The following is a 210,793-nucleotide window of genomic DNA, read 5'->3' as shown; positions in this document are numbered from 1 at the left end:
TGGACTATTGTAATTCTCTCTACTTGGGTCTACAATCTTCCCTTCTGCAGCGTCTGCAGCTGGTCCAGAATGCCGCAGCACGTCTCTTGACCGGCACTAGAAAGTTTGACTCTATCACCCCTGTTCTGAAAAATTTACACTGGCTTCCTATCAGATATCGAATTGATTTTAAAATTCTATTGTTTACTTATAAAATTTTGAACAATATGGCACCTGACTACTTAGCTGATCTCCTCTGTCTGTACAGCCCTCAGAGAGCACTAAGATCATCGGGCCAACTGCTCTTGGTGCAACCTAGGTCTCGGCTGAAGACCAGAGGAGACCGTGCCTTTGCCGTTGCTGCACCCAGGCTATGGAATACTCTCCCTCTTCATATTCGCGCGTCAGATTCCATTCAGTCTTTTAAATCACGTTTAAAAACGTATTTGTTTGATCTAGCATTTAAGGCAAATTAGGGTATTTTACATCTGGCTCTGTATTTAGATTATGTAATTATCTTATATTTTATATATTTGTAATTTATATTTTATTGTGATTTTATTTGTACTGCGATTTTAATGGAAAGCACTTTGGTGTACTTCGGTCTTAAAAATGTGCTATATAAATAAATTTTGATTTGATTTGATTTGAAAACTATCCCTTTAAAAAAATAACACTGTACTGGTAGTATCTGTAGTACCTTGCATATACTCTTAGAACTGGCTGTAGTTTGTTTGAAGTGGTCAGATGAGTGGAGTAGTCGGGGCTGGCAGCAGCCACCGATTGCCAAGAAAGGGTGCTACGATGTTTATTTCAAATACTGATGGAGAAGTATAGAGAAGGACACCACCATATTTTTGTGGATCTAGAGAAAGGATAGGATAGGTGCCAAGAGAAGAACTGTTGTACAGTATGAGGAAGTCAGAAGTGTGAAGAAGTTTGTGAGGGTGATGCAGGACATGTATAAGGACCGTAGGATAGTGGTGAGGGCAAGGAGTGACAATGGATTCAAGGTGGGGGTGATATTATATCAGGGATTGGCGCTGAGCGCTTTCTTGTTTGCAGTGCTGATGGACAAACTAACAGATGAGGTCAGGCAGGAGTCTCCATGGACTATGACCTGTAGTGAGAGTAGGGAGCAGGTGGATGAGAGCCTGGAGAGGTGGAGGTATGCACTGGGGAGAAGAGGAATAGTGTAACAGTGAAGACGGAAGACAAAGTAGTAGGTGATGAACACAGTGCACAAGAGAGGTGACAAAGAGAGTGCGGACAGGGTGGAGGAGGTGAAGGTGAAGTGTCAAGGATGATAGAAGGGTAGCAGCAAGAGTGAAAGGGATAATTTACAAGACGGCAGGGAGACCTGTTATGAAGTATGGTTTGAAGAGGTTGGCACTAGCAAAAAGCTGGAGGCAGCAGATTTGAAGATGCTAAGGTTTTTATAAGGAGTGAAAACAGACAAGATTGGAAAAATTAAAAATGAGTATCTCAGAGAGACACCTCACATTAAGCAATCTGGAGACAAAGTTAGCAAGACAAGGCTGAGATGGTTTGGATATGTGCAGAAGAGGAGCGATAGGTTTACAGAAGATGCTGAATATGGAGCTGCCAGGCAAAATGAGAAGACAAAGGCCTCAGAGGAGAATCATGCGAAGGGAAAGATGCAAAGGGCTGATGTGGCCAAGGAGGATGCTGATGTGAGATGGATGCAGACGACCAAACATAATGAAAGGGAACAGCTGAAGGAAGAAGTAGAAGAGTGTAATAATGTGTACGTGATTTTAATTATGTCTCTTCTGCTGGGTTATCTATGAGACCAACACAATATCGGCAAAATAATTTTTTATCTTCAAAGTAAGACGTAAATAAAGTCGAGAACAAAAAACAAATAAAAAACCCAAAATAACAACAACAATAAATGCAAAAACATTATTTGCATAGACACGCCCTGGAAACCTGAGAAATAACAGAGCCTCATATCCTCAACGATCTGCGTGACCGCACCAGCGGGACGGTACAGGATGGGATGAGAAGATGCTCTAACACGCCCCTCCCATCCGGGGGGACAGCTTCCATGTGATCTCTCCCTCTCCCCTCTCTGTCCTGGCTTTGACGTCAGACGTGCTCCTGTTCGATTGCCATGGCAACATCGCCCCCCATCGCCCCTCCTCTTCCCTCCCTCTCCTCTCTCTCTCTCTGCTCTGGTGAGGTCCACAATGGTACAGCCAGCATCTTGCAGCACAATGGTTGCAAGGTGGTGAGCTGAGGGAGAGTGATTCAGCATCAGCAAACCTCGGTTCGGTCCACCTCTGCTTCTTTTTCCCCTTTCTCTCTCGTCTTCTTTTTCGGACCCCTTTTTCCCTCTCACTCCTTCGTCACATCAATGATTTTTTTCATGAAGCCTTCAGCAATGGTCTCCGCAGTGTTTCCCGTCGGGATGTTTTGAAAAGGACAGGCACTGGACTGGGATCGTCATCAACTGGCACGGAATGGTAAGGCCGGACGGATTTGTTTTATTTCAGTGTGGACGCGATGCTTGGATCTCGTGCCTGGCCGGAGGGTGGAGTGATGAATATTGATCGAAAGGGAAGGTTAATGAAGTACACTAGTGATGCCTCAGTGAGGGGGGGAAAGGGACAGCGATTGATAAATAAATAAATAAATAATCAACCCCATCTTGTGTCATTCACAGCCGCGTGTGTTGTTCTATAACTCACTAGCAGCGCTGTGAGGGATTTCATAACGACGCGAGCCCTGGCCTGACAAAATATCTCGCATCTTGCATTGCCTTGAACGCACACCATCGGTAATAACATCATCCAAATCGGGTGAGAGAGAGAGAGAAGGGGTGCGTGTGTGTGTGTGTGTGTGTGTGTGTGTGTGGGGGGGGGGGGGGGGGGGGTATCCAGGCTACCTCCCTTTCCATACATCCATACAGTCTGATTAGTCGGTGTTAGAGCGCTTTATGTATGTTTGATTGGCGGCTGAAACTGGATGTTGGCTGAGTGATGCTCTTCATATCTCTTCATAGCCTTACACAGGATACATATTGGAGGCCTACATGCAGGGCTTGTCCCTCCTCCTCCCCCTCACAAGTCAACTGCGCACCTTGTGCATTATGCAGACCATCAGTACTTCACAGAGATGATGGGTGGGGGGGCTTGCCTCATATCTTTCATAAATGCTGCAAAACTGTGTCCTCGTGCAAACAGCCTGTGCTATAGTGGTGATTTATTGGCCCATATGGGTGTTTCTAAGAGTCACGGTTTTGCTGCTGTGATTGTTTATAGTGTATATGAAGAGAAACAGTTGAAGTAATTTCTGGGCTGTTTGTCATGAAAGATGAACTTCAAATAATCCTAATCCTGCAGACAGAGAGAGAGAGAGAGAGAGGTGCTGTTCAGCCCTAATGTGGGCTGCATGCTGTGTAGTGGATTAAATGAGATGAAGCTGCAGAGGAAGGTAATTTCTCTAAATCAGCTTTGTCCTGAGTGCTCGATCATTGGGAAGGCATGGTAAACCCACCTGACCCACTGCACTTATTGCTCAGGTATGCAGGCGTGAGCAGGGCTCTCTGTTCTATTACTATTTCTTGTTTTTGTGCAGGCCCATAGTCATGGACTAATTCCTGGCTTTATGCTGTGCAGTGGAGTCAATAGATGTTTGAAGGGATCACAACAAACTCTTCATGTTCACGACAGGAGGAAAATAGAGTTTTCTTTTTTCTTTTTTTTGTGCCGTGACCTTGGGTGCTGAATTATTCAGGAGCAGGCTTCCATGTTTGTGAAAGTGCTGCAGGGAACAGGCTTAACAGTTAAACAAAGCTTTTTTTATGGGTGTCTCTGCAGCAGCTGAAGAGTTGCTTTTTTATCTCTTTTTTATTGGATAAATAGGCTAAAGGTTCTACCCTTTCTCCTCCTTGTCATCTTTAGCTGCCAAAAAGGAACTTTTTTCCCCCAAAACACCTCAGGTGAATTTCAAAAGTAGCTCTAGCATTATATACATTTATATTTTAAAAAAACAACAACAGTCTGTTTGATTTGATGTGATATTGACTGGCAGTGAAGCAGCTTGTTTATATAACGGAGCATCATCAATAGAAATGGTCACCAGTAGACTAATATTATGCTGCACCACTGCACTCATTTTTTTCCACCATTCTGTTTTTGTTTTGCTGAGTCTGGAGCATCAGTGCAATAATCCTTTGTTATGTAATAAAATAAGGCAATGCATTAAGTTGAGATAATGGAGGGATTTCAGGCTTTATTAATCAGCAAAGTAGGGAATGTTATCTTCTAGCTATTATTTGATTGGTCACTCCAGTCAGTTTCACACAGTCTGTGGTAATGTCTTCAAATGTCCCGTTTTACCCAAATAGCGCTCCTAGTCTTAAATATATTCAGCTAGCAATGCTATATAACAGCAAAGTCATTACAAATGAAACCACAGGGAGGAGAGGAATGAATAAACAACAAAAAATAATCATTGAAATTACTGTCCAGTTCAAGGTAGCTAGTCTGAAGCTGAAAAAAAACCCCATCTTCCTCCTGATAATCAGTTACTTAAATATCCACATCAGTCATCTGAGGGCCTGTCTGTCATTGCTCTCTTTTATGGAAGGTCAAACTTATCATTAGATGAGGATGGGTTACTAAGGAACGCTGATTTAGTCTGCCATCACCCATTGACCCCAGCTGAGCATTGTTCCTAGCTGTGGATTGGTGCTAATAATCCATATTACAATGCCAGCTCAGTTATTAACTTGGATGAATTCAATTCAACAGTTGTCTCACGATGGATAATTAAACAAGAAAGGAAAAAAATATGGAAAACGCTGGCTGTGAAAAAATGTAAGCAAGTAAGAGAGAGAAGATTTATTTAGCCAGCCTGAAGTAGATTAAGAAGTGCTTGGTAAGTGGTCACACTTAAAATCACATAACTATTAGTAATGTACTAGATATAACTGCTTAGAAAGCTGACAAATGTGCTCCATGGACATCTTTCATAGCATGCGCTTATTTATTTTAGTTTTAAAAAATGAAATTCTCGCTGTGCGCCAGTTTATTCCCCCCCTGAGTTGCAGTATTGCTTACAACTACAGACAAACAGTGACAATATGCCTGCAGCATGGGAAATGCAGTTATGTAATTGGATTTGATCTGACAAATATGCAGCTTTTATTTGCCTTTACAGATAGCTGCGTGCAAGACTTTGAGCTGTTTTAGATTTGATCTCAATCTTCTCACACTGCATATGAAGATAATTAGGAGACAACAATGGTCACCGTGGAAACCTTTGTTGGACCTGAGGGTGGAGGTTTTACATAAATTCATCAACACAGGGAGGTCGATTTTTGTTGTTTTGCTCAAACTGAGGCGTTTACAAGTATAAAAGTTCAGAAAGTATGCCACAGTTGAAACAGAGCAATAGAAATGTTCACAGTTCACATGACAGTGCTGAAAACGTCTCTGTCATTATGGCAAAATAAAAGTTAAAAGTGTTCAGGATGCCATTTTTGCAGGATGCGCGGTGTGGTCCAGCTGTGGCTCTTCTTCTCCTTCTACTGAATGTGTGTCAGGTCTTGCAAGAAAAGCTGTAAATCAGATGACCGCACTCAGCACTTGCCAAAGGTGTACATGTCGTTACTATGCAGCCTATCAGAAAACTGCAGCGTCAGCGTGGTTTTTCGGCCAGCGTGCCTGCTGTTTACCTAAAGCAAATCAGAGGATGCGAGCAAGACTACGTACGAGAGCAGAGACAGAGGAGGTGAGCAGATTTTCAGCTGTGAAGAAACAAATCGATGGGTGTCAGCGAGCGTTCGGATTCTGACACCCCTTAGATGGGTCAGTCCAAGTCTTGTTCTCCTGCCTGGGCCCTGCAGTTACTTCTCTGTTTTCCCCGAGCCCAAAAGGGGGAGGCTGTGCTGCGTTTAGCTCAGGCTGCACAAGGAAAAGACGAGGCATTCGCTGCATACTGCAGGAGAGGCTGAGGCTGCTGAACCAAGCACTCACAATGGAGCTCCGAGGGAGGGGGAGGGGAGACAATTACAGGCAGGCTGGGAGCCTGGGAGTGGGAATGGTGGGAGCGAGGGAGGGACAAAAGACAGGAAGGGTAGGGAAAAATGCAGGCTCTCATCAGTGCGGACGATGGAGGGAGGAATAAAGAAACAAGGGGGATATGGGCAATGTTGTGGTGCGAACTGGGTGACATCAACAAAAGGAGCGGAGTGGGAAGAAAGAAAAGATGGATATGAGAGCAAACATTGGTATCTGTGGACATTTTGACTGGCACATGACTGGCTTTATTGTGCTTTATCATTACTTTTTAGTAGTCAATCAGCCTGACAGCACAGACAGTGCCTGTGCTGAACAAAGGATGCGGTGGGGAGAACCATAGAAGCACAATAATGCCATCCTGTAGCAATGTGCCTGAGTTCAACCCAAAAACAGGCATAAAATGCCTGCTGAAAGCAGGTGAGACATAGCTACCACACAAAGACGAGCATCATTATTACCTGTTTCCAACACCTGCACCTTTAACACTGTTCCCTCCGGTGCTTATTATTACACTGTACCATTGGCTAAAATACTTTTTTTCTCTGTCTCTGAGGCCGCTATGTCTATCATTTGTGTCTATGAATATTTTCAAAAGTAGAAATGGCAGACATAGTCAAACACACCTTTCGATCCTGAGAGACTCTTGGTAGATATTGGCATGGCGCCCCTTGGCTGCAATTCTGCAGCTAGTAATGAAATGGACCTCCGTGACACACAAAAAATATCTCATAACAGATCCTTTAATAATAGTCTGTGGGCTTTTAAACTTACCACGCTTGAAAGGTCAGAGTCAGAAGAACTTGACGGTACCCCAAAGCCTCTTAGCTTTACTGCAAAGGTTTTGTACTGGTTATTAGTTTGGATAACTAATTTTAGTATTGGTGTTGACCACTTTATTAATACACACAGCCCACAAAAAAAACACACCAGCAAAATCAGTTTTTGAAGATTACTTTTGTGTTACCTCAAACTAAGGTTTGCCTTTCCTTTGACCTGGGAGACAACTAACACTGTATCAGGACCGTGTATTACAGTAGACCACCTCCAGTTCAGACCATATTAAAAGGAGTAACTATTTCACTGTATCCATACACTGTATCTGTGATTAGGTGAGTGCAGCCTTGCTAGCACTTCTTAAAAATGAATGGGTGCAAAACTGTCTACTTGTTCAGCTGGCTGGGCTTTGCACTGAACTCCTTTGTTGAGTTTGTAACTAAACACTAGCATGTTAAACTTAAAAGAGAGGAAAGACACGGTAGGAGGAGTCAAAGATGGAATAATAACCATATTCGGTCACAGCTTCACCTGTCTTAGCCATGCAGAGCAGGTGCATCTGTTGCCCCAGCTAGCAGCCTCACAACATGAGCACTGAGCACCAGATACACTGTAGAGCATCCAAGCTCTCCTTTCTGTAGCATCTGCAGATACTTTTTTTTAAATGGCCTGGATCAATACACTAAGTGTTCATACAGGGTAGAAGGGATTTACCACGAAAGTTACTACAGGCCGCGCTCAAAACTAACTTACAGAGCGTGGTGGTCAGTTTTCTCTTTTAATCAGTTGCTCTAGTGTTTCTGCTGATCACGCACAATTTTGATAACCTGGCGTGGTAAAATATGATCTGCATTTTACTGTAGAGCTACTGTAGTTTGCCTCACCTATAGTGATAATGTGACTGGTTTGGTTTATCAAGAAAAAGCCTTCACCATTTACATTTAAATCTTTGTATATATTATAGCTGAAAATCACTGTCATACATTTAGTGTTTTATGTGTTACACACACAGATAAATACACCAATACTCTCTTTGGAATAGTTCTATGTAAAAGACTATTTGAATGAACACTATATAATATAAACCTTTCTGCCAGGTATGTGCAAAAAAGAAGCATCAGAAAATCTTAAACCTCCTACAGTTGATTGGACAAGAATTAGGAACTAATGCTGTATTTTAGGATCATGCCTCCTAACTAAAGTGATCACTAGTTGCCTGAGGTACAGTTGTACCCACAGGGGTGGATGTAACACAATGCCCAGGATCCAAATAACAAGGATCAGCTACAAATGCAGGCAAATGCATGTAAACAGCCACTCCAATTAATCCTGAGATGTACCATACATCATCTACATTAGCCCATTTTAGATAATTAAAACCTTTCTGGATTTCCATGCTGTCTTTTTCATTGTGCCGTTCTTGAGTTTCTCTAGTTGTCTCTTAATGGCAGTTGGTCACCTTTTTTGTAATCATACAATAGATTCATTTCTGTAAATGCAATGCTGCATCTGAGACAGTTTATTTACGGCCTATGTGAAATAGCCTGAATTTGTTTGCACTGCGTGATTTCTCCTCTTTTTATATGTCTCCTATTTTTTTGTGGATGACTGTTAGCAATTTAAAAAAAAGATGACTGAAGGTGACGCTTACATAAAAACCAGAGCCAATACTTGTAAAACTCTTTATTTTACTTTTTAAAATGTATTTAGAAACATTTTTAATCTGTTTTCTTTCTTTCTTTCTTTTATTTGTTAATGATTCCATTTCTACAGCCTGCTTCCCCATCTAATAATTTGGGACTTTGGACATGCATAAAATATAAAGTTATTGTTTCAGTTATCTATGTCTCTTGTTTAGTTTAAGAAAAAAGAAAGAATCAGAGCTAAATCAATGTGTTGCTGCTTTTGTGTTAAAAAAAAATCTGCATTAGTAATGATCCTTTTTTGGGAACAGTAAAGTGACTTTGTTTGTCTGTGCGCTTTGTCGTTCACTAGTTTGCTGTAAAATTGCACATCACCCACACGTCCATAACAGTTATTCAAATATGTTAAAGCAATTACATGGTCTGGAACTGGGACTGATGGAAGTTCGCTCACTTGGCTTAACTGGTCCTGCATTTAATAACTTTGACACAGGCTCACAGTTGTCATTTTCAAACTAGGAAAACAAAACAAAACAAAAATGTCAGGCATGTGTCAGTGCTACTAAAGTCCTACCGACTTCTGCGGTTTATAGTTTACAATGCAAAGACTCCTCAACATCCTATAAGGCTGTTGCTTTCTTAAGTGTGATGCAATGTAGAGTAATACTTCGGAGACAGTTCTCACCTTCATAGAGTCAATCCAGTTTTAAAAAGCACAGAGCTGGAAAGTGAACTTCCTGAAAATGAAAACTTTGTTCTCTGAGCTCCTGAAGCAAGATATTAGCACCATGCAAGGCGATTGTGGCTCAAGAGTTGGGAGTTCACCTTGTAATTGGAAGGTTGCCGGTTCGAGCACCGGCTCAGACAGTCTCGGTCGTTGTGTCCTTGGGCAAGACACTTCACCCGTTGCCTACTGGTGGTGGTCATAGGGCCCGGTGGCGCCAGTGTCCGGCAGCCTCGCCTCTGTCAGTGCACCCCAGGGTGGCTGTGGCTACAATGTAGCTTGCCATCACCAGTGTGTGAATGTGTGTGTGGATGACAGGTTGTGTAAAGCACTTTGGGGTCCTTAGGGACTAGAAAAGCGCTATACAAATACAGGCCATTTATCAAGGGATTTATGCTGCCATTAGCAAAGTTAGCTTTCTTATAAAGGCAATGAATCTGACATGAGACATTGTACTGTTGGAAACGGTATCTCCTGATAGAAACCCCTGCAACCATATTAAACATGCCCTATACATCACAGTCTTCTGCAGAGCAAGAAGACTGTGATGAAGGCTGAAGGTGAAAGGCATTTTAAAGCAGAGTAAGTCATGCTTGTAACTGCTGTAGTGTTATAAAATCCTCACTGGAATTTAAGGTCCATTCAAAATAATGTAGGCAGGTCTGAAAACTCTTCACAATCTTTGAATGAGCTGAAAATCACCCTTATCCTTACTTTTTGCTTATTCAACCTCTCAATCAGCTGATGCCGGCTTGTACTGAGGAGATGTATTGCAGTCAGGATGATAAATGGGCAGTTTAAGGAGTGGTGCTGAGCATAATTGTAGGTGCAAGCAGCATTTCGGCCATAAGGACAATCAACAGAATGTAGTCACAGGGTTAAACAAACAAAGCACAAAATCTGGTGGGTTTTTTGTGTTTGTTTTGTGTGTGTGTGTTTTTAGCTGTGGGCTAACGTGGGAGGGAAGAAACTGTTGTGGTGCGATTTGTTTTGGTCTGTCATTTTCATTGCTTTTTCGTGAATAACTTTTCCTGATAATTACCCAATCTTTCTTGTTTTTAACGACGCGCCAGACAGCCATCATTTTAAAACTGTAATCTCCAAAAAATGTTGGCTCCCAGGTAAATTGTTTATGGTCTGTACTCAGTCTCTCCTTCATCTTTCATTCGTTCTGATGAAAGTGTATTCACCATCTGCTGTTAAAAGTCTTATGGAAACGTGTTGCATTAGAAATGAAAGTGAACTGTTTATTTATATATTTTTTAAAGCAAAGAAAGCATAATTAAAACATGTTTTACTAGTTTTTTTCTAAGGCTGCAATATTTTTAAATGAACATCTGCATGTAAATATGCTGCCAGGTTTGACAGGACTGTAGTGTGCAGGATCCCGCCACCATCTAGGTGTTGTTTACCAGCGTATACTGCTGGAAGACAAACAGTTTGGCCTGTGAGGGGCCGATGGCGCGATATGGCAGCCTCGCTTCTGTCAGTCTGCCCCAGGGCAGCTGTGGCTACAATTGTAGCTTGCCTCCACCAGTGTGTGAATGTGAGAGTGAATGAATAGTGGAATTGTAAAGCGCTTTGAGGTTCTCGAAAAGCGCTATATAAATGCAATCCATTATTATTATTATTATTAATAGCTTATGTACTCAGACAGGTAAAGATTAGAGCAGCACAGATACAGCTAGCCCCACGCCAGGGCTGATTCAGTGTTGACCTGTTAGAGTAACAGCAAATATTATGCTACTTAATGTGGTGACCGGGATGCTAGTCAAACACGCACATGTGGAATGACATTACTATAGTGGTTTGACGTGTTGGAGACTGTGGGCTCAAAAATCGCACATCTTTCTCGTCTCATTGCCCTTCCCTTTTCTTTGTTTCAAAACAGATTTGAAAAAATCAGTTTATGAATGATTATTAATTAATTTCTCCTAATTTAATAGCACAAATTCCTAACACACCCAACAGTGAAATTCACCCATTTACTTGAACACTTTTTCAAGTGAAATAAGCTGAACCAGAAATCTCCCACCTTCGAGTCCCTTATCTCTTTTCTAAAAGCTGCTTTGCTCCCTTTGGATTCAGCACACATATTAAAGTGGGAACTGTGACAGTATTAGAGGACAGCTAGAGTTAAAAGAGACATTTATGTCCATTTGCTCCTCGGAGAAAATTGCAGAGTCGGATCCTTTCAATGCTTTGCGAGAGACGAGGACGTCCTCCAAACTGTTTGGTGACATTTGTGTAGTTTTACAACCACATGTGAACTCCCGAACTACCGAAAAAGGTCTTTTTACCCCCCCTCCTTCTCTATTTTTAGTAGCATCATTAACATCATGTATGAACTTATTCGAAAGACGTGGTCTTTAGCCCTCTGGGACTTTCATTAACTGAAAACCCCTCAAAGATAGAGTGATTGTGGGCGAGCTCTCCCTCCAGCTTAATGTGGGAGCTACTGTCATTCAGAGCTTTCTTTCCTCTTTGCTTCACTCTGGCAATGAAAAAAAAAAAAAGCTAAAGAAAATTGGCAAATCTCCAGTTAAACCAAATTTACCCATTAGCTGCTGTTTCACAGTGAAAGCCTCGAAGCTTTACCAAAATTCACTGCACTGCTTTTATGCAAATGCCATCTGTCCAACAGCTAAAGCTTGGCAAGAATTGGGTAATGCAACAGAACAATGATCCCAAGCAGCAAATCTACAACTGGATGAGTGAAAAAGAAAAGAATTGAGGTGTTGCAGTTGTCCGGTCCAAGTCCAGACCTCAGCAGTGCATAAATGTTTGTATGTAAACCCCAGTGAAGAGAAGATATGTAAACAAGAGTGGGCCAAAATTCTTCCACAATGATATAAAAGACTGAAAAAGTCACACAGAAAAAAGTTGAAGTGGTTTTAGAAGCTAATGAATGGGGGTACTAGTTTTTAAGGGTGCTGATCAGTAATTATTTTTTAAACTTTGGGCAGCTATTTCTTTGTCTCTCCTGTCTTCAAGCTAAGCTATCTAAAATTTAACGAACCAGATCTCACACAAAGGGCAAAAGAAAGCACGTTTAAAAAAAAAATAGATTATACTGTTAGCTTTAAATTTACATTCACACAAAACCTGTTTTAATCCATTTTAAAAGGGAAAACTTGCTTTCAGCTGTTTTGGAATTCATCAGCAAATATCTTCTCATCGTCTTTCACTCATCAATGGGACCACCTCCTCATGTCTTATTTTCAACACGCATTGATCACTGCAACCACACTGCAATGTGCTCTGATGAAGAATCGATAACTGGTCAGTTCATATTTATCGAGGACTGGGAGGTGACGAATTGTTGTTTTTCTCATTTTTATTGAGAATGATGGGAACAGAGTAGAGAGGACACAAGTGAATTTTCCTGGTGGGTTTCAGTCCCCACACGGGGAGAGGTGTGAGTGTTGTTTTGCAGAAATACAATAATAAATCTTTGTTTTGCCATTGTATATGTGACAAATTGCCACTACCCACACCCACACCTACATGTGCTCACTCTCTGCTTCTCCTCTGTTTGTGTCTTTCAGGTATTTATGAGCAGACATTTCTTATATAACTGCAGCCAACCAGTCCTGGATGTAAAGATAGCCTTTTGTCAGGTGTGTGTTCCTTACAGGTAAAAAAGGTACAGTATTCATTCACTTCCATTCCCTCTATTCTTACTCTGTATGGGTTTTTTTCCCCCCTGTGTATGCAAAATGAGCTCTTAAGCAGTTGTGTGCTCAAAAAATAATTTGAAATGTTTAATTAAGAAAAACAACACAATGTGTGCAAAATGGTTTGATTAAGAGGTTTGACGCAAATGTCCTTGAGGAGCCTTTATCAGAAGTTGACGTGTTTTCAGCCTTTTGTTGATAATTCATTATGTATATCAAAACAATTCAGCTAGCCTTGATTTTCTACTTTTGTTCAACACCTCCACTATTCCTCTTTAACTGAGGTCTATACCAAAAAGAATGCAGTATAATCTGCTCATTACTGAAGCTTAATTGTTGTCTCCACAGTGTAAATACAGAACTCAGCTGGGGTTGTGATTCCATAAGATAAAAAGTCTTTATTTTGACTCTTTTTACATACGTTGTGTTGCTTGTTATAAGGAAAAAAACAGACAATTCAGTTGGAGCTCAGATAGATTGGGATGTTTGCACTGCACACGAGATTCTAGCTGAATGTTCAATAGCTGCTAAAGATACCAGATATATAGGAATAATCTGATCATAAGTTTGGAGGACATCGACCTTCAGCGCCTTAAAGCAGATTTATCAATCTTCCATTGTGCACAAAGAAGATGGTTCAACCATAGCAGTGCATATGCAGTAACTTTGCTTGTTTTGTGAGCTGTGTTATAATTACCAAGTCTCTAATTACCTGATATGCTTTGTTGTGGCACCATTTGGTTGCCTGCTTTGCCCAAGTAATTACAGCCTGATTGCCGGGTGAAATGTAGTCAAGTAAGGACTAAAGCTAATGTCGTTAGAGGGGCTTTTACAGAGATTATATTTCTGCATTGAATTCGTTCAGCTGTAAACTCGGCTAAACCTTATGTCCTGTCTTGTTTATTCTACTTTACCATTTTTACCAAATATACCTTAATGTATGCTTTTTTTGCCTTTACAGCAGTTAAATGCATGTTATGATGTGATGCTCTTCTTAGATATTAATGATGGTTATTATGGCTATATATCATATAACGTATAACAATGATTCGATATTGATTTTAAAATGAGTAGCCTGATAAAAACAAATGTGCAGCCTAGATGTGTTACATATGCATTTTATGTCATCCCTTTGCAGGGTTTTGGAAAACAAGTGGATGTGTCATATATTGCCAAGCATTACAACATGAGCAAAAGCAAAGTGGACAACCAGTTCTACAGTGTGGAAGTGGGAGACTCTACCTTCACAGTTTTAAAACGCTACCAGAATTTAAAGCCCATTGGTTCTGGAGCTCAGGGAATTGTCTGGTAAGTGCTCAATGGTACATTTCTCTAATGTCTTATTTTATATCATATCAGGTTGTTTGATGGGCTTTGGTGTAATCTTTAATGCTCAGTTAACTCATTGCTAGCTGATTTTCTAACGTTTGTTTTTAATGTTGGAGTGAATTTGTGAGGTTTTCTGAATAATTTTGCTAATTAATATATATTAAAGTCATATTTTTTATTCTTCTGAAAAGCCTGGAGAGATTTCTTCTTCTTTGTTCATTTGCACAAATGTTTGGTTTAAACTTAATCGAGGCAAGCAGGTGCAGTGATTTTAATTGTTTGAATTATCTGTGTCTGCTGATAAATGTTAATATCTTTAATGTTAGGGAAAAAAATAATCATTAAATGATGTTTTATGTTGACATTGGGAACATAGGCTGTATATAAAAGATGGAATTTAACTTTTTTGCTTGTAGAACTGATTTAATTCGTCATGGCATAGGTTCAGTAATGTGTTGAAAACAGACATTTTGGTCCATGGTGACCTGATAGCCACACAGTTGCTACAGATTTTTCAGCGGCACATACATTATGGGAATCTTCCATTCCAATCCAATAGAGCATTCCAAAGGTGTTCTACTAGACTGAGTCACATTTGAAATGATCCTGCTGGAGGCAGCCATCAGAGGATGGGCTCACTGTGATCATAAAGGGATGGACATGGTCAGCAACAATAATCAGTAAGGCTGTGGTGGCTAAATGATGCTAAGTTAGTACCAAGTTGTCCAAAGTGTGCTAAAGGATTTTCCCACACCGTTACACCACCAACAGCCTGAGCTGTTGATATAAAGCAGGACTTGAATGCAACATTGTTTCATGTTGTATGCAGCGAATTCAGCTCAATGGCATCTGAATATTTCAGCAGAAATCCCAGACTAATTGGACCAGCCAACATTTTTCCAATCTTCTATACAATTTTAGTAAGGCTGTGTGAACTATAGTTTGCTCTTCTTAGTTGACAGGAGTGGCACCCAGTGTGGTCTTATGCTGTTGTAGCCCATCTGTTTTAAGTTTCAGCATGTGTTCAGAAATGCTCTTCTGCGTGCTTTGTTTTTAACAAGTGGTTATTTGGGGATGGTTGTGCAGGAAAATCCTAGTAGATCAGCAATTTCTAAAATACTCAGACCAGCCAAACAACTGCTGCCACGATACTTAAGTCACCTTCATTCTTATGTCCGGTGTGAACTTCAGCAGGTTGTCTTGACCATGTCCATCCATCCTTTTCCACTTATAAAATTCAAGGTCATGATGGTGTTGTTTCTAAAGGCAAGAAATATGTTACAACTTGGAGAGGTGAACAGCCATTTGCATTCACACCTACAGCCAATTTGGAATCATCAGATAATGTAACCCCACGCATGTCTTTGGAGTGTGCGAGGAAATCAGAGAGAACACATGCAGACTTTTTTGCTGTGACAATGCTAACCACTGTGCCACCATGCTAGCCCTGATCCTGTCAGCATGCTAAAATACACTGAGTTACTGATTGGTCAATTAGATGTTTGCATTGACAGGGAGTTAAGCAGGCATACCTACTAAAATCCGTGTAGCTTGAGAGGCTGAAAAATAAAGCCAAAGTGCCCTAAACCTAATTCAGGCAACCAGCAGGGGGGCTTCCTTATTAGCTGCCTGTAAGAAAGATGCACTGGTGCAGAAGTCTGTGGGAAAACAACCCTTCTTCTCAGTTGATCTGTTACCTCAATAAACACTTTCCTGATGAGTTTCCAATCTTAATTGCTTGTTTTAAGCCACATTTGGACTAGAATTGATAGCAAATACCTAAAAAAGCCAAAAAGACTGTTAAATTGTTGCTACTTTAAAAGGGTAGCAACAGTAATAATACCTTGTGATAATAGTATGAATTGTAGTTGTGGTGTTTCTGAATAGACTTTCCTGAAAAAATTACACTCATCAAATATCAGAATTTTTTTTCTCTTAATGTTTTCCACAGATGTGAAGGGTGTAGTCTTATATCCTTCCCGGTGTGCTCCAGTGAGCTGGTGACATATCGTTTATTTTGAATATGGATGTATGAGCCATAAGAGCCTTACAGGGTGGGCATTAAGTGGACCCTTAATCCAGATTGCAGAGGAAGCTTGTATTCATTACAAGTCAACTCACGCACGCCCTGTCAGAATGCAGAGGAATGTCTGCCAAGCCTCCACTTAAAGGAATGCATCTTACAGTCTTTGTGAAATGACCAGACAGAACTATAAGTTATATTTATGTTAATGTTGTGTCACTGAGGGTGATATTCTCATGCCACAAACTCTCCCAGAGATGACTTGAGCTGACATGTTTTACTACAGTGTATATTGTGTCATTTTGAAGATTCACTAGCTCTCAACTCTCCTGCCCTTCACTTGACCTCTCTCATTGTCCTTCCTTTGCTTCCCATGTCCTCAGTCCCACTCTCCTTCCGCTCCAAAGCAATTTCGTGCATTTGCAAAAGAGCTTGGGCAGGCTGTAACTGCTAATGCTGGGATTGTGCCCATTTTAAGGATATTGTAGAGATGGATGGCAGGGAGTGCAAATCTAATTGAACCTGCTCTGCTGTGTGCTGCTTGGCTGTGTCCACAGCTGTCATCTGGTGTCATATGGTGCTAGCATTAAAGCAACCAAACCACATAAAACCACAGAGAATGATATAAATATCCTTGACCATATCCTGATCATAGAGATGAAATTGGTTAAACTATAAGGCCTGGTTTAGATGTTCACAAATACATAAAAACATAATAAATGACTTTGGCATGTGTTTTTATAAAGATAAAACAGGTGACTTGCTGTGTCTTAACTTCAGCATAATCCCTGACTGGGTGACATAATCATATTTACATAAACATCTGTCTGATGGTTTGCACAGATGGTTAAATGCTTACACATTTTATAACATACATGGGCTTTCACTGCAAGCAAATAATATGCATACGAGCAGACAGAGATCCAGAAGCTTGTCTGGAAAAAATCAGCAGTGACTAAGTACACATTCTGCTTCTCTTATGCAATCAGTAGAGTCTTGTCCCAGTAAAGCCTGAGAACATGGTAATGAGGTAAAACTTGTTCTTGCTTGTCTTTGCCACAGTTAACAGTCACTCTGCTAATGTGGTCGCCCACAAAAACCCCAATGTGTGCACATCTCTGACCTTATGAGTTGGTCAGAATGAGCTTTCCCAAGCATCTTAGGAGGGATGAAGGCTTTAAGTAGTTTAGCTGGTTATGACATCATCTTTCACTCAGCTACAAATGTGATGACTGACTCCAAATCCCTACTGGATCAATGCTTTTATGAAGGCTCCACTGTTTCCATGGCCACACATCATCTCTGGCCTGCAGTCTCCACACAGCCATGGCAAACCACAGCATATCCCACCCAGCCGTACACAGTCAGATGCTTGGAAACTCAATTTTATAGCATCTTGTCAGAAAAGGCACATTTTGAAGTTGAGCCGAGACAGTGAGATGACATTTTTATGGCAGCTTTTTCTGTATTACCGTTCAGCGAAGGCCAACATAAACTGCCACAAACAGCTAAAATACCCGAGGCTTTCAGAAATTGGGATTGTGTTGAGCCAGCAAAGCACCCACTCTGCTGTAATGGTCATCAAACTGGTGGAAGGAAAGGGCATCTACATATAACACACATTCTGCTGTGTGGTTTAGTTTCATTGGTAACACTTTAATTAGATAGATAGATAGATAGATAGATAGATAGATAGATAGATAGATAGATAGATAGATAGATAGATAGATAGATAGATAGATAGATAGATAGATAGATAGATAGATAGATAGATAGATAGATAGATAGATAGATAGATAGATAGATAGATAGATAGATAGATAGATGAAACTAAATACTCTTACTTTCCCCACACTAATTAAGAGGGTAAGTTGCAACCACTTAGCAGTTTTAGCAGTTTATTGTTTTTGTTTGGTATTCAGGTGCGTATTAACACAACACTAAGAAAGAAAGACATCATCAATGATCTTTTCTCAAACTGAGAAAGAAAGGAATCGGGGTGTTGCACTGGGCCAATCAAAGTCCTGACTTCAACCTGACTGAAATGCTGCAGCGGGACTCTAACAGAGCTGTGAATAAATGAATGCCAGCAAACCTCACTGTAAAGGAGACTGGTCCAAATTTGCTCCATGATGATGTGAGAGACTGGTAAAAGTCACAGAGAAAACACTTACTTGACTCTGTTGCTGTTAAAAGTAGTACAACAAGCTGCATGTTGCCTTAATTTATGTTAAATAAATAATTTCTTTTTACCATGACTGTGAATACAAAATGCAGAAATAAATACAATAATAATTATTAATAAAAAAATTAATTAATTGAATATAAGATTAGATAAAAAATTCAAATAATAGTAATAATAATAATACGATATGAGAGTAAACTCATTAAATTAAAAAATAATGTATACATTTATGTTTAATCACAGTGTGTCATGGATTTAATGGGCTACTTATTGATTTTAGTTTTATTAAGTATATAACTTACTATTACTGTAATACACAGTTTTCACACAGCTAGCAAGTTATAATTGAGCCCTATAATCTTCATGTATTAATAAGTTCTGATTTATATTATTTTTACAGAGAGCCTTTCATCTATTTTATCCTTTTGTGTCAGTGACTATTGACATTAAGCCATGGATTGTTGCAAGAGGAATACTGATCTCTGTGGTTTGTTTTCTGCAGTGCGGGCTATGACGCTGTCCTGGACAGAAATGTAGCCATCAAGAAGCTGAGCAGACCCTTCCAGAACCAGACCCATGCCAAGAGGGCATACCGGGAGTTGGTGCTCATGAAATGCGTCAATCACAAAAATGTAAGCGATTCAAACGAGAGGTAACAAAGGACCAAAGGAAAATGTATCCCGACTTGAATGAGATGCAGTTTAAAACTGCACCCCAGTCTGAGTCTATTTCTGGCTCCTGCTAAATCCCTTTGCTACAAAAGCAGACAAGTCGCAGCGACGTTATGACCGTGCTAAATTCCATGCCTCCAGAAATGTACTAAACTGGCAAGAGACTGAAACAGAGAGTGCTTCAAGGCATGGATGTAATCACCAGTGCCGCAGTTTGTGCTCTTCTGCCTCTTTTTTCCATCCTCCACATTTATCCCCACTTTGTTTCGTTTCGCCTCTCTGGTTTACTCTGTCTCTCACTCAGCGGTGTCCTTCAGGAGGGTCATTACTAACTTGTGCCCACAGTCCCTTGCTTTAATGTCTTTTCTTGTATTTTTACTGCTCATTGTTGACCCTGTTCATGCTGTTCTCTTTTTCAGATTATCAGTTTATTAAATGTCTTCACACCACAGAAATCATTAGAGGAATTCCAGGATGTGTAAGTATACTCAGGAAAAAAATTAGCAAGAAAACGAAACATGTGTTCATTTAAAATGCCAGACAAAATACAGGGAGTCTATTTACACTACATTAGGTGCTTATTACTCCTTTGCACCTCATTCGTTTTTGACAACTATTCGAGTGGAATCAGTGAACGTACTGTAGGTGCAATGTGAGGCAGCCGGAGGTGTCCTGTTTCCATAATGAATGATAAATGAGAGTGAATTCACTTTTAGAACAATATCTGTGTAAATAGTACCAGAGTGAGAGTTATCGGCCCACGTGGAGGCTTTCAGTTTCTCAGCAGTAACTCGTGGGCCACACATCTCACACGTGTGTCAACCATTCATGCATAAATTAAACTTTTTTTGTTTTTGTTTTTTAGGTATCTAGTGATGGAACTAATGGATGCCAACTTGTGCCAGGTGATTCAGATGGAGCTTGACCATGAGAGAATGTCCTACCTGCTCTACCAGATGCTGTGTGGTATCAAACATCTGCACTCAGCCGGCATTATTCACAGGGTAGGAGAGCAAGCCTGCTCTGTCTTCTTCTTCCACTGCTGGATTTGGTTTGTGTCGTGTGCTTTTAAATCTTCAGCAATGTCAATATATTGCACACGTTTTGTGCCATCACCTCAATCGCTTTAGTGAGAAAACGCTACAGAGACCAGGGCTGAGAAGCGGGAACAAGTGCGCACTGGACTCTGCAGGTTTTGCGTGCCACATGCATGAAGGCAGACAGCATTTGCATTTGTAGAAAGCGCCTTCCCTATGTCAACAATAATTTAGTCCCGACATTGCTGCAGTTCAGAATTACCTCCTGTAAAATAGCAAATTGTTGTTCTAACACCCCGAGTTGTGTGAGGATCAAACAAAGAAAATATGTGTTGATAGAATTTTAGAGTTGCTGGAAGGTTTGTTATCATCAGAGCGAGGCAGTCTAGTTCATCCTCGTTCTTTCATTTCCCTTATTTTCCACGTTTTTGTTCTATTCCCTTAAATGAAAAACTGAAGTATTATACTAAAGAGTCTCTTACATGAATCATTAACAAACAATAATTGTTAATAGACTTTCTGTGAATAACAGCAGGAAATAATCATTAATATACATTTTTTCTCATTTCCTATTGCTTTTGCCAGGATCTCAAACCAAGCAATATAGTGGTGAAATCAGACTGTACCCTGAAAATCCTGGATTTCGGTCTGGCTAGGACTGCAGGCACCAGTTTCATGATGACCCCGTATGTGGTGACCCGATACTACAGAGCCCCAGAGGTCATACTAGGAATGGGATACAAGGAGAATGGTGAGATTAAATAGAGTCATGGTATTTAATTTTTATTAGTATTAGTATTTGTTTTTAGATCCAAGTACAACTGTAACTGTACACTGCAAATTGTAAATAAAAACAGAATGTGATGATTTGCAAATCTCATTAATCCATATTTTATTCACAGTAGTACACAGAAAACATATCAAATGTTTACACTGTGAAAATGTGCTATCAAAAAAAATCAAAAATGCTCAAGCTAAACAAATGGCAGGAAAAGTGGTACAAAAAATGGTAATAAAGTGGTAATAAAAATTTTTCTAATATGATTATATCATCAATTACACTTTGTAGTTTATTGGCACTTTTTTGCACTTGGTTATGTTCTTGCTGTGGCAGTGAGCCAACATAAAACTGATGTGGGGGAAAAAAGCCTTTGAAATGTTTACATTTTAAGAAGCTAATTACGGTTCTATGTGTTTTTAAACCATCTACGATCTGAATAATCAAACTGCTCACATGTGCAGATGATCGTTTGATGATGATTCCAAATTAAAGTGTCATATCATTAACTTTAAAACCTTATCAACAATTCTGGTCAAGTGACTTAAAGTGCTGGAGTTATGAGTCACTGATTAAAAGCCCCCAGAGCACGTGACTGAGTGCCAGCCTCAGTGACTCATTAGCCATATATCTCTGAAGAAGGGAAGCCTGAAAGCTCCAGGGCTTTGAATTTCCTGCCACTAGTTAGTCTATCTAAGGCGCTGCTTCACTGTACTTCACTCTGCTCTGTCTATCTCTGTATTCCATTCTGATTTGAATCCTGAAACATGCCTCTCACTAATTATTCCTCTCTCAATTAAAACCAGTTAGCATCTGATCACTAATGCCAGTCTATGAGCTGTCTGTGGACAACACTAACCTTTGCTTTCCCTCCTTGTGTTTTGCTCCCTCTGTGTCTCATCCTCACCTCTATGCGTGCAGTGGATATTTGGTCGGTGGGGTGCATTATGGGAGAAATGGTGCGCCACAAAATCCTTTTCCCTGGCCGGGACTGTATCCTTGTTAATAAAAACAGATCAATTCTTTAACTGTGGCTTTTTACATGTTGTAGTTTTGCTCATAAAAGTCAAGTGACACTCACACTGAAAATAGTTTTTTTTAGTTTAAAGTATAAGCAACCATGTTCAGTTTTGATTGATTGTGATGCTCTCTGAAAGCACCTGAGAGTATCTGGAAGTGCTATGCCAGCTAAGGAAAAAGAAGCTGCCGCCATGCAAGCAGGTAAAGATCTTAGAAATATAACTTTTAAATGGTGTTTTGGTCAAGCAGATACTGAGCCTGATGTTTGCTGTATGTTACTGAGGTGAACTAAACCACACTCACATCTGGCTGGCTTGTAACAGATTTATAGCAACAACAACTTATCTTCTTTAACGCTTTTCACTTAACCTAGTAACATCATAAAATGCTCTTTTCAATGCTTTTTTTCAATGGGAAGAGGAAATTCTTTCTTACCTTATTTCTGAATATTTAAATGTGTGCTCTTGGAGTGCTACCTGGTGTTTTCTCTTGCAGTGATCGGGGTGTGCTGCATCCCTGAGAAGACTTCCTTTAGTAGGGAGGATTTGTAAAAATAGTCCCTGTGCTGGAGTTGAGGACATATGGGATGAGCACATCTACATGTATGAGCCAGGAATGCTAATTAAATATTCAGTAATGAGTGAATAATATTGAGTATTCCCTTTGAGCATGTGTAAATAGCAGCCTGGTTGAACTCAATTAGCAGTAGAAAGTTCAAAGGTTGAAAGTGTAGTCGATTAGCACATAGTAATTCCCCTGTAATTAAATGAAGTTATTTGAAATTACAATGTAATTATATTCACCCACAAATACTTAAAGACAGATACGCAATTAGGGGTGTCAAACAAATGCTAAAATGCTTAAGTAAAAATTAATTTTAAGTGCAGACATCAAACATTTTCCCATCTTACATCGTAAACACACTGTACTTTTCAGGCCAGAGGTCTTATTATGGATTGGATTAATGTTGCCTTTTGATATCTTTATTTAATATTTATAAAGTTGATGTGCATGATGGATGTTCTATTATTCAACTGTCCTTTTATTCTACCAATATATATGTGATAAGGACTGTTCCCACTCACCAACTTATGAGAAAACATAAATACCATCAAAACTTGTAGGTGTGTGACCTTATATTGATGGAGCCAAGTCGAACTTGATTCATTTTCTTTCACAGTCACTATTCAAAAATAACTTTCAATTTTAAATTTTAAAGTTAAGGCTACTCCAAAATACAAAAGCACAACATGCTTACAATGTAAGATTGGCACATTTTGTTTACTTTTCTACAAAATTATGTAGAAGTTAGTAGTTAGTGCTTGCAGTACAATTTGTGTTTCATGTCTAAAAAAATCCTCAGAATTCTGGCACTACGTAAAGTAACTCATGCTGTAATTAAAATTACTTACAGACTACTTGAATTCACTTACAGTATATTCTTTTCTATGTTTTGTGTAAAATCCTGACTTGTCATTCCTTATTTTAGTGTACCTACCTTTACGTATTTTTAAGTAAATATAATGACACTGTAATTTCAAAGAAATACAATGAAATGCCATTTATTTACAGGGGAATTAGTAAAGAGCCATATTATAATCTGTTACCTTAGCAAGTAATTAAGATGAAGAATAAAGTGCTATAGGTGGGATAACCTATATTTTACCAGTATCAAATCACACATGCCTTTTAAAGACTGAACCCAAAGAGCACCATAAATTCAGACACGCAGATTGGCTACAACCTACTGCTGTAAGGCTTGTGTCTCATCCCCAGTTGAAAACAGTTTCTAACAAATACACAATTTAATTTGGAATTAGAGGTAAAAGATTCCAACCCTTTGCCTGAATTCAGGGGGAACAAATGGCAGTGAAAGCGAAGCCATTTTCATACGTTTTGTCGTTGTCACAAGTCTGAAGCAAACCATCTCCTGTTGTGTTTTCACGTGTCGCACACAACAGAAGATTGCGTCAAAGTTGTTCTCACCAGTATAAATACTCAATTGATTTAGGCGGGGGTGCTGCCTGAATACAGAGTACTGGGTGCAGGAGACGCAATGCCCTATTGTTTGTTGTGAATCCATTAAACAGTTATCTGTGCTATTCCCCGTGAGGTAAAGACCATTTAATGTCTGACAGCACTTAGGCGCTTGAAGGGATTTCTTTGCACTTTGCATGCAGATCCAGTGCCTACCTGTTCAAATATGAAACATGAAGCTCACAGGACTGTTTGCAGATTCTTGTAATTGATTCACTTTTTGTTGTTTAGGAACCTCGAGCAAATTCTGTTTGAGGGTCAATATTCAGATAATTAACACATTTATTAGGACCAGAAAACAAACAAAAAGTAGCACATATATCATACAGTGGTAGTACCACTAACTGTGCTCTCTTTTCATGTAGCTGCTAGCGTTTTTGACAGTGAACTGAGATTGATCACAGCCACACATGGCAATGGTAAAGGTAATACTCTGCTGTCTGCAGCCCTGAGCACTGGGTCCCTGAAAGATTAATGTTCTGGAAAGCTAGAGAAACCCAGCAATGAGTCAAGCAATATCTTTCTCCGCTGTCTCTGCTCCCAAAATGACCTAAAAATTCGTATCATTTCATCACTCCATACCTTTTGCTTTAGATCAATAAAGTAGAGTCATGCACACTTTTGTTAATCTTCTGCTTATAGATCAGTTCTGGACTGGTACCCTGTTGTCGCAAATCTTAATGTATTTCATTGATTTTTCAACTTAGAAGTATTGACCTGGCTAAAGTCTACACGTCCCAGAGTGTCTATCAAATGATACAGAGTAGGTAAGAGACTACCGGTAAAAGCCCAGTGGGCTACAGGGTTACTGGTTGTTCTGTGATGGATGAGTGGAGCAGTGTGTTTATTAATAAGTTATATTGGAGGTCTTGGAGGAACCAAAGGTGGATTTTACTGTGGTCAATAAGCTTGAAAATATATTCTCTCTAGAGAAGGTGAAATGATTTTAACATTTCCTTCTGTACAGAGGTCTTTTTTCTACTTAGTAATCATACAGCCACCATTACCTCCTTTGTTCTTCAAGTTTTAAAATGTGGCTGACTTTTGTTTTAAAGTACCTCTCTGCAGAAATGATTAAGCACTGATAGTTCGGATAGCATTGCTGACTGGTGTTGGCCTATTACAGATGCACTGTATGGACACAAGTATTGGGTCACGCTGCTTAATCTTTGAACTTGGGTGGAATTTTGTTTTTGTTTTGTTGCCAACTTTGTTGCCACAGGGGTATAAAACCAAGAAAGAATGGGTGGTTCTGAAGAGCTCACTGAATTTGAGTGTGGTACTGTAATAGGATGCCAGCGTTGCAATAAGTCAATTTGTTCCCTCCCAGATATTCCACAATCAGCTTCCACAATCTTCCACTCCCCCATGAAGTGGCAGACCATGGTTGCCAAGTGCTGAGGCACATAGTTTGGCACTCCAGACCTCCTTTGGCATTAACATCAGCACAAAAACTGTGTGTTTGGAGGTTGGGGAGGCATTGGTTTCCAAGGCCAAGCAGCTGCATGCAAGCACTATATCACTAAGTGCAAATCCAAGTATCGGATGAAGTGAGTAAATCACTGGGTTCTGGAAGAAACTTGTTCTGTGGATGGGCGAATCATGGTTTTCTATCTGGCAATCTGAAGCATGAGTGCATTGCATTATGCCAACTGTAGAGTTTGATGGAGGAGGGATGAACTACAACAGAGTCTGTGAGCCAGGCCCTTTTGTCCAACAGCACTCTGTGACCTTCACAAAAGGTCTTCTGGATGAATGGGCAAAATTCCCACAGGCACACTTAAAAATCTTGTAAAAAGACTTCCCAGAAGAGTGGAACCTGTTACAGCTGCAAAGGAGGGACCAACTCCATGGCTTTAGAATGGGATGTCAGAAAATCTCCCGTGGGTGTAGTCAAATAGGTAGCCTAAAACCTTTGTGTATACAGCACATATTGGTATTTCATTAATGTATATGTTATGATATACTATAGCAAATTAGGCTCGAACAACCCAAAATAGCTTGTTGTCCAAACAGGGCTTAAGGTTGTAGTATAGCTCAAACTGTTCCAGGGTGTTTAAGCATTATGTGCTAACTCTTTTGTCACACCTAATAAACAGCATTTGTTTCTTTTCCTTTTCTATTTTCCTAAAAAATAAGTTAAATATATTACACAGCATTAGTGTGTTATTTGATTTTCTTCTGAAGTAATAATGGTACGTTTGCAGGTACTCTATTTCTGGTTGAAATTCTCAGTATTTCTAAATGGGGACTTTAAATTGGAGGCCAATGTGTTTGTGTCACTGGTCTGCTTATAATGTGCCTTAGAGTATCTTCACCCTGACAAAAAAACCCTCCCTGACCATTTTTAAAAAATGTAAACACTTTGCTATTTGAAAAAACGGAGAAGGAGAAATTTTCATTTAAAGAAACACGCAACACATTTGTGCCAAGTAAGGAGACACAGTTTAACAATTACCAGTGTGTTCTGTATTTAATTGTATTAAATGGATCAAATTACAAAGTGACTGGGTTGGCTCCTAGAGAATTGTTGTTGGGGTGTACACCCTCTCTGCAGCTTTACAGAGCTTCATAGTGTTTTTTAAAACACGGTTGAGCTGTCTAGCCCCAGTGCATTGCTTTAGCTGTTAGCCGGGGGCCTGTTTTCTACAAAAAAAGAACAAAAAACAGCTGTGATGACTCACTGTAAGCAACCTGCCCTAAGGACAGATGCAGTTAGCAGATAGCTGGTGAACATCTGGTCGCTAAAGAGTCACATATTCCTCTCAGCAAATGTTTGTGTTTGTGTGTTTATGTGGGTGCGTGCGACCTTAGTGGACATGTGGTCAGTCGGCTGCATCTTTGGAGAGTTGATAAGAGGGACAGTGCTGTTCCCTGGGACGGACCGTATCCTTCCTCCCTCTGTTAGAAATGTAAACCTGAAGGCAGCAGGAACCCTGCAGCGTTTTTTCGAGGGCAGTTGCGAATGACTCTGTCATGCGTTTTGGCACTGACATGCTGAGAAAAAACAAAAAAAATCACCTCGAGGTGTCAGAGCGAATCCAACTGCTTGCTGAAGAGCCGTGGATAAGAGTCTTAGTGGATTAAAAAACCCCGCTTTACTAGGCACTGGGTGGATCATGGCCAGTGTGCAATAGAGACAAAACGGAGATGGAAGCGTGAGACGTTCCAGCAAAATGAAGTAATAGGGATCTATAGTGGCCTCTGGCAGCTCTCTGCCCTAACTGGCACTCGGTGTGAGAACATTAGGAGGAGAAGGTTTGGAGTGTGTCGAAGGCTAAGAGAGGAAATATTTGTTGTAAGGAAGGAAGTGAAAGAGAAGCTGATACAACTGGACACACGGCTACATTTATACCGTACACGTGTCTTTTAATCCAATCAGTCATGTTTTCATCAAAAGGTTTATTATTATTTTTTTACTTTTAGAAACACTTAACAATGGCTGGAGACAAAGAAAAACAAAAAGAATAAAAGGATTTTTTTAAAATAGAAATCTTGTGTTTTTCACCGTTTAGAAGTCAGCTGGGGTTTTTTCCCTAATCCTAATGAATACTTCTTTTGGTGGTTAAGTGGGAAACAGCTGATTTGAGATTAAAAATTATTAATTTATCTTGGTCACAGCACTTTGTAGCACTCCTTTTTGTGCTTTTAAATGGAAAATGAAGCCAGAATTGTATTGTAGTGTGATACCTGAGGGTACACTGAGCTTTGCAGGGTGACAGGATGCTCTGTATTCCATGTGTGTTTCCCTTAATCTTGGCCTTCCACACCAGATATTGATCAGTGGAACAAAGTGATCGAGCAGCTGGGCACGCCCTCGCCAGAATTCATGAAGAAACTTCAACCCACAGTGAGGAACTATGTCGAGAACCGGCCAAAGTACGCAGGCCTCACCTTCCCCAAACTCTTCCCCGACTGCCTTTTCCCTGCTGACTCTGAGCACAACAAACTCAAAGGTGAGAACCTGTAATTATACACAGGGAACCTGTGAACTTAGGCTATTGCACTTTAGCCATTTCATTAGCTTCCAGTATGAGTCTTTGAAGGTCTTTTATTGAACCTTAAGGTGTATGATGTGTGTCGATTAAACAGAGAGTCTTCTTTAGGACATCATAGCACTTATCACTCTGACAGGCAGTCATTCTGCATGTGTTTTTAATTTGTGTAATATACTAGGATATTAATAATTAGAGCTATTTGTATGTATTTTGCTTTATTTTGTATCTTTGTAGTATATTGTCTTATTTAATATAGCTGTTTTGGAGCAACTGCGACTATATAATTTTCTCAGGGATTAATAAAGTATTTCTGAATCTAAATCTGACATTACAGGTGACTTTGCTTCTGACTTTCCATTTAGTTCATTAGGTTTATATCTTTGTTTATAACTTCCACAATTTATGACATTTAAATGTTATTTGCATGTTAACTCTGTAAATATGCTATTCTTATTCTCAGCATCTTAGCTGCTCTGTGAGTACATATCACCTAGCAGCTAAGATGGCTATACATTTTGTTCATTTCATGTATGCTGTAGTATGTCAAAAACTAAGTATAGCCTGCTTCTATAGAATATGAGAGGGTAAGTAGTAGCCAGGTGCTGCAAATTAAATGTACTTGATTAATTTGTCATCAGCAAGTGTGAGAACCCCTATAGAAACCGAAGATTTTAACAGTTTGTTGATCTTGCTGGGACTGGGCATCTCAGCAAATTAACCCCAATGTTAAACAGTGACCATGAACTGTGTACCAAAGTATTTTAGAATCACATGCAAGGCCATCTGTCTGACAGCTAAAGCTTTGGGTGATGCAACAGACAACAATCCCAAGCACAGCAGCAAATCTACACTCTACGCCCCAAAAGTCTCAAATTCAATTCAATTAAGTTATTGCTGCTAAAGGTGGATGCACAAGCTACTGAATCGTCAGGTGTATTTAGTTTTTTAACAGGACTGTACTTTTACATTTTATCTTTGGTCATCCTCCGAGCATCAGTAAACTGCAGTATGTTAATCCTGTACCGTGTGAGCCGATTTCAATCGACTTCTTATGCAGAGTGTTAACTGAGATGTTGTTTCTTCTGTCTCAGCTGAGAATTGAAGGCATCAAAAACATTTCCAGTGAGCTATAAAAAAAATATGCTTTTAAAAAAACATTTTGCTCTCCCGCTCCCACATCAAAGCTCTCGAATGTTGAAATTCTAATGAATCGCTTTTGTATTCAAGCTGCTCCCCGCTGGAGTGACACTGTTAAAGGAATACACCGAAAGAGACAGACAGAGTGAGAGGGTGTGAGACCAAGATGAAGTGTTTTGTGTGTTTTGTTTTGTGACAGGTAGGAAGTGAGTCAGACATGAGAGAAACATCCTTTGGGTTTTATTTATTTTAAACCTTAGGGGGAAGACAAGTCACAGTACTGTAGGACAGAGGGAATGAAAGAGAGGTAGGTAAGGAATAAGGAAAGGTGAAAGGAGAGAGATAGAGGAGCTATTTTTTCACGTTTATCATCTTTTTGATGCTGTGGTGATGCTCAAAGGGTACGCCCAGCTCATCTGTCCGTACTTGCTTCAGCTTCTTCGTTCCTCTGCTCCTGGAGATTTATTTATAGTGAAGGTCAAGTGTGTAGGAGAGGAAGTGTCGTGTGGTTTTAGGGTTTCAATTTCAGATCAGTTCAAAATGGCCAGAGGGTAGAGAGTCTGTGTACTGGTAATGCTTATTGAAATTTTTGCTGATAGATGTCCAATTTACTGCAAACTGCAAACGAACAAGTTGACTGGCAACATCTGCAACAAACAGGCCTAATGCTTCATTAAAAAATACATATGGGACAAACTGAGGAGATATCTGGATGGTTGATTATTAAAGAATTATCTAGCAATAATTCAGATTTCAACTAGTCTGTAGATTAAATACTTAAAACCCAATAAGCCCTATGCACATTCAGAGTGAATTACAATAATCAAGATACAAGAAAAACTATAGCGTGCAATAAAAGTTTGAGATTATTGGCCGACTGTATAGCAGATGGTCTGATACTGCTGTTTTAGAGGACTAGTTTGACATATGTCCTCCTTAGAGAAGCTGTCAGGGCCAAACATGAGAACCTCAGTTTTGTCACTATTGAGCTGGAGGAAATTTGGTTAAGGAAAACAAAAGAAATAAACTGGAAAATAAACAAAAATAAGAAATAAACAGACCTTTCTATTCTCAGGTTGTGAGATTACTGTACTCATCCTCCAGAGGTCACCATTAATGCATCTTTGACTATTAAAGACTATTATTATTATTATTAGTAGTAGTAGTAGTATTAATATTATTATTATTATTATTATTATTATTATTATTGTTATTACAATGCTAATTCATTGAATCTTGGATCTTTATTTAATTTTTTGACCATTGATTACCTCTAATAACCACACTGCATGCTTGTATATATTTTAGATGTTACACATATCACAAGCTCCTGTTAATTATTCTCTTTAATCCCTGACATTTCCCGGTCTCTCTCTCTCTCCTCCCTCTTCCATTACCTGTGCTGTTTGACATGTAATATTTTCTTGTTTCATCAAAACATCTAAATATCGGGGGGGGGGGGGGTTTCTTTTTAAAAAAAAATTTCAAACTACAGCAAGCCAGGCTAGAGACCTGCTGTCTAAGATGCTGATTATCGACCCTGCTAAGCGGATGTCAGTGGATGAGGCCTTACAGCACCCCTACATCAACGTGTGGTATGATCCGGCTGAGGTGGAGGCGGTGAGTAGGACTTCAGCAGAGCTGCGTATCGATTACCATCCCAAGCTAAATCCTCCTCACCCGCCCCTCCCATGTTTTAATTTGTACGCACTGACAGTGATTTATAGCATGACTAAACTGCATTGTTTTAACCGCTTGCTATTTTGACAACTTTTGTTCACATCTAATTTGCATTTTTTTTCTCCCTCACTTATATTTTTAGTCTTTAGTGCAGAACCAAACGTTTTTGTAGATTTCTGTAAAATAACCCAAAGTCTTTGCTGGTAAATTTTCATGCTACACTGAAAGATTTATATAGTGGGTTGTTGGGTCTTGTAACATGAGAGGGGTGGTGTTGCTGGTTGATTTGGTGAAATCTGGCGTCTTCATCAGCGCCTCATTAGTATGAGGTGACAGTGAGATTGGGTAAAAAGCCATCTGCAACCCGAAAATTTTTTTACAGCAGTACAAGTAATGAGAGCATGACCAGCTGATGAATGTCAGTGCTGCTGTTCTACTACGTGAAATATCCTGTTGCCTAACACACTCACTGTATAGTAGTTTTTCCTCCTTTATAGAAGATTTCATGACTATGGCCTTGTCTTGTCATCTGGTGTCTGATGGTTTTTAAAGATGACTTTGTTGCTTCTGTTGATGTATAACATGGCTGTGAATGGCATTTCAACACGTTTTCTGCTGTTTTCCCCCCCTTCTCTAATGTCACCTCATCCTGATGAAGGCCAGAGATAACATCCAAATATCCATGGTAAATAACAAACTCCCTACATCAAAGAATGCACTGCAATTGGACTTCTTCGACTAAAGAGTGTAAATGAAAGAAGATTTTTTGGACACATGTGGTTCAGTGCTTCTGCCATATTTGAAGATATTTAAAATCAAGAGAAAAGAGACTGTGTAATGCAAAGAGAGGAGCAGAAAATGCCAATCAAATGAAACATCCAGAATATGTGGATATTGCAGTAATCACAGACTGTATATAAAAGATGGAAGTAACTTCTGGGTCTGAGAAGTGAAGCCAGTGCAGAAATGACCCTACTGTTCTCTTGATCTATGATGTATATGTTTATTTAAAAGAGATAATGCATATAAATTACCACATTAAATTCATCATGTTAATATGCCAGATTTAGCCACATGGGCTAATTTTTATGTGTGGCTCGTGCCAGGTTGAATGAATCAACAAAACAATGATTGTGAGCATAATTAAACAGACACAAAAACATGTAAAATAAAACACCAATCTAATATATAATATAAAACTAATATTATTCTTAACTAAAAGTAGCACAGTGCTATTCAGTAAATACTGTACTGACTTTATGGTAACTGTCAGGAGTTTAAAGTCTTTTTAGTACATCAACATGTTATTTTTGTAAATGATGGTTGAAATTAAAGTAAAATAGATGATAAAGTGAGTGCTTTATTGTGCAATTACCTAGTGACTAACTCGTTGGTACTATAAGAGTACACAGTGTCCTGGTTTATTAGTCATTTTCACTCCATGCTTTTCATTTTGTAAATCAAAATGCAGCAGACTTCAAAACAGATATCCACCAACTAATGGGTCACATCAGGGTGGTTATGTCCATCTTTTGTATACAGACCGTGTGCTGTTTTCAGTGGAGCTCAAAGTAACTGTCACATATAAGCAGTCATTGTCAAACTGCACATGCTTCACTCTGCACATAGACCAAAACTCGTATGTCACAGGAAACCTAATCTATTCATTAAAAAAAAAAAATCGTAATAGAATACAAGGTTTTAATATTTACTGTAAGAATTTGTTTTGAAGAGAGCTCCTTAGCTACTTCCACAGCTCCACAGCGTTAACATCTACAAACAGTTGGTTTGTCCTGCTGTGGCCGCTCAGTGCTGACCCATAACAGTCCCCTCAGGGTTACACCAGAGAGGTTCCTTGGTGGTCGTGTCACCCACACTGACAAAGATGGGCAGGATTACGATGTCGGAGTCTGGGGAATGAGTGAATGAGTAGTTAGATGGGCTGACTCGATGCCAGTCAGCGTATTCTTGACCTAGTAGACGAGATGACAAGTCCCGTGAGGGAGGGTGTGGGGGGAGAGCACTGCTGCCAGATGTTTTCTTATCTCACTATCCTGTCAGGTATTTAGTCCTGATTATAAAGAATGACCTATTTTGAGACATTTTTTGTTTATAAATGGCAGACAATGAACTTATAATGCATTTTATGGAAGTAATACACTACTGCTTAATTTTTATTTAAATTTAATTCATAATCAACATGTGCCGAACTTTTAGACCCGGCATGCTGTTTGTTTTTTTCCTTCCATTTGCACATTTGAAAGATGCATATTTATAACGTGATCTTGTAAAATCTTGAGCTGCTTTCTGTAGGTATTGCACTTGGGAGTAATGCTAGGCCGTTAGCTGAAATGTTACTAAACTGGAATTGTGTTCTCTCTCTCTCTCTCTCTCTTCTTTAGCCTCCACCTCAGATCTACGACAAGCAGCTGGATGAAAGAGAACACTCCATTGATGAATGGAAAGGTGAGTGCTGCTCATCCGGGCTAAAAATAAAAACTCAACAAAGCACACATATGGTAGAACGATAAAAAGCTGTATATTATATGTGCAGTAATGCACTCGATTGATGTAATTTTTTAGTGTTACCATGCATTCGAATGATCTTGTTTTTTAGTAGTTAATGGTAATATGAACACTGTCTGCATAGATGGGTGCAGATTGCACATATTTTTGTCACTTAGTGTGTTCTACTACCTTTTTTCGCACCCCTTGCAGAACTTATCTACAAAGAGGTGATGAACTTTGAGGAGAGAACGAAGAATGGCGTTGTGAAGGGACAACCTTCACCTTCAGGTACTCTCAGTGCATAAGCCTAACCGCTCTGTAAGTGAATTTAATATAACCTTACTGGAGTTATCCCTTGTAATTAGAAAAACCCATTGTGCTGTTGACCACATGTCTCTGTCCCTTACATCTCAAGTTAAATGTTGTTCAGTTCAGTGATGTCACTTTGTGCCTGATGATTTGTAAAGATTGCTATTCTGTGATTGCTAAAATTGCTTCGTAGTACAGGTTAATTCAAATGCCTTTATGATTGTATGTTTATATGTATTACATTGCTGTGTCTTAAGCTTTGGGTTTTGAGGGGTCTGTCTCAGGAAATGTCAGTCTTAGACTTGGCTATAAATGCCCTCAGAGGACAAAAACTGCTATTCTTATGATGTGCCACAGGATGGCAGTATAGAGTTACTTTGAGCATACTAACCAGCCCAGTCAGCATTTGCCGAGATCCATCTGAAAAAAAAAAAGAAAGCTGCACTGCTTGTTTGAAACCACAACCACACTGCATGAAAACAGTAAGAAGACTGAAAACACAAGGAGAAGAAATTAAACGGAAACAGACGGCTCAGATCAGAGAACACCTTTCTGGGTGTCCTCTTTCAGTTTATTGTACAAAAGCGAGTGGGATTTTCCCTCTTAGAAAACTTATAAATCATCTCTCACCATAAGCCGGGCAACAAATATCCTTAGTGCCAAATATAGTTAAATAACATGGTGCTCGTTTTTGCTCTGTCTCTCTCGGCCCGTCTCTAGAAAATCCACGAGCTTCATCTTTCTTCTTCTTTCTATCTACTTGTAATTAAGCAGATGGGCCGCTGTATAGCATCTGACGCAGTGCAGGAGCTGCAGACGACAGTGTCTCATTGCAGCATGAAGAGAAGACCTGCAATAACACACAGTCAGACCCACTTTGTGTGTTTAGATTATGATATTTTTAATGATGTTAACAGAAGATTTTTCAGCCCAGTGCTGCAGTATTTATTTGCACGACACCGTGCATTATCTCATTATCTCCAAGAATATGAAGAAATGAGCAACAGTTTAGTGAGTGTGGAAGATATGCGTGTGGGCGTGACGCTGTGATGTGATTCAGACTTTAATCACATATTACTGCTTTTGCCACAGTTTCTGTAAAGGTTAATAATATGAGGTAATGACTTAAACTCCCATCTTATATATCGCCGTGTAACTAGTGTGGATTATTGCACGGTACAGTACTTTATGCTGTGCTCCTCTCACACATGAAGCTTTAACTGTCACTTCTGATTAGTTACCCTATAAAACCGATGCGCGCTATTAATCTTGCTTTATTTAAACAGTTACTCCCAACAGGAAACAGACAAAAACAGCAGACTCACAGCGTGCAAGTCCTCTGCACAAATTACTGCATTTGGTCTGTTTCCTGCATCTGCTTTAAAGTCTTTTTTTAAAGGCTGACAAAGCAGGAACCAACTTCACAGAGGTATAAATTGGTCACTGCGTGCTAATAGACAGAGCATGTAGTCACACACACAGTTCCAATTAGGCTTCTGAGGATGTTGGAAACAATGTAATTTTTTTTATGCATAATATCATTATGTATATTATTTATTAGATCATTAATGTTCAAAAGCAGCAGATTGCTTTTGGGGAAGTACCCCAAGTTCCCTAATATGCATACCTCTGACTTTAAAACAAGGTGATTATAAGATTATTAATATTAGATTATTAGTCTACCCTGTAACCAGCTATATAAAACAAGGACCTGGCCACCATCTCTTCACCCACCAGGTTTTGGACCATGGATCTTGAAGTTTCAGCATTACTGTGTCCAGATGAATACTCTAGTTATGGATGGATACCCCACCTCATACCCCTAGAATCTATCCATAGAGGGAAAAATCTCTTTTGTAATGGGCTGTAAATATGCTTTATAACATTGGGCATCTATGGGGACTAACTCACTTTGGGAGCCAGGTTAAAGGAATTGGCACTTTTGTGTTGGCTTTATTTTCAGCTCCAGAGGTTGCCATTTGTTACACACACAGACACACAGACCTGTATGAAGACATAAATCATTTTAAGGTATATAATTAAAAGGAAATCATTAAATAGCAGCTTGTTGGCATATAAATGACAACAACAAGCCACGCTTATGAACTGCTGAAACACTGAAAGCCTTTAATGATATTTCCCGTGAAGCCTCCCGGACCCAAAGCTTAATTATCTTTGTCTCATTACAGATGCACTGTGATTGTGATGCCCCACAGATGTTGTAAATGTTGTTGACATCTCTATCTCATGGAACAGCTAATCATGAATCAGCATTTATCTCACTCTAACCTGTGTGTGCACTTGTATATCTCCTGCGACTGTTTCTCTGCTCGCGTCTAGGCCAGGACTCTTTTACGTTGTAACCCCCCGCTGCTGTTGATTCCCTTAGCACAGGTGCAGCCGTGAACAGCAGCGAGAGCCTCCCTCCCTCCTCCTCAATCAACGACATCTCCTCCATGTCCACCGACCAGACCCTGGCCTCAGACACTGACAGCAGCCTGGAGACCTCTGCAGGACCCTTGGGGTGTTGCAGGTGACTAGCCGCCTGCCTACGCAACCCCATGTTCTTCCGAAGGTGAAGAACCCAACAAAAACGACCGCCGGAAAATACAAAGGCAAAAGAAAAAGACAAAAAAAAAAAGAGTAAAGATCAAAATTAATATATTAAGAACAAAAATATGAGATATAGGAATCTGAATTTATGAAATCTAAAGCCTGTGCATTGTCACTGAAAAACAGCAGCGGTATTCAAGTAAATGAGCTCAGATATATGTTAATGATCCTCTAGTTGCTTTGCTTATATTACCCCTCATATTCTTGTATATGGCATCAGATCAAAATGACCAAGCGCTTAGACTTGCATCTCCTGTAAAGTGCATATTGGCTGGCAGCTGGTCTCCCAATTCCTTACAGACAAAAAAAAAGCAACCAAAAGAAAAGCATTTATGCTCCGATCATTGTGGCAAGGTGGGCTGCCATTTTTGCTCATCACTACTGTTAAATGGGGACTTTCCTCTCTTTCCTTCCCCAGCCCCTCTCCCCTATTCAGCTCTTATTTAATTACACTGCTGTATTTTAACATTGTGTGAGACACCGCCACCTGACCCCCCCCCCCCAAAAAAAAGGCTTCCTGATGTGTTTTCATGTGATAACTCTGCAGGGACACGTTCCTGCTGTTACCAGGAGTGACCCCCCCCTCCCCCCTACCGTGGTAATTTGTAAATATTGTAATTCTGTACAGCTGAAGGGCACACAGAGTGGGACTGACGGCCAGTAAACTGGGATTTTTTTCCTTCTATTTTTCCGACTAGCACACCTTGCCACATCACCGCTTTCCACCTCAGTTGCCCCTGCCTATTGCTGTAGTCCTGCATGATTAGATTTAAACAATGCTAATCTCACTGTATGCTAACGAGTCTATATAGAGACTTTTGTTTATATACAATGTAAACTAACTGGGCACAGTAGGACGTGTGAGTGTGTGTGTGTTGGTGGACCACAGGCAAGCCAATAAGACACTGATAAAAGTGGGGGCTGTTTAGGACGTAAAGGGCCAGTACACACAGAAATAAGTTATTCTGATTGTGCTCAGACTTCACGAGACAGCCTTCAAGAAGTCTAATTTGTGTGTACTGTCCCTTTTTATTTCCCCTGGCAGTGTATGATCGGTCCTTTAACCACAGCCCTGCATGTCATTGTTTATCATTAACCCCTCACAGGCACAGGAGTTGGATCGGTTTCACTGTGGAATAACCACAAAGAACCTTTTCCCCTTTTTGTTTGACTCTTTAAAACATAGCAGAAGTGATACAGTGCTGAGTTTTTAAGACAGGTGATGAGTGTTAACCTTGTAGCTATGGCTCGTCTTCTCATCTGCTTTATATCACCGCACACCACACAAAAATGTCGCGACACGAGAAAGCACCCATTAAACGATTTCATAGGCGAAAGATTCTTTAATTTATTGATTTATATATTTTTGATAGATGGAATCTGAACATGGCAAGTGCCTTTTGGAATGAAGCATTGCAGGTGCAGAAATGATATATTTTTGTTTCCCTCTGTTTTTTCTGGTTCTGCCTTAAAACTGTCTGAGCCCCAAAGCTTAACTGTTTTCCTCGGTGTTTCCATTAAAAAAAAACATCCCACAAATTTTTCTTTTTACATTTTAATTTGACCTCTTTGTTTTGTTTTTTTAAATTTCTCCTACAAATTAGCTATATCTTCTCTAGCTGGGGTGCAACGCTCAAATATTCACATGCAAAATGCATTTGCACTTTGCAAAGGCTTGGCAGCTGTACTGCTCTAATCTCAAGTCACATCTCACATTTATCTGTGCAAACTCAGTGTTCTTAAATGAAACAAGAATATAAAACAGTTTTTGGCAGACTGAAATAAACTGAGCTCCACTATGGCAGAGTTTATTTCACCCACTGTGAACCTGCATGGGCAAGTTAGGGTAATTTGGCGTAGTAAGACCTTGGAGCTGGATTTATATGGACAAAACATACATAATTCCCTACTTTAGGCATATTTTGTTTCAAAAGGTGTTTTGCGATGATCCGGTAAATGACAGCAATTAGGTCAGATGAAGAACACGAATGCTCACACTGACTTATTGGAGCCTCCGCATGTATGAAATAGATTCAGTCGCTGCCATGACTTTAAGGAGATGTGGAGACATCGTTGCCACATATTTATTTCAGTGACAGTACAAGTCTGTAACTTTCAGTTCAGCTGCTGTACAATGACTCTTTTTTGGAGTTGTTTTGTGTACAATCGCTCACAGTCCTCCACGTTATGGAGATAACTTCAAAAAGCTACTTTGTTAACACTCTTACTCCCTGTGGCTTGTGTATAGTGAACCACACACAGACTAACAGACTAACCTTCGCAGAGCTCAGAGGGTAACTGAGGTTGGCGTCTCCAGAATAAGCTATGGCTAGCTTGGCTTTTTGTTCAGGGTCTGGCCAGGGCAATCTTTTAAAACAGGGTGCAACTTTGATGAAATCTTTTGTGTTTAAAAAAAATGTTTTGATGAATTTCTCACAAAAGGGGCGCAGAGTCGACCTCTACACCACAAACACACAAGGTACTGTTGCAGTTTTTTCTACAGGGCATTTCTAACCATCCGAACACACTCTTCTTTCTGTATCTTTATACGTTCTGGTCACGGAGAACAAACACTAACATTGCTAATGTGTTTTTTCCCCCCCCAGTTTTTCTGAATGTGAACTGTTTGATCTTTTTATAAGACATCCCTCCAGACAATTCTGTTGTGATAAAAGGAGCTTTAGTTCGGGTAAATAAAGAAGGAGATTGAGCTGGATTGTCAGCAGTGAATGTAAAAATGAACGGTTTAACAATCACGCACATCATTGATGCTCTGCTCATCAGTGTGTGTGTGTGTGTGAGAGAGAGAGATTAAATCAACCAGCATTCAACACAAGCTGCGAGTCTGAGTTGAAAGGTGTGATGTGACGTCTGGAGAAATGATTTTGCAACACATGTCTTCATTTTTTTTTAGAATTTTAATACGAGATCATGACTTTTGTGCAATTATTTTGAAGAATGTCAATGGCGAGTAAGCACAGTTGTGTGTTTAGTAGTAGTTCATGTGTGTATTCATGTTCTGTCACTTTGAATTGAATTAGAAAACCACTGTCATTCCAGCTTCTAATTTTTGGGAGGGGGTCTTAAAATGACCACTATGAAAAATGATTACATGTCACACGTTGTCACACAGCTGTGCCAACTTAAAAAAAACAATCTTTGGATCTCCAGCTTGGCAATTTTCACCTTTTTCTTTTAACTTCTATTGTAAATAATAACAGTTCAACAATGCAATAAACACTTTATTGCACTCAGACAGGGAGGCAAGCTACTGCAAGGGGTCGGATGCTAAAATGTTTAGAGTCTTAAATGTGGAACTCTACAATGACGAAACCCTGTATAGCTCATCTGAGTCAGGTGATGTTGTTATTCAGTTCTTTTCTGATTCCTTCTCTCTTGTTTCTTTTACTCCGTGCTGTTTTAATGAATCATTCCTTTGACATTGTCAGGTTTAAAACAAAAAAAATTCAAAAAGAAACAAACAAAAAAAAAAAGAAATGGTATTGTTTCAGGCTGATCTCGAAGCTTCAGGCTATAGCGTTTCAAGTAAAGTCAAAAACAAATGCAAAAGAAAAAACTTACTGAAAGCTGTTACTGTAAACACATTTTAAAGGAACTGTGTATGTAAAAAATATTATGTATTATGTATGTGGTTGAAAATAAACAAAACCTTTGACCTTGGGCGTTCGTGGACCTTTTCTTTTTACCTGGAGACTAATTTAAATGCACTGCAGATTTGTTTCAGGCCTTGCTGTCGATAGGAACCATTTATCCAATCTGTCACTGTGACTCCTACACAGAATCTAATGTGCTTTCAGGCACTTTCAGGTGGATACACAATCTTAAAGCAGAGCCATTAACTAGTTCTCTGACAGAGAAAAATAATGTAGCATGAGAGTGCAGCATGAGAACAAGCGCACTGACCTTCCTCAGAGTATACCAATGAAATGAAACGCACTCGATGGCCACTTTATTAGGTCTACCTGTTTAATAACGCAAATCACTGATCAGCCAGTCAGTGGGGCAGGATGTCAGTGCATTTAGGCATGTAGATATGTTTTACATTACTACCTTAAATTTAAACTATGCATCAGAATGGGGGTGAAGGTTCATTTAAAGTGATTGAAAATGTGGCTTTGTTGTTGGTGCCAAACCACGTTGCAAAACCATTTTTAGAGTTTACAGAGAATGGTGCAAAAAAGAGAAAATATCGAGCGAGTGGCAGTTCCCTGAGCAAAAATGCCTTTTTGATACCAGAGGTCAGAGGAATATAGTCAGACTCCTTAACATGCAGGCAAGCGCAACTAAAGAAAAACATTCATTACAACTAAGGGATGCAGAAGAACATCTCTGAATGCACAACATATTAAACCTTGAAGCAGATGAGCTACACCTGTTGACACACCTTTAAACCTTAAACGGGAAACAGAGGCCAAAATTGAACAAGGGGACACTGGAAAATGTTGCCTCCTCTAATGAATCTTGCTTTTTGCTGCGATATGCAGATTATAGGGTCACAATTTAGGATAAGCAGCATGAAAGCATAGATGCATCCTGCCTTGTGTTGACGGTTCAGGCTGCTGCTGGTGGTGTAAAGGACCTGAGCGTTGTTTAAACACCACCTGACTATTGTTGCTGACCCTGTCCATTCCTTGGACCAAAGTGCGTGTTTCTTGAAAAAGAGTGCACTGTACAAATGGCCAGATCTCAATCAGAACGAGGAGCCAACAAATATGCAACAACTGTGTGATGTTATCATGTCAACATGGACCAAAATCTCAGAAATGTTTCTAGAAATTATTCGATGCCACAAAGAATTAAAGCAGTTCTGAAATCAAAAAAAGTAAAAGGTGTGTAGTGAGTGCAGATATAATTTCTAACCTAGCCGTGCCTTTTGTGGTAAGACAGTAGGCAGCATCGCTGGGCATGACTACTTTTGGCAATTTAATTTTTTGCATCAGCTAATACTAATACTGATTTCTCATGTACTTTGTTAGCAGCAGAAGAGATCAGACACTTGAAATTAGCAGCACAGGAGGCCTCGAGGATGTGGTTTTTTTTATTTTAGTAATAAGTCTTATAAATCTTTACAATTCTAGTTTTTTAAAAGTGAATATTTTCCACTTTTCTCCAAGTTAAATGACTCAAAAATGTTTTTCCCTCTAAACAAAAATAACAACAAATAAAAACAGCCCTGACTGTCCGCCCACTAATTGTGTTAACGTGAGGCCAATCAGATGTTCTGCCTCGTCTTCAAACATTAGTTGGACATTTGAAAAGGAAAAATGACAACAGAGACTTGCATTAAAATCCATCTTTATTCATATTAAGTCATTTTTAAAGTTCCTTTGTGTATCAAGTATTGTCATGAAAACATTCCACTATCCCCATCCACTCCGTCTGGCCCTCCATCCATAATCCGCCCTTTTGTGTGGAATTCACAGAACGAGGTGACACTGTCAGCTTGGCTTAAGCCCATTATTTCCCGGTGAAGGCTGTGAAATGAGAAGCGCAGGCTCCCCTCTCCCTCCTTCACTTGTTCAGGCACTTTTTTCTTCTTCTTTTTGACTCCATATGCACATTCCAGATGTCCTGCAATGACCAGCAGCAGGTTTAAAAAGAAGCCGAGCACCAGGTCCGCGCACACGTGTACGCACCAACTCCTCTCTGACGCAGGTCCATTCCTGGTCTGATCTATCAGAGGTGTCCCGTTTTGTAATCATTCGCAAATCCACATCATGTGCAGACATTTGGTTTCGGGCTACATAAATACACTTCATCCATATACAGTCACTTTACAAACATTCAGTTAGTGTATGCCGACCCTCGTAGACTCATGCAACCATCATGCACATACCACTTATTACTGAATTTTGCTGCCAGGCTGATAATGTCATCAAATTAGAGGCTTTAAAATCCCAACTATTTCACAGTTATGACCCACAAACGTGTGCTGGCCTCGAAAAATCAGTAAATTGTATCTTTAAAAGCGGCATGCCATACAGTTTCTTATCTGAAATTCTGAATTCAAGACTTAAAAGATTTATGCCAATAACCCACTGTGCAACACCTTGAACTGTACTCTAACAAACTACAAATCATTCTTCAGTATCAACTCAATTCATGCCATATCCATCTGAATATCAGTAAACCACAATGCAAACTATCTAATCTAGTCACGTCTGCATTTATCTATACAATATTTACAGTACAGGCTCTTTTTCTTTTGGTCATGGGTAAATATAACAGCACAGAAGCACAGGCACACGCATCGACACATAGACCGACAGAACATCCAGTACCAACTTGCAGAGACTAAACAAACATTTAAGTGCAAAAGAAAAAGAAAAAAAAACTGATAGAAAATAGCACACGTTTATAGCTTTGCTTAAATATCACAAAAACAATGAAGTGTCAGTTTTACTTCTCTTTACAACATATGACATCTTTGACATGAGCAGATGCAGAAATATATTGAACACTAAGGTGTGTTTTGGTTAGATGGTAAAAATGAATAAAAAGGAGGAGTTCGGTGTGGTCTTTTCTGCATTTTCAGGTCCAAGGTTGGTGTTGGTATTGTTCTTTTTTTAAAATTTTTTTTTAACATTTTGTCTTCCCTTCTATCTCGGAGCTAACATAAAATGGTAGTACCATATGTCCTCATAGGCTGTTGTGTACTGTCCCTTTGCTCCATTTCCCAGCCAGACAACTGAACAAACCCCAACCACTTCTGGGAGACTGGAGTGTGTCCATGAGCGTCTGTTTAAATAAGGCTATATACAGATAATGTCACTCTGGCATCACTCCAGGTGATGTTTACATTTATAAAGGCGGCTTACATCAGCCCTATATCTCCTATTTCTTAAATTAAAACGTGCCGTTACCCTTTGCAGTGTGTTTTCCCTCCTTCGATCAGCAGCCAAATCTTGTTTAGAGTCTCTCTAAAGTTCACGTCATTATAATAACCCAGTTCCTGTCTTGGCTGCCATCTTTTTTCAGCCTTCCTTCACTGTATCCAGATGGTGTTGTTTCGCTCTGGTCGGCGGGGATCGGTGGCTGCGGCGTTGCCAGTTGCGGTGAGGTCACTAAATGTGGAGAAAAACTGTTCCATCTCTTTCTGTAGCATCTGGTTTCGCCGCTCGGCGTCATCCTTGGCGCGCTCAGCGTTGCGCAGCTTGATCTCCGCCATGGTGTACTTCTTCCTCTCCTGGTCCAGCTCCTCGTGTAGGTTCACCATTTCAGTCTCCAGCTCCAAATTACGCTGCTCCAAACTGCAAATGAGGCATACACGGGATTAGGAAAAGATTAGCAGTGCCGTAGTGAACAGAGGATTTGCTCATCTCAGAGCACAAGGGCAGCTGCAGATCTTTTTAATTTTCTTAATGACCTAATGAATTACATGCAACCACAATCTCTGGGGCTGTGGAAGTCTTAGAGGCCCAAAAATAAAATAAAAAAGGCAAATGGCAAACTGATACAGCTCCATAGTTTTCCATGTTAATATAGCCAACTTTAAGATGAACTATAGCTCAAAGAAAAAAACCCCAAAATAATTCTTTGGCAAATTTCCTCTTCCTTGACGGCTGTATGGGGGCATTTTTCTCAAACTTGATGTTCAAACAGTCTGAAAGCTTAAATAAGTTACGGATTATTCAGGAAAGGGCTATTTTGAGTGACTTCTAGGTACCTTTTCGTCCTGTTCAGTGTTCAGGTTAGATTGGAGATATCAAACTTTCGCCTATGTGAAGTGCCACCAGTGAAACTCTTCTTTTTGTCAGTATAAACAACTACACATTTAATGCCTGCTACATTGTTACATAAAAAAGAGGTGTAGTTTCAACCATATGTCTCAGTTTTGTTTTGCATTTGCAGCAGCAAATGAAAAACATCTGTCAGCTTGACTCGTAAGTAGAAAGAAATAATTGTATAAAACTACTTACTACTTTTTTCTTTTATTACTTTGGTACAGGATGAATGTAGCAAAAGCTGTAAAACTTAACAAAACACAATTTATGCCCACTTTGACATTTTCCAAAGCCATGCAGTGGGCTGAATTGGAGTCACTTGTCCCCCATTGGAACCCGAGCCTCATGCTTGACAACTTTACAAGCTTGTAGCTAAAGGAACAGAGTGAAAAAGACAGCTTCTGATTGGCTATTTGATCCTCACTGGAGAGTTTGCCCGTTTTGTTGCTTTCCCATTATACGACAAAGCCATGTGGTTGCCAAAGACTAAGGCAGCTGTTCAGACTTGTGTACACTCCTGCTCATTAATGGGAATGCCCATTAATAAGATTTTGATTGGTGGTTTCAGTTTTATTTCATCTGCAGCCATCAACTTAGATGATCTGCCAAAAGGCCACGGTGACCTTTGGATAGTAATGAGCCAACAAAGGGCAGCTGGTGAAGCTGGCAGGAGGTTACAAGGGCTAATGAGATAATGATGGAATCAGGTGAGGGGCATAAAAAAAGAAAAGATGTGGGCAGACACAGAGGAGGGTGCAGTCACTGCCAGTGAACTTGAACTCTGCGTTTTAATGAAGTGGTGAGATGTTGATTTATAGAGTGGATCCTGATGCTCTAGAAAAGTTTATTCACTGGCTTCTTGTGAAATGGAGGGAATGGTGGACGTAGTAAAAAAGGAAAGAAGACACAGAGCTGGGTGGAGGATGTTGTGTTTTATCACTCATGTACCGGTATGTTTCTGTCAACCTGACTAATGCATGAAGCCTGCTGCACTAAAAGAAAACAGTGGTCTCTTAGAGCCACCCATGCAAAACAACATTTTACAGCAGGTTTATAGTTGGGACACATTTTTTTCCTGTTCACTGCTGGCATAATACAGAACAAAGTAAGGCTTTGAAGAGCTGTAGCATCTGACTAACGTGTGTCAGCTTTTCATATCCACAGGAAGGAAAAATTCAAAATAGGGACTTGGTTTTTTTTAAGTGCTAGATTAAGAGAGGTAGCCTGCACCTAACCTCATTTTAAGATTTGAAATTTCCTTTTTTCTCTTTTGATGTGACTGATCTCTACTGGTCTAAACCTTTGAAGATGACAGTAAGGTACACAAGAAAACCTCACTGGTTTACATGCCTGATCACCTGAGAAAAAAGATGGATAGTTTGCAAAAAAGGCCAAAGTAAAGATTAAGCGCTTGTATTGATTCAAGCCCTTCACACATGGAGCCGTACCTTTTTATCCTGGCCTCATACTCGGCCTTCTGCTTGTGCATTTCCTGCTTAAGACTGGCCACTAGACTGTGCAGAGCGCTGTGGTTGCCGGGTCCGTTACCAACAGGAAAACCGTCGCTGTTATCACTGCTGCTCGTGCCCCGACTGCTCCTCCCAACCTCTCCACTTCCTTCTCTGTCGCCATTTCTGCCCTCTCCTCCTTCGCCAGACTGGGGATGCACGCAGTCTTGTGCTGGTCCATCCAAGTCTTCGTAGTGCCCTCCATAGAAGTCCTGCTCTGGGCAGGTGGTTGTGGAGGAGCGACAGGAAGTGGAGTTGTCAGGGAGGGAGATTTCACAGGAAGAAGTGGACCAGGTGGCACTGTCCACACTCTGCTTGTCCTCGCAGCTGGTATTCAGACACGTGTTGGCGATCTGGTTCTGCTGCTGCAGGTTGTGATGGTTTAGCTGCACGTTATCGTATGTGGACAGACGATTCTGATTGGTTGTCTGATCTCCGCCGTGGCAGTCACGAGCTTTGCTGTTCTCCCGTAACATTACACAGCCATTCGGCTGCCAGAGGCTGTTGCGGCTGTTCGGACTCCCTGTGACAGCGTCAGTCCCATGAACGCCCATGCGTACAACTCCAGTCCCATTCCCTGTAGCGCTGTTTCCACTCGTGACGCCGCTGGTGCCCATTTTTGTCCCCGAGCCTTTGAGTGTGCCACTGCGACGCACCGGTAAGCTGCCACCTCCACTCTGGCTCTTTTCCACAGTGGGATCTGAAGAGGGTGAGGAGCTGAAGGACCCATTGGTAACAATGCCACTGCCTTTACTAAAAGCTGGATTCTTTTTAACGGTCAGCGGTGGACTGCGAGTGACGTCGAAGCGTCCCATGACTCCATTGCGGGGACTTGCCGATCGTGGGGAGCCACTGTTGTCTGCGTGCTGACGGTGTGAAGGAGACTCGTTGGCTTCCCAAACACACTGCCGCACAACATGTGTGTTGTTGTTCTCAGCATTCTGAGACACTGTAGTGATGGCTGAGGTAGATGTAGTGGTTTGTCGCCGTGGCTGTTCAATATTGTTGTTGACGAGCTCGAGGGCAGTAGGGCTGTCTTCATCTCGGGGGAAAAGCACGTCGTGGTGACCAATCAAAACAGCCATGAGCTGCTGGACCAGAACAGTACCTAAAAAGAAACCGAACATCATCATCATCTTTCTTTTAAAACCAACATTCATCTTATTTAAGATTTAAAACTAAATATTAAGAAAGTAAGACACGTATACCTGACATTCTTCAACACTCACCTTCCATAATTGCTACTGGATCCTCAATTTTTGGCCTCAAGATATTTGGCCCAAAGACTGTGGCCAAGTTTTGGACACTCATTTTATTCACCCCTGAATATGACTGGACTTCATCAAGAAACCTAGGGAAATGGAAAATATCAGCTTCTCATGGTTCAACAATGTAAAACTGTATCCAAAGTTAATTATCAGTACCTGCAGATGTATTTTAGGAGGTTGTAGTTCACTGGAGGTAGACTTTCCACGAGCCTTCTCAATTCCTTCATACCCTGCAGATAATAAACAGTTTTAAAGTAACAGTAACTCAGCAAAATAATCATTCATAGAAACTTTTGCAACAGATTGTCTGTAAAGCCCGTGATTGATCACAGTGTGTATAATGAAACAATCACACCCAGGATCCAGTGGGAAATGAATCAGTGGAAAAGAGGGGGGTTTATGTAAATATATGCTCACTGGTCACTTCATTAGGTACACTTATTTAACAAACATCTGAACAATCAATTCTGTGGGAAGAAACTCGAAGCATTCAGGTGTTTAGATACTGTCAAGACTGTTTTGAGCTGACGGGAAAGCAACGGTAACTCAAATGACAACTTTTTACAAACGAGGAATGCAGACGAGCATCTCTGAATGCACAGTACAGTGAACGCTGAAGCAGATGGGCAACAGCAGCAGAAGTCACTGTGTGCCCCTCCTTAACTGAGAAAAGGAAACTGGGGCTACAATTTGCATGAACTCGCCAAAATTAGACAATAAGATATTGGAAAAATCTTGCCTAGTCTGCTTAATCTTGTTTTCTGCAGCAACTCTCACATGAAAAGGTCTGAATTTGGCAGGATGAAAGCATGGATCCATGCTGCCTTGTATCAGCTGTTCATGTTGCTGCTGGTAGTTTAATGGCATAGGGAATATTTTCTTGACACATTTTGTATCACCCTTAGAAAAACCCAAGTATTCCAGCTTTATATTTAATGAAAATCCTTTTTGCTCTCGATACAAAACTGTGACTAGAAAAAGCAAACCAGATATAAGAGGATTTATCATTATACCCATTTATAAACTATCTATATGGATGTGCCACTGAATCAGAAGTAGTCTCAGTTAGGTTACTGAGAATAAAGGATATGTGGAAACGCTCTGAGGCCTTTTCACATAAAAAAAAAAAAAAAAAAAAATAGTGAACTCTTTTCCATCCATCTCCTTTCAACTTCAAAGTCCCAGGAGGGTTAAAAAGTGAGGAAACTCATCCACACTTTACCATATGTCTTCTCATACCCATCTGTAGCATATACACACACACACACACACACACACACACACACACACACCCACCCACCCACCCACCCACCAACCACAAACTTAGGTTCAGGAATGCTGAAGAGGGGAAAGACACTGAGGGAGCAAAAGGCTAACCCCAGCCATGCTGCCGACCGTGCCTCATGGTGTGAGCGAAATCCTATTTAGATGTTAAAAGTCAAAACGGACTCAACAAAGTCATTGTGTGTGAAACACAGGGCGGCAAAAGAGCAGATTAAAAGCCAAAGAATAAGACTTCTGTGAGGGCTTTTCAGTACCAACGTTTATTGTTATAAAGGTTTAAACTTTAAAAAAAAAAAAAATCCGTATGTGTGCGAAAGCTAATTTGCCAGTAGATGTGGTTACAAAGAAAGCAATCATCGCATGTTTCTTACCATTTCATCATCTTTGCCCAGGAGCTTGGCGCAGGACAGGAACTCATCGTACTTCTGGAAGGGGATGACGGGCTCGGGCAGCTCTCTGAGATACAGTTTCAGCAGAGAAGCTACTGTGTGCACATCTGTGTTACTGTTGAGAGACAAGACACCGGTAAAAAGTTAGGGCCATCATTTATCCTGAACCGCATGGAGACAAACAGCAATCACCATGAGGCCAACTCCAACTTTAGGTTTCACACTGTTGGAGAAAAATGTCAAGCTGTAATAGTGTAGCTGTAGTGTATGCATACAACTGACATTACTGACCAACTACTGACTGCTAATGCAGGTGGTACCATCATTTTCCAGTTTTTATTTTCTCTGTTTCCAATCGGCACTTTCTGATTTATTTAATATGCCAGCACCAGCCTAAACGTCTGCCAAGAGGCCACTGCAGCCTCTGGAGCAGCTGGCGAGGCAGGCAGGAGGTCGCAAGGCAGGAGGTCACTAATGAGGGAATTCGCAAGATGAGGGACATCAAAATCAGACACAGGCAGGTACACGGGAGGCTGTAGTTTCTACCACAGCAAAGCACAAACAGGAGGGCAGAAATGTGTTACTGTGCAGAGGACGTGATGGACGCACTCGTCAGTGTGAATTTGAATTTCGGGAAGTGGTGAGATGTTGATTTATAGAGTCGATCCTGACAGTTTCATCCAGGTTTTATTTATGTTATTGGTTGGAGTGGCACAATGCTGTGAAAAAAGCGATCCATAGCTTGGCTCAGTATGTTTCATTACTCAAGTATGCTCTAGATGAAGGCTGCTGCATTAAACAATCAGTGCTTAGTCTCCTACAGCCACCTACACACAGCATAATATAACAGCAGGTGTATAATTGGGAAGTATGATTGTTCCTTTTTACTGTTGGCAAAATACTGAACAAAGAGATGCCTCGGAAAGTTTGTGTGGCTGGCTACCACGTCCCTGCCAAAGGAAAGAAAAGCACGAAATAAGGGTTTTTTTTCTCCCAGTCCATTAATCCTGGACATCACTGAGCTGAATTTACCGTGAAGAGGGTGATTCTCACAGTTTACTGATCTTTATTGGTCTAAAATATTACCTGTGGAGATAACGGATATAAATGAGAGCTTGGCTGCCTTACAAGGCTTATCAAGTGGATAAGTAGTTAAGAAAATGGATGGACGGGCTTCAAGTGCTTTTGAAAAAGACCAGAGCAAACCAGTGATGGGACTAACGGCGTTACTTACGGCGTTACTTTTTTCAGTAACGAGTAATCTAACTAATTACTATTTCTATCGTTACAACGCCGTTACCGTTACTAACAAGAAAATGTGGTCCGTTACTATTTTTCAAAAAACAGATGGTTGAACCTGTGTCCAGTTTATATCAGTTGCATGGAAGTAGCTGTAAGTAATCTGGTCGCTACAGCTTTAAGCAACTGTGCACTCCCGCGGACGGCAATCGCTTTCTGGCAGACGAACACTTTTTGGCACAACACCTGAAGCTGCTAAGGGGGTAAAACAATCACATGAGTGCTGCTGTTTGACTGAGGAAGAATAAAGTACCGTGGTCGTGGTAAGCCAATCACATGACAACAACAACAACAAGCAACAAGCAGCAACAAGGTGATATATACCAGTTTTTAAATTGTGTTAATAGGCCACGTAAAACCAGAGTCATGATAAACAATATATGCATGTTTTTTCCTGAATACTTTCGTCACGTTGTCTAAGGACAGCGCTAGCAAGCACCCTCTGCTTATGAGCAAAAAAAAAAAAAAAAAAAAAAAAAAGGACAAAACCCCCCCCCACCCCTTTCGTGTTGGTGGAAAAATGCACCATGTCGACCAATCAATAATGATATGGCACCAAGACATTTGGTTGTTTAGAAAGAGGGGGAAGTTTTAGGAGTGATGGCGAGAGAGAGAGAGCGAGTTTTGAGATGTGAGAGATTTGTGACGTTTAGCGTGTTTGGAGTGTGTAGTTAATGTGTTGTCTTGTGTAGTTAGTGTGTAGTGTTGTGGATAGTTTTGTGTTGTGTGTCAGAACAATGAGGCGACTGCTGTCTCCAGGTAGAAAACAGGAGGAGTGATACACCTGCTGCTGTCAGACCTGCAGGTATCAGGCTGTGATGTTCTCCTTTATAATGGACAGAAATTATTTTTTTGGAGTGGCACAAATAGTTTGTGCGGCATCTTATTGATGCAGAACAGCTGATTGTTCTGTAAATAGTTTGAAATGGTTATTTAAAAAAGGGTAAAAGGTAAATGACTGCAAACAACTTTGTTTGCAAAACCTGTGCATAGGATTTTAAATTGACAATTTATAGTTGCATTTAAAGTTATGAAATATGATTCATTAAACATGTTTGTGGATGTTACAGTAAAAAAACTTTTCTACTTGGAATTTATGTTTTTTGTCTGATTTATGATCAATTGTGTTAATGCAGTATGTCAAAATGAAAACATAACTGTAAATTCAGACACGTGAGGTTGTGCTGAAAAGAATGACACCAAACAAGGCAAAGTAAATAGTTTTTAAAGGTGAAATGTAGAGGTTTAATCAAAAGTAGTGAAAAATGGCCAATTATACCCTGGACCCCAGAGGGTTACATTTTTAAAAAAAGTAACGCAATAGTTACTTTTCAAGTAATTAATTACTTTTAGACTGATATTTAACATTTTACAATAACAAACACAACCTGCAATTCCAACTTCCATATTTCTGTTGTTTTTATATATCCTCAAATGTTAGAGCACGCATTTGTCCATTTTGCAACATTGTTTTAACTTCCCAAAATCTGAGTTCAAGTCCACACATACTTTCAGTTGTACAAATAGGAAATAAGTTGATTATCTTGGATATTTGTACCTTGTGTTGTGAAACTGGTGTCTACAGCACTTTTTTTTCTGGTTAGAGCCCTTCCGAGATCTGTAGAACCGATCTACATTTAAATACAAAAATTTGGACAAAGTGGCGGTTCTTGTTTTGTTTTAGATACCCTGTGCAGCATACGTACTGAGGCTGCTGTTACTCTGGAACCAGATGGGGGCAGTTTACATTTACACAAGTTTAAGATACAGATTGCCATTAAGTTGGAGACAGTTTTGCTGTTGTACAATCAACTATTTTCAATACGCTAAATGGACGGCATTGGCTAACTTCCATCCATCCGTTCATGACTCCATCGGTTAACATGAAATGCTTTAAAATAAGCTCATATTATACCTCGTACTGTCACTTGGCTACTCTGCAAACACTTCTTTAGCAAACACATTTCTGATATTGTGACATCCCTACTTCTATGTTAAGTTTTCCTGCCCTACTTGGGATTTTTCAAGGGGCTCAAACCTTTAACTGGTGATTGTAAACTGGGAATGAATATTGCGACTGGTTGTCTGCCTTTCTGTGTTAACACTGTGCTGGACTGTCAATCTTGTCCAGGGCACACCCCTTTTTTCCCTGACAAAGTGGTGCTATCTCACAAACTAACATATCATGAAAGTTTCCATCCACCTATATGTCCTGTTAAGTGCTTATCCAATGCAGGATAATGGGAGGTTGGCACCTGTACCAGCTGTCACTGGGTGAGAGGCAGGGTTGAGTCGAAATCTTTTTTTCTGTGAGGCGGCAGTGCTAATGTCATCACCACTGTACTGCTCAGACTCTTATTTTTGTCTATTATTGCTCCGTAATGATGGTTAGGAGCAAACTGTTGCATTCTTGTTTTCATCATACTGGACAGAATAATTTGTCTTTGATTTAGATTTAGCAGAAATTTGGTGGAATTCAGTAAGCTCCAATCAAGATGATGACTTTGGTCTGATGGGACACAGAAAAACTCATTTGTGCACAAAAATGTTCCTCTGAGCAGACACGTCAATGAACTGAGCTGTGCCGCTTTCTGTGCTCTCCACACACCCACTCAGTCCAGAGGTCTAATTCAGCAACAGAAAATACCTGTTAAGGAGGTCAAGGGGCATATGGGTCCTTAAAACTTATTATATAATAAGGTAACTGCCTGCATTTGTTTATTATCTGTGTGGTTGTGCTCAAAAATGCAAAACCGGTTCAGTTTTGATTATTTGAAATCCGAATAATGTGTGGCAAAATGCAACACACAAATAACCAACAACAGAGTTGTGTTTTCTCTAATGTAATGAGGCGATATTCAAGCTGTTGTGTTCAGAGGGACAAAATGAAAACTGGCAAGTTAAACACCCATGTTTGATAACGATGACAGCTTCATCTCACAAGCTAACATTCCACCAGAATGACCTGAGACTGACCTCCAAGTGGTAACCATAAAACTGACAAATTGGACATTAGCCATGCAGAAGAAGACAGCCAAAGGAGGCCAAGTGCTAATATGAATTATGACAGAATTTGGGAGACCTGCAGAACTCCCACAGTAAAGATGGTTGAACAATGAGGCTGTGTTTTAAATATAAGACATGAAAAGAGCTGAGGAAATTTGTTCTGATACATCATCGTGTGCAAGAGACATCTCACCAGGTCAGGTATGAATATGGTGCCTGCAACAGATAGTGGACAGATAGTGTGCAAATATGAGGATGACCTCTCCCTGCATGGAGGGGAGTTATCATACATTTTAACTATCATGGATTTACCACATCGGTCTTTGTGATAGCGCTGTTCAAGCAGCTTGATACTTATTCAGGTACTTATCCTCAGTTTAATAAATCATAACAATAATGTTTTTGCCAAGCTTCAATTATCACATTGCTTAGACTTAAGATACATATTAAATATTCCTAAATTAAATAATTATGTCTTTCATAATTGATACAGGTTTCGAGCAGCTGTATCACTCAAGTTTCTCTAAGTAGATACAACTGAACCCTGTACTAACCCGCCCACTTTTTTTGCATTTCAACTCCCCGAGCCGAACGTATCAAGTCGACATTAAAACGCACTGAGGAAATCTAAACCAGCCTGTACGGGCACATTTCTGCTTACCAATCAAAAGAGGGCTTCTCTCCACAGTCAAAGGCATCCTGCAGCTCTTTGACCAGGTTGGCCTGTCCTGGCAGCCTGAAAAGGCCCTCTTCCTGAAGACCCCTCTGCCGAATGAAATCCACGCACTGCTCTACCAGCATAGGGGCGAGCTTGTTCCCAAACCGGCGTTCATACCGCACGGTCTCTTCCAGCTTCTGACCAAAGATCCCTGAAACAGACACACACAAAAAGTTTGCTAATGCTATAAAGGTGATAAATGTCAACTCTTCAGTTCAGTTCCTTTTTATTTCAAACATGTACATTCACAATCATTACAAAATATCATTCCATTTTTTTGTTTGAAAAGGAGTAGGCAGAAGTATACACTTATACTCTATTTATGCTGTTTACATTTTGTTATGCAGCCAAGCTTATAATTTAATACAGTGTGTAGGGCTGCTCAATTAATCGAATTTTAATCACGATTACGATCTGGGCTTTCAACGATCATTAAAAATGACTGAGCCGATTATTAGCCCCTCCCTCATTTATCCGCGACACCTTAAAGGCCGGTCCGTGAAAATATTGTCGGGCATAAACCGGTCCGTGGCGCAAAAAAGGTTGGAGACCGCTGATTAAGAGGACCCGAGGGAAGCTCGGAAAGCTAAGCAGAAGTTATTTGGAGAGTGACTGCCGTTGGTTGAAAAGAGAGTTTAAAAAAAAAAAAAAAAAAAACTTCAGTGGTGTTGCACACTATTTTATATTATTTTTTTAAAGTCATTGTTAACCCTTTAAAGCCGGTCAGAGCAGCACGCTCCGTTTTGTGTAACTATTTTTAAATCCCTGTAGAACCTGAACCGTGTAAGCTAGCGCAATAATTTGTTTTGCATATGAAACCGGAGGAGTTGTACTTACATCTGATGCCATCAGCTTGTCCTCGGTCACGGTTTCGTTCCACATATAGCTTTGCAAAAATTGCATAAAAAGCGCTTGCAGGAACAAAAACATAATATTCCAGAAACACGCTTTGCCGTTCCTATCAGCTGGTCGTAACACTTCCCACAGTGAAATGATGCACATGCTGTTTTCTTTGCAAATTTGCATCATAGGATTGTTTTTTGTTTTTCCTGCAGTATATAAAAATTGGTGTATCTCCAAAATAAAACTATGAAGACACTCAAAATAAATTTCCTGTGGTGGGAAACTATTTTTTGCAACTTTATTGTATTTAAAGTTTTGAGGGATAAACCTCTTAAATTTCTCCAAGTAGAAATATATGTAAACAAAACAAAAGCGATTTTCAATTTTTTTTGTAGTTTATTGCACTTTTTTGCAATTTATGTAATTACTATGGACTTAATGCATACATATTATTAAAATATGGGCTATAACAGTTGTATTGATGTATAGCAACTTGAAATGCTCCCACAAATGGCACTACAGCATGTAAAAAAAATAATAATATAAGCTCTGGTGGACTTGGTTCTATAGTAGGTCTTAAAGGGTTAAATAAATATCGTCAAATAATCGTGATCTCAATTTCAGTGAAAATAATCGTGATTATCATTTTTGCCATAATCGAGCAGCCCTAACAGTGTGTACAAGATATTTATTCATATATATATATATATATATATATATATTTTTTTTTATCTAGAGAAATCAATGCTGTTTAATATGTTGAACTCCCTGACATTTCTCAAAGAATTGCAGAGGCCATTAGCATACCATCTACAGCTCAAGTAACATCAAAGAGAGCAGTTAAATCAATTGAAAGGAATTTATGATAAGGTTTTCCTGACAATCCAAGCAAATAAAATGTAAAATATTCTCTCTTGCACACGCACACACACACACACACACACACACACACACACACACACACGCACGCACACGCAGACACACGCACACACACACACACACGCACGCACGCACACGCACACACACGCACGCACACGCACACACACACACACACTTAGTCTGATGATCAAATCTCTAACTTCCTGAGCACCTCTCGCCTTTTGTCCGAGGCAGACGCTGTAGAAAAAAAACCAGCCTGATTTCCATTTACAGCCGTCTCATGTGGATGCAACACAAGAGGGGATTAAAGCTGCCTTCCTGAGAGATTTGGATCTGCATACTTTTCCAGTCTCCAGATACAGAGAGAGGCTACTCACACACATACACACACACACGTGGTACAACATGGTACAATCAGACGCCGGAAACAGATTCAGCCTACCAGCATCCTCCTTAACAGAGCAAGAAACAGCTTCAAATAGCCAGGGTCTGAAATAGACACTAAAAAACTAGAAGCTTAAGATTTTCAACAGGTGTATTGAGACTTTTCCCACAAACTGCTGCAAAGGCTTCAAAACATTTCTCATTAGAAGCGAATGTGATTACTCACCCCTCTTAAAAATGACGCAACTTTTAAGTTTCCAGAAAAAAGGCCTATTAATAAATTTGTGATAAGAAAACATACCAGAGGTGCAAATTTTCAAGTGCGTGCACACAAGCATTTTCCCAAAACCAGCCCTAATCTTTGCAGAAATGACAGAGAACAAAACAAAAGCAGTGGAATAGACTGGATGCATCAGTTTGACAGCGGGTCGGCCAAACTGTTCTCATTTCCATCTCTCAGAAAGCTGTCTTTGCTTGATGAGAAGAAGCTCCTCAGAAGTCTGGAGTCGCTCTGGGATTTTGCCACTTCGATCTTCACAGCAACCCCAATATGACAAAACAGTGAAATATCTGAAGCTGTGGGTCCACTTTTCCAAATATTAGACAGACCAGAGTAAAATACAGAAGAGCTCAGCTTCACTTTAGTAAAGAATGATTAATATCCGCGTGTATCGAAAAGAGAAGAAAGGGAAAAAAAATGAGTGAAAATGAGGTCATTCCTCCAGACGTTTTGGTCATGAGTCTAGGAATGTTTTCCTGGGTCACATGTAAATGTGTGTGTGTGTGTTTGTGTGTGTGTGTGTGCACCAGCTTATGCAGAGTGTGAGCAAGTGTTATATGAATATTTGGCGCTCCCAATAGTGCTGGATACGGGACAAACCACAAGACCAAAGCGTGCACATGAGTGACATCTCTGCAAAAAATCTTAGTATCTGCCAGTTGCACAGAATCTCTCTCTCTCACTCACACACACAAGTATAAAAGTGATTTTAGTTCATGGACAACATACAACCTGTTTTATCAAATACAAACCAACCTCGAATTGCTTCTCTGACCTTTAGTGTAAAGGTAAAACATGCAAACGTGTAAAACATTTGCATTTAATGAACTGCCAATTTACAAAACTGACGAGGCCGGTCTGGATTGTCGTTAAGGAAATAAAGTTTAGATTCAACAATACGCCTCCAGACAGAAACATGCTGACGCAGCTCTGTTTGTTTTACCATCGCTCGGTGTGCCGTGGCAGGACTTAGGTAATGCTTTCGTTATTAAGATGGTTTAAAACGTAACGATGATTCAGAGATTTGGTATGGATGAAATTAACAGTTAGGACAACTACTCTCGGAGTGTGATCTGTATTTATGATTAGAAGAATGAACATAATTTAAAATTTGCCACTTAATTAGACACAATATGGTTAAAAACATTTGTTCCCTCCTACTGATAGTCTATAAATACTACTTAAAGCTCAGAAGCATAATATAAAGGCAAATGATGGCTGATCTCACATCCCGACTGACATTTAAAAACAAACTTTCTCCAGCTTTTATGGAGTTGAGATCAAAGGAAGTTTAGAAGAGGACACTGCAATCCAAAGCCAGAAGACAGATAAATGTACTTAACTGTGTGCTGCTTATCTGTGGGGTCACATTTAAAAGCAATTTTTTTTACTGTAAGTTATGACAGTTTTGGAAGCCACATTGAAGCTGAAAGTGCACAAGTGCGCAGGAGGTGAGGAGCTGAATTAATAGATGAAAATTGTTATGACCACCACTATTACTGAAAGTCAGTGCGGCACAGGGATCAGACAAAACTGGACAGAAATGGCACAGCAGTCTGGAATAGCTGACATTTACCACAGGGAACATGGCTTGGAAATGAGGCATTTTGAAAATATTAAAAGAAGCTCTTTTCAAATTCAAACACTTCCCCAAACTACGAAAAGACAACTGACATTTACCATGACACAGATCTCCAAAGATCCAGACGGAAAAGCCGCAGCTGCACATCTCACACTCTTTCCTGCTTAAGTGTTTGTTGCGGTTAATGCCACATCGCAGCGAGTGGCATCACAGCATGACGGTAAAGGTTTCAAGGGGGGCTCATTCATTCTGGCAGCCGCCTTCCTGTCACTTACTGAACAGAGTTTCACCACACTTCAGGATCACTCGTCAGCCAATCCGTGCTCAGCTAGCTTCTGCTGCTACTGCAAAATGTGAAAAGCTGGAATATGTGTGTGTGGTGTGTGCGCGCATGTGTCTGGGCTCTGTATGTGTGTGCATGACAGAGACAAAGACAGCCTGGCTCTGGTCCAGCATGGAGCCACCTTTCGTGTGGTATCTTTGACGAATGGCTCATCCTTTTGAAGAGCAGTCAGCTGCAATAGACATCAAGCTGCCTGCACTGAAAACAGAGGGGCCAGCTCTGCCTCCTCTATTCATTTTGTTACTGAGAGCTGCCTGAACTGGCTGTCCAGTTACAAATGCTGCACTTGTGCCCTGTTCTTACACAAAGTAGGCCGGTGTCTGCCAAGGCGGTGGATAACGAAACCACGGCGGCGCAGCGGGAGGCTCGGTAATCAGCACGCTAATTCCAAAGTCAGGAACAACTTCATGAGAACAATTACAGCATCATGCACTTGAGCGATGACTCACAGCTTATTTTATGATTAGATTTCAGCTCACTTGACACATGTAACCGCTATAGAATGCATTTGTGTTCCTTTATTACATGACATGACCAGGCTGGGTAGAAATGAAAAACAAAAATGCTATGTGGAGATTCAAGAAGCACAGACTTGGATTTGATACTTCAAAAGACACTGAAAACATTATTATGTCAAGTAATGGCCAAGTACTGTGATAATGCCACCCGGAACACATGCCATGATGCCACAAGGGGAAAAAAAGGTTTTAAATGCCAGCACACTCTTATTTTATACTCAGTGGACTTTACCAGCTCTTTGTGCCATAGACTGCTGCTTGAAACATCCACATTACACAGTTGCTGCAGATTTGTCCCGTTCCACCACATGCCAGAGGTGATGGATTTAAGATCTGCTGACTGTGGAGGCTATTTCGTTACAGTGAACTCACTCCGAGTTCAAGAAGCCACTTTGAGATTATTTGAGCTTTGTAAAATAGCATGTCTCTCTAATGGAAGCTTCCATCAGTAGGGTACACAGTGATGATGAAGGGATGGACATGGTGTCCAAGTGTCCCAGAAAATACCCGACACCATTGCATCACCACCAGCAGCCTGATCATTTGATACAAGTAATCTATGCTTTCATGCTGTTTACACCAAATTCTGCATGTTGCAGAAATCAAGACTCATCTGATGAGGAAATGCTTTATTGTTTTTTTAAATCTTCTGTTTTCCTATTTTAAAGAGTAGGTGTTTCCTGTTCTCAGCTGGAAGGAGTGGCAGTCAGTGTGGTCTTTTGCTGCTACAGTTCATGTGCTTCAAGTTCAATGTGTTGTCCATTTAGAAATGCTCTTTTGCATCACTGTTCAGCAGACTGGTCGTTCTCCTCTGACCTCTAGAACAAACATGACACTTCCTGCCAGAGAACTGTCGCTCACTTGAGGTTTACTCTTTTTCTCTGTAAACCATAAGGACGGTTGTGTTGGACAACAACCATGGCCAGAGATGGGCGCGTTACTGCAATCTGATTACTTTTTTCAAGTAACGAGTAAAGTAAGGGATTACTATTGCAAAAACGGTAATTAGATTACCGTTACTTTCCCGTAGGAACGCTGCGTTACTGCGTTACTAAAACCGTGATTTTTTGCGAGAATGTCTCATGACAGTGACGTAAGCGAGTGCGCCGTTAGTGACAACAGCTGTGTGCAGATCAACAATGGACCACATATCGATTGTGGGAGAGAGTATGAGCGTGCAGCGTTTAAAGCGTGGAAGTACTGACCTTACTTTGAGTTTGATTCCGTAAAAAGTGACAAAAACATTAGCGTCCATCGTGCGTGGGAAGAAAACTTCTTTTTACAGCGAAAAAAATCCCTAAACTTCCAAGCAAGCACCGAGAGCGCAACGACATAATGGGAAACTCACAGAGAAACTCGTGGATTCTTCAACTGACCGCGGCACACCTGCACCAGGGTAAACTTCCGCCTACCCCCAGTCCTGCTTTACGGTGAAAATAGAGCAACAGGACCGCTAGTCTTTGACTTTATTTATTTTCTGCTGTGTTTTACTTGCATCTATTTGATGCAAGTAAAACAGAGTGAGTGTAAACACTAAAAATATTTTATTTTATGGGCTGGAATGTGCAGAAAATAGGTTTAAATCTTAAACTAATTTATTCAAGTCAGAGAATGTTGCATATAATTACATTTTTTTGCTTGATGCATAAAGTTAAAAGATTAAAACTGATAAAACAAGTTAAAAAAAAGAGACTTTTCCATTTGATTACATTTTGTATGATGATTATGCAAAAAAAGTAGAATTGGGCTGAAAGATCTATCGCTTTATCACCTCTTCAGGTTGTAAATCGTGTTTTTAAAAAGTAACTAAGTAACTAATTAATTACTTTTGAAAATAAGTAATCAGTAAAGTAACGGGATTACTTTTTGGGGGAAGTAATCAGTAATTAGTTACTGATTACTTTTTTCAAGTAACTTGACCAACACTGACCATGGCACATTCAACGTCGCTTAAATCACCTTTCGTCCCCCTTCTACAGCTGTGTTTGAACTTCTGCAGGTTGTCTTGCTGATGTCTACACATTCAAACAGTTAAAAACAGAATAATTCAAATAAATGTTACCACTAATACGCTGTGTGTTCAGATGTACATATCTTGGACATGCAGAAGAGCATATCCAAAATATGCAACTAGTAGTTATTTTAATTACTTTGCTTTCCTATGAACTTGAAGTAGTCTGGTATTGTCTTCTGCGGCATCAACAATTCATTTTTACCCAGAGAATCTGGGGTAGTTTCAGTTTTTCAGACCATTCTCTGTAAACCCTAGAGACAACTATGTGGGAAAATCCCAGTAAATCAATGGTTTCTGAAATACTGAGACCAGTCTGTCTGGCATTAATAACCATTCCACTTTCAAAGTCACTTAAATCTCTTTTCTCCTCCATTCTGATCTTCAGTGCGAGATTCAGCAGGTCATCTCAACTATATCTACATTGTATAAATATATTCATCTGTGTTTTTGCATCACAATCGTTTGTTACTTCTGATATAATTCAAATGACAATAAAGCAGGTAAACTTTGAATGCACGTTCCACAGGTATGCACATTGTATAAATATATTCATATATTAAGACTTTTACTTGTCCAAAATGGGTTTTGCTGACCAAACACAGAGTGAGTTTATACGTTCAGGTAGGGGCTAGAGCACAATGCTGTGAAGAGAAGATGTGGGCTGGATTTACTGGAGACAAAACATCTTCAACGTCTTCGTTTCACAACTGTTGGAAACCAAAATAGTATGTACTAACCTCCACCAAAAGGCGCCCAGATGACTCTTCGGATTGTCTTCACCCAGTCTTCCATGTCATTCTGGGTGCTGGCCATAAGAAGGTAGGTCTCATGGTTGGCTGTCATCCGCTCTCTTTCTCCACCTGTATAAATAAATGGGAGGAAAAATTTAAATGATGCAAGATCCAAAACTGCACGCTCTCCAGCAAGAACTAAAATAACATGAATCGAGAATAACGTTTTTCAGCACGACAAGAAATCACCAGCTGGCTGCAAAACACATTTCTGAACGGACAGAGACTAATGACAAGATAAGACCTTCTGGTAACCAAGGTTGCCATTAAATGTCTTTGTTTGACATAAATTACTTGAACTCCATTTCACAACTATACGTCTTCTGAAACACACGCACCACACAGTCAAAGGCAAATGCTTTTCTCTCAGCATGTTCCATTAGAGGCAGGCTCTGTATCTTGATTTAACCTGTGGATAATGGCCACAAGCACTCTCCTGTCATGTCATACCAGACAGACTGAAGTGGAGACTGTACCTGTTTCACATAACCAATCTGGCTGCAGTGATCACTATGACAACAGAGCCTTTACATCAGCTTCATCGAGATAAACAAAACAACTTGCTGCATTTCACAGGGATGCAGCGGGCCTGCTGCAGAAGAGACGAGCTCTTAAGAAGACAAATGAGGCGTCAGACTAGCAGTTTAATTATTTATGACTCTGACCACCAGGGATCCTGCCACAGTGATCGCATCAGATGGATGAAATCTGCATGTTGCATATGAAAACTATTAATAGACTAGAACACAACATGACAGGTCAGCGGGGGGGGGGGGGGGGGGGGGGGGGGGGAGCAAGGTTTACTCCTAATGAAGTGATACAAAGAAAGAGATAAAAAGAGATGCCTAAACTGTTTGCTGGCTCACACAGAGAGTCATGCATGTGTTTAATGTGAATGTTGCATAAATAGTGCTTTCAACACCTGAGCTGTCAGTTTGGTGCAATAGTTAAAAATGCAAGGCTAGTATCGCGTTACGAAGTGTGTAAATTTAAAAGCGCCTTCTGTTACCTGTAGGCTTCTCAAAATCCCATGACTAACAGCACAGACATCACAGCATGTGTCAGCATGTATCAATTTAGTGGGGTGGGGTTCTCTGTGTCCTGAAGAATAGGTAAAAAAAGGACATTTGTCTTCCTAGCTAAGGACAATACATTTGCTGTACTTTTGCATGACCTCAAGGTTACGGGTACATTACCAGCACTCCCCAACTGTGCTAATCAGTTTGATACAGTTGAAATAAGCAGAGTAGAGGTTCCTGGCACAACTTCATCACTTCCAATTTGCATGGAGAAGAGGAAAAAAAATTGGAAGAGGCCCAAACTCCAGGAACACTTGAAACGTATGTGTTTTGGCTGGTAGACTTCACCAAGTTGCTACAATTTTGACCTTTTTATACAGTAAAGATTACACAAAAATCTAACTAAAATACCCAGCAATGTTTTACAAGCAAAAAATACAATACAGCAAATACATTTTGCCAAATTTGACAGTATTCAGACTTTGAAGACACCTCAATCATTAAGTTAAATTAAATTTACCTCATCATTAACAGTCAAGGATGACAATTAAGGTTACATGTTCCATAAAACACAAACTAATCCAATAGGGGGCTACCTTTAGTTAGCAACTATTAGATTCTATATAAAAATCATAAAAGTAGTTATGTTTGAAGCCACTCTTTAAACCATTTTATTAATAAAATAAAAGATCTGGCGGGTTGCTAATGTTCATATGGTTCCTAAATATCATTACAGCAGTACGTGTAGCTGTTTAACCTATTGATAATCAATCTAAGCATCCGTTAATCACCGTTAGAGTAAAAGTTCCTGATCAATGCTTGCAAAGGTTTGCAATTCGGCTCTCACATTAAAGTCGTTTAAGTTTTGATCCATTTTTCGATCGGTATCCAGAAACTAAGAGTCATTCTCACAGTAGTCTAATGCGCTCTCTCGCTTTCCTAATCCAGTGATTAGTCACGACCCGCTATTGATCGTTCGCAGAGTTCCCATTAATTAATTACACTTTGCGCGAAGCGGATACGATTCATTAACCTTGCCACGCCCACATATTTACCTTTGAAGACACTTGACGTTTGTGTTTATGCGTGCAGAAAACTTATTCGGTCGTTCCAGTAAATGTTTGAACGTGGCCATTCACGAGGAAAACAAAAACAAAGCGGCAGCTTTAGCTCACCTCCCAACCGCACAAATCACAACCGCAGCGTCATTTTACCTTCCCTCGACCTGCGACACGCAGTCGGTCAGTCATTCAGTGAGGCTGTTTGTCAACGAAAACAGAACCAAAACGGTGACTAACCGGTAACCGAGGCGCTCACTCGTGCTCGCACATGGGAGTGTTTCTTTGGCCACCGGCGTAAAAGCTCCGTCGCTCCAAAACACTTGAGACCGCGCCTCCGCTTTTAATCCAGCACGGAGTCCTCCGTGTAGCAAACTCGAGAAAGCGGGGGATAAATATTAGCTTTAATTCAAAGAGCGGGTGAGAGCGCCACATCGATGGGTTTGAGTGTGCCTACTGTTTCCGACACACCGTGTGAGACTGTGGCGACCAGGGCCGTGCAAAGCCGTTTCGGGTTCCAGGGCGAATGATTTACTCCTTAAGGTCCAACTTCCCCTGTTGTCAGTACTGAACTCACTTGTTCCTGCTGAAGGCATAGGTCATTCCAAATGGCTCACTACAATTTCAATTCATTTTTAACGTCATATATCCAATGTTACATTCTCCATTTACATTTATTTCACGTGTCACATTCAACATAGTAACTTAACGCTCACCAAATGTTTTCTGTATATGCCGTGGAATCTTGTCACCGTGTAAATATGAAATGAAGAATTTGAAAAAGTGGCAGAGGCTAGTTTGTATAATATTAGATGTAAAGCAGACATAAGCAACCAATTAAACAACAACACAAATACAATGTATTTTATTTTTGCAACTATGAGGTAACATATCAAAGTTGAAGGATTGTTAATAAATTATGCTATAAAATCAAACATTTTTAGAAATAAATGCACATTATTCAAATTTTTGTTGCAGTTGACTATCAGTGTTACATTTTGACATTAATATGATATAATTTAAAATGTAAAGCAGACCTAAGCAGCAAATTGAAGAACATTGTAAATGGAATGCATTTTATTTGTGTAATTATGTGGTGACATATCATGGTCAAAGCATTGTTAATATATTATACCCTCAAATATAACACTAAAGAAACAAATGGGATATTTTGTAACTGTGTAACAGCCTTACATTCGTTTTTACTCTTGTATCACAGTCACCTCAAACACCTTGAGACGACTGTTGTGAATTGGTAGTGTATAAATAAAATTGAATTGAATTGATTTGAATGATATCATTTTAAACTTAAAGCAGACAATACAGATGCGAATACTGCAGCCATTCCCCAACTCTCTGTGAATGGTTCTCATGGCCATTGATCAATGGGCTTTGATCAGTGGTTGGTGATCAATAGTTATGACAATTTGCATATTAATGATCAAGGAACTCACCTCAAAGCCCAGTGTTCATTCAGCGGGCTAGTTTCAGTCACTGTGCAAATGTACTGTTTGGGGAAACCTGCAGTCAGCTGAGACTGAACAAGTCACTTGGATGAGTGACGAAACATTTCTCCCAGTGAAAACGCTACATCCAGATGAACAGAAGACCTGTATGATTGAGCATGCATCAAGACGACTTACTGTGCAGAGTTATTTGTGAAACACTAAGCCACAGTGCCTACAGATGCATTCTTTCTAATGGCCTGCAGGGGGCAATGGATCCAAAAACAAGTAGGATTATATAAAGGCGAATAAGAAAATCACCCAACTGGTAATGAGCTGATGAAGTTTTGATCTGAATCGCTAGTTTTAGCGTTTAGCATCAGGTACATTTTGTAAATTTAGTTCACTATGGAGTAAAATCAATACTAAAGAAGTGACTACTGTATGAGCAGGCACTTCAACCCCTTGCTTGTGATACCTAAGATGACTAGACATCCAGTCTATGAGTGTAGTTCACTGATGTATTTCTTTTATAAGCTGCCTATAATGCATACTAGTTAACAATTAAATCTTCTTAATTTTGGTCTTTTCATGTGGTACACGACCTTTGAACAAGGCAAAGAAAAAAAAAAGTTGGGTTTTTTTGCCTTGTATTACAAGCTGATTTGATTCGTATAACTTTACACTGCATATTTCAAAAAGAGAACCCAATCTTAAGAAACTAAAATGAATCCATATATGCACATTAAAGCACAAATGATGAATCGGTTTACTATGCAGCAGCAGGTCCAGTGTAACAGCAATAATTAATTAGGCTGTAGCATCAAGGAAATGACGCATGCGTAACGCTTTATACAAACTGCCTCAACAAGGTCAACCTGACATATTTCTCAACCTGAGCATGTGATTATTCTTAACCACTGCTTTGAGTCATTACCCACAGTTACACCAATCACTCCCACTGGCCAGAAAGGTTTCTGACTCAGAGGCATCTCCACCCTGCCAGCATTGTTTGCGTTAATTGTCATGCAAAGTAACTGCAATTCCCTGGTGTCCCTTTGAGTTCCTCTGTCCACATTTAAAATCAATCAGCCTTCCATTACTTGCATGGACAGACAGAGCATTTCCTCTCGGAAACAACAGTTGTGAAGCCGTTAAACAAGCGTGCAACAGGATTAAACAGCATACCATGGGCATTACAGCACACTGCTCTTCCTCCTGTCATTTCCTGTTGATGATCCGCTTTCTTCCATAGCGGCCTAAGTTGGCCTCAGTTTATAAGGTTGGGTGAGATGTCACACTCACTTAGCACATGGAGAATATAAACTATTTAGGGCTCAAGTGGTAAGTGTTTGGAGAATCTTACTATTTAGAAGCACAGAGCATTCAGATAATCCCATCGTCTCCCAGCATGCAAAGGTCAATCACTGATTTATGCCCTAAAACTATTCTTATCTACTTTCAGTGGCATGGAAATGGTGGTAAATAATTAATAATATTAACTTCAGAAAGAAATTAACATTTAGCTCACAAATCATGAGCCACCGGTTAAATTCTGACTATAATAAATTAAGATAATTTTTGACTGATTCTTTTACGGACAAAGTATTTCTCTCATATAATTCTTGGGCTGATACTATGTTAAAAAAACAGAAACACTTTTATGACTTTATAAATGAGATCAACCTCAGTAGGTGTTCATATGCAGAGACGGTCTTCATGTATAACACGACTTTACCTGAAGAGACAACCGTGGCAGCTTTCACAATTTGCCTGATTTGCCATGCTTTGGCAAACTGCTCCAAAGTTTTACAAAAAAAAAGAAAAAAGAAAGAAAACCTCAGCTTTCAGACCTTTACTTCAGAAGCAGCTTCCATTCAGTGAGACATAGACATTAAGATTCCCTGTTCACACTGAGACTTCATAGAAGAAACGTTAAGGAGAAGGGAAAACACCATATTTTTCATGTTTTAGCAGTAACTCTACTGGTGATATTCTCTGCAGTGGAGCACGTACCAAAAGTTAGTTTAGGCTTTCATCTGCTACTTCAAGATCAGCATTACCAGACAGAGGATTAATACAATCAACCCCAAAACCTGATACAGCAACAAACACAGGAAAGACACAGCTAAACTGAACTGCATGCAGCTGCAAGGAGAATTGGCAACCAGACAGCTTTGCAATAAACTCCTTTTCTTTTGAGAACAGCGTTCTGTGAACAGATGAGGCAAATGTTCAACTTTCTGACAGAATGTGAAACACTGTGTTTAAATAAGTATGGTATTGCACACACACCAAAACCTCAAATATAAAGCCTGGTGGAGCAAGTTTTGTCTTCATGTTCAACATCTTGACCTATAATACTGGTGAGAATATATGCAGACTGTATACATGTGCCCTCTGTGAGGACAATGGTAAAGCTTCAGACTACTTTAAACATTCAGTTTCAGATGCTTTTTTTCCTCCTCTAGGATCTGTATAATGTCACAGAGATGGGATAATAACACAGTCAGCTCCAGCACACAACTCTGGTAGGGAGCGCTGCAGCTCCTTTAAACTTCACACACTGTTCTGCAATAACATAGACAACTTTCAGTGGATTTTCAGTTCAGTCAGACTGTTCGTCCATATGAGTTGGACAAAAAAAATCCAAACGGATCACAAACTTTTCTTGCAGCTGTGCATAAACTACATTAACAACTTGAGAGCACATCTGCAAACAAAACTATAGCCTCTCACTGACAACCTGGGATCAGGTTCAGTTACCTTTACATGTGAATGGCAGGCCATCTTAGATGGGCTCAGTGCAAACGGCTAACAACTGTTCATTCCAGCTGTAACCACTGGCTTTAATAAGTGGCCAAACCAGCTGCACATAGTCTTTAACTAATGGCTCAAAACAGGTGGGAGACAACAAAGAATCCCACTGTGCTGTAATTGCTCACAAATACCTGGATCCCCCGTGCACTTCACTTTGACTTGCATGTCTTCACTGAGCCCTCTAGGAGCCACAGTGGAGTGCATCTATGTAGAGCGCCACAGTGTGGATAAAGACCATACAATATATGGTTATGTTTTGTGCCGATAAACAGTAATATGTTACCAGGCATGAATGGCCCAGGATACTCACACCCTGTAGTTACATCAAGTATTATGATAGGTTACATGAATAGTAAACATATAATATAAGTGGATGTGAAGAGCCTGTCTTTTGGCTTCAGTTATATATTTCGGAAAGTTCCAGTTACTATAAGATTGACATCTTTCTCATATAAATATATTTTACATCAAATATGATGACCGCTAGCTTAGCAGAATGATTTTGTCTGGCACATAAACTCATGTAAAAACACAACTTGATTTAAAGTTTATATGCTTTTGAGTTGTTGGCAGGCAGATTTGTCAAAATGAGTTTTTTTCCCCCTAAATACCTTCAGACAGCCCATCTGTTTCCCCGCCTCCAGGCTTTGTGCAAAGCTAAAAAGCTACCTAGCAGTTGTAGCCTCACATGTGGAGAAAAGATCTGAAAACAGCATATCGGTTTTCTTGCACATATGTCGAAAAATAAGATACTTATTATTAAAAATGCTAAAATATTAATGTAATGTGGTTCTAAAGTATAGAACGCAAACCTTAACAGTATGACATTTCCATATCTTCAAAGCAGTTTTAGTCCATTGAATTGATAATTGCAAACCTCAGTCCTGCGGTATAACCACATAGAAAAAAAAATTAAGGCAAAGGGAGCACAGTAGGTGTTAAAAAAGGGGCCAAAATGAGCTAAATATTCCGTACACACAAACATGGGATAGATTTTTGTCTGCAGACTTGTTGTGAAATGTTAAGCTCTTCCAGACCCTGACTGCACATCTTGCCAAGTGGAGGAAGCAGCTGCTGCTGGCAGAGAAAACAATGCAGACACTGTAACTACCTTGTTTAGTGATAAATGACAAAAATATGTGTCATAGTTCTCCCAGCCTGTGTGTGTCCATGTTGAGATTAAAAGGAGCACATCAGCGTCTCCTCTCTTTTGTCTTCTGCAGTCGTCTTGTTTGTGTGCAAGCAGGGGCAAGTTGAGATTCAATAATAGGTCTAATGATAGTCTTCTCCGAGGTCCGCGCATCATAAATGACTCTAACATCACAGGAAGTCGGTCACTGGCTGGCGAGCTACGCTACACGGCAAAGCGAATTGTCCATTCATACGGAATGATGAGTATTAAGAGCGGAAACAAAAAGAAAAAAAACCACTGCTCCCATTTTCTTTTTCATCTTTTGTTTATGACTGTTGGTACCCTTATCTACAGGGTCCATTTCACTCATGAGTAATATCATCTCCAGATGGTCTAAACATGCAGCTGTAACAAAGAAGCCTGTAGTAAACAAGTTAAGGAAATACTTAAGCAGTAGCAGGACAGAGGCTGTGCATAGAAAAGCTTTCAAAAGGCTCAAATAATAAACTCATTACTGTTACCTTGATGGGATGACAATAAATTAGTTAATCCATACAGGGGTAAGCTATGAATCGACTGATGAACCACCTCCATCCCTCGTTCGTTATCTCCGGCAAACCCAGGGTTGGAGGAGGGGGGGAATAAAGAGGCGTCCTGAATGAGTTACAAAGTCCTGGCTGTCTGAGTCAATGTGAGGACGGGAGTTTCTGACTGGAGGAGCTGCTCTGCCAGTTTTTGGCCCGGCTCAGAATGAGTGAGTGAGCACAGCTGAGAGGGTGTGAAAGAGAAATGGGAGGGAGGGGGTGGGAAGGGGGGATTTGGAAAAGCAGGGGGAGGTTGGTGAGCACACACACACACACACACACACACACACACACACACACACACACACACACACACACACACACACATCCACAAACTTCTGCAGAGCACTGTAATGGGAACAATAGGTAGAGCTCTCTGAAGGCTTAGGCTTAACAGAGGCCAGAGTTCTCCAGAGGGCATGACCCCCATGTGCAAACATGGAATCTCCCATTCCCACCACAATGCTTTTTTAACATTAAGACTATAATGATGTAATCATATTGACCTTTCAAATGTGCAATCAGGCATTAATGACAAAATAAACAACATTTAGAGTTTGTGTACGAGACTAAAACTTCTGCTTTTTTACTCCACTTTATATCAGTCGATGCAATTGATTTATCAAAACTAAAAACCTTAAATCTTTGGTGTACTAGTGGAAAAACATCAGCAGAAGGTTGAATGAACACTCGGCTACAAAGTATGCTGGAGATTAAGCTGTTTAATTTGCCTTAGTTTGCATGGCTGATTTACTAAATGAGAAAAAAATATACACTAGCTTTTGGCTGTCTCTCTATCTTGGTTTTATGCTTAAACTAAGAGTCATCCTCTTTTAAGATAACAACATAAATGTATTTGCAAAATGAGTCATCATCAGCAAAAATGGCAAAGGTCAGCGCATGCTTAAATCTTCTCAAATGTGAGGATTTGCTACTTTTTTCTGAACATATAGAGATCATCGACTCAAAAAGGTCACCTGAGGAGCTTAGGCTAACCTTTTTCATTTCTTGTGACATTTTATACAATCAAAAATAATTCCTAAACTTACATTATAATAAGGTTATATATTTTCTGTCTGTGTTTTTAAAACGTTAAATCGTCCTTCAAAGTATTTTCAAAACAGCTATACTCTCATTACAAGTCTGCCACGCTGCTGGTGATACAGCTCCCCTCTCTGCAGTTATATCTTCCCACGTATTTCTAATGGGTGTCCCGTTTCACCACCCCCCACCCCCATCACCACCACAGCAAGGTATCGACGGCTAATTCTCACCCTGGTGACATGGTGGTCCTTGCCTGTCAATAGATGTAGTCTGAAGACAGACATCACAACATTAGCCTGAATCCCTAAAGACCTTGTCTAGCAGAGAACACAGACTCCATAGATGTTTCTATGGCTATCCATTACCATCTGATGCCGAATGAGTAACATAGTGAATAGGAGTGGGGAGGTCAAAGGGGACAAGGATTGTTTGGCTCTACTGTCTGTTTTACAGGCGCCTGTAGGAAAGTGGATAACCCTGGCATCAAAAAGAAGGAAAAAAGAAAGGAGACTAACAGCCACATCTCAAAAATCGCTGTATTATTTACTTTTCAAAGGCTAACATGATACCGTGTCTAGTTGAACCCACAAGAATATGCATAGTCGAAGTCAAGGTTGTCATGTTTTAAGGTGTAGTTGCATTAAAAAAAAAAATTAAAAAAAAATCAAACAAGTTATTATCAAGTTATTCTGCGAATACACATTCACCTCTGTCGTCACAGGATATGAAAAGAAATCAAGTGAAATTGCAGCTGTTGGGTAGAAAAAGTGAGTTGAGTTTCAATGAGCTGTCATGAGCACAAGCAGGGAAGCAATGGGTCAGTCCGTTCAGGGAGGTCACAGGACTGTCAAAGAGCCAAGTGTCTCTGTTCTGATTTCATGCCAACTAAATAAAGAGCTATGTCTGTGTGTTCTGCCAAGGCTGCTGTAAATATACCATTATGTAAGGGGAATCAATTTCAACTTCTGAAGGAAGGAAGTGCGGCTCAAGCAGGCCTTGAAGCCCAGAGCTTGTAACGTAAGCTGGCATGATAATCATAAAGGCTAGACACTAAAGCAGAGGTGCAGTAAGGGGGGGGTGTCACACAGTCAGATTTAAACATACCAGCATTTTATTTTTTTAGGTTTTATTATTAGTGTGTGATTTAATGTAATATAAGCTTTTTTCAAAGAATGTATTAATATTCTTCTTCTAGAAAAAGAACAAAAGGATAACACTGGTATATCCACGCCTTCCTCCAATGGAAACTGTTGGCTGCCCTCGGGGTGGGGAAATTTGAATCAAACAGTCTAAAATAAGCTATGTTTTGCTTTGAAAAGCTGCTGCAGGGGTGTAAAGCATAGGCGATACGCAGTGAATGTGCTAATGGATGGGAAAAGACCAGAAGAATCCTTTAATATGCGACTTGTTTTTTTAAAAGAAGGGTCCAAAGCCACAAAAGAAAACTGTAAACATTCCCAAATGATATTCATGTAGGTTCTCCGGTGTCGTTAAGAAACCACAATCATTCTGTTCAACCTATTTATTGCCGTGGCAGCATAAAGCAGACTTCGAACACATTTAAGTTGTTCATGATAACAATTTAAGTTTGTTAAAATACCAAAATCGTTACGAGTGAACCTTTTGGAGCACTGACAGCTTTAGTGGCTACTAGCTGCTGGATTGATATCTCATTTAAATGTTAGGGAGCACTGAGTTTTGGTGAGGGCTAGCAGCTGTTGTCACTTGAACACTTGCACACAACGCTGTGAGGTTAAAACATTACATTAGCGATACAGGCATAATGATGCTGGAGGGAAACTTCTGGAAAGGTGCAGAACACGCAGATCCAAGAGAAAAACCTCAAATGGCCTCACAGAAGTCAACCCTCCCACAGATACAGCGTGCTTTTAGTCTGGTATCGTCATCACCACACTGTCTGAGAATTTGTTTTGTGTATAGCCAGAGACACTTTGAACAGCTAAGCTCTCTGTGGGGCTGGATTGTATCTGACAGGATGAGTGGTATACTGTATTTTTTAAGTGAATGCATTCAGTCTGTGTGGAAGGAATACGTTGTCACGGTTATGTAAACACACTGGATCACACTATAACCGATTTGACAAACGTGTCGTGCACCCCTGGCTTGGGAGACTGTAAATCTGTGTGGGAGTCATTGCCAAAGAATTCAGTGATGTGAACTCTGCACTACCAAAATGTTTGTCCGACATCTAAAACGTTTTTCATTTACATACAGGAAGCTGTCAGGGGTAATTCCCACACAAACAGTGTAATATCGGATTCCACCCATCAAAGGACTTTTGTGGTAAAAAAGCAAAAACAAAAAAAGAGGAAAAAGAAAAATAAAGACATGTCATCAGCCTCAAATATCCTCATTGTTAACAAGGATATTTTTAGATGATGCAGTTTGCTACTTGATTACTAAAATCAATTACAATATTGTTGATGGAGCCACTGGGAGACAAACTTCCTGGCGCTTGAAGATTGCAGTGAGCTTTTCCTTTATCCTCACCAGAGAAAAGAACAAGGAGTGGACTTGACAAAGTACCTGTTGCCCCACTCAGTAATACCTTCTAATATCAGCTTTCAGCACTGATGAGGGCCTCAGGGTAGATGCACACCTGCAGTCCCTGCAGTCAAAATAAGTAGTCTGAGTCAGCCTGGCCTTTGGGAAGCCCTTTGAACCTTTCACACAGGGCTGTGGAGACGTGACTTCTGGTATATTTTGAATAATGGAGGCAGAATAGACGGTTGAATCTATTTTCCCCACGAGAACCCATAGACTTAAAAATATATATGCATGCAAGCTTTTCCCTAGCTCAGCTCTTGTGAAGAATAGAAATTCTGAAAACACAAATTATCTTTTCCTTTAATTTCATTCACCTTGTAAAATGAAGTCGTTTTGGACACTTCCATGAGAAGTATAAATCAGTATTTTCATTTCCTAGATTGCTGTAGCGATGTAGAGAGATTGAGGAGCTTGTCGGGGCAACGTTATTTTGATAGAGATAAATCTCACTGGCAGTCATCATTTATCATGCTGGACGTGAGATTCCCACCAATGCATTTTCTACTTGGTGGCTATGGCTATAAAACAAGAAACATGAATATGGATAACTATTAGGAAATGTGTTTCCAAGTTACACTGTGCACTTCTATAATAATCTGCTTAATAGGGTCAGGTGACTGGGTGAATATACTGACTCTAAGGTCAAAGTTTCACAATTTTGAGGAGATTTTTTACCAGTTTATTGAGTTTTAGTTCTATATTCACACATCTGAAGGATGGCTTTGTATTCATTTTTTAAGATGTTGCTGAAATTGCTTGTGGAGATCTCTGCAACCCTTACCCATGCTGCACAAAGACCTCCTCAAATACACTGATTGTCATCTTTCTCGAAAACCCCTTTGTGCACCATAAAACACTCAGGTATGAAAATATCTGCAATCTGGACATTCAGTGCTTAGTGTGAGCTTCAGTAAGATGGACGAACAAGTGAGTCTACATATTGATCACTGCAGCATTGCTAGCACTATTTTTTTCCCCCCTGACAAAGTTGGCTAAAACACTGCACTGTCTGCTAGAAAGTGATGCATTGGAGAGACAAAGAAATGCAGATGATGATGAAGACTCTCAGTGTTGACCTTCTGCTGAGGTTTTTCCACTAGTACAGCAAAGACTTATCATAAGGTGAGAGGCTATGACTGCAGTGATAGGTTGCCAATATGTTGCAATGTTGCAGATGGACAGCTATCCACACTCCGCGCCAATTTAGAATCCCCAGTTAATTTAAAAACACGGACGTCTTTGTACTGTGGAAGGAAGCCAGCGTAGCTGGAGAGAACCCACACACGCCTGTGGAGAATATGCAGACTCTACAAAGCTGATATTATTAGTTGGTCTAGCATCATTACTTGCCACCTCCCCACCAGTTAAGTAATCAAAGAGACATGTTGGTTTCATTCAACACTTTTCACCTTTTTGGTTTAAATGTGACAGGTTTCAGGATGTCTCAGCTAAAGTCAGGAGAGTCAGTTTGCACTCTTGGCTTCTAACACATCACTTTTATTGAAATACTCATTACAACTTCCCAGACTGCTTTAATTCACTGTTCCCACCTTTGCTCTCCTCACTGCCATCATTCAGCTTTTTCTCATGTGTAGCCAAACATTATGTACAATACAGTATTTCTTTTGTCTAGTTTCTCTCCTCATTTGTTGCCTTGGATTTTCACATGAGAATGTCTTAACTAGGATGGATTTACAAGCAGGCGGGGAGCTGTGAGTTCAGGACTCTGTTCTGTTATCTCCCCCAAGCAGCCAAGCAAAGTGAAATTTGAACCGGCTAGGAGAATGTTCTCCACCAAGCATGATTTTTCTTCCTCTGGCAAGATTTATTTTAAAGCTACATATATGCATAGTGCAACCAAATTGAGTCACACTTACATATATTGCGTATGGTTTATGGATGTTATTCCTTTGAAAGACTTTAAATTGTAATTTTGAAATGACATGGTAAAGATAGAGAGTAGGGTTTAGTGATGGGATTTCCGGCTCTTTTTAGAGAACCGGCTCTTTCGGCTCGGCTCACTAAAAAGAGCCGGCTCTTTCGGCTCCGAACCGGCTCTTCAGGTTGTTTTGTTGCTTTAATTAATTTATTATTACCTAGAATATAAAATTATGCACAAAATGAACTACTAATGTAAAAAAAAAGGTGGTTTTATTTATATATGTTTATATATAAATATATGTGGTGGCCCCTAGAGACAAAGCACGTACAAACTCCAAAACATATTCCTAGAGTTAACTGAACTTCCAAAGCAGAGCTACTAGATCACTTAAATAACACAATTGAAAGCATGTGTGTATTATTTGTGTATTTATACACAAGCACTCATATATATTCAAATAATTTAAAAAAAAAAGTTCATTTACCTGTTACTACCACACACCAAATCCGGTCGTTGGTACTTGCTAACTTGTGTAGCCACTAGGTAACAAAAGCTCAACACTGTGCCCAGCATCCTGGAGCACTTCTGTTGTGTTTTGTACATGTTTTGGAGTTTTTACGTGTTTTGGAGTTTGCACGTGTTTTGGAGTTTGCACGTGCTTTGTCTGTAGGGGCCACCGTAAATATACTTTTATTTATTCACTCCACATAAAATGTAATAAATAAATCATATAATACAAAAACCAACTGGTCACAGTTCAACTTTTAACTATTTAAATTTTCAGCTTTTTCCTTTTAAACAAATTTTAAGTGAAACAACACAAAACTCTGCAAACCACAACACAATTCAATATAAATTAAAATATGAAAACAAAAAGAACATGCACATTCTCTGTCATATGGGCCTGCATGAATAAACTTTCTGAATCCTTTATCATCCGCAACTGAAAATAGTTGTGGATGAGTACTATACCTTTCTAATGTGATGTTGTTGTCCCTGGCTCTCTTTCTCTCTCTCCTCCTGTGCAACTGCAAGTGTAACTACCACCCCTCCTCCCTCTTCCCAGTGCAAAGCACAAGGCTCGCATGCAGAGTGAAGCGGAAAAAAAGTGTGAGAGAGAGGGTGAGAGAAAGGGGGGAAAAAAACCCCCACAGCTTTCGATAAGGAGCCGGATCGCGTCTTTCATGTCAAAGACCCGGCTCTAAGAGCCAATTCGTTCACGACCGACACATCACTAGTAGGGTTGCCAAATGCTGACTTAATAACTGCAGATCTCCGAACCTACTCTGGCATTAACATCAGTATAAACTGCACTAAAGCTTCACAGCCTGTTATCCATGATTGAGCAGCTCCTGTAGGTGTAAAAAATAAAAAACAAAACAAAGAAAGAAACCCCCACACTAATAATGCCTTACAAAGATCTAGCATAGACAAAGATGAAATAATAGTTTAAAAATTAACTGAACTCAAATATTCTGGATGATCAAAGTTATTTCTAATTGTGAAATCAACCCAAACAAGCTTTTTTTTTGTGGCTCAAAGTCTATGTAATAAGACCAAACAAGCTAGTTTTGACTCCTAAAATATTTCTAATTCAATGAAAAAGAAAAATGGCATCAAACCCTGACATCAAAAACCACGAGCATCAGACTGTAGATTCTCACCTGATGTGAGCAGCAATCAGAAATGGGTGGCAAGTTAACTGAAATCGTGTGAGGACAGGTTGAGCTGTTTGGTTCAACTAGAGAAAGACAGGGAAACAAGGCTAGGGCTTAGAGAAAACTAAGTAAAATCACGGAAATTAGCTGTACTTTGTAAAAATATGCCACAGTTACTTGTTTTGAGCTATCAGTTGTAGTCCTCCTATAGCAGGGACGACACAATACAATGAGTAGCTGGTAAAACCACCAGTAGAAGCACATAATTCTCAAAAAAAGAAAAAAAAAAAGGTTATTTCATGTACTTAGTCACAACCTCCATTATTAAAAGCTTCTTTTAAATTATTTAAAACATAATATTTTGTCAAAAGGACACAAGGTATAATGTTTTAGTTAGCTAAAGCTAACGTATATTACTTTATGTTAGCTTCAGCGTTCATATAATGTTAGCTACTGCAAACATTTTAGCCTATGAAACACCACAGGCTATACCAACTGTCTCAAAGAAAAAGGTAATTTGGGATAACCTCAAGTCTTACTGCCTGACAAGTCAGGTTGCAGCTAACGCTGCACATATATTACACAAACAGCATCTGTAGGCGTATGCTGCCCCCATCAGTTTTGAAAGAATTGCAGCCTTGGTACATATACCGCCAATGGTACCTAAGTGCCCCCCCAGTACTGATGTGTTTTAAGAATTCTGGTATCAAATGGTGTTGGAAGTATTGTTTGTATGACATCCCTAACAGTTAGTGTACCATTATCCATGAATATTTACAGGTTTCCATCTGGTCAAACACATTCTGTATGAAATATTAATGCCTAGTTTACTATATATGTTATTAATTATTTTGTCAGAAATAGTTCAATGATCACAAAGCATATTTACAAAAATGATACCAATGGAAGGAAAATTAATAACTTCTTTCTTCTCAAAATCAATCACAGCTGCAAAAACTGTAAACCATAAAGTGGAACTTATAAAACACCCATCTGCTCACATTCTGCTTTATATACAGACATATTGGTTTTCATTATTGGTATGCAAAAAGACACACCTGGGTTATAGTTTAGATCCATGGGATGCAGATGAAGACGTGCCCCCTCTCAGGTGAAGGCTGAGGTAGCGAAAGCCACGCTCTTGCTGCTTACTGCTGACCCCCACGTGCCACTTCTTCATCTGTTCTTGTTGTGCACCACTAGCAGCTCTATCACCCTATTTTTCTGCTGAAACACAGTCCGCTGCACTTCATATTCTCCCCCACCTTTCTTTGCTTATCCTCCACGTCATATAAGTCTTCTACAACTTCATTTTGCTAAGTCAAACGCAGGTCAATGTGACACATCGATCAGCGGCAGTTAGGCGAGGTCAGGCCAAGGCTAGCGTGTCTGCATACCTCTCAGGAAGCCTTTTTCTCAATATACAGTATACTTCTGTCAAAGGAGCTGAAAGAGCGGAGGAAGCACATTTTTGAGACACACGCGAAACGACTGCAGGACAGAAAGCGATGAGTGAAACGGCAAACCGGAGGCAAGATGGTGTGTCTGCTCTTCTCTGAAGAGCCCCTGAAGGAAGTGAGTGGGGTGGGGTGAGAGCTAGTGGTGGAGGGAGGTGGGTTGCATCATAAATCAGGCGTCCCTCCCTGGAGTGGGACCTGTAAATCTGGTGAACGAAGAATGGGCACTCAGCCGAATGATTCATCCACAGTGCTCTATAAATACTGCTGTACAGGGTCGGCAAGGCTGTTGCTACTGGTGGCCAAGAAACCCAGAGACACTGGGGTTTCTCCCTCTGAACGGAAGGTCTTTAATAACCCTCTTATCTTTTTCAGTCCAAGCCAGACTTGTAGGTGAACTACACATTACTTGCTTCCTTTAAGTGGGAGAGAAGCTGGCAGAAAAGGTATTTAACATTTAACACCAACACTACCTGTTGGGAGTCAAACACAGGAAAACATGAAAAAAAAAAAAGACGTGGGAAGAGATCTAAATATTTACCCAGAGGAAAAATCAGTTTACATACCATTGGTCTGGACATTCATATGAACTGGCCCCGACAGACAAACACAGTATAACAGTCCAGCTGAAACTTACTTCAGTGGAGGCCCAAATGTGTACTCACTGAAACCTGGCCTATCAGATACACGGTGGGGGGCAGGGGTTGTGGAAAGACATTGGAGTGGGAGTCTGATAATGGACATTGGTATGCAAGTTTCAAATACCAAGCCCCCCTCCCAGAATAAGGCTGTTATGTAAGCATCTGTGCTTCCTGTCCTGCTTCTCTCTCTGGCTTAAACTGTTTTTTTCATTTTCTCGAGAGAATCGAGAGGCATGGATTCTCACAAACGGGGATGTTGTGATGCATGGATACAAGAAAGGAGGAAGTCTGGAATCCTGGAGCCTAAATGAGAGTGAGGAGGACATCTCAAACATCTACTACATACAAAAGGCATGCAGCATATTGTCTGGAAATGCCGGCCTCCCTTTTCCTGCTTTTTGTCAAGTCTGTTCGATCCAGATGTAACATTACAATTATGGCGTGTTTAGCTTTATGCTAAACAACGCATGTACCATTTATTGTCCTTCACAGATCGAATGCAAAGTAGTTTGCTTGCATAAGCTTGTGATTTATCATCTTTTGACTGAATGACAGCTAATGGAGGACATCATTAAGTGAAACGCCTCTTTTGTAAAGTATGAAAATGTAGCAGGCGACATTTCATATCCATTCATCCAGTATTTTATCCTCTAGGGCTGTTTTTGCAAATGCCTTTTCCCATTTACCAGCTGATCAATCATGACTTCATGAAAAATGGCCCTAGTCAACACAGGGTACAGTCTGAGCTATTATGTGGATTCTCATGGGTTTTAGTTCCACCACTAAAACACACAAACTACACATTGTGTTGTTATAGAGAAATGCAAGTGGGCTGAAGCCACTAATCAAACTGCTGCTAACATATAAAACCAAAAACTATATTTATGTTGCGTTTTGCGTAGGAAGTTGCCTTCCTGCGCGGGAAAAAAAAGTATTTTGTTAACTGTCAAACCATCAAATTCAATGTGCAGTGGTTTGCTGTTGATATTACAATCCCTCCTAACAATCATTTAACTTAAATTTGTTGAATCAAATCATTTTTATGCTCCTTAGATATTAGTTTCAATCCTCAGTCAGTTAGCATACTCTAGCGTAACAAAGGAAACAATGTGTATGACAGACTCTTCCAAACCAAAGATGACCAAAATGAAGTAAGTGTGGCAAAACATCAGGCTCTTATTTCTACAGTGAGAGGCTCAAATGGCTGTTGTTGGTTGGATTTTGTTAAGCCTCAGTCACACAGGCCTAGAGATTAGCTCCTAAACCCCTGCAACTACCGGTAGCTAATGAAGTTAGTTAGACTACGTCCACACTAGCCCGGATAGATTTGAAAACGGCGCTTTCAGTTGTTTTCAAAGAGTTGCGTGTCCACACTAAAACGGCAGAAAACGCTGACGCTGCAGTTCCGCGCATACGCAAAAGCGAGTGAGAATTAAAGAATTTGAAGAAAAGCTATCTGGAGCGTGTACAAACTAATATTAATCTTTTTTAGGGCTGTCAAAATTGAGAGCAGTCAAAACAACTGCTGTATAATGCCCTCCGCTATCTTTGTTTAATTGGGCACATGACTGCATCACATGACTAAAATGCGTCATCGTTTTAGAAAGTCTGCGTTTTCGAGTGTCCACACTGCGATGGGACAGCTCTGTTTTGAAATGTATGCGTTTTCGAGAGCGTTTCCAAAAGGCTGCGTTTTTCCTTGGGGAAAGCGCCGTCTCAGTGTGGACGGGAGGGTAAAACAGAGAGAAAATCAATGTAGACTGATAAGAAAAAAACAACAACAAAAAAACAGAATAAACCCACACAATAGCTGGAGATAAAATTCAAAATGTAATGTTTTGGATTCCACACCGAAAAAAAAAATAAAGTTGTGTCTGCAAAGCCTCGTTTGTATAAAATTTCCTTGAGCTATAATCAAGATTACGCCAAAGAAGAAGCGCATAGAAATAAACAGAAAAGCCTACCAATCAGGAATGGGCATCATCGCTCTGTCTAGGTACATCACACTTTATGTCATACCCAGATTTGTTTTATCTGCACAGTTTGGTTTGCAATAATTGTTAAAATGACAGTCTGTAGGCTGTGAACAGTTCCCAATTTAATGGTTGCAACACAATTTATACCCTTTTTTTTCCAATTACAATGAAAAACATTAGTGAAAGTAACAAGTCTCTAAGAGTGCAATGTGTGTGTGCGTGTGAGATTCTCTGCTCTCTGAATTATAGTTGACAGACAGATGTGCGCTGTCATGTGGAGGAGGATGAGTCGCACATTTCAGCTGGTAGTTTGAGTTCCTTTCAAAATGTGCAGCTTCTTGTGTTTCACAGTCCACTAAGAGTCACAGAAGCAGCTCTCTGTCATTTATGTGAAACTGTAGCACAAAATGACAACAACAACAAAAAACTCAATCATTTACTTTTTTTGGCAGGCGTATGACTCCTGTATCCTTCATTTGGGGTAAAAAACCAGAATAGTGCACATGCTCTGGTTTTACAGTTGCCAGATGCAGTTTTGGCTCTGGCTATTTTTTTTTTAGCATTGTTTGCTAGCACAAGAAGACAGGTCACATAGCAGTCTTCTGTCTCTGCTCTGAATAAATCCATCCACGGCACACTTAAGAAAGATGTCACTGCAAAGTGGATCTGCATTGTTAGCACAGGAATATATTTCACAAATTTCAGATACCTCCTTAATCCTTGTCAAAGAGACATGTAGCTCAGTTTTTCTCTTTAATAAACCAAATAATAGCAGGCAAGCACTTTTTTCATTCTATGGATGATTAAGCAGCTTGGGCTCCTGTGAGTGTGGGACACCTTGGGGAACTTAGTGACATTTTTCTACAAAGCCACATGAAATCAAGAGCAATTCCTGCTACCCTTACAGCTACCTTTGAGGAGGAAAAAAAGATTATCCTTGTGCTTTGAGAGCCAGCAAAAATTTCTACTCTTCAAATCAATTTTCCAGTCAGTCAGAGTTTCTTTTCCAGCACCCTGTCAGATGCTTTCAGGGAAAGGGAGCTGTAATCGGTTTGAACAAACCCTTCAGACTTCATAATGCTATACTACCACCATTCACCCATACAGGGGAAGTGATCCTAAACATGGCTGACACCGAAGAGTCTTTTAAATCACAGCAAGCCAACGTTATCCAAACATTTTTTTCACTGGTAGTAATGCGTTTTCTAGCTATTTCAGCAAACTGCAGAGGAAGTTTACAGACGGTGTTGAAAATCTTTTGAACTAAAAACGTGATTTGAGCTAATGCGATGGTGCCACATACATACATAATATAGTAGTAGCCAAAAACATAGGATAAATTAGATCCCCTCCTCTAAACACACTTTCTCACTGGCAGCAAGACTTTACCTACTATTGCCAGCCTTCAGTTAGCCATTTCCACAGCTAGAAGAAGGATAGTGAAGACAGATTTTAGTTGGACGCCCACTTCTGGTTAAAGATTAATGATTTGGACAAATGTGCATTTATTCTACTGGCCACTGCCATAACAACTTTGTTCTCTTCTAACGCAAAATTTAAGATAATGCTTGACTTTGTCATGGTGCTAGTGAACCTTGAGCTAAATGCTAACGTCAGTATGCTAACAAACGCATGTCAAAAAATATCAATGCTGTTATTTTGTTAATAATTCATACACTTAATTCTTTTATTATCAATATTTTAAATGTATATTTGATTTAATTTATCTATATTTTAATGATATATTATCAAATTTTAATAAGAATTTGAATATTGCAGTGATGAAGTGACAAAACCAGAGCAATGACCTGTGTTTAGGAATGCCGTTCAGTTAATGACTTCCAGTTAGCACTATATGGTTGTCCAGCCTGCAGTCTTATTGCTTTGGCACACTCAGTGCTCTCATAACATTGGTTTCTGCCAAAGCAGACAGCTGTTTCAGGTTAAAGCACTCAAACAGCTGGTGAACACAGGGTAGCATTTAGCTGCTAAATAAATCGTAAAAACAAAACAAAACAAAAAAAAAGGCCAGATAATATCAGATTTATATTTATATTTTGGGCAGACAGATCCCAAAATTAATGGTAATGTGGCTGTATTACTATTACTTCTTGATATTTAAATAGGCAAGCATAAACTATAATTTATGAGGTGATTAGGCCTACTGACCAATGTCAACATTGTCACAACTTATTTCTGCTGCCCTCAAGTGGTCAAAAAGAGGCAGGGCACAATCTGGACAGGTTAGTCGTCTATAACAACTGAGCCTTAAATTACACATTTTGGCTAAGTGATAAAGTGACTGTGAAGAAAAATGTAAAAGTGTTGCATACAGAAATGCTTACTCATAACTGTATAGAAAGCTGTTTCCTTGAAAATGAAAAGTTAAAAACACCATCAAACTTACTTAAATTGTTCAGAGCAGAAAATACAACAAGCACCAATTTCAGTAGCTTTTTATAGTTTACTTTGTATAGCATTTCATAGCAATCATTTCAGCTTGTGTTGGATATTTTAGATTAGGCCAAAACGACGGACTGATCTAACAGATAACTACTGGGATAACTGTATAAAAAGAAAAAACAAAGCATCCCAGTGTTAATACGATGTATTTGGTCTGTTATTTCAATAACCCTCATATCAGATGCTTCATCTTTTCAGACTTTGTGCCTCAGCGCTCAGTTCTAAACACCGTCTGAAAAACAAACATCCTCCCCCGAAGTCCTTCCTGGGGAAAAATGTCACTAATGAGGCACTGTGGGGTTTTGGAAAACACCATTCTTGATGTTGGATGTTACATTAGAGGGAACTACTCCGTAATTGAATTGTGGATCTAGAACATTAAGGAGCATTTAGTTTACAGATGCCATGAATAGGTCAATACAAAAAGGTTATGGGAAGAAACTGCCATCGTGACTATTGCCACGTTTGTTTTTTACACACACACACACACACACACACACACACACACACACACACACACACACACACACACACACACACACACACACACAAAACAAACCAATCTAGTGGCTATTACTTTTTTAATAATATTAAATCATCATCAGACACACCCACTTAAAGCTGAGCATTGATCCACGATGTGTGTCTGAAGGTGGCCTTCTGTCTCGGTGTGATCGCGAGCATAAATTCAAGATGTAAAGAGAGCAACAACAACGAGACATGTGACCCACAGAAGCTCCAAGGCCATATGCTGGTGTGGAACAGACACCAGGTTATTGAATTCATGTGCACACTGGGAAGATACAGTAGATACATGCACACCAACACGCTGATAGACAAGCACAAGAGCAAGAGGAATGAGTTCAGTTTGTGACCTTTTTCAAAATGTCATCGAAACAAATTCTTAAGAGGAAAAAAAGTGCACTGAAAAACATCCCACAGGCTCTGACAAGACAAGCTAATGGGAGATGTACAGTGAGGGATAGTTGACAGCTTCATATGCAAAAATCAAACCCTTAGTTCTACAGGCAACATCATTTTGCCACAAAAATATCAATAAAATCCATTACACTTATAATGCACGTACCGATAAAGTTGCTCACATTGCTCCTAGATTTCTGGAGCATTAGATGCTGTGTGGGCACTACGCGTCCGAATGACGATTAAATCATCATATCAGAACATGGAGTCTGAAACACAGAAAGCATGCTCATCTCTGTTTAATTTGACCTAATGTATGTGCGGATTGACTCATATTCAGTGAAGTGGGTGTAGGAGGTGGTGTCAGGTGGGGAAATTATTTGATTTTCACAAGCTTTTTCCATTTATGTAGCAGGGAGCTTTCACTGTGTATGCTGTTTGGTAGCTGGGTTTGCTGCACATTAATGGAGATGCAGACAAGCACCTCTGTTTTACCTTTTACAGCCTAAAAAGAGATAATGTGTGTAAATAAGCTATGACCAGGAGTCCCACATAGTTGCATTTTACTTAAATGAACAAAAGTTTTCTCAATCTGAACCTTCAGGTAACGGTTAGGAAAATCAAATAGTTTTTGATGTGTGTAAGTTATGATATTTATTGATTTGCCCCCTTTCAAAAGCTAAAAAAATAGAAATAAATTGCATGTTGGAGCAGAGGTTTAAGGCTTGGCATGGGATTAAATAACAAAAATAAAAATACATACAAGCTTAAAATATTACCAACAAGGTATAAAATTGTGTGTTTTTTTCCCTTTTGCATTGCAAATTAATGCAAAGGAATAAGGAGGAAATGTGCGCTCGGAACATTTGCTTCTCTTTGGATAGCGGCTTGAAATAGAAGTGCGGATGGAAGTCGTGAGCATATTATGGGGTTAAAATAGCACCTGGTATTTAGAGACTTCATAAACACGAGGCCACGGTAGCACTACAGATGGATGCATACGCACATGATATCATGAGGAACTGATTGGGTCTGTCAGCCCTGTGAAATAATCACAACTACAGTAAAAAGACAGTGGGCTAAAGTTTAAAGCTGCATCGACTACCTTCAGTCTGTGCCAGTATAGAAGAAGCTATCTGTGACTAATAGGACATGAGAGCCTTTATGAAAACCACCTCCGTGTGTCCTGACACTGAAATGTCAGCACAGCAGATTCATAAGTGTTCTTAATGACTCTACAGGGGCTTCTTCAACCTTAAACGCTGCTGCCTGTGGGCTTATATTATCACTCTGTCATATTTCTTAGCCACGTTTTTTTATTTGAAAACTTCCATCCATCACTCACTCATCAGCTTTGAGTGCTTTTAATTTAGCCCACACTTTCTCGTGAAAGACGGCACAGTGGTCCATGGTCTTGAAATTGCATGTCTGTCTTCAGCCTCCAATAGTTATCAGTACTATTAGCCCGACATTCAGTCATTACTAGTTCAAGTTATTTAATAAGAAGGCCGACGCAAAGTATTAGGGATTCCTTTAGTATTATGCAGCATGGCCAGTTTGCACGTCATTCACTCAAACAAAAACAATGATACGAATAGTCTCAGTTTCAAGTTTCGAGCTCTCTGGGACTCTTAGCTTCCTAACGCATGTGAATACAATTACATCAGCATGATTATCGGAGCAAGCGTCCACCTCAGTGACAGATGATACCCACGGGTCTTCAAGGTGCCCTCCCCAGAGCTGTTGATCAGACACAGATGGGAAGCAATCACAAGAGCAGGATTCAATTATAATCCCCACTAGCTCTAAAATGAAAATTAATTATTTACATGAAATATATTAAATAATTATCACTGAGGATAATTTAACACAAGCATCTGGACTTTTTTTTAGAAGCTCTTCTCTACCAAGTTACTTTTAGTTGCAGAGTGTTGGCAAATACTATACGAAAAAAGTACATTAAAATATGCTTCCCACTAAAAGAAGATATGTAAAACTAAGGCAAAGGTTAAATAAAAGTCATATTTGCACTAAACTTGCACATTATTTCAAACAATATTTGAAAAGGACAAGAGGTCATCTTAACTCGCAGCACAAAGGCTAAAAACGTCTGGAGCTGATTTTTTTTTTTTTATATATTTGCAAATTTTCTGTGTTATAATGAAACCAAAAAGTCTAATTTTTATAGTTTCACAGATTTTAAAAGTTCATTTGACATTTTACTGGCATTGCAATGTCTAAGAAAACCACACGAGGGCGCTATACCCTTTCTTTAAAAACAAAAAGGCCCCAAAGCTGTAGATTTACTCAAACCCAGAAAAACATTAAAACACATTCACTGTGAGAAAATGCTAAGAGATTAATTGCTTATTAACTTATGCAACAGTTTGTCAGCTTTTCAGTTGACTCAGTCAGTAGCATTTAAGCTCGAGGCTGTCCACAACAACGTGAGGAGTTTCTCTCATGAATGAAGGAGTGGCAGTCTCTGTAAACGAGCAGGGCACTGTTCCCTTAATTAAAAAGCAGCAGTTTGCTCGGTGACAGAGCCGAAGACTGAGCCTGGGGGCAAACGCAGACAAAGTGACACACTCTGAACTCTTGCTGGAGCTTTGTGCGTTTTGGAAGCTGCATGCGTTTTCTCCATCAAAACCACAGCAGGCAGTCTTTCCTGCTCAGATAATTAATCACAGTTGGGTGACAGGGAAGTGACATTTAGCAGCAGCTTAGATGTGTAGAATGAACGAGCAGCGGATGCCTTTTTTGTTAAGATAGTCGTAATTTGCTGCTCTGCTTGCTCACTGCATTGTTCTGAGCTCTGTCATGCCATGCAGAAATATTATGATGATGATATCTGACATTCTTGAGAGGATTTAAGAGCACTGCGGGAAATAGAACTGCAGAGCGATCCTTGTCACCGGGACGTTCTGATATGCGTTTCCGATGTATGGCCTACATATCTAGACAACACTTTCTGTCTATGAGAGCTATAGCACCTCCAAGATGCTCCAGTTGGGAGGAGGATCCACAGGCACACATCTGTCACAACATTATTCATACAGTTTAAAAGTGTCCAGCACATTCACTTTGTTGTTACTCTTCTTCTCCCTAGCTTGGGCCCGTGAGAGTTTGCACATGTTGTGACGTGTCAGCGCCGTGGCTGGTGTTTAAAGTTTGGAAAACAAAAGGTCCGCTGTGTCTGTACCTGCGTTTCCCTGTCAAACAGCTGAAAATGAAGACAGTCTAAATATTGTTTTCAATTTGGTGCACTCACCTCGTAAGCCCCCTCCCCTTCTCCTTTCTTTCTCACCTCTTCAAGTTTAGCACACACACACACATCAGCCAGATGTGGAGGGAAAGCTAAGAGCTGAAAAACATCACAGAGTGCTCAGCACAGGTGAATAAAAGTCTGAGATTTTTTTTTCCTGAACTGTTTTGCAACTTTTTTCCCAGTTCCTCTGAGACAGAGTAACTAAGTAAAACTTTCCAGAAAAGCTAAAAATACAGAGAGCCTCCCCTCCCTGTATTGATGCGGGATGCTTCTGTTCAAGCCCCTTGTTGTCACACTGCTCAAATTTAAACCTCATCACCACGCTTACAGACAACAAGCATCTCTGTAGAGCTCTGACTTTCACCTCATTTTGAATACACCCCTCTCATCACTTCCTGTCTGTCTGCCAAATTCTGTCTGTATGCTGTGTTCAAACTGCAGGGCCGCATTTAGACCAGTGGAATAAATGTGTTGTTTTTCCCCTTTCATTTGCTCTTTCTGCTTCTCTGAGACTTCTTTATTGGCTTCCTCATAACAAGCCATGTTCTTGTTTTCCATCAGTACGAGGCTGCAGTGGATGACGCCGGATGGGAAAAACTGTTTTGTAGTAGAATGCCGAAAACCCTCTGCCAGGCGGTTGCATCCAAACTGAAAGACCCTTATTGTGAGCAAGTAAAGTCACAATTTAATCCACATGTTCTGGTCTGGTGCTGGTCCACAGCAAATCTGACTTTAATAGTTTAAAGACGACAGGGACACTGATGTCACAGCAGTGAAGTAAGGCTCCATGTATAAATCAGAGGCCCCAGTCACACTGACCTGGAGACCAGTTGGCAACTACCTGACAAATACAGCAGCTAGGGACAAAATTTGTATTAGTCACTATGAAATTGACTGCTAAAGCCCCAGTCATGCAGGCCAAGCGACTGGTCAGCGCTAACCACCAATCACTGGGGAAGAATGTGTTTGACCAACAGGTTGGCGAGTGGTTTCAGTAGGTTTCAGGAGTCACTGGGTAAAATTGGTGTCAAAGAACAAATAAAAAACAAACAAACAGAAAAACTGTGATTGCTTTGATCGCTAGGAAATTTCTGTGGTCAATCAAAGTAAAAGTTGCGTCTTTGAAAGCGTTCACCTCTTGCAACTATTTGACCCAACAACAGCCAGTAAAATCCAGCGACTAACCAGCAGGTTGGGAAATGCACATTTTTCCCGAGCTACCAAAGGTTCCTAGTGTGGGTCTCAGGCCTGTGTGATGGAGGCTTAAGCCTAATTATACAGATTACATTAAGAACAGAATTCACAATAAGAGTCTGACATTTTGAGAAATATGCTTGTTTGTTGAGGAGATTTAGGTAAAAAGATTTATGCGACTCTTATTTATCTATATGGTGGCTACTTTAGCTTATCCTGGAAAAAGGGTTGTTCATTGTTTTGTAAAAGGTTGAATTCCTACATACATTGCTATAAATATCTCAATTTCACAGCTGTCCAGAAAACCTAGCAGGCTTTTTAGCTACTGATGGAAATGTTAGCTACAACAGGAGATACTGCTGTATGAGTAACAGAGGTGAGTGAGAGGTGAGCACATTTAAAAAACAGAAGTTGAAAGTCATAGTCAGAGATTTCAGCAACACTGTCCCTGTATTTACTAGGTATCAGATCAATAGCAAAATTTGCAGTATTGCACACCACTAGGTGACATTACTTAGTCTTTTCACGTCCCACTTTTGTATTTGTGCTGGCAGCACACTTTAGAGATACAGCACAATGAAGTTAGTACTTAAATTAACAACCCCTGAATTTACAGTTGAACACAATTTAAGTTTATCTTGCCTCTCACACTTTAATCTATCACAACAATGACGATCAGCACGTTCTTTTGTACAGTACTGTACAATCACTGCCAGATACATAATGAAAATACACTTGAGCTCACTGCTACCTTTTCACTGATATAGTTGGCTGTAAAACCTTTAATACGTACTGTAAACACTGGAACCTTTTCCCTGCAGTCTTTAAGTCATTCCAGCAGTACTGAAACAATCAACATCGTATCAAGACTGAAACTCGGCGAGCCCTGAAAGATATCAAAACGCATTTCTCATCACTTAGCACCACAAATGAAACAAACAGCTTTAGAAAAGCCTCACTTCCCAACAGAAGTAAACGATATGTAGCTTATGATGATTTAGTATTACATGGCAGCTGTACAAGTAGAGAGAATACACACTGGAATTAAAAAAAATCCTTTTCCTTCTTCCAGAAGTTGTAAAGATTGTATTAAGGTGTACTCCCATTGGAAAAAATAACCGTAGAGGTAAAGACTGGAAGAAATGTACCACATATTTTCTAAAAAGAAAATTATATGTTTAAACGCATAACCAGTAACTGTTCTTCTTCTTAACGGTGCCTAAAATGAAAACAATAAAATACGGCAGCTTTGGCCCGCGTGGACTTAAAAGTTGTCGAAGCAATCGAATTGGTTTCTGATTTTTAGCAGTTCTCGGCTAGAAGTGACAATAAGCTAATTTGTCTAATGCTGAAAACCGGTGTCGAACCAGCAATAGTGAAGTGTGATACACAAAACTTTCATTTCACATTTTTTCACAGCTGAAATGCACCCCGGATTTAGAAAGACAGGTTTATGTTTTTAAGAGACTTGAACTTGTGTGTCCAGAAGAAAAGAAAGATAATAATTTTTTTGATAATTGTAGCATTATCAAAAAAAAGAAAAAAAGAAAATGAATCTTGCACCAGCCCTTTATGCACACTTTCAGTTCTTCATCTGTTTGACACCATGCTGCTGAAGTCACCCACACTTAAGACGACCTCTGCTTGTTTGCCTCTCGCCTGGCTTCTACAATCAAAACCCTTCCCATGCAGGGAGTGTAAGCCCCATATTCTCATGCCTGATGATCAGATAGGAAATTTGTGCTGAGGTAAGATGTAAGACTTCCCTTACATGTCTCACTGAGTCACTGTGCCCTCCTCCAAGCCCAGTTTCAGTTAGCCTTTTGCAGAAGTTTGAAAAGTCTCACGCTAGCTGCTGTGTGAATTACCAGCTTAAGTCCACTCTCAGTGTGCCTCAACAAGTCTCCCAGCTTATATCTGCGTGCTCGCTGAATGCAAATAGCATCAAATTACATTGTGAGCAAACTTTTAGATGCTCACTGTGGCTTTATATTGAGAAATCCTTTTTGTTTCACTCCTGTTGCATCATACTATTCAAGAAACAGCAAATACAACGTGAAACGCAGAATCAAATGAAATTGTTGCACGGTTGCAAAACAGTATTATTCAAAAGTTCACTTCTCCAACTGAAATGTGAATACTGAATGAAAGAGTAGCAAATGAGCTGATCTCTGCAGGGAGCGCTTAATCCTCGTCTGACGTTGAAAGTGTTAGACAGCCAGCAATGAAACGACAAGAACACCATCGAGATTTTTTCAAACACCCTGTAACACACACATATTGACCCCTATTACCCCAATACTTGTACCACTATCTGCTTGGTTTGCGTGTGTGTTCAGTGAGAAAAAAAGTCTTGGCAATTATACTTTGGTTTCCTCTGAGGGACACTCAACTGGATACACACCAGGGAAAAGACTAACACAAATAAAGTATGAGTGCTTATAGCATACATCCGGTGTTTTCTACTGGGTTTTTAAGATCAACTGGGGCTGTTGATGCACTCTGCTACTGTATCTTTTAACAGCTGCGTCTGTTTTCCCCCTGTGAACGTGCCTTTTAAATATCTATTCCATAAGCTCACATTCCAGCCTGGGAAAATATCCCACATTTCCTTCATGCTGTGCTTAACCACGTTTTCACATGTTGTACGAGTTTGAATTGTAACGATATGTGTAAATGACTGTCATCTAGATAAGAAAAAAAAATAGTTATATAGGAAAACATACAAAACGTCACATTTATTCCTGTTATTGTTCTACTGGGCATCCTCGGCACATACAGCATTAACAGTCTAATAATCCATGGTTGTTGCCTTTTTTTTAAATGCTCTCTTTTGTTGCATTCAAGCCAAAATAAAGAAAAAAAATAAAATGGAAATCTGTATATTAAAAAAGCTTAACAGTAAAAACGGATCATGAAGTAAAGCCCATAATGTTATGTAAAAACAGACAGACGAGGTACAGACCTCACTGTGATCCCTTAACAAATCCCCAGTAGAAGGCAAGCAAACAGTTAACCTCATGGTTTTGTTCCTTCTGCTGCCAAGTAAAGATTGCTTTCACCATTCTGTCCTCAGTAAAAACAGCAGTGATTAAATTGCTGTAATCTCATCCTACCTGGAATGACCTCGAAAAGAAATTTTCCCCCTTCGTCGCCGCTGCTTGGATGCTCTGTAACTTTGTTTCCACGTAAAAAAATGGCTCCCTGTGGAAAATAAAGAACAGAAGCAATTTTTAGACCACACAAAACAACATTTACTGCTTTTGGTTTATAAATGTTAGTTATTTTTTAGCAGGTAATGTTTTTTGACACAGTCCAGATGAATGCTCAAAGCTTTTTTTGTGAAATCTGTTGATCAGTATTAGTGCTTAATGATGATATCAGTTCACTTCCCTGCCCAGACTACACAAATTAGTCAGCTGTTCTAGTCATAGACTGTATATAAAGGATGGATGTAGTCACTATGACACACAGGCTGGCCATTAGAGGATCTGTATGTGTCTTTCTTCCTTTGAGAATGAGTTGAATTATCCCACTAAAAAACCCCAAAACAACAACAACAACAACAACAAAGGGTTATTTGCCCTCCTAAACATGAAACAATCATTTTGAGTAAAATGCCGCTGAAAAATTTCAAGTTTATTCACTCAAATAATTAATCATAAAATATGCTTGGTGTAAACTAAATGTATACCAATCAATTAAATTTCATTTGACCAGATTACAAATGTAATGTTTTATAGTATATAAGTACCTGTGTGGTACTTTAATATACCCATTCACTTATTGAAAAGGTGAAAATCCAACACATTTACAGTAATTATTCCAGAGTTACAGATTTTAGTTTGCAGATGAAAATTGCATATAATATCATCTAAACTTCAGTGTAAACAATCTGACAATATTCAATTTCATGTCTACAGCACATTTCAGATAGTTTTAATGTTCTCTTCAGCTCTGCTGGGCATTTAAGGGCTCCTTGACTTTTTTCTGAACTAGCAGAAATGACTAATAATACATTTATTATTCAATTAAAATACCAGCAAAAAACAGATTTCCACTGTAAACTATAAAGGGCTTTGGTTATTAGACTCTTGTAGTTTTACCATTTATATATCATTTCTTCTCATTTTTAGTGTCATAGGTTATGTTGTGAGACGGCCCAAATGGACGGAGGCAGGAAGCAAGCTCCCATAAGAAAAGGTTACTCGGAGACATGAAAGCAGACACAAAGTGCTTACCATAAACACCATGGCAGAGCACAGCTGAAGACTGAGCTGTTTAATCATAGACTGATTACAGATGGGAAACAGGAGAGAGGAACACAGGTGAGCACACTTAAAAAAAACAAAACAAGGACTATCACAAGGTAGAACTAACGCAAACCATAATGGAAAACCAGACTTCAAAGTCTAACAGGAAGTAACAAAAGGAGACTAATCCTAACCCAATCATCTGCATCTGACAACACAGAACTTTGGAGTGGTAGAGCAGGTCATCTGCTAATTGGAAGGTTGATGGTTTGATCCCTGACACTCTGCATGCCAAATATCCTTGGGGAAGATACTAACCCTAAGTTGCTCTGTGTGTGAATGTTAAGCATAGAAAAAAAAAGTACTTGTGTGAATGTGTGAGGCAATAAAGTAATGTTGTATAAAGCACTATGAGTGTTTCAGTGGAGTAGAAAAACACTTTATAAGAACTGTTCCATTTACCATAATTAGGAAACACAAAGGAACAAGGCATAAACTCCGAACAAGCCAGAGGGAGGAACTGAGAAGGAAACACTGAAGCAACTTAGCACAGATAGCTTTAACAAAGTGGAAGTTGAAGCTAAATTGGGACAGAAGTATTAAAACTAAGACTAGAAGGGAAAAAGTATATCAATATAAAACAGGGAAGAAACATGACTTGAACTGCAAAGAGGAAACTGAATGTGAAAATACTAACATGGGTAAACTAACTTAAATTACACCACCTGGCTAATATGTGTTGGTCCCCCTTTTGCTGCCAAAACAGCCCTGACCCATCGAGGAATCAACTCCAGTATCTGGCACCACGATGTTTCAGACAGATCCTTTGTCCTGCAAGTTTTAACTTTTTGGCAGGGCACGCTATCCTGCTGAAAGAGGCCACAGCCATCAAAGAATACAGTCTCCAATGAAATGGTGCCCATGGTGTGAAACCATGATTAGGTAGGTGGTACGTGTCAAAGTGACATCCACATGGATGACAGGATCCCAGCATAACAGTCCCCAAAGCATCACACTGCCTCCATCGGCTTTCTTCCCATAGCACATCCTGGTGCTAGGTGTTCCCCGGCTAAAAGAGGCACCTGACCGTCCACATGATGTGAAACAAACGTGAGTCATCAGACCAGGCCATCTTCTTCCATTGCTCTTTGGTGCCCATTGTTAGTGCATATGGCAGTAAACAGAAGTCAGCATGAGCACCCTGACAGGTCTTTGGCTTTGTGTATTCTGACGCCTTTCCATCAGAACCAGCACGACCTGTTTCAGCAATTTGAGCTACAGTAACTCATCTTCTGGATCAGACCACACATGCTAGCCTCTGCTCCCGCTGTGGATCATTGAGCCTTGACCACCTATGACTGTATCGCTGGTTCACGACTGTTCCTTCCTTGGACAACTTTTGATCCACTACAGATTGGGAACACCCTGCGAAAGCTCAGATTTGGTGATGCTCTGACCCAGTTCTCTAGCTATCATGATTTGGCCCTTGTCAGACACTCAAATCCTTATCCTTGCCCTTTTCCCTGCTTCTAACACATCAATTCTAAGGACAAAATGTTCACTCGGTCCTTAATATATACCATCTGCTAACATGTCCTATGACAAAGAGATAATCAGTGTTCTTCAATTCATCTGTCAGTTGTCAGAATGGTATGCCTGATCAGTGTAACAAGACACATAATGCATCTCTCAGGTCCTGTGTCAGGTCTTTGCTGATTTTGCTTTCTTATTTCTTAAGGACATGACTTTCAGATACTGTTCATCTGCTGCAGATAGTTTTTAAAGCCTAACACTTCGTTTTTCCTCTACTTGTTCAATTTCCTAAAATTTATAATGACACCATGCTGATATATTACAGGTTTTCAGATAATAGTGTTTTAAAAATCACTTTCTCGGTGCAGATAAACTGTTTCATGCCTGTCAAATTGTGTTATATTTGGCATTTCTTTGTAGATTCACCTAAAGAAATTGAAACAAAGTATGTGTTTTTGCAACAGACTGTTTATCACAAAGTGCCTAAAGGCAGAATTTACTTTGCTTCTTTGTCACGTTGACTGTTATGTGTAGACACAACACTGGTGAATCTCTTGAATTAGGTGGCAGTTTTATGCTTGTATGATTCATAGGTCAGTGTTAAATATTTCAACAAGAGAACATTTGGTGAACTATTGCTCAAGACCGCTTAAAAAAAAGAAGGAAAAGAAAAAAAAGTCTGATTTCCTGGCAGCGAAATGTAAAGAAACAAGGCGTGGCTCAAGACCTTTGCAGAGTACTATATCAGAACTCAACAAATAACAAACACCAGCAGTAAGAGACTTGAGAAGAGGCAAATAAATAAATATATAACTCAATCAGAAAACCTAAGAACAATGAAAACCAACAGAACACACTAAGTAGTAAAGAAATCCAAAAACTCAAAACTCTGGATCCAAGCCCCAGGACCATGACACTGGCTTCACAGATGATACTGCACCATAAATTCATGCAGTTTAGTAAACTTACCAACTAGCAGCCAGGTGCTTAAATAAGGTATTTCTTACAGAATGACAGACTAGTGCCAGTAATTATTATGTGGTTGAATATTCTTTTCAGATTACCTCGTCCTTTCCAACTGATTCAGTGACTTCTTGTGTTCATTAACAAGTTGGACATCAATGGCACAGTGCAGCATCTGACAGTCATTAAAGTGACCCCTTTGTGGGTTAATGCTAACGCAGACAAGATGTGCAGAAGTGACAACGTCAGTACTCAGGACTTGTGCACATTAACATGATCAGAGAGAGAGTCAGTTTCCTTCCTGCTCGCAGAGAGAAAAGGGGACTTTTTAATGAGCCATAACTGTGACAATCAGGAAGTTGAAACCCTACCTGAGGCCCCAGATGAAGCGCTTTGAAGGAGGCTATAAAGATGTTCAAAAGAGAGGGAAATAAAGGAATGGACTCGACTGATGTGGCTGTCAGCAAGACAATATGACTAGCTTCAATATATCAGGATTAAAAGGTTTTTCAAGAGGTTCCTTTCGTAAACATTGTTTTAGTTTGAGGGAAATGAGAGACGATTTAGATAAACAGTGTGCATTTGAGGAGAGATTTAAAAAAAAAAAAAATGCGTGTCACATTTAAAAAAACCCAGAAAAAAAGACAAGGGCCTGTTAAGCCTTTCTATAACGTAAAACCACAACACCACATACTCCTCTCCTCCATTTTAAGCCGCAGCCACACTTTCCATGCATCCTCCCTGGTGGCCTGTTGTTTGCTGCAGACAAACCCAACCGCAGGCAGAGTAATATTTACCCAGCAAAGAGCACGTTTGCCAGGCCCAACCCAGCGCGAGACAAAAACCCAACCTATTTCGGGGTGTTTTGTGCATTTTTACATTGTTGTTAAGTGGAATGAGGTCACTTTTGGAATCGGTGCAATGACACAAAACCAATTATCTTTTATTCCCAAACAAAAAGCCACGCACACACATATGGGACAAAAGTGACTCCGAGAAATCCATATGAGCAAAGCAACAGCAGGAGGCTCAGGCTTGTAAGCAGCAGCTCAGCCTCCAGGAGGCTTTTTCTGAGGCTGCGTCCAACAGTGTCCTCCAACTGAAATCTAATTTCTTGTGTTTTCTGAGACTGCAAGCAAATACAAGAACACTGACTGCGGCCTTTTTTCCATTTAATGGAAGAGAGTACAGAAATTTCAGTTGGTCCTGCTGGTCAGATCAGCCTGTAAAAACTGCAGCTATTACCTTCCACATGTGACATTGATTTGTTGGTCATAAACCCAACAGCTTACTCCTGCTGATGTGCCATGTTTGTTTTTATTGAGGTTATAGGGTGAATGTCCTCTCTGTGCCCCTTACCATTGGCTGTCTCATTAATTACCTCTGGCTTCTTCAGTAAATTAAAAGGAGCGAGCAAATATCTGTGACTTTACCAGCCTAATAATCACCACACAAGTGCTATCATAGTACCAGTCTTTTAGGATTCGTACTAGGTAAGGTGCAGTGAGATTTCTTTTTCTGAAAACAGCTACATTGTCTCAATTTTTAATGGCATGGATTCAACAAGGTGCAACAATGTGGTCTTCTGCTTCCCGATTCAGTGCCTTCTCAGAGATGCTCTCCTGCATACCTCTTCAGTAGTCGGGCCATTCTCCTCCAACCTCTAGCACCAGCAAGGCATTTTCACCCAGAGAACTGCTGCTTACTGGATATTTTCTCTGTTTTGAACCATTCTCTGTAAATCCTAAAGATTGTTGTGCTGGAAAATCCCAGTAGATCACCAGTTTCTGAAATATGCAGAGCCTTCTGTACATATAACCTGCTCACATCACCAACAACACCACCATGTTCAGAGTCACTTAAATTACCCATCCTAATGCCCAGTTTGAACTTCACCAGGTCGTCTTGACCACATCTACATAGCTAAATGCAATGACATAGTTGAATTTGTTATAATTAAGTGTCAGATGAGGGTATGATATAAAAGCTTTGAGGATGAAATAAAATAGGAAAAAAATAATATTTCAAACTTAATATAAACAAAATATTTAAAATCTAAATACTACTACTGATAATAATATCAATACCACTACTACGGTAATAAAATATTGAAATACTTTCTCAGAATCACTGCATAACACGAAGGAATCATTCAAAGCTGGTGAGAAGAATCAACTGCTTCAGATAAAAGCTTAAGAGTGAAGTCAAGCTGCCATCTGTTTTTGGTGCAACAGGTAATTCATTATTTGTCTTGTTGTTCAACTGACTTTGTAGACAATAATTAGTGTTCTCCAGCCTGGCTAACCTTTTACAGCAAATCAAACTCAGCTGGAGCTTAGCTGGAGACCTACAACGGGTCTGCCTTTCTAGAGTACCATATGTATCCATTAATTTGACCTTATGTATTTATTCTTCACCATTTCTGGTTCTAGTTTTTTTAAGGGGCAAAGAGTTACTAATGTTTTTCCTGCTGCAAGGTTCAATAATGCAATAAATGTCACTATTCCACTGTTACACAACAGGTATTTCTTGCACTGTCCCACATTCAAAAGCAACTATATAATAAAAACCACCAACTGTGACTGCATAACCCTCATAAATATTAATATGCCAGTTAACTAGAGGGAAATGGGAAACTTCTTCATTAATTTTTATTTACTTGTCAAATTAACGTTGGGTGAGTAATATGAGAAATTAGACAGGATAAATGATAGACTGAAATTACCACAAGGAACCTAAATTGGTGAATTACAAAGCAAAGACGATTTAATGGTTAAAAAACAACCGTATGTTAGATGCAATGCATCCGATTGCTGGAAAAGTTACCTACGGATTTTAAGCTATTATCTTTAATAATAGTATAAAATTAGTCTGAAAATGTATAAACACTGTAGTTTTTGTTAGAACTGAGATATCAATCACAGGTTTTAATAAAGTATAGAACGGAGCTATAGGGGTGGAAAATATGGACGAGCAGGGACAGTAGCATGTCTGCTTACCACAAGCTCAGGGCCATTTAAAAACATGTCATGCCACTAACAGTAAATTCCCACAAAGGCATACACTACGCCCTGCCATTTAATTTTAAGAATACCTGTCACTGCTGTTGCTGCTGAATACCTTTTATCATATCCATAGAGCTTACAACACATAACCAAAGTTATATAGAGTAAAGTATTTTCTGCCTAAAGTAACAATACTTTTAGGAAAAGCAGTAACTGCAAATTACATTATCATCACTTCCAGGGAACATAAGGAAATACTGAAAAGCAAACAGTACACACAAGTTACATTTTACGGGTGTACTCCATCAACTATGGTAAAACTATGGTAAAATAAAGTAAAGTAAAAAAATACTTTTTATAGGCTACATACACAGTTCTCTTTGCACAAGATCATATCTAATAACTATTTGCATCACAAAATCATTTCCAGGATCCACAAAACAACTCTAACAACTGTTTTCCTCCACAGTGTAGGCTGTCTGTCAGTGACATTACTTAACCTCATTAAAGCAGCAATTTCATTATGTAACCCTATTAAAGTCAGACAACAGCATTAGTTTATGCGTTTATCTTTTGCAAAGACCTAAAAATACGCCCACATTGCAAGAACATGCTGCTGAAGTCAAACTTGTCCTCCATCTTCATAAGCTGAAGAAAAATCACAAGAAGTTGGCAAAGGAGATTCTATCAAAGGAGCCTCTTTGTATCGTTAATTGCAGTTCATATACAAAAAGAGCAAGCATTAACAACATTTATGACAGCTACCTTGTATTAAGTTACAGGGTCTAATTTAAGGTAATTAGTCATACACCTGTCTTTGCATCATGTTGCTAAAACAAGCCAAGGCATTAGAATGAGATAATGCACAATAATACCAGCGAATAATAGGACAAAGATTGTATCTTATATTTCATTTACATGTTGCCACTGAAGTCTATTTCAGTCCATTCAGGTCTGCCTTAACATCCTGTATCTATACCTTTAACACTAGAACACAGGTGCAGGAGATATTTGGCTTGCAAAGTCTACAAACCACAAAGGCAGAAGGTATTTTCCTGTTCAACCATTTTCCTGTGAAATTACTTTGCAGCTATAGCCCTCAATATAGTCCTTGTACTGCAGCGCATTATATATTCCACTGTTAAGTAGAGAGAAAGAAAAAAACAGAATACAGCTGCACCAACCACAGAGAAGACATATCCCTGCTCATCAGCTATGCTTGTACTACAGTTTGGATGTCTCCTACGTGTGATCTGTTACCAATATCCTTCTCTGGATGCCCCGACAGCAGGAAAATCAAAAGCTGTCTACAGCCCACAAATCAAGCTTCACTATCACAGCTTTGTTCTATTAAACAAATGAGACAAGCAGATGCGTAAAGGTTTCAGACAGCTCAAAGCAGACTACCAGAATTCTTACAAGATGGCCTTTCCCAGGACTTGAAGATAAGTGGATACTATGAAGGACCTATAAAGCCTTTAGAGTGTATCATAGAAGATAAACTGATAACATATGTGGTTTGGAGTACCACAGGAAATGAATGAGGCAGATGGAAATGAGGTCAGCGGCACGTTGCCCATACTGATCCTCTGTACAGATCATATTTGTCAGATCAATAGATAAAAAAGTCAAACTATGACAACTGAAAGACATAACATGGCATGCTGAGAAAACAGAGTAACATACGGTTCCAGAGATATGTGAATGATATATGTACAAGTACGAACATGCTCAAGACTAAAAAAGACATAGCTGTGCATAATTTTAAACACCACTGAGATAGCTTCAATTTTTTTTTTTTAAAGAAGAAGTTAGCACTTTTTAGTATTATTTCTCAATGCAAATGTAATACAGATTGGCAGTGCTGTGAGCTGAGCTGTATGTAAAATGTTCATGAGTGTGACTTCATATATTTCAGCTCTCAAAAACAGAAGAAAGTAAGAATGAAGGCAGAGAGAACAGCCCCTGAAAAAGTGACATGCGTGACAGGAGTCGGCTTGACTTCAAAGTTGTGTCAGCAAGGTCAGATTTAAAGTTAAAGCAATTCAAGCGGCTGACTGTTAAGCTCTAAAGTTGATGGCATTAATTATCTGACTGAAACTTGATTCGGTTTTTAGGCCAAAGCCACCAAAGCATGGTTTTGATTTATTTGACACTGCAAGCTTCACTAGGCAGATGTGAAGATGATGAACTCGATGTATAAACTGCAAAAGAATGCAGAGAAAATGGGATGGCATTTCTGCTTAATAAAGGAGAACGGCAGAGGAAGCAGAAAGAAGCAAGAGTTTCGATATTGGTTACAAGTATTTTGATTTAAAATCTCCCAGCAAAGCAAAGTTAAAATGAGCAAATACCAATTAAACCTATTAAGGTGAAAGGCAGAAAGAAAGTCTTTAAACCATCTTTAAACCATCCACCAGTTTTCAGTATATCTGATATGCGATTCTGCCCTCAAATCTCTTTCGGGGGTCTTAGAGGAGACAGGTGGGAGGAATATGTTATAACCTGATATTGTTGATATGGATTTTTGTCCAGCAGGTCCTTGCTCTGACTGAACAATGACCTTCACACAAAGCACGTGTGGTTAGCATATGTAAAATGTGTGTTAGCTTGTCCACATGTTTGCTTACCCATTCATTATTATTCATTCATGGGAAACCAGATCAATGAGAGTTCTCTAAATTATACAGAACATCAGCTAATCAACATTCATTAATGTAAACAGGTGCTAAAACAGTTAAAAACTTTATAAAATCAGTTTTTGCACATTTATTTTAATAATTTACTGAGGGGGAATATTTGTGTATCTCGCCCCATTAAGTTATGTCTCAGTCACACAGGCAAATCTTATTTCCCAAGTAGTAGTTTCTGTTGTTATGAAATCCATTTCTAAACCACCAGCCATTAGGGAAAGTTTGTGTTCCCCAGCTGGTTGGCAGGTGGTTGCTAGTAGTTCCCCTTTCCTTGTGGTTACTTTGATTGCTAGCAGGTTGCTACAGTTGCTCGTAGTTTGCTCATTTTGAAATGTTGATTGATTGTGGTGCTAATGCTCAACTTTTATTTGGAAGACCAATTTTTCCGTTAGTGGTTTGCATTGACCTTCCTCAAGTTTCACTGCACCTCATTCATTAAAACGGCAAATGTTTGCAGACAAGTCATCATGCAAACTACAGAATACTGCTGCAGTCTAGAACTGAATGTAAACCATCGACTCCTTATTTTGGACAAAATAACAATGTATCACTAGGAGTATCAATGTGAATCACACCTTTTATCTACAAATTCATTGTTAAGATACAGCTATAAATGAAATATAATGAGTCAACAGATGTGAGCCAGTGCTTACTGTACTGTGTTATGACCAATGAAAAGTGAAGCATTCTAAGACAGACAGAACAAGAAGCTCTGCAGTTCAGTTTTTTAGTGAGTTGGGATTCGACGTGAGTAAATATTCCATACAGCTGCTTTGCTCCAGCAATACAAATACCACTACATCTGCACACACCTTAAATTTGCTGTTTTACCCTCTTGCACCATCAGGTATTAGAAATAGAAAAAGTCCTTAGGCTACAAAACTTACAGGAACTTGTTGCAAGTCCAGTGAGACTTAATTGACTTCTTCATCCATCACTGCAGAGCTTATTAGACATGCAGTCACCCTTCAGGAGTTAAAGGAAATAACTTCTATGCAGTATATGCAGCCTAGGAATACTAATGGACGGGGCTGCCTTCTATTAATGATAAACTTTTTTCATGCATTAATATATTTAGGCTAAAGGAAATGTCTTTGCCTTAATATTATTGCCCATCTGTAATTTTAAAGAGACGCCCATGCATGCAAACTTATTGAACCACTTTAATGGAAATTTTTTGTCTATTACCAGAGGATGATGTCAGCAATGCTTTTCAATTTGTTCACACAAGGGTGTCTTGATAATGTCCACTTCTTGGTTCACATGCCTCATACATTCAAATATAATGCAAATCAGATCTGCTCTGGTTCTGACGTGACTGGCTGGAACCCTGCCTGCTATAAAAAGCTTTTATTACTTTGTGATGCCTCAAAAACATCTTTGTCAATGTCAAACGAGGGCTACAGAGTTACTATTGTCATCAAATCAGCAGTAACACAGTGTTGCAGAATGAAAAATTACTGAACTGCAGTGGCGTTTTATTTACTCCAGTTAAATGCAAAGGTCAAATGGTTTTCAGCTTAAGCAGGGAAAACAAAAGGACTTTTAGTACACAACTGCACTGCTGCATTATTGATATGATGCAATTTCTTATTAAATCCAGCTACTTCTCATTTCGTCTGCCTCCAGAAGTGCCCCCTACATGCTATGAATATTAACTAACTTGTAAGACGTGCAGCAGCTAAAATCATAATAAACTTATGAAATTTTAATGTCTTTCATTTCTTAAAACATTAAATCATTTCAACGTATTAATTCACAATTCTCTCATTCATTCACAATGCTACTTTCCTTACATCCCTGGCATATAGATACAAGGCTGAGTGGTTTGAATTACAATAACCATACAATCTCACCCACCGCATGAATAGCGTCTTTGTTTATGGCTCAGCCAGATGAAATCCGAGTAATGTATGTGTGCATCTAAGAATGTGAGTGTGTACATGCGGGCTTGTGCGTGTGTATTCCTTCATAGACGAGTAAGTGCAGGCAGATGGCATATCGACACTAATCCTACACGTGCTGTACCCTGTACCCATGCTTTTCCGTGACCCTTCACCTCCATCTGACGCCCATTCTTCGGATTCCTCCTGTTACTCAGAGAGGTTCGGCCTAACTGTATAGCATCAACATGTTTGCCTACATCAGCAGTAATTTTTCAGATAATGTTACAGTATCTAAAAACATCAGAATTCTTATGAGTTGCAGTATTGGAAATCAAACAAATGTTATAAAATGTTCACTGCATGAAAACAAAACAATGGTATGTCAGGTATAAACTCCTAGTGCATCACACATGTTACAGCCATTCTGAGGAAATCCCATTTTTTTGTTTTTTTTATTTATTACTTGATGTTTTTTCTACAGCTTTCTGACTTCATAATTGAAAAGATTATTCCAAGTTTAGCTATTTAAGCTTTGACTTTCAGAATTGAATCTCAAAAGACCCAACTACTCCATCGAGATCTGCAAAAACAGGTTGCATGGCGGACACCGAGTTGGCTGCAAAGACAGGTGCTTGCAGAGCAGCAGAGAAGCTATGAAGAGAGCGACTTAAACCCGAATCGGGGAATCTTCACTTCCAAAGTAAAAGTTGTGCTTTACCACTGAAACCAACCTGTTTCAAAGAGTACAGATTTTTACTTTGAAGGCAAATTGTTCTCACAGTTTCACTACCACTTAGTGAGTAGCTAGTGAGTATTTGGAGACAAGTCAGCAAAGTAAGGGTTACCATGGCAATCTGCTAGCCGCCAAAGCCATCTCAAGGAGGTTTTTGGTGCAGCATAGTTTACCTCTTTGCTACCAGTTTCACGTAGCAACAGCAAACAACCTCCAGCAACCGCTTGCCAACCGGTTGGGTATTACACATTTTTTCCCCCCAGCGTCACTGACCGCTCGACAGTGTGACTAGGAGTTTAGCAGTCATTTTCATGGTTACTGCCAGCAACAGCCAGCTACGACTTACAACCAGTCAGGTAATGCTAGTTTAACTGGTGGCATTATGGTTCTAACTTGACTCTAGTGGTCCCAAGAGCCAAACCCCCCCAATGTTCTTGCAGGATTAAGGACTGATATGACAACTCGAGCTGTTTGGTTAGAGTAACAACAGGATTAGAGGCACTAATCATAAATACTGTTAGGCTTTCAGTATCAAAAATAGACACTGAAACCTAGCACTCTGCCTAAGATAGACAGAAAAGTCATACTGTGATTAGTTACATAATTACAAGCAATCACTTGCCAACTTTTCTGGTAAGTCTCCGTGTTAAAACCTCCCCATAATTCTTCATAATATTAGCAACTAATATTTACTGCTTAAGAGTGCAGTGCTAGCGCATTGTGTCCACTGTAAGTAAAGATAAAGCAGTCAGTCCATTGTGTCTAAATGCTGCTATTTTCCAAACTTGTCCCCCCGCCTTTTTTTTAAACTGTGTGTACTTTAAATTCATTTATTGTGAGACTTTATATTTATATGTGAATAGCATAATGAATGCTTTTTGTTTTCATAAAATGTAGATTCAGTTTGTGCGAGAAGCTAGTTAAATATGTAATTTGTATGTAATATTTTCCTGTCTAATCGTTCAACAAATTGTTAGCCAACAGAAAGTAGCACATGTTCATGTGTCCTCTGAGGTAGCAGCAATTAGGCTAATGTGATGGGTAATGGAGAGATCACAGCATGTCAGAGAATTAATCAGTTGCGTCTCTGTTGGATGTGGCTAATAGGTTAGCGTGGGTAGATATTACTCCACCACATATAGTCTAAGTAAAGTGGAGGATCTTAGTGCACCTTGTGTGTTTGTGTTTTTGCCCTGATCTTAAACATCAGCGTTCGAGGCACAAAAAGCAAAACCAAACCTGTTTCTGACAGTTTTCTGTCTCCTCTCTGTCCCGCTGGTATTCCTCCTTTTTGGGATGTTGGAAACGCTACACTGGTTATCTTGTATTCTGTTCGGTACGCTGTCTTTTTGGAGTGTTCTGTTTGTGCTCTTACATGCTTCTCTGCTTTGGAGGTCATGGAGATTTGAGGACTTTGAGCACACTCCTCTGTACCTGACCTAGTTTCACTAGAAATTTCCCATTCTCTGCAAAAAAAAAAAAAGTAGCTGAAATTTATTACAGCTTTAGAAGTAGGGCAAGAATGGAAAGTTGCTAACCAAAGAAGAGTATTCCACAGGTAGATGGAGTTGTAGGGACATTACAAATAAGTTCTCTGAGAACATGATGATAAATATAATTATCAAGTTGTTTCAGGAAAACTGTTTTCTCTCTTTTTTTTTGACACAGCTTCAAAACCTGGCCTTCCCAGAAAAAAAGAAAGAAAATCTCTCCTCCCCCTGTATCTGGCCTGTGGCCCACCTTCAGGTCTGGAGCTTTAACCTTTAGAGACTTCTGCTGCTGCTGTTTCTTGGGTTTGGCTGAGGCTCAGTTTCCTGGAAAATTGGCCAGGCAAAGAAGTGTGGGTAGATGAGCAGAATAAAGATTTCAATTGTGCACAAGTGATCAAGTTTCCACAGGAAAAAAAGGAGATATTGTTTGGTAGGAATAAATATTACAAAAGGATGTGGTCTTTTGTGTATTTGCCAAATAGGAGTAAGCTCTGGTGTAAAATAACTGCAAAGAGGAAAAAAACAAAACACGAAACATCTGCTAACTGATATAAAGATTAAAGGCATGATAGGAATATGACGTGACAAGCTACTCATAAAACACACTCTTAGAGTATTTATGAACTAGTATTTAATAACAAGTTGCTATCCAGCATCATTGTATTTGACAACCAAGAAAAGACTATTGACTCTTTCATCAAATTCAAGAAATTAAACAAGTTTCTTAATGAACTCAACTTGTGGAATCAATGTTCGCTCTCTTTCACTGTATTTTGGCAGCTTCTTTTTCCAGTCTGCACATGCTAAGTGAGAGGGAGTTCCTTGTTACAGTAATGTTAGAGATAGCCATAAAACTCGTGTTACTCATTGTCTCTTCTCATTTCAGGATAGCCATTTGTGTGTGTGTGTGTGTGTGTGTGTGTGTGTGTGTGTGTGTGTGTGTGTGTGTGTGTGTGTGTGTGTGTTTCCATAAAGACAAACTGAAAACAGTTTGGTTTGAGAGTCAAAACAACCTCATTTGAACCATAGCTCGATGTTATCATCTCACCTGGCTATACTGTAGCATGTATCTACAAGAAATATGGTGGTGCTGTGAGTAAATACAGCAAATACAGAAAGCACAAACAGACACTTCACCACAGCAGGGCTTAGAGTACATATTTAGATTCATATCTGATCGTAATGTTAAAGTGAGCAAAACATCTCCAGCACATTTCCCACTGTTGAATGGCTGACTTCATAGCGACGCACTGTATGCCAGCCATCATTTTATATTGAGGCTGGCCCATTAGATTGAGTAAGAAAAGTAATATCACCACTTGTGACGGCTCTAGAGGGTTGGCTTCAATTTCACCGAGGCTTAGAATTATCATTAGTGGCAGTTGCAAGCTGCTTTGAGTAAATGCTTTTATTGTATTTGTATCTTACTTAGGAACTATCAGCATGTATCCATCTGTGTGAAACACCCATACGCTTCCTTTTTCACAAGACTTTATGCAGTCCTGTTAAACAAAAAACAAAACTGCTTCTATTGGTGTCAAGAAGGTAAGTAACAGCCAGGTGCTGCTAATCAAATGCACTTGATCTTTTGATCATGAAATGTAACCACTGCTATAAAACAGAATGTTTGACAGTTTGCTGGTCTGGAGCTTTAAGTTGTGGCAAGGAGAAAAGGCATCGGCAGTAATCTTAGAGAAACAACTGTTGCTGCCCATCAATCTGGGAAGGACTATACGACCATTTCCAAATAATTTAAAGTCCATCCAAAGACTCATCACAAGTAGAAAACATTCAAGACAGCTGCCAATCTTGGATGTGGATTGTCCCTGAACATTCACTCCAAGGTCAAACCCTTGCAAAGCTGAGAGAAAACCCAATAGCTACATCTCAGACTATAGGCCTCAGTTAGTGTGTTAAATGTTAAACACCATAATAGTACAATTAGAAGAAAACTGACCAAGTAGGCCTTGTTTGGAAGTGCTGCTAAGAGAAAGCTTTTTCTTCTGTAAAAAGAACATGGGAGTATACTGTAGCTTATGTTTGCAAAGTTGGATCTGAACAAATCACAAAACCTCTGCAACAACCTCTGTGGACGGAACAAACCAAAGATGTCTGGTCATATAACTCAGTGCCACGTTTAGTGAAAACCAAACAGCATATTAGCACAAACACCTCAACTAACTATCAAGCGTGGCGGTAGATTGGTGATGATTTGGGCATGCAGCCACAGGACCTGGGTACCTTGCAGTCACTGAATTGACCATCCTCTGTGTACCAGAGTCACATGTGAGGCCATCTGTCTGATAGCTAAAGCTTTGCTAAAACTGGATCGAGCACATGCAAGCACAGCATCAAGTCTGCAATAGAATGGCTGAAAAATAAAAGAATTAAAGTGCTGCAATGACACAGTCAAAGTCCAGAGCTCAACCTGATTGAAATGCTGTGGTGGAACCATAAGAGTGTTGTGTATAAACAAATGTCTGCAAACTTCAAAGAACTGAAGCGATGCTGTAAATTAGAGTAAATAAGAGTGGGCGAAAATTCCTCCACAATGATGTGGGAGACTGATAGTCATATAGAAAAGTATTACTTTTTAGTTTTTCACAGGACTGCATAGAGTCTTGTGAAAAACTCACATTTTTCATATGACTGTAGGAACGCACCTTGCTAACAAACCATGCTTACAGTAGCTAATGACTTATGACCCTAGGTGCATAGGTTAAGGTTTCAGAGCCCATAAAACAAACTTCACAGATGCTACACCCATCTTTTACATACAGTCTGGTCATAAGCCAAAGAGCTGTCTGATCCAAAAAAAACTCAATCATCATACAGTGAGAACTATCATCTGCATATGTGTGGGTGCATGCCACAATTTTTATGTTAGTTCATCTTCTAGTACATTCACAGTCTTACCAGAGCTTTAGTCTCCTCCTCATCTTTGTAATAGTAGAGCTGATCCCCTTTCAGCACAAACCAGCGACTGTGCCACGTTTTGACAAAACCTCCTTGCTTCCGGAGCCACCCACACCTGATGACATTCAACTTTTGACCCTCAGTACTGACATGACCTCCGCTGCGATGAGGACTGCCATGAGACACACACTGGTCATCCATCACAGCTACTCCAACCTGCAAACAAGCAAAAGAGTTCCAGATTGATTAAACTCACAGAAGCTGCAAGTTCGACACAAACCAAACAGCACCAGTATTTTTGCAAGATGTCAATCATCATTAGAAGGATATGGAAGTTTTAATATATTTTGTCGGGGGGGGGGTGTTGTGATTTATATTAACCTATAAGCTTATCGTACAGACCTCTGCATTGCTGGATGGGAAGCTTAAGGCACTCAGACAGAGTTGAGTGTCCACAGACCAAACCTCAAATCTCTTTTATCTTATTCAGTGTGTCACCCACCTACACATGTTGGCCTGCTAGGTCTGATCTTGTCCCAGTTTTATATTTTATCTCTCCTACGTTTAGTGCCTCAATCTCTTGAAGTTGCAATTGGCAAGATGCATTGCCATTTTGCTGATGCCTTTTAAAGGTCTTCATAGCCAGATGCCTCTCTATAACAGTGAACTGACCTGACCACAGACCTACATGTGGAGGCTTGCTTTTATTTTAGTTTGATCCATTTGTACAATTTGAGTTGTTGAACCTTATTTATAATGTGAAGCACTTCACTTTAAGTAGGTTTAAATAGAGAATACTTTCGGCCATTTAGTGCTTATTGACTAGCATTGGTAGCAAGCTAAACTAAGATGATAAAAAAAAACGGTAAATGGTTTGTCATAATAACCGCATTAGCATGTCGCTGTTGGTGTTCAAAAACTGAAGGCTTACAGACCTGCTGACATGGCTTTAGACTTTTTATTAAGGTGCAGCTAGGCAATTAAAATCACTTTGTACAAAGTCAAAGGTTTGTGTACAATTCTCATTTTTGTGATTTATTTAGACAACAACAAGTCAACAAGATTACAATATGTTAAAAGATAGGCAAATGAAAAAATGTAGTTAGCGGTACCTAAAAGATCAAACTGGTCACAAGCATTTTGCTGCTGGTATACTTTCACCTGTGCGTTAACAAACCATTTTCATCTCTTTCATCCCATTTTTTTAAAAGTTATGATTTTCCCAGAATTGGACGGCTAGAATGACTGGGCAGAAACAGTGATGCATTTTAGCCTTTAAGAAATAAGTTTACTGTCCACAAAATGCAGCCAAAGTGAAAGAAGGTGTTTTTGTTGGTCCTGAAATCTGTGAACTAATGCTAAAGCCATCTGAATCAGCAGCAATGGGAAACATTTGTGCACAGAATTGTCTTGGCAATATCAGAGCAGAGAATCTTGCTGAGCTTGTGGATAACATGCTGAAAGCACATCAACTAATGAGTGCCAGAATGTCACTGAAATTGCACTTTTTACATTCTCATCTTGACATTTTCCCACCAAATCTGAGTGATGTCACCAAGGTATAAAAGTATTGGAAAACCAACACCAGGAAAAATTGAATCAGAGGATGATGACCCGCTACTGTTTGTTCTTGCAAAGAGAGACGGGTGTGCAGTGCATGCGCAAAAGCAAGTGCCTCAAACATGTTTGTGGATTTATTTTGAGCTAAATTGACAGAAATATGCTTTGGAGAGATCCTGAGATCGTCTTCTCTTGTTTTTGTCCAGAATAAACACATTAAAACAATTTTTGGAAACTTCTAGCCATAGTGTTGATACATTATATTGAGATACACATCATTCACGTCAAACATCAATGATGTGTATCTCAAAAATGTTACGTGCAAGCTTAAATCAGATTTCATGTTTGCAATCAGTTGGGAAACAAAAAGATAAATAGCCCACCTGAAGTCCTCAGAAGCAAATTTTATTTATCAAAATATATTGATTTGTACATCTGTGTAATACAGGTCAGTGCAGTCTGCATATTAATGTACCCTATAACTACTATAAATATACACACCTGCATCATCATTGACATATGCTAAGACTGCTGCTGTCAGCTATAAGCACTGCCATGTTATCAGTGGCTCTGGTTGTGCTTGGCTTGGTGAATGTCCAACCATCCCACATGGACCAGATGTGGACCAGATGTGGACCAGAAGCAGCTCTGCAGTTTTCCAGGCAGCAGTGGAGCAAGTGCAGCCAGGCTGCTGGCGAATTCAAAACTCTCTCTGGTTCGGTCCAGGTAAGAATGTCACCAGTGCACGTTCATGCACGAGCATACTCGCGCCTTTGCACTCCTCGAAGAAAATAGCTGTTTTCCCATTGCAGTGCGGTGACTACAACCTACTTATTATCTTTTATCCATCTCGTCTTTGTTCCACTTTCATGCTAAATGAATACATGGAAAGCATGAGTAGGGCTTTTCTGTCAACAAAGAGATCAGTTCATTCAGAGAAAAATGATGGTGTGGGCTCATCTAACACTAATATTGGTGGGAATAATCTCTGTTTCCCTGCATGCATTTATTCGTCATCATGTTGGCCAGTCTGCAAGCACACAAATAAACAGAAAAACCAGTAATATCAAAAGTCACTCCAGATTCACTGATATGCTCATAGAGTCACCTGCTGTATTAGGAGTATGAAGCCATAGCCCCACATTTTTATGCCTCCTGCATGGGGCACAGCTAACAGCACTGCTGGGACCAACCAATGGTAAAACTTTGAATTGAAACTGTAAATAACTCAGCCCTTTCTTAATGTGAATATCTTGGATCTGGCTGACAGTAGAAATACCATTTAGATTTACATTACACTGTGGCCCAGTCCAGGGGTAATAAATTGCCGTACAAATGCATAGCCATTACTAAATCTATAAATTACCTGACAAATGGAATAGAAGCAGAAGAAAAGTTAGTGTTTTTATCGGCCCATGCAGGAACTGCATGATGAATGGTGACCTTTGCAAAGTTACTCATTTTAATTGTTGTGGTCTCACTAAAAGCACATTCATATTTGTGGGTGACATAAACAAGTCTAATAGACTCAATAGAAAAGAACAGCAATAAACTGATGAACAAAGTACAGTATATGTATATGATCATCAGGTTCTTCATTTAGCAGTTTTCAAAAGCAGTGAAACACATGATGCTTTATCACTTATGCACATCACATTCCTGAGTTTTAATTGATAGAAACCCAATGAAGCAGACAACCATTTCCTCAAAAGCTTGCATACATATCACAAATAAGAAGTCATAACAGCAGCGGATGGTTTATGTGGCCATCAAGCAACAACAACCCAAACAAGTGCTAAGGTAAGCTCAATGACCCGTTTTCCAAACCAGCCATTCGTTGTGGAAGACACCTCCCCAGTACGTGCTTATAGTTGTGGCTGTAAGCATATTTATGAAGCACCAGCAAAGTCTCTTCAGAGCACATCACTGTTATATCGATTCAGCATTTTGAAAACCACCTCCAAGAGCTGTATACTGTGTCCCAGTAAAACACCTGTGTGTACAGATGCATGTGTGCAGCAGCGTATCAGTCCCTTGAGCCACAGTCTCAAAATAAACAGCGGCACACTGGAACAGTAATATTAATGACTTTTTGGTCTCCCGGCATAACCCCACTGTTAGGAAAGGGAGGAAACTAGTGACACACGAAGACAAGAAAGCTTTCAGATTCAGTCTGCTTTAAACTTTAAGGTGCTTTCTTTTACATACAACCGTACAGGTAGAGTACATTTCAAATGAAGACAGTAATGTAATCAATGTTGTTTAAGTTAGAGGTTGACATGAACCCTTGTTTTTTAGTAAGGTGATCAGATCAAGCATGATATAGAATTTGGCATTTAATTTTCAAAGCAATATTTATCATTTAAAACCAGAAAAAGCAATTGTTTATGAGCTTTTCAGCAATGTGTATTTCTGACCTAGTTGGCAACACTGTGCAAAGACACATTCTTGACTGTGTACCACCATCTGCTCGGCTGTGATGCTGCTCTTATGCATGTGCTGCAGACTGAGCTGAGATCATTCTAAACAATACAAAGAAGCCACATGCACTCACTGGCTGCTTTCTCAGATTCACCTGTTCAGCTGCTTATTAATGTAATTATCTCATCAGCCAATCGCGTGGCAGTAAGTCAATGCATTTAGGCATGTACATATGGTCAAATCAGCTGAAGGTCAAAAATAGCTGAAGTTCAAACTTTCATATGGGAGAGAAAGGCAATTTTATGAATGCTGCACGGTTGTTGTTGTGAGATGGGCTGGGAGTATTTCTGAAACTGCTGATCTACTGGGATTTTCCCACACAACCATCTTTAAGGTTTACAGAGAACGTTCTGAAAAAGAGACGATATCCAGCCGCCACAGTCTAGCTGGGTATTGTTGCTGACTATATCGGTCCCTTTTATGACCACAGTGATGGTTGCTTCCAGCACGATAGCACACCACAAAGCTCAAAACATCACAAACAGGTTTCTTGAACATGAAAATAAGTCTACTGCAGTCAAATGACCTCCAAATCACCAGATCTCAATCCAACAGAGCACCTTTGGGATGTGGTGGATCATCATGGCTGTGCAGCTGACAAACCTGGAACAGCTGCAGCACCTAGTTGGAGCTACGGCATGAAGAATGAAGGTAGTTGTTATATATATAACAATATATAACAATATATATATATATATATATATATATATATATATATATATATATATAGCAGGCAAGGCATACATGGAACGCCATAACCAAGTGGCCGGCATAGTGTACAGGAACATCTGTGCCGAGTATAACCTAGAAGTCCCGAGGTCAAAATGGGAGATGCCCCCAAGGGTGGTGGAGAATGACCGAGCTAAGATCCTGTGGGACTTCCAGATACAGACGGACAAAATGGTGGTGGCTAACCAACCGGACATAGTGGTGGTAGACAAACAGAAGAAGACGGCCGTAGTGATCGATGTAGCGGTTCCGAATGACAGCAATATCAGGAAGAAGGAACACGAGAAGCTGGAGAAATACCAAGGGCTCAGAGAAGAGCTCGAGAGGATGTGGAGGGTGAAGGTAACGGTGGTCCCCGTGGTAATCGGAGCACTAGGTGCGGTGACTCCCAAGCTAGGCGAGTGGCTCCAGCAGATCCCGGGAACAACATCGGAGATCTCTGTCCAGAAGAGCGCAGTCCTGGGAACAGCTAAGATACTGCGCAGGACCCTCAAGCTCCCAGGCCTCTGGTAGAGGACCCGAGCTTGAAGGATAAACCGCCCGCATGGGCGTGCTGGGTGTTTTTATATATATATATATATATATATATATATATATATATATATATATATATATATATACATATATACATACACTCAACAAAAATATAAACGCAACACTTTTGTTACTGCTCCCATTCCCCATGGGATGGACATAGAGACCTAAAATTCATTCCAGATACACAATATAACCATCCCTCCCAAACAGTGGTCACAAATCAGTCCAAATGTATGGTAGTGGGCACATCTGCCATATTGAGATAATCCATCCCACCTCACAGGTGTGCCACATCAGGATGCTGATCTGACATCATGAGTAGTGCACAGGTGTACCTCAGACTGCCCACAACAAAAGGCCACCCTGGAATGTGCAGTTTTTGCGCTATTGGGGGTCTGGGGACCCAGAACCGGTCAGTATCTGGTGTGACCACCATTTGCCTCATGCAGTGCAACACATCGTCGCATGGAGTCTATCAGATTGTCAATTGTGGCCTGTGGAATGTTGGTCCACTCCACTTCAATGGCTGTGCGAGGTTGTTGGATATTCGTGGGAACTGGTACACGCTGTCGTATACGCCGGTCAAGCACATCCCGAACATGCTCAATGGGTGACATGTCCGGTGAGTATGCTGGCCATGCAAGAACTGGGACATTCTCAGCTGCCATCTGCCCTGAACAATGTGAACCATGATTCATCTGTGAAGCGCACACCTCTCCAACGTGCCAGACGCCATCGAATGTGAGCATTTGCCCACACAAGTCTGTTACGGCGACGAGCTGGAGTCAGGTCAAGACCCCGATGAGGACGACGGGCATGCAGTTGAGCGTCCCTGAGATGGTTTCTGACAGTTTGTGGGGAAATTGTTTGGTTCTGCAAACCAATTGTTCCAGCAGCTGTCTGGGTGGCTGGTCTCAGACGATCTTGGAGGTGAACCTGGATGTCGAGGTCCTGGGCTGGTGTGGTTACACGAGGTCTGCGGTTGTGAGGCCGGTTGGATGTGCTGCCATATTCTCTGAAACGCCTGTGGAGACGGCTTATGGTTGAGAAATGAACATTCAATGCACGGGCGACAGATCTGGTTGACATTCCTGCTGTCAGCATGCCAATTGCACGCTCCCTCATTGCTTGTGGCATCTGTGGCATTTTGCTGTGAGACAAAACTGCACATTCCAGGGTGGCCTTTTGTTGTGGGCAGTCTGAGGTACACCTGTGCACTACTCATGATGTCAGATCAGCATCCTGATGTGGCACACCTGTGAGGTGGGATGGATTATCTCAATATGGCAGATGTGCCCACTACCACACATTTGGACTGATTTGTGACCACTGTTTGGGAGGGATGGTTATATTGTGTATCTGGAATGAATTTTAGGTCTCTACGTCCATCCCATGGGGAATGGGAGCAAAAACAGTGTTGCGTTTATATTTTTGTTCAGTGTATATATATATATACAGTGGGGCAAAAAAGTATTTAGTCAGCCACCGATTGTGCAAGTTCCCCCACTTAAAATGATGACAGAGGTCAGTAATTTGCACCAGAGGTACACTTCAACTGTGAGAGACAGAATGTGAAAAAAAAATCCATGAATTCACATGGTAGGATTTGTAAAGAATTTATTCGTAAAATAGGGTGGAAAATAAGTATTTGGTCACCTCAAACAAGGAAAATCTCTGGCTCTCACAGACCTGTAACGTCTTCTGTAAGAAGCTTTTCTGTCCCCCACTCGTTACCTGTATGAATGGCACCTGTTTGAACTCATCATCTGTATAAAAGACACCTGTCCACAGCCTCAAACAGTCAGACTCCAAACTCCGCCATGGCCAAGACCAAAGAGCTTTCGAAGGACACCAGGAAAAGTATTGTAGACCTGCACCAGACTGGGAAGAGTGAATCTACAATAGGCAAGCAGCTTGGTGTGAAAAAATCAACTGTGGGAGCAATCATCAGAAAATGGAAGACATACAAGACCACTGATAATCTCCCTCGATCTGGGGCTCCACGCAAGATCTCATCCCGTGGGGTCAAAATGATCATGAGAACGGTGAGCAAAGATCCCAGAACCACACGGGGGGACCTGGTGAATGACCTGCAGAGAGCTGGGACCAAAGTAACAAAGGTCACCATCAGTAACACACTACAACGGCAGGGAATCAAATCCCGCAGTGCCAGACGTGTTCCGCTGCTGAAGCCAGTGCATGTCCAGGCCCGTCTGAAGTTTGCCAGAGAGCACATGGATGATACAGCAGAGGATTGGGAGAATGTCATGTGGTCAGATGAAACCAAAGTAGAACTTTTTGGTATAAACTCAACTCGTGGTGTTTGGAGGAAGAAGAATACTGAGTTGCATCCCAAGAACACCATACCTACTGTGAAGCATGGGGGTGGAAACATCATGCTATGGGGCTGTTTTTCTGCCAAGGGGACAGGACGACTGATCCGTGTTAAGGACAGAATGAATGGGGCCATGTATCGTGAGATTTTGAGCCAAAACCTCCTTCCATCAGTGAGAACTTTGAAGATGAAACGAGGCTGGGTCTTCCAACATGACAATGATCCACAACACACCGCCCGGGCAACAAAGGAGTGGCTCCGTAAGAAGCATTTGAAAGTCCTGGAGTGGCCTAGCCAGTCTCCAGACCTCAACCCCATAGAAAATCTGTGGCGGGAGTTGAAAGTCCGTGTTGCTCGGCGACAGCCCCAAAACATCACTGCTCTCGAGAAGATCTGCATGGAGGAATGGGCCAAAATACCAGCTACTGTGTGTGCAAACCTGGTAAAGACCTATAGTAAACGTTTGACCTCTGTTATTGCCAACAAAGGTTATGTTACAAAGTATTGAGTTGTATTTTTGTTATTGACCAAATACTTATTTTCCACCCTGATTTATGAATAAATTCTTTACAAATCCTACCATGTGGATTCATGGATTTTTTTTTTTCACATTCTGTCTCTCACAGTTGAAATGTACCTCTGGTGCAAATTACTGACCTCTGTCATCATTTTAAGTGGGGGAACTTGCACAATCGGTGGCTGACTAAATACTTTTTTGCCCCACTGTGTATATATATATATATATATATATATATATATATATATATATATATATATATATATATATATATATATAGGGAGTGCAGAATTATTAGGCAAATTAGTATTTTGTCCACATCATCCTCTTCATGTATGTTGTCTTACTCCAAGCTGTATAGGCTCGAAAGCCTACTACCAGTTAAGCATAATAGGTGATGTGCATCTCTGTAATGAGAAGGGGTGTGGTCTAATGACATCAACACCCTATATCAGGTGTGCATAATTATTAGGCAACGTCCTTTCCTTTGGCAAAATGGGTCAAAGAAGGACTTGACAGGCTCAGAAAAGTCAAAAATAGTGAGATATCTTGCAGAGGGATGCAGCAGTCTCAAAATTGCAAAGCTTCTGAAGCGTGATCATCGAACAATCAAGCGTGCCCAAAAGCACAAGGTGTGCAATACTCAGAGACATGGCCAAGGTAAGAAAGGCTGAAAGACGACCACCACTGAACAAGACACACAAGCTGAAACGTCAAGACTGGGCCAAGAAATATCTCAAGACTGGTTTTTCTAAGGTTTTATGGACTGATGAAATGAGAGTGAGTCTTGATGGGCCAGATGGATGGGCCCGTGGCTGGATTGGTAAAGGGCAGAGAGCTCCAGTCTGACTCAGACGCCAGCAAGGTGGAGGTGGAGTACTGGTTTGGGCTGGTATCATCAAAGATGAGCTTGTGGGGCCTTTTTGGGTTGAGGATGGAGTCAAGCTCAACTCCCAGTCCTACTGCCAGTTTCTGGAAGACACCTTCTTCAAGCAGTGGTACAGGAAGAAGTCTGCATCCTTCAAGAAAAACATGATTTCCATGCAGAACAATGCTCCATCACACGTGTCCAAGTACTCCACAGCATGGCTGGCAAGAAAGGGTATAAAAGAAGAAAAACTAATGACATGGCCACCTTGTTCACCTGATCTGAACCCCATTGAGAACCTGTGGTCCATCATCAAATGTGAGATTTACAAGGAGGGAAAACAGTACACCTCTCTGAACAGTGTCTGGGAGGCTGTGGTTGCTGCTGCACGCAATGTTGATGGTGAACAGATCAAAACACTGACAGAATCCATGGATGGCAGGCTTTTGAGTGTCCTTGCAAAGAAAGGTGGCTATATTGGTCGCTGATTTGTTTTTGTTTTGTTTTTGAATGTCAGAAATGTATATTTGTGAATGTGGAGATGTTATATTGGTTTCACTGGTAAAAATAAATAATTGAAATGGGTATATATTTGTTTTTTGTTAAGTTGCCTAATAATTATGCACAGTAATAGTCACCTGCACACACAGATATCCCCCTAAAATAGCTAAAACTAAAACAAACTAAAAACTACTTCCAAAAACATTCAGCTTTGATATTAATGAGTTTTTTGGGTTCATTGAGAACATGGTTGTTGTTCAATATTAAAATTATTCCTCAAAAATACAACTTGCCTAATAATTCTGCACTCCCTGTATATATATATATATTCATTCTAGTATCTACTAGATGTATGTCAATTTTTCAGTTTCAACAGCTAATTATGGTCAAACAATATATCAGTGAGGCTTTAATCCAAACTACCATCTGTCATGCCTACTAGATTGTATTTCATTGCTAACATTACTTCTGTTTCATCCAACAGGGAACATTCAAGGTGCCTTGTACTTAACACGATGCTAGAATTTTCTCATAACATGCCTGAGAACTTTGCCCATGATGAAGAAAAAACACCCTGACCTTCACTGTAAACATCAGCTTTGTATATATTTCACACGCATGCACACACACACAGACACACCCGCACACTCAGAGTGCTGAGTTGTAGATATCTTCGTGCTGTCCTTCTAAGGTTGTGCAGCATGCACTATAATTTCTTAGCAGGGTGCAACATATCTGTGGTTCTCAGGCAGTCCGATAAAAATGAATGAACTGAGAGCACACAACTCAAGCAGAAAAAAAAGCAGAGACTGATTTCTCTGTGTTGAAGTGAGAAGAAGTCTTTCAAAACACCATCAGTGCTGGTCCCTTATTGAGCACAGACGTATTAATAGGCAGTCTTTGTCCATGGGAAACTGAGCCAGGTTGCATCAGCTTCATGGACTTTGTTGATTTAAAAATATACATCTGTCAATGAAATAATAAAAATACAGGCAGCAGATGTATCATAAGTGATGACAGCTATTTTCTGAAGCAGGCAGAAAGGTACCAAGTGGTACAATAAAGCATTGTTTCATAGTACATAACCATGTGATAAAAACAAAAAGGGGCTCTATGTTTAGCTTGCCGCTAAGGCTTCAACATATACAGCCATAAATAAAGTTATGGCAACTTTTACACATTAGCTGGCCAAGTTTTAAGTGATGTCATATGTACCATATGTTGGATAACAGTATAGCCATGCGCTATGAAATAAAGATATCTAAGAGGTCGAAAGGAAGGTGACCAAGGCTGTAAAGTCTCTGAAATGTGACACCAGAGACCTTCCTGTCTACACAGGACTGGTCTCACAGCATCAGGAGGTTGCTAGTTTTCACTGCTTACACACACTGTTTGTTCCCCATATGGGAAACTACTGAAGCTAAGAGCACACAAAAAAGCCTTAGCTGCTGTTTGACATGTCTTTATTTGAACTGAACTAGTTTGGAAGAAAGGAAGATTGAGGCCTTGCTGCACTGTGTGGCTCTTCCTTTGGGAAATTAAAGTTCTGCTTTTCTTGCAGATAAAGACTACAAAAGAGCTAGCAAAAGATATATTTGGGCTGTAGAAAACAAGGATATTCCACCCTCTGCTTATTGGAACTATAGAGATAATTGCATAAATGGTTGAACTTTTTGGTCTTGGCAGAAAATTCTGCCACATGGGCCACCACAGGAAGTGACTGGTCACAACAGCAGCCCAGAGCACTGCTGAGAGGTAATTGGATTCAACAAAGTTAGAACTACTGACTTTCCCACTCTGCGGCTGCCACAAAGCATGAGGATGAAATGTTAATGTTTAAGCACATCTACTAACACTGAAATCTGTGCAGTGATATCAGGCAAATTACCAACCATGTACTTTTGCAGTCAAGCTTTAGTTGTTGCAGGACACATAAGGGACAGTTCCTGTGTAGTCAAGCATCCAAACCCAGCTAACCCTACATCTAGAACTCGTCCTGCTTCTGTACTTGTGCTCGTCATGTGCTTAGTTTTTAAAATAGGCGTCTCAAGCATAATGCCCAGGGCCCAGAAGCGGCCCAGCACAGACTACAAACCGGTCCACCGGAAGGTTTTGGAAAATGTGCATAGATCTGAACTATTGATGAAGATTTCCCCCACTGCCATTGATACTACAAAGTATTAAGAAAAAGATAAACTAGTACAAACATATCAAGGGTCCTGTTTTTCACTGTCACCTATAGACATTTCACAAAAAAAAGACATTTTCTATGAATTAAATGACAAGACAAATAATAATAGAAATAATAAGCTCCTCAGGTTTCTAAGAAAATCACATTTTTCAAAACCTTTCAAAACCTGTTGTGACTTATTTGTTCATATAAAACAGACTCAAATACAAAGTGGGCCAAAATTGAAAACTGGAACAAAATCGTGGGCTAACATTGATATTTATTGGAAAAAAAACCTTCCTCCAGATATAAGAATGAATCTTTTCTTATGGACTGAATATGGAACAAGCAAAGCTTAATACTAAACAATATATATATTAGCTGTATAATACCAGTAGGCCAGCTCTAATAGTAATTTGGTATGGCCAAATGTAATTACGCTGCGGGCCAAATTTGGCCCGCGGGCCAGAGTTTGACACCTATGATATAAAAGGTCACTGACAGTCTCAGCTAAGTAAATATTCCCCAGCTTGAAGTATTAATGATTCACTGATAAACAGAAGAGATAAATTCTTCATTGGTGTCATTGCACATTGCAGCAAGCACTGCCATTACCATCAGTCTGTCATCAGTCCTCAGTTCTGCATTTTCAGCAGCTGTAACCTACTTTGAACCTGGTGCTTGCCAGTAAAACCAGAGCCAACTTTCCTTGGGTCATGTAAATCAGTAGTCCAAGAACAAAAATATAAAGCAGCAATGGCTCATCTCCCTTTCTCTGTCTTCACCATGATTGACAGGTGAGCGACTCCACCCTGAACTGACAGACTGTGTGTCATGAAGCTACATTTAGATTTTTTTGTTCACATGAATATGTACTAACTGTGCTAACAGCACAAAAGACCACAAAACACGCAAGATGAAACATGAACTTGCATTACCAGTCAGTGCCATCAACTCTTTAAATATCTCTAACCACCCTCACCCCCTCTCTCGAAACGCAGAGGGCCTCTGTGACCAGCATGTGTTAAAGACAAATATAACCCTCGGCTGCCAAAGCTGCTACCTCGAGAGCAGTCTGTTTCTATTAGACTTCTGTTATAAAGTCACAGAGGTGAGAGGACGGCATGCTGCTTGCTGCGCTGTTGCTGTGCTAATCACCGGAAAGGATGTGAAAGAGGAAGGGCTTCAGAGCAGTCACAGATGGAAGTACTCGCACACATGTGAAAAAAATAAATAAGGATAATAATCCATTGCTCCATCCAACACTCACACAATTTAGGCCTACGGTGATTTAACGTGGGACGGGGTTACAGGGAGTTCAGGATCTGAGGAGCTGTCTTTCATTATAGGGTAAGAAACATCAATGATTGCTTACTACCCACACAAGTCATTGTGAGTCATGCAGAAAGATGGATGGATGGATGGAAGCGAGACGAGAAGCAAGGAGGCGAGGTGAGCAGTGTAATATATCACAAACACTAAGGGTCAGTTCTTGAAGAGGAATTTCTTGGAGTTCCCAATAAACTGGCTTTATTTTATGAATCAGTGTGACGAGTCAGCATCTGTTTTGTCTACACAACAGTTTAGACACGATGTGTGCCCCTCGTTCTCCACTATGCTGGCTTTGTGGTATGATACACTCATTTCATTAGCATACCCCCCACCCACCCACACACATACATACACACACACTCGTTTCCCTCCATGCCATGTGTCACAGTATGTCTGGGAACAGAGCAGCAACCATGTGGAGAGATGAAGGTGAAGACTTCACATTGACCCCTGACTCATCTCACACGTTTTTGACACTGTGACAACTGAATGACAATACTGTTAATTTGGCTGTCTCTACAGTATATGAAGAGGATATTTTCCTGATGGGGAAAAAAAGGACGCCATGCAAGATCATACGCTGCCAGGTGAGAGGGGCAAAGTGAAAACAGCGCCCAGTGACCACAGTCATTTTCACTAGTGATGTTTGCTGGAAGGAGTTTATGCTGACTCTGCATTATAACCTCCATAAATGTCACACAAGATGCTGTGCCTGGCAACAAAACAAAAATAGCAAATTGTCAGTTTGAATATAAAGATTAGCCGTGTCTACTTGATTTAATCTTTTTTTTCCAAAACATGAAGAAAATTAAACAAAAACAAACAAACAAAAAAACACCTTTAGCTATAGGACTTCCAATCTGAACTCTAGATTTGCTGCAGTTCAGTCCTTCTGGTCCCCACACCCTCTTCAGTAAACAGACATTACATGGCTAGACCTGGGAACAGTCCCGCACAGCAGCTGACACGGGGAACCTGATCCCTGAGCTTTGCAGCAGCACAGCTTGTGAGCTGTAGACATTCCTGGCACACGGGAGTCATCATCCTTCCTTCTACTGGTTTGCTCTCATGTATTTCTTTTCCATTCACACTTCTGTTTTACCGATGTTCTGCCATGATCCCTTTAACTCTTTCTTTTCTCCACCACGTTCCTCTCTTTGTTGACTACTTTTTCCATTTTAGTAAGCTGGAATGAGTGACATTCTCTCTCACTCTCTCTCTCTCTCACACACACACACACACACACACACACACACACACACACACACACACACACACACACCAGTTCAAAAATGTTTCCAAACAGTACTGACTATCTTGTGATCAAATCGTACCAGCCAAGATGCCAAGGTGTTCTTGGTCCAGAATATTTGAAAAGAATATAGGATTTAGGATAAAAAGAAATATAACAATTGGTTATTTTCATATGAGAAGTTAATTATACAAAAATGAAAACTAATGTGGGACAAGGGCTTAAAATGTGTATGGGAATGCAGACCCTACTCCCCTTTGTCCCTGTACTCCTGGCACACTTCACTCAATAATGTAAAACCACATCAATCTTTGAAATCAGGCAAACATGTAAGATGTGTTTTTACCATAAATCAAATCCATCCACAGATAGACAAACTTCTACGTGCTACAGTCAAAAGTACTCAGAACTGAGGTCATAAGCAACAGTCTTACCATTTTAAAGATTATTCTATTGGTTTAACTGTACGGCATAACAAAACCTGACACTTACTAATTTTTCCCGAAAGTTTAATGCTGAAGTTTAATGCTTCCCGGCCTTCCAACAACAATTGCCACACATGCTCCTAATTTCATATTTCAGCCACACATGTGTAGCTTTTAGACAATAACGGAGCTAATGGAAAAAGACTACAGCTTAAAGACAGTTTTGCGCGTTAATGCACAGATTCACAGCAGCTCAGAAGTCGTGCATTTGACGTTTCCGTTGCTCAACATGGCAGTCACCGCAGGTGTAACTACTTCACACAATAAATCACTTTAATGAGCCATTAACCCAGCGATGCCGCTTTAAAAATGTGCCAAAGCAAAACCACATGCCATATTTACTGTGCTGTAGTCTAAGGTGAAGAATGCCTGTTATGACTGAAATATAAATAAATAGTAACAAAGTGTCCGTTTTGCTTACAGCATTTTCATAATCATAACAAAGAGTCAACAGATTTACTGAACGGACTCACCTTTCAAACGAGCAGCCCTGTTGAATCTCACAGCTCGGATGTGTGGTGATGCCCAGACACCGTATCCTCTTCAGCGACAGGTCAATCAATCAACTACAAGACAAATCCCGCTCACACACAAGCTCAAGTTGTCCTCATGCTCAGCTGCTGCTGCTGTTGTTGTTGCTCCCCTCCTGGACTGGCACAATGTATGAGTGTGTGTGCAGTGTGGATTGAGTTAGCCGAGACTCAGTCGAGCTGTTAGAAACTTTTCCCCTGACTGCTCACACCATCTGCACGCTGAGAAAGTCTCCGCTGTTGGACAGGATGACTGTTGCGGTCAGCACAGTCACACACACACGGGGCACCATTACAGCTGGAGTCCGCCCAGGCACGTGCACACGCACACAAACGCGCTCACGCCGTCTTTCTCAGCACCGCAGTATCTGCAGTCCCAGCTCCTCCAGTCATCCCGGCTGCTGAGGCGCTCACGCTCGGTGTAAGACAGCAGTGTGTGTTGGTACAGAGAGGTGGAGGAGGAGGAGGCAGGGAGGGGAGGAGTGTGTGTGTGTGTGTGTGTGTGTGTGTGTGATACACAGAGAGAAATCATGTTTGAGGAAGTCTCAAAGAACGAGGGAGAGCTCCGACTGAGCAGTGCCTCAGTTGACTTTCTCTTTTATTTCAGCATACAGAGCAAAGTAACCAGCAGTTTTGAAACTTGTGCTGCTCATCTTAAAATTTCAACAGCCAGGAAATTTCCCACAGCAGGCTTATAATGCAGAATAAACAGAAAAAATCTCGACTTTTCCACACACCATCTGTGACTAATCCAGCGTGCATACACACCCAGAGTTTTACGGGGTCTTCAACATGACATGTACAAACGACTGCGTGCAGGCAGCTCAGCAAACATTTATTCAGTCACTCTGTCCTCACTTTGGTCCCAGCCCAGCTGTATACATAGCCCCTGGAAAGTGTTGCTTTTTTGGGGGGTGGTCAAAAAGTTGTTGATGTTTTTTTTTTCCTAAATTCATAGTGCTGCATTAGCTAATTCTGGTGAGGAGGCGTTTTTCATTCTGCAATTTACAAATAAAGTAGTGCCTGGGATGAGATCGCATGAGCTGTCACAGTCTGAATCACTGTATCTGTGCTCCTGCAGGCAGAACGTCTGAGTTGTGTGGTAATTTCCCATCATTATGCTTCTTATTCAGCATATTTTACAATAAAGAGCAACACGGCTTGCTAACAAGGCTGGTTATGATCACACTAAGCCACTTTTTTAGGTTACATGAACAAATATTGCTGCTCATCTGTTTGTTTATGTTATTTACTTTTTTCTACTTGGAGGGAAGGCTATCTTCAATGAGCTTACCATTTGTATCACTATTTGTAAAATAGCTTCCGTACTTAAATGATTTGTTTGCATGGTCTGTGCAATATGTGATGACTGAATGAATCAATAAATATCAAACATTTAATTTAAAATTGGTGATAAAAAAAAATATGCACTGGCTATTTCATACCCCATAGCATAATAGCACAATGTCAGTAAAGGAATAGATTAATTTTTTGCATTTGAAAGAAAAAAAAAATTTCAAGCTCAAATGCATAATTTACAGAACTGGTCATGCAAACTACATTATTTGTTATCACCACAGGACCAGCATTTATGAATTCCCAATTTATCCCCTGAGCCTGCAAAAGGTGCTCATTACCAACGGAGAGACGCAAATTCCAGTCTGTGTAGGAGGTAGCTGGTGTGCCCACAATAATTACTTCCTCAAAATCAAATCATCTGCATGATGATGAGTTTGTTTGCAAACTCACAGGTAATAAGATGCGGGCAAATTTGACCTGTTGTGGTGGTGCAGTCCTGCGGAGGAGCTGGTTGAGTGAGGTGACGGAGAACTTTAAATGAAGTGCTGACAACTGTGGAGGAGATAATATCAACAAGCAAGGTCCCAGCTGGGTTCCTGACATAGTAGAGGGTCAAGTGAAGGCTCAGGCCTTTCTTTATTATCTATTAGCTGGCTGTGGGCAAGAGAGAGAGAGATCCACGACCTGTTTAGCACCAATCATTAAATTGTGATCATAATTCTCTGGTCATTAGCCATCCGGGCCGCAAGGCTCCACTTATGGGAACATTAGCTTGTCCTCTGCTTCACTTTGGAGTGAAATATCTCAACAGAACTGCAAATGCTTTGTAATAAAATTTCAGTCCCCAGAGGTTGAAATTCACTTATATTTCCTTTCTGGGTTGTAATGAAGTTGACACTTTTAGAGCCAGTTAAAGTCAAGTAAATTGCATCGCTGTGATTTTTTTTCTACAGATGTTCATGTTGTGATCACCACTGTTACTGATGGTTTTAGTCAAACTTCTAAGTCAAGGCGACTTTGCTCATTTTAAACTTCACATCTATAGTTTTGTATTCTGCTAGAGTAGCTTTGCATGGCTCACGGTTGTGAAAATAAGTCTTATTTATCAGTTGCTATCTGAAAGAAGCCCTTTTAACTACCCTCACCCTCTCTTTCTTCGAAGTGGCCATCCCTCACAAAACACAAGGTGTGAACAGCAGGTGGGTGGGGCTTCTGCACACACCAAGGTTGGGGGCACCCACTCTTACTGATAAACAGCAGCGTGTTAAAATGCTGACATCAGTGTTGACACTAGAGCACCATTTTTAAGAAGCATTTTCTCACAAATTGCTAATCAGATGACTAAAGACTGTTGGCACAGCAATCATTTAGCTTTATTTTTAAAGCTTTTAAAGCTCTAATTCAGTAATAATAAAAAAACAAAGCTTTTTAATATCTGGCAATCAAAAATAAACAGAATTCCTGCTTTGTAATAAAATCTAATCACTTTACAAAAATTAAGCATCCTTATGAGAAATCTCACTAAATAAAATGGAACAAACAACAGCAGGCTCGGAGCCATCTGTCCTCGGCCATCCCTCGGCGTGTTTAATTATATTTGCAGGACGAGGAATGCTGAACATGAAACAGTGTGACCTTGTGACGTAGGAAGTGGCCATCTGTAAACAAGCTGGAGCTGCATCTACTCCCATGAGATATTCTGGGAGACCTCATCTGATAGACAACTTATGAGATTAGTATGGATGAATCTTCACAGAGGAAGCCTCTGGGAATGAGTTTTTCTCAGTGTGTTCTCATGGCCTTGCAGTCAGAGGTTTTGGACTGGTGGCTTCTGGACAGACAGCAGGAATCTCTGTTGAGAAGAACCTACTCGCTGTGAATGGGAATAATGCTTTTGTTATTTGTTTTTCAGCTTTTCAGCTTCATTTCTCCATTTGTAAGTTTCTTATTCACTTATGTCCCCTTGTGTAAATTCCCAAAGAATGAAAGCAGTAGCTGAGTGATCTTCAACTTCTGCCAGTCAGTGTGTCGCGACAGTAAGTGGGTAGATGACCACAGTGGGCAGGTGTCTGGGAGCACTTCCCTTTTAGCATCATAATGAGGTTTAGTTTGGCAAAATCTAGAGAGCCTCTACAGAAAGGTAGAAAGGCTTACGTGTTAGACTCAAAAGCAGATAAGCAGCCAGTAAACGGTCTCATTTTACAGAAATAAATGCCAGCTCACTAACTAAGGATGCAAGATGCTCCATATAGCTTCAGTGGCTATAATCAGTACCCCACAAAGCCACAAAGCAGACACACAGAGGTTGTAACTGGTTGGCAAACGGTCCTGACAGAGAGGAAAAAACAAAAATACACAAGGCAGATGCAAAAATGACTTAAATAAATGGCAAGTGTTGAATAATGTTGGTGCTTTTTTGACTCTGAGTGAAACTCTTTGAGCCACTTTTGAAGGATGTCTGTGTTTACAGCTTGTTCACACTGCCCCCCAATGGTAAAGATCAGTTATTGCTTGATTTCTATCCAAAAATCACACAATCAATGACAGTGTCGATTAGAACAAGAAGGGGAAAAATACTATAATGAGATGTCTTTGTCAGAACAGCTGTACAGCATAGTATTAAACCATAGCAAAGTTACCTCCCTGTTTGTATTTGTATGGCATATAGAACCCAAAGTATGACATGATAAATTATATCTGCTCATCTGTTAGTCTGTTTGATCTGTGTCACTCATTCATCCTTGTGAAACCAGGTTAATGGCTACATATCTGACTGATGCCATTGCTGAGGTTATGTTCAAACAAGCCAAATTAACTGTTTTTTCAGTTTACTACCTTGTTTTTTGCCTAGTTAACTTAAATGTATGAGAAAAAATAGCTTAGTTTACGTGCTGTATCTGCACAGCTGTGCCTGAGCACTGTCTCTGATGACAGGGAGCTGAATGCACAAAGCTCTATCAAGGACAAAAACATTTGAGAAGGAGACATATTTATAGAAGAAAATGAAAATGGAACACGATGTGAAGATCTGAGTGCAACAAACTTACCAATGAATTTTGCAAAAACAAAAAACACATTTTAGCCCGCAGGTATGACTGGCTACAAAAGAATGCACACATGCTTGTGCTGGCAGGGTTGAGCTTTGGACAAAAATAAAGTGAAAGTGTTTAAATTCAAGTATTGGAAATAATATTCTAATATTTAGGTAACTGCATTTTTTATGTTTGTGCCAGTGATTATTTGGGTGTTGTTGGTTATTTATGACATAAGCTTGGGATTGCTGCTGCTTCCTTTCACTTCATCTCCTTCACTCAGCAGTTTTTGGTCCATATTTTGTGTATTTTACTGTGAATATGTGAGATTGTGATGCTACTATTCAGTGATGTCATTGAGATGTCAGAAATGTGTCCGTTGAACTTAACAAGCAGATGGGTGGACAGATAAGATGTTAAAATGTGTATGAAAATTTTGATCTGAATTTTGACATTTTCACTCATTTTTTCCCCCCACACACTTGTGTTTTAAATTTACATCACCTTCATACGGATACCACCTTCAGTTAAGATAAAATTCATCTTCCTCCAACCTTCCTCTATTGCCAGCTAATTTAAACCCCCCAGTTAAACATGCACAGTAAACAAGTGGTGCCATTCAGAAGCCTTAATTCGAGGTGCATTCATTCCTTATAAAGTCATTTGGCACATTCTGTAATATACTGAGTGCTGGTGTTTTGAAAGGAAGTTTAAAAAAAAAATGGACACACAAACACACCCACTCACAAAAAGACATGTTCATTCCACTGCAAGAGTTTGCTCACACGCTTCTTGCAGCGTATTTATCTAACTACAGGAAACATTTCTTTTCCTTCTTTCTCTTGAACTACAAAAATCCAGTTGACCTTAAGTTCCATGAAGTGCACATGTCTACATATACTAAGGTACCTGAAATATCTAATAGCACCTGGGTAAAAGTAATGATTATGTATCCGAAATCAGTGGTGTAAGGTTACCATTCTCTTTGTATACAATAGTGCTCTCTGCTGGCGGTCTCTGAAACATTTGAAATAGGAACTTCAGCAAGCGTGTTTATGTTTCTCTTTTTATTTTGGTCCGACAGTGCAAAAAGAAGCCACCAGAGGTCCATGTGTCTCTCCAAAAATGGATAATCACGAATCTATGTATTTCAAAACTCTGTTCACGTTCACTAAAATTAAAAGCTTTTTAATGGGCATTTAAAAAAATTCTCATTTGTAGCTTTTTAAAAAATTTAATTACATTTTTTTTATCATAATGGGGACTGTGGGAGGAAGTGGGAGTACCTGGTGAGAACCCACATAAAAACAGGGAGAACAAGTGAACTCTCAAAGTGAACTTTGTCTGTTTTTGGATCCACTGTAAAAAAAATAAATACATAGGATATTTGCTTTGAATTAAGAAAAACCTTATGTTTTATAATTAAAAGACAGTCTTGGCAATGAGTTACAAGAACTTGTGTCTGTGATTTAACATATTTAAGCCTTACAATTTCGGCCCAAAGAGTGGTGCTCACAAATTTCTTTCATTTACTACAGCAACATTTCTTCATTATGAAGAAAACAACTGAGGCGTACTGTTGAAATTTCACTTCTTTGTCTTATATCAAGCTACAGTATGTCAAGGATTAAATGTGTCATTCAACTTATTTTCACTGAAAAAAGGGGAGTTTCACTTGTCCAATCCACTTAAGCTCAAACTGGACTGCATGTGGCCCACAATGTAAAATGAGTTTAAAATCCTTGATATAGAGTAAATACCTTAGCAGTAGATTAGAAAGGCGATTAAGTCAAATTCAACTTCTATTCTGCCTGCAACCATTAAATATCTGCGAGCCGCTTAGCAACCCACTTCCTTTTACGTTTACAAACCCCTAACCCTAATCAGTGTCCCTGATATGTGTTCTGCTCAGTGTCTTGCTGCTGCTCTCACTACATCCTTTACAAAAGCACATGCAAGGAGGGAGGTCCCGATCTACAGCCATGCTGTTAAAAACCAGTTAACGGAAAATGTATCTTGTCAACTTTAGTGGTCAACATTTCTTGTGAAAGATACATTTGTGACTCATTTGTTCTGATAGTGTTTAGTGCACATAACTGAGAATAAAGGAAATAGAATAGAATACAATAGAATACAATAGAATTAAACTTTGATTAAAAGAACCAAAATGTACTGATGGTAAATATTTCTGACTTCTGCAAAAAAAAAGGACGTTCGCCAGGAGAACATTTTTCTAATGCCAGAAAATTCCTTACTGTTTCCAAATTAATAATAATAAAAAAAATGTATCCCCATTCTTTAGGTAACAGAATAGGTCCTTAAAGCAAAGAGTTACATGAATAAATATATCAAGCAATTATGAAAAAAAGGTCATTTATTTCTTTGTGTTGTTTGTTGGCTACTAAAAGTAAGTCTCCATATTCTGGAGGTGTGATGATAACGCTGCTTGGGAATGTTCCTCCTCACGTCACGTCATGATGGAAAAGACAATCCCTCCAGGGGTCAGAAATCTGTCAGGTCGCTAAGGTCAAGGATCTGACCTGTTGTTTTGCTGCTATCAGTTTACTACGTGAGGTTTCTGAGAACCGTTAAAAAAAGAAAAAGCGAGTGAAACCATTGATTAAAAGAACCAAAAGAGTTGATTAATCCGACCGAATTTACGTCATTTGAACAGACCAGGATGGTCACGACGCGCTTGTTGTTGCTTAGTTTTGATTACCTGCAATCAGTGTAATCAAACTCATCACTTAATTTCCTTGTTTGCAGTGTTTGTCAGTCCACTGCTACAATAAACAACCTGTTGAGGCAGAGCCAAAGTATAAATACCAGAACATCTATTTGCAGTAAATCAGTGTTATTTACTACTCCATTCACGCACCTTTGTTTCTGCAGAGGCGGCAGTGACGTGTTCAGGGAGTCAGATAAAGGGTATTTCTCACCAACTCTTTCCTGTTATTTTCCAGGGTCCTTTGTTTGGTTGCGGGACCTCGGCCGGTCGGTTCTCAGGGGAATGACAGGAACATTTGAGCCTAAGCACTTGAATGTGTGAATGCTCACTGCCTTCACACACAGACTGTCCCATACCTATATGTATGTGTGTGTTTGTGTGTGTCACCTTGTCCTTGGACTGACAACCAACACACATGCAGTGTAATTTGTGTCTTTTTCAGGAAACTTCATCCTTTCTGCTTTATATGGCTATTGGTCAAGGAAATGTGAGGATTGGGAAATCATGAATGTTCCTGTAAATAATAATAATACAGATATGCTGATACACCCCTGTTCATCATATTTATGATTTAGAAACAAATTCAGACTGGCCACATTTTAATTCTGTCGTAGTGTTTAGAGGTGAAGTGTTGATTGAAACGATACGAAGCATTCTCTAACTAGCTCCCAAAACAAGGACAGGGCATGTGCAGTTGTGTGTCACGTATAAATTCCAGAGCTTTCGGAGTGTCACTTGAAAAACCCCATGCTTTTAAATTCCTGTCTTGGGCAGACACAACAACAACAGGAAGAAGGACCATTTTCACAGGTGTCAGGAAGCACAGGAAATAAACAAGCTGAATACTGGAAAACATTTTTGTACCAGTAAGAGTCAGAGGTGAGGCTAATAAGAGTTATTTTTAGCTCGGCCAGTATTTTCTTGAAATCTTTTTATTGTCCTGGATGTCGTGTAGTTATTTTTTTTTAAATCTCCAGCAGAGTTAATGCTGCTTTATGGAGGATTACATATGATAAGTATCTAATCAAGTGCCACATATAATGAATGATCATTAATGCCATGAGGATTCCTTACGATTTTAAAGAGAATTAATTTAAATTTTCATTGAACTGTCATAAGTGTTATTAAAAACATGTATATATATATAAATTTATATATATATGTATATGACTACTTTGACATTTATCTCCGAGTATTACATTATTGTTTTCAAATGCTATCATGAACTCATATAGTTAAAAAATGTACACAAATGTTGAGCCACCCCTCATTTCTAAATATTTTGCTATAGACAAAGGTGCAGCAATATAATAGAACACATGTAAACATGCACAGGAAGACAGTATATAAGGCTAAAACAGGGTTTGAACAAGTCTTGAAAATCAATATTTGGTATGACCACCGCTTCAGTAATGTTGAGGTCGGGGCTCTGGGGAGGACAATCCACACCTCATAGTGTTCAGTTGTATGTTTTTCTATCCAGGTAAGTTTGTACTGCACTGGCAGCGTGTTTGGAAACATTATTGTGGTGGAAAAAGAAGATGTTGCCAATCTGATGCTTTCCAGATGGTATTGTATGATGGATCAAAATCCATTTTTCTGTTCTCAGTTCCATGAATTCTGATGAGATCGCTAAACCTCTGGCTGAAATACAGCCCCAAACCGTGACAAGGCCTCCACCGTGTTGGTTTCACAAATTTTGTCCCTCTGTCCTGATCCCCTCTGTACATAATGATAATGATTTGAATTCAAAATTTCAGACTTGTTGCCAGTGATTTGTCAGTATAATTTGGCATACCACAGCTTTTTTCCTTTGTTTTCTTGACATCCACCCTTCCACTGAGACTATTTCTAATGAACAGTAGATGATCAAATAAAGGGCTAAATGCATCTCTCAGGTTCTTTCTTCTTTTTTTCTTTTCTTTTTTTAAGGACAGACTGCCCACACTGGAGACATATGCTAAGTTTGTTGCTAATACCTCAGTGGGAATCATATTATTTATGCAAACATCACTATTTTATGCCTGTCAAATTGGGTTATTTTTAACATTCATTATGGATTCAGCTAAAAAATGGAAACAAATGAAATGTTTTGTGATAGGCTGCTAATAAAAGCAGCCTGTCTCCACTTGGGAGCAAAAAATAAAGAAATGAGGGGTGGCTAGTACCTTTACACAACACTGTTTGAAGTGCTTTGTATAATCTGCACAGAATTTGTTCCACTGTTTTTCTGTAGAATTTTAGGATTTAAATAAAATTGTTAAATCTAAAGTTAGATACCATTTTCTGAAAAGGGTGTATTCTTATTGACGCTCGCTGAATTAAAATTTGTGTCTATCTTCTCTGGTGTTTAAAGAAACCGATGGGTGAAGTGGAGAAGAAAATCCAGTAAATAAACAATATTATAATGTTTGCTTTTCTTGTTTTTGTTACAAAACTAAAAGTCTGTGTCCTTCATTACATAGACTGAGAAACCTTCCTTCTTTGAATCCTCTCTCTTTCCTCCTCCAGTTTTTCTTTTGCGTTTTTGGATTAAAACGTTTTTCACTGATTGAGAGTTGTGTTCTGCATGGGAAAAAAGCATATTTTCCCATTTTTGAGAGCTAAGAAACTAGGGCACCCAAAAAATGTGAAGTCAAAGATGTCTGTAAAAAGTCTCAGCAATAAAATCCATTTTTGCTCCTGTGTTTGGATACATCATGTCACATCATCATGGGAAACCACACTGGCAGGAATTACTTCTGCTCAAAATATGCACTTCTCATCAGACTTCTTGATAGTTTTGCAAGACCCCTTTCCCTCCCTTAAATAAATGCCAAGGTTTCTATATGCGTGACACTTTGGTCCAAATTTACAACCATATCTGGACAGTAAATTTTCTACACACAAACATACTCTGGGAATAAGGAGAATGCTCATCTGAGATTAAAAAAAATGATGTCTTGGTTTGTGGAGTTTTTTTTTTCTGGTGGAACCCAGCCTACTGCAAAAAGAGAAAAACCCAGAGGTATATGAAGAAATGGCAGAGCTCCCTGCTGCAGTAATGTGGCGATAAAGCACACAGCCAAGCAAAGCCTGGAGAGGCTCCTGGCTTACAGTGATTAATCTGCTGTGTCCAAACAACTCTGTCGCCTTGCACAATGTACTTACAGTTAACAACATGAATGGATTCCACTTATTTATGGGCTTATTTGTCCTTTATATTTAATTAGTTTAATCTACAACTGCACAATATGTTAATTACCATGCAATAATTAATGCTTTTACAACATACCCACTCAGTGTTTCATGTCTGGCTCGATTTAACAACCAAGGCAAAATATGTATTGCTAAATTAGGCAATTAAATGATAACCTTAAGTGACAACTTTGGTTTAATTGCAAATGCATTCTCTACCACACCCAGTGTTGTATATGATAATGCCCATTTTGGATCATTGTACAGGTCAACTTTGACAAACAAAGGCACTCTAAGTGACACTGAAGCTAATGGGAAGAGACTGCAGGGTCATTTTCATTAATTTATTGAGGAACAAAGAAAGATCTGGAAAGAATAACATAGTCTGCATATTTCATTAGAAAAGATAATGGTGTCAAACAAAAACCAAGCAAACCAACTAAAAACTCCAAAAGCTGTAACAAAGTGTTTTTTCTTTCTTTCTTTCTTTTTTTTTTTAATTTGTTATCTGGCGTATTCTAATAAAATATATCTTTCAGTTAATTTATAAGTTAATGCTACATTTACACTGAATAGATTCAGTCTTGTCAGCACTTGTCAGCGAGGGTTGAGCCGCTTTGGAGCAGTGGATCTGTTTGTGTTCTGATCTGTGTTCTGCACAGCGTTCACTTCTCCCGAGCCCACCTCAGTCCCTGAGAATACAAGTAAAGGAGACCATTAGCCTTTCAGTTCATGCAAATGATACATCATATTCAGAATTTTAATTTAGTCCACTTGGCAAGACATTCAGCTTCTACTAGCCCATAGAGAAGTTATTACTAATTACACAAAGGCTTCAAACCTTCAACTTTAAATGAAAATAATATTTCTCCTTTACCTGCTTGTGGTTCATTCTTAAGCTTGCGGGCGATTTTGGCAAAGAAGGTGAGGGTGAGACAAGCTCCGGTTTCTCTGTCACATATGCCTCCCTTGCAGTTGCAGGTCTTACGGCACTCAACCCCATAGGTTCCATAGAGACAGTCTGTAAAGAAAGAAAACATTTATTATTTAGTGGATATTGCTACATCATAAACTGCAAGTCTCAGATTATACAAGGTATGATCATCAAGTTAAATATTCAGCAAGGATGTCCGCATCTGCACATGCTCACAGATGTGTGCCGTTATTTGGGAGAATTTCTAAAACCTTGGGTAAAGGCTGTAATAACATAAATGGATACTGGGTTTGGTGCAGTAACATCAGTGTTACCAAACTGCAGCGTGCACAAACAGCTCCCAGATTTTGTAAGGTTATTTAATGAGAAAATACCTTTGCAAATTCCATATTCGTCTCCATAGTCGTCTTCATCCTTGTAGAACTCGCAGAATAATCCCGGTCCGCACTTCACTCCGTGCATCCCCGACACTGTGCGGTAGCAGTGCTCCCCTCTGCCGGCGGCACAGACCTGGCAACAGCCGCAGTCATCCAGGACCGTCCGAGAGCACCGCTGCGTCCCGCCACACCGCTCCGCCGTGCATCTGTCGGGGCAGTTCACCGCGTACTTCACACTGGCGCTCCATGCCTCAGCATCATGCACCACGAGTGAACACGACACTGTGATAAGCAGAAAAAACATCACTGCACGGGAAGAAGCGGAATGAGCAGAAAGCTTGGAAGGGGTGATGCTGTCTTTTGGATGAGTGTCCTGGTGAGACTAGAGAAGCTGAGCACCCCTGCGAGACTTAAGCGGAGTGACCTGTGGTTCATCAGGTTGCATGGTTATCTGCAATGAACAACTTTGTTTTGCACATGGCTTGCTCTCGTCAATTTCCTCATTCCGGTGTTGTTGTCCCCCCCTTTTTTGTCAGTCAGTTTTGTCAGTCCCTTTTTTTAGAAATCCGGCTTGGCAGTGGGATTAACTCTGGACCGCCATCCAGGAATTGAAATTCGTGTGAACTGATGTCACAAGTTTAGTTTGGTTTGTTTTTGTCTGAGTGGGAACCCCCAGAGGTCCGATTGCATTAGGTTTGTCGCCACTGATTCAACTTTAGTTTTGTGCTAGTTACTGGGCCTGTAGCTGTGTGAGAGCTCTCATTCGTTAACATGTTACACAATTGGAGATACGTCTTTTTAGCCCCCACAACACACGCAAATTAGTTCCTTGAATTCAGATTGCAATGAATTTTATGTGCACCTGAAATCACAGAGGAAATGCTTTCAAAAATAAATTCATATAAATTTACTATAATGTTTAGCTCCTTGTTAAATTTACTGCATTAATATTGTTGAGTTTTATAGTAAGAAAAGGGGAAATTGAAACGATTCTGATGACAAATCTTTGCTCCCTTGTTATTTTTTTAAGTTAAAAAGAGCTCCTTACGTTTCTATTTTCGTTTAACCTAAAAAGTAAGGCTGGAAAAATACTATTATTGGACATCAAGAGTAGCAATCATTACAAGATACTAGACATAAGCGACTCAGGAGAACAGAAATGAAACGTGAGAAGGAATTAACCTGGTTCCTAGCCCCAGGGTCTATACAGATCCTACATTTCCCATAATGCAACAAAGTTTCAGAGGATCATTCGTCTGTGTTTCTTGTTAATTTTCATTTTGCCTAATTAATACTATTAAGTGCATATTTCCCGTCAGTATTGTATCTTTATAAAACTTCTATAATTTATAATAAGATTTTTTTAAGAGCGGTTTAATGGGGTATAATCATTTTTTCTACAACTGTGGTTTAGGGAATTCAATGTGGCTACAGTTTATTCACTTTGACTTTTTCTCTGGCCATGCAGATTTTTTTATTTTATTTTTTTTAACAAAAACTCAAAGGTGTTAGTGACGTTAACGAGCTTCGCTCCGAGACACACGGTGGCGGTAACGCGTCGACCAAACACCGACTGCCATCGGGGATTAAAAGTCGTCCGAAGAAGAAGAGGGGGAGCGAGGAGAAGGGTGATGATGATATTTGCGTCCAAGGGAGACCTCACTGGGACACAGCAGGTAACGCAAAACATTCACTGGCGGTGTTTTTACTGTCAATGTGTCTTATATGTCTTTTCATTTTAAAATTACCTTTACGACGTTAGCGACCCATGCGGGGGTTTATTTTACCGGGAGCTGACAGGCACCAAGTGGAGGGGCTTGGTCGGGTTTTGACAGCCATGGAGCAGACTAGCAACTGCACTGCAGCCAGCGTTAGCTCAGCTGTCACCGCAGACGCAGAATAATGTTACCGGTGTTTGTGAATGACACGGCGGAATCTGCGCTTCACGTTTGTCGGTGTTTTTATTGGTGCAGGTCGGTAGCTACTATGTAACAATAAACCAGAGAGCCACGTAGCAGTAACGGTACTAAATGTTGATATAAGCTTTAAAGTGAGAAGCCAGGACTGTGTCATGCTGTTAATTTAAATACTAAATGTCCTACCGGGTTGTCATAAGCGTGGGTGCCCAAGTCATTTATGCTAGAATTATTATTATTAAATTGTATTCTTCATCATCATCATCATCATTATTATTATTATATTATTATTATTATTATTATTATTATTGTTGTTGTTGTTGTTGTTGTTAATAAATTTAATGTATTTTTAACCGGTAGCTTGTATTATGGTGAACAAATTCTCTTTGTTATCCAGTCCTGGTTTTGGTTAACTGTCATTCAAGTATTCATTATGCTTTTAGTGATGGGGTTGTCCTGGCAACAGCAGCCCAAACGTCCCTTAATTGGGTCGGCAACTTCCTCCAGCTCATTCTCGAAAACTTCCAAACCCCATCGTGCCGAAAGGGCGTCCTAGTGTCAGCTCACCTCATCCAGCAGTCAGTATGAAGGAGGTTGCGTTTAAAGTCTTGATTATTTTCTTGTGGATTTATGCTCAGCTACCGTGCACAAAAATGTAGTCTTAAAGTAAAAATTAAAGAATAAAATAATAATAATAATAATTAAGAAAAATGTACAGATTACATTAAAAAAGATTTTTATGTCGGGAAAGTTGTATTGTTTTATGTGAAAAGCATTTGTTTGTTCCATAGAAAACACATTTAGTGAAATTGAAATTGTCAGATTTTTATCATCCTGGTCCAAAGATTTTGGTTTTTTTTGGAAAATATCACTGCCATGCATGGGAGTTACTGATATACTGCTGCCCCCCCCCCCCCCCCCCCCCCCCATTGCTTGATCCCACCTATGGCAGTGGCAATTTTATTTGTATAGCACATTTCTATATACTTAAATTCATTGCATTTAATGCAGAAAAAATAAAAAAAAACAAAACCAACAAACTATGTAGGTTTATTGAGCCTTTGTTTTCATTTTAACCAGTTGGGACCTAGTATCTGTTCTAAACAATCAGGAATGGAAGAAGTGTTTTGTGTGTATACTCTAGATACTCTAGATAATGTAGATTGACATTTGCTGGCTGAAGTCTGAAATGAGCTGCTTGAAATGAGAACAGAGAACTAAATTCACAACGTGTCCTGAATGTTGATATCCTTAAATACCAGACGGTCTGCAGTGTGTGATGGTTACGTCTTACACTGCTGGCAGTTTCTTGTTGTCGTCTGACCATGGAGCTCACTACTATATCAATGCCTGCTGTTATTTTTGGCCAAAGTGGAAACTATATAGCCCCATGGGCCTCAGGGACAGCAAGAGAAATGAGAGTCTGTGACAGGACTATGGATAAATTTGTGGGCTCACATGTTGAGCAACCGTTAGTTTGGTACAGTTAGAACCTGTAGGGTCATCCGATAATCAACATAATGGTAATCAAGATGGCTAATATCACTGTTTTGTTCACCATTAACTAGAAGTATTAGTTCATGTATGTTTAAAATGATTAAAAAATAATACAGTAAATGTACGAGTGGGTATCAGGTCTACTGGTTAACCTGCTTTAGAATATTTAAGATGAGTGTGCATAAGCAGTGTTTCAGGGGAATGTCATGCCTACTAGTGCTATGAATATGACCTTCGTATTGTGACCGTTACAAGGACTGTTGTGGCTTAGCTTCTGTTATGAATGTAATGACTTTCAAGGGGGTGGATGCAGTTAACCAGCTGGTGTCTGATTATCTGCAAAATATTATGAGTAAAATCATTATTTTCCCCACTAGCTGGAAAGCTGCTTGGCTGGAGATGCATCATTTCCAGGCGACAGAAACAGACACGCTCTTATTTTGGTTGGAAAGCCAACAAAAATGCAGCAGATCACTAGGTGAGGATGTGGGGTTAGGGAACCAACTTTAAATGAATGAATTATGAATTTAAATTTGACATGTGCTATTTTGTATTGCATCCCTTTGTGCTTTGTGGCGTAATAACTTGTAAGACAAACACACCCTCCTCATTAGTGTGGGTGTGCTAGTTAGCTGCCATCATAGGGTGCGCTGACCTATTTCAGTGATACCCACCGGGCCTATGGCAATATCCTGGATGTAGTGTATGTTGGACAAGTGCCGACGCTAAGGAGAAACCCGACACCTTCACACTGAATGCACTTGGCAGGAAAACGCATCAGAACACTGGCTTTCTGCAGCAAATGTTGCCTGTAAATTTGTGATGAAGAGAGATGTGCAATTCTTTGTGTTAATCTGTACTGGAGTGGATATGTGTGAATTTTCTATATTAGACTTTCTTTAAGCCTCATCCTCTCTTTTGATATGTTTTTTTTTTTTAGGTATACATCAGAGTATAGATAATGCTCAGACATGGTGCCTTGTCAGACCCATGTGTTGCTGAAGTGGCAGGAGCACTTCAATAGCTCCTGGGCGGCAGAGGACAGCCTGCAGACAGCCAGGAGGCATGGTGCTGCCGCGCTCTACGATAAGCTCCTTCACAACAAGGAAGTGGTGACCCTCGCCCAACCTGTTCAAGAACTCGCAGGCCCACGCCTTCCGGACTTCGAATGTGAGTCCAGTGCATCTGCGGAGAAGGAAGAGTACCTGTCCTCCCTGCTTCGTAGCCAGCGATGGCTGGCTCACCGCGTGCTGACGCAAACCTCCTACACCGTGGATCTCCACCACAGGCTGGTAGTTCTACAGAGGATCTACTATGCACTTCACAGCAAATACCATGACAAATTCCGTGTGCAGCTGCCCTCCCACTCCAAAGACAGCGGAACTGAATGTGGGCAAATTGAGCCGGCCTCAGAGCCTTTCCTACCAGGGGGAGCATCCAAAATCAAGTCGGGTACAGATGTTCTAATAGAAATGGGTGTCAGGACTGGCTTGAGTCTGCTCTTCTCGCTACTGCAGCAGAACTGGAGATACGCAGCTTCTATTCATCCAGAGTCTGTGCTTTGCAACGATGTGCTCAACACAGCGTCCTCTGTCCTGACTTCGCTGCCACCACTCTCTCTGGCTAATGAGAATAAGATCCCGTCAGTGGGTCTGGACTGTCTGGCACAGGTGGCTGACTTCCTGAAGAAGACATCGGTCAGCAGCGGGAACGGTGGCGCAGACCCGATTGGTCGGAGGCTGGCGCTGGAGCTGCTGCTCGGCCTGGCCATGCAGAGAGGCTCCCTGAAGTTTCTGCTAGAGTGGGTGGAGGTAGCCTTGGCTGCTTCCATGTCCTCTTCCACCCCTACACTGTCTTCCTCTTCCTCCTCCTCCTCCTCCTCACTGAGCTCCCAGCAGTCAGCCGGTGTGGGCTTTGATGTCATCCATCAAACTCTTCTCCAAATGAGGCAATATTCGGTATGCGACTTGTTTTCATATCAGTCTTTGGAGTAATCGTACTTTTTTAATGTTACACTCGGTCACTGATGGTATTTCTTTAATTGCCTAAGATAGATTTGTCCTGCAATCATGTGATATATTGGACATATTAGTTTACAGAAGTTTAAGTACAATCAGTTCACATGCTGTGGCTCTGTTCCACTTTCAGAGTGATTTGAATTAGAGCCACGGTTGCTTCATGCGTTTATTTTTGGTAACTTTCACAGCCTTTCATGAACATACTGATAAAAGCCCCATTGTCTCTAAAGTAGGAAAATGGCTTTTCACGTTCATGCTTCTGTAGGCTGTCCTTTTCAGAAATGAAGTGTGTCATTGAAGCTTGTAGATGGGTTAATGTGCAGATAAGGATTAGGATTGAGTCAGCCTTGCTGTCCTCTATAGATATGCACATTGAGTCATCCTTTAGCAGGTTAATCAGCTTTGTAATATTTCTGTACAAATGGCAACCAGAGATGGCCGTTGCCAATGACTTCATTATATTGCACATTATTTATCACGTAGAGGTGGTCAAATTCAGTCTAAGTATTGGAGTCATAGCTGGTGCAGCTAGGCTGAATTACATTTAATTGGCCTTATCTAACAAAGTGGCTGGTGAGTGTAAAAGATGAAGATTGCTCATTTGTTTCTAGTGAGACAAATACAAGTTGAATACAGCCTGCTGCTTTCTCCACTCACTAGTGTGCCTACAAAGAGCTATGTTGTTGCCTGCTTGTCTTCTGTCTCTGTTTGATCATGCTGTGGCATGTCGCTGTTCTTAAGGAGAGAAATGTTTTTCCTTCTGATACATCAGGTTTTGAAATATTTGGTACCGAAAACAACAGACTGCAAATACAAGTTCATTTTGTTATAAATCCAAATCTGCATGCAACATTTACATACACTGAATGTCAGGTCAAAGTGAAAACGTACTATGCTGAAGGATCAACAACAACTATTTATTTCTAGGGTTTTCGTGGCGATCCCGTCAATACTCAGGTGCTTAAGAAGGATGCAGATGGACATTGTCGACTCTCCCAGGCAGCTCTCTGCTTATTTGAAGAGGTGAGTGAAGTCTTATTGACATGCATATCGACACTATTAAGAATTCATGGCCGTTTACAGTAACTGACCTGAAAGGCTTCTCTCTACGCCGACAGATTTGTAACCTAGCGTCCTACTGCCTGTGCTCGTGTAGCACGGATGCAGCTGCTCCCGGCACTGAGAGCAATACAGTCATGGTGTATGTGTGGGGCAGCAACAGCAGCCATCAGCTGGCAGAGGGGACACTGGAGAAAATCCTGCTGCCAAAACTGACACAGGGCTTCAGTGATGCCCAAATGGTATGACAAGCCACAAGGGTAGGGCTTAAACTAATTCAATGAAATGATTAATGTTCCTATTATTTATTGAAGTTTTTACACTTGATAATCTCTAATTTTGTGGTGGTATTAATAGATTTTCCACATGCCTCACACTTGAGGTGGGTTTTGTCTTTTTAAAAAATGGTTACAGATGTTAAAAATCCCAACTGTGCTAACAAAACAAAAATTCCAAATAAAACAGGTGAAAATGCGGTCTTTGATTTGAGTGCTGTATTGAATGTGTTGTTGTGAGTTTATAAAATTGAAAGCACACCAGAACTACATTAATAAATCATTAGAATTATCTTAGCGTGCCAGTTTACATTTCCTATGCTGTCCACTTTAATCTTCTGTTAGATTGAAGCAGGCCAGTACTGCACCTTCTCTGTGTCTGCGGATGGCTCAGTGAAAGCATGTGGGAAGGGCAGCTATGGCCGTCTGGGCTTGGGGGACTCCAACAACCAGTCTATGCCCAAGAAGCTTGTACTTGAACCACACAGGAACATTAAGAAAGTGTCCTCCTCCAAGGGCTCCGATGGTCACACTTTGGCCATCACTGTCGAGGGAGAGGTAAGAAGTTAGAATGACTATTAGTAAATATTTTAAAGGTTTGCATGCGGGATTTGTGACACTACAACTGCCATATAATATGTATACACTCACTGGAGATTTTATTAGGTACATCTTTCTGGTACCAGGTTGGACTTTTGTCTAGAAACTTGCTTTTAACTCTTCATGGCACAGATTCAGCAAGGTGTTGGAAATATTTATCAGAAATATTGTCCATATTACCACCATAGCATCACACATGCATTAATGAGCAGTTGAACAGGTATACCTGATAACATTGTGAAAAAGTGATGGAGCTTTCCCGCTTTTCAAAGGCCAGTTTGGTAATATTTTAAACTTCACACATTTCACACCCACTCAAACATCCGCATGTGTGGGTGATGATTTATACTTGTTGTAATTCACTGTCTTCCACTACCACTGCATTTTAATTAAACCGATTAATAAGGTGTAAATTGTCAAATATTTCTTTCAGGTCTTCAGCTGGGGTGATGGAGAATATGGGAAACTGGGCCATGGCAACAGTGCTACACAAAAGTATCCCAAAATCATACAAGGACCGCTGCTGGGCAAAGTAAGCAGGAAATGGCAGCTTGTAGGGAAAAAAAATGTTGGTAAAATGTTATAAGCCAATTGATTTTAGCATAATTATAAATAAATAGTGGTGTTTTTTGTTGTTGTTGTTGTTTTTATTTTATTTTATTTTTTACACAGGTTGTTGTTTGTGTGTCTGCTGGCTACAGACACAGTGCTGCTGTGACTAATGATGGAGAGCTTTATACATGGGGCGAAGGGGACTTTGGCAGACTTGGTACACAGCTTATTTTTCAAATTGCTTGATCTTGTCTCAGCCACTTCAAAGTGATGTCATTCCTCTGGTAGCATAGCAACAACCTCTGATGTCCTGTGTCCAGGTCAAAGTGACAGCCAAAGTCGGAACATGCCCACACTAGTGAAGGATATCAGTGGTGTCGGGCAGGTGGCCTGTGGCAGCTCCCACACCATCGCTGTGGCTCAGGATGGGCGTACTGTGTGGTCCTTTGGAGGAGGGGATAACGGTGAGTGGATGGTATACTGTTCGATTTTAACACAGTTAGTGTAATTTAAGTACTTTCAAAGCAAGATTTCATGTGTGTGACAGTGCCACAGCAGTATATGTTGTGCCCTATCATGCTCAGATATGACTCATCCTTGCAGGTAAACTGGGTCACGGAGACACCAATCGTGTGTATCGGCCCAAGGTCGTAGAATCCCTGCATGGATTCATCATCAGGAAAGTGTGTGCTGGTAGCCAGTCATCTCTGGCCCTAACCTCTGCAGGACAGGTGAGATGAAGTGTTTTTGGTTAGATTTTAATTAATTAAACCACCTATTGTGTGTGAAGTCTTTGAAAAAACACATGATCTAAAACTAATTTGTAGACAAAAAAGAAAAAAACTATTTGGTGAAGGCTTTTATTTTAAAGGGATACACCAAAGTCTTATTAACAAATGTTGCTTTCATTCTCTATTAGCACTTCTTTAGTATAAAGTTGTAGTTCTGACCATTAATTCATTAGTGTTTACCACATAATTACTACAGACAAATATTCTGTAGATGAATCCGTCAGTAATTCATAGATTTAAAAACAAAACATTTTCTTTCTTTAGGTGTTTGCGTGGGGCTGTGGCTCATGTTTAGGATGCGGGTCCTCTGAAACAACAGCTCTGAGGCCCCGGTTGATAGAAGACCTGAGCATCACCAAGATTATTGATATCTCATGTGGAGACAGCCACTGTTTGGCCCTGTCCCACGGTAAGACATCGTCAGCAGCTCACATTCCCTTAACAGATGATTATTACACTTACAATAAAAGAAATGTGCTCCAGCTGCAATGTACCTGGTTTTCTTTTCATCAGAGAACGAAGTGTATGCATGGGGAAATAACACCATGGGCCAGTGTGGGCAGGGTCACACTTCTACACCTATTTCCAAACCCAAGAAAGTGCTTGGTTTAGAGGGCATTTCGATACAGCAAATTACAGCTGGCACTTCTCACAGTCTGGCTTGGACCGCAGTTCCAACTGACAGGTAATCCCTTAGCTAATCATTAAACCAAAGTACAGTGTACCTCTGTTGCTCTGTGCTGTCCACCCGTATGATTTTAATACAGTTTGAAGCAGAATGTAAAGAAATTGGTGGAGAACCAACACTTTTAAACAGAACCGTGTTTCATATTAGTTATTAAATATTTGTGCTTCTGCTTTCAGGCAGCTTGTGGCGTGGCACAGGCCCTTCTGTGTGGACTTGGAGGAGAGTACGTTCACTTATTTACGCAACTTCCTGGAAAGCTATTGTGATGGAATTAGTAACGACACCCCACCAGCTCCCTTCGTTTGTAAAAGGTGTGATATTTACATTCAGTTGGCAAAAACATACTCATCTACCTCAAGGAAATTTCATTCAAACTAAAATTATATGAATTTCTCTGTGCCTCAGGGACCACCATCATTTTATTTTGCTGTGCATGAAGCTGCTGTCCATCCACTTGTCCCTGGCCCACGCTGGAGGCACTGGTGCTATGGTTCTGGGTGCTCAGGGCAGGCCCCTGAGAAACCTACTCTTCAGGCTAATAGACACTGACATGCCAGACTCCATACAACAAGTAAGCGGACTATTTTTTGAAGTATTCCTACAGTGACAGCAGGTTTAATACAGCAGTAGGGTTGTGCTGGTGCTGGCTTATAAACCAAAACATTATGGAGCTCACCAAGAACCCTATTAATCTGAGATTTTCAAGCTTCCTGGTTGAATTTAACCACAAGTCCGTTTCATGAAATATTTTGGCATGGATATTTATTCCGTGCCAGGAGCAGGGGCTGCACTCCAAGACCAGGCTTATATTCTTACCAGTTCCTTTTTCAAGTAATTCAGTTCTTATATATATTTTACTTTATTTTTGTTAACCTGCATTAAAAAAAGAAACACACCGGTACATATTTCCATTCAGTCAAGTACTTTTACTAAACAATTCATTTCAGTTTTATTTCTCTAGCACCAAATCACAGCAACAGTCCATTCATAGTGCTTTATATTGTAAGGTAAAGACCTAAAACATAGAGAGAAAACTCTGTTACCATTATTTTTTTTCTAACTCTTCAAGGGGTATTAAGGACCTTATTATATATTTTGTCTTGTTCTGTGTGTCTGTGTTATATGTGTTATTGCAGGTTTGCAGATGATTGTATATGGCTGTTAAATTGACATCAGTGGTTAGGGCACTATATAAATTCCAGTATACATGTATATAAACTTCATTGGAGAAAAAGTTTTACAAGCTTCCATTCTGTGTAATCAGACATGTGGCCAACCTGTTTATTTATTGAAAGAAGCACTAACTGTTGATCTCATGTATTTTGATGATGATGATGATTGTTACCCTTCCTATCAATCCTCAGGCAGTTTTGAACACGCTGTCTATTGGTGCGGCCCTGCTGTTGCCTCCACTTCGGGAGAGAACGGAGCTGCTCCTCTCACTCCTTCCTCAGGGCCCTCAGAGTTTGAATGTTCTTTCCAAAGGACAGGTATGAAGGTTCTGTTTTAGCAGCGCTGCAGTGACAGGATGTGTATTTTCCACATTTGTGTCTTAGCTCATTAGAAATAGTCTGCTTTGAATTTTTAACCACTGTTTATTTTGTGTATTTAAACTGTTTTAAATAAGAATTCATCCATCACTGCTAGTTTTTCCTGGTTTTAGTAATGACAGTGAACTGGATAGCTAACAAATGGATGGATATTTGGAGCCAGATAACAGTGTCTGCTAAATTGATGTGCTTAGTTGGAGTGTTGCTTGGCAATGTGTTGAAGACTGCTGGAACGCTGTGAAAACAAGTGATAGTGAAATTGTTAAGACTTCTCTGCAGCAATGTTTCTGATAAATTCACATTTAAATTATGAAGAGCTAGACCATCTGTTCTTCTTCACTCTGTGTCTTTTAAAGCGTCTTCAGTTAGACATGGTCCTCAGCAGCCTTCAGGACCAGAGCCACGTAGCCTCTCTTCTAGGTTACAGCAATTTTGGAGAAGTGACAGCCCTGGGGCCTCCAGTGACTCCTTTGTCAGTCCGACAACCCTCTTCATCCAGCTCTGTTGACGCCTGTGACCCTCTGCACTTAGCAGAGGTGCTGCTGAGAACCCTGCTGCTTAGCATAGGATTTTACACGGTAGGAAATAGAGGCATTTGTGTGTGTGTGACTTGTCTGTGAGTTAAATGGGGAAAGATTTCACTTTAGGTTGAATTAGTGCTTTCAGGGTTAATTTAGAACTTTTCTTTCCCATGTCAAATTTTGTTTTCCTAAATTTTGTATTTATGTTTTTTAACTCGGTTACGGATGTTTGTACTGAACTGTTGAGGTAAAGGGAGCATAGCTGAAAGCTTTGAATTTACTAGGCCACCTATATCCCAACCCTCACCTATGGTCATGAAATCTGGGTAAAGATCAAAAGAGTAGGATCACAAATACAAGCGTTTGAAATGAGTGCCCTCTGTAAGGTGGCTGGGCTCAGCCATAGAGAGGAAGGTACTGTAAGAAGCATCCACAGAGATCTTGGAGTACTGCCCCTGCTCCCGTATGTCAAAAGGACACAGATGGTTTAAGAATCTTAGGTTTAGGATTAGTCCTGGGTGCCTCCCTTTGGAGGTGTTCCAGGCACACTCAATCAGGAAGAGACCCCTGGGTAGACCCAGATTATGGATGGATGTTTTAATAAATAAAGACTTTAATCAATAGTGTGTCAGTGGGGTTTGATAAGTAGTTTTGTTTAAAGTTTTAGCAGGTTTTCTGAATATTGTGCACATTTTTACTGTTCAGTCAGACTGTTCCATCCATCCATTTTCTTCCGCTTTTCCGGGGCTGGGTTTAGGGGGCAGCAGCCCAAGCAGAGAAGCCCAGACCTCCCTCTCCCCAGCCACCTCCTCCAGCTTATCCGGGGGAACACCAAGACGTTCCCAGGCCAGCCGACAGATATAATCTCTCCAGCGTGTCCTGGATCTGCCCCGGGGCCTCCTCCTGGTGGGACATGCCCGGAAAACCTCGCCCAGGAGGCGCCCAGGGGCATCCTTGTCAGATGCCCGAACCACCTCAACTGGCTCCTTTCGATGTGGAGGAGCAGCGGCTCTACTCTAAGCCCCTTCCGAATGGCCAAACTTCTCACCCTATCTGTAAAAGAGACGCCAGCCACCCTTCTGAGGAACCCCATTTTCTGGCGCTTGTATTCGTGATCTCGTTCTTTAGGTCACTACCCACAGCTCGTGACCATAGGTGAGGGTAGGGGTGTAGATCGACCGGTAGATTGAGAGCTTCGCTTTTATACTCAGCTCTCTCTTCACCAATCCGTCTGTCGATCTCCTGCTCCCATCACTTGTGAACAAGACCCCGAGGTACTTAAACTCCTCCACTTGGGGCAGGGTCTCATCCCTGACTCGGAGTGGGCACTCCACCCTTTTCCGGCTGAGGACCATCGCCTCAGATTTGGAGGTGCTGATTCTCATTCCCACCGCTTCACACTAGGGCTGCCACAAACGATTATTTTGATAGCCGACTAGTCACTGATTATTTTTGCAATTAGTCGACTAATCAGATCATCATCCATTGGACTTACAGCATACAGCTTATTGCACCAGCAGCATCTGCTCTTATATAACTATCATTAGCTTACAGCTTTAAGTGTTTAAGGTATGTGGTAACTAAAAATAAAGACAAGATGATAGTTTATTAAATTTTAATGAAATTTGCAGATTGTTTCGGTGAAGTTTAATAAACTCCTTGCTATCTAAAATATAACAGGACACCGGAGTATATTGTGAGCATCTCACACTTCTGATAATCAGCTGTCTGCTTGACGTTTATTCAGCTGTGTAAAAACTATAACTTTGATCTCAGCCAAACCAATTTACTCAGGAACAAATAAAATACAAAAAAAAAGCCAAATAATATCATTTTTAAGTTATCTAAGTGACTTATATATGTTTAACCTGAGTAGCGAAAGACGGCGGTGGGTTTGAAAACGATTTGCGGGGAGTCCGGTGTTCTCACGGCGCTAGTGACCTAGCCCCCGGCTAACTATCGAGCTAGTGGGTAACAGACGTCTCCGAAATCATCTGAGCGATTTTGAAAATATGTGGTGTCTTGATAAACTGAGCAGATATTTGAGGTTTACACAGCTACATTCTCACCTGAAAATATGTCAAACGTTTATTTTGTGACCCAGAAAGAATAATAAGAGTAATATTAAAACGAAGTAGCTGCCGTTGGAAACTGAGCAGGGCTGCGCTATGAATTCTGGGACACAGCTTCTTCTTCTTCGGGGTTTAACGGCAGCTGGCATCCTTGTACATGCAGTGCTGCCATCTTCTGTTTCAGTCCGTTATTACACTCTTAAATCCTACTACTTATTCCTGCGTCTTTTGGGATCTAACAAAGCTTCAAACGACGCGCCGACTATTAAATTAGTCGTTGACGATTTTAATAGTCGACGTAATCGTGACTAGTCGACTTCACACCTAGAAATTCTGTCCATAAAAATTATGAACAGAATCGGTGACAAAGGGCAGCCCTGGCGGAGCCCATCACCCACCAGGAACAAGTCCGACTTATTGCCGGCTATGCAGACCAAACTCTTGCAACGGTTGTATAAGGACTGAATGGCCCGTAGCAATGGGCCAGTCACCTCATACTCCCATACTCTGATCTCCACGCACCATTGCAGAGACATGTCAACCCAGATAGCCCTACAACATCCAGAGCCTTCAGGAACTCGGGGCGGACCGCTTGGCCTGTCGGTACCTATCAGCTGCCTCCGGAGTCCCACAGGCTAACCAAGCCCGGTAGGACTCTTTCTTCAGCTTGGTGGCTCCCCTCACCTCTGGTGTCCACAATTTGGTTCGGGGATTACCACCACGACAGGCACAAACTACCTTGCGGCCGCAGCTCAGTGCAGCGGCTTCGGCAATGGAGGTGCTGAACATGGTCCATTCGGACTCAATGTCCCCAGTCTCTCTTGGAATGCTATTGAAGCTCTGCCAGAGGTGTGCGTTGAAGATCTCACGGGGGCAACTCCAGACTGAGACAGAGTCCAGCCCCTCTCCAGGAGACTGGTTCCAGAGCCCAGGCCATGCGTTGAGGTGAGCCCGACTATATCTAGCCGGTACCTCTCAACCTCGCACACTAGCTCAGGCTCCTTCCCCACCAGAGAGGTGACATTCCATGTCCCAATTGCCAGTCTTTGTAGCCAGGAATCGGTCCGCCAGGACCTCCGCTCCTGGCCGCCGCCTGACTCATATATATATTTTTCTATGTTTACATTTCATTTCAAATCATCTATTTTTGTATTTAGCTATCTCACACACTGATCCTTTGTTCCCGTTCTTCCTAATGCTTTCTGTTGGTCTTTATCTTCATACAGGAGCAGCAATTTGGGGAACTGGAAAAAAACAGCGACAAGCAGCTTGTTGGCGATAGTCAGGGACAAATGGATCCTCCTTCTCACTTTCACCAGCTGCTTTCTGGACTTCACAAACACCTGCTTGCTCATTGCTACATCAGTTCCAGCCCCGAGGTAAACAAGGAACTCTGCCAAATGTGAAGGAAAATGAGTGGTACCTCATCAGAAATGAGCACTTCAATAGAAAGCGAATGACACATTTCTAAATGTTTCAGGGTACAATGTGCTGGCATACCAAACCTTAGTATTGCAGTTGCATTTAAGTTTGCATTTTTGGCTCTGTAGGATGACAGCAGTGTAGCACTGCTTCGTGAGCATCTTTACCTGCTGCTTCCCTGCGCTACTGAGACCCTCAGGAGATCAACCAAATTGTTAAAGGAGATTGCCCCAGACAAACAAATCATCAAAAAGCTGCAAGGTAAGAAAAATGGCTTTAGTGTTTGGCAAGTGTGCGCTATTTTCACCTAGCTACACCACTTAAAAAGGGATTTTCTGCTGCTCTTTTATTTACAAAAAACACAAAATCACTTCCCTTCTAATCATTTATATATCTGAAAAGTAATTTTTAATCTCTACTTGGCTGCTATATTTATTGTTTATATTTATCATCACTTCAGTTAGTTTAATCCCTTTACTCCTCTCACCTCTTGTCCCAGTGGTGTTATACAATTCAGTGTCTGGCAGCCTGCTGTGCCAAGTAATGTACTCCTTGCTCCTGCTGCCCCTGGGCACAGTTCAACCTTTGCTGAGCCATCTACTGGGCTTGCTGGAGCAGCTCAATGACTTCAACAGGTTGCTGCCAGAGACTGTCTTGCTGGAGGAACAAGAACTAGGAGTGAAAGATCAGAAAACCTGCTCAGGTAAGCTCAATGCCCCTTAGATTTATGCTGGACATTTATTTCTTTAGCATTGTTTGCTGCATTGTTACACTAGACCAATCTAACAATCTCAAGTGATATTTCTTATAGATAAAAGTGAAGAAAACACAAGCATTGGGCCGCAGGAGGAGGAGGAGTGCAGATGGGCCTGGCTGTTGGACCTGGAAAGGTCTGTAGCGCTGGCAGTTGGCCGCTGCCTCGGTGGTATGCTGCAAGGCTCGCCGCTGTCCCTCCAGGAGAAAGTGTCAGAGGTCTGGCTATCAAATGTCCTCTTCAGGAATGGCCTGGAGATGGACTTTGAACAGCTGGGTAGGAAAACATGCTGCTGGCTCTTCAGGTTTTCACATGTGCAAATGCTTCGTAAATCCTTAATGCAAGATTTATTTTGCACCATATTACCATGATCGGTTTGGTAATAATAAAAGCCTTCATTTAGCTGTGCCAAATGGCATTAGTTATTTTTAATAGCTCCAGGCCAAGAGGATATTACAGTCACGGCAATTGTTTTAGTTTTAGGCTACGTTCACACTGCAGGTCTTAATGCTCAATTCCGATTTTTTGATCAAATCCAATTTTTTTGTCTGCTCGTTCACACTACAATTAAAATGCGACAGCAGAACGCGCTCTAGTGTGAACGCTCAAAGCAGCCCGCATGCGCAAAAGAAGACGTCACACACAACGCGCTCTGTTTAGACCCAGAGCAAACAATATTGTTTGACTGACGGCCCTTAATATAAAGACTTCGGATTTTACGTTTCCCAATTTTTGCTTTAAGTTATTTTGTTATTTACATAATAATGTAAATAACCTAATAATGATCCTTATTGCTGTTTTAGAGGAGCGGTGCTTCAAAGGATAGCTGTAGATTTCTGTCAGAATCTGCAGATTATACAGTACAAATAAAATGTTTACGTTGTCTTCCCAACAGTTTCACTAACATCTACACTGGATGGCCAGGAAGCGTTCGTGATGTCTTCTCGGGCGCTGATAATTGGCGTCTGTCTTGTGTCGGTGACGTAAAAGACGGATTTAATGCGACATGACCGTTCAAACAGCAGTCGCTTTCTAAAACATTGGATATGTATCGGATTCAGTACCACATACGAAAGTGACCCAGATCGGATTTGAAAATATCGGATTTGTGCCGTTCAAACTGTCATACCATGATCGGATATGGGTCGCATAGGGTCAAAAAAATCGGATTTGATGCGCTTCCGCCTGCAGTGTGAACGTAGCCTTATTCACGATAAAAATATATACATTTAAGATACTGTGCCACACAGAAGCCTGACCTTTTTAAATGAAAGGTATCATTATCGTTATTCTTAAAGAACAAAGAAAATAGTCTGAGTTAATCCTGAGCAGTTTTCATTAACATTCTACATGTTGCTTTAATCTGTAGACTCAAGCATGACATGGCTGACCGAGGTAGTGCTGCTGGGCAGTACTGATGCCAGACTCACTGAGCTGAGCTTGACTGAAGAAACCCGGACTTTACTGGAACTGGCACTGGGCTCATCCAGAGGACTTGCAGGTGGCATATGGCAGAAGATGGAGGATTATGCTCACGGCAAAGGTACTTGTGCTTGTTTATGTGTATAATTTTGAAAGTGTATATTGTTAATAATACAGCTTATATTGAACTAACTTCCTATTTTGAGAATCTTGTTTTTAAGATGTATTTAAATTTTGGTTAAATGTGGAAAGTTTTTCTTTGTGTCTTTTTAAAATTGATCTGTATTGATTGCTTTGATAGCAGAATGGGAGAATGGAGGCTCTTCAGGTGATTGTTTGCTGCAAATTGTGTGCCGCTGCTGTCTGGCTGCTCTCCTGAAACACACGGGCCTGCAGAGTGAGGCCTGTTGGCAGGACAGGTCAGTTTAATGAAGCAGTCAAAGATCTATTGGACAACACTGAAGGGGTTTCTAGTATGTCAAACTTTTTCTTCCTGCCTCAGTGTATATTATTGTATAACCTGTTCCACTGTGTTTATCTACTCTGCTGAGACAGCCATGAGCCCTGTGAGATGCTGTTGTATATCTATGAAACAGTTTATAAAATCAGAAGTGCTCTGATGACCCTCAAAAGCAGTTCAAGGATGACACAAGTAGAAGCATCTACTAAACAGGTACCATTACAGTATAATTAAATATATGTAATCCTGATTTCATTTAACAAATTTGTAAACACTTTATCTAAAATGTATGTTTTTGTAAATACTGCTGCATGATTGTGATTAGCTTCATTTCTGTCCATTAATTGATTTTTAACTTATAGTAATCTGATCATTTTTATCAGGTAAAATTACAGATATGTATTTAAAGCATTTACTTAAACTACAGATCTCTCAGTCTCCTCAAAGTCCTGATGTGGAAAGGCAAGAGCCATGTACCTCAGTGGAGCAGGTGGGGAAGGATAATGAGCAGCAATCAGTAGGACACTGTAGCCGGGAGGTGCAGGTGCCCCCGTCACCCGCAGCAAACCACAACCAGGAAGAGGTTGCAGACGATGACAGATTTGGCAGTCGCGTTTACCTGTCAGGTTAGAAATGCAAACTGTATTTGTTCTTATTCTAATAAACAGCACAGCCACACACACAGAAAGAAATATGACACATCTTATTTTCACACATCTTTCGATGTCCCTGCAGAAGTCCTAGAATCATTCATGGCCACTCGGGAAGCCATGCAAGTGCAGCAGAATGTGACAGTCTACGAGTCATTCGGCACTTCCACCCTTCAGAGCAGCGTGGAGAGCCCAGTCAGCCCTGAGGGAGAGCCTGATTCCAAGCAGCAGTGGGAGAAGAATGGGGAATCTGAGGAAAGCTTGTCTTTCCCTGCTGTCTGCCATCTGGTGGTGTCCCGATGCCTCTTCCTTCTGCTGGGGGTCAGGCCTGCTTGGGTGGAACCCAGTGAAAGGGAGAACGTTCAGGCTGTGAACACTGGAGGGAGGTAAAGACTGTGGTATGCTGTGTGTGTTTGTTTTAGTGTATTTGTGTTCTGTGTTAGCAGTTTTTGCACTAACTGTCCACAACATCTTTCAGGAAATTGTCGGCAGAATCCCTTACAGTCACTGTCAGTGGAAGAAAACAGGTCAATATTGTACTATCAAAATCTTCTAACAGAATTTGGCTTCACAGCTCTTCATCAGTATTAATGTACTGCTCTTATGTCTCATTTAGTCTGATCAGTCCAAAAACACCTCTGGATCTGCAAGGAATAAAATGGGTAGGTGGAAAGTTCAGATCATCTACTGATTATGTTATAACCTACATTTTCAGGCAGTTCTTTTGTACGCTGTCGTTAAGAGATTGTATAGACACTGATTGTTCTACTAAAAACACAAACCCAGACAGCTCAAGTCTGGGTTTGTCAGGTAAATTATTGTCAGGTAACCCTTGGGAAACAAGACCCAAGTGCTCTTTTGCACAAAATGGGACTTGGAGATTTGTATTTTATCATTTTCTTTAAAAATAACATAAGAATTTGTAGCAGGCAGAATAAATAAAGACTGATCACATTAGGCAAAACATTTTGATCAATATGACAGCCTGACTGTTTTAACTGTTCTGCATAATCTAATAATATTGAATAATTTAATAGCTTGTTGCCTGTCAAGTCAAGATAATATCCAGAAAAAGATGTTAAGAGAATGAATGAGATGTTTTATAGTCCTTCATACAAGAGCCTCTCTTTGCTCTAGGTTTACCTCTGTGTTCTTTGGGGATAATGAAAGATGCTTGGGATCGCCTGCGACAGTGCATCAGCCCATCCAGCACCATGTCCCACTACAGCAACAACACTTTGCCTATTCTTAACCAGATGTTTCATTTTGTCTATGGAAGCCTGCCCCATTTATCGCCCTCCTCAACGGTGTTTTCCCCTGGTCAGAGTTGTAGTCAGGCAGATCCAAAGTCTATTACTTTTGCCATTATGCAGCAGCAACAGCGGGCTGAGGTAATTCAAATCTTTCTTTTATATGACAAATTATTAATTGATGCTGTTTGTTGTGGGCCCGAAATGGTGTTCTGTAAGGAACTTGAAAGTGTCTTATGATCTACAAACTCTGTCTGTTTTGATCAGATGCGGCTGGAGGCCTTGTGTCAGATGTCAGCCTTTCTGTCTAAGATGGAAGAAAAGAGCTGTGAATCCACAGCATCCAACCTGTTTCCTGCTTTGCTGCAGTCTGTGCAGCTGCAGTTCCTGTCTGGATGCTTTGCCTTAGGAACACAAATCATTGGCTCCCACTCTGCTAATTATGAGACTCAGCACTACATGGTACATCTTATAGCTATATGGAAAGACGTTTAGAAGTAATGAATATGCTTTCTAATCTGGATGGAGAAGAGAAAGACACTGAAAATTGTAACCATGCTTCATTTGGCTGTCTTTTTCCCCCCTCTTTTCTCAATGCAGTGTGGCACACATTCAGCTTCTTTGGATACACAGAGAGACTTACAGTCTGCAGCCCACACCTTCTACCAGCAGGTGGTGCGTGTTCTTAAACAGAGAGTCCTGTTTGAAAGAAAACATCCAGGTAGGTTTTTTCTTACACAGTGTTGCAGTGTTTAGGTTTTAATATATATTTGATATTTATATTTAACATATTGTCTCTGTCACACTCAGGTTCTTGCCAGCACCTTCTTCTTGCCACAATGTTTGCACTGAATTTCCGTTACCAGCCTGTGGATCTGGTGCTAGTCATCAAATGTGGCATCCTGGAAATTCTTTCCACGCTGACCAACAACAGCTGTGTGCTGATCAACCAGGGCTGGTTTGCAGCTACAGCGTCTGGATCTATGTTATTGGGTGGAGCCGTGAGGCTCGCTTGTGCCCGCCTGCTTCAGATATTGACTGTAGCTGCAAGGTGAGAATGAAGAGGTTATAAAAACATAAATAAATAAATAAACAAAGTATATATAAATTACTAATTATTTTCTTTTCTTTACCCTTGTCTAAAATTTTCATAAAAATTTAACCTGTGCTTATAGCTCGTGTGAGGATTTGCTGCCTATCGATGTATCCCAGGCCCTTATGGAGGTGATGTGTGAGCAGCTCCAGAACATCTTGTACAATTTCCACCAGCAACAGATAGCAGAGATGGGAACAGCCGAGAAAACCGATGTGGAGTCCTACACAAATCTAGTCGGTGGGGCAAATTTAGAAATAATAAAGGGTGGATATGGCATTTGTAAAACCATTAAATCAAGTCACCCCTCTGAGCATGTTCTTCCTTCTCTTTATGTTGTTTTAGGAGCAGAAAACAGCAAAGTAGTTGAATCCCAGCTTGCAGATTTCTTGGTGTTTCTGAGGCGTGTACTGTCATTAAGAGTAATGAAAAGACTTTCTACATTTATAAGATGGATCGATCCACTCATGGCCATTATTTCACACAAGTGCTCTTTAGGTAAGGCATATTTAAAAAAACAAACAAAAAAATCTGTGTTAATACTGTTAAGACTGCACTTTGCTTTTAAAATTAATATCACAAAACTCTACTCTTCAGGATCTCCACGCTTCCAGAACCTCCGCACTAAGCTTCTGACCTTCCACGTTTTAGAACGACTGTTACCTGCTTGTTCTGAGCCCGTTCACATTGAACAGGTATGATGTAAACATGTAAATATAGTAAATGCAACAATTGAACAAAATAGGTCAAGAATACTTGAGTGTTCTGAACAGTATCAAGTTGGCATGACATGTTAAAGGTGATGAATGCAGGATTACCCACTTGTATTTTTCCCTGTTTTCTTGTAGATTGTTAAACAACTCTTTCAGCTCTTGTCTGTTTATATGTGGGAGGAGCCTCTAAGTCAGAGCAACCATGAAGAAATGCCTGAAAAAGACAAAGGGGTAAGACATTATGAACACCATGTACTGCATTACATATTAATAAAGCAGCAGCTTCTTATCGGCTCATCTTAAGCATGTGCACTTCTCTGTATGTCTCACTTATGTTTTATTATTTGTGTTTTTACTGTGATCTGAAGTGATAGGAGTCATTTTTTGTTTTTTTTAACTGTCCTTTCCCTGCACTGTAGACTGATAACCTTTTGAGAGAAACGGTTACACAAAATAATACTACACACCCTTAAACTTGTGTGTTTTTATTTGCTCGTGTTTTATACTGTCTTGATTTGCAGAAAAGAAATCATGTCTGTTGCATAAACAATCCTCATCTTTGTATTTAAAACATTAGATCACATTTGAGTATTTTTGCAGTCTATTAAATTTTTCATCCAGCCAAACAAAAGCCACATAAAAATGTCAAAAAGTGCCTTCACTTTTTCTCTGTTGAAAATAGCCAAGGATAGCAGTAATCCAAGAGGAAATGCTGTCTACGGCAAAATGAAATGCTTTCCTGGCAGCAATGAAACTGAAAACAGTGGGGCCACTCGATGGAACAGATGGGCCTGTTCTCTGTGGTAGGCTGAGATGAAAAGTGTCAGAGGATAGAAATGTACAAGTAGGATTAATTATCAAAATTATTACATCAGGATTGTGAAATGAATTTTAATAATTCAAATAAAACTAAACTCTATAATGTTTTATTATTGTATTTATTATTTCATGAAAATGGGATTTTCCTGTCTTTGTTTATTTTCAGTTTAACTTTCAGTCATGTACTTCTAGTTTTTTTTTTTTTTTTTTTTTTCAAAATTCTATTTTATTTTATTTTTTTAGAATTAATGTGAGATTTCTGATTTGTCTTAGTGTGTTGTCCACCACCCTCTGTATGCAGAAACACTTCATCGTTAACATCTTTTCATTGACACACATTATTTTGCAATATTTGCTTAAGATTACTTTTGCAGAGGAGGTTATGTTTTTAGTAGAGTTTGCGCCTGTGCGTGTCACTCTATGAACACAATAGCTCGAAAACTTTGGAATTCATTCTGATAAAGCTGCAGGGGTGTAGAGGGGTCATGTTAACAGTCCATTGAAACTTCACCTCTTGGTAGAAACGTTTTTTAAAAAGCCTTAAAACTTCCATTCTTCCAAGTGTGATGTGTATTGTCAACATACAGAAAGTACTGTTTAAAGATTTAAAATATCATGTCGCATTTGACTTCTGCGCTCTCCTTGTTGAGGTCAGTGGCTTAATCCGAAGGTCAAAGTTATAATAATGCTATGTAACGTTATATATAAACATTAATTTGGACCTCTGACCTCTTCTTCAAGGTCTGTCTTTAAAGTCTGTGGATCTTTAAGACTATCCGTCAGATTTTACTGCCTCTCTTTGTACTGGCAATGTTTAGGAAATGATACTGGAGTATGTGGTTTCCAAATACCACATTGTAGTTTGCACCACAACAAAAAGATTTGACCTCTGATCTTACTTTTACATTTCACATCTGCCTGTATTTCAAGTTGATCCCAAAATGATTTTTTTTTACTCCACAACAAACTTCTATAAGTGCAATTAAGAAGAACAAAGAAAACAACATTAATATATAAATTAAGTGTTTAATACATAACATACATGTTTAATATTTTATCAAATGTTTAATTATGTATCAAATCCATTGTTTCGTAGAATCCTGGCAGCAATGATGAATGTATTCCCATTGGAGATTTTTCCTTTGACCCACACAAACTAATGTGCTGTTCTCTGGAGAGCGGGAACATCCTCTCACATGGTTCTGGAGGGAAAGGCTACGGTTTGGCAACCACTGCCATTAACTCTGGCTGTTTTATATGGAAGGTGAGTACTAGTTTACTCTGTACATGGACCACAATTACACAGTTCAAAGTTTGTTATATTAATTGTAGTTTATAAATTAGAATTTACCACACTATGCCGCTTCTCTCCACAGTTCTACATTACCAAAGAGAATAGAGGCAACGAGGGAACGTGTGTTGGTGTTTCTCGCTGGCCAGTTAGAGATCACAACCACCATACAACTACAGATATGTGGCTGTATCGTGCTTATAGTGGCAACCTTTACCATGGAGGGGAACTGGTGCGCACACTTCCCTCCTTTACACAGGGTGACACCATCACCTGCATCCTGGACATGGAGGCTCATACTGTATCATTTGCTAAGAATGACAAGGTTTGGTCAAATATTTACTGTCAGTATTCCTCAGATTGAGTCCTGTGCTCTTGTTTAATCTTTGTCTGCCTGTTTTCTTTTTCTTTTAGGAGCCAAAGTTGGCATTTGAAAGTGTGGTCGCTAATGAACTATATCCTTGTGTGTTATTCTACAGCAGTAACCCTGGAGAGAAGGTACTCGGTGTACTGCACAGATTTATTAGATTTATTATTTATTTGAATCAGATTTATAATAAGCATGGGCAACGTTAAATATCTGGAAACACAAGCAGCTACGCATACAGGCTTTGCCCTAACATCATATTACTGGATAATTGCTGCACTGGGCTATACATGGAAAAAACTTGTGTTGTTTCACATACTGCACAATATGTTTCAAAAATATTTTGTACTGCAAAACCCCCCAAACACGTGAAATTCTGTACTCGTCACAGGTGGCTCTGAGTGATCTCCAGATGAGAGGCATGCCCAGCAGTCTGCTTCCTGGAGACCCTCTCTGCAGCCCCCGGGCTACTGTGCTACTCGAGTCAACAGTGCATCTGCTGCGTCGGCTCCACCAGTGTGACCAGTGGTCCCCGCACATAAACCAGTATATTCATACCCACCTGGAGCTCATTGGTCCCCTGCTGAGAGAGGATAACTCAGGAAACTTCAGTACAGGTCATTTACCCCCTTAAATAGTGATTCTGCCTCTGTTTTCTTTTAGGTTTTTAATCTTTTATTATGATAGGACAGTGGGGAGAAGACAGCGTGCCCAGCGGTCACATGTTTAACTTGCTCGCTTTTAAACACACCTAACTTAGGTTTTCTTTAAAAAGTTAAGTAACACTTTGCTAGTATAGAAAACTCTATTCATCTGTCTGTATTTATCTGTAAGGAGAAAGACTGATGGGCATTAATTCAGATATTACAGTGGTCCCTTATCGCGGGAGTAACGTTCCAAAAATAATGCGCGATAGGTGAAATCCACGAAGTAGCCAACTTTATTTTTTTACAATTATTATAGATGTTTTAAGGCTGTAAAACCCCTCACTACACACTTTATACACTTTTCTCAGACAGGCATGAATATGTTCACACTTTTCTCTCTTGTTTAAACAGTCTCAAAGTTCAAACCGTAGAAAAATAAGTCCAGTATTATAGAATGAAACCAAAGGAACCCGCAGGGACAAAACATTTCGTGGACATTGTTGTGTTTGTTGGGTAGAAAACTTACAAACATACAGTACAGCACTTCAGAGTCACACTGCTAGCAATCGAAGATTGTAAATTTGACAAGTTGAACGCATTCTGTACTGTACAAGAGACAGCACGAGATTGGCTGTAGACCATTGTCAATCAATCAAGACGCAGAACACAGTGCGCTGGAAAAACCCCAAAAAATAAAAAATAACCATGGAAAAGTCCATACAAAAAAATCCGAGAAACAGCGAGGCCGCAAAAGGTGAACCGCATTATAGCAAGGGACCACTGAATCTGTATACAAATGTAGTGATGTACACCAACTGCAGTATTAATTAATCTTTAAACAAGCTGCTTTCCCCACACTGGTCTATTTATTTATTTCAAAATAATACTAACCCCTTATATTTATGCTTTATTTGTAACTTTTTTGTCCTTATTATCAATATTCACTTGAAGTCCATTTCACTTGTTTAGGATTTTATTTAGGTTTAAGGATTCATGATCAACTTGCAGTGGGATACCAGGAGTGTGTGGCACTTGTTTGCCAAATGGATGTTACGCTTTGTTTTACTGTCAGTGTCTTATGTTCCTCTGCAGGCCTCAGTGCGTCACACAATGAGAAGGAAGAGAACGACAAGGACCTGACTGGTGATCACACAAAGGACGTGCTGTCACACTGTCGGTGTCTGTCTGAGGCCAAGCTGGCTGCTCTTTGCACTGAAGTGTGGCCGGTATTTGCTCTGATTGGAGGAGTCGATGGCGGTCTCCGTGCTGGAGGCCTCTGCCTGCACAAACCCAGCGGGCGTCGAGCTATTCTTCTCGGCATTCTAAAGGAAGGAAGCTCTCTCGCCAAGCTACAGTGGGAAGAAGCAGACCTCTCTGTCAGGTATTACAAAATGAGATCATATTCCCACTTACTTCTGATGAATTTATTTCTCTTTTTCGTAAATGACGATTCTCATTAACCTCCATGAAATGATTCTTATATTTTCTTGTCTTGGTCCTTTCAGCATGTGTATGATTCTACTCTTTCCCTTTCTGTTAGTTTGTTTTTCACTCTCTCTACAGTCTGTCTAACATTTTTACTTTATTTTCATCATTTAGCCTGCTGATCTTACTTTTTTTTTTTCTTGCTTCTTCCTCTTCATTCTTAAATCCATTAATCCCTGTTGAATCCGTCCTGGTATCACTCCATGCTGTATCTGTGGGTTCTTCCCATCCTTCCCAATAACTAAGCTCCATGAATTCTTGGTCACCCAGCGACACGCCGATCATCTCACTGGATCCCTGTGACATATCCTGCTGTGATGTCACCCGCCTGGGAGGCCTCAAACCAACAGTGTTGTTAGATCTGATTTATTTGATGGGGCTGCTGGAGGAACAGGGTTGGCTAGGTGCTCACGTGCCCCCGAGAAGGAAGTACTCTGGGGAGAACATCAAAGAATACCTGGATAAAGACATACAAGATGATGTCACGTGGCTGACAGAAAATGAAAGGAAAAAGGAGCAAAAAGATGAGAGTGTCTCGTCACCATCCTCAACCAAAGATGCAGCAAAGATCACTGACCTGCAGGAGTTGACCTCTCAAGCTCAGCCTCTGCAGACATTCCAGACTTCCAGAATGGATGCCTTTGCACTTGAACTTAGGGCACTCAGAGTGTCATACCTTCTCACTGGAGGTTTGAAATCCCTGACTGTCATTTTTAGCTGTGAGAAACTGTCAGATCTGCTTCTAGTGCCAAAACATGAGCCCCCCAACTCCTCGGGGAGTTCCCTGTCCAGTCCAAACTGTGACCAAGCTAAAGCCGGCAGTAAACAGTGGGATGAAAGTGCTGAGCTGAGATCGGTGCTGCAGTATGTGGTGCAGAGCATGGTGAAGTGGGCAGTCAGACACTGCCCCATCAAACAGACTGTGTCTCTTGCTGATTTGGAGAGAGTTCAAGTCATGATATACAAGGGAGCTGTTAAAGGACTGCAGGAGGACAAAGACAACAAGGGTATGTCAATGTTTATATTCACCAGACAGAAAACACTTCATAGAAAATATATAATGCAAAACCTACATGCTATAAATATTTAATCATTAAGCCTTAATAAAAGACCATAGTTACTATGTTAAACAGACTATAGCTACAAGGTAAAAAACTATTGTAGTATGTTAATGATCACTGTTCAGACCTAATATATATTTGTATCTTAACTTTGAATTTTTCTTATGATGAACTTGACCCGGTTCTACTGTTAGACTTGAAGTTTACCCGTGCTTGTCACCACTAATTTGAAAAAATAAATAAATAGAAACATTTGTATAGTAAGAAACTTGGAGTCATAAAAACCTTCACGGTTTCTTTTCCTGCAGAATCAGGCCACCACTTGTCTTCTCAGCCCATCTCTAAGTCCTCGAGCTCTGTGTCCTTGTACAGCGTGGGCTCCGAAGGCACTGCTGTCTTTGGCCAGTCAAACAGAGCCTCTGCCTCATCCTCTAACACAGATTTGGCATCCTCTCTTCCAATAAATCTTCAGGCTGACAGCCTTGATAATTTTAACCCTTTCCTTCCCATCAGCCTCCTCCAGTGAGTATAAATTGTGACAAATATGTTATTTTAACTAGGGATGGGTATCGTTTAGGTTTTATCCGATACCAGTACCAAACCGGTACTTTTGAAACGGTGCCGGTGCTTAAAGAATGGAGAACACAAACTTTGTCCAAAAACCTACCATGTTCAGCTGTATTTTTGTAAAAAGATAACAATGTTAGCCTTTTCTGCAGCTATGGAGCATATATGGTATCACTCTTGGCTGGAAGCAGTGCTTAAACAATGGAAAAAACACAAACTTTATCCAAAAACTTCTCATGTTTAGCTGTTTTCCACTTTTTCATTTTAGCCTTTTTGGCCAGGGTGAAGGGAGTATCTGCCATCAAACAAGAAGACAGCCGCGTGTAACTACGAAGGTGTTTGCTAGTTCACCTTACATGCATTAATGTAATAACATGGTTAGCCTACTCAACGTAAATTACACACGAACAACATTAAGCTACTCACGCAGAGAAGAATGGCTGCTGCTGCCATCATCATCTGTCATCATTTCTGCTACACTGGCAGGGCTAGGGGCCAGGACTCTCCTCTTCGTGTTTTTGGGGGATGTTGCTCCGGGTCCGATAACAGGCACCACACCCACAGTAGTAGTGCACGGTGTGAGGTCTCGCAGCAAGCTATCAAATACGGTGCATTTCTCGGCTTTTAACAAAATGCTATACGTCACCAGGTGTTTCATCAGATTCGAGGTGTTACCTCCTTTGCACAGTATCACCTTAAAGCACTTGTTGCAGGCTGCTGAGTTTGCATCTTTTGCTGTGAAGTACAGCCAGACTTTTGACCGCTTCGCCTTGGGCATTTTTAATCTGTAGCTCTGCTCTAAAAGAACATGCGTACCTGGGCCCGCCTACTATGCTTGCAAAGGTAAAATGATTGGCTAGAATCCAAAGTGTGTGACATCTCAGGAAAAAAAGCACCGAAATAAAGCACCGAAATGTGCACTGCTTTTCGGTCTGGTTACTATCGTTTATGTCAGAACTGGTGCCATAATGGCACCGGATACCGGTACCCATCCCTAATTTTAACTTGATTTAAAGTGATTGTGTAATCCACATGAAACACCAGGTCTGGTAACTTCTCTGACAAATATCACAATAATTAGTCTTATTGTCAGTAGGGCTGCCACGATTTGTCGACTAGTCACGATTACGTCGACTATCAAAATCGTCGACGACTGATTTAATAGTCGACGTGTCGTTTGAAGCTTTGTAAGATCGCAAAAGACGCAGGAATAATAGCAGGATTTAAGAGTGTAATAACGGACTGAAACAGAAGATGGCAGCACAGCATGTACAAGGATGCCAGCTGCCGTTAAACCCCGAAGAAGAAGAAGAAGCAGCTGTGTCCCAGAATTTATATCGCGGCCCAGCGCAGTTTCCAACAATGGCGGTAGTTAGTTTTAATATTACTCTTATTATTCTTTCTGGGTCACAAAATAAACGTTTAACATATTTTCAGGCGAGAATGTAGCTGTGTAAACCTCAAATATCTGCTCAGTTTATCAAGACACCACATATTTTCAAAAGCGCTCCGACGTTTTCGGAGACGTCTGTTACCCACTAGCGCCGTGAGAACACCGGACTCCCGGCAAATTGTTTTCAAACCCACCGCCGTCTTTCGCGACTCAGGTTAAATATATATGAGTCACTTAGATAAATTAAAAATGTTGTTGTTTGGCTTTTTTTTTTTTAGTATTTTATTTGTTCCTGAGTAAATCGGTTTGGCTGAGATTAAAGTTATAGTTTTTACACAGCTGAATAAATGTCAAGCAGACAGCTGATTATCAGAAGTGTGAGATGCTGGAGAATACTCCGGTGTCCTGTTATATTTTAGATAGCAAGGAGTTTATTAAACTTTACCGAAACAATCTGCAAATTTCATTAAAATTGAATAAACTATCATCTTGTCTTTATTTTTAGTTAGCACCTTAAAAGCTTAAAGCTGTAAGCTAATGATAGTTATATAAGAGCAGATGCTGCTGGTGCAATAAGCTGTAGTTTTACGTCCAGTGGATGATGATCTGATTAGTCGACTAATCGCATAAATAATCGGTGACTAGTCGACTATCAAAATAATCGTTTGTGGCAGCCCTAATTGTCAGTCCTCATGTTGTTGCTGATTGCTGCAGACCTGTGTCTTTTGGCAGCAACAGCTATTCTGAAGTCCAGGGAATGGGTGAGTTAGGATGTGTATGGAAAACTGAGTGAGAGATTTTGCCTGCACTCTCTTTAACCAAGGCTGCAGCTCTGCCTGCTTGTTCTTCTTCTAACTCAACCAGCTGACCGTAGTGTCAGTGTTACGTCTGCTTTCAAGAAGCAAACAGAAACACAGCTCTAGTCACATGTGTTAAAACTGCAGATAACATTTAAAGCCCTCACTTTTGCTTGTTTTAACAAGAAGAAGGAGAAGATTTTGACCAAAGACTTCAGAATGATATAGGTTAATATAGATGAATACATAATTAGTTTTACTGTGACTTTCATATATATAGCAGTGAATCAGAATGAATAAAGCTCAACTGATCCTTTCATTTACTTAATATGTTAAATGTCTATTGAAAATGTAACCCTACTGGTGCAGCGCTGCTTCTGCTTTGTCATTACTCTACATGCTGTATCCTCACTTCCTCTAGGCACATGGTGCTAACTCGGTTCCCTACGCTTACGGGACTGGTTAGCACTCCCCCTGTGTTGCACCCTTGCTTCAGCCTTGCCAGCTCTGCTTCTTGTGATGCCTTCACAGAACAGCAGACTAGCTTCATGGAACCCGGTCCCTGCAGCACACAGGCCAGAAGCAGCCTGGGTAAGAATGAGCACAGAGACAATGGTGGGGAGAAAAAACCCACGAGAAAAAAAGTCATCTAATTTAAGAAAAAGATCACATTTTAAGGATTCTGATCAATAATGGAGTGTGTAAAAGAAAATGTCTTAGTGTCTCAGAGGTTTATTCAAAGGAACACAGTAGATCAGTAGTAACTGAGTTGGAATCGTCTGTCTTATGCATGGTTATAAATGTTTAGCCTTTGGTCACAGCAGACTTGCTGCTCAAAACAGCATGTGTTTTGCTCTGCTGTTAGTCAGATATTAATACTATCAAATGCATGCACTCACATGCTTGAATGGCACCTTTGTCTTTCATTGTCATTTATGTTGGTGGCATTCTGAGCTAGGTCCTTTAGACTAAAGGTCTCCTCTGTGTTTCATATCATGGGATAGAGTTGGATTAAAGGGCTAGTTGACTTGCAACTTTAATCATTTATTTTTACAAGCCTGCAAGAAAGTGGAGTTCTTTACATAAGATGAGGAGGCCTTTCATAATCTAAACTTGTAAGAGGCAGCATAAACAAATAAAAACAATTGCTAAATTACACATATACTTCCCGAAATGGAGCTGTGGGCTTGTTTTTGTTTTCTGTTCTTTTGTGCACTTTTTCTTATCTCCTCAATCACCAGAACGGACACAAATGTTTGTCACCAGTCGGTTGCTAGAAATGGGATTCTCTATGAGACATATCTACTGGGCCATGGAGGCAGCAGGTACTGCTTTGTGTAGTGTGTCTGATGCCACAACATTTTTGCTTCATGTGCTTTATCTTCTTAATAGCTGTCCTTTTACTGCATGTTTCAACCTTCCTGTAGTATCTAAAATAGGATAAGTGTCGTTTTGATTGAGAAAATTCTTTTTTCTTTGATAAGAAGTTCAGTTTTCTAGTTTTGGGATTTTCGTGTTGCTGTTCATTGGTGGACATCAACTGAGACTTTCCAGTTTTTCAACTGGGTTTTTGTGAACAATCCACACCTCAGTGGCTCCCCACCTTAGCATTACAATTTACTGATCGGTTTAAGATTCTCTTCACCACTTGTGGTTTTTGCACAGTTCACTTTCTTTAATTTGCAGTATTTCATAAAAATCTCATCTTCACAGAAGATTTGCTTTCATAAAAATGGACCAATTCACAATATTTTGTTCTCATATGGTACACATACATTATGAGCATGTAAGCAACTTAAAGTAAACGAATATTGTCACATTTTTGGCACCACCTTTTTTTTCATCTAAATTTTAGACCTTCACCCTTTATATCACAGATTTCACTCTCTTGTCACACTTGCGTGTGTCAGATGTGCCTGGTGATCTCAGACTATAAACAGTAGTGGTCGCATGGTGATATCTGACATGAATTAGCAATGCAGCACTCTGCGATGCATCTTTTCCTTTTGAACTGACAGTTCAACTTCCCTGTGGTTCCCCCAGATGTAGCAGGTGACTTGGACTCACAAACCATTGAGGTGTTGGCCAGCTGGATGCTAGAGCACCCTCTGACTGAGGAGCAGCAAGTAGCTGAGTCACCAAGACCAGAGGGGGCTCCTGAGACTCCGTCCCCAGATGGGCCAGAGACAGTTCAGTGCCCCGAGCGCCCCACCAGTCACACCACTGAAAGGTGAGGGATCCAATGAACATACACTCAGTACATTCAGTACATTTAATGAGTACACTGACAGCCTCAGTTATTTCATTTACAGCCTGTTGCCCGGGCTCGACTGGATTGAAAGGGAGAACTTCTTGGATGTCCACCTCACTAGGAACAGACCTCCTCCGGCCCGGCGGCGACGCTCAGGCCCCACTCAGAGGACCTCGTTCCGAAGGGCAGGTCAGACACAGAGGAAAATCAAAATGAAATGCAAAACATTTAAACTATGTTCAAAGATCAGCTGCGGACAACAGTTCCTTTTAATATATTGTATTTTCAATTCTAACAAAACCTTTTATTTTCAGACTTGCCATCACCCAGCCCCCTCCCCCAGTTGTATCAACAGCACACAGCTGTCAGTGATTGGCCGGAGCAGGTAGAGTTTCACCCTTACTCTGCTGAGGAAGAGTCAGAGCTTGGCTACATGGATGATCCATACCATGAAGAAAGTTACGAGGACCTCCTCACCCCTTCATTCTTCAGCTTGGAGAGAGACACACTGCAGATAGTGGAGGTGACACATAAGCACTTAATGTGCATGAAAAAATATCATTTTAATCTATCTCAGTCTCTTTAAAGACTTTAATAAATATAAGTGACTGAATTGATATGCAGTTAGTCCAGTTAAACAAAGATTTGACTTTAATGCTTTTTGACAGTCCAAGTCCACATGCATAACTTTTTAGGCTCTTCTCTTACTGTCCTTACATGCATTTTACTATGCCCCTTTTAGGCTGGAGAGGAACACAGTCAGATGGTTAAATGTGAGCTGTGCAACACCCTCACCTTGCAGTTTAACAATCACATAAAGCGACGACACCCAGGCTGTGGGCAGAGTGCTGCACGTAAGGGCTATGACAGCACTGGGGCCTACGTGGATGTTTGGTTCAAAGGGGAATGTGGCTCCAACTTCCCCTTCTACCTCCTCTGCAGCACCTGCAGGGAAAAGTACCTGGCTGCAAATCCAAGCAATCCAAACTCCAAATATGAAAGGTACAGGAGATAATGTACAGATGGGAAATGGTAGACTCATGGAACATGCTCCACATGTATTTTGGATTTACTCTTTTTCTCACTTTTCATCATTGTTGTGTCCTACTTTTTGCTTTAGGGTTAAAGGCCTGACATCAGATTTAATTGGCCAGATGGACAGCACATCTGATGGTATGGAAGGTATTTTTTATCTAGCGTGAGGTACAACAGAACAATTATCTTTGACTTTATAATGAATATACAATATGAATGGTCCTTCTGCTTGTGTAGATGACTGGGAGATGAGCCACCAAGATGAGTATGACACAGAGAAACTGACAGGACTGGAAGATTTTGGGCTCCTGCTCAGACCACTCGGTTTGACTGAGAAGAAGTTGGTACCAGACCCCATTGCCTTTACAGAGCCAGATCCACTTGGAGCGCTAGTTTACAGTTCAGCTTGTCCTTCAAGAGCACCTGTTCCCAAAGGTATTATTTCATTTTGTTTTGTTATACAAAGAACCAAGTGCTGTAGTTTTTTAAGTTAAAACAGAATTACAGAACCTTGATGCATAAAATGATGTCTTTTAACAGGTACAGAACTGAAAAACAAAATGATAAAAAACAAAAATGTGTCTGCAGACTTGTACATAAACTGCCAGGCATTCACAAAGAATCAAGCCATAAAGACTCAGAAGCTTACTGTCCACTGTTTTTTATATTTTGGTGAATGGTTTGCTAAGTTTTTCGACTTGTAACACACGCCCACATTCCTTCTGTGCATGTTGGCAGCAAGACCCCAGGATCAAAACCTAGTTTTATTCACTGCTGGGTGGTGATTCATCGCTCACTTATCATAGCGCGACATCTGAAACACAAACAGTACTTCCAGCTGTCTGTTTGGATCTAGGATTGTGAATATCTTGCACACCCACACTACATAAGTGTTCTTAGGTTTTACCGTTCCATTCAAAATCATGTTTTTCCTTTTAATTAAAATGTTTTTACGTATTTCTTCCCAATAGGGAATGCCCTTGTCGAGCAGAAGACCTCTTTGAGCCTCGGACAGCAGGCAGTATCACTGAGGGACTCTCATGATAGACTGAAAGCATTAAGGAGAGTCACATCCACAGCCCAGATTCTGCTTGCTTACAGCATCGTGATGAGAGCGCTGTCCCAGACTGCCTCAAGGTTAGTATGATTATAAAATCAACAACATTTTCTGTATTCTTTTTTAAAATTTATTCTTTTGCTGAGTAGTTTCAAGAGTCCTTTCCTATTGTCATCTTCAGTGCATCAGTGAGTAGCCAGTCTAATGGACTTGAGTCCTTGGGTCTGGCAGACATCCGTATTCTGGTGCGTTTGATGACTTTAGCGGCAGGTGGCAGGGCTCACACCTGGGTGGACGGTCGGTCCAGTATGAGAGGGCTGGCGACAGATGGCAGCAACTCCACCTGCCTCACTTTTCTTACCTCAGCCATTGGCAGCGTGGTGTCCCACAGTCCTACTGCTTACAGAGAGCTGGTGGAGATATGCACTCAGGTTAGTTTTCTCCTGTCAGTCTGCTGATTATAGATAATTCAGGTTTCTGAGTTCTAAAAGCTTGATAAAGTCATGTGATCTTGTTTAAAATCAGGTTCAGTTGAGTCTTATGTGCAATTTTGGTGTGTAGAAGGTTTAAGTAATTATAGCCTCCATGGACATCCAGTAAAGGATGTCCTCTTTAAATCTTTATTGATGATCTAGCTGAGTGTTGTCTATAGATAAAGATAACTCAAGTTATACGAGAAAAGTAAAAAATTAGTGTCCCAGTATTTTGCATGAGTCACCAAAAAACGGAAAACAAATACAAATGCTAATAAACTTAATCCTATTTTTTTATTTCATAACTACAACACTTTACTCTTGTTTGACTGAACACAAACATCAAAACAATATTTGTTTATTAATATGGTTTGCCTGAACTTCAAGTAATTCTAAAAACGTGAACGTATGTTTAACGTTATTTCTGTTAGGACCTGATGGCAGCAGCTACAGGGGTTAATATTGGAGCCATCAGTGACCCACAGCAAAGAGCATGCCTGAATGCCAGCTTAACAGCTGCAAACCCGGGAGCCCAGCAGCAGAGGGACTATCATGACCAGACGCCGCCAACGTTCCTGGTCACACAAAGTCTGGTGTCCCTGCTCACTGAAAAGAGCCACCACTGTTACACCCCAGACAAAGCTGAACACGAGACTAATGGTGAGAGAGAGCCTGTTTGTTGTACTGGATGCACTGCGTGTAATGATTTAATGCACTGTTACTAAAATAGCTCTCCTCTGGCTCAGATGCAGGAAACCAGGGGGGCTCTTCCTCTTTGACTCCCTCCTCTTTGCCACACCTCAGTGCCAAAGTTGGCCCTCTGGAGCTGGCAAATGCATTGGCAGCATGTGTCCTCTCTGCTCGGCTAACCAGTAAACACCGCCAGTGGGCAGCACAACAGCTGGTGCAGGCTTTGGCTGCCACAGGAAGGGACAGTTCTCATCGACCTCAAACATACAGCGACTTGGCTGGTGACCTGCGGAAATGCCCCCTTAAGAGACTGGAAGGACATTATAACAAGGTGAGTCATATGTGCATCCTTTTTTTGTTGTTGTTGTTTTTTGTGTGTTGTGTAAGATGTGTTTTGTGGTTTGTTTTGCTGGAAAGATTGAGTTTTAATCTTCTCTATTACCATAGGCCTGTTGCTAAAAAAAAAACAAACCACTTAGAATATAAATGATTACACTCACAGCTGTAACTATGACTTTATAATACCTTACACTGCTTGGGATCTTGCATTTCCCAGGTAAATGTGAAGTATATAGTAAAATGAGTTTGCATGTTCTCCCTCTGCCTGTGTGGGTTCACTTCCAGGTACCCACATCAAAGACATGCTCAGTGGTTGATTAGTAATTCTGTCTCTGTGTGTTAACCCTGTGATGAACCTGCCTCTCGCCCTGTGATAGCAGGGATAGAGTCGATCCTCTTGTGGCCCTGAATTAGATAAGCAGTTAAGAAGATAGATGGATGAGTGGATGTAAATTAAAAGTACATTTACACTGTTTCTCTTCTGTTTAGGTGGCCAGCTGTTCCTGGAGCAGTGAGCAGAGTTTGTTGGCTACATGTTCTCAGGACAAAGTGGTACAGCTATGGAGCATTAGCCACAACACCGTGGAGCTACAGACCACCTTCTCCTGTATTACCAGGTTATACTTTTTTGTAGTTTTGCATTTTATACACAGATTTCTCATTTTAACTACCAAATCTAACAAAGCCTTAATTTACATTTCAAAGTCTAATATACTTGCTCATAAAGTTTTAATTATACTGAATGGACTGGTGTTGCTGTAACGTGTCCTTTTTCCCGTTGATACTTGCAGTAAGACAGACCGATCAAGCAGTGAGAGGGCTGGCAGATGTCATCTCATGTCTCCTGTGTACTGGAGTACAGGGGGGAACTTTTTGGCTGCCCCCGAGAACAAACACATCAACATCATGAACATTAGAGGTAGTTCCTACAAGTCTTTTGTTTTTCAGATTTTACAGTTACTTGCAGCTAATAATAAAAACGTAAAATTTATATTTATGTTCTGTAATAATGTCAGATTAATGAAGAACTCTTTCTTTCAGTACTCTGCATTTTATATTAAAATTAAAAGGATAAAATAACTATATCATAATAATAAAAAAAATTAAGAATTAAATTAATAGAGAAAATGTAGAGAAAATTCTCACTTTCTGCAGATGAATATGACACGACTGACAATATCAAGGTACATTATTCTGTGACCTGTCAAACAAAAACACAGACTTTAGCCCATGTGACTGTGTTTCTGCTGCTTTTTAGGATCGCTCTGTCACGTGGAGAACCAGGGTTCTCGGGTCACTGCTCTTTGCTGGGCTCAGGCCTTCAGTTTGTGGGTGCTTGACCAGTCTGCAGCCTGTAAGAATAGACCCGCTGAGAGCCTGTTGGTGGGACGGCTGGATGGCTCACTGTGCTGGCTGCAGGTCACAATGCAGGAAACAGACCTGCTTGTGAGGAGCACTGAACTCACTGCCTGCCACAGGAACGAGGGTAAGGAGAGTCTTACACGCAACTGTTGCTGCTTAAAAACAAAGCTGGTGACCAAAATTGAATCAATATATTAACAGGTGTTGAATCTGAGACACAGCTAAACTGTTCCTGCTTTAATGCTATGCTAACTGCCTGCTTGCTCTAAATTCACAAATATAAATTATGAAGACTTACAGACTTAAGAGTGATATCTATCAAATATTCTTAGTAAACTCTCATCATGCAGAGACGTGCAATAACCTCATATGTCTTCTAGCTCCCCAGTGTGTAGCCTGGCACAGTGAGGACAAAGCGTTTGCAGCGGGCTATCCCAGTGGGAAGATCCTGTTGTCCACAACAGAAACTTATGAGAACGAGCAGCCTGTAGTGCTGTCTCTCTTCCAGGTTTGCCATCCACACTCACTCTAACTGCGATGTATTAGTGAGCACTGCAGAAAATTTGGTCTCGATATTGTGGCAGTTTTATGGGGGGGGGGGTTCTCTTTTAAAAAAATATAAAATAATCTGTCATGTTTTTTCTCTTTTGCTGTGCCACATGATTTCACTTTCCTAACATGAGATGCTTACTGACTGCTCATCTGCCCTGCTCTTTACGATATAGGACAGCGTGTGCTCCTTAAAGTGGGACCCCACAGGACACTTGCTGCTCTGTTTGGGGAGGTCAGAGGTAGTAAAGGTACTGGGACGCTCTGGGAGCTCCTGGGTGACCCTCCACAATCTCTTCCACACCAGTACTGTTAACATTGCCGAATGGTGTCCACTCCCTGGAAGAGCACCTGATCCCAGACTAATGCTGGCCGCGTATGTTTAATACAGTTTTGTAACATTTTAGAGAAGAAGAAGAAGAAAAATTCATGTAGGTTTCATGCTGATCATTGATTTCTGTCTTCCTTCTGTGTGGTTCGACAGAGGTTGTCAGAATGGCTCTGTGTATGTCTGGACACTACCACAGGGGGGCACTGTTGTATCGTTGCCCAGCATGTTGAACAGCCAGGAGAGAGACACTGAGACCAAGGTGAGTTTGGATCTGCTGCTAAAGCTCTTTGGTGCTGTTAATTTTATTTCGTTGCTTTCATAAAGTCACCTGTTTGTGTAATCAATTTTATCTTATGAAATCATCTTTCTTCTTCTCTTTACAGCAGGATAGTGCAAAGTGTGCATTTGTACTTCATGGCCACATTATGGCTGTGAAGTCCCTTTCATTTTGTTCCAGTGGATTAGCTCTAGTGTCTGGCGGGATAGGGGGTCTACTCAACATCTGGTCCTTACAGGTCAGAAAAAAAGATTATTTCTGTTTGCCCCTTAAATTAGTGCCAACATCCCTAATTATTAAGTCCATCTGCTTTGTGTGGTAACGAAGGAACTGCTTGCCGTGATTCACTGCAAAATTGTAATCCATGTGTTTCTTTCTGCTTGTTACAGGATGGTTCGGTGCTACAAACTGTTACCGGTTTGGGTTCAGCTGTCAGCACTACGTGGATACCAAACATGGGGGTTGCTGCCTGTTTTGGAAGGTCAAAGGTAATATGAATCCCTCAAAGCCCTAATGTGTGGCTAGTATATCTCATTTATTTCTATATTTATAATAACGTTAACATCTGTAATCATTTTAATTCCCTCAGTACTGCTTGGGTAAAAATATCTGTTCTGTCATTTCCCAGGATGTTTTGTTGATCTGCTGCACCCCTGACTGGATCAACCAAAATCACGTGCTAGCTTCCTGTCGTATGGTCCTCAGAAGCCAAAACGTTTCGGGTCTAAATCGGGCACCTTGTTTGGCTGTCTTCCTGGAGAGGCTGCCCCTGCTGCTGCAGCAGCAGTACAACTATGAGCGGGTAATTTATTTAAACTGCATGTTGAAGCTATATTGGAGCTGTTTCATGTTCTGCAACTGAGACATGACTTCGAATGTCTTCTCTGCAGACCCATGTGGGAGCTGGCGACCAGCTCGTCCACAGTGCCTTCTTGCAGAGCCTGGCCTCCTTGACAGTTGGGTTGTACTTGGAGAAACACCTGTGCTGTTACCCACACCCGCCACACCACACTTACCCCGATGCTCACTCCTGCCCTCCAGAGTGGACCTGGCTAGTCACTTACGCCACCACAGTGCGCAGCGCTGAGGCTATAGCCAGTGGCACTGCCTTCCCTGAAGCCTTCATTGTTTCAGCATTTCAGGATGTGCAGGACAATAAAATTGCCAAGGCACTGGTGAGCAGGGACATTCTGTTTGATGCTGTTGCTTTGTCTCTATTATATTATAGTCTCTCTTGTATTGACTTCTTGCAACTTTATGCTCTCCTTTGTCCTTTAGGACAATAGCAAGTGGAGTTTCAGGATGGATGAGCAGCTGATGTCGTGGGCCACCAGTAGACCGGAGGTAATAGTTGTGCCATTCTTAAAAACAATTCAGGTGTGAAGGAAACGAAAAAGACAAACATTAGGCTGTTCGATTGACTGAAAGTGCTGTGTGCCCTCCTGTGTCTCTAAGGATTGGCAACATGGGGGAAAGACTGAGGTGTATCTGTGGGGCAATGGACGTTTCGGGCAGCTGGCTGGAATGGGAACCAATCTTATGATGCCTACACTGGCACCCTCTCTGTTACAGACACAGCAGGTACTGTTTCACTCAGGGTGCAGTCTTTGTTCCTTATTGCTGCTCTTTTATAATGCTACTTCACTTTTTTGGGCGATTCAACTGTCTTTCAGGTTGTGTGTGGTCAGAACTGTACCTTTCTGCTCCAGTCCAATGGGACTGTACTGGCTGTAGGAGAAGGACAATATGGCAGACTGGGCCAAGGGAATTCTGATGATCTCTATGTTCCAACTATTATCTCTGTTTTTCAAGGTAAAGTATTCCCAAAGGGGGTAAGAACCAGTCGGCGCTGGTCTGCTTTTGAATCTCTCAGTGTTTTGGTTTTTTGTTCAGGTTTTTTGTCCTCAAGAGATTGGAAGGAAAACTAGTTTCCTTGTAGTACTGCAGTTGGATGTATTCGCTTGTAATTAGGCTTAACTGTTAATTTCCTCTAATTTGTATCAGTCTAATTTACACTTGTCTGTGGGCAGGGTACGTGGTGACACAGCTGGCGACATCTTGTGGGTCAGACGGACACTCGATGGCCCTGACTGAGACTGGGGAGGTATTCAGCTGGGGAGACGGAGATTTTGGAAAACTGGGTCATGGCAGCAGTGAAAGACAGAGGAGACCCAAACAGATAGAGGCGTTGCAAGGAGAAGAGGTCGTTCAGGTATCGAGGAAGTCTTTGCACCAAACTTGTCATGTGATATTTTAATGTTTTTTTCAATAAAGCTAATCATGAGTTTATTGTATTTTATTAAATGCAGCCACTGTTTGATTGCAGTGCTTCTTACTTTGTAGCTTTAAAAAAATGAATATTTTCAAAGTTCACTGACTGAGTGAATTTAAACACAAATATTTGTTGTCATAGATGAATTAAACACAGCTTTGCTTTGTTAGCTCGCTTGTGGCTTCAAGCATTCTGCTGTGGTTACAGCAGATGGGAAGTTGTTCACCTTCGGTAGTGGTGAATCTGGCCGTCTGGGTCAAAGGTCGACATCTAACAAAATGCTACCTGAAAGGGTGGCTGCACTAGAGGGATACCATGTTGGACAGGTAAATCATGGACAGCATTGGCTTTGAATGTAAAAGACTTTAAATGTCAATTTTTATACTGAAAAAAATCAAACTTTGGTTACGTTTCTCAGGTGTCATGTGGTCTCAGTCACACTTTGGTGGTGTCTCTTGATGGCATGGTTGTGTGGGCATTTGGAGATGGAGATCATGGTAAATTGGGAACTGGTTCTTCCACAGCAAAATACTACCCTCAGGTAGGTCAGCGCTACCAAAGATTCACTTTTAGGAATCCTGGAAGGACAAAAAGTTTATGTTTGTGTTATTTTTTTTCCTGTTTGTAGAAAGTTGAGCAACTTTGCAATAAGAGAATTAAGAAGGTCTGTTGTGGAACTCAGTTCTCTGTGGCCTTGGCCTGTGATGGACATGTCTACACATTTGGTCAAGGTACATTTTACTGTCAAATTCAAACATGTTATGTAAACCCAACAGTGTTTGCATTATTGGTTGAAATATTCTTTGCAAGCTTCCCTAAATCCCCAAAAGTTGATTCTGTGCATCTGGATGTTTTCAGTGGGAGACTGAAAATGCTTCCTTACCTGAATGATTGAGCGTACATCAAAAAAAATTTAAACTTCCTGCTACCAAGGAAACTAAAACTTACAAAAAAAAATTGCATTACTTTTTTCAGAGCGTGCGATTGGCCTGCCGGACTCCATGCTGAAGAACAAATCCTGCCCCCAGGTGGTGCCGTCCCTGGAAGGACTGTTTATAGAAGACATTGCTGTGGGCTCTGACCATGTGCTCGCCATGTCCTCCACTGGAGACGTCTATGCCTGGGGCTGCAACAGCAATGGACAGGTAATCGGCGTGCTCTGAAAATGACAGGCTGTGCTTACATTGCAGATTTTAACATCTTGCCATGTTGTGTTTTAATGCGTGTGTTCCAGCTTGGCCTCGGGCACACCAACTCAGTGAAAGAGCCCACGCTTGTCGCAGCCCTCCAGGGTAAAAACATCAGGCAGATCTCTGCTGGCCGCTGCCACAGTTCGGCGTGGACCACCCCCTCTACCTCGATGAAGAACTCAGGTACAGACACATACGGCGTTACATTGCACACACTATGATGGATGAATGGAAACACACCTGGTACTGCATGTTTTACTTTTATCTCCAGGTGGCTCTGGAAATTTCCAGTTAGGCTTTCCACAGTCAGTCCCTCCCCAGTACACCACTCTGAAAGACTGTAGCCCTGATGTTCTCAGCATGCGCCTCAGGGTACTCTACCACTTTTCTGATCTCATGTACAAATCCTGGAGGCTGCTCAACCTGGACACCAAAAATCCGGTACCTGTAATCCCCTTTTTTGCTCTTTTTTAATGTGTTAAAAGAGTAATAAATACTTCCTGGCAATAATTGTGCATCTGTTCCTTTTTATTGTCCCTTCCATCCTTATATGCAGGTGTCCACTTCGCGCTATAATTCAGGAACAACAGCCATTATACGAGGGGAGCTCAGAGGCCTTCTATCACCCAAGGTCAACACTCTGCCTCTTGTGCGCTCGATTGGCAGAACAATGACCCAGGGCAAAACATATGGGCCTCAGATCACTGTAAAACGGCTTTCCACAAGGTAAGAATGACCATGACATTCAGCGTGTTGGCAGCATGTGAATGTCTTCAGGAGCCAGCTGGTGGAAAAACAGGACTTGGCCAGAACAGCTTGCTGTGTTTCCAATTGGCCGGCCAGGATTAATAATGGAATTTCAGGGCTTTTGTTTGGCACCTTTGTTGTTTTGACCTGTTACTTGTTCTGTGTGCCCATTAAAACGTCATATTCCCTCACTCTTACTCCTCTGCAGAGGGCGTTCGAGCAAACCCATCTTCGTGCAGATCGCAAAACAAGTGGTGAGCCTGAATCCTCTGGAGCTGCGGCTGCCGTCACGAGCCTGGAAGGTCAAGCTGGTAGGAGAGGGAGCTGACGATGCTGGCGGAGTGTTTGATGATACCATCACCGAGATGTGCCAGGTGGGGATGAAAGCCGCACATTAACATCAGCGATTGCTAATAATGCAGGCTGGAACGTTCTTTACTTTAACTGATAAATGGTAATGTGTTTACACCAGGAGCTGGAGTCTGGTGTGGTGGATCTTCTGATTCATACTCCCAATAGCTTTGCAGATGTGGGCAGTAACACTGACAGGTGCACATTTAAAATAAAAAAATAAAAACATTTCTGAGTGTTTTAGAAGTGTAACAGAACACACAGCCTCTTGTACTAACTGAGTATCTTCACAGGTTCCTGCTTAATCCAGCGGCGCACTCGGATAATCACATGGTCCAGTTTCGCTTCTTGGGTATCTTGATGGCAGTGGCCATGCGCACTAAGAAACCTCTGGACCTTCATCTGGCTCCTTGGGTGTGGAAGCAGCTTTGCTCGATGCCACTCGGGGGAGCTGACTTGGAGGAGGTGGACCTGCTCACCTACCGCAACCTCCAAGGCATCCTTCACCTCGAAAACAGTGAAATCACTGAGGACAATTTCCATGTGGTAAGATATTGTGTGAACTGGGTTATTGCAGAATGAATTAATATTAATGTTTCCTTTACGCCTTCCTCCTGAGCTTTGTGTTTTTTTTCCCAAGTCCTTTATTTCTCAACCCTTCACCTTATTCCCATTATTATTCCTCTGTGTTATCTCCCTCTGAAGATGATCCCACTGGATTCATTCATGGCCCACAGTGCAGATGGAAGGCTGGTACCTGTAGTTCCCGGAGGTCAAAACATCTCTCTGACCTTTGGCAACCGGACTGAATATGTGGAGAGAGCTCTGGAATACAGACTGCATGAGATGGATTCCCAGGTTTGAAGTGTTGTGGGATGATTTGGCTGTGACTGGCAAAAATGTAGTCAAGTGTTAACATGAAAAAAATGTATCTGAGCATGCAGCCTGCAATCATACTGATCAGGTCGCTTATTTTATGCCTATAGTTAAGAGTAAATGTTTCATGTTACAAAAACTTTTGAGTAGAGTTTTGTATTTCATTTATTTAGTACATTTTTGTTTCAGTTCAGTTTATTTGTGTTTGCTTGTTTCATTTTAGTTTAATTCTGCTTCATTTTTTGTGCCCCGGTCTGCCCGCCAGCTTCCATTAGTGCTCGCTGCTCACCCTGTTTGTTGTTCTTGTTGTTCTCGTCCCTCAGAAGTATCAAAGCTGAGCTTGTTCTGTTATGTCCAGGTGGCAGCAGTGAGAGAGGGCATGTCTACCATCATCCCGTTGCCCCTCGTCTCCCTGCTGACGGCACAGCAGCTCGAGCAGCTGGTCTGCGGCCTGCCAGAAGTCTCCGTCGAGATGCTAAAGAAGCTGGTGCGTTACCGCGATATCACCGAGAGCCACCAGCTCATTTGCTGGCTCTGGCAGAGCTTGGAGGAGTTCACGAATGAGGAGCGGGTGCTTTTCCTACGCTTCGTCTCTGGCAGGTCCAGGCTGCCCTCCAACCTGACTGATATCCCGCAGAAGTTCCAGATCATCAAGGTGGATAGGGTAAGGAGATCACAACCAGGTGACGAAGCTGGTTACATGAACAAATACCAAGAGTAAGATTATTAAGGTTTGCTTTTTTTTTTTCTCTCTGCTGCTCATATTTAGCCCATCAACGGACTTCCAACCGCTCAGACCTGTTTCTTCCTTCTTCGCCTGCCCCCTTACACGAGCCAGGCCATCCTTGCCGAGCGCCTGCGTTACTCCCTTCACAACTGCCCCTCCATTGACATGGACAACTACATGCTGACTCACAACACCGACCCAGCAGACAGCTCTGACACCGAGGACTGAAGCAGAAAGCTCCAGACTCCAACGGGGTGGTGAATGTTTTTCTCCGATGCCATGCACATTATGCACTGAACACAGATTTTTATTCACCAGACTTATACGGTTGTGATGTTTATATGTTGGTTAATTTAAAGATATGCGTAGATTTGAGTTTCTTTTCCAGCTGTGACAGATGTTGTAATTATTGCAGTGCTTATTCTGAATCAAAACTACTACAGGGAAAACAGTAAGATTTTTTTTAAAAATCTACGTGAATAAGCCACAGTTAAGGAGTTAAGGTGCCTGTTGTTCGAAAATGTGTAATAATTTATTGACCTCTGAAACATACTGTAATCAGTAAAACTGTAAAATAAAGAGTGTTTAAATAAGGAATATGTTGTCTAAATAACATTTTCAAGTTGAAGTAATGTAGGAATAAAAAACAAAAGATCAAATGTACAGATTCAGATTTTGAAATGCACATATGATGTATTAATTAAGTGAAAACAAACTGGTTTACACTGGTTACCACTGGTTTGGTTTAGTGTCTTATGTTTGTTTATCTTTGTTGTCTTTAAATGCACTTTAAAAAGTTTGGAGATCAGTACAAATGTTAAATGTAGATGCAAAATATAATGTGATGTGTAGAATTGACATATACCATTTGCGATAGAATTTTAAAAATAGTTTTAAAGATAAAAAGACATTTTCTGAAAGTTTGATCTTTAAGAGAAAATCAGAGGTCCAGAGTAAAGTGGTATTTAGAATCCCCATATATTCCCTGTAAAAAGCTCTATATGGGAATATTATCACTTTGAGCTTCAGATCAATTTATTGACGTTGAAGAAAAGGTCAGAGGTCAAATGTGAGATGATATTTTAAATCTTTAAACAGTACTTTCTATATGTTGACAATACCCACCAAACTTTAAGTTATAAGGCTTTTTTGGGTAAATTTTTAATCAATAAATAATTTAACTGACATTGAACGTTTGTGGATGCAAGTCGAATTTTAATAGCTTTAAATCCCTACAGGTTTACGTTTTATCACAATTCATCCAAAACCTTTGGAGCTGTTTACAGGCAGAGTGTTACGCATGCACGCGAATGCCACCAAAAACCAAACCTCTTTGGTAGCAGTAAATATCTACATATGCCAATGCAATATAAATCAAGTACAAATAAATAAATGGATACAAATACATACATGCATGATTGTGATTGTGAGTTATGTAACCTATTCCAAGGTAACTGACTGACAGCTCTGCTAAACTGCACTGAGACCGATGTGTTTAATCAGATTAGATTATTAGATTAGGATAACAAACTTCATTTTTTAAACAGAATTGAGAAACAATTTCCACCGCCCGTTACAAGAAGAACTCCAAAGCTCTGAATAAAGCTACACATTTGTAACAGAATCTAGCTGAAAACACAGTTTCAAGTGTAGTCAGTCAACTTTCTCTAAAACAAACAAATCCTGTGAAGAATTATGGGGCATTAAAAAAGTACAATAAGAAACAAAAAGTAGTTCCAGTGAGGGTTTCTGCTGAAAATGATGCACCTAAAAATATTTTGATAAAAATCTTCTTTAACTGTTTATCACACAGAAAAAAATTTTCTGTGTAAGGCCCAAATATCAATGGCATCAAACTGGTTCGGTCATTACAACAAGACGAGTCCAGACAAGTTAGTGACTTAAACTGTGTTTTCAGCTAGATTCTCACAATACTAACTGTAAGCACGCTGATCTCTGGCCATTTGTAATAAATAGTGAGAAAAACAGTGCCACTATAGAGGATGGTGCATCTGTGTCTGCGTGATGAACCAGTTTTTCTTAGGACAGAATAATCTCTGGGATAAAGATGATGTGAAGTAAACAATAAATGCCAATGGGGGAGCTAGAATACTAAAATGTGTGCTATTTCCTGCAGTCATTTCTATTGCAAGCTAAAACACAAGTAACTCAAAAGAAACACAAAATTACTGATTGCTCTCACATTTACTGGTGCGCTAGCGGATGGTCATATTAAACCCGCCCACAGTTTCAAACAATTGAGCTCAACATGCCCGAACCTCTTTATTTTTCAATTTTTAAATGTTTGGTCCGTATGATGTCAGTGAGAGTAGATATCCCTAATTTGGTCATCACAGGCACACAGCCTTGGCTGTGAACACAGACAGTTGGTTGATTGAGCAGCATCACCAAAGCTGCTTCATTAAAAAGTCCAAGAATTAAAAACAAACAAACAGCTGGGAATGAAAGTGTAATGGTTCCTTTTAAAAGTGTTGGCAAGGTTTATGGACAAAGCACACCACAGCCCAGGTATGGTAGGTCCAGGTATTGTTTGTTGCATGTTTACTAGGCTGAGTCAGTCTGCTTCTTCAAGCAAACTGGCCACAGTGCCCTGAAACAAGTCCAAAATTTGGACAGGTAGGTATTAGATTGATGTAGACAGGATAGATATTAGACTGCAAGACATAACAGAGACAAGTCACTATAGGTCAGATTGGAGATGGATGAATAACTCAAGGGGAAGCAGACTTCATGACTCTCAGAATTCAAAAGTAAAAAAGCAGAAAATAGCTGACAGATGTGCGTGATCTGAATTCTTCCACCTTTGCAGAAAATAATGCGTTAATGTGGGACTGCATACGAGAATAAAAAACAGATTGAAAAAATATGGTCATTTCTTTCATTTTCATTTGCATTAACCTCTACTTGAGAAAAAAAATAACAGAGAAAGCAACAGCTTCCCGATTGTACAAAAAAAAAGAGATCTTAATCCGGTTCCCTTGGGTCTAATGTTGTCCTGAGTCAGCACAGCTGGTGCGTCTGCAATCTGTCTGTGCTGGTGTGAGGTACGTCTGCTCTGACCTTATTACCCATCTGTTTTCCCTGTGTGCTGTGTGGCCAATAAGGCACAATTCAAGTCAGCAGCCCTGCAGCTGAGAGGGGGAGCGTTTCTCATGAGAAGCCTCGCCAGATATAAATAAAAGCGCCATCTATCAACATAACAGGTCCGCAAATTTGAGAAGGCAGGGCAGGAAAAAAACAAAAACCAAAAAAGCACCAAGGACTTGTTTCACAGATTTGCTGCAGTTGTAGTACTCTAATGGATATTCCTGTGTGGAGGTAGATGTCATTTCAGGTATTTTGTATTTAATTCTCTTTGCAGATGGTTGTAGAGGCCGGGGTCATTTAGGGAAACCCAAAAGGACATTAGACAAGTAATCACAAATGAACATATCCTGTCTGGAATTACAAGCTGGAACAATGTAATCTTAGCCAAAAGGGGATTATCTGGATATGAAAGGTACTCTGAACTCTGTGCCGAAAGAAACAATTTATCTTACTATATGTTATAAACCAAAAAGCTAAAACATGAGAACTACTGGCAGGTGATGTGACATAATTGGAAACTGGTTCCTTGCTTAGATAACCCGGCTAAACTTTGCAAATGCAGGACAGTGTTCCCCCATCCACTTCATATAAATTGCTTCTGATATCTTTTAGGTATGATAAGGTGGAGCAACACAAGATTGGAAAGGTGGTTTTAGTGGTTGTCGTGTTTTTTCTAAATGTTCTTAATCAAACATTGTAGACATGCAGTACTGCCTATCACCACTGGAGGGCAGTCTGATTGTTGCACTTCCCACTGCATCTACCAAGTTCAAGAAATCAATTCGAATCAGGGGAGATCATTAACACACACACACTAACACAGATCCTGCATAGCTGATGATGCATTATCACTGTTAGCTAATATCTGTCACTGTGTTTCTGCTAATTTGATCAGTACAAATAGATGACAACCTGGATGAGCTAAAATGACTCCAGTGACAGACCTTTTCAAACCTGAGCAACAGTAGCACACAGAGCTCTGTGGATTCATGCACTTCTAGTTATGGTCAAAGCTTTTTTTCCCTACTAGCCATAAGTGCAGATGGATTTAGTCTGCATCATGAAATTATTTAAAAAGAAAGAACCGCTTGCATGTCACCGCTCTAATTAGGTCACCTACATTTGTTTCCGCCCAGGTGCAAACAAAACATGTACGCCGAGTTTCAAAAGGAACCCTTGGATATCTCCCAATTTAGCCACATTTTTCATCCATCGCAAATCACAAAAGGGAAGCCAAGACTGTTTTGTTTTTTTTCTTTTACTCTGCCAACTCTGTCATCCACAAATCGATTGTTTGATTTCAAATCCACACTGGTGGTGCACAGAGGCAAAACTACAGTTTAAAAAACTGCATTATGAAAATAGCAATTTGGAAACAGAGAGATTTGTCTTGCATTTCTCCCTTTACTGTCACTGCCGCCAACCATGCACTTCATATGCCTTAAAAATAGAAGCCATTTGCTTAAACCAGTGCACCACCACAGATTAGCTGTTGTGTGGATATTTGACCCTTTAAACTACTTTAAACAAACAGTTCAGCAATTTTACAGACTGTGCTGAGGTTTTTCTATCTGTTTGCTTCCCAGGAACCAGACCTTGTAATTTTTAAAGTGTTCTTGAGTAATAGTTCTCCTGGGTTTCTGAAGATCTTTTTGAATTTTTCTTTGGACTTTGGCTGCTTTTTCACTCACTCTCAGTCTAATCTAGAGAGAGGTACAACAGTGAGTGTTTACAACCAACTGTAAAACCCGGTAGAGACTGTGTCACGGTTTGGGACTGCATTTTAGCTAGTGGTGTTTGGGATATGGTGGATTTTATGAATGCAAAAAAGCACCATTACATTGTGAAACACCTGGAAAGCACCCGATTGGCAACTGGCAACTACATTTTTCAGCACGATCCCAAACACTTCACCAGTGTGCACACCTTGGATAGACAGAGTCTGCACCTCAACATTACTGAAGCAGTTCATATTTACAGGGAATGAACAAGAGGCAGCCAACATCAAAAGAAGAGCTTTGAATGTCCTCCAGGAAGCCTGGAGAAGTATTATTGAAGTCTACTCAAAGGAATTACAAGGAAGCTAGCAGCGTTCATGGTGGGTGGCTTAAGACAAAATTAATATACTAAAATCATTATTTTTCTTTGTTTTCTTTTTTACAAAATAGTTGATGTACAAAAGACATCAGAGGACCACCAAAACTGGGAGGTAACTTTATCATTACCTTTTTATGTGTCTTTTCACAGTGTTTTTAGTGCAAGTGTGTGAGACACGTTAACAGTAATTTTGAAGCTTAACCAAGTTATGTGTACACATCATATTTTCTGCTCTGTTAGACTGAGGTGGCAAAGGATGTTTAATAGATTTTATTTTCATTTATAATAAAAAAAATCATGCCTCTGGAGAACAGAGCAGGTACCCATCCTGAATTTTTAATTAGTCAAAGGCTGGTGTGACCTATATAGTCTCACTGAAGCAAAACAGGAGTGACTGGTCATCTGATCCTCCACCCACTAACACCCCCTCCTGTTCCCCTCCAAAATCAGAGAAGCCCATTTCATCTCGGTAGTGAATGAATGGAGGGCTGCTTTGAAAACAAGGGCACTTGGGTGCGGGTCAATGAATCGCTGAGTTAATGTGCTGATGTGACGTGTGCCTGGGCTTGTTTGAGTGTACAGGCTGACACCCTCTCTTCTCTCATTACAGGACAGGACAGACAAGGTGTGACCCGTGTCCCTCTGAGATACTTAAGACTCTGGTACGGTTTCAATCAGTGATGTCATGTGTGTGTACTTGTCTGGTTGCCAAATTACAGTCGGGATGTTGTGATATGTGCCAAATAGGTGACAGGAAGGAACTGAACACATGCACAAAGGTGTTATCTGTCATTTCAGACCCATGATTTGATAAATACTGCATCTGTGCAGTAGCTGTGTATTTTGCAAATACACCCATTACCTGGACCATTCTTAGTTAGACAAATAATGCTGCTCCTGACCTTTGTCATAAAGTTACAGCCAGCATGAGCTGGTGTAGTTTAGCCTAAAGATGGGAAACAAACTTCACCAAAAGCATGGAAAGATATGCGCTTGTGTGTAAATAGTTTAGGGGATGTAAAGTCAGTCAAATACACACTCTGATTTATAGAAACAGAACAACTCAACAACATGACACAGTCCAAAGTGCTGACCTTTTATCAAAAGCCCAGTGCCGTTGAGAACCTGCAGGAGACACAAGACCAGATCTAAGGGCCCACCCACTTATCCTGATAAATTGTAGCATTCGTTGAATCGGCATGGGTTAATTTGCAGCTTGTCATCTTTAACATTTGTCTGTAAACATATTGGACACGTTATGAAGTTTGCATTAAATGCGATAACATGCTCAACAATGTTTCCCAAACTTGTTGTGTCCCAAAAACTGCAGTTATTTAGCCAATTGAGGCAGCATCCATGCTAAACTGCCAAATTTACTGTGGACCAAAGGTTTAGAGTCTTTACAGTCTGATAGCAAAATATATGTGGTCTCGAGAGATAATTTATCCAGGGTGGTGGGTTTGTTTTATAGAAAACCCTTTTAAATTTAAGGAATAGAGGAGTAGAGTGAAACATTATTTAGGGTGTAGCCACTTTGGCTAACAGGTAGGAATCAACTAGGCTGCTAGCTTAATTCAGCTAATCAACTAGCTAATATTTACTGCTGTCGACTGAGGAGTTGGTGCTCTCATGAAAACGCCCTTTTTATGGCAGTTTCCCTCGAATGGCCTGCGGAGTGACAAGCCAAGGTGTGTCAGGGAACTTAAGGAGGATTTAAGTGACACAAGGTGGGAACCTGGTGAGACTGCTCCGATTAATAATTCAACAGTGTCTGAAGGGGCAACACAATCTCCTCGTACTACTGAACCTTTCTGGAATGAACCAAAATACGACTCTAAAACAGGTATCAAGTGTAGCTGTTTAATTCATTGGGTTAAGTAGATTTTAAATGGCTATTTTTAAAGTGCTGGTTTGGTGTGAATAGCAGTATCATTCTATCAGTCCAGCACTTTGGTCTTGCCTAACAGATGCTGAAAAGCAAATTCAATGAAACTTTATGTTCTCAGGCTTTTTCAGCCTTTTCTGCATCTCGTCCTTTAGTGACACAGAGGAAATAGTCGACTAAGACGATGATTCTGGCACGCCACATCTTCACCACCATCGGTCCTTTGATTTTTTTCCCCTAATAACCTTGAGTGCGTCTGCTCTTACACTGCGAGCCTCTCAACATTTCTCAGTACCACTACGCTGGCTTCAATCTAATTTCCCCATGAGCGTCATCAGACAAATAATCTCATCTGAAAATGAGACTACCCCACCACTTTGGCCAACAGCTGCAGTGACAGCAGATCTCATTTCAAATACATTAAGTATTACCTCCAGGCTTTTAAAAGTGACTTGATCTTTTTTAAAATATAATTTTACCTCCTATTGAAAATGGAGTTTTCTCATATAAAAATAACATTTTAGAGGACAGCGTTGCCTGAAGCCAAACACCACCAGGACATGAGCAATTATGGATGTAGAACTAAAGGATAGAGGATATAAAACTGCGAATAGTGCCTCCTGTTGTGTCTTTCTGAATAAAGTGCTATGAATTATATGAATTAAGCAGTGTAAATAATCAAGTTATTTACCTTTTTATTTTCACAAAGGTGCCTAAAAAACTCCCCCCACACAACTTACTCATTTCATTGTGACTGCAGTTTGACATCCTCATCCCTATCACAAAAGGGAGATCCTGCATGTAACTGACACAAAATACCCTCTGAGGCTCAGTGTATCCTCTTTCATTTAAATCCATGTTATGATACGTCAGCTCTGCTAAATGTCTGTGTAGCTGCAGCTAGTTGTCTAATATCTCTGGCTTACAAACATTGCGCAGCGGAGAGTCCATCCATCCTTTGGCTCACAGACAGTTCATCAACGATGGCTGGGGCTTTACCTCCTGTGGGCATCAGCCTGGCTTCATACAGCCAAAGCTGGCTGGCTGCTTCCAGAGGTTGGAAGCCAATACTAAACAACAGAGCTTTCATTTTCAATGAGTTATTACGCAACAACATCTGGGCAAGAGACCTTTGCAGGAACAGAAATTTCTTTCAACCCCTCGCCCTCCCTTTTATTTGCTAATGATGTTGAAATCGGGAATCATTTTGTATTCTCAGTAATCATGAACATCTGGTGTTTGCCATCTGGCTAAGTTGCTATCGGAAGGGCTTGACCATGATTATTAGACAGAAAAAAAGAGATATACAAATGTACAGGCTGCTTTAAGCTGGGCTATTTTTGTAAAGTTTATGTAAACATACTTCCACATGTACAAGCGGTGGGATGAAATACAAGTAATCCATTTTTGTGCTTTTGTTTAGTTATCTGGATACTTTAACAAAATTGAAGTTTTAATTGCAAATCAATTGTAATTTTTTAAACCAGGCATTACACATATATATGTGTTTCTGGGACAACATAACCTCATTAAATCTCCACCACAACCACACAGGAGTATATACAATGTTTGCATGCTGTAGAATTGGGACAGAAAAATGATGACACAGGACAAAAAGGACCAAGTTACGTTCCCCGTGAGCTCAAAATACCAAAGAAAGTAGGTCTGTATCATACAGTGTAAACGTGGCACCTGCTATAATGCACATTTATCACAGACCCACAGCCAGCATGCCACACACTAACAGGCATGCATTCGTGCGCGTATATACTGGGCTGTGTGGCAGCCTACACCAGCCACCAGACAGTGTCTGCAGGGTAATCACGCAGACAAAAATAGCTGTGTGACAGCCTTTCTTGTGATTCATAGTCCTTTAAAATCTGCACCACCAGAGATGCTTTCCTTCTTCAGTCACTGTAAACATGCTGCCTGCTCCAAAAAACACACACGAAACACTGATTTGACATGTTGGTCCTGTCCCTTTATATGCAAGTGTAACTAAAGCAATGATGTGCAAGGTCCAATTTCACCCAAAATATGAATCTCTGCTATCTTTAACCAGAAAACAGCTAAATAAAACTTTAAAACTGTCCCGTATGTGACTTAATGTCCAGCGTAAGCTCTATTAGTCTAATCGTGATGACAAGCTGAGGAAGGTTGCTGAGACTTGTTGCTCTCCAGTGAATATTGCTAGATGTTGCTAGACGGACCCGATGACATCCATGTGTGGCCTTCCGATCGATTGCTGACAGCTTTTTTTTTTTTAAAAGTCGCTGCTAAATAATTCAGTGTTGTCACTCCAGGTATCATCCACCTTCCTCTGATCTTATATTGTACGTTACATATTCATGAAGCTACAGTTTATGAACCTGACCTACATAAAAGTCTTTGTATACATTTGTGCTGACATCAAAGGCATGAAGATTATATTTTAAGCAGGGCCTGTGATTTATCTCCAGCTACTTGGTTAAACTGCAATATTAATCATGCAACAAACTGAGCCTGATCTATAGTCTAAAGTCTGCAAATACAACTCTGTGCCAGAGATATTCTTCTTTATAAAGAGAGATAAAGAACAAACAAATACTGATTTTATTAGTTTGCTGTGTGCGAGAATCAAATTTTTCAAGGCACATTACCAATCACGTGTGAATAAGGGAGTCATGCAAGTATGATGCATAAAGCACTGGTTTGTTAGTGGAAATAATCCCAGAGATTTAGTCTCAGCTCAGGTGGATTGTCCTCTCTTTGCACTTGAGGTGTCTGTGATCAAATCTTATCCTACAGTGCTGGTGCGAGTGTTGTACACACTGCTCTTGTGTTACACACAAAGTGTCAGATGCCCGGTGCGTGCACTTGTAAACACATCCCGGTTTGCAGACAGAAAGAGGTGTTGCTGGTAAACTCGAGCGCTTCTGACTACCTTTCCAGAAGAATCACGAACAACTCCGCTTCACACCCAGACGGGACATGGGTTAGCACTGTTATAACAAAGCAAAAATGCGGATTTAAAGAGTGATGTGGTTTCCTCATGTATTAACATCCTTAACATATAAGGAGGACACAGCTGAGCCCATAGGTAGCAGCAAAGGATCTCTCATTCATCATTAAAGTGATTTACAGTTCTGCACATCTGAGGCAATAAGTTCCAAAAAAGATGAAATGCCTACATGATTTCTGATTCTTTGCGAATGCAGTGCATGTTCTGATTCATAATTCTGACCATACATGAACCATCATATATGTCTGTTTATCAGTTTATATTTTTATCTTTAACTAATAAATGTAACCCTTTGTATTTTAATATATAATTCCAGCTTCATATAAAATCCATGGAGAGGCTTTTGAAGAAGATTTGTTCTTTGGCACCCGCTGCATTGATGGCAGACATTAAAAAACGGAAGCGTCAGATGTGACATCTGTGTTGGGTAAAAACCCAGAATCACTGTAAAGTATATTTATAGCAATGAAAAAAAATAATAAAAAAGACAGAATTGCGTAATGAGATGAATCGAGGGAAATGCACAGGGATGACCTCCTGGAGGAAGGATGGTGCCAGGAGAACGGGGGTGGACCGGGAGCAGTACCAGCTGTTTGCCACGTGTTATGCTGTCTATGTTGTTAATATGATAGTCAGATTATGCTGTAGATAGGCTTTTAGTGTTGCTGTAGAAAGGATTTTTTCAAAAGGCAACATGTAAAAAACCAACCAAAGAACAAAACAGCAGACCAACAGTGAAACAAACAAAGAAATTACAAAAGAAATTGTGTGCATGTAAGACTTGTCGCGTATAGTGTTTATTTTTATTCATATGAGTCTGTGCATGTGCGTATGTTTGTGTCAAGCCAATGTGCCTAGCTGGAATAGCGTTTTCAATTAAGGCGATGTTTGGGCAGATCAATCACCATATAGCTCGCTCTCTGTGTGGTGGACTCTTAGTCACATTTTCCGCACTGCTGTTGCTGCTGCACTCGGCGGATTTGATCATCGCAGCGTTTCTGCTTGGGGTCCTTTCGTATGGCTGGAAAAGCACACAGAAAACAGTCTGAGGCACGTGTCTCTTGTACCTTTGTCGATTAGTGACACTTTAGAATTACCTTCTAAGAAACCGTTGAGAGTACCAAGGGCGAAAAAAGGAGATTTTCAGCATTTCACCTTATGGTTTGATGTCCATAAAAGGGAAAACACTGAGATCAGCTCAGTGACTGTATGCTCTAGCTGTAAAGCCTCATTTTCTTGAAAGCTCCCTTATGGCCTGGGTGCTGCCAGCTTCCTGTAACTGCTTACTGTAATATACAGTGACAGTTTGTGTCCTCTCAGCTGGAGCCTTTATGTAGTAACTGATAGCTTTTTGTCAAAGCTCTTTCACATGTGATGCATGGCTATGTGGTATAGTGGGTGGACTGGCTTAGAAGTCTGACCCTGCAAAGCAGATTTATTACAAGCTTGTAAATGAAAGCAATGTATAATAATATAAAAAAAAGAACATCTGCTACCCTACGTACGATCCACCAGCCACAAAAGGGTGACAACTAAGCTCTGTTTTGATAGTGCAAGAACTAAATGGTCAGATTCTTTAGAATAGAAGCCACAATAGTTTCCCAGTGATGCAAGTGTCTGCATATTTGTAGAGTAGGTAATTATATTTACTAAAGGTTTGGTCCAAACCCTGCAGGCTTGTGTATGATCAGCCCTAACGAGGGCAACAGAGACAGATATTCATTAGTGAGTTTAGGCGTAGACTTTCCCTCTAAAGCCAGGGAGATTAATTATCAAAATGGCAATAGTTTTATACCAGTGAAAAGATTAAAGCAATTTTCATAACCCACCCAGTGTTGCAAACGTAGACTGACAGCTTTGTTGCCATGCTAAAGAATGACCCCATAGGTCATTTGTCCAAGCAGCTTATTACAGGGTTGGTGCTAGATTGGATCAGCTGCAGGGATGCCCTATTCTGCTGTGATTGGTTATTTCTCTGTCAAGCAACTGGTGACCTTCTGGGCTTTCAGGAAGATCATGCTTCAGCTTAATGGGTCAGTTCTGTCCTTGGCTAAGTAGCTTGTTTAACATTTTGTGCAACTGTTTTGCAGCTCACAGATAGTCCAGGAAATGGGATTTTACAAGACTTGATTAAAAGCACAAATGGTTTCACAAACTTTCAAACAGGCCAAACATACAAATTATTAAAAATACTAAAAGAAACAAAATGAAATTACATAACGTTGGTATTTTTGCAAGCATTACAGTTTCACTTTATATATAGAAGGATTGCATCATATCCCAAATACATTTTGCATGTCAAAGTCATAATATGGAGGAATAAGTAGTGACTAAAGATGCCAAATAAATGTAGTAACATAAATTACAGTTACACACACTGAAATCCTGAGTCTTATTGCCATGAATATAAAATTATCTACATGGTGAAGTGTGTAAACTGTACTTACATGGGCTGTTTCAGACTTTAGAAGCAAATTACTGATATAATTGTCTTCGTCGAAATGTTTACATGGCAGATTATCTTAGAAAATGCGGGTGGAGCAAAACAACTTAAACTGCGCAGCCTCAAATGAGGAGTGGAGATGGAGCTCTTCTTTCAAATGCAATGTCAGTATTTGTGGACCAAGTAGTTCCGGTTTTGTGAGCAACTCCTGAAAAACAGCATCCGAGTGTTTTGCCTGATCCGGCACTCTGATGTCTGTACCCAGCATTTATTTATGCCGACTTTATGCTCAGGTAGTGGAAAATCATCTTGAATGTACTTGAGGGCCTAGAGTTCGAGGCCACAGTTAAAAACCAACATTTATACAAGAACTGTTATTTGCTGGGTGGAGTGTCTCTAGATCTAGAATAGTATAATTTGGTTTCTGCCTTTGTTAATTATTGATAATATTGTCACACATAGTAATCAATCTCAGTAGGCCTGAAGCAGGAAGTAATGTGGTTTTCTGGATTACTGCGGTATACTTACAGCTGATTTCATTATTACTGGCGACGTCCTATGAAATGCAATTTTCATAATCACATAAAATGATATTAGTTCAAGTTCAACTACTGAAAATGTATAAAATTATCATTCTTGAAGTTCTTCTGTTAAAAGTAGTATTTTAGTGGTTATTAGTGCAACAGAAAGGAAAATGAAATAATAACCAGTCTGATTGAACGAGAAACTCCAAGTAACCGAGGTACCAAGGTACTGGCCCACCACCTCCCAGTTTGGTGTTTTGGTGCTGATGGTGGAGAGCACTATCTCCATAGATGTTCCATTGGGTTAAAAGCTACTGACTGAAGGCATTAGGATATGGTCGCCTTGGTCATTTTGCTTCACGTCATCTTGCGCAGAGGCTCAGGTCATTCTAAAGTTGGAAGAGATAATGACGCCTTTTTTATCAAGTAATAAATGTGATCCATGCAATTTGCATAATCCTGCCTCTGACGGGACAAGAGGACCACAAACAATGGCAGCAGAATACTCTAACATAAAAGTCCTTAAGATTCACCTGTTATTTTTTTGTCATGGAAATTTATACTAAATCTGAGCAAACAAGCACAATCGCATGCACATCTAATGAGGACAATCGGTGCTGATAGTAAATTATCAGCACCGATTATCTAGCCTGGATTTCTGTGTTGTTTTATGTTTTTATTAGAGATGGCACGATACCACTTTTTTATGTCCGATACCGATACCGATATCATAAATTTGGATATCTGCCGATACCGATATGAATCCGATATAATGTTTTTTAATCAACAAAACTGTTTTTTAAATATCTTGCTGCATTTTGTATAAGTTCATACTCAAGTTTAAAACAACAACTACACTAAAGCTATTCTGTTATACCTGTATGCAAAAAAAAAAAAATTTCATAGTTCAGCAATACTGATCAATCTAATAAACTTAAACCTACACCATCCTCCCTATTCTGGTATTTTAAAGAGTACTTAGCATAAATATTAAGCAACCTAACTAATAGGGTTCCAACTCCCAGCAACAACAAAAATAAATAAATAAAAAATAGGGAACCACCCCTCACGCTCCACCTCATGATGCTTAATCGACGTAATCAACCTTAATTTGATGCAGTGTGAAAAAAAATACACAGAAATCAATTCTTTTTCAAGAAATATTAAATAGATTCAACATCTTTCTTCAACAAAATTGCAGACTGCACAGATGGTACCTTCCCAAAGGAAAAAGTACTATAGCTTACTAGGGTATATTAGACTTAACAGTTACTATATACAATAATGGTCTTCTATACATTTTACATCAGATTAAAACTTTGGGTGTCAGATAATTATTTATTAAAAGCTAGACATTTTAAATGAGAATAAGAAAGAAAAGTATGTCTTTGTGCCCCCTTTTCCCTGTTAATGCCCTATCGGCCCCCCTGGCTAAACTTTGCTAGATGCGCCCCTGCACAGTTACCAGCGTCAGCTACGTAGAAAAAGATCCTCGAGTAGAAAGTAATATTAAATACATTCTAACAACAGCTGATCAAGCTTAAACGTGCTGCTGTTGCTCAGCTGCTGGTTTCCTCTTTCTGGTGCAAAGTGGGCCAAAAGCAAACAAGAGACATGGACTCGGGACAGAAAAGCCGATCAGCTGATCGTTAAGCAGTTTCATGATTGAAGTAGCAGCAAGAAGAGGCAGTCGCTCGTTAAGCTTAACGCAGGAATGCTTTACAAACATTCAGAGATGGACTTACACACTTGCTTTACTTCTCTCGGGGATAACTTTGTCGGAGATGAAATGCCGGGTTGCTAGCAAAACTCCACATGCTATCCAGGACAGGTCCCGCATGCCACAGCCTCTCTATCACGTGATGCATACTGCTCGACGTGCTAACGTTCTGAGGTGAGTTACGGCGTGTTGCAAGTTTTGTGAGGTGCTTTCGTGATATTTAATGGATCGGATTACATTTTTTATTTTTCTCCGATATCCGATCCAGTAATTTAGGTCAGTATCGGACCGATACCGATACGTAATATCGGATCGGTCCATCTCTAGTTTTTATTAGGGGTGCAACGATATTCGTATCGATATTGAACCGTTCATACAGTGCTTTCGGTTCGGTACGCATATGTATCGAACAATACAACATTTGTAATTTATTTTATCAACTTTCCTTTTGACGATGCTGTCTGTGTGGAGCGCTCAGTGAATCTGCGTTCGACTACTCCGCCTAGGCTGCACTGTCGAGCGCAGATCCACTGAGCGCTCCACACAGACAGCATAGTCAGAAGGAAGAGCGCAGGGCAAGCTAGCGAGACAGAAGTTAAGCTCTCCTTGCAACATGGCAAATTAAACCTCCCCCACCCTCATTCAGATCTGGCGTTTGGAATTACCGTAATTGTCGGGCCATAAGCCGCTACTTTTTGCACCAACTTTGAACCCTGCGGCTTTTAGTCAGGTGCGGCTTTTCTATAGATTGTCCATGATTTTTGTCATATCGTAAGACGATTTGTTTTGTTTGTTCCGCTGTTGTACGGCACTACGTTGCCTGGCGGAAGGATCGGGGTTCAAGAGTGGTATGTTGGTCACATGTCCATCCGCCAGGCAACATAGTGCCGTACAAGTAGCGCGAAAAACAAACTTCAAAGTAGCGCTACGCGTTCAGCGGGAGTCGTGGATGACGAGCGGCGATAAACTTGCGAAAAGCAAGTTGTGCTCAACTCCACCGGTGGATTCTGACAGCGTGGAAAAGTGTGAAAACATCCACGATCACCAACGGATTTCGAAGGGCTGGACTGCTGCATGATGGAGAGGAGGACACCGCCACGGCCCTTCAGAGGGTGTTCGACTCTGACACTGACAATGACAATGAGGATTTCTTTGGTTTTGAAAGTGACAACGAAGGAAAGAAGCTGAGAGTGGATGACGAAGCCATCCTGAGCCTGTTCGTTTCCGACACTGAAGAAGAGGACTTTGGTGGTTTTAGTGCGCAGGAAGATGGTGGTGAATGACTGACTTTTCTTCTTGTTAAAGCCGTGTCACTGCACCTGAGCCTAAAAGGTAGTCTGAATCTATTTTTCTGGTGTGCTGTAGGTTACTGTTATGTACTACATTTGTTACTCATTTATGAAGCACAGCACATGTGCAAATATGTACCCATAACTTGTTTTTCAAAATATTAATAAAAGGGATGTCTCCAAACAGCCATCTCTTTCCTGACAATTCGCTTTGTGCGTATTCTCTTACATATGATAAGTCAACATTGAAACACCTGCGGCTTTTGGTCAGGTGCGGCTAATGTATGTACAAAACAGGATTTTCCCCTGATTTTAGCTTGTGCGGCTAATATTCAGGTGCGCTTTGTAGTCTGGGAAATACGGTATTTTGGTTTTCATGTGACGTATGACCCTGAAGGTAAGCGCTCATGGACTAAAGTAAAACAGTATGTTGGATGTACCACGCAATGCTCAATTACATGGGTGGGAGCTAGCGTGTTAGCGCAGTTAGCTCGTTAATGTGTTGGCTGTCTAGCCCCATGCACGGGGCTATCAGGGGTAGCTCGTTAACGGAGATTTGCCGTGTTGTGGCGTTAAGGTCATTTTAACGAGATTAACCTGAAAGCACTAGTAGGAACACAACGAATATGACTGCACATTTACGCCGACATCATCCTAGTGCAAAGACAAAAACAACAAGCATGCTACTAACTTTAGCCGAGTCATTTAGACAGCTGTTAGCACAGGATTCGCCTTATGGGGACCTGATATGTTTAATATGCTGCTGAGAATATAGCCCAGAAGAAGCGGATAGTATAGCTTTTATTTTGGAAAGAGCCATTTCTCTGTAATAAACTCTCTTTTCCAAAGATGAGTGATTCCTCAATCAGATACAGGGCTCGCAAAATCGCTAGCCCGACGTCCTGGGGCTAGAGATTTTTCCAGTCGGGCTACCAAAATCTATCTCTTCCCTGCCCGTCGGGCTATTGTAGGAAGGAAAAATATATGTCAATGCTTTTGCATTCTTTCGGAAATGTAGCTGGGTAATTATGTCATTGGGTGAGCCACTGTCAATATGTGACATATTGAAATCGCGTTTGAATTTGCGCTTGTTTTTTTGCTTTCACTTTGCAATCGCGCGAACTGTGTATAGAGAGCGACAGCACTGATTGGTGAGTGGTGATAATTTGTGCACCAATTCCTCTGACATTGTGTTATTAATCGTTAGCTTACTATGCAAACATGACAAGTGAAATCTCCCGCAGCAAGCTTAAACATGTGAGAGGTTGATCGCGCAGAGAATCGCTGAGCTTATGTGAGTGCGTGTGTAAAAGCAGCAGGATTTATATTTCAGTTCTGCTGAGCCAAATAAGACAGGTCAGGGTGAAGAAGTGACAGCCAAAGAAAAGCTTACCACAAAACGGAAAAGTTATGACAAATCAGACTATAAGGCAAAAAGAAAGTGCAGCTTTATGGTTTCATGGACAAAATAATTTCTGTGGCTGCGATATGATGAGCTAAATAACCAGGGATGCACATAAGTGGTCCGCAGGTGCGCATTCGCTGTCAAAATAAAAAACACGCACAAGGGTTAGGGTTAAATTTAAAAACTGTACTTTTGAGTTAAAATATATATTTATAATTTTAATAAATGACAAATTAAAAAGGCATGAACATTTTTTTTGTATCGAAAAAATATCGAACCGTGACACCAAAGTATTTAGATTTAAACATTGTATCCCAGATCTGACAGGAGGATGTTATAGTAATGGATTTTATATTAATGCCCCCTTTTCTGTGCATGGTTTAAGCTTACTCTAGTGGTACTTACACCTCTGACACTTGGCATTTTCAGTAAGAGTGGTCGATTCAATGTGGAGTGGAGTGAACACATTGGTTTTACTGAACTTGCATTTTTCCTTGGTTTTTTGAGATTTTTAACTTTGTTTTTGTTTTTTTAATTTCTGTAGACTCTTAAAATAAGTTTACAGATTGAACTTTGAAACCTATCTAACTTTGGAAGCCAATGTGTCTTTCTTCAGCTAGGGTTAAATTGGGATTTAGCAGGTCAGGGAACCCTGAGATAAAGTGTTGCAATGCAGCTTGGGAAAAAACATAGAAATAAGTCAGAATAATTTGTGTTGTGAGGTCCAGTTTTTGATGTTTCTTCATGTGAGGATGCGATCAGTTGATCTGTGCTTCTTCTGCTGTGAGATTCACTGCTCTTTGTGGATTTCACCGACTCAATTTGACAAGATCTGAGCAGATGTTTGTGAGTAACTGCTCATTACTCTTGTGAAGCGCTGGCGGGATGCTGAATTTCCACGACCACAGTTTTATTTACACCATGAGTGCATCACAGGGATAAGAAGGAAATATGTGGTGAGGGTGTAAGCAGAACCGTGGGATGTCATTATTTCCTTTTTACTCCATGCTGTCAGCTGGAAGCAACGCTAGGTGACAGCACATGAAAAATGAACTCATCCAACAGTTTCACGTAATCGTCCACAGATCAGATTTAAAGGCATATTTGATGAAGGTTCTGGAGTATCCACTTTAACCCCCAAGCATGAATAAACTCAAACACTTCTGGACATAAGTAAAAACCATGTGTGTGACTCATCTTTACACCATCTCGAAACCTCACTCTGTATTTCACTACAGGAAGTGTCTTCTGGCGTGACCAATTACCGAAGCTCCAATACCACCATGTCTGACATGAGGTCCCCTATAGTGCCACCCTCACCTTTGACATTTTAAAGCAAATTAGTCTTTGTTCATTAAAAATAGACATATTTCCCATAACTACCTATTGTTCCTAAGATAACCATATGTCCTAACACTGCACTTAAATTTGGAAATTATTGGGATTTTTAAAGTAAAAGACTTACTTGCTGCTTCAGTAATTTCAGTGACTCACAATACTCACATGAATTACGTGCTGGGTAAAACAAAGACACTGATAAGAAATACTTTAAAAACACAGACAAAAAGCCACTAAAATAAGACCGGCAATTACCACCAGTCAAATTACACTCCTCTAAGAGTGAGAAATACAACAATCAGTTAAATCCACCCAAAGAGAGCGGGGATTAAAATGCAGTAAAAACATATCAATCTAACCCTAGGTCTGCTATTAGTCAGTTCCTTGAATAACACAAGCAGTTACAACAACAGACTAATAACTGTGCTTTGCCTGTCACATGCTCTGGAGAAATGCGAGTCGCAGTAGACGAGACAAGAAAAAAAGGAGTTTTGACACCTAAAACTAACACTTCAATCCAACAGAGTCGTGCTAAAGTGTTGCTGGGTAGATGTCAGGTCTGCTCATGTCAAGTCTGGGGAGCTAAGTGAGTCATTAGTGATAGATTCATTAGCTTGGGATCGAATTGGGGCACCTTGCCATTGTGGGCTTTTTAATTATTCATAAGGATGAGCTCAAAGGACTTAAACATAGATTTAAAGCTCTGACCTGGGCCTCTTTTTTCGTCCCAATGATCCTAATGATAAATGAAAAAACAGAACACAGCTGTTATGCACCTTTACAAAAAAGAACATATTTAATATGCGTGTTATTCTCCTTCCTTGTTTTTACTGCATATAAATGTTTTTATCTCTTCTTCCGTAACGTGGACGTACCTTAAGTGTATGAGTGTCTTCCATGATGACAGTGGGTACTCAAGCAGGAAAATCTTTGTCTTGCTGCTCCTACAAATCAGAATCACAGCCCTGTGGTCATTCATCAGCACGCTACAGAAAATTGATCATCACAAAAAAACTCAGATAAAAGAGTCTCAAAGAAAACAAAGGTTTAATCAGGGTGGCTGTTTGAACAGGGACTACACGCAGTTTAAAAACCTGATTCCTGATGGTCAATTAAACATCAGGGCTTTAATACACTAGGCTGTGGCCAGGAGGCTCTTATCTCACTTTCTGGTAGACAGACAACAGAGTAAATAATTAACTGGTTTCGATAGCTGTGGTAATTCAAGGCATTTAAATGCACCAGCATTACACGTTATACCATGGTAGGTAAAACATAAGCATACTTTAAAAACTACACATCACACTGGATCAATTTGTGCTTCTGCAGACCTAAATATTACTATTTTCCCCAGCAAACAAAATCCACAAATAAAATGAGCGGCAGGGAAATTTTGCCTTCAGTATTATTGTTTTTATACGGCTGGGTCAAGAAGAAACTGAACACAGGGCTCCAGATGTTGCTTGTTTGGTTACTGGTGGAGTTCCTCAGAAATAGAAGGTGAGGAAAGACATTTTGGCAAATTGTTGAAGTGGACTCGATCAAATCTGTAATTTACTTTCCATTAAAGTTTTAAATATAGGTCAATTACTGCAAAGTATGGTCTCTGTATTAATGGGATGGGACACTGAAGGTGAATAACACAAACATGTCACAAACTGTTCTTACAGTGAAACATTCCCTGTCGATTACTTACATTAAGACAGTTTTTAGTGTGGTACTGATAAATTTATGTGATGGTGAAGTGTCAATCATCCATGTCCACACAAATCACTGAACCTACAATATTGGCCATATTTTAGTGGAAAGTGCACACAGTGATCAATTTACAAATTGAGATTAAAGACACTGATTGTTAGGTGTGGCTGTGTGCAGATAGGAATAGGACCCAAGGTGCAGACTCCGGGGACAGTCGTGAACTCAAAAAGGCTTTAATTTGGTACTCAAAATATAACATAACTGAAAAAACTCAAAACAAACTTAAACTGGAGGAATGACAGAACACACAGCTAGGAAAACAGTAGATCGCAACACAGACACAGAGAAACACAGGGCTTAAATACACAGAGGGAGCAATCAGGGAATGAATAACAGGAGGGAAACACAGCTGGGGCAAATCAGAACTGACGAGACAAAAGGAAGCGTAAACTGAACACACTGAGATAAGACAGAGACCTTCAAAGTAAAACAGGAAACACATAACACATACTCACATGCAGGCACTACAGAGGGAACAGAGACGTGGGACCAGGGCAGACACAAACACTGACTGAACACGGGGATATAGGAACTAAGGATACACAGAGACGCGAACTAGACAAGGGGATACAGGTGATAGGGGAGACAGAGCAACTAAAGAAGACAGAGACATAAACCATAAGACAGAACTCAAAGAAACCAAAGACTAGAAAGTATAAATAATATAATAAACTCAAATACCCTGGGTCAACGACCCAGGCATCCTAACACTGATTTGTCTTGGAGATAGAGTAACTGTTTGCACGCCTCATTGAAGTCTCTGACGATTTTGTGCAGGATGGCCAATCAGTGACAATAAAACATAACTTTTATCCTGTACATTATAATAACCTGTGATTTGTGGTAAATTACTAACATTCTGATTTGTATGAGAACTTTCTAAAATTTTATATTCAAATATGCAAATGCGGTGTTTTTTAAGTATATATCAGTCTGCATTCTTGGTCAGACCTGAAATATAAACACTAGATGAATTAAATATTTTATCTTCTTGAACTATTAGAGCTCATTTTAGGAATATATGCTTAAATAATAAATCAGAACATACAGATCCAGAAAAAGAAGAATGATGTTTAATATATTAACAGAACACTGTAAAAAAATACTTGCATAAAAATAAACTGGAAAGTGATGGGTATAAATGCCACTAAAGTGGAAAAAACAAAATTAAAAAAACAGTTGTTTAATTGTAAAATTCCTTATGATTGGAGAATTTTTGTGTTAAAAAACAGACACCACCATTAAACTGACAGAGAACATTTTTTGTTTTGAATTACAAGGTCTGTGAAACTATATTTAACATGCTTGTAGAATTTGAATAAGTATGAAGTAAAGTGAATGATAACTCAACAAAATGTAGCAAAACACAAACATCAAAAATGATATTTTTACAGTATTTTTTAGTATCATCTGGTTTCATGGAAGTAAAATAGCCCAATCTGTAAAGGTGAGAATGTTTTCATTGATTTATATTGAGTAGTACTGATGCATATTTGTTAAAAAAACAAAAATCCCCCAAACACATTTCTCTGTTGCTACACGAATGCTGATGAATCACTATTTAAACTGATTATTTATTCAAACTGTGCTTAAATCTGGATTTAAAGCCTTGACCTAGACCTCTTTTTGGTGTATGCGCTATTGATTTGTTGCTAATACAACATATCAGTGAGCCTGCTCCAGCGTGCTGATACAGGAAAGGCATTGGAAATCAATTATGCTGTACACAGTCAGCTAGCCACATGAGACACTCAAATCAATTTTTCCCTCTCATAATTCAGCACGAAAATTCTGAAGTGACTTTTAATTATCTTTGAGGATTTCCCGTCTCTGTTTCTGTCAGTACCTCTTAATACTGCACGTGTTCTCATGTTTAATAGACCTTTCTTACAATGGCCCTTTTGACGTGTCAGAGCAGGAAGAAGCACAGGTAACAGTAATGACCAAACTGATGCGCCCTGCACACACGGCAGCACTGCCTTGGAACTGGCTCAGCCACAGTAACTGATGTTATTAATGTTTACTCGGGTTTTAACCAAATCTGATAAGCATTTTAAAAGCAAACTGAAACAAACACGTAAACTGTAGGATTTCCACAAGATTAGAGAAGCATGTTAAAACTTGGAAACATTGCACTTTAAGAATACCTCCAGCTATTTAGTCTTGATTTAACAAAGTACTAGAAAATGATAACACCAGTCAAAATGATTGCCTATTTGCTTTACAAGCTTAGCATACATCCAATTTGCATGTGGTCATGCATGAGATCATCAGCTATGAAATCATCACCCAGGAGTAATCAAGTCTCCAAAAAGGAAGGTCTAAATTTTTCTAACAGAATCTGAAGTCTTTGTGTATGCCTGATGTTTAATAAGAAGTAGGCTAAATTTGATGAATATCCAAGTGCTTGAAGTGCGTATACATTTATTCATTGCCGTTGATATTCAACTATCACACAGCGATTTTCATCCCACATAACGGATTTATTTGGAGCGACTGTGTTCTGCTTTCAGGCTGCGTTTACACACTTGATATTTTTCTGTATTTTTTTTCGTCCTCTGTAAATAACAGCTCCCCATACATCTTTTTTTTTTTTTACTAAGAAGGTGATTCATGTCTTACCGGGACATATCACCATGGTAACTTGTGCTGTGAACTTACCCTGCTCCAGAGTAGATTAAGTTGCAGATTAGAGATTTGCAGGTATGAAATCACCGCCTGCTAACCAATCAATGACCGTGGGCACTGACCAATCAATTCTCTGGATAATAGTGTCACCACTCCTGGAAGATCCCTTGAACTTCTGCAGAGGGAAGAAGGTCTAAAGAGTTATGGACCCTCCTTTGTGTTTCCCTGAGGAGCACCAGTAATAAATATACACTGATTAGACTTAACATTACAGCCACCTGCTAAATATTGTGTTGTTCTGCCTCTTACAGCCAAAACAGCCTTGAACCACTGAAGCATGGACTACACTAGAGTCCACGTGGTACCAGGTGCCAAAATGTTAGCAACAGATCCTTTAAGTCCCGGAAGTTGCAAGTTTGGGCCTCCTGGGATCCGATTTCTTTGTCTAGCACATCGCACAGATACTCAATTGGAATAAGATCTGGAGAATCTGGAGGTCAAATCAAGACCTTGAACTTGTCATTATGCCATTTCTGAACCAGTTTTGCTTTGTCACATGGTGAGTTATCCTGCTGAAAGATACCACAGCAATCAAGTAATACTTTTTTAATGAAAGGGTGCAACAATGCTTGGTAGCCTTTTTTAATAGAACATTCACATGGATGGCAGCACCCAAAGTTTCCCAGCATAACATTGTCCAAAGCATCACACTGCTTCCGCTGGCTTGCCTTCTTGCTACAGTCTGTTGTGATGCCAGGTGTTGCACAGGTAAGTGACGCACCGGGTCGTCCATGTGATGTTAAAGAAAACTTGATTCCTCAGACCATACCACCTTCTTCCATTGCTCCATGGTCTAGTTTTGATACTCATGTGCCCATTGGTGATGGTTGATAACCAGTTCTGTGTGACCATTTATTTCAGTTGCCAATATTAGGATAAATGAATCCAGATAATGGAAAGATACCCTGGGTATTCTGAACTCTCTTTGTTGTAAAGTAAAACAAACAATAATCTCAAAAACCACAAAGGTAGCACATGAGGAACATAACAGACAGCAACCACACACAGGAGAAGACAGTCAGGACAATCAGCTGGAAGCAGGAAAAAAAACTAACACAAGATATAAAAGTAAAGAAGACAACAAACAAACAAGCAAAACAGGAAATAACCATTTAAGACTAGCGCCGACATCAATACTAACAGGGAGTGCAAGATGTGGAAACCTCCAAGCATGTGGTTTATTACTAAAGCCAGGAAAAATGACAAAAATGAAGTCCAGGACAGGAACGCCGGCTCCAAAGCCCAGTAATGTTCAGACTCCTTAGCAATTTATCAGCAGATTTTTTAAATAAGCGCTGTGTACGTTTTCATTTTAAAAATAATACAGCAGGATAGAAATTGATAAGAATCCTATTATCTATTGGGCTTATACTGGTGGTGGTCAGAGGGCCCGGTGGCGCCAGTGTCCAGCAGCCTCGCCTCTGTCAGTGCGCCCCAGGGTGGCTGTGGCTACAATGTAGCTTGCCATCACCAGTGTGTGAATGTGTGTGTGAATGGGTGGATGACTGGATATGTAAAGCGCTTTGGGGTCCTTAGGGACTAGTAAGGCGCTATATAAATACAGGCCATTTACCATTTACCATTTATATGTCTTTAGAAAAGTTGGCCTTCTTAGGTTAGCATTGTAACTGTTTTGTTATCTCTGAGTCTGAACAGAAGCAGAGTAGAAGAAAAAGGCTTGACTCATGTGTGGAAAAGCTACAGCATCAAGAGTTTGACGTCACTGTTTTGTAATGTGCCACAGTCAGAAAAATAGCTGAAAAAAGGCACTGATGATCTTGGAGGTACAAGATAGAGTGGACGACTTAGAATCTCTGACGATAGGGCTGGTGACATATCTCAAAACTGTGATCAGGAACTGTCACAGTGGTGGTACACCTTAGATAAACATAAATGTTATTTGGATATGTGATCATTTGATTTTTACAGTTTGCTGGGGACACGTTGAGATTATCAAATTTCAGAGATTAAGAGATTTTTGCCTCTGTGACACGAGTTCAACTCTTTTTGTCCATCTGCAGCAAGATTCTCCACGCTAAAAATTATACTTTCATGTTAGCAAGTGTGAGGGGCTTTTGCACTCCTGACACATTCGTGTGTTGATTTTACACTGAAATTCTGACCACACAAAGACATTTGCTATATTGCTTTTTGTTTACCCTTTTTGTATGTGAACCATTTAATCAACCCTGAACCCAGCAACTCTCAAGGTGAGCGCACTGTATGTGGTAACGAGCAGAGCCGCGGGGACCCTCTTTCTTCTGGGAGATTTAACCTTGCTGTTCTGCTGAAGCAGCACGCCAAAACACCAGGAAGCCTCATAACCATTTCAGAATGGGAAAACTGAGAGAACTGAGTGAGATATATAGGGGTTTGGGGCGGTCTGATAAAGAGGAAATAGGAGGATCAAAAATGCAGAAATAAGTGAGGGCTATCGTCACTTGTAGGGAGGTGGGGAGGCGCAGTGTTTAAACAGGAAAAATGAGGGATAAGGTGAAGGATGGATGAGGGAAGTAATGACGTCACAGGTTACGTATTGCTATGCTCTGCAGGGTAACCCTTCACTTCATTTCCCGAGCCCGGGACCAGGAATACATCGTATCCTCTTACCCTAAAACGTTCTGAATTCATCTAAAGTAATTCCCTCCTCTTGTTCCTGCCCTAAATGCAGACAGACACACAAGCGTGCACACACACAGACGCACATTTGTCTGTCTGCAGCTGGCTATGGTCTGCGCTGTCTGGTAGCTGGAGCACTTCAGATCATCATGGATTACTATGAGCTTTTCCCAACAGCCTCTAAAATCTCTGGCTTTCAACATTTAGGCGATTTGACTTTTTGGAGCCATAATTAACATTTAGATTCCTCTCATACTCAGGCAGCTAGCACTCATCCATTGTTTTACTCTGTGGTTTCTGCACAACTGACACGTGTACACACATTTCTGATGATACGAGGTTCTAAAACTGGAGAAGATTATTTATTCATCTGAAAAGAACATTCTATTAATATACAGTCCATCTGTTACTGTTAAGGATGTTTGTCTTCAAGTGTCTACACATGGTGCACAAGAAAAATGCATGAAATCAAAGCTAATGACAGAGACAGTTAGGAAAAAAAATAAATCGAATAGACACTTTAAATTCTGTTGAATATTTCCAGAATTTGCTCTGCGTGGTAAACTCAATGCATCCGACAGGTGCTGCAGAGAGAAACGAGAGGCACATATAGAACACATATTCACCCTCACTAATGGAGCAGATAATAAAAGCTCTGAGGCAGACAGGCAGAGAGACAGTGATAAGATGCTTCTTATATTAACATATAAAACAGCAGTAAAGACACTTTCAATCCGAAATGCTGCCAACATAAAAGTTTTTGTTTTATTTTTTTGTTCTCTAAGACAAAGTTGTCTCCAAAGATTCAGAGGGATGAAGACCCTGAGTTGTTCTGTTTTATTTCTTGGAACAGAAACGTGTGTTTAGCAGAAGCACTTTGCAGACACTTTTGTCTTGAAATGTATACGTGAAGGTCAATGTATACATTTTTCGAGGATTATTTTTTAAATGTAACAAACCTGTTGTAATAGTGTAGTAATTACCAACTTCTGTTGTGAAGGAATAAACTGGTTAGTGTGATGAGATATCTATCAGATCACATTAAGCTAGCAGAGAGAAAAAAATTGTCACTTTCTGTAATTCACAGGGAAAAAATGATTCAATTTCTCACTTGTTCAAGCACTTTGGCTGGCTGTACAAAAAGTCCAAACACACACACACTCACACAGCACACACAGATGTGGTTAATGTTAAACACTTTACTCAGCAAGGCTTGGTGGCTCACTTCATAACTGTTGTGAAAGACGCCACCCATCAAGGGATCAACGGACGTCAGTAAATCCATTACTAAAAATACTTGCCAATCCTTGGGATTACTACGCTTAGCAAGTGGACACTGTGCATGCCACAAATCTGGAATTAGGCAGAGAAAGGCTGTCAATGGTGCATCAACACCTGATCCACTGTCTAGGCATATGCGTGCCCGGGGCAAAGGTGTCGTTAAGTGTGTCACTTCAACTGACCTGCACCATATGGTACGCTGGACTTTGTCCACTTTCTTGAAAAAGGTTGGCAAGAATTAAACTAGTGGGAATGCCACTTAAAAGCTGTGATTTAAAAAAAAAAGTGTGCTTTAAAAAGACTTTTGCAGTTATGTGCTACAAATACAGTATGACTGAACAAAATAGGCATGTATGAAAATAAAGCTTTGTAAAAATGGAATGCATGCAACAGAAATACAACAGAAAGAATACTGTCACTACTGTTTGAGTTGTTCTTGGGAGCGTTGTTTCCCACTGAAATAAGGTAGATAAAAAATGAGGATCAGCTTGGGTTTCTATAAGAGCTTGGATAAGCACGTTAGGCAGCGAGCTCAGGGTGGCCTGTTGTCTGCTGTGTCTTAATTCTGTGCTTGCTTATTTAATAGCACGTGCTGTAAATGTTCATGCTATTTTGGAATAAGAAATAAATGTGGAGAAAAAGGACATTTGACTATGACCACCAATCGACTGCAGTATTACACCATTTAAACTTGACAAAGTGAATTCATTCTATTTTCTATTTTACTGAAAACGCACAACCTGCTTAGAAGTTGAATGTTGTAAAGAACGAAAAAACAATAAAACCACTTGAACCTACAATCAATCCATGGCAGGCAGAAATTTCTAGTGCTTAATAATGTGGTCATGTGATAATGATAATTAATCATTTGAATTAAGCAGAAAGAATAAATTATTGACAAAAGAGTTGCAGGCTAAAGCTTCAGCTTGTCTGTGAAGGTTCTCAGTCATCCAGGTCATCGTAGTCAAAGGAGCTTGCAAAGAAAAGTGTCTGGACTTCTTTAACACTTAGAGTCCCCCGAGAGCAGCAGTGCCCAGCCTTCTACCTTTCTACCTTTAAAACCCGCCTTCCAGCCAAATGGCTGGTAGGCTTTTAGCTAGGCTTTAGCTTCAGCCAAGTGGAAGCTAAATTGTCTAGTCATTCATATGTAAATTAGGTTGTTATCTGGGAATTTTGGAGGGGAGTGGGGGTGTGTGAATGAGGGGGTGGGGGAGCTGCTAAAAGCTGTGAACTTCCTTTTGTGTTCGTCTTGATGCATTTTCAATCATCCAGGGAAATAAATCTCCAAAAGTCACCAACTTGGAGTGTTACAGTTTGCCATCTTAGGGAGAAATCAACACACATGGGTGTATTTCCTTTGTTGCTGAGATTTATTGATAAAAACAGTACAAAAAACCAACCATTTGTACACATATTTACAAATAATAATAAAAAGTGAGTGAGTACATTTCAACATTTTCAGCAATCACTCACAATCCTGGCACTGCCATGGTATCTGTAGTCTGCATTTACCACATGTGTATCTGTAGCAGTGAACACATCGCACAGTGGCATGATTGTTCTTGCATTTGTGTTTGACCTGACACATGGCTCTTTTTCCAGGGCTAGGTGTGGAGGGTTGTGTCCAAAGCAACTGTTCTTTTCTTGCCTTCTTCCCAGCTACATGAGAGTGAGCCAACTCTCTTGCAAGCTCCACCAGGAAGTCCACCCGTCTTTCCTTCGTCCCGGTGCATGCTTGATACAGCACATGTGCATTCAGTGCTGCCATGTCAATCATGTTGTAAAACACGGCAACTGGCCAGCGCCGTGTTCCTCTGCAGACAGTGTACTCCCGAACCATCTGGTCCATCACATCCACGCCACACTTTGTTTTGTTGTAAAGGGTGACAGTGTTTGGCTGTTGGGAAGCTGGGAAGAAGGCAAGAAAAGAACAGTTGCTTTGGACACAACCCTCCAAGGATAAAGGATAAAGGACACTCTTTCGAGGATGCCAATGTTCACATTTTGGACAGAGAGGACAGATGGTTTGAAAGAGGAGTGAAAGAAGCCATCTATGTCCACTGTGAGCGACCATCTAAGAACAGAGGCGATGGTTTACGACACCAACTCTCTGCCATCTATAATCCAGTTTTGAGATCCCTCCCCAGACGCCTTAACGCCCACTCACATCCTGGGCCATCTGACCTCAGGAATTCGCATGATAAGGTGGGGCCAGGTTTCACAATGAGCTCACCCGAAACTCTGGCTGATTGGGACCCACACCCAGTTTCACACCTTGGCTCAGGGGATTAGAGGATCATCAGGGGGTCCTTTTGTCCCTCTGTGGAGGGTCACTCCCACTAGGTTTATATCTGGGACTCTCCACCATTTGACCTTAGAACTGAAGAAGCTTCTCGGATGAGAGGTGAAACGTCTTCAAGTAACTTAAAGAAGTCCAGACGCTTTTCTTTGCAAGCTCCTTTGAAAAGCTTCAGCTTGTTTTATTCTTTTGTTTTTACGAGGTACATTTTAAGTGAGAGTGTCGGTGTAACTACACTCACCAAATGAAATGCCAAATAAAACAGAAATTTCTTGAAGAAATTTAAGAAATAAATTATTATTATTATTTTTTTTTTTAAATTATCATAGTGATTTTGCATGATCGATTTATATTCTTATAACATATAAAGTTTTTAGTTCAGAACATGTGGAGCTGCTTTCTTGATGTTTAAGTTATGCCAGATAAACAGTAGTGTGTGTTGCATAAAGCATGTCATTTCCATATTCTGCTGGATATTCGACATCAGACTAATACAGATATTTATTTGATATGATATGCAATATAGTTTCAATTATAAATATATATTATATTCATGCTACAGAGGCATCACAAGTAAAAACATACTGGACCAAATGCACAAAGCAATTAAAACTGTAAGTATAGGCAGAGATAACAGAGAAAGGGAAAAATAAAATCGAAGCCATCTGAGTATGCTGGATTGCTAGAGCTGAGTGCACTACAGCAGTCTGACACAGAGTGGATCTGGATGGCTGGTACACATACCTGTAGGCCTTATGAGGAGAGTAGGAACAAGTAACCAAGGTAGAGTAGTTCAGGTAATTAACTGAAATGACCAGAGCAGTAAATATATAGAAATAAGAATGTCTTATAAAGACATAACTGTGCATTCAGTTTCTGAATGAAATCCTGCATACTTACAAATTATATTCACTGCAACAGGTGATTGTGGCAGAAGGTGCAAACATAACAAAATAATGTTAATAGGTAAAAATGCTGATAATTAACTAATTTTGTTGCATTTATATGCACTAAATGATTATTAATTCATGTTGTATGTTTAAAGGTTGCATATTGTCAAGAGCTCAGTGATGTAAATGTAACTAAGCTGCAGTAACAGACATTTCAGCATTACAGCATTTATCCCACTATGAAAGATGAAGTCACACCCCACCTATGGCATACTGCTGCACTACATCAAGCTAATGCATAATGATAATAATGATCCTGCAATTATTTCAATTTTAATTCTTTTCTACAATTTTATTATTTATAGATTTTTTTCATAGTAAGAATATTTTAAAAATGGTGGTTGACATGTTGGTTTATAGCTCACAATTAAAAAGTAAGTAAGTGTAGCTTCTTTTGGACATTAGAATTGTTCATTGCTTTTTGACATTCCACAAATTGGCCAGCTCATTCTGATGATTGTAAACCAATAACCGATCATTTTTTTTTATCACATTCATCTTGCTGATTGAGCTTCCTAATGCTCTCATTTGTTTGTACAAGTCAGTTCGCTGATTAAGTCAACCTTGGCCTCGGCTGGTCCCTTTCCAATGCCTCAGTCTCATCCCGGAGGTCAATGATACCCTGATAGTCTCAGCTGGAGACAGACCAAAGCTTTCAATCTTATTACAACACTACCATCTTCCCAGCCCCAATCACGGTTTAATTAAAGTAGTCAGCCATGGGACAAGCGTCCAACGAGGACAAGTGAATTAGTACTCACGTCTGGCCCAAGAGGTGGAAGATTTGTGTTTTTTTAATTTGTGTTAGTTATTAAGCTTGGTCTCTCAGATGTTTCAGTGAGACTACAATAGGTGATTTACAGCATTTACATCCACAGGTTATTATTCAGTGGACAAGAATTTGAATACAATGGAAATGGTAAGACTAGAGTTCATGTATTCCTATGTGACAGGTGTCTGCTAAACCTTAAAACAAAATGATTTGAGCAGAAACAATTCCTGTTTGTAGGAAATCTGGTTTTACATATAATACAGGTCCAAGGAGGAACACAGTTTCACTATCCTGCAGAGGGGTGATGCTGTTGTTGGCAAAAGCAATGACTGACAGTGCAGGGGTATGTAAGGTTTCATATCTATCAGTGTAAAACTGGATGTAATCTTAGACACACACTGCAATTTCAAAAAGGCCACTGAGACAATCAGAAGAATCACAAACACATTTTACAATGTAGGAAGCGGGATATTAAGTACACAATTCTCTGGGTATTCATCATAATATTATAAAGCTGGATTAGATCCCACTAGGATCAGATTAAACTCGCAGCTTAAACTGCAACATACTGTATGTTAAAGTGTTTAAAACAAATTTCCATACGAGGATGGAAATCTTACTATTGATCTGTTCATATTCAATATGTGTGACTTTTTTTTTTTTTTTACCTAAACATGATTAGATGTGTAAAGAAGAGTCAAATAAAATCTCAGAATAATTCGTTTTTACCCCGCTCACCAATTCTCCTCTGGCTGAATTATCGGACAGATTTGGAGGCAGGATGATGCCGTGAATTAATCATGAGGTTTGGACAAACCCAAACAAAGGTTTACTCCCAGATGAATGTGTTCCTCCATGATCCACAGTCTCCACCCGCTAAAGTTATT

The 210,793-nt window shown here is 40.3% G+C and overlaps 4 protein-coding genes across 23 annotated transcripts; 2 read left to right on the top strand and 2 right to left on the bottom strand.

Moving 5' to 3' along the window:
• Window positions 1-2,218: 2,218 nt before the first annotated feature.
• mapk10 (mitogen-activated protein kinase 10) lies at window positions 2,219-39,856 on the top strand. 7 transcript variants are annotated; one of them, XM_004549682.6, is made up of 14 exons: window positions 2,219-2,468; window positions 12,722-12,793; window positions 13,989-14,158; window positions 18,890-19,019; window positions 19,478-19,536; window positions 19,924-20,062; window positions 20,681-20,846; window positions 21,795-21,866; window positions 27,704-27,886; window positions 30,561-30,685; window positions 31,404-31,430; window positions 33,148-33,211; window positions 33,464-33,541; window positions 35,957-39,856. In XM_004549682.6, the coding sequence occupies exons 1-14, from the start codon at window positions 2,466-2,468 to the stop codon at window positions 36,097-36,099; spliced, it is 1,431 nt and encodes a 476-aa protein (XP_004549739.2). In that variant the 5' UTR covers window positions 2,219-2,465; the 3' UTR covers window positions 36,100-39,856. The 7 variants fall into 7 exon arrangements, with proteins under 7 accessions (XP_004549739.2, XP_076742721.1, XP_004549741.1 ...); XM_076886606.1 differs by having other exon boundaries at window positions 12,722-12,810; XM_004549684.6 differs by having other exon boundaries at window positions 12,722-12,819.
• Window positions 39,857-41,474: 1,618 nt separating this feature from the next.
• arhgap24 (Rho GTPase activating protein 24) lies at window positions 41,475-123,348 on the bottom strand. Of its 8 annotated transcripts, XM_004549675.3 has the most exons (10): window positions 122,869-123,348; window positions 107,629-107,844; window positions 91,273-91,360; window positions 60,973-61,095; window positions 53,336-53,543; window positions 48,352-48,484; window positions 46,853-46,926; window positions 46,658-46,779; window positions 45,369-46,536; window positions 41,475-43,446 (listed from the first exon to the last, which is right to left on the bottom strand). In XM_004549675.3, the coding sequence occupies exons 2-10, from the start codon at window positions 107,827-107,829 to the stop codon at window positions 43,182-43,184; spliced, it is 2,382 nt and encodes a 793-aa protein (XP_004549732.1). In that variant the 5' UTR covers window positions 107,830-107,844; window positions 122,869-123,348; the 3' UTR covers window positions 41,475-43,181. The 8 variants fall into 8 exon arrangements, with proteins under 8 accessions (XP_004549732.1, XP_076742717.1, XP_004549735.1 ...); XM_076886602.1 differs by lacking the exons at window positions 91,273-91,360; window positions 107,629-107,844; window positions 122,869-123,348 and adding exons at window positions 62,036-62,127; window positions 63,344-63,567; XM_004549678.3 differs by lacking the exons at window positions 91,273-91,360; window positions 107,629-107,844; window positions 122,869-123,348 and adding an exon at window positions 77,295-77,777.
• A 10,143-nt stretch (window positions 123,349-133,491) lies between these two features.
• Window positions 133,492-134,936, bottom strand: esm1 (endothelial cell-specific molecule 1). The gene is made up of 3 exons (XM_004549674.4): window positions 134,470-134,936; window positions 134,039-134,182; window positions 133,492-133,853 (listed from the first exon to the last, which is right to left on the bottom strand). Exons 1-3 carry the CDS (start codon window positions 134,774-134,776, stop codon window positions 133,759-133,761), a joined length of 546 nt encoding a protein of 181 aa, XP_004549731.1. The 5' UTR covers window positions 134,777-134,936; the 3' UTR covers window positions 133,492-133,758.
• Window positions 134,937-136,067: 1,131 nt separating this feature from the next.
• On the top strand, window positions 136,068-179,916 carry LOC101482798 (putative E3 ubiquitin-protein ligase HERC1). 7 transcript variants are annotated; one of them, XM_004549668.5, is made up of 80 exons: window positions 136,068-136,148; window positions 138,826-139,843; window positions 140,831-140,926; window positions 141,022-141,204; window positions 141,583-141,795; window positions 142,271-142,369; window positions 142,510-142,606; window positions 142,710-142,853; window positions 142,993-143,120; window positions 143,445-143,589; window positions 143,694-143,865; window positions 144,045-144,179; window positions 144,274-144,439; window positions 145,233-145,358; window positions 145,775-145,996; window positions 149,238-149,390; window positions 149,562-149,694; window positions 149,933-150,136; window positions 150,245-150,463; window positions 151,557-151,730; window positions 151,914-152,028; window positions 152,165-152,282; window positions 152,497-152,695; window positions 152,805-153,105; window positions 153,198-153,246; window positions 153,336-153,381; window positions 153,857-154,110; window positions 154,237-154,431; window positions 154,570-154,690; window positions 154,780-155,020; window positions 155,145-155,302; window positions 155,408-155,560; window positions 155,660-155,757; window positions 155,911-156,006; window positions 157,691-157,858; window positions 157,971-158,210; window positions 158,300-158,383; window positions 158,644-158,869; window positions 159,992-160,280; window positions 160,631-161,391; window positions 161,754-161,967; window positions 164,624-164,793; window positions 165,444-165,527; window positions 166,246-166,432; window positions 166,515-166,642; window positions 166,768-166,976; window positions 167,196-167,455; window positions 167,574-167,626; window positions 167,726-167,923; window positions 168,460-168,625; window positions 168,727-168,976; window positions 169,450-169,678; window positions 169,765-170,039; window positions 170,537-170,664; window positions 170,839-170,966; window positions 171,306-171,533; window positions 171,790-171,917; window positions 172,135-172,334; window positions 172,443-172,548; window positions 172,673-172,804; window positions 172,956-173,054; window positions 173,195-173,368; window positions 173,457-173,741; window positions 173,845-173,910; window positions 174,022-174,147; window positions 174,240-174,378; window positions 174,597-174,778; window positions 175,009-175,164; window positions 175,257-175,379; window positions 175,467-175,569; window positions 175,814-175,983; window positions 176,073-176,211; window positions 176,300-176,469; window positions 176,585-176,754; window positions 176,984-177,149; window positions 177,248-177,324; window positions 177,420-177,672; window positions 177,832-177,984; window positions 178,361-178,666; window positions 178,772-179,916. In XM_004549668.5, the coding sequence occupies exons 2-80, from the start codon at window positions 138,857-138,859 to the stop codon at window positions 178,955-178,957; spliced, it is 14,424 nt and encodes a 4,807-aa protein (XP_004549725.1). In that variant the 5' UTR covers window positions 136,068-136,148; window positions 138,826-138,856; the 3' UTR covers window positions 178,958-179,916. The 7 variants fall into 7 exon arrangements, with proteins under 7 accessions (XP_004549725.1, XP_004549727.1, XP_004549722.1 ...); XM_004549670.5 differs by having other exon boundaries at window positions 151,911-152,028; window positions 160,655-161,391; XM_004549665.5 differs by having other exon boundaries at window positions 151,911-152,028.
• Window positions 179,917-210,793: the final 30,877 nt, after the last annotated feature.

This window comes from Maylandia zebra, linkage group LG7 (genome assembly GCF_041146795.1).
Source record: "Maylandia zebra isolate NMK-2024a linkage group LG7, Mzebra_GT3a, whole genome shotgun sequence".
NCBI classification, from domain to species: Eukaryota; Metazoa; Chordata; class Actinopteri; order Cichliformes; family Cichlidae; genus Maylandia; species Maylandia zebra.
Note: the sequence above shows the minus strand (reverse complement) of the source record. Positions and strands in the feature narration are given on the sequence as shown.

What these genes read in the sequence shown, in the direction of transcription:
- esm1 (XM_004549674.4), bottom strand. Translation starts at nt 134,776, where the DNA reads ATGTTTTTTCTGCTTATCACAGTGTCGTGTTCACTCGTGGTGCATGAT. An exon ending in CGAATATGGAATTTGCAAAG is followed by an intron (nt 134,183 to 134,469) that starts GTATTTTCTCAT and finishes CTTTCTTTACAG; the next exon opens with ACTGTCTCTATGGAACCTAT. An exon ending in TAAGAATGAACCACAAGCAG is followed by an intron (nt 133,854 to 134,038) that starts GTAAAGGAGAAA and finishes TTGTATTCTCAG; the next exon opens with GGACTGAGGTGGGCTCGGGA.
- arhgap24 (XM_004549675.3), bottom strand. Translation starts at nt 107,829, where the DNA reads ATGGATGACCAGTGTGTGTCTCATGGCAGTCCTCATCGCAGCGGAGGT. An exon ending in CTGGGCGCCTTTTGGTGGAG is followed by an intron (nt 53,544 to 60,972) that starts GTTAGTACATAC and finishes TGTCTGTTTCAG; the next exon opens with GGATCTTTGGTCAGAAGCTG. An exon ending in CTCCTAAAATACATCTGCAG is followed by an intron (nt 46,780 to 46,852) that starts GTACTGATAATT and finishes CCATTTCCCTAG; the next exon opens with GTTTCTTGATGAAGTCCAGT.
- mapk10 (XM_004549682.6), top strand. An exon ending in AATGGGATACAAGGAGAATG is followed by an intron (nt 20,847 to 21,794) that starts GTGAGATTAAAT and finishes CTATGCGTGCAG; the next exon opens with TGGATATTTGGTCGGTGGGG. An exon ending in CCTTTTCCCTGGCCGGGACT is followed by an intron (nt 21,867 to 27,703) that starts GTATCCTTGTTA and finishes CTTCCACACCAG; the next exon opens with ATATTGATCAGTGGAACAAA.
- LOC101482798 (XM_004549665.5), top strand. Translation starts at nt 138,857, where the DNA reads ATGGTGCCTTGTCAGACCCATGTGTTGCTGAAGTGGCAGGAGCACTTC. An exon ending in GGAGGACAAAGACAACAAGG is followed by an intron (nt 161,392 to 161,753) that starts GTATGTCAATGT and finishes CTTTTCCTGCAG; the next exon opens with AATCAGGCCACCACTTGTCT. An exon ending in GTGGGCAGTAACACTGACAG is followed by an intron (nt 177,325 to 177,419) that starts GTGCACATTTAA and finishes GTATCTTCACAG; the next exon opens with GTTCCTGCTTAATCCAGCGG.